The sequence below is a fragment of the Oncorhynchus gorbuscha genome, linkage group LG06 (genome assembly GCF_021184085.1).
Source record: "Oncorhynchus gorbuscha isolate QuinsamMale2020 ecotype Even-year linkage group LG06, OgorEven_v1.0, whole genome shotgun sequence".
Taxonomy (NCBI): domain Eukaryota; kingdom Metazoa; phylum Chordata; class Actinopteri; order Salmoniformes; family Salmonidae; genus Oncorhynchus; species Oncorhynchus gorbuscha.
In genome coordinates, this window is record NC_060178.1 from 71,000,735 (window position 1) to 71,227,461 (window position 226,727).

The 226,727-nt window shown below is 42.4% G+C and overlaps 1 protein-coding gene across 1 annotated transcript; it reads left to right on the forward strand.

Moving 5' to 3' along the window:
* Nucleotides 1-72,224: 72,224 nt before the first annotated feature.
* LOC124037241 (muscarinic acetylcholine receptor M3-like) lies at nucleotides 72,225-204,221 on the forward strand. The gene is made up of 3 exons (XM_046351921.1): nucleotides 72,225-72,377; nucleotides 114,834-114,942; nucleotides 201,723-204,221. Exon 3 carries the CDS (start codon nucleotides 201,742-201,744, stop codon nucleotides 203,617-203,619), a length of 1,878 nt encoding a protein of 625 aa, XP_046207877.1. The 5' UTR covers nucleotides 72,225-72,377; nucleotides 114,834-114,942; nucleotides 201,723-201,741; the 3' UTR covers nucleotides 203,620-204,221.
* Nucleotides 204,222-226,727: the final 22,506 nt, after the last annotated feature.

Genomic DNA, 226,727 nt, shown 5'->3' on the forward strand with positions numbered 1-226,727 from the left:
GAGTCTGAGGATCTCATCTCGGTACCTAATGGCAGCCAGGCTACCTCTGGCGAGCACATGGAGGGCTGTGCGGCCCCCCAAAGAAATGCCACCCCACACCATGACTGACCCACTGCCAAACCGGTCATGCTGGAGGATGTTGCAGGCAGCAGAACGTTCTCCACGGCATCTCCAGACTGTCACGTCTGTCACGTGTTCAGTGTGAACCTGCTTTCATCTGTGAAGAGCACAGGGCGCCAGTGGCGAATTTGCCAATCTTGGTGTTCTCTGGCAAATTCCAAACGTCCTGCACGGTGTTGGGCTGTAAGCACAACCCCCACCTTTGGACGTCGGCCCCTCATACCACCCTCATGGAGTCTGTTTCTGACTGTTTGAGCAGACACATGCACATTTGTGGCCTGCTGGAGGTCATTTTGCAGGGCTCTGGCATTGCTCCTCCTGCTCACCCTTGCACAAAGGCGGAGGTAGCGGTCCTGCTGCTGGGTTGTTGCCCTCCTACGGCCTCCTCCACGTTTCCTGATGTACTGGCCTGTCTCCTGGTAGCGCCTCCATGATCTGGACACTACGCTGACAGACACAGCAAACCTCCTTGCCACAGCTCGAATTGATGTGCCATCCTGGATGAGCTGCACTACCTGAGCCACTTGTGTGGGTTGTAGACTCCGTCTCATGCTACCACTAGAGTGAAAGCACCGCCAGCATTCAAAAGTGACCAAAACATCAGCCAGGAAGCATAGGAACTGAGAAGTGGTCTGTGGTTATCACCTGCAGAACCACTCCTTTATTGGGGGTGTCTTGCTAATTGCTTATAATTTCCACCTGTTGTCTATTCCATTTGCACAACAGCATGTGAAATTTATTGTCAATCAGTGTTGCTTCCTAAGTGGACAGTTTGATTTCACAGATGTGTGATTGACTTGGAGTTACATTGTGTTGTTTAAGTGTTCCCTTTATTTTTTTGAGCAGTGTATTTTATCATATTATTTCTGATTTATTAGACTGTTTAAAATGTAGACATTCCAAAGGCGCGCATTGGTGTATAATATAAATGCTCTAAGTCTCTGTGAAGCTTATGCTAACAGCCAGTTCTCTGTGTTGTACCAGCAAGAGGCCCCAGGGGCCCTGGTAGGATGTCTGACCCCATGAGGACAGTAGACAGGGTGGACTTGCCTCGTGTGCTCTACCACCTGGACAAGGTGGGCTTAGTGAAGGCTGCTCTCTCACCCAAGTATTTGCTATTAGAAAAACTTTTAGTAGAGCATAGAATTAAGATATTACCTGGCTCCCAAAGCTAAATTCAACAAAAAAAGAAACGTCCCTTTTTCAGGACCCTGTCTTTCAAAGATAATTTGAAAAAATCCAAATAACTTCACAGGCCTGAATTGTAAATGGTTTAAACATCTTTTCCCATGCTTGTTCAATGAACCATAAACAATTAATGAACATGCACCTGTGGAACAGTCGTTAAGACACTAACAGCTTACAGACGGAAGGCAATTAAGGTCACAGTTATGAAAACAGAGGACACTAAAGAGGCCTTTCTACTGACTCTGAAAAACACCAAAGAAAGATGCCCAGGGTCCCTGCTCATCTGTGTGAATGTGCCTTAGGCATGCAGCAATGAGGACTGCAGATGTGGCCAGTGCAATAAATTGCAATGTTCGTACTGTGAGACACCTAGGACAATGCTACAGGGAGACTGGACAGACAGCTGATCATCCTTGCAGTGGCAGACCATGTAACACCTGCACAGGATTGGTACAGCCAAATATCACACCTGCGGAACAGGTACAGGATGGCAACAACAATTGCCCGAGTTACACCGGGAACTTACAATCCCTCCATCCGTGCTCAGACTGCCCACAATAGGCTGAGAGAGGCTGGACTGAGGGCTTGTAGGACTATTGTAAGGCAGGTGCTCACCATACATCATCGGCAACAACGTCGCCTACGGGCACAAACCCACCGTCACTGGACTAGACTGGACAGGCAAAAAGTGCTCTTCACTGACGAGTTTCGGTCTTGTCTCACCAGGGGTGATGGTCTGATATGCGTTTATCGTCGAAGGAATGAGCGTTACACCGAGGCCTGTACTCTGGAGCGGGATTGATTTGGAGGTGGAGGGGCCGTCATGATCTGGGACGTTGTGTCACAGCATCAGCGGACAGAGCTTGTTGTCATTGCAGGCAATCTCAACGCTGTGTGTTAGAGGGAAGACATCCCCCTCCCTCATGTGGTACACTTCCTGCAGGCTCATCCTGACATGACCCTCCAGCATGACAATGCCACCAGCAATACTGCTCATTCTGTGTGTGATTTCCTGCAAGACAGGAATGTCAGTGTTCCATAATAGCCAGCGAAGTGGCTGGATCTCAATCCCATTGAGCACGTCTGGGACCTGTTGGATCTGATGGTGAGAGCTTGGGCCTTTCCCCCCAGAAATGTCCGGGAACTTGCAGATGTCTTGGTGGAAGAGTGGGGTAACATCTCACAAGAACTGGCAAATCTAGTGCAGTCCATGAGGAGATGCACTGCAGTACTTAATGCAGGTGGTGGCCACAACAGATACTGACTGTTACTTTAGGTTTTAACCCCCCCTTTGTTCAGGGACACATTATTCCATTTCTGTTAGTCACATGTCTGTTGAACTTGTTCAATTTATGTCTCAGTTGTTGAATTTTGTTATGTTCATAAAAATATTTACCCACGTTAAGTTTGCTGAAAATAAACTCAGTTAAAAGTGAGAGGACATTTCTTTTTATGCTGAATTTATTTAGCTTTGGGGTATTGTTGTGCAAAAAAATATCCGTTAAAAAGTAGCTAAAACCCATTTTGATTGTCATCTGAACATTTGCCTTTGCCCATAAGTAGAGTATCCTAGTGGAAGGTAGTGTGGCGCAAGGAGTTATCCAAACAGAGGAAGAGAGCTGTTGTGGCCTGCGTTAGAATGGCTCCTCCCTACCCAGGTATCCCAGAAACCTCAACTAGTGGATGATTGGTGTAAGGTTTAATAGAAAATATATGGCTGTTGATCCCATGTTGCGATGCGTACAAGAACTGAACACAGTTTCATTTACTGTACCAATAGACCACAGTAAACAGTGGTCCACTTGGTAAGTACAGAGAGAATATGAAACGGCAGAGCAGTGTTACATGGTGATTTGGATGCACCTTAAAACCCCGAGATAATTCCATTTATCATAGCCCTGTCAGGCAGGTTATACAGTATGAACATAGCAACATTAGCATAGGAAAGGCTCATGGGTTTGTACAGTGATATGACTTATAGGTTTACATACAGCTAGTTGTATAAGCTAGCAGCCCCAAGGCAATTCTCCACTATCTGGCCAATATAAAGGGTGCCTGAGTTAAATGAAATAAGAAGCCTGGAGTCTTATGAGCCTAATCACAACTCATTCCTTCCCTCTATCCTTCTCTGTCTCTCTCTCTCTGGTATGCTTCCCTTACCTCCTCTGTACCTCTTCTATAGGCACTGGGCCGTCAACCTCTTTCTACAGGGCTATGCCAAGACCTGGATCTCTGCAGATGGTCACTCCTTTGAGGAAAAGTTAGTTGAAGATTTGGCTGTGTGAGCATTCAACAGGCAACAGAGTGAAAGTTCAATTTAACTCATTACTTCGCCTTTGTATGACTCTTTCACAGTAGTCAAATTATAGCTTTACATTCATGTCATCCGTTCTGTGGTGAATCATTAGTCTTTTTATTCATTGTTTGATTGGACATATTTCTGATTGAGTTTTACCCAGTGATTATTTTTGAGGGCCCTGTTATTTGGGTTGTCATTATCACTTTGGGTTCAATTATACTTTTCTTACTCTCCATGGAGGTATGATTGGGGCGAAATAACATGACAAAGAATAAATCCCAGACACTTCCGGCACCTATTGTAACAACTAGTCAGTGTCTTTTAAGGGATGGTTGGCTGAATTGAAATGTAGGGTATGGTATCTTAAATAAACCTCCCCCTAACGCACTTGTCTTTTCCTACTAGCACTGACTTTGCTGAAAGAAAATGTACTTGCTACGATTGTGATACGTTGTTGTCTCACCTAGCTATCTTAAGATGAACGCACTAACGTACAGAATATATACTGTACAAAAGTGTGTGGACACCCCTTCAAATTTGTGGATTTGGCTATTTCAGCCACACCAGGTGTATAAAATCAAGCACATAGCCATGCAATCTCCATAGACAAACACTGACAGTAAAATGGCATTACTGAAGAGCTCAGTGACTTTCAACGGGGCACTGTCATAGGATGCCACCGTTCCAACAAGTCAGTTGGTCTTATCACCCAACATCCGTGCCCGACCTCACTAATGCTCTTGTGGCGGAATGGAAGCAAGTCCCTGCAGCAATGTTCCAGCATCTAGTGGAAAGCCTTCCCAGAAGAGTGGAGGCTGTTATAGCAAAGGGGGAACCAACTCCATGTTAATGCCCATGATTTTGGAATGAGATGTTCAACAAGCAGGTGTCCACATACTTTTTGTCATGTAGTGAGAGTCACTCTGGATAACAGCGTCTGCTAGATGACTAGAATATAAATATAAAATGTCTTTAAAAATGTCTATGGATAGTCAGTGTGACGCACATGTACAGAGTGAGTGTTGGGATGAGTGGTGTGTTTACATTGCAGACTGCTTGAGCATTCTGAGAGAGAAGAGAAAGGAGAGGACGAGGACGGTGACAAGCAGATTGACCCGCTCCTGCCACTCATCACACTGTTCAGAAATGCTTTCTTATTGGTCATTTTCCAACAATGAGGTAAAGATGACAAATATATATATATATAAAATAGAAATAGTGTCATGAGGAATAAATACACAGTGAATAACGAATAACAATAACGAGTAAAAATAATAGTTCCGAGTTGATGTGCAGGAACATGAGGTAATTTGCAGTAGCTATGTACGTATAACTAGCGGTAAAGTGACAAGGCAACAAGATAATAGACAGTAGCAACAGTGTATGTGGTGAGTGTGAAACTGTGTATGTGTGAGTGTGTGTGTGGCGCCCGTATGCATGTGTGTGTGGGCGTATGTACAGTGGCTGGCAAAAGTATTCACCCCCCCTTGGCATTTTTTCTCTTTTGTTGCCTTACAACCTGGAATTAAAATATTTTGGGGGGGCTTTGTATCATTTGATTTACACAACATGCCTACCACTTTGAAGATACAAAATATTTTTTTATTGTGAAACAAACAAGAAGTAAGAAAAAAAGAACTTCAGCATGCATAATTATTCACCCCAAAAGTCAATACTTTGTAGAGCCACCTTTTGCAGCAATTACAGCTCCAAGTCCCTTGGGGTATGTCTCGCCACTGTGATTTTTGACTATTCTTCAAGGCAAACCTGCTCAAGCTCCTTCAAGTTGGATGGGTTCCGCTGGTGTTTTTTATTTACCTTTATTTAACTAGGCAAGTCAGTTAAGAACACATTCTTATTTTCAATGACAGCCTAGGAACAGTGGGTTAACTGCCTGTTCAGGGGCAGAACGACAGATTTGTACCTTGTCGGCTCAGGGGTTTGAACTTGCAACCTTCCAGTTACTAGTCCAACACTCTAACCACTAGGCTACCCCTGCAGAGTCTCAATTGGATTGAGGTCTGGCCTTTACTAGGCCATTCCAAGACCTTTAAATCTTTCCCCCTAAAGCACTCGAATGTTGCTTTAGCAGTATGCTTAGGGTCATTGTCCTGATGGAAGGTGAACCTCCATCCCAGTCTCAAATCTCTGGAAGACTGGAACAGATTTCCCTCAAGAATTACCCTGTAGTTAGCACCATCCATCATTCATTCGTTCTGACCAGTTTCCCAGTCTGTGGCAATGAAAAAGATACCACAGCATGATGCTGCCACCAGTGTTCATCTGACCAGAATACCTTCTTCAATATGTTTGGGGAGTCTCCCACATGCCTTTTTGCAAAAACAAAATGACTTTTTTTCTGGCCACTCTTCCGTAAAGCCCAGCTCTGTGGAGTGTACAGCTTATTAAAGTGGTCCTATGGACAGATACTCCAATCTCCACTGTGGAACTTTTCAGCTCTTTCAGGGTTATCTTTGGTGTCTTTGTTTCCACTCTGATTAATGCCCTCCTGTCCTGGTCTGTGAGTTTTGAGTTTAATGGCTGTGCCAGGAGAAAACTGAGTGAGGATCAACAACAATGGATTTAGTGGTGCTCCGTGGGATGTTCAAAGTTGGATATTATTTTTATAACCCAACCCTGATCTGTACTTCTCCACAACTTTCAGAACAGTTGTATATATACTGAGATCATATGACAGTTCATGTGACAAACATAATGCACACAGGTGGACTTTATTTAACTAATTATGTGACTTCTGACGATAATTTGTTGCACCCGATCTTTAGGAACTTCATAGCAAAGGGGATGAATACAAACGCACACACCACTTTTCCTGTTTTCTTTGTTGCTGAATTTTTTGTAACAAGTTATTTTTAATAGTCCATTTAAATGACAGGTTGTAATGCAACAAAATAGGATAAACGTCAAGGGGTATGACAACTTTTGCAAGGCACTATAGTTTTTGTGTGTGTGTTGGGGGTGCTCTCAATAGTGCAGCTGTATAACTTTGAGGTTCTACGGGGCCCATGTCAAATATTTTCAGCCTCCTGAGGGGGAAGAGGCACTGTTGTGCTTTGTTCACAACTGTGTGGGTGTGTGTAGATCATGTTAAACCCCTAAGGTCAATCTCCGTGCCCCCTCGGAAATCTAGCGTTTTTATTTTAACCCCATTTAAAAACCTGTCAGTTTAAGCCAGAGATATCGACCTCATCCGCCTATGTTGCACATCCGCATCTCAAATCAAATTTTATTTGTCCCGCACCTCAGACTGCTGGAGCGGACCAGCCACCACCGGCCTGAGGAGAGACACATGGAACGAGGGGTTAGTACGGTAATCAGGGGGAGCTGTAACCTATAACAAACCTCGTTCAGTCTCCTGAGGACTTTAAATGAACCCCACAAACCGCGGACCCATCTTCGGGCAGGGCAGGAGAAGGGGTAGGTTTCGGGTCGAGAGCCAGACCCGGTCCCTTGGTGCATACACCGGGGCCTCACTGCGGTGGCGCACATGGGCAGTGTCCCATGTCTCCTCCGAGTGCGGAAACCGTTCGTCCATCGCAGGTGCCTCGATCTGGCTCTGAAGCCACGGTGCCAGGACCAGCTGATAACCTAGTACATACTGAGATAGGTTAGGTTAGTGGAGGATAGATAGGTTAGTGGAGGAGTGGTGGAGGGAGTTTTGGGCCATCAATGCCCAGGGGATGAAAGCTGCCCACTCCCCCGGCCGGTCCTGGCAATAAGACCGCAGACACCTACCCACATCCTGGTTAACTCTCTCCACCTGCCCATTTCTCTCTGGGTGAAAACCTGAGATGAGGCTTACCGAGACCGCCAGGCGTTCCATAAACGCCCTCCAGACCCTAGACGTGAACTAGCGTAGGGAGACCGGGCAAAGGAAGGAGACGGTACTAAATGATATAATAACTGCCATAGATAAAAGACAGTACTGTGCAGCCATCTTCATCGACCTGGCCAAGGCTTTTGACTCTGTCAATCACCATATTCTTATCGGCAGATTCAGTAGCCTCGGTTTTTCTAATGACTGCCTTAACTGGTTCACCAACTACTTTGCAGACAGAGTTCAGTGTGTCAAATGTTGTCCGATCCTCTGGCAGTCTCTATGGAGGTGTCACTGGATTCAATTCTCGGGCCGACTCTTTTCTCTGTATATATCAATGATGTTGCTCTTGCTGCGGGCGATTCCCTGACCTCTACGCAGACGACACCATTCTGTATACTTCTGGCCCTTCCTTGGACACTGTGCTATCTAACCTCCAAACGAGCTTCAATGCCATACAACACTCCTTCCGTGGCCTCCAACTGCTCTTAAATGCTAATAAAATTTAATGCATGCTTTTCAACCGTTCGCTGCCTGCACCCACACGCCCGACTAGCATCACCACCCTGGATGGTTCCGACCTAGAATATGTGGGCATCTATAAATACCTAGGTGTCTGGCTAGACTGTAAACTCTCCTTCCAGACTCATATCAAACATCTCCAATCCAAAATCAAATCTAGAATCAGCTTTCTTTTTCGCAACAAAGCCTCCTTCACTCACGCCACCAAACTTAGCCTAGTAAAACTGACTATCCTACCGATCCTGTCATGTTTTGTCATATATTGTCTTGTCATTATGCTTTCCCTTCTGTTCGTTTCCCCCTGCTGGTCTTATTATGTTCGTTCCCTTTTTCTATCCCTCTCTCTCCCCCTCCCTCTCTCTCCTCTCTCTATCGTTCCGTTCTGGCTCCCAGCTGTTCCTCATTCTCCTACTCACTCATTTAGTCTTTTCACACCTGTTCCCTATCTTGTCCTCTGATTAGAGTCCCTATTTCTTCCCTTGTTTTCCGTTTCTGTCCTGTCGGATCCTTGTATGATGTTCGCTGTGCTGTGTCTTTGTCTCGCCCTGTCGTGTCTTGTCTCCTTCAGATGCTGCGTATGAGCAGGTGTCTGAGTCTGCTACGGTCGGTGCCTTCCCGAGGCAACCTGCAGTTAATGGTCGAGTCTCCAGTCTGTCCTCGTCACTACGAGTGGATTTAATTTTTTTCATGTTTTGTTTTCTGCTTTGATTGTCCAGGAGTATTGCTTTTATCCTTTTCTGGAATAAAGACTCTGTTTTCGCCAAGTCGCTTTTGGGTCCTCATTCACCTGCATAACAGAAGGATCCGACCAAGAATGGACCCAGCGACTATGGATTCTCTCTACTCTACTCTCGAGTTCCAGGGAGCAATGCTCGGCAGACACGAGCAGGAATTGTCTGCTGCTCGGCATGCCGTTGAGACCCTGGCCGCTCAGGTCTCCGACCTCTCAGGACAGTATCAGAGTCTTCGTCTCGTGCCACCAGCTACTTCCGGGTCTTCCGAGCCTCCGGAACCTAGGGTTAATAACCCACCATGTTATTCTGGGCAGCCCACTGAGTGCCGCTCCTTTCTCACCCAGTGTGATATAGTGTTCTCTCTCCAACCCAACACATACTCAAGAGAGAGAGCTCGGATTGCCTACGTCATATCACTCCTTATTGGTCGGGCTCGGCAGTGGGGCACAGCTATCTGGGAGGCAAGCGCTGACTGTACTAACGATTATCTGAACTTTAAAGAGGAGATGATAAGGGTTTTTGATCGTTCAGTTTTTGGGAAAGAAGATTCCTGGTCCCTGTCTTCCCTATGTCAAGGTAATCGATCCATAACGGATTACTCTATAGAGTTTCGCACTCTTGCTGCCTCCAGTAACTGGAACGAGCAGGCGTTGCTCGCTCGTTTTCTGGAGGGACTCCACGCTAAGGTTAAGGATGAGATTCTCTCTCGGGAGGTTCCATCCAGCGTGGATTCTTTGATTGAACTCGCTATTCGCATTGAACGACGGGTAGATCTTCGTCACCGAGCTCATAGAAGAGAGCTCGCGTTAACTGTGACTCCCCTCTCTCCGACACTACCATCTTTCCCCACTGACTCTGGTGTTGAGCCCATGCAGCTGGGGGGTATTCGCATTTCGACTAAGGAGAGGGAACGGAGAATCACCAACCGCCTCTGTCTCTATTGCGGTTCCGCTGGTCATTTTGTCATTTCATGTCCAGTTAAAGGCCAGAGCTCATCAGTAAGCGGAGGGCGACTGATAAGCGCTACTAGACGGTCCTCTCCGTCAAGTACCTGTACTACCTTACCGGTCCATCTACGCTGGACCGGATCGGCAGCTTCCTGCAGTGCATTAATAGACTCTGGGGCGGAGGGCTGTTTTATGGACGAAGCCTGGGCTCGGGAACATGACATTCCTCTCAGACAGTTAGGGGAGCCCACGGTCATGTTCGCCTTGGATGGTAGTCCTCTCCCCAGTATATTATGTGAAACACTACCTTTAACCCTCACTGTATCTGGTAACCATAGTGAGACCATTTCTTTTTTGATTTTTTGTTCACCTTTTACACCTGTTGTTTTGGGTCATCCCTGGCTAGTGTGTCATAATCCTTCTTTTGATTGGTCTAGTAATTCTATCCTTTCCTGGAACGTTTCTTGTCATGTGAAGTGTTTAATGTCTGCTATTCCTCCTGTTTCTCAGCTGTTGGTCCTGTTTGCTCCCTCTTCACAGGAGGAACCTGGTGATTTGACAGGAGTGCCGGAGGAATATCATGGTCTGCGCACGGTCTTCAGTCGGTCCAGAACCAACTCCCTTCCTCCTCACCGGTCGTATGATTGTTGTTCTGATCTCCTCAAGAAGCGTTTTGCATCCGCTCCTATCCTTGTTGCACCTGACGTCACTAAACAGTTTATTGTCGAGGTTGACGCGTCGGGGGTGGGCGTGGGAGCCATTCTGTCCCAGCGCTCCGATACTGACGATGGGGTCCACCCTTGCGCGTATTTTTCTCATCGCCTGTCACCGTCGGAACGTAACTATGATGTGGCTAACCGCGAACTGCTCGCCATCCGTTTAGCCCTAGGCAAATGGCGACAGTGGTTGGAGGGGGCGACCGTTCCTTTTGTCATTTGGACTGACCAAAGGAACCTTGAGTACATCCGTTCTGCCAAACGACTGAATGCGCGTCATGCTCGTTGGGCGTTGTTTTTCGCTCGTTTCGAGTTCGTTATTTCTTATTGCCCGGGTACTAAGAACACCAAGCCTCATGCTTTATCCCGTCTCTTTAGTTCTTCTGTGGCTTCTACCGATCCCGAGGGGATCCTTCCTGTTGGGCGTGTTGTCGGGTTGACTGTCTGGGGAATTGAGAGACAGGTTAAGCAAGCACTCACTCACACTCCGTCGCCGCACGCTTGTCCTAGTAACCTTCTTTTCGTTCCTGTTTCTACTCGTCTGGCTGTTCTTCAGTGGGCGCACTCTGCCAAGTTAGCTGGCCACCCCGGCGTTCGGGGTACGCTTGCTTCTATTCGCCAGCGGTTTTGGTGGCCTACTCTGGAGCGTGACACGCGCCGTTTCGTGGCTGCTTGTTCGGACTGCGCGCAGAATAAATCTGGTAACTTTTTTTCTGCTTCTGCTCCTGGTCTTGCTGGGTCTCAGTCTGTTCCCTGCCACCGCATCTCTCCTGGTCTTGTTCCTGCCCTTGCTGTGTCTCAGTCTGTCCCTAGTTGTTACTTTCCTGGCCTGTTTGGTCCTGTTTGCTCTAAAGCTTTCAGTTCTCTTCCCGTGTCTAATTTTTTTTTTTAGAGTAGTACCCTAGTTTCCCTTTTTATCATTTTCCGTTACGGTCCTGAGGATAGGAGTTGGGTTCTTTCTCGGGACGTGCTGGACCGTTTGTGATCTATGATTTCCTCCGTTGCCGCCAGTGTTCCTCCTCGAGTGCGCCAGGAGGCGCTCGGTGAGTGGGGGGGGGGTACTGTCATGTTTTGTCATATATTGTCTTGTCATTATGCTTTCCCTTCTGTTCGTTTCCCCCTGCTGGTCTTATTATGTTCGTTCCCTTTTTCTATCCCTCTCTCTCCCCCTCCCTCTCTCTCCTCTCTCTATCGTTCCGTTCCGGCTCCCAGCTGTTCCTCATTCTCCTACTCACTCATTTAGTCTTTTCACACCTGTTCCCTATCTTGTCCTCTGATTAGAGTCCCTATTTCTCCCCTTGTTTTCCGTTTCTGTCCTGTCGGATCCTTGTATGATGTTCGCTGTGCTGTGTCTTTGTCTCGCCCTGTCGTGTCTTGTCTCCTTCAGATGCTGCGTATGAGCAGGTGTCTGAGTCTGCTACGGTCGGTGCCTTCCCGAGGCAACCTGCAGTTAATGGTCGAGTCTCCAGTCTGTCCTCGTCACTACGAGTGGATTTAATTTTTTTCATGTTTTGTTTTCTGCTCTGATTGTCCAGGAGTATTGCTTTTATCCTTTTCTGGAATAAAGACTCTGTTTTCGCCAAGTCGCTTTTGGGTCCTCATTCACCTGCATAACAGATCCTCAACTTCAGCGACGTCATCTACAAAATAGCTTCCAATACTCTACTCAGAAAACTAGATGCAGTTTATCACAGTGCCATCCATTTTGTTACTAAAGCACCTTATACCACCCACCACTGCGACCTGTTCCTTCCAGTTCTCTGCTGCCTGTGACTGGAACGAATTGCAAACATCGTTGAAGTTGGAAACTTTTATCTCCCTCACCAACTTTAAACATCTGCTTTCTGAGCAGCTAACCGATCGCTGCAGCTGTACATAGTCCATCGGTAAATAGCCCACCCAATTTACATACCTCATCCCCATACTGTTTTTATTTATTGACTTTTCTGCTCTTTTGCACACCAGTATCTCTACCTGCACATGACCATTTGATCATTTATCACTCCAGTGTTAATCTGTTAAATTGTAATTATTTGCCTACCTCCTCATGCCTTTTGCAAACAATGTATATAGACTCTATTTTTTCTACTGTGTTGACTTGTTTATTGTTTACTCCATGTGTAACTCTGTGTTGTTGTCTGCTTTGGTTTATCTTGGCCAGGTCGCAGTTGTAAATGAGAACTTGTTCTCAACTAGCCTACTTGGTTAAATAAAGGTGAAATAAAAAAAACAAAAAAAACGTCAGGACTTAGAAAACCAATCCACAACGACCAGTATCATGGTGTTTCCCTGTGACAGAGGAAGATCCGTCACGAAATCCATCGATAGGTGTGACCACGGCCGTTGTGGAACCGGTAGGGGTTGTAATTTCCCTCTGGGCAGGTGTCTAGGTGCCTTGCACTGGGCGCACACAGAGCAGGAGGAAACATAAACCCGCACGTCCTGGACCACCAGTACTTCCCACTAAGACAGCGCACTGTCTGACCGATGCCAGGATGACAAGAGGAGGATCAAATGATCGCGGACATCAGACGGAACGTACAGATGCCTAACTGGACACTGGGTGGGAGTGGGCTCTGTACGTAACGCCCGCTCGATATCCGCGTCCACCTCCCATACAGCTCGACACAAAAGAGCGACCACTTAAGAAAGAACAAACACGCAGAAAACCATGTGGGAACCAGGTGTGTACAATCAAGACAAAACAAATGGAAAAAGAAACATAGATCGGTGGCGGCTAGAAAGCCGGTGACGTCGACCGATGAACGCTGCCCAAACAAGGAGAGGCACCACGTCGTGACAGTCATCATATAGGATGATATATAGCCTTTGGAATGATTCACAAACTCAACTTACTGTTTATGTCATGTTTTGTCATTTATTATCATTCTATTCGGCTGGTCTTATTAGGTTCATCCCTCTCTCCCTCCCTCTCTCACTCTCTCGCTCTCTCTTCTCTCTAAGCTGTTCCTATCCTTTCTAATCAAATTTAGTCTTCCCACACCTGTTCCCGATCCTTTCCCCTGATTAGAGTCCCTATTTCTTCCTTTGTGTTCCGTTCCTGTCCTGTCGGTTCCTTGTCTAGAATATCGCCCTGTCGTGTCTGTTTTCCTCAGATGCTGCCTGGTGAGCAGGTGTCTGAGTCTGTCTGGTTCAAGTGCCTTCCCGAGGCAACTGCTGTTCAGCTGTTCAAGATCGAGTCTCCAGTTTGTCCTCGTCTGAGTGAAAGTTGTGTTTTTTGTTTGTATTTACTTTACTGGATTAAAGACTTTTTCCCAAGTCGCTTTGGGTCCTCTTTCACCTGCAGACAAAGGAACCGACCAAGGAATGGACCCAGATGCATTCCAAGGAGCCATGCTCGGCAGACACGAGCAGGAATTGTCATGCCGTGGAGAACCTGGCCAGGTATTCCATCTTGGACAGTTCCTGAGTCTACGCCTCGTGCCACCTGTTACTTCCTGGCCTGCCGAGCCTCCAGAACCTAGGGTTAATAACCCACCTTGCTACTCCGGGCAGCCCACTGAGTGCCGCTCCTTTCACGCAGTGTGAGATTGTGTTCCTCTCCAACCCAACACATACTGAGAGAGAGCTCGGGTTGCTTTTACGCCATTTCACTCCTTACTGGCCGGGCTTGGGGCACTATCCAGTTCAACTACTGAATATTATATACTTTTATGGGGCTTCCTTATGCACGACTGAGTTCTGTTAAATGAATTATTTGATGTGGACTGTCAAATTTTCAGAAACTCCATCAACGGTGTTTCTGTGAGCATGCAACCGATTTAATCCCAAGCTGGGAGGGATTTTATTTACCAACCGTGTGTCTTGCTGACATTTTGAATTAGTCCACTAATGTAAGCATAGACTCTAGTGGTTCTGATATTTATTGTCTGTTTGTTTCAACGAAGCTGTTAAATTGTAATGTTGCTACATCTCTATCAGATTTGAGACACTGACAGTTCTTGATTTTCCAACACTAGGTTTTGGGTCATCCATTTTAAATAAAGAATTTTGGAATTGATTCAAAACCTAACCTATTTTATTGATTGTACTATTGGTGTAACTAAATAGTATTTGTCTGTGTCTCTTGACATGGTATCTTTTGGGTGCAAAACGGTGTAAATCGTGTTTACTAGCAGTCATCAGCCTTTGCTTTGGACCTTCGTCAGAGGAAACCGCGAAATCCATGAGTAGGTGTGACCTCGCCACGCCAGCTGTCAAATGTGGAACGTATGATTTTTATCAAGATTCATGTTCAACCCCTCTGGGCATGAGTGTGTTGACCTTGCACTGTCGAGTTGCAGAGCAGGAGTGCTTGACTTAACCATTCGGCCGTTTTCTGGACCACCAGTACTTCCCACTGTCAAGACAGTAAGTGGTCCGTCTCCGATGCCAGGGGCTTTTGATCTTCTACAAGGAGATCAAATCCTTAGATCGCGATGGCCATTCTATCCAGTCAGACGGATATTTTGCCTCGCCATCTGGACAGATGCCTAGGCGAATGAGGAACAGACCATAAGAACCTTTGAGTACATCTGTTCTGCCAAACACTGGGTGGGATTCAGTTTGTGATTTCTTACAGTTGGGATCAAGAACATTTATCCCGTCTGTTTAGTTCTTCTGATGATCCCGAGGGGATCAGTCTGGGAATTGAAAGACAGAGGACTCACGCACACTGCGTCGCCGCGCGCTTGTCCTAGCAAACAGCTCGACAATGCCAGCGCTAAGAGCTGACACATACTTAAGAAAGAACAGGCAACCAGGTCTCAAAACCATGTGAACTTTTTGCTGATAGGCTCTCTAGTTTGAGTCTCCCGCTATCAAGACATTAAAAGCAAATTTTGTCCTTCTCTTTCCGGGTTTCATCCCAGTCTAAAGAACAAACACCTAAAATACGTTCTCTGATCCAGGTAGCCCAGCCTTGTGTACCCATGCCCAGTTAACAAGGAGAGGCACCTGAACAAATAAGACAAAGAAATGCCTTAAGAGTGGAATGATTCACAAACTTCAACTTAAACCAGTTTATATGAACTGTAGTCAACTACAGATATACATGGGGACGGGGTCACCAATACTTAGTGGCGAGGATCATTTCTGATGATTTCATTTAGGATGAGTGGTACTGTCATGTTTTGTCATTTATTATCTTGTCTGTGATATTAGGTTCATCCCTCTCTCTCTCTCCCTCCCTCTCTCACTCTCTCTCGCATGTTCCCTAACAATCAGGGATGATTGTGTTCCGTTCCTGTCCTGGGGTGCAGATTCACCGTATATGTCATTTTATGCTGGAGCAGTCACTGTCTGGTTCAAGTGCTGAGGCAACCTGCTGTTCACCAGCTGTAAGATTACTCCAGTTTGGAATGAGTTGTGTTTTTTGTTTGTAGCTTACACTGGAACCTGCATGACAGTTTATATGGTATGCACTGTAGTCAACTACTGAATATTATATACATTTTATGGGGCACTCTATTTCTATTTTCATTTTTTTCCTGTATAATCCGGAGTGATGAATGTGGACTGTCAAATGGAGAAGGATGATATGCATTTTTATCAATGGTCTGGAAAAGTACTGTGTGTGCTTTATGTGGAGAGAATTAGTCACTTGAATACACCAGCTTTCACTCTAGTGGTTCTGATATGATGTATGTGTTAAATTGTGGCAATATGATATAATTTGTCATTCATTTTAAATAAAGAATTTTAAATAAAAATCCAATGGGATTCAAGTGCGTTACTGTTCAGTAGTTTTGCTTCCATTCAAATAAGTATTTGGATGGTACTATTTGGGTATTACCAAGAAGTAGCACACAACATGTGTGTGAATATCAGTGTTGAGGCCTGTTTTCACAGTCCAGTTTTCAGTCAGTCTCCGATCTGTCTGTTCAGAGCCGTGTCCTCTTTTGTGTGCCTTTCTTACACAGACAAACACTCTGACATCTGTTCCTCTGATCCTTCTAGTTTCAGGCTGATTCACCAGTCTGAACCATGTTCAGAGCACTGAGGGGCCAAACCGTGAAATGCTTAAGAGTGTGATGGACCGTTACTTCAGACAGCCCTAAACCGTTCTTTGAGGCTCTGAGTGCAACACATTGATTACATGGCCGTGGCGAGGATCATTAAACCATTTAATGTTGTGTGTAGGAGATTGGCGGGAGGGAGACTGGGCCCTGCATGCCACCTGCAGATATTGTCCTCATTATGCTGAGATCGAGGTGCAGGCAAGGTATTACTATGGCTTTGTTATGATACGCAGTGTGGATTTGATTTGTTTTCCCAACAGCTGGGAATTAGAGCAAATACATTTCTATTTGTCACATGGTCTGATACCAACGGGTGTAGATTTTACCATGAAATACTTACTTACAAGCCCTTTCCCAACAATGCACAGTTAAAGAAACATTTGCTAATAAAAATAGAAAATTGTAACACAATAAACAACAATAACAAGGCCATATAACAATAACAAGGCCATATACAAAGAGCATCGGTAGGAGTCAATGTGCAGGGCTACAAGGTAGCTGAGGTAATATGTACTGTACATATACATCAAAGTAACTAAACAATCAGGGTGTTTGTGGGTGGGTGCATGTATGCATGCATTGGAGTGTCAGTATAAGTCCTGTATGTGTGAGTGTGTGGGTAGTTTCAGTGAGTCTGCATAGAGTCAGTGCAATAACATGGGTCAATGCAAATAGTCCAGGTAGCCATTTGATTACCTGTTCAGCAATCTTATGACTGGGGGGACCACTCCGGCTTGCGATACTTCTTTTATTAAAAGCCTATGGATTTCACAAAGTTCTTGATTGCGTCATATTTGAACCGATTTTCCACTACAACACTGACGAACTTGACGCTCCGACCCGCTCCACTACAGCCCCGTTGATGTGGATGGGGACTTGCTCCGCCCTCCCTTTGTCTTCTTCACATTGAGGTAGAGGTTGTTGTCCTGGTACCACACTGACAGATCACTTATCTCCTCCCTATAGGCTTTCACATCGTTGTCGGTGATCAGGCCTACCACCATCGTGTCATCAGCAAACTTAATGATGGTGTTAGCATCCTGCAGTTTGTCAGCCTGAAAAAGAGTCTGGTTTTCATCCTATACAGCAAGTCAAATTTCTAATGTTTAGTTGTAGCCTAGGCAGCTGTTTATGTCATACATTATTTGCTTGTGTCTATCCGGAGTGATGTGTTCTTTACTAAATAAAACCGGAGGAAAGTGGTAACCTAACATGAGCACAGGCAACAAATGTGCTTCGTGAACCTCTAATATTTTAATGGATGATGCGATGGGAAGCTATCAAATCATTCGGAGTCGTTCCAGAAAAGACAGTCGAAAGTTTGATGTGTTCAGCAAGTAAATCATTGTATTGTGCAATTGCCTCTGCAAGCTCCTTGTAGTTGTGCTTGTTGGAACTTTCCCTCTCATCGTGTCCTCTAAAAGCACATTATTGCATGTCCAAAAATGCAGTGTTGATAAGCAACATGAGAACATCCCTGTTTTTTCTTACTTTCTCGTTGTGATGCGCAGTTTGAATATGCAGACCTTCGTCATAATAGATGCAGCATTTTTCCAGAAGCTTGAAACTGATGTGGGCATTTATATGCTCCCGGCTTTTGTTTTGCCGTTTAGCTGAAAGATCAATGGTCTTCGGGTCACTGTACCCACCTTTCGACCAAGGCTCAGGCTTTCCAAAAAGCAGGCAAGGCCAGCAATACAAGCGGCTTGATGAAAGGCTCCCTGTTATTAACCAGTTATACTTTGATACCAGTTGGTATTGAACACCCTCACCTTTCATTCGTCTTCTTGAAAATGACCTCGGGCAAAGGTCGACCCTCACTTTTAATTTGCATATTTTCCATGTACACCAGAGATGGAAAGACGTTCTTCAACAAAAAGTCAAAATTTCCAGCAACATTGGCCATTCTACCATTCTGGCTGAGAAAGCTGCACACTGGTAGCTAGATAACTTCAGTAGCTAACATGGCAAATTTAAATAAATTGCACTAACTGAACACAAAAATTGAGTTCTAAAACAAAGAAAACAATTTATAATAAACCTCCTTAGTCTCCTGTAATTTGAAAAAACTCAATTGATTTGAATAACATCCCACAAATGCTCAACTATCATTTTTCAATCTTAATCTCTATCCAACAGTGTTACCAAGCTTCTCAACACATAGAACCCCCATATTGCTCAGTGGCACAATCCCAATACAAGTCACTAGGTTAATTCTCTGATTGGATGGGCAACATGTCAGTTCAAACTGCAAAAGCTTTGATTGGTTGGAGGACATCCTCCAGAAGTGGTCATAGTTACCATGTTTGTCTATGGATGGGGGTGAGGCCTACGAGCCTCCTAGGTTCTGTATTGAATGCAATGTAGCCAGAGGAGGACGGTAGCTAGATGTCCTCCGACTACACCATGGTGCTACCCCAGACAGTGCCGTTGAGGTTTCTGTATACCTTCACTTCACAAGTGTATTTTCATCAATTAATTGGTGACATTCATATATTTAATATAGTTTTACTAAAAATAACAAAATAAATGTTATGTTCCACTATTTTATTTTTATGAAATTTCACTGAGGATGGTCCTCCCCTTCCTCCTCTGAGGAGCCACCTCTGCAACAGATGTAAATGCTATGGGGCAATAGTCATTAGGTTACCTTGGCATTCTTGGACACAGGTAATATGGTGGTATGCTTGAAACATGTAGGTATTGCAGACTGGGTCAGGGAGAGGTTGAAAATGTCAGTGAAGACACTTGCCAGCTGGTCAGCGCATGCTCCATGTACGCGTCCTGGTAATCCATCTGTCCCCGTGGCCTTGTGAATGTTAACCTGTTTAAAGGTCGTACTCACGTCGGCTATGGAGAGCGAGATCACACAGTCGTCCGGAACAGCTGGTGCTGTGGTTCATGCATTGTTTAGTGTTACTTGCCTCGAAGCGAGCATAGAAGGCATTTACCGTAGGTCATCTGGTAGGCCTGGACAGTTTGTGGCTTGGTTTCCCTTTGAAATCCGTGATAGTCTGCAAGCTCTTCCATATCGGACGGGCATCAGCGCCGGCGTAGCAGGATTTGATCTTAATCCTGTATTGAAGCTTTGCCTGTCGGTTGTAGCAGGAATTTCTCAAAAGCATCCGGATCGGTATTGCTTTGTTTTTTTATACTGCAGGTAATCGAATAAACACAGGTTGAATACATTCCCTGTTCCTCATTGTGATCGCAGTTAACCCATTCCAGGGTATTTTCATACGATCATGAATGAGCCTGGATTATGTTCATTGAAACAAAAACTCCACTGCTGGCTCCATTGCACATAATGAGGCAATTTTTTATTAAAAATGTGATACTTGAATATGAATATGTCTCTACCATACTGAACATGGAGGCCATCCAGATTTACCTACAGTCACACAGACTGTAGGTTGAGATTTCCAGATGTCCATATATCAGTTCTATATCTATGGTTGTAACATCCCTCCTCGTCCAGAGCAAAGATATGAAACCCCTCTCTCATAAAAACGCTGTCCCCCTTGGAAATGAACCCCATTCCAATGTGAATGAAAATCCATCATACCAACATAGAACAGATACCCAAATCGCCTTGTGGTTTCCTCAATGAACAGAAGCGAGCTGTTGAACAAGCTGAGAAGCTCTCAACACTATCGTGTTACAGGAACATGGTGTACTGGACCTTAGACACTTGAACATGTTGTATTTAGTGGCCACCGGCCTACTAGCCTTGATCAAAGGCACCCAGGGCAAGATGGATGACTGCACAGCAGACAGCAATGCTATTTCCCGGTAGCAGAGCAGGCGGCGCCATTTCCCAAAGTCCTAAAACAACAGTTGAGTAATGTCGAGGACAGCTGGCCTTGGTTATGCAGTCTGCAGCATGTCTGTGTCTGGCTGCTGCGGTGGAGTCTGGACAAGAGGGCCACGTGGTCAGTCTCGTTACTGGGGCTAATGAAGAAGTGTGGACAGCCATACAGCAAGGGCTATCTGATAGCACAGTCCGACAAGGCTCAGTTAGTAGAGAGCAGCAGCTACAGGTGTGGGATCTTAAATTAGATCACTATTGTTGCTGAACATTTTCCTTCACCGCATGAAATACCGATGAACTTAGTGATTTAAACAATTTAACTGAAAACCTGCACTAACAGAGTTATATGAGCACTTCTACTTTTCATGTACCCTCATTTTGAGTACCGATCAAGCAACATTATAGACTAAACATTCAAATCCTGTTGCTGCAGGATCATTTAGCTGTGACAATAGAGGTCAAATTAAGATGTAGCAGCTTCGATGATCAGACCACACAGAGTGACATATGCAGACATGTACCGTTTGCAAGCCATATGAAATATTGTGTTAGGCAGGCGCATTGTGCTCCATACAAAGATGATCACAAGTGAATACTGGAGAAAATAAATAGAGCTTAGAAAATATCTCATGTCCTGGGATAAAATCCCCACTGGGTTTCTATCAATGATGGAAACCAATAATTTAGACTGTGATAACAGAAAGTGTAATTAATAGAACCAGTCATCAGAATCTTCAATTTCAATGGGAAATCAATTAAGTAATGGATCCATCAACTCTACCCAGAGGACCAATTTCCCCCTATGAACATACAAAAGCATTCATATGGACAGATGGCTGTAGAACATCTGCATATGCATTGAGGGCAAGGTGGATCGTGTTGGATCACCCACAAAAGCATCCTAATATTTCTATCTTCCTTCTGAAGACACATCAGCAGAATATATGAAAATATAATATCAGCCATGAATCAATTAAATATGACAAAAGGAAATCATTGTGTGTAAACAGCTCTGAGTTTGCTCATAGCTCAGGCAGAAATGTGTTCTGTATGAACATGGAGAGGGATGCCAATGCCACATCTAACATTTCTATTATAGTTCAGTTGACTATTCGACTATTTACCATAGTCTATGCCTGTCTTTCAGTCTTCATGACTCATGACTTCATGACAAAAATATGTATGACAGACTCCTTTCCCTTCAGACAAACTTGGGAACAAATACCCTGTCATATTTCGATGTTTGGCAGTTGTTGATGGACGTGTCATTTTAAAAACCCATTTATGTCAAAAAGTTTTAGTCAAAGTATTATATATATTTGGGCTTGAAGTGGGAAAAGTCTTCTATATTTGGGCTTGAAGTGAGAAAAAGTCTTCTATATTTGGGCTTGAAGTGGGAAAAAGTCTTCTATATTTGGGCTTGAAGTGGGAAAAAGTCTTCTATATTTAGGCTTGAAGTGGGAAAAAGTATTCTATATTTGGGCTTGGAGTGGGAAAAAGTCTTCTATATTTGGGCTTGAAGTGGGAAAAAGTCTTCTATATTTGGGCTTGAAGTGGGAAATCCGAAGTGTCAATGCCAATGCCAATTTGTCAATGCCATGTCTTTCCCCTATGAGATGTGCTAATACTTTAAATTTACGTTTATTTTCAGGGCTGGGTTTTATTTAAATGTTACCACCCACCAGCATGACATTGTTAATTTATCAGAAAAACCTCCAAAGCTCTTCTTCTTCCCGAGTCGTAACTGAGCTGAGCCAAACAGATTTTCGCAGTAGCCTCCACTTGGTCGCCTGAGCCATGGATAAAATTTAAGTAGGGGGTGTAAACTTCTTATTTTTGCTTTTTCAAGCAAAGCTAGTCCGCATTAAAACTTATATGACCATTTTATAAATGGTCAAATTGAATGTGATATAATTGCATATAATTCCCCGTCGCCCCAAGATTTTGTGATTTGTTTCTTGCCATTTTTAGCCAATAATTGAACCCACAAATGTTGATGCTCCAGATGGTCAGTTTTATTGCTTATTTATTCAGGACAACAGTTTTCAGCTGTGCTAACATAATTGCAAAAGGGTTTTCTAATGATCATTTAGCCTTTTAAATTGATGAACTTGGAAAGCTATGAAGATCTTCCATAAAAAACAGCTGTTTCCAATTACAATAGTCATTTACAACATTAACAATGTCTATACTGTATTTCTGATCAATTTGATGTTATTTTAATGGACAAAAGATGCGGTTTTCTTTCAAAAACAAGGATGTTTTTAAGAGACCCCAAACTTTTGAACGGTAGTGTACATTGCCTATAAGAGATTCATATTAGCAGAAAATATGTGAATAAATGAGGTGAGGTTTTTGCTCTCTCCCCTTTTTCACATTTGCTAGTTGAATCCTCTTTGGAGTAGCACAGGGCGGCAGAGGTTCTGAGAACTGATGGAGCCTGATCTGGACTATGTTGTTTCACCAGGCCTGTGTGCATGTGATAAGACTACATCGAACCATGTCACGACTCATCCTAGCCTCCCTCTGCTTGGATCTCCTTGACGGCCAGTAGTGAGAATGCTTGGTTGAGGATGGAGGTGGGATTTGGCTTGGATGAATGGTGACAGCTGGCATGCTGCATGCCTGAAACTGGCTGTTAGAGTTATTACTGGTGACCGGATTCAACCGTTTATCACCTTATCTTGCCCCTTCAGGTAAGCCACCGAGGCAGTGCAGGCTCTTCTTTTTGGTGCATTTGATTTCATGTTGCAAAGCCCAGTCAAACCGAGTAGAACAAACATCACTGCTTTATTCTGAACAGTTGTACAAAGAGCTCCAGACTCAAACCAAAATACCTAAATCCAGCAGGAGACTATACTTCAGTATCAAGAATTTATCAGAAATGACTGTTGCTGAAATATGAAATGCCAAGCTTTTATTTCTGCTTTTATTCTCTAGCCATTGGCTTTAAAAACCTGACATGCTTGATTACAGCAAATCAAAGGGTAAAAAAGCTTCAATATGTTCCCTTACAAAGGCAGAAATGTTGACTGATATTTGTTTCGCCACTGTCAAGGCCACGACTGCCTCTCAGACCCAAGGAAAGTTCATGCTGGAGGTTATCCTGAATAATCTTAAAATCGGCCATACACCGGGAAGCCGCCAGACACGGATACTAATCCCCTACATTTTCCTCAGGGGTCAGAGTTCAACCAATCTGACAGGTCAGCCAAAAGGACATTGTAACATTTGGGATTACACATTGTCACTCAAAGGATTTTAATCTATGACATTGACATCCACAGCATGGCCCTCTAGTCATTCTCTCCCTATCTGCCCCTCCCTCATATCCACCACCTAGTTCTTGAATAAATTAAATTATTTTAATCCCACATCTGTTGTAACTACCCTCTGTCAGCTACTTACTGTCAGAACAAAAACTCTAGTTCCTCTAGACTTTGAGCACAAAGTCACTGGCACACTTGACTTTCATGTTTGTCACAGAGCAGCAACTCTTTGCAGATTACATTGACTGCGTCTGGGTCTCGATTCTGAGAGCTGCCCTCATTTCTTTTTTGATTATGTTCAGTTCATTATTCTACCTGCCATCTAGCAGACAAATTATTCCTCCATGGTTATTAGAAGATGATTGTGGACTACAGGAAAAAGAGGACCGAGCACGCCCCCATTCTCATCAACGGGGTTGTAGTGGAGCAGGTTGAGAGCTTCAAGTTCCTTGGTGTACACATCGCCAACAAACTAACATGGTCCCTCGGGAGAGTGAAAAGATTTGGCATGGCTCCTCAGATCCTCAAAGGTTCTACAGCTGCACCATCGAGAGCATCCTGACTGGTATGGCAACTGCTCGGCCTCTGACCGCAAGGCATTACAAAGGCGTACGGCCCAGTACATCACTGGGGCTAAGCTTCCTGCCATCCAGGACCTCTATACCAGGTGGTGTCAGAGAAAGGCCCTAAAAATTGTCAACTACTCCAGCCACCCTAGTCAGACTGTTCTCTGCTACCGCACGGCAAGCAGTACCGGAGCGCCAAGTCTAGGTCCAAGAGGCTTCTAAACAGCTTCTACCCCCAAGCCATAAGACTCGAGAACATCTAATCAAATTGCTTCCCGGATTATTTTCATTTCCCACCCCCCCACCCCTCTTTTACACTGCTGCTATTCTGTTTATCATCTATGCATAGTCACTTTAATAACTCTACCTACATATACATTGACTCTGTACCTGTTCCCCTCTGTATATAGTCTCGCTATTGTTATGTTACTGCTGGTCTTTAATTACTTGTTAGATTTAATTTCTTATTCATATTTTTTTAACTGTACTGTTAGTTAGGGGCTCGTAAGTAAGCATTTCACTGTAAGGTCTACACCTGTTGTATTCAGCGCATGTGACTAATAAAATGTGATTTATTTTAATGGTGTGCAGTCAGTGTTTACCCTGTGATAATCTGTTTTTGTTTTGTGTATGAAAAATAATTATGCCAAAAAATACATTTTTTCTAATCTTTCAGAATTATTGTGGTGGTTTTAAAGTATCTTAAACTGCATCAAAACCTCAGGAAAGGAGCCAGGGTATTCATAGCTTCTTTTTTTCTAGCCAAATTGTTGACGCATGCGGCCATTCCTGACTCAAGGCACTATTAATAGACAGGATCAGCATAGGCATCGTTGATTTGCGTAGCTTCATTCATTGAATTGAGACGCTTTTATATTTTGTGAATGCATATTGCCTAAACATGTTGTGTGGGTAATGTCTGCGGTAAGCTTTGCTAATTTGGCCATGTCTACATAATTTGAAAATTATTAAAGCTAGCAAAAACCTAACAAATGGACACTATACACTGCACCTCAAACAATTTTCCAAGTTGGAATAATATAAGGCAACCACCATCTCCCTCACTACTAGCTGTCAGGCAGGCAAACAGTGAGTACTTATTTCTTATTGTTGTTGCATTGTTAAGAAACTTGCAAGTAGGCTAAGCATTTTGTTGGATGGTAGGGTCTTAATTTGAGTCAGTTTGCTACAGCAGAAAAAAATAGTCCTGCAGCAATAAGAAATGTGAATGATCATGTGGATTATAATTAACTGACATTTTTTGTAATGGTTTAAACATTTTTCGTTAGGGCAAATCAAGTGGCATTTTAATTAAAGTGGAAATGACACACTTGAAGTCTCTTTAAACCTTGAAAATACTACAAGATTGCATTTCCTGCTGTGCAAGAAAGTTCTCAGCAACAAAAGAGTGATCAACATAAGGTACTACATCTGTAAAGCATGTGTATCCTGTATATGACTAACACAACTTGAAAATTGAACTTGAAACTACTGGACTGGTCACTTGTCCGAAACATCATTACCGATAAATAATTTTTACCCAGCATTTTATACTACTTGGACATTTACTTTTGGTTTGTGGATGTAATAGGAGTGGGAAAAACTTGGAGTGGGAAAAAAGGAGGCCTTGGAAATGAGTTCCCACATGAACGTGGGCCTGCTATGCACATGCAGAATGAAATAACGGACATGGGGTTCTGCTGACCAAGCGCCCAACAACCTGCCCGCTTGACCCTATCCCCTCCTCTCTTCTCCAGACCATTTCCGGAGACCTTCTCCCTTACCTCACCTCGCTCATCAACTCATTCCTGACCGCTGGCTACGTCCCTTCCGTCTTCAAGAGAGCGAGAGTTGCACCCCTTCTGAAAAAACCTACACTCGATCCCTCCGATGTCAACAATTACAGACCAGTATCCCTTCTTTCTTTTCTCTCCAAAACTCTTGAACGTGCCGTCCTTGGCCAGCTCTCCCGCTATCTCTCTCTGAATGACCTTCTTGATCCAAATCAGTCAGGTTTCAAGAATAGTCATTCAACTGAGACTGCTCTCCTCTGTATCACGGAGGCGCTCCGCACTGCTAAAGCTAACTCTCTCTCCTCTGCTCTCATCCTTCTAGATCTATCGGCTGCCTTCGATACTGTGAACCATTAGATCCTCCTCTCCACCCTCTCTGAGTTGGGCATTTCCGGCGCGGCCCACGCTTGGATTGCGTCCTACCTGACAGGCCGCTCCTACCAGGTGGCGTGGCGAGAATCTGTCTCCTCACCACGCGCTCTCACCACTGGTGTCCCCCAGGGCTCTGTTCTTGGCCCTCTCCTATTCTCGCTATACACCAAGTCACTTGGCTCTGTCATAACCTCACATGGTCTCTCCTATCATTGCTATGCAGACGACACACAATTAATCTTCTCCTTTCCCCCTTCTGACGACCAGGTGGCGAATCGCATCTCTGCATGTATGACGGATCACCACCTCAAGCTGAACCTCGGCAAGACGGAGCTGCTCTTCCTCCCGGGGAAGGACTGCCCGTTCCATGATCTCGCCATCACGGTTGACAACTCCATTGTGTCCTCCTCCCAGAGCGCCAAGAACCTTGGCGTGATCCTGGACAACACCCTGTCATTCTCAACCAACATCAAGGCGGTGGCCCGTTCCTGTAGGTTCATGCTCTACAACATCCGCAGAGTACGACCCTGCCTCACACAGGAAGCGGCGCAGGTCCTAATCCAGGCACTTGTCATCTCCCGTCTGGATTACTGCAACTCGCTGTTGGCTGGGCTCCCTGCCTGTGCCATTAAACCCCTTCAACTCATCCAGAACGCCGCAGCCCATCTGGTGTTCAACCTTCCCAAGTTCTCTCACGTCACCCCGCTCCTCCGTTCTCTCCACTGGCTTCCAGTTGAAGCTCGCATCCGCTACAAGACCATGGTGCTTGCCTACGGAGCTGTGAGGGGAACGGCACTTCAGTACCTCCAGGCTCTGATCAGGCCCTACACCCAAACAAGGGCACTGCATTCATCCACCTCTGGCCTGCTCGCCTCCCTACCACTGAGGAAGTACAGCTCCCGCTCAGCCCAGTCAAAACTGTTCGCTGCGCTGGCCCCCCCAATGGTGGAACAAACTCCCTCACGACGCCAGGACAGCGGAGTCAATCACCACCTTCTGGAGACACCTGAAACCCCACCTCTTTAAGGAATACCTAGGATAGGATAAGTAATCCCTCTCACCCCCCCCCCCCCTTTAAGATTTAGATGCACTATAGTAAAGTGACTGTTCCACTGGATGTCATAAGGTGAATGCACCAATTTGTAAGTCGCTCTGGATAAGAGCGTCTGCTAAATGACTTAAATGTAAATGTAAATGTTCTACAACACTGTCACCAAGAGGTTCACCCTAAAGGACTGAGGAATGGACTTACAAATTTACAAATAAAGGTAGTCTTAACTGAATTTTCCTTTGCAATTTAGGCTACTGTTGAGTCATGAGAATAGACAAAATCCCTTGGAAAACGTGTGATTTATCAACTTTGAATTTCGTTCTGATGACAATGATTGTTGATATGGAAATATCATATACAGTGCACTCCGAAAGTACTGGGACAGTGACACATTGTTAGTTATCATACATTAACTTCCTCACTCAGCGTTATTCATGATTCATTCACGACTATCTGTAATCAGGGTAGCATCCACATTAGGGTTGACTGGCAGGAACCCGCTTACCAAGAGTTTCTGGGATTTACCACGCAAAACCACTCCGTTCTCCTGGGATAAAGAAGGATGAAGATGAGGACGATGAAATGCATTTCATTTAACTGTTGAGAGAGCTAGTAACAATAGGGGAACTATTATGAAAAGTAGCCTATATATGTGTCAGTCTTCTAATTATACAAATTAGCCTCAATATATTTCAAAATTAAAACCAATCTTTAGCCTATACTGTTAACTTTGTAGGCTCCATGTGTTACATCAGAATCGCATATTCTCTTCTGCATTATCATGGTTTGAACGAGGTGCGTAATTCCAGTCCATATAATACAATACAGTACAGTAATACATTTCACACTCAAAAAGATTAGCCTACTGGAGCTAGTTTCATTTATTACCCAAAAGAGCATATAAAGTAGCTAGCTACATCTATGGGCTTTTATGTTTCTGTTGTGCGTAATGTGCAGTAGCTTATATCATATACAGTTATTTCGGAAAGTATTCAGACCACTTGACTTTTTCCACATTTTGTTACATTATAGCTTCATTAAATAGTTATATGCAGCCTTCCAGCAGATTTGGGGAATTTCTCCCATTCTTCTCTGAATGATGGATGCCACTGTTCTTGGGGACATTCACTGCTTATGTAAATAAAATACGTTTATTGAATATACTTGAAAAAAAATCTAAATAATACATTTTTTTGCTTTGTCATTGTGGGTTATTGATTGCTGAGGGAAATGATTTAATCCATTTTAGAATAAGGCTGTACCAAATGTGGAAAAAGTCAAGGTGTCTGAAAACCTTCTGGGGGTCGTTAATGTAGTGCTCATAAAATGTATTTAATATATGGCTCATCAAGGCCCAGGTAGCATCAGACTTGATTGTTAATGCTGATCAAAATGTCATGTATTGTCATATATTGTCATGTCTTGTCCCTGTGCTTTCTCTTCTATTCGTTTCCCCCTGCTGGTCTTATTAGGTTTCTTTCCCTCTCTCTATCCCTCTCTCTCTCTATCGTTCCGTTCCTGCTCCCAGCTGTTCCTCATTCTCCTAACGACCTCGTTTACTCTCTCACACCTGTCCCCTATTTTACCCTCTGATTAGGTCTCTATTTCTCTCTCGGTTTCTGCCTCTGTCCTTGTCGGATTCTTGTTTGCTGTTTGCTGTGTCCTTGTTCCGTCCTGTCGTGTTTTGCCTTATCATCAGATGCTGCGTGTGAGCAGGTGTCTCTGTCCGCTACGGCCCGCGCCTACCCGAAGGGACCTGCAGTCTGTTGCCGCTCATCCTGCAATTCCCCTCAACAACTAGAGGATTTATGTTTTCCCCGTTTGGACATTTCCTGTGAAGGATTGAGGATTATGTTATCTCTGTTTGGACTTTAATAAACTCAGTTTCTGTTAAGTCGCTTTTGGGTCCTCACTCACCTGCATAACACAAAATCCCAATCCAGACATATTTATTTGCTTTTGAATGACGTTTTTGGTGGGAAACACAGCGTTACCCGGGAGAAAAGGGATTAATTCTAGAGATAGAACATTTGTAAAATACTGGGAAAATATTCAACCATTATGCACATGAATATAGAGCTGTTTAAAAACATTCTATTTGTATTCACAATAAAAGTGACTCCAAAATATATCTACCGTTTATTTCTATTGGGCACAAAATAATCTGAAATATAACACAAACAGCAAGTGGGTCTAACAAGTTCATAGAGAGTCACAAGCATGATGTAATCATTAGGAACATGGGACAAAATACAGTTCACTACTTTAATACACATACAGTTGAAGTTGGAAGTTTACATACACCTTAGCCAAATACATTTAAACTCGGTTTCACATTTTGTGACACTTAATCCTAGGATAAATGCCCTGTCTTAGGTCAGTTAGGATCACCACTTAATTTTTAAAATGTGAAATGTCAGAATAATAGTAGAGAGAATTATTTTTTTCATCACATTCCCAGTGGGACAGAAGTTTACATACACTCAATTAGTATTTGGTAGCATTGCCTTTAAATTGTTAAACTTGGGTCAAACGTTTCAGGTAGCCTTCCACAAGCTTCCCACAGTAAGTTGGGTGAATTTTTGTCCATTCTTCCTGACAGATCTGATTTAACTGAGTCAGGTTTGTAGGCCACCTTGCTCGCACACGCTTTTTCAGTTCTGCCCAAAAATGTTCTATAGGATTGAGGTCAGGGCTTTGGGATGGCCATTCCAATACCTTGACTTTGTTGTCCTTAAGCCATTTTGCCACAACTTTTGGAAGTATGCTTGGGGTCATTGTCCATTTGAAAGACCCATTTGTGAGTGACCAAGCTTTAACTTCCTGACTGATATCTTGAGATGTTGCTGTGTCAATATATCCACATAATTTCCCTACCTCAGGATGCCATAAATTTTGTGAAGTGCACCAGTCCTTCCTGTAGTAAAGCACCTCCAGAACATGATGCTGCCACCCCCGTGCTGTGCGGTTGGGGTGGTGTTCTTCGGCTTGCAAGCCTACCCCTTTTTCCTCCAAACATAACGATGGTGATGAGGCCAAACAGTTCTATTTTTGTTTGATAGACCGTTGGACATTTCTCCAAAATGTGCGATCTTTGTCCCCATGTGCAGTTGCAAACAGTAGTCTGGCTTTTTTTATGGCGGTGTTGGAGCAGTGGCTTCTTCCTTGCTGAGCGGCATTTCAGGTTATGCCGATATAGGACTCGTTTTACTGTGGATGAAGATACTTTTGTACCTGTTTCCTACAGCATCTTCACAAGGCCCTTTGCTGTTGTTCTGGGAATGATTCGCACTTTTCGCACCAAAGTAACTTCATCTTTCCTGAGCGGTATGATGGCTGCGTGGTCCCTTGGTGTTTCTACTTGCGTACTATTGTTTGTACAGATGAATATGGTACCTTCAGGCATTTTGAAATTGCCTCCAAGGATGAACCAGACTTGTAGAGGTCTACAATTAGGTCAACTTCCGGGTTGGAGCGAGCGGTCGCATCGGCACTTCGCTCCGCAGGTAGTATAACTTTTTCATTACATTTCATTACATTTCATTATAGCACAACGGTTTGATTTGTCTAATCTTAGCAATTTCTTCTTAGCTAGCTACATAGCCGTCTTTGTATCAAAGATAATTGCGTAATTATCGTATTTCGTCCTCCTAACATAGTCTTCACTGCTCTGCCCAGCAGCTAGCCAGCTAGCAAACGTCCACCGATTAGCTGCACTGTAGAAACTATTACACTCAACTGAACGACTTGATTAGTGTAGTGTTAGCTAGCTACATAGCTGTCTTTGCTGTCTTCGTATCCAAGATAATTGTGTAGTTTAGAGTGTGTAGTCTTAGAGTGATTATCTTAATTTACCGAGGTGAGCTAGCCAGCTATTTGTCGTCCTTAACGTAGGAGACTCTGCTAGCTAGCCAACAGCTAGCCAACAGCTAGCCGACAGCTAGCCAACAGCTAGCCAACGTCTACCGAATAGGACTCAACAACCCGGTCGCATTCACAGGTAGTATCACATTTCAATTTCATTTCATTACAGTACAATGGTCTGATTTGTTTGATCGTAGCTAGCTACATAGCTAGCTACATAGCCGTCTTTGTATCAAAGATAATTGTGTAGTCTAGAGCGATTTTCTAGGTTAGCTAGCCAGCTATTGTCGTTCTTTTAACGCAACGTAACGTAAACAACACTGCTAGCTAGCCAGCTAGCCCCCGAATAGCAGCACTGCCTAACCGACTTGCAAACTATAGTTGGTTAGAAAGAAATTTGTTAAGTGGTTGAAAAATGAGTTTTAATGATGTCAATTAGCCTATCAGAAGCTTCTAAAGCCATGACATAATTTTCTGGAGTTCTCCAAGCACAGTCATCTTAGTGTTTGTGAACATCTGACCCACTGGAGTTGTGATACTGTGATTCATAAGTGAAATAATCTGTATGTAAACAATTGTTGGAAGAATTACTTGTGTCATGCACAAAAAAACTGACTTGCCAAATCGATAGTTTGTTAATTAAAACCTCTTAAGGATCTGCCAATTTTCTCCTAAAACGACATACCCAAATCAATCTCACTTTAGCTCTGGTTTGAAGCAAAGATATGCATATTGTTGGTGCCATTTGAAAGGAAACGTGAAAGGAATGTAGGAGAATATAACACAGTAGATCTGGTAAAAGGTAATATAAAGAAGAAAAAAATGTTATTTTGCATGTTTCTTTTTTGTACCATCTTTGAAATGCAAGAGAAAGGCCGTATTGTATTATTCAAGCCCAGATGCAATTTGGATGTTGGCCACCAGATGGCAGCAGTTTACATGCAACGTTTTATACTGATCCAATAATCCATTGCAGTTCTGTTCATCTAGTTTGCCAAAATGTGCATAATCTGTTTAATAATAACTTTTCATGTTTAAAATTTTACACTCTCCTCAAACAATAGAATGGTATTATTTTACTGTAATAGCTACTATAAATTGGACAGTGCATTTAGATTAACACCATTTTTGTTTTCTCACAATGTCAGATATGTCTATGTCCTGGGAAATTCTATTGATACTTACAACCTCATGCTAATCGTATTTGCCTACGTTAGCTTCACCATCTTGTGGAAGGGACACCGATCCCAAAGAAGTGAACAAGAAATTTGTGGAGTGGTTGAAAAACGAGTTTCAATGACTCCAACCTAAGTGTATGTAAACTTCCGACCTCAACTATAAGTGAATATTCTTCCTGTTTGGCCCTGTCCGGGGATGTCATCGGATGGGGCCACAGTGTCTCCTGACCCCTCCTGTCTCAGCCTCCAGTATTTATGCTGCAGTAGTTTATGTGTCGGGGGCCTAGGGTCAGTTTGTTATATCTGGAGTATTTCTCCTGTCCTATCCGGTGTCCTGTGTGAATTTAAGTATGCTCTCTCGAATTCTCTCTTTCTCTCTTTCTTTCTTTCTCTCTCTCGGAGGACCTGAGCCCTAGGACTACCTGACATGATGACTCCTTGCTGTCCCCAGTCCACCTGGCCGGTGCTGCTGCTCCAGTTTCAACTGTTCTGCCTGTGATTATTATTATTTGGTGGTCCTGTAGCTCAGTTGGTAGAGCATGGCGCTTGTAACGCCAGGGAAGTGGGTTCAATCCCCGGGACCACCCATACGTAGAATGTATGCACACATGACTGTAAGTCGCTTTGGATAAAAGCGTCTGCTAAATGGCATATATTATTATATTATTATATATTATTATTTGACCATGCTGGTCATTTATGAACATTTGAACATCTTGGCCATGTTCTGTTATAATCTCCACCCGGCACAGGCAGAAGAGGACTGGCCACCCCACATAGCCTGGTTCCTCTCTAGGTTTCTTCCTAGGTTTTGGCCTTTCTAGGGAGTTTTTCCTAGCCACCGTGCTTCTACACCTGCATTGCTTGCTGTTTGGGGTTTTAGGCTGGGTTTCTGTACAGCACTTTGAGATATCAGCTGATGTACGAAGGGCTATATGAATACATTTGATTTTATTTTGATTTGATTTTGAATTTGGTCCTGTAATATATTGGGACAAATTGTATGAAAATACCCTCAAATTAAAGCAGAGAGTCTGCACTATAACCTCTTAGTCAAACCTCACAGTCGAATCCAACGAGCTGGAGTACAGAGCTCGCCCCCCAGCAGAATGCTGCAGCAGCATTCCATGGCACGTCATTTAATTGTCAGCCATTTTTTCTGTTACTGCAAGTTAGTGCTAGGTTGACCACTGGAGGGTATATTTGAGAAGCATTTGATAGTCTTCCATATTGGCATTACCAGAGATGGGGAGGGCATGCAGGAGACCGGGGTTCAATTCCCCGACGGGGAGGAATGAGTAGGCTGTCCTTGTAAATAAGAATGAGTTTTGTTCTTAACTGATTCCATATGTGTTATTTCATAGTTGATGTCTTCACTATTATTCTACAATATACAAAATATAGAAAAATCCTGGAATGAGTAGGTGTCCAAACTTTTGAATTGGTACTTGCTAAATTAATTTGATTAATATTATGGTATTTTGATTCCATGAAAAACCCTCTGGGTTTCTGTTAGGATGGAACATAAATATGGCGCTGTAAAACATGACACTCATTAATTCAGAGCATTTTCAGATTGTCAGTTTATAAATTCAGACTGTTTTGCTCTCACGTTATATGGTTGCGCTCGTAAATTCATTATTCATTATTCATTATTCTGCGCTATGGTACTCAGGCAAGAGTGCTCTGAAATCGGTGTAGATAGCCAGAGCGAATTTACATGTTTTTTTTAATTGTTTTATTTTATTTTATTTTTTTTTACAAATGTCCATTTAGCTAAGCTAAGAATGATGGGAATAATCAAGTCAATAAATGTTGGGTAGTTAGATAGCCTATAGTTAATATACTGACAAGTTTGATGTATAACTACTAACATCAGCTATCTACCTAACATGCTGGTACATTCTGCTGTAATGATATGCTATGTGGTTTGTAAGGGCAGCGTAGATAACAAATTGTCAGCCAGCATAACGTATAAGGTAAATTATTTGAAAAGTCATTACTTTATAACATTGAGTAGCAAGCTACTGTGAGGATGTACTCTATCAACTCTGCAGCTTGAGCATGCTTTTGGTGCACAGTCGATGGCGAGCTGGACTTCGGGCAAGAATGTTGAGGGTTCGAAACCTGCTCCCTGCTCATTTCATTTGAAGCCGTGACGCTGGGTACCTCTATGTCCCGTGGTGTAAACTCGCAACTTTTAAAGGAGGAACCACTGTATGCGTGTAATAATATTTATATTATTATTATTGTGTGCGCATGCCACGCATTGGAAGAATTGTAAATACATTGTGAAAGTCTATGGAGTTTGCGAAGCAAATTACTCTGATTGAATGTATCCATATGCCAATATTTAGAGCCACCTATCAGTTGTAACTACATTGGTCTATGGTTGAGCTGAGTTGAGCAGTGTGTAATTTTTACAGATATATGACGGGTGTATCAAATGCTTGTTTGCAGAGATTGACTACATTGTAGAAATTGCTGCCAATTATGTAGTGTTCAACAGTCATAATTCAGTGTTTACCAAATGTTATTCATCAATTAGAGCAGAAACAATCTCGCAAGAAGTTCTAATCACTTGAGCATGAGAAGCAAGTGTTTAGTCATATTCCCCAAAAAGTTAGGCTGCTGAGCATTACTGTTCCTTTCCCAACAGGTGAGGAGTCAGAAGTCCTCTTGTCACAGCTGGCTCTAGGCAGGGCCAGACAAGGGGAGAAATTGTGAATGTCTGAGGGTAGGGTGCGTTGACACTGCTCCTGCTTAATCCCCTTGGCTCTAGAGATCAGGGGGTGTTTGGCGGAACCCATACTTGGTATTCTGGCCACATCTCTGCCTGCCAGCTAGGAGTCTTACCCGCTGATGCTCAAGGGCCAGTGTCTCATGTCACCCCCCTGCAAGTCTATGAAATATTAGTCAAAGGACAAAAAATTTTGTATCTGCCTGGAAAATATCCACTTCCTTTTAGTAATGTAGCTGCAGGAGTATTCTAGTACTGTATACTAGGTTGAATAGATAGATAAACATTTGGATAGATTGATAGTGTTATTGGTTGTGACTGAAGTAGACGTGACTACAGTAGACTGTGCAATATGACAGATACAGAAAGTAAATATCATACAACTAAGAGCAAAGATAAGTGAGGCTCAACATCTCCGAGGTTTTGTTGCCCTGGCTACCATGCTGTGAACAGTGTGAAGCGAACCCGTGCACATGAGCAAATACTGTGTGTGACTGAGCTCATCTCAATATCTGCAGTGTGGCTTGTGGCAACGTCATTTCGCTGAGTCTACCTTAAATAGTGATATGTCTGGATCATCTGTGGAAGAAGTAAACCAGCCACAGGTCCATCATCATTCATAATCTGTCATTTGGTTTCACTAGTTGTCATCTTTCCGGAGCCAGGTGCTCTTGTCCAGCACACCTCTTTTCTGTACCTTAAAGTTTAGGTCTGCCAGTAAAATATCCACTTCCTTTTAGTAATGCAGCTGCGGGAGTATTCTAAGACTATACTATGTTGATGAATGTATAGACGGATGCACGGATGAAGGTATTAAAGCATAAAAGGAATACGTTATGAAGGAATATATATATATATAGGAATATTTTAATGGTTTTACACACAAAACGTGAGGATTATCTTTCTCGTGTGGTTTCATCATTCTGGAGCCAGGTGCACTCGTCACGTCCGTGCTCTCCAGTAATTTTGCCTTGGTCCCCTCTGTCCCGAGGTCCCACACCTCCAAAAACATTGTCTCCTCGACCCCTCAATAAACTCCATAAAGTCAGAGGTAAGGCCCAGTCTATGGAAGTCAGTGAGGGTTGAGTATTTTTTTTAAAACATCTATTTTCACTACTTTCAGCCATATATTGGTCTCCAATCTGGGGACCGATCCTGCTTAGCATCAGAGGCAAACCAGGATTGGGATGCAGGGTGCTATTTTGATGGAATGAATGTGCCAAAACTATAGAGTGATATACCTGCCAAAAGATTGAAGGTGTGTATTGTAAGAAAAGCATTTCACCTGTGAACATTCAAACACCATGTTACGATTACGGAATTACTTTTTAAAAATCTATTTGAATTTTACTTAACAAAATAGTTGAAGCACGTGCGGTGGCTGATATGGAAAACAGATCCGACAATAAGAATAGGCTATAGATAGCCAAGGGGTCCCAAATGGTCAAGACTATTCAGCTCAGGACAGGTTATAGCCTAGACTTTATCAATGTTTTGTCTCATTTATTGATATGGATATAGCTTCTGCGTGATGGGTTGTGCAACGCAAATATCTTTAACAAGCCTACATAGTGTGGAATTCAAAAATATAATATTCAAAATGCCTTATCAAAGGCCTACAGTCAATGCTACCAAATAGTGGAAAAGGTGTGATTCATTAGGTTACATGATCACCACAGTAGCCCCACCTGGCTATAAAAATAAAATATGCAATGATATGGCCATCAACACAACAGCATGGCATATTTAGATAGTGGAATAGGCCTAGCCTAAATCTTATTTACTTTCTATTTTGCAGCCCAGGCGGTTATTCTAGACAAGGCTCTTCCTTGTCCATCATTGTCACACAAGTCATTTGCTGAAGGTCCAAGCCTATACTTCGTCATCTACTGGTATAACATCATTATTGACTTCAGTTCTAAAACAAGGTCAACTTATTTTGAAAATGAAATCGGAAGCTGGAAAGCAACTAATGTCTGGGCTGTCATGGCAGTCCCCCACCTCTCTGATTTAGAGGGGTAGGGTTAAATGCGGAACACACATTTCAATTGTACAACTGACTAGGTATGCCCCTTTCCAATACTAAGAATGTTGTTCTTGACTTCAGACGTTTTGCTTGATATTAATGGCACAAAAGTAACTCTACGCAGACAACATTCTGTATACATCTGGCCCTTCTTTGGACACTGTAAACAAACCTCCAAATGATCTTCAATGCCATACAACACTCCTTCCATGGCCTCCTACTACTCTTAAACGCTAGTAAAACTTAATGCATGCTTTTCAACCGATTGCTTCCCGCATCCGCTCACCCGGCTAGCATCACTACTCTGGACGGATCTGACTTAGAATATGTTAACAACTACAAATACCTAGGTGTCTGGCTAGACTGTATACTCTCCTTTCAGACTCATATTAAACATCTTCAATCTTAAATGAAATCTAGAATCGATTTCAACAAAGCCTCCTTCAGTCTCGCTGCCAAACATTCCCTCGTAAAACTGACTATTCTACCGACCCTCGACTTTGGCGATGTCATTTACAAAATAGCCTCCTTCACTCTCGCCGCCAAACATACAGTACCTTTGTAAAACTTTTTTCACACTAGTATTTCTACTTGAACATCATCATCTGCACATCTATCACTCCAGTGTTCATTTGCAAAATTGTAACTACTTGCTACTATGGCCTATTTATTGCCTTACCTCCTCATGCCATTTGCACACACTGTATGTATACCTTTTTTATATTGTGTTATTGACTGCACGTTTGTTTATTCCATGTGTAACTCTGTGTTGCTGTTTGTGTTGCAATGCTTTGCTTTTTCTTGGCCAGGTCGCAGTTGTAAATGAGAACTTGTCAACCGGCTTAATTAAAAAAAGTTGAAAAATAAAAATACATTAAAAAAAGGCTATACAGTGTATACATGTGGATTTCTTACATGTTGAACTCTCAATTTGGTTTTCATTAAAATTAGTAAAATTATAATTTTCAACGTGAAAATCTCACCTTCACATGTGGAATACAATGCAAACGTTTTTCACATATCAAACAGCAGATTTGATTTTTACAAGCAATTGTTTTTCACATGTTTACTTGCAATTCCACATGTGAAAGTGAAATTCACATGTAGAGTTCCTACATTTGAACCGGCAAATTTTTTTTTTTTTTTCAACTTGATTGATTGCCAGGTGAGATTCACGTGAAAATACAATTTGACATGTGTAAGGGAGATTCACATGCATATCAAATTCTCACATGTTAAACAGCAAATTTTGGTGAACACATCACATTGGGCACAGACATCCATTCAACGTTTATTCCACGTTGGTTCAACGTCATTTCATTGAAATTACTTTGAAACATTGAGTCAACCTGTTTGCACCCAGTGAGGAGAATAACATCCCACATGTGAAATTCTGGTGTTAACATGAACGCAAAATGTAATACATGACAAAAAGGTTTCACGTGAAATGTAAGCTGAACATGTGAAAACAGATGTGTTTTTTTTGTACGGGAGGTGTCGCACACTGCTGCCCCACAGGCCTGTCAGGTTCTTCAGAACCTCTAGACGCCCGGGTTATTTAGCTCTATAGGATGTACACACACATCCTTACATAACACCTTGTTCCTTGCCTGGTTCCATACTGTATGTGCTGTAGCCTCGTTTTACAGTATGGGACAACTACCTTGTTCCTAGTCTTCAAGGGAAATCAGAATATTAAACCATTGAATTTACATTACATACAAGTACCATAATATAGTATAAGCTGTAAAGATATTTACTACCCGTCTTTGCCGTTCCAGACCTCCCCTGTTCCCGATTTCCTCCTCTGTCATGGTTGTCTTGTGGGAAGTATTGCCAATGGAGGTCTGCAGTGTGGAGAAAAAGAGGAGACTCCTCCTGTGAAGAAGGCATGGTTGGATAGAAAGGCTCAGACTTCCTGTCCCTACAGATTGGTGACCAGGAGTCATTTTTCACAGCATATTTTGAGACCTTGCTGCTGGAATGTACAGCGTCTTCCTGTTTCAGTCTCGGACGATACCTTTCCTTTCATGACAGATTCTTTATCTTATTGTTTGTCCAAACCATTGTCTTCAAAAATCTTTGATTAGTTGAGTCTCCGCTTTGTTCCTTCATGTTTTCTTCCATTCCTACTGTAGCCGTACTCTGGGCTTTGGTGGTGTGACGTAATATGGCGGGAGTCAGGAAGCAGCTGCAGAAGGTGAGTTTAATCATAAATCAATGCAGATAAACAGAACATGAGAGAAAACAATACTACCTAGTTACTTCTGTCAACTGAGAGCTAAATAAAGGGGGAGTAAACAAGGAGATAATGATGACCAGGTGTGCGTAATGATTGTTGCCAAGGCCGGTGGTTAGTAGACTGATGACGTTGAGCGCTGGAAAAGGAGTAGGCATGAAAGGTGATGTAACAAGCACACAAAGAAAAAAAACAACAAGCCCCATTTTCCCTGCTTTTTCATTGTCAAAAACTATAATGAGAATTACTTCAAGTCAGGTATCCTTTGTGACATCAATATGATGAGAATTACTGGTTGCGTTCTTAGATTCACTCTAGCTACCAACTCCGATTTCAGAGCACTCTTGTCTGAGTGTGCCAGAGTGCAGAATAACTGATGAATTTACAAACGCTCAAAACACTTTGAATATGGCCAGTGTCAGTAAACATCGCGAAAACACGTAATTCAAATGTTGCCAGCAGCAGTCAGTCACCAATGCTCTGGGAAAAATGGTCAAAGTGAGATGTATTCTCATTTATGTCTGGAAGTAGCTAGCAAGATAGCCAACGTTAGCCACTTAGCTTGGGTGTTTGACTGCCGTTTTGTGGTCAGAATGACAAATCTGATAACGCTCTGAATTTACAAACAACCAATGCACACTCTGAGCGCACTCTGGCACTCCAGGTTGAATTTACAAACACATCGAAGTTCTAATCAAATATTTATCATTATCGCTGAGTTTTGATTTCATTTTATTGTTATTGTAATTGTTATTTCACATGTAGAACTGTTGCGATATTGTGTTTAGAGGTAGGTGAAGGAGTCAAGCGCAGGAGAGCAGAGATGTCCAAGTAGCGTCTTTTAATAGGCAAGTCCACAACAATAAGGTCAGGTACAATACCAAATGAACGCCCACGACAAAAGAGAACACAGTTACTCAAGCAAGGAGAAACAACAATGCTCCTTAAACTTATACACAATCGGTATATACTTGAAAATAACTGAGGCACAACCCCAACGAGCAACATGACACAAATAATCCCGCACAAACCTAAGCAGGCAACAGGGGCAATTATACACACATAAATTAAAGTCAATGAAACCAGGTGTGAAAGAACCAAAGACAAAACAAACAAAATGGATCGGTGATGGCGGTAGGCCGGCGTCGCCGACCGCCGAACACCGCCTGAACAGGGAGAGGAACCACCGTCAGTGTAAATCGTGGCAAGAACTTTAGACCAGCGAGTACTCTTTACTCTCTCCCCTCCCATCGCTCTCTCTCACACACTATTGTGAATTGTGGGATGAAGATAATCTGGATTTATACTTATTTTCTATGTGGTGATCAAGGCAACCTTATTACCTCCCTCTCTAAAGCCACTCTGTTTCTAAACTCAGCAAATAAAATAAACGTTCTCTCACTGTCAACTGCAATTATTTTCAGCAAATTTAACATGCGTAAATATTTGTATGAACATAAGATTCAACAATTGAGACATAAACTGAACAAGTTCCACAGACATGTGACTAACATAAATGGGATAATGTGTCCCTGAACAAAGGGGGGGCTCAAAATCAAAAGTAACAGTCAGTATCTGGTGTGGCCACCAGCTGCATTAAGTACTGCAGTGCATCTCCTCCTCATGGATTGCACCAGATTTGTCAGTTCTTGCTGTGAGATGTTACCACACTCTTCCACCAAGGCACCTGCAAGTTCCCGGACATTTCTGGGCGGAATGGCCCAAGCCCTCACCCTCCGATCCAACAGGTCCCAGACATGCTCAATGGGATTGAGAGCTGAGCTCTTCACTGGCCATGGCAGAACACTGACATTCCTTTCTTGCAGGAAATCACGCACAGAATGAGCAGTATGGCTGGTGGCATTTTCATGCTGGAGGGTCATGTCAGGATGAGCCTGCAGGAAGGGTACCACATGAGGGAGGAGGGTGTCTTCCCTGTAACGCACAGTGTTGAGATTGCCTGCAATGACAACAAGCTCAGTCCGATGATGGTGTGACACACTGCCCCAGACCATGACGGACCCTCCACCTCCAAATCGATCCCACTCCAGAGTACAGGCCTCGGTGTAATGCTCATTCCTTTGACAATAAACGCGTATCCGACCATCACCCATGGTGAGACAAAACTGTGACTCGTCAGTAAAGAGCACTTTTTGCAAGTCCTGTCTGGTCCAGCGATGGTGAGTTTGTGCCCATAGGTGACGTTGTTGCCGGTGATGTCTGGTGAGGACCTGCCTTACAACAGGCCTACAAGCCCTCAGTCCAGCCTCTCTTAGCCTTTTGTGGACAGTCTGAGCACTGATGGGGGGGATTGTGCATTCCTGGTGTATCTCAGGCAGTTGTTGTTGCCATCTTGTACCTGTCCCGCAGGTGTGATGTTTGAATGTACCGATCCTGTGCAGGTGTTGATACACATTGTAAAGTAGAGAAGTAGAGGTTTGTTTGATGTCTTATTGAACACATCGTATTTACATGCTGTCTGTTACTTTAATGAGGGAAGACCAACATTAAGGCAGAGATTTCTGGTTTAATTGTCCCAATAAATTCGATCTACTTTGTGAGGCACAATTCAATTCCGTGATTGGCACAGTAGAATATAATAATTTAAATACTGTAAAACCGCCTGAATGTTCAGTCCATGCACGGGGAGATCTATACAGATTCCTTCATCTGAGTCCTCCTATCATGGCTTTAGTGGCTAATTGTGTCCTTGTCCAATCAACAAGCTGACCTGACCTTCCATACACTCTCTCTTCCGAGTATGTGGCTAATGAAAAAACAATACATTTGTGTACATATCTGATATACAGTATTTGCTGTCTTTCAGCCTCCATTGGCTTAGGAATTCAGCCAGAGGGTGTGTGTGGATCTGTTTGTGTTTGTGTGCACGCCTGCATGCTTCCTGACAACAGTCTCTGTCCCGGATTACATATGCACCCGAGGCCGCTGCCAGCCTTAGCCCTGTAGTGTTGGCATCACCTTGGTAGAGCTCTGTGTGTCAGACCTAACACAGATGGGCTGGTTAGCAAATCAGCCCTTGGCACAATGGCACTGCCACACCCATGTACCACAATTCAACAAGACAGCCAAAACTACCCACTTTGCTCAGATAGATAGAGTGAAATAGGGTGGTGTTGATGACTCACGACTCTGAAAAGAGTACTACTAGCATACTAATAATAAACTCATTTTGAAGAAAGCCAGGCTACTCGCAACATGAGGAAGCATGTTTAGCTGCTGTATTTTAAGCTGTCGCACTTGTCACACCCTGATCTGTTTCACCTGTCTTTGTGATTGTCACCAACACGCCAGGTGTCACCCATCTTCCACATTATCCCCTGTGTATTTATACCTGTGTTCTCTGTTTATCTGCTGCCAGTTCATCTTGTTGGTCAAGTCAACCAGCGGTTAGGTGTCTCAGCGCCTGCTTTTCCCAGTCTCTCTTTTTCTCTCCCTCCTGGTTTTGACCCTTGCCTGTCCTGACTCCGAGCCCGCCTGCCTGACCACTCTGCCTGACCCTGCCTGCCTACCTGTACCTTTGCCCCACCTCTGGATTATTGACCTCTGCATACCATGAGCCTGCCTGCTGTCCAGTACCATTGCCCCACCTATGATTTACTGAGCCTTGCCTGCTTTGAGCTGTCTATTGCCTGCCCCTGTTGGATTATTAAACCATTTTTAATTCAACGGCTGCATCTGGGTCTTACCTTTATACCTGATAGCACTGTAACCCATTATCATATTTGGAATTCCATTTACTTCATTTATTAAGATATTAGCAAAAGCTTTTTCATCTTCAAATGAGCTTGCCTTTTTTTACTTCGTGCATCGGTCAGGCTGACAATTCAGTTATTCTTCATTGTGCTTTGCAGAGAGCATGACCTCTAAAGGTGTTTTCTGTTCCTAGGCATTCCATACATGTAGGGATTTGCCACACAGAGTATTCCCTCTTAGGAGACCTATATCTGGGAAGTGAATGCTTTATTGAGAGGGTTAAAACAAGTGGGGGAAGCCCCAACATCTATCCAGCTCACCTTGGGTAGCTTTCTAATCCAATGCCAAGACAATGGCAACTGTATGACTATACTTGCTTGTTATCCACTTACGAAAAGCTAATATTTCAATGTGGGTAACTTTGTTTCTGCTCTACTGGTTCTGATCCCAAGGAGAATGGTTGTAACCAATTACTGTCACCTGGTTACAACATTTATTCCACTCAAGGCAGATAACTTGCATAAACAACTACAGAGTAGCAATGATAAACATTACAGTAATTGTCATGCGATATAAGATATACAGTTCCTTCAGAAAGTATTCACAACTCATTTTGCTGGGTTACAGCCTGAATTTAAAATGTATCATATTGAGATTTTGTGGTACTGGCCTACACACAATACCCCATAATGTCAAAGTCGGATTTTGTATTTAGACATTAACTTTGATAAATGAATTTAAAAAAAGAAAAGGTATAATTTCTTGACTCAAGTATTCAACACCTTTCTTATGACAAGCCTCAATAAGTTCAGGAGTAATCATTGTTTATCATAAGTTGCATGGACTCACACTTTGTGCAATAATAGTGTTTAACATTATTTTTGAATGACTAAGTAATCTCTGTACCCCTCACATACAATTATCTGAAAGGTCCCTCAGTTGAGCAGTGAATCTAAACACACATTCAACCGCAAAGACCAGGGAGGTTTTCTAATGCTTCGCAAAAAAGGACACCTATTGGTAGATGGGTAAATAAAAGCAGACATTGAATATCCCTTTGAGCATGGTAAAGTTATTATATGAGCTCCCAAGTAGCGCAGCGGTCTAAGGCACTGCATCTGAGAGCAAGAGGTGTCACTACAGTCCCTGGTTTGATTCCAGGCTGTGTCCCATAGAGCAGTGCGCAATTGGGCCAGCTTTGGCCGAGATAGTCTGTCATTGTAAATACATTGTACATTTTTGGGGATCGTGTATCAACACACCCAGTCACTACAAAGATACATGCATCATTCCTAACTACCAGATAGGAAGGAAATTGCTCAGGGATTTCACCATGAGACCAATTTTGACTAAAACAGTTGAGGATGGATCAACAACATTGTAGTTACTCCACAATACTAACCTAAAAGACAGAGTGAAAAGAAAGAATCCTGCACAGAATAAAAATATTCCAAAACCTGAATCCTGTTTGCAGTAATGCTCTAAAGTAAAACCTAAAAAAAATGGCAAATAAATTAACTTTATGAACTGAATAGAAGGCGTTATGTTTGGAGCAAATCCTTAGCACACATGCCATACTTCAAATCAAATCAAATCAGAGTTTATTTGTCACGTGTGCCGAATACAACAGGTAGACCCTACAGTGAAATGCTTACTTACAGGCTCTAACCAATGGTGCCAAAAATGTGTTAGGTATACAATAGGTAAATAAAGAAATAAAACAACAGTAAAAAGACAGGCTATATACAGTAGCGAGTCTATAAAAGTAGTGAGGCTACATACAGACACCGGTTAGTCAGGCTGATTAAGGTAGTATGTACATGAAGATATAAAGTGACTGTGCATATATAATGAACAGAGAATAGCAGTAGCGTAAAAGAGGGGTTGGCGGGTGGCGGGACACAATGCAGATAGCCGGTTTGCCAATGTGCGGGAGCACTGGTTGATCGGCCCAATTGAGGTAATATGTACATGAATGTATAGTTAAAGTGACTATGCATATATGATAAACAGACAGTAGCAACAGCATAACAAGAGGGGTTGGAGGGGGAACACAATGCAAATAGTCAGAGTAGCCATTTGATTACCTGTTCAGGAGTCTTATGGCTTGGGGGTCAAAACTGTTGCAAAGCCTTTTGTCATAGACTTGGCACTCTGGTACCGCTTGCCGTGCGGTAGTAGAGAGAACAGTCTATGACTGGGGTGGCCTTCCTCTGACACCGCCTGGTGTAGAGGTCCTAGATGGCAGGCAGCTTAGCCCCAGTGATGTACTAGGCCGTATGCACTACCCTCTGTAGTGCCTTGTGGTCAGAGGCCGAACAATTGCCATACCAGGCAGTTATGCTCTCGATGTTGCAGTTGTAGAACCTTTTGAGGATCTCAGGACCCATGCCAAAACTTTTTAATTTCCTGAGGGGGAATAGGCTTTGTCGTGCCCATTAGGTTGTCCTGTGTAGCTCAGTTGGTAGAGCATGGCGTTTGTAACACCAGGGTGGTGGGTTCGATCCCCGGGACCACCCATACGTAGAATGTATGCACGCATGACTGTAAGTCGCTTTGGATAAAAGCGTCTGCTAAATGGCATATATTATTATTATTATTATTACGACTGTCTTGGTGTGTTTGGATCATTCTAGTTTGTTGTTGATGTGAACACCAATGAACTTGAAGCTCTCAACCTGCTCCATTACAGCCCCATCGATGAGAATGGGGGCGTGCTTGGTCCTACGTTTCCTGTAGTCCACAATCATCTCCTTAGTCTTGGTTACATTGATGGATAGGTTGTTATTCTGGCACCACCCGGCCAGGTCTCTGACCTCCTCCCTATAGGCTGTCTCGTCGTTGTCGGTGGTCAGGCCTACCACTGTTGTGTCGTCTGCAAACTTAGGAGTCGTGACTTGCCATGCAGTCGTGGGTGAACAGGGAGTACAGGGGGGGGGACTGAGCATGCACCCCTGTGGAGCTCCAGTGTTGAGGATCAGTCCAAGGATCCTTAGCTTAGTGATGAGCTTTCACTCACACACACACACACACATTCATGCTACACACGCATCACAACACTTGCACACCAATCCCCCCTTCCCAAACACGTATAAATGTTGGACTAAATTGTGCCTTCCTGTATTAAACTTATGTGAAAACATTTCATTCAATTCTACTGAACCATTTACTTTATGTTCATATTATTATATTTGATTATGTTTGGTATTACAGTTTCTTCCAACTGCTTACACACAAAATCTTTTCATGTCACACAATTTTTTTAACCTCTCACTCAAAGTGCAAAACTACACCCCAACTATTCAAAACCATAAGCTATTTCTCAGCCTTTGACTCAGTTGTCAATTGCATACAACACTTTTTTCAAAACACTACACACAATTCTCTACCTAAAACACAAAAATCTAACAGGAAGTGACTTGCTTTCCTTTTCCAAACACAACCAATCAAAATGCTACACTTATTCACCAGATCACACACACACACACACTCTTCACATGGGAAAACACTAATAGTTTAACTGATCACTAACCAATCACTGCTTTACTGTAGTATAGGCCTATAAATAGGTCAAAGGTCAGATTACCTGTTTTGAACAATGGATGCCAACAATGGACAGAGAGCAAGAGGAGTAGGAGGGAGAGGAAGAGGAAGAAGAGGACGAGGGCAAAGAAGAGAATGAAGGAGAGCCATCTTTGATGAGATTAGGGCAACGCTTGTTGATCATGTGATCAACCATGGTTTGACCATGAGAAAGGCTGGACTGAGAGTCGATTTACAGTGGCGTCCATAATTCGAAACTTCAGAAATGAGAACAGGTATGCAACTATCTAATGACTATTTTAGCATTACAGTAATGTACTGTAAAATACGTATGATTGCATAGTATTTCATAAATATTTGTAACTCTAAGCCATCCATTTACTGCACTGCATTTTTTTGCACATTTGTTTACAGTTCCTATGCTGAACACATACTGTGTTTGAATTCTGTACAGAGTGGAAAGGCAAAGACATCATGGAGAACGAGGACTCTTGTTTACAGATATACAAGAGACTGCAATTATAAATATGGTTTTGGCCAACAATGCAAATAGGATTCGAGAGATAAGAGAGCATATCTTGAATAATGACACCATATTTAACAACCTCAATGCTGTAAGCCTGTCGACCATACAACGCATCCTCCAACGGCACCGAGTGACGATGAAACAACTTTACAAGGTGCCATTTGAGAGTAACTCTGACAGAGTCAAGAATATGCGACATGACTTTGCAGAGGTATGTATGCAACACTACTTCCAGTACTTCAGACATACCATATCATTTTGTCTGTGACAGAAAGTATTGGAGCTGGATGCCCATGTAGTTGGCTTCAACCTCACCAAAACCAGGTGCCGCGGAAGAAATGTAATAGGACAGAGGGCAATTACCAATGTCCCTGGACAGCGTGGGGGTAATATAACTATGTGTGCTGCCATCACTCAAAACAGGGTCCTCCATCACAATGCCACACTGGGTCCGTACAACACCGGCCATATGCTCATTTTTCTGGATGCAATTTACACAATGCTTGTCCCTGATCCAGATCAGGAGCCTGCTAGATTTGTGGTTTTATGGGACAATGTTAGTTTTCAGCGGGCTGTTCTGGTCCAAAACTGGTTTGCCACCCATCCACAATTTGTAGTTTTGTACCTACTCCCATATTCACCTTTTCTAAATCCCATAGAGTAATTCTTCTCAGCCTGGTGATGGAAAGTGTATGATCGCCAACCCTATGCCCGCATGCCGCTTCTCCAGGCAATGGAGGGCGCATGTGGGGACATAGAGGTTGCCTCTGTCCAAGGTTGGATACGCCATGCAAGGAGATACTTGCCTCAATGTTTGGCAGGAGAAAACATATCTTGTGATGTGGACGAATATTGTGGCCAGACCCAGGCAGGAGAATAGATGAAGCGTAGCTTAGCACTGGTGACAGCCCACCCCCTCCTACCAATTCCTGGACTGCCCCCCCGGGACCCCACACACACAATTGTGTTCTTTACTGTATTCTAAAGAATACACTTTTGGTTTACATATGTTTATGGTTTTGTTGTATGCTAATGTATACAACAGTAATGTTTGGCCTAATAAATATTTTCTGTTTCTACATTGCATTGGTGTTTACAGTGTACTTGTTACCCCGCTCTGCAGATTACTTTAATAAGCCTATGAAAGACCAAAGAGCTTTAGATTTAGAACAACAGTGTTTACATGGTATATCCAAAAATGTACTATTATGAAAGCAGTGTTTGCCATTTGATGCAAATGCTTCTTTCTGACATGTGTTTATGGCATTTTGAATGCAGTGTTACATTTTGAAGGAGATGTGAGGCATTTTGCATTTTGTGTGTGCAGTTTTGGGAATTATGTGTAGAGTTTTGAAAAAAGGAGAACGTGTGTAAGCAGTTGGAAAAAACTGTAAATAGAACGCCGTGGCCCCTCTCACCTGTGGGGAAAACAACCTGGTTGGTTACTTAGGTTACCTAACCCATTGGCTCACAGCAAAAGCTTGACCTTTTCCAAACAACATTTTCTTGTCTGCTTGTTTTAGTCAAGTATAACTAGTCTAAGGATGACTTTCAAGATTGCCTGCTCCAAACCGTTCTCACTACTTAGAAAAACGTAATATTGTCGTGCTTCCCTCCTCATGCCACGTGAGTGAGGGCTAGCTAGCTACCAACCAGAACATTAAGCTAGCCAACACAAACAAACTGACTATTCAGCTACAAGTAGTGAGTGAAGTTACAAATGGACTATACTGCACAAGTTAAATTTCTTTCTTGTGATGAAATCTTTTCCACACACACAATTAGCTACGTGTAGCCTACATGGACACCGGATCTCCACATTTCCCACCCCGAATAGCCTAAAGCCACAGGGCTATTCTTGCAGGCTCTATTTCCCTACGTGGGAGCATTGCGAATTGTAGGTCAAGATTTTTGACCTGGTTACATGTACATTGAACAAAACAGCAGATATTTGGCATGTTTTGTTATTTCTATATAACAAAAAATTGACAACGAATTTGTTCATCCACAATGGGGTCAATGGGAAAGAATGTTTGTTTTCCCCCATTTGTGGACGAGGTCCAGGGGGATTCCTAATTATTATGTGAATATCGACTTGGAGTATTTCTGACTTATAGTTACTATTATTCTTTACAACGCTAGTCCTCTTACACCGTTGAAGCTAGAAACACCATACACACTTTAAAACATTCAGATTGATCTGGAATAGTGAGTGTCCTTGTGTACAACCTTTTGATAATATTTATACTTTTAAACGATTAAACTGCTATTCAACTTTTGACACAAATCAGCTACTTTAACCACTTTCCCAACAAGTTAGACAAAAATGTAGTGTATGAAATCCTCCTCTACGTCCATGCTATTCAAATATGAAATCAGTTCACAAAGTTTGGATTGAAGAAAAGTATCTGGCTAACATCAGGTCACAGTTCTTACGTCTCCTCATTGAACAGCCCAAACAGAGCCTTTGCTATGGACACCAATGAATTTCAATGGCAAAAAAAAGGGCCATAGACTAGAATCTCCTCTTCCACTGTTAAACTTTGAGATGTTCAGAAGACCCTAGTTAGATTGCTTGTCAAAATGTTTTGTATACTATATACTTTTAATAAAACTATAACCATTTAATGTTTGGGTTTGACTGAGAACCATAGGAATACCGAGATAGCTATTCAAAATGATCCTGCTCCTTGGCCAATTAAGCTACAAGACCAAATGTAAAATATTCAGGCTATCCTAAATTCAAATTCTTTAGAATCTTTTATCAACTATATACATTTGCATAAATTAGCATCAAATAACAAACAATAACTCTTGCACCATTCAAGCTAGAAACACCAAACTAACTTCCACATGTTCAGGCTATCATATCCACTGCCTTCAAACAGCTGAAGCAATTCACACAATTTGTCTTCATGGAAAATTACCATAGTTTATTTTTGTTGTTAAATTGTCAAGAAGGAATCTCCAATGAAGCATTGCATTGGAGATGTCTACCATGTGTATCCTTTACATATGACTAATAAAACTAGAAACTTGTCATATACTGCAATCACACCATAATCAAGGACATATGTCATGATGCTGTTAAGTACATTACTTTTATCTCACAAATTGACGTCCTTGGACATATGATTTGGACTCAACCATGTGATATGAAAGTAGGCCTGCTAATAAACATTCATGCAATGGTGTCATGTATACATGAATATCAACCTTACCGTGAACTGTATAGAGTTCAATTAGATTTTTTAAAGATTATTTTTAATTCACTCCCATTTAACATTGAAGATCAAAGCCTAGCACAGTAGAAGTTATTGTACTTCTTTACTCCTTTAGGACTATACTTCCATGTTTATTGACTGCACACTATCTGTGTACTTTATCTGTTTGATTTATTTGTAATGATCTTCTTGTTCATAATATCAGGTTTGGGTTTGTATTTTTTTTTACAAATCTTTCATCAGAAATGGCAGACAAACAGATCACTATTTAGAAGTAATACTATCTGATGTGTTGTAGACAGAAGCCTTCCCTGTGTCCATCAAATACGTTTCATCCACCATTAAGCTCTGTGCTCGGCTCAAATTATTGCGTGATTATACCTGCATGGACTACTAATATGAATTTAACAACCAGCTCCAGATGTGAATCCCCCAGGAGTACAACGGAGGGCTAGACTAGCTACTGGCAGTGAGCTACAGTGTTTCCCCTTCCTCTCTAACATTTCTCTCCCTACAACACATACACACATGCATGATTGCATCCATTCATGTACGTTCACACACACTCATGCACATGGACACACATGCACACACACTTACAATACACCCCCTTACTTTTGCTAACCTCTTCAATACCTCAGATCTCTCTGGTATTCACAACATCTGCCCACTACTCATCCCCCTGTCTGGATGTCCAATTCTGGAATTAATGAAGAAGCCAAGAATCTCTTCTGGAGACAGAAAAGGATCAGAATCCATTTCTTTGGCCTTTGAAGGTAACCATCTATATCACACAGCAAAGAGAAATAAATAAGAAATGATCCTGATTTGGCCTACACTTCTATCTAATCTTTCTATCTCTCTCACACAGACACACACAACCCTTCTGAACACTTGTCTTTTGAAGTGTGCCCAATGAAGAACCTCGAAGTTTCTAAGTTGTTTAGTAGGTAATCAGTGAGGGATTCTGGGGTTGGGGAAGGTAGGAGGGAGTCAATGAACATCTGGTGAACAGATGTTACAGTAAGACACACTTAGTTACATAAGGCAGAGGATGTAGTGTACTTTACAGTGGATTCACATAGGGAACTTGTCTTAGTCTTCAGAACAATGATACCAAGAGGATCTGTTCAGGCGCTCCACCAGATGGTTGTGAGAACATGGTTATTGTTTTCTAAATTCGATTTCATCGTAATCTTCTTCAGCACCACCGCAATAATATTGTTATTGTGTATCTTCAGAAAGTGCACAAACTCGAAATCCAGTTGAGGTCAGTTAACTGATAAGAAATTGTTTCTTATCATACATTTTCCCAATTTTCTTTAAATCAGTCCATTATTGTCTAGGGAAGATGCTTGGATGTTTACCTCTTAGGATAAAAGCTTAGTGTTTGACCCATGTTTCAGGTTTCAGTACATGTCATTTTTTTTCATTTTTTTTTCACCTTTATTTAAACTGGTAGGCTAGTTGAGAACAAGTTCTCATTTACAACTGTGACCTGGCCAAGATAAAGCAAAGCAGTGTGACACAAACATACAGTCAGTCAACACAATAGAAAAAGTCCATATACAGTGTGTGCAAATGAAGTAAGACAAGGGTGGTAAGGCAATAGGTGAACTAATTACAATTTAGCAATTAAACACTGGAGTGACAGATGTGCAGAAGATGAATGTGAAATTAGAGATACTCGGGTGCAAAAGAGCACTACACTGCACTACACTGGGCTCCATGTAGTAAAAGGGTCCAGGCATATTGGCAAAATATATATTGTTGCCCAAGGAGTGGCTGATGGACATCTTCAGCTAGCCGGGAGATGGGCCTAGCATAGGCTAGCTCCAGGCTAATTGGTGCTTGCTTTGGGACAGAGGCGTTAGCCAGGAGTAGCCACTCAGATAGCAGCTAGCTAGTTGCGATGATCCAGGTGAAAATGTTTGGAGCTTGCGGTAGGAATCCGGAGATATGGAGAAAAAGAGAAGTTTGATATGCTCTGGGTTGAATTGCACTGAGCAGACTGGCAAAAGTTGTCCGATCCAAAGGTTAGCTGATTACCAGCAGCAGTGGCGAGCTGACTACTAGCTAGTAGCTAGTTAGCTGGCTAGTTTCTGTTGGGGGTACCGGTTCTAAAGTAAAGAAAATAGAAGATCCATACAACATTGGGTTAGGCGGGTTTCAGGAGAGTACGTTGAAGTTGAGGCTAAGAAAAATAGAAAAATATATAAAAATATATATATACACGGGACAAAGACAAAGACGCCTGACTGCTACGCCATCTTGGATGAACATCATGCAATTACAATTTTGTAAATATAATTTTGATTAATGTGATATTCAAACTTGATTCACCTGACAAATGTGAATTGAATTTCTCCCTGCATATTAATGGATGTCCAAATGGAAGAGGGGTTAAATAACTCAATAGCTGTTACAGGTGGAATTAATCTACAGTACTAAACCTGGCAAGCTTAGTAAAAAAACACACATTTGCTAGTGGCTGTGCTATAGTGTAACTTCCGGCGCAGACAGAGATGGCCGCCTCGCTTCGCGTTCCTAGGAAACTATGCAGTTTTTTATATTTTTTAAATGTTATTTCTTACTTTGGTACCCCAGGTCATCTTAGGTTTCATTACATACAGTCGAGAAGAACTACTGAACATATGAGCAGCGTCAACCATCAGTACGACCAAGAATATGACTTTCGCGATGCGGATCCTGCGTTCTGCCTTTCACCCAGGACAACGGAATGGATCCCAGCCGGCGACCCCAAAAACGACTTCAAAAAAGGGGAAAACGAAGCGGTCTTCTGGTCAGACTGCGGAGACGGGCACATCGTGCACCACTCCCTAGCATTCTCCTCGCCAATGTCCAGTCTCTTGACAACAAGGTTGATGAAATCCGAGCAAGGGTAGCATTCCAGAGGGACATCAGAGACTGTAACGTTCTTTGCTTCATGGAAACATGGCTCACTGGAGAGACGCTATCGGAGACTGTGCAGCCAGCTGGTTTCTCCACGCATCGCGCAGACAGAAACAAACATCTTTCTGGTAAGAAGAGGGGCGGGGGCGTATGCTTTATGGTTAACGGGACGTGGTGTGGCCACAACAACATACAGAAACTCAAGTCCTTCTGTTCACCTGATTTAGAATACCACCCATACGTAGAATGTATGCACACATGACTGTAAGTCGCTTTGGATAAAAGCGTCTGCTAAATGGCATATATTATTATTATTATTACCTCACAATCAAATGTCGACCGCATTATCTACCAAGGGAATTCTCTTCGATTATAATCACAGCAGTATATATTCCCCTCCAAGCAGACACATTGATGGCTCTGAACAAACTTTATTTGACTCTTTGCAAACTGGAATCCATATATCCGGAGGCTGCAATCATTGTAGCTGGGGATTTTAACAAGGCTAATCTGAAAACCAGACTCCCTAAATTGTATCAGCATATCGATTGCACAACCAGGACTGGAAAACCCTTGGATCATTGCTATTCCAACTTCCGCAACGCATATAAGGCCCTGCCCCGCCCTCCTTTCGGAAAAGCTGACCACGACTCCATTTTGTTGATCCCTGCCTACAGACAGAAACTAAAACAAGAAGCTCCCGCCCTGAAGTCTGTTCAACGCTGGTCTGACCAATCTGATTCCACACTCCAAGACTGCTTCCATCACGTGGACTGGGATATGTTCCATATTGCGTCAGACGACAACATTGACGAATACGCTGATTCGGTGTGCGAGTTCATTAGAACGTGCGTTGAATATGTCGTTTCCATAGCAACGATTAAAACATTCCCAAACCAGAAACCGTGGATTGATGGCAGCATTCGCGTGAAACTGAAAGCTCGAACCACTGCTTTTATTCAGGGCAAGGTGACTGGAAACATGACTGAATACAAACAGTGTAACTATTCCCTCCGCAAGGCAATCAAACAAGCTAAGCGTCAGTATAGAGACGAAGTAGAATCTCAATTCAACGGCTCAGACACAAGAGGTATGTGGCAGGGTCTACAGTCAATCACGGATTACAAAAACAAAACCAGCACCGTCACGGACCAGGATGTCTTGCTCCCAGGCAGACTAAATAACTTTTTGCCCGCTTTGAGGACAATACAGTGCCACTGACACTGCCCGCAATTAAAACAGGGGTCTCGACCCCGCCCTGTGCAACTGGGTACTGGACTTCCTGACGGGCCGCCCCCAGGTGGTGATTGTAGGCAACAACATCTCCACCCCACTGATCCTCAACACTGGGGCCCCACAAGGGTGCGTTCTGAGCCCTCTCCTGTACTCCCTGTTCACCCACGACTGCGTGGCCACGCAGGCCTCCAACTCAATCATCAAGTTTGCAGACGACACAACAGTGGTAGGCTTGATTACCAACAATGACGAGACGGCCTACAGGGAGGAGGTGAGGGCCCTCGGAGTGTGGTGTCAGGAAAATAACCTCACACTCAACGTCAACAAAACTAAGGAGATGATTGTGGACTTCAGGAAACAGCAGAGGGAACACCCCCCTATCCACATCGATGGAACAGTAGTGGAGAGTGTAGTAAGTTTTAACACAGACAGCATCGTGAAGAAGACGCAGCAGCGCCTCTTCAACCTCAGGAGGCTGAAGAAATTCGGCTTGTCACCAAAAGCACTCACAAACTTCTACAGATGCACAATCGAGAGCATCCTGTCGGGCTGTATCACCGCCTGGTATGGCAACTGCTCCGCCCACAACCGTAAGGCTCTCCAGAGGGTAGTGAGGTCTGCACAACGCCTCACCGGGGGCAAACTACCTGCCCTCCAGGACACCTACATCACCCGATGTCACAGGAAGGCCATAAAGATCATCAAGGACAACAACCACCTGAGCCACTGCCTGTTCACCCCACTATCATCCAGAAGGCGAGGTCAGTACAGGTGCATCAAAGCTGGGACCGAGAGACTGAAAAACAGCTTCTATCTCAAGGCCATCAGACTGTTAAACAGCCACCACTAACATTGAGTGGCTGCTGCCAACACACTGACTCAACTCCAGCCACTTTAATAATGGGAATTGATGGGAAATGATGTAAAATATATCACTAGCCACTTTAAACAATGCTACCTAATATAATGTAACATACCCTACATTATTCATCTCATATGTATACGTATATACTGTACTCTATATCATCTACTGCATCCTTATGTAATGCATGTATCACTAGCCACTTTAACTATGCCACTTTGTTTACTTACTCATCTCTTATGTATATACTGCACTCAATACCATCTACTGTATCTTGCCTATGCCGCTCTGTACCATCACTCATTCATATATCTTATGTACATATTCTTTATCCCCTTACACTTGTGTCTATAAGGTAGTAGTTTTGGAATTGTTAGCTAGATTAGTTGTTGGTTATTACTGCATTTTCGGAACTAGAAGCACAAGCATTTCGCTACACTCGCACTAAAATCTGCTATCCATGTGTATGTGACAAATAAAATTGGATTTGATTTGATTTGAAAGCACCCCCACAACATTATGCTGCCACCCCCGTGCTTCACGGTTGGGATAGTGTTCTTCATATGTTTGCAGGAATAAGGGGGATTCTTGCAAGCCGAAGAACACCAACCCAACCGTGAAGCACGGGGGTGGCAGCATCATGTTGTGGGGGTGCTTTGCTGCAGGAGGGACTGGTGCTCTTCACAAAATAGATGGCATCATGACGGAGGAAAATGATGTGGATATGTAGAAGCAACATCTCAAGACATCAGCCAGGAAGTTAAAGCTTGGTCACAAATGGGTCTTCTAAATGGACAATGACCCCAAGCATATTTCAAAAGTGTTGGCAAAATGGCATCATAAGGACAACAAAGTCAAGGTATTGGAGTGACCATCACAAAGCCCTTACCTCAACCCCATAGAAAAGTTGTGGGCAGAACTGAAAAGGGGTGTGCGAGCAAGGAGGCCTACAAACCTGACAGTTACTTACACCATTCCTCTGTGAGGAGGAATGGGCCAAAATTCACCCAACTTATTGTGGGAAGCTTGTGGAAGGCTACCCAAAATGTCTGACCCAAGGTAAACAATTTAAAGGCAATGCTACCAAATACTAATTCAGTGCATGTAAAATTCTGTCCCACTGGGAATGTGATGAAAAAAAAAATCTGAATAAATCATTCTCTCTACTATTCTGAAATGTCACATTCTTAAAATTAAGTGGTGATCCTAACTGACCTAAGACAATTTTTTTTACAAGGATTGCAAACAGGAATTGTGAAAAACTGAGTTTAAATGTATTTGGCTAAGGTGTATGTATTTGGCTAAACTGTATGTAGACTTCTAATACCTACACTAATATATGTATATCCCCTGTTCTTTCTGTGCTACAGAAAACCACTAGCACTATTCACTACCATCAGTCCTCTTCCTGTTGGTGTGTGTGTGTGTGTGTGTGTGTGTGTGTGTGTGTGTGTGTGTGTGTGTGTGTGTGTGTGTGTGTGTGTGTGTGTGTGTGTGTGTGTGTGTGTGTGTGTGTGTGTGTGTGTGTGTGTGTGTGTGTGTGTGTGTGTGTGTGTGTGTCTTACCGGCACCTCTTTTGGAGTCCACCACCAGTAGGTGGCGTTCTTTCTCAGTACTACTGTAAAGTTAACCTATAATCAGATATCAGACCTACAGGATGTTATCATAGCAGAACCTCTGCTTCTCAGAGGTGTGACTATCATGTTTTAGGGAGGATCCAGATGCAGACAGTTTCGAAGAGATACAAGTTTATTACTAGAACAGGGTCAGGCAAAACGACAGGTCAGGGGCAGGCAGAGGTCAGAAATCCAGTGTGGTGTGACAAGGTACAGAACGGCAGGCAGGCTTGACGAACAAAACGAACTGGCAACTGGCAAACAGAGGACATTGGTATAAATACACTGGGGATAATGGGCAAGATGGGCGACACCTGGAGGGGGGTGGAGACAAGCACAAAGACATGTGAAACAGATCAGGGTGTGACAGTGAATGTTGAATTCCTAAGACAACACAGAGGAAATTCATGCATACAGATGATGTCACTATGGGGGCTGGGCCGCACAACATCTGCGTCTGAAGTGTCTCATCGGTGATAAACATCATCAACCAAATGCGGAATCGGTCAGGAAACACACCTCTAAGACTGAAATCTCGGTATTCTAATGAGCCACCGAAAAAACCCGTCAAACGACATGTTTAGTGGCACCCTAACCATGAGGAGCCATGAGGAAACCTGTAGGAAACATTATGGTGAAGTCCTGAAATTCCCACAGAAGTGTGTCTTGTTTCTTAATGTTTTCTGAACTATTTGAGAACATTCCCAATGTCAAACCAGTTGAAAAACATTCCAAGAATATTACCAAAATGTAAATGAAATGTAACCATGTTTGAACTTTTAGGAAATGTCTATTAATGTAATGAAATGCCAAGAAAATAATGTTTTTTGTGAAGTTCCTTAAATGTGCTGAGAATGTTCCTTTGTCAAGCAACTTGGCTGCATTCCCAGAAAGTTGTGGGAAGGTTGAATGCAAAATAACACTAGGACAACCACGCTTTCACCAAGCTCGATGTAATATATGGTTCTCAGAACGTTATGTGCTAGTTGGCTAACTTTGATTTTCACAGTGAAAATATCCTTTGAAACCATCCACAAATGTTTTGCGACAGCCATTTGCAAGAAGGTAAAACAATCCACTTAGTATTATTAGCTACCCAAACTGCACTTTCTAAGATAAAAGGAGTGACAGAAACTCACAAAAATCAGCATGATGATTCAGGTGAACCCATTCACTATATATAGGAATTGAGAGATTCGGAATGCTGATTTGCCATAGGTTTTATCAGGGGTCCAACTTTCGCTGGGGACGGGGGGGATATGTCCCCCCCACATTCTGAAATTGCATTTTTTCTCAGTTTTCACATTGGAAGGTGATATAAAACAAGGCAACGGTGTGCTTTAGGACCATGCGGATGCCTACGAGCAGTCAGGTAGTCTGTTTGGAGTGTTTATCCAACTGGATACTAAAAATAAAAGATAATAAAAGTGGCACCCCTGGGTTTTGTGGACTTTCTTGTCTCTTGACCCTGTGAGTGATTGTGATTTTAACCTTTATTTAACTAGGCAATTCAGTTAAGAACAAATTCTTATTTTACAAGCTCAGGGCATGCCTGGCCCAACATGTATTTGTAGTCTACTTGTGTGCAGCTATAGCTCGTTGCTTTAGCTACTGTCATGGAGTTCGCTAAATATTTTCATAAAGAAACTGAGAAAACATATAGGTGCAAAATCATGGTGACTTACTAAGATGAGGACCAAGAGCAAGAGAGGGAGTGTGGTAATGTAGTGTCTACAACTAAAGAATCATTGTCTGATCTGAAAAGACATGTATCCCGAATGCATGATGGTGTACTTAATACATGCACATGCTAAAAGATAGGAACAACGTGGGTAGATAACTAAGTGTGTCATTGTTGCAAAATATTTATAAAGAAAAAAATCAGATCTCTTAAATGTTTTGTTCATTTTTGTTCTATTATCTATGCAACATGCCATAATTGATTTTGTCCCAACTGACCCAGCATATTCCCACGTTCAAGAAGTTTTCCATTTTGATTGGGTAATGTTGTCTAAAAACCTTTAGGCCTACCAATAGAAAATAAAGAAGAAGAAAAAACTCTCTCTGCCCAGTCTGCCAAGAATGGCCAAAAGAATGTGTATCATCTCCAGCTCTGCATGTGTGGAGAGGAAATGCTCTGCCGTTGGCCTGCTCTCCAGGCACCATCACATGAGCCTGAAGTCAAAGACTGGCTTAAATCATGTTTTTTAAAATGTATTTTAAAACTAAATTGAACAGCTACTAATAACTCATTTTTCACTCAATTTGTATTTATTTCTAAGACAGCCAATATGCGAAATGTATAGACTATAGTGATTTAATACAACAACATGTTGTTTAAATGCTGAGAGCTTTATGACTCTACCAGTCTATTGTGTCGGACTCGCAAATGCTTCACAATGTAGTTCTTTGTAGGTTATGGCCTTGAAATAATTGAAATAATATAGCCTAAATACTTCATTTTCGTTCCTTTTTAGGCTCCCTGTCTGGCTCCTGACCTATTTAGATTGTTGTCATTCTGTTTATTATGACATGTAGCTTATTTGAAGTGATGTGCACTTCTTACATTCACCTTTTCATGTTATTTCAAATACTTTTCATTCAAATCATATGATTTGGTTTCAATACTTCAAAACCAAATGGTAGGTCCAGGTAGTCACAAAAATGGGTTAAATTGTGATTTTAATGAATGGAGCAAATTTGGAGCAGCAGTTTTGTTTCCTGTGAGCCGTTGGAAAGGACATGGAGTGCCTGAGCACACCATGGGGCAATGAGCAGGATTTCCAACCGCTCAACTCCACTCACATACTCTTATCACGCCCTGATCTGTTTTGCCTGTCCTTGTGCTGGTCTCTACCCCCTCCGGGTGTCACTTATTTTCCCCAGTGTATTTATCCTTGTGTTCACTGTCTCTCTGTGGCAGTTTGTCTTGTGTGTTTCCAAGTCAACCAGTGGTTTTCCTGTTCTCCTGATTTTTGCTTTCTCCTTTTTCTAGTCCTCCCGGTTTTGACCCTTGCCTGTTTCTGGACTCTGTACTCGCCTGCCTGACCATTCTGCCTGCCTTGACCACGAGCCTGTCTGCCACTCTGTACCTCCTGGACTCTGATCTGGTTTTGACGTTTTTGCCTGTCCACAACCATTCTCTTGCCTACTCTTTTGGATTAATAAACATTGTAGGACTCCAAGCATCTGCCTCCTGTGTCTGCATGTGTGTCTCGCCTTGTGCTTTGATACTGTATTGTAATTATCCCAACACCATTCCATAAAATCTTTGAGTCAATTCCTAATGATTTTTCAGTTTGGCATCATGTTGATTCCATTATGTTATATTTTGAGATTTTTCTCATTTCACTTTTCAAATCAGTGCATGGTTTACAACTTGCTAAGTAAAAATGTATGAAGTTGATTAGTTGTATAAGATGTAAATTGTGAATCAAAAATTTGTTGAATACAATGTTTGAGGGATGGAGCTCTTAAAAGGGGAACAATACTCTGTGATTGGGCACATGCAGATTAAAATGCCTGCTAGTATGTGACTAGCAGAATGAGTGGACTGAAAATTCAGTCAATTCACGAGATTAATTCATCAAGCACTGAACAAAGATCGGCAGAACCATCAGTCCCAGATACAGTTTGATTGAACAGGGAATAAGAGTCATACATTATGTTCTTAAATTAGCTTAAAGACTTTGAGCAAGAGTGCCTGAGAGTCAGTCAGTATTCAGACATAAATCATACCGACTCATGTGAACGGGACACCCATCCCATCGTAGTCCAGGTGTGTCCCCAGCTCTGTTTCATGTCACACATTATTACTAAGGCCCTTACAATTAGAGCCCCTAAAGAGAACATAAAGGTCCAGAAGAGAGGGAACTCTCTAAAGCTGAAGAAAGCTGCTTGTATGATAACGGGATGACATGGAAAAGGACAAGAGAGTAGAGAGAGAGAGACGAGAAGTAAAGGGGAGAGACTAAGGGAGTAAAAGAGTGAGTAAAACAGAGAGTATGGCACGCAATGATGGAGAAGTCTCGCAGAGTGAGTAGGGAGGGCACTGTTGCTATGATCCAATCAAATCAAATTGTATTTGTCACATGCGTCGAATACAACAATACCATGAAATGCTTAATTACAAGCCCTTAATAACCAACAATGCAGTTTTAAGAAAATAGAGATAAGAAAATATTGACAAAAAAACGGAAGTAAAAAAATAAAAATACAAAGTTACACAAAATAATAACAGTAATAAGGCTATATATGGGGGTACCGGTACCGAGTCAATGTGCGGGGGCATAGGTTAGTCAAGGTAATTTGAACATATTCAGTAGGTAGGGATAAAGTGACTATGCATAGATAATAAACAGTTAGTAGCCGCAGTGTAAAAACAAAGAAATCAATGCAAATATTCCGTGTGGTCATTTGATTAATTGTTCAGCAGTCTTATGGCTTGGGGGTAGAAGCTGTTAAGGAGCCATTTGGACCTAGACTTGGTGCTCCGGTACTGCTTGCCATGTGGTAGCAGATAGAACAGTCTATGACTTGGTTGAATGGATTGAATTTTTTGGGCCTTCTTATAGGTCCTGGATGTCAGGAAGCTTGGCACCAGTGATGTACTGGGCTGTACGCACTACCCTCTATAGTGTCTTGTGGTTGGATGCCGAGCAGGTTGCCATGCCAGGCGGTGATGTATTGTTGTCAATGACGCAGCTGTAGAGCGTTTTGAGGATCTGGGGACCCATGCCAAAACCTTTCAGTCTCCTGCGGGGAAAAGGTATTTTCGTGCTTTCTTCACAACTTTCTAGCTGTGTTTGGACCATGATAGTTTGTTGGTGATGTGGACACCAAGGAACTTGAAACTCTTGACTCGCTCCACTACAGCCCCATCGATGTGTATGGGTGCGTGTGGGTGCGTGTTCGGCCCTCCTTTTCCTGTAGTCCACAATCATCTCCTTTGTCTTGATCACATTGAGAGAGAGGTTGTTGTCCTAGCATCACACTGTCAGGTCTTCCCAATAGGTTCCCAATAGCCTATCACTGTTTAAAATGTATCGACATAGGACAAATGCCTCAATAGGATAGGACAACCTGCTGTGTTGACTATTGGTTGTCCAGCCCAACAATATATTTAATCATTATATGACACTAAATTATTATATGACACACATTAATTAAACAACCAAAAACTGAAGTGTCCTGATGGTATAGTCCAGTCCTCGAGTACCCCCAACAGTACAGTTTATTTTATCCCTGGACAAACACACCTGATTCAACTTCAACTAATCCTCAGGCCCTCAGAGTTGAATCAGGTATGTTTGTCTGGGGCTACAACATAAATGTGTGCTATTGGGGTTACTCAAGGACTGGAATTGGGAACCACTGCTCTAGGCCTATGGCTGTATTGGCGTTGAATGACATTATCAGCTGCAAAATGGGTTTACATGGCTGATATCCTGAAAAAATATGGGCACTCAAATAAAACTAATTGGAAGGCTTGTAACTGAACAAAATGGTCATGTTCATTTGAGAATAGAACACAGAAACAGACAAATTAGAAACAGATTCCCTTCCCCTCTTTGTTGCAGGATTGTGATCTGTGATTAATCAACATCGACTCAAGTTCATCTTGAATAATAGTTAAGTTAACAATTAAAACAAGTTGAAACACTTAACTTCAAAGATTCAACCCAATGTCATATAATTTCAGTGACATCTAACAGAACACTCACACTACTTACTACCTTCAGCTACCTTATTACCAAAACCTACCCTCAGAGGTGTATCTTTTGAACAGCATGTAAAACAAACTGTTGGTTATTAGCCTATCCAGCAGTATCAACTCTCCAGTGACCAACTGTTGAATTGTTGAATGTCTCCTTTTTAGAATGACAGATTTCTGGTATCTTGGTTGCTGAAAGTAGTGAGCAGTGTGAGCGCCCCATATAAGGAAGTCATCTCTTCCTCAGAGACCTCCTGATACAGGGCCGTTTGTCACGCCCTGACCATAGAGAGCCATTGTTTCTCTATGGTGAAGTAGGTCAGGGCGTGACTGGGGGGTATTCTAGTTTATTATTTCTATGTGGGGTTCTAGGTTATTATTTCAATGTTGGTGATTTGTATGATTCCCAATTAGAGGCAGCTGGTATCGTTGTCTCTAATTGGGGATCATATTTAAGTAGCTGTTTTTCCCACCTGTGTTGGTGGGATATTGTTTATCTGTAGTTGCATGTCAGCACTCCATTGTTGTCACGTTTATTTTATTCTTTATTGTTTTGTTGTGTGGTTCACTGACTAAATAAAAAAAAGATTTGGAATCCAGATCACGCTGCATGTTGGTCCGAGTACGCTTCCAACGATTGTGACAGTTTCCCAGCACTGTGGAGGTAGAGAAGGGGCTGTACAAACCCACAGGTCACACTGATGGAGAAACAAATGGATAGTGACAAAAAGAACACAACCCGATCGAGGACATTGTACAAACACATCATTAAAATCACAGTGAGGTAGTTCACCATCATAGACACCAGGACGATCAAAATTATCTTAAACGCTTTCATCTTCATGTTATTGTCCCCCTCTCTCTCCCCGTCCCCCGGCCCAGGAAGTCTCAGAGCCCTGAGAACTGAGAGGCAGCTGAATGACATCACAAAGATCCTGAACTAAGAAAGTATATATTGATTTAGGAATCAGAAGCATACAGAACAAACCGGACCCAAGCACCATCAACATCACAACACTCCACCCTGTATTTCAGGGGTTTGAACTTCAGATAGACCACAGGATGGACCACTGCCAGGTAGCGCTCCACACAAACAAAGGTTTGAAACGGAGAGAACAGTCTATGACTGGGGTGGCTGGAGTCTTTGACAATTTTAGGGCCTTCCTCTGACACTGCCTGGTTTAGATGTCCTGGATGGTAGGCAGTTGCCATAACAGGCAGTGATGCAACCAGTCAGGATGCACTCAAAGGTGCAGCTGTGGATCCTTTTGAGAATCTGAGGACCCATGACAAATATTTTCAGTCTCCTGAGGGGGAATAGGTTTTGTATTGCCCTCTTCACAACTGTCTTGGTGTGTTTAGACCATGATAGATCATTGGTAGATCGACCCGTTCCACTACAGCCCCATTGACACAAATGGTGTGTTCATGTTCGGCCCGCCTTTTCCTGTTGTCCATGATCAGTTCCTTTGTCTTACTCACAATGAGGGAAAAATTGTTGTCCTGGCACTACAAGGCCAGGTCTCTGACCTACTCCCAGTAGGCTCTCGTCGTAGTCAGTGATTAGGCCCACCACTGTTGTGTCATCGGCAAACTTAATGATGGTGTTGGAGTCGTGCCTGGCCATGTAATCATGAGTGAACAGGGAGTACAGGAGGGGACTGAGCACGCACCACTGATGGGCCCCTGTGTTGATGATCAGCGTGGCAGATGTATGGTTACATACCCTTACCGCCTGGGGGTTGCCCGTCAGGAAGTCCAGGATCCAGTTGCAGAGGGAGGTGTTTAGTCCCAGGGTCCTTAGCCTATTGATGAGCTTTGAGGGCACTATGGTGATGAACGCTGAGCTGTAGTCAATTAATAGCATTCTCGCATAGGTGTTCCTTTTGTCCAGGTGGGAAAGGGCAGTGTGGAGTGCAATAGAGATTACATCATCTGTGGATCTGTTATGAAAATTGGAGTGGGTCTAGGGTTCCTGGGATAATGGTGTTGATGTGAGCTATGACCCGCCTTTCAAAGCGCTTCATGGCTACAGACATGAGTGCTACCGGTCAGTAGTCATTTAGGCAGGTTACCTTTGTGTTTTTGGGCACAGGGACTATGGTTGTCTGCTTAAAACATGGTGGTATTACAGACTCGGACAGGGAGAGGTTGAAAATGTCTGTGAAGATACTTGCAAGTTGGTCAGCGCATGCTCGCAGTAGACGTCCTGGTAATAATTGTGGCCCCGCGGCCTTGTGAATGTTGACCTGTTGAAAAGTCTTACTCACATCGGCTGCGGAGACCGTGATCACACATTCATCCAGAACAGCTGGTGCTGTCATGCATGTTTCAGTGTTACTTGCCTCGAAGCGAGCATAGAGCATCTCTGGGCAGCTCTCGGTTGTGCTCCCTTTGTAGTCTGTAATGGTTTGCAAGCCCTGCCACATCCGACGAGCATCGGAACCGGTATAGTACGATTTGATCTTAGTCCTTTACTGACGCTTTGCCTGTTTGATGTTTGGTCGGAGGGCATAGCGGGATTTCTTATAAGCTTCCAGGTTAGAGTACCACTCCTTGAAAGCCGCAGCTCTAGCCTTTAGCTCAGTGAGGATGTGGCCTGTCATCCATGGATTCTGGTTTGGGTGTGTGCGTACGGTCACTGTGGGGACGATGTCATCAATGCACTTATTGATGAAGCTGATGACTGATGTGGTGTATATTCAATGCCATCAGAAGAATCCCGGAACATTTTCCAGTCTGTGCTAGAAAAAACGTCCTGTATCTTGGCATCTGCTTCATCTGACCACTTTTTTATTGACTGAGTCACTGGTGCTTCCTGCTTAAATTTTGTAAGCAGAAATCAGAAGGATACAATTAGATTTAGATTTGCCAAATGGAGGGCGAGGGAGAGCTTTGTACTTGTCTCTTTGTATGGAGTAAATGTGGTCTCAAGTTTTTTTCCCTCTGGTTGCACATTTAACATGCTGATTGAAATTTGGTCAAACAGATTTAAGTTTCCCTGCATTAAAGTCCCCAGCCACTAGGAGCGCCTCCTCTGGATGAGCATTTTCCTGTTTGGTTATGGCGGAATAAGCTCACTGAGTTGCCAGGCAGTCGTGGGTGAATCAACTGTCGACATACACAAGCATGCAACTGGCATACATATTCTCTCTCAACCACAGACAGAAATATTTTGTGACAGTCCACTTTTCTGATTGTATACCATGGTCAAATGTGATGATATATTATAGTGATTTTACCTCACTGAATTTACCGTATGCTAATGCTGTGATCGTATGCACTCACTGACAATTAACATCTACTGCTTTGCTTCACTGCTATGATGTGATGATCCTCTATGAAGAGTGAATACTCGCACCAAGATTTGAGTACCCTTACAAAAAAAATCTAATTTGCAGTTTCACATGTTAAATAGTTGTTGATATCAAATTTCACACGTCAACCCATATTTTCAGATGTTAACACCACCTTTTCACATGTGAGGAACATAACATGTTTCATTCTCACATGTGAAATTTACAGTTTCACGTGAAAAACAATTACGTGAAAATATAATTTGCAGGTTTACATGTAAGACAACTACATGTGAAAATCTCACTTTCACATGTGGAATTGCATTTTCACCTGAAATAACATTCCCATGTGAAAATCACATTCGCAGTTTTTATGTGAAAAACTCCAACGTGATTGTTTTTCATACGTGAACGTGCAATTTATCATGTAAAAGTGAAAATCTAATCTGCAGTTTCACATGTAAGAAAACTCCAGTTCACTTTCACATGTAAAATTGCAGATTCACATGTGGGGTTGAAATAGTGTTATTCTCCTCAAATCTGAAAAGATGGTTATAACATGTTGCAGTAGCAATGTTTTCACCAGTGAAATTAGGGTGCCAGTATCTAAAAAGCCCAAATGCATAACAAGGGAATGATTTTGCGGGACATGCACGGACGAGTGGACAGACATTTTTTAATGGGGTTGGGGGTTCATGGATCATTTCAAATGGTGTAAGCGGATCACTGCCTGTTAAAGTGGTAATCCTTAGTTGCTCTATCAATTTTCGGACTTATAAATGAATGATATGTAGTGTACCCATTGATTCTTGAAGAATATAACATATAAATGGCTCATGAGCTTAGTTTAACAGTCGTACCCCATCAGAACCCAACATATAAGCTTGTTTTACTCCCAAGTCTGTAAACAAAGCAAATGTAAACAACCACTGCACAGCCTAAAAACATGGTTAAAACTATAGTTTAGACATCACGGGTGGTCAGTCCTTCATCCGTAGCATAATCAGTCTATGGATTTGAGAATGGTTGCATTTCTCCAGCCCCATCCTTCAGCTTTTTACTAAATGTGGCAGGGAGAACATTTTGTTGATGTTTCAACGGCTTTAAAAACTTTTAACAGAGTAATACGGTTATAATTATATGGTGCAATCCTCTAGTGATTGAGTTATTTTGTGCCGTTAATATCAAGCAAAACTTCTGAAGTTGAGAACCAAATTCTTAGTATTGCAAACTTAAAGTATTGATAGCAAAAAAATATTGCGCGGAAATCATAAAAAAAATGCGAGGACAAATTAATTGTAAATGGATACAAAAAAATAATATATATATTTTTTTTAAATGATAACGCGATTCAATAAAAAGCCTCCCTCTTTCCTGCAATTTTCCTCATCTTTGGTTATGTTACCCTAGCCTTTTCTTTCATTAACAGCTGCAAGTGTTATCACATTCATTCAGCAACATATCACCCTGCATACTTCTGCTGGTGTTCCTCTGAAGCTAAGCAGAGTTGGTCCTGGATGGGAGAACAGATGTAGCTGGAAGTGGTAAAAATAAACATGGGAAAGAAAGTGACGTGAGGATTTGATAAAGTAACCATGGGTCTAACTTGTGAAAATTGCAACAACAAAAAATTTTTTTTTCCCCACATAATTTTTTCCCACATCTGTTTTTGAGCATATCCTCATCACAACCAAAGTTAAAACAAGATTCAGAGGAAATTATGTTTACCATTATGGTGGCGGGGCAGTTTTACCCAGATTTTTGTCAGCCTGAGTATCATTGCAACACCGTGAGTGGAGGTGGGAACCAATCCCCTCCATCTGTGTCTCTCTGTATGTGTGTGTGTGTGCGTGTGCGCACGTGAATATTATTTTACAGATGAATGAGTATTCTATGCAATGAAAGCCACCCCAGAGGACACTGTAACATAGTCTTGAAGGAGGGTAAGCTCATGACTGTTGTTCTGAGGTTTTGTGTCCATACAAAACACAATACGCTACAACACCGCAAGGAAGCCTGCACTCTGCTGCCAATTGCAAGAGTGTGGATTAATGGGATGACAGCTACTGGTCCAAAACATTTGCCTCTAACCAAATGACCTGCCATAGCAAAAATGCCGAGCATGAAAGTGCCTCTGAAATTGGAAAGTGTGAAATTGAAGAATGTTGGGTGCTCAACCTCATCTTCAGCTCAAAAGTGGGAAGGGTGGATGATAAATGATCTTTCTCAAGGCAAGGGGGTCCTCAATTTAAAGACTAATTACTTTCCACCATGGAATCTGAAAGATAGTAATGATTATTATGATAAATCTAATATTTCTTTAAAATTCAGTTGCAGCAGTCAATAACAGGTTTGCTTGGTTTTATTGGTTGTAGTCAGACTTTAAAAATTAATAGGTTTAAGGTCAATATTTGTCCTTGTTCTATTGTTCTTTCTTTCGAGTACCGCTAAAAACCCACAGGATTTAGCTAAAGTCTAATGATTTATGGTGTACAGCTCTCACCCCTAAGAAATACATTGCTCAATGACCTGAAGAGTCATCCCCAGGACCTTAGCTACATAGGATACCGAGGTCCAGAACTCTGTAATAACAACAACAAAAAAGTGTAATATTTTTGAGGAACTTAGTCAGGTTCTCAATTTACTGTTGAGAGTTAGAATAGTAGAATACATAAGGTGAAGTTTCGAAATGTTCCTCTTGTTACACTGTATGTCACTCAATTATCTAGTGCCAGTTAACATTTTTTTTAATTGGTCAAAATCAGTCTAGTTCGTCTAGCCAGCTATCTAAATTTGGCTGAATTACCGACCTGGCACACAGGGAACCATCTTCCACACTTATCCTTTGGGGATTTATACCTTTGTTTTCTGTCTGTGCCAGTTCATCTTGTTTGTCAAGCTTATCAGCATTTGTCTTCTCAGCTCCTGTCTTTTCACAGCCTCTCTTTTTCTCATTCTCCTGGTTTTTGACCCTTGTCTGTCCTGACCCTGTACCCGCATGCCTGACCACTACCTGTTCCTGAGCCTGCCTGCCGTCCTGTACCTTTGCTCCACCTCTGGATTATCGACCCCTGTCTGCCTTGACATGTCATTTGCCTGTTGTTACAATAAACATGGTTACTTCACACAGTCTGCACTTGGGTCTTACCTTGATACCTGATAGTACGAACTAGCCATGACTGACCCAGTAGACTTGGACCACCTCCACAACGCCATCTCCTCCCAAGGAGCCACTATTGGTAGGCACGAGGAGTTGCTTCTTGGTCTGATGGAAGGGTTCGAGGCCGTGGCTGACCTAGCTTTGGACGCATTGCGGGAGCAATTCCAGGGGTTGCCTACTAGGCAGCCTACCACAACGGTAACCTTCCAGCCCCTTTGTAACCTGGCTGGTAGCAGCGCCATCACCTTGGTTTCCCGGGAACCCCGCTTCCCTCCCCCAGCGCGCTACGATGGAGATTCCAGAACCTGCCTGGCCTTTCTCTCCCAGTGCTCCCTCGTTTTCGAGCTGCAGCCTTCTTCGTACCCCTCGGACTACTCAAAGATAGGGTACATTATTATGCTTATGTCCGAGCTTACCCGAGTCCCTCCAATAGCCTCCGGAGAATGCTGATTAACTGATTCCCAGATCCAATACAGCTCAGCAGAGCTAGGCTGTCTCCAGTCGAACGCGTACGCAGACTTGAGAGCCAGAGTTATCTGTATCTGGTACTGCCGGTCATTTTGTGTCTACCTGTCCCTTCAAAAGACCTTGCTCATTCGACTCAGGGGCCGATGTGAGTCTCATGGACGTTACCCTGGCGTCCGAGCTGGGGATCCCCATTCAACCCCTCTCCATTCCCATGGGCGTTAGAGCGCTGGACGGATGTTCTATACGCCGGGCCACCCACCAAACCACCCCCATCAACCTATGAGTGTCAGGGAACCACAGCAAGAAGATCCAATTCCTGCTGGTTGAGTCTCCACAGGTTCCTGTGGTATTGGGATTCTCTTGGCTCCTGCGACACAATCATTCTATTGACTGGGCAACTGGTGCCATCGTTGGCCGGAGCCTGTCCTGCCACACTCATGACCAAAAATCCCTGGTCATCCCTACTGCCTCTGATCTGGCGGACTCACTAAACACACATGCTTGTTTGTAAATTATGTCTTAGTGTTGGAGTGTGCCCCTGGCTTCCCGTAAACAAAAAAAACAGGAATATGGTGCCACCTGGTTTGCTTAATTTAAGGAATATGCATTTCACCTTTATTTAACCAGGTAGGCCAGTTGAGAACAAGTTCTCATTTACAACTGCAACCTGGCCAGGATAAAGCAAAGCAGTGTGACAAAAACAACAGAGTTACACATAAACAAACGTACAGTCAATAACACAATAGAAAAATATATGTACAGCGTGTGCAAATGTAAACGATTTAGGGAGGTAAGGCAATAAATAGGCCATAGATGTGAAATAATTACAATTTAGGATTAACACTGGAGTGATAGATGTGCAAGTAGAGATACTGGGGTACATATGGGGATGAGGTAGTTGGGTGTGCTATTTACAGATTGGCTGTGTACAGGTACATTGATTGGTAAGCTGCTCTAACATCTGATGCTTAAAGTTAGAGGGGGAGATATAAGTCTCTAGCTTCAGTGATTTTTGCAATTCGTTCGTCATTGGCAGCCGAGAACATGAAGGAAAGGCGGCCAAAGTAAGTGTTGGCTTTGGGAATGACCAGTGAAATATACCTGCTGGTGATTTATACTTTTACTTTTGATACTTACGTACATTTGAAACCAAATACTTTTAGACTTTTCCTCAAGTAGAATTTTACTGGGTGACTTTCACTTTTACTTGAGTCATTTTCTATTTACTTGAGTCATTTTCTATTAAGGTATCTTTACGTTTACTCAAATATGACAGTTGGGTACTTTTATCCACCACTGCTCACTGGTCCTGATGTCGCAGTGTTCTGTCCCCAGCACTCTGTATTCATATCACTCTTCCGCTAGTGATGTGGATTCATGTACTAACAGTAAATTATTGGAAACAAGGATGTTTTTTTCACATGTTGAGTGCCTCAGACACTGTAGCTTTGTTATTATGTTCAGCAATGCGAATTACAGGGTCACTCCTCCCTTAATTGTCATTCCTCCCTTCACTTAATCTCTAACTAGGTTTCCATACAACCATTTTATGCAAGTAAAGTTAGTACATGTCTGATAAAAAAATGTCAAGACAGTCCTGATGGAAACAGCTACATTTTCGGTAACCTTTCCAAATGTTGACTAAACAAAATACTCTAGACAAGGTGGAGTTTTTGTGTGTAGTGAAAATGAATTATGTGAGGAATGGCAGCAGAAACGCCTTTATGCGCAAATATTGACAACAATTAGGCCTTTATGAAATACATTTGGAGTCACGCAATGATATGTTGTGCTCGCACTATGACTAGGCAAAGTATGCCGTATAGTAAGGTACAGATGAAATAAATTATGATGAACTTCACAGGGTGGTGAAAGTGCACTGTGGTGAAGTATTTTTCACAGTTACAAGTTTTGGGACATTCATTCGAGCAACATAGGCCATCATTGTCATTGTAAAATAAGAATTTGTTCTTAAACTGACTTTCCTAGTTAAATAAAGGTTAAATAAAAATTATGACCAATGCTTTGCTGCCGTTTGACAAATATTGTAGGTAGACTACCTGCACTGTATATGCAAGATGTTGGCTCGAGTGCACATGTCAAATCCAGATTGGACACATTCGCTATACAACACAACATCTTTTCAGACAAAACCATATCTACAGTTGAAAATGCGATGGAAACCCATTTAATTTAAAACATTTATTTAGTATGGAATTTAACCATAAAAGTTATTTTTATGTGCATTATGTCTTCACGCACAGCGTGTTTTATCCGCAACAAGTAGCAAACTGCCATTTAAATTATCAACATTTTATCAGCAACAAGTCCGTTTGATGGAAACGGATTTCATGCGGATTTTAGAATATTCGCATGAAAATCTGTCACCAATTGGATGGAAACCTATCCAATGTATCAAATGTTTTATCCACTAGAAAGCCTTGCATACCTCACAGCGCTTGCGGAATTATCAATGAATCCTGCATAAAACGACGGCTGTGGCTGCTGGTGCGTCATTATCCTCATGGCCAATCACACGTTATGTACCCGGAGAGACACTTCCCGTGCGCTCCTGGAGATTCCCCATCCCTCCTTAATTATTGTCTGGTACTTAGCAGGGCACTGACCAGCGAACAGACGACATTAGAGCGACGCGGGAGCTGCAGTGCTGCCACTCCGTCAGAGGGCTTCAGCCGCGACGTTGTTTGGACTGACCTATAAAACTGTGGCAAATTTAAGTGGACTGCTTCGTTGCGCCAAATGTATCCTCCTTCTGGGCTTTATCCGTAAATGAATATCGTAGTTTGGAAGAGGTAGGTGCAAGTATGTGAACAATATTACTCTGTGTGGTTTTTAAGTTTTGCAAATAGACAGTTTTATTTATTAGGGTCTGTTTTTTTCTTCATGGTCGAAGTGGCTTGAATTTATAGTAGGCTAACGTTACTCATTTATATGGGTCTTGTTGTAAGCATTTTCACCATGTCGTTGATTAATGTTGCAGTGCACCTTTGTCATATTCTCCGAAATTACAGAAACTGTGATAATTATAACATTCGGAACATGTTTCGTTTAGTCAGTTATTGTTACACACCTTTTTATATTGTCTACATTATAATTCCACATTCGCCATTTTTTAAGTTCGAGGAAGAAATTGCGAGGGCATTAGCTGTTGTTTTATTTGCTAAACCTCGTCAGCATCCTCTGCTGCAAACTGGTCCCTGAAAATAACTGAACTAACTTTGCTGCCTCACTTCATATTTCATTTAATTGTATTTGTGCATGATACATGCTAGTTTTCAGCAATATAATGTCAGTCCGTGTATTATTGGAGAAAGGGAATTGAATTGTGTCCTTAAAGGACATGTGGGAGTTTGTCCCTCTGTAGCTCAGTTGGTAGAGCATGGCGCTTGTAACGCCAGGGTAGGGGTAACTGTTTATTTTGGACCTGCTAAATGTTATTATTATATTATACAAAAACTGTTTATTTACCATGTTCAAAAATCGAAAGACATATGAATGTTCTTTTATTTTTTATTTTAGGGCATTTTGACAGTGTCACAACTGTCTTAAACCTTAATACAAGTTGGTTTAAATATATTTTAATATAATTCCAAGCAAGATGTTTCACTTAAATATGTTTAGAGGCTTAAATCATACCTGCTTGCCATTATTTGGGAATTGTTGCATGTTATACAAGCTCTGTCAGTTATATCTGGAATGTGTTTGGGAAATACACTGAGTATACAAAACATTAACATGCTGACTACACAGGGCAAGCTCACGCATCCTTGTGCGCCATCGTGGCATGTTGATTTTGTCCATCCACACCAGATGCGATCAGGAGACTCAGGTTGAAATATCAAAATGAACTATGAACCAACTATATTGATTTTTTTGGACAGGTCGGAACATATGAAACATTCATGGACATCTACTGTTGCTAGCTAATTTCTCCTGGGATACAGACATTGGGTTGTTATTTTACCTGAAATTCACAAGGTCCTTTTTTTCTTTCTTGGATCCTTGTCGAATTTTGAGTCACACATAATGGTATGTTCTTTACTCTAACAATTAATCCACAGATAAAAGGGGAAACTTAGTTTCTAGTAATCTCTCCTCATTTAGTCTTCTTCGTCTGTGCACTTTGTATGGCAGTTGGCAACCAACTATCACACACCGACTGGGGTGTGGACCTCAGTTCAGCTTTCAATCGCCCACATGGGTACAGTATATGCTCTTTAAAACTAATGAGTAGATCGGAGAGGCAGGACTTGCAGTGCGTCTGACGTCAAAAGTAAAACCAAGCAGTTTGGATGCAATTATTGAATAACTTGAATATGTAAATGTATTTCGTAACGTGAACAGTGTGGTTAGCATGTAAGAACACCTGCTCTTTCCATGACATGGACTGACCAGGTGAAAGCTATGATTCCTTATTGATGTCACTTGTTAAATCAGTGTAGATGAAGGGAAGGAGACAGGTTAAAGAATGATTTATATAACTTGAGACAATTGTGACATGGATTGTGTATATGTGCCATTCAGAGGGTGAATGGGCGAGACAAAACATTTTAAGTGCCTTTGAATGGGGTATGGTAGTAGGAGCCAGGCGCACCGGTTTGTGTCAAGAACTGCAATGCAGCTGGGTTTTTCATACTCAACAGTTTCCTGTGTGTATCAAGTATGGGACACCACCCATAGGACATTCAGCCAACTTGACACAACTGTGGGAAGCATTCAAGTCAACATTGACCATCATCCTGATGAATTGAGGCTGTTCTGAGGGCAAAAGAGGGAGGGGGGGTCAACACAATATTAGGAAGGGGTTCTTAATGTTTGGTATACTCAGTGTATGTCTTCCCATGCAGAGACTGAGCAGCTAGACTAAAAATAAGGGATACAGTATGTCATTTCTATGTAAAACGACATGCGGCAGGGTCGCCTAGTGGTTAGAGTGTTGGGCTAGTACCCGAAAGGTTGCAAGTTCAAATCCCCTAGCTGACAAGGTACAAATCTGGCGTTCTGCCACTGAACAAGGCAGTTAACCCACTGTTCCTAGGCCGATATTGAAAATAAGAATTTGTTCTTAACTGACTTGCCTAGTAAAATAAGAACATGTGAAATGAGAGGTAAATCTAAGTCATATATACATTTTTCAAAGGCTTTGATTTAATGGAAAACTGATGGAAAACGGTTCTTAAACATCTTCCAGAAAGTCTTAAAATATATAGAAAATGCGTAAAAACAACAAATCATATTGAAGTTATGACCCCTGACAACTAATATGAATGCTTTTTTCTGCCTTCTTTAAGAAACATTGCTTTGTGCCTTGAAATTCTACTACCAAAAACCCCCGTCTTTAAGATACAGTATTTTCACATTTCCCTCTCTCCTCTGAGTTCACAGAAGTAAGAAGTAAAAGTAGACCGATCAATTAGTTAGTGTTTTTACTGTTATCAATTTTGTGTATGAATTAAATCTCAAAATTCTGTTACCAAATCGGTAACAGAATTAGTGAATAATCGTTAACAGAATTTCTACAAATTAATTGGCTACAATGGGAAATCAGTTACAAACCACAGTTGGGTCACCTGAACTGTCCTCCCTTCCACTGAAGTACTGTTATGTTCAGCTGATAACTGTTTACTTTCTCTTTCTGTCCACTGGTGGTCAAAGCTAGAATGTGAAAAGTCTGGACCACTCTCTCTTCTCTCCTCTCCCCTCTCTCTCTCTCTCATTAATGTCACCTCTCCTGGCTTGTACCAGAGAGGAAGAGGCGAAGCAAGAGGGCTCGCTCTAGCCAAAATCTGCCAGAATAAGCACAATGTGTTTCTATGGGCTTAATATGCAGACTTAAGCTTGACACCTGCCTTTTGGACAGCTACTCCCATTGTTAGGGCAGAGACATGAGCATCTCGTCATTATATACAGATCTCTGCTCTTACTGACACCTACCCATGAGCCCCCTCTTTCCATTTACTATTACCAGCATCTCACCACTGAGCATGACCAACACCGGAAGTTGAAAAGTAGTTGAAATTTGGTCAGTCCGCCATGGCTTGATTCCAACGTCCACAGACGTCTGGACCGTGATTTGTTCAGATGTATGTTTTACAAGTTTGGACCGCACAGTGGAGTACAGTAATGAAAAGTAGAGTATAGTACTGTACAGTAGAGTTCACTACAGTACACAGTAGAGCACAATTGTGTTGAGTATACTGTACTGAACTCTACACTACTGTGTTGTACTGTACTCTACTTGACTAAACTATACTCTGCTGTATTTTGATGTCCAAACTTGTGAAACATAGACCCCTATGATTTGTTCAGATTTGGTACGGACCAACCAAATTTGGTCTTGTTTGGTGGTGGGGCTCAGTAAAATAAATACCCAGTGTGTGTATAATAATACCCAATATGCAAAGGAGGATTTTGCATATTTGTACCTTTGTGTACATAATTAGGATACATCACCATGAAGAGAATGACATTCACATACCTAATTATGCATTTCTGTGTGGTACAGATCAGGTGTATAACCACAATTCTCTTACTTGGTGTAAATACACTTCATTTACTGTATGTAGTTCAATAACCAAATTATATTTTTTCAAACTCAATGTGTCAAGTCCATAGCTGACACCCTTTTCTTTCTATAGAAACGTTGAAATGTAATTTTGAGCAGATATTTACGAGATTTTGGAAAACGGGGTCACTAAAACTAAGGGAAATTTTACCAAAAGTCTGTTTCCAAACATTGCATCTTCCAGTGTTTTTGTAAAAAAAAAGAATTGTATAAACTGTTAAAGTATTCCTTGTGCATAGAGTTGTATGGTTTGTTAAACTTTGAAATCAATGGTTTTTGTTCGGCACATGGGTAAAGCCATTTGAATTCAATCACTTTTTGACAGCATCTCTTTCGATTAAAAAAAACAACCTTTACATACCTGTTTCCACATGGAGGAAGTGGTCAAAGTGACATTTTGGACCTGAATTCCAAAACTTTCAGGAGATGAAGGTGCTTAAAGTTGAACCATTTAGCATACCCCACCATACCATGAGACATCCATGTCTTCATCACTGGAAAAGATAAACGTTTGAATTTGATATCATTTAAAAGCTTACAACAGTGTTGTCAAACTGTTTTTTTCTTGTGGAAATAGGCTACTGTCATATAGCCTCACTCTGTGTGTGGCAAAAGTTCGGAGATATCTAATCAATGGAAGATGGAATTTAAATTGCAGAATTAAAAGTTAAAGGAGAAGGATAGGCTACAACAACCAAGAGCCAACATGTAGGCAGCTACTTAATATTCTGAATGGAGTTGTTGTTATGTGTAACTGTAGGATGAGAAGGTGCATGCACTGCAGGCTCATTTAGCCTAGCTATCTAACGTTATTTAGCTTAATTAGCTTCTCCCAGTTTGATGCAGTTAGGACAAGTACTACGAAATCATATTTTATGATAAATAACGTAGCTATGGCAGCTTTTAGTCTACTATAGCGCAAGTCGGCTTGGTTGGTTGCTGTCTCTCGTCTTTCCCTCCTCCCTGTTCACCTTGTCACTTTCTTACAGTATGGCCACTCCCCCGCCTGCTAGAGCGGCACCTCTCCCTCCTCTCACGCTTTATAAGCTCTGGTTAATAAAGTAGCTTAAATTACTTTTCTGCTACTTCCCGCACTCGGATTGGTCCGGTCTGGATTCCGACAAGGTATATACAGAATGGGTCTAGTTCTCTTCAGGTCCATTCGGAACGGGTCTCTTTATTTAAAAATGTGATTTATGCATACTGGGAAATCCCCAGGTCCATTTCGGAAAGGACCCGTGAAGACCTCTACTATGGACTCACCAACTCCTGCTTTCTCCTGTTGTGCTATTTACAAACAAACACGTGACTGGCTCAACTGTTCTGGGGAACTACGGTAAGCTTCTTCATTTCACTGGTCAAATTATGAAAGCAATCTGCTTTATCTGCTTTATCGTATTGCACAAGTTGACTTCAGGTATTATCTTAAAAAGTAGCTAGAAATATTAACATGAATTGAAAAAGAGTGTGCAAAGCTGTCATCAAGGCAAGGAGTGGCTACTTTGAAGAATCTCAAATATAAAATATTTTGATTTGTTTAACACTTTTTTTGGTTACTACATGATTCCAAATGTGGTATTTCATAGTTTTGATGTCTTCACTATTATTTAGACAATGTAGAAAATAGTTTAAATAAAGGAAAACCCTTGAATGAGTAGTGTCCAAACTTTTGACTGGTACTGTATATAAATATATATGTAACTTTTTTCCAGAAATTATAAAATAGTTTGACAACCAAGCTTTTAAGCCCATCAGTCCCCAAAAAACAAGACAAATGTTTAAAAGGTGTTAGAAGTTCAAAGCGCACCGGCGTTATGGTGGGACTCATTGGGTTAAGTGATGAAGAAATGAATGTCTCATGGTATGGTGGGCTGGGTCAACTTTGACCACCTTTATCTCTTAAATGTTTTGGCATTCAGGTCAAAAAAGTCACTTTTATTTAAATTCTACAATGGGCAAATATGTATGGAAGGTTTAGTTAAAATAGAAGGGGTCCATTAATGTGGAATTGCCCAGTACAGGTTTTGTGGTTGGTATGTGTTGCAGTCAATATACTGTAGGTAAAATCTATTTTGGCTTTGTTCTGTTGATGGATGGTTCCATGGGAAGGTTGCAACAGCCTGATATGATCATGGATTTTTATTTAACTAGGCAAGTCAGTTAAGACACCAAACCCTCCCCTAACCTGGACTACACTGGGCCAATTGTGCGCCGCCCTATGGGACTCCCGGTCACGGCCGGTTGTGATACAGCCCAGGATCAAACCAGGGTCTGTAGTGACGCCTCTAGCATTGCGATGCTTTGCGTTGGACCACTGTGCCACTCAGGAGTGTTTTATATTGTGTGGTACTGAGTAATAATACACCCTTGTCTGGCTTAAGTGGGGCAGGTTGGCCCATTGTTGCTCAGACAAAGCTGGTTTGCTGTTCTTGCTATAAAGGTGAGGTATTCCATGTGTTATTTATGTGAGAATATTTCCATCCTTCACCTATTTCATTGAAGCTGTAAAGGTCCATTGTACTGTACATTGGCACAATTGTTGCATTTATTTATTTTTTCCTGAGGAAAAATTATGGAGTGAGGGTCTCAAATTCTTATTTAACTCTAAACCTCCTACACAACAAAGGCCTCTCTTGAGGAAAGGTATCATTCTTGTTCCAATTATTTTCCAATGCATTTCAGTAGGTAGCTCTGTTTACTGCAGTCAGATGGCCAAACACATTATCATTAGTCTTCATCTTTATGTCTAATTCACAGAGCAGACCATGAGATTGGCTATCTTGCACTATTATTCTCAATGCAGTCAAATTAAAAAGTCCATGCCACTGGTTTTGGAGTTGACATCTCTTTTCAGAAAGGCTTTTTACCTAAGGGGGGTTGGAAATCTCCTCACCTATTGGGGAATATTATTTTTAAGCACATTTTTGTTTTCCTTTCCATGCAGGGGTAGAAGCACTGTTGGAATATAGATGGAATGGCCCAATGGCAAGAGAACTCACTGAAGAGGGGGTTCGTTTGAAATACCTGTGAAGTATTGTTGAAGGTCTCTGAAGTCTGCAGATCATTCCTTTATTGTAAACACATGGTTGGTTGTTCATCAACATAGTAGCATGATGCTCAAGGATCGACCTATGCAATCCATATGAAAGTCGATGAAAGAATCCCTGTTGGCATATGGGATGAAATCAGTATCAACTAACCTGAAGGTGACTGGCGAGCAAATATCATTCAGATTCGCTGGTTCATGTACTGCAGGTTTTAGAAACACTTTATTAAGGTATATTGCCTGTATAGCCTTCTCTTTATAGCTCTGTTTCTCCTAGAAAGGGTAAGAGTAGGGGCCTTTTGAGGTGACTGGCTGCTGTCTCTACTGTCTACTGCTGCTCTGCACTCACAAGGCCCACTTAGCTTCACAGAAATGGCCCTGGGGAAAATAAACATTGCATCAAGTAACTTGGCGTGCCCCTCCCTCATTCCAAACAAATAAAAGAAAACACGTTTTATTCCCAATGTTTGGGCTGCTATTTAAAGGAACAATAATTACAATGGAGCTAAATACACAGTTTAGCTGGATCATTGAAAAATGACCCCCCCCCCCCCAACAGTGACATGCTCGCATTCCCTGATCTCTGCAAACTGTTTTTACGATTCTTTACAGAAAATATAGAAAAGATTAGATCCCAGGTTGACAGTAGCCAGGCCCCATACCAGCCTTTCTGGTCAGGAGGCACTTGAGGAAATTATTTTGAGACCGTCTACTAGTTACTTTTGTTCCTTTGAGCAAATATCCCTCCTTCATACTGTTGCTCTCATGAAGACCACCTCCTGCCCTTTGGATGTGGTCCCTACTAGACCAGGGGTTCTCAAAGTAGGATCCAACATACTTCAGGGGGTCCACGGACAGATCTCAAAGTATTTATATAAAAAAAAATACATTTCATTTTTTAAATATTTTATGTTCTTGAAGGTCTAGTGGAGTCAAACTAGATTTTCCTGTGTTTTATTTATATTTCCACACTGATGTTGGAAAAATACTGTGAATTTATGAACATTATGATAATGCCCTTTTAGTGTGGGAGCTGTTTGAAAAAGCCTGAAATGTCAGCCTGTTTTAGTGGGATTGAGTTTTTGCCTGCCTGACAGTACATTTTGTGAGAAACCAATAAGAAACAGGCTAGTTTTCAGTTTTCCGCTCCCCACTCAGACCATTCACAGACAGTCCAAACAAAATTATTTGCGAAGAAGCTATTTTTTATTTTTGACAATATTAATTGAAAACATTCACAGTCAGGTACTTAATTATTACCCAGAAATGATTTGATATTGAGATAAAAATGGCTGCATTGGACCTTTAACCCCAGGCAACATGGGCCTGGGAGGCTCACAGGTATATTAGTGTCCACAGTACTCCATCAATTCATACATTTTTCAACTCAATACTTCTTGTATTCCCCAATGTTTTTGGAACATAAATGCATTTAAAATGTTCCTCCCCAGGGCCCGAGATTTGGTTCATCCTGCCATGCTCTACCGAAGTTCTGATGAATTTGTTATCACAAATGTGGTCCCAGACCCAAAATGTTTGAGAACTTCTGTTTTTATTTATTTATCCGTTATTGTACCAGGTAAGTTGACTGAGAACATGTTCTACTAAACTATAACTAGTATTTTCTTTTATATATCTGTGTCCATATTGTCCTTGAGTTTCTAGTAGACACACCATATGGTTCAAAAGAAAATAGCCTAATTAATGAAAAAAGCATCTAATCTAAAATGGCATTATTTTTAATTATGTCTACAATTAGTCCAAATATAGACTTTTTCAAGTCAATACAGACTGGTGGTGTACTGGTGTGGGGAATGTTTTCCTGGCACACGCTAGGTCCCTTTGATGCCTATTGAGCAAAACTAACGTTTCCGACACTTGTGAAATTCAGGCTGTTCTAGAGGCAAAGGGGGGTCTGACCCTGTACTAGATGGGTGTACCTAATAAACTGTCCTGTGAGTATTTCTAAGCTTAATTTTTTATACAAGATTTTAGAAAAGTTGTTTTCAAGCAAATGGTGGCTCAGGTATGAGTATGAACAATTTATTTTAAAAATTCCAGTTGGGCTTCTGCTCACTTCACATCACGGAGACTGCTTTATTGAAAGTCAATAATGACCTTCTGTTGGCTGCCGATGCTGGTAAATGCTCTCTTCTAGTTCTTTTGGATTTCAGTGCCACGTTTGACATTATTGATCATATCATCTTTATTGACCGGCTGGAGAGGTGGATGGGATTCTTTGGTGTTGTCTTCAACTGGTTCAGGTCATCTTTATGTGGAAGATGTTTCTCAGTGAGCATGGGTAGTGTAGTATTGTACCCAGCACCTATTCATTATATTGTCCCCCAGGGATCAATTCTGGGCCCCATCCTTTTATATGCTTCTCCTTGGTGACATCCTCCGCATTATGTTATTTTTATTTTACTAGGCAAGTCAGTTAAAGAACAAATTCTTATTTACAATGAGGGCCTAGTGGGTTAACTGCCTTGTTTTTGTGTGTGTGTGTTTTTTCACCTTTATTTAACCAGGTAAGCTAGTTGAGAACAAGTTAGCATTTGCAACTGCGACCTGGCCAAGATAAAGCATAGCAGTTTGACACACAACAACACAGAGTTACACATGGTATGAACAAAATATACCGTCATTAATACAGTAGAAAAAAAGAAAACAAAGTCTACAGTGGGGCAAAAAAAGTATTTAGTCAGCCACCAATTGTGCAAGTTCTCCCACTTAGAAAGATGAGAGAGGCCTGTAATTTTCATCATAGGTACACTTCAACTATGACAGACTAAACGAGGAAAAGAAATCCAGAAAATCACATTGTAGGATTTTTTGTTATGCACGTGAGTGAGGACCCAAAAGCGGTTTAACAAATACAGAGTCCTTTAATGTCAAAACACAGGGAAGACATAGATCCTCTTCAGACGTATATAATGGCAAAATAGACAACCCGCAGAGAGGGCGACAAATGAATCATAAAGTCCTTCTGATATTTTCAGAAGAGTCCCCTTCTTAGCAGCAGAGGAGAATAGCTGGGTTAGCGGCGACAGACTGCTGGTCTCTCTGGGTAGGCGTGGGTCGTATAGGACAGAGGTACCTGATCACACATAGTATCAGATGAACAGGCAGATTCCGACAGGACGGGACAAGGGTGAAGCAAACGAGACGATAGTTTGGTTCTGGCATGAGAAACTCAAACGAGAATCTGACAAAGACAGAAGCAGAAACAGAGAGAGAAATAGAGACCTAATCAGAGGGAAAAAGGGAACAGGTGGGAAAAGGGTGAACGAGGTAGTTAGAGAAGATGAGGAACAGCTGGGGGAAGGAGAGGAAGAGAAGGTAACCTAATATGACCAGCAGAGGGAGACGGAGTGAAGAGAAAGAACAGGAACAAGACATAATGTGACAATGCATGACATTTTTAATTAATTAATTTGCAAATGATCATCTTTTTAAGTGGGAGAACTTGCACAATTGGTGGCTGACTAAATACTTTTTTGCCCCACTGTATATACAGTGAGTGCAAATTAGGTCAAATAAGGGGAGGTAAGGCAATAAATAGGCCATGGTGGCGAAGTAATTACAATATGGCGATTAAACACTGGAATGGTAGATGTGCAGAAGATGGATGTGCAAGTAGAGATACTGTGGTGCAAAACGAGCAAAATAAATAAATACAGTATGGGGATGAGGTAGATAGATGGGCTGTATACAGATGGGCTAAGAACAGGTGCAGTGATCTGTGAGCTGCTCTGACAGCTGGTTCTTAAAGCTAGTGAGGGAGATGGGAATCTCCAGCTTCAGTGATTTTTGCAGTTTGTTCCAGTCAGTGGCAGCAGAGAACTGGAAGGAAAGACGACCAAAGGAGGAATTGGCTTTGGGGGTGACCAGTGAGATATACCTGCTGGAGTGCGTGCTACGAGTGGGTGCTGCTGTGGTGAGCTTGGCATGGCTTTACCTAGCAGAGACTTGTAGATATTCTGTAGCTAGTGGGATTGGCGATGAGTATGAAGTGAGGGCCAGCCAACGATAGGTCACAGTGGTGAGTAGTGTATGGGGCTTTGGTGGCAAAACGGATGGCACTGTGATAGACTACATCCAGTTTGTCGAGTAGAGGGTTGGAGGCTATTTTATAGATGACATCGCCAAAGTCAAGGATCGGTAGGTTGGTCAGTTTTACGAGGATATGTTTGGCAGCATGAGTGAAGGAAGCTTTGTTGCGAAATAGGAAGTCGATTCTAGATTTAATTTTTGATTGGAGATGCTTAATGTGAGTCTGGAAGGAGCATTTACAGTCTAACCAGACACCTAAGTATTTGTAGTTATCCACGTATTCTAAGTCAGAGCCGTCCAGAGTAGTGATGCTGGATGATCGGGCAGGTGCGGGCAATGATCGGTTGAATAGCATGCATTTAGTTTTATTTGTGTTTTAGAGCAGTTGGAGGCCATGGAAGGAGAGTTATATGGCATTGAAGCTCGTCTGGACGTTAGTTAACACAGTGTCCAAAGAAGGGCCAGAAGTATACAGAATGGTGTCATCTGCGTAGAGGTGGATCAGAGAATCACCAGCAGCAAGAGCGACATCATTGATGTATACAGACAAGAGAGTCCGCCCGAGAATTGAACCCTGTGGCACCCCCATAGAGACTACCAGAGGTCCGGACAACTTGTCCTCCGATTTGACGCACTGAGCTCTATCAGAGAAGTAGTTGGTGAACCAAGCGAGGCAATCATTTGAGAAACCAAGGCTGTTGAGTCTGCCAATAAGAATGTGGTGGTTGACAGAGTCTAAAGTTTTGGCCAGGTCGATGAATACAGATGCACAGTAATGTCTCGTATCAGTTGCAGTTATGAAATCGTTAAGGACCTTGAGCGTGGCTGAGGTGCACCTATGACCAGCTCAGAAACCAGATTGCATAGCGGAGAAGGTACAATGTGATTCTAAATGGTCAGTAATCTGTTTGTTAACTTGGCTTTCGAAGACCTTAAATATGCAGGGTAGAATAGATATTGGTCTGTAGCAGTTTGGATCTAGTGTGTCTCCCCCTTTGAAGAGGGGGATGACCGCGGCAGCTTTCCAATCTTTGGATAATCTCAGATGATACAAAAGAGAGGTTGAACAGGCTAGTAATAGGGGTTGTAACAATTTCGGCAGATCATTTTAGAAAGAGAGGGTCCAGATTGTCTAGCCCAGCTGATTTATAGGGGTCCAGATTTGCAGCTCTTTCAGAACATCGGCTATCTGGATATGGCTGAAGGAGAAATGGTGGGGACTTGGGCGGGTTGCCGTGGAGGGTGCCGGGCAGTTGACCGGGTAGGGTTAGTTAGGTGGAAAGCATGGCCAGCCGTAGAGAAATGCTTATTGAAATTCTCAATTATAGTGGATTTGTTGGTTGTAACAGTGTTTCCTAGCCTCAGAGCAGTGGGTAGCAGGAAGGAGGTTCTCTTATTCTCCATGGACTTTACAGTGTCCCAGAACTTTTTTGAGTTTTTACTGCAGGATGCAAATTTCTGTTTAAAAAACCTAGCCTTAGCTTTCCTAACTGCCTGTGTATATTGGTTCCTAACTTCCATGAAAAGTTGCATATCACGGGGGCTATTCGATGCTAATGCAGTACGCCACAGGATGTTTTTGTGCAGGTCAAGGCAGACAGGTCTGGAGTGAACCAAGGGCTATATCTATTCCTGGTTCTACATTTTTTGAATGGGGCATGCCTATTTAAGATGGTGAGGAAGGCACTTTTATTAAAGAATAACCAGGCATCCTCTACTGTCGGGATTAGTTCAATGTCATTCCAGGATACCCCGGCCAGGTCGATTAGAAAGGTCTGCTCGCAGAAGTGTTTTAGGGAGCGTTTGACAGTGATTAAGGGTGGTCTCGTTTGCTCGCAGACCCATTACGGATGCAGGCAATGAGGCAGTGATCGTTGAGATCTTGGTTGAAAACTTCAGAGGTGTATTTGGAGGGTGAGTTAGTTAGGATGATATCTATGAGGGTGCCCGTGTTTACAGATTTGGGGTTATATCTGGTAGGTTCATTGATAAATTGTGTGAGATTGAGGGCATCAAGCTTAGATTGTAGGATGGCCGGGGTGTTTTAAACATGTCCCAGTTTAGGTCACCTAATAGCACGAGCTCAGAAGATAGATGGGGGGGCAATCAAATCACATATGGTGTCGAGGGCACAGCTGGGGGCAGAGGATGGTCTATTACTGGCCCAACACTCTAACCAGTAGGCTACCTTTCAGTTTCACTTCCTTGTGGATGACACGCAGCTCGATTTACCAATCCGACCCAGTGACCAAGTTAGCGTAGGTACCTTTCACAATTCTCTTGCTGACATCAAATGTTGGAAATGTGACCATTTATTCCAGCTCAACGATAAAAAAATCTGAGGCTGTTGTATCCCCCCCCCCATCTTGCTTGAACTCACATTGCAGGTAACCTGGTCATTTGTCCATGAATGTAAAGCATATGTCCAGAAATCCTTTTGTCTTCTTTGACCCTGACCTAAACCCCAAGCTGCATTTTTTTATATAAGAAATGTGGTTAAGTCAAGTATTTTATCTCAGTCACTGATCTGGAGAGACTTCTACCTGCTTTTATTTCCTCACTCCTAGATTACTGTAACTCTTTGTATACATGTCTGTCAGAAATCACTCCATCGTCTACAGTTCAAAACGTTGCAGCTCAGCTTTTAATTTAACAGGCGTCATTCGTCTTAATGTAACCATAGGAAATGTAACCATATCACACATACAGTATTTTTCAGCTTCTTTACATTGGCTACCAGTCACTTTTAGAATACATTTAAAAATGTTGTTAATCACATTTAAGCGTAGGCTTGGTTTAGTCCCATCCTATATCTCAGATATTTTATCTACCTATGAGCCAGGATGCAGCCTGAGATCCTCTGGCAGGAATGTGTTGACCATTCCAAAGTCTTGGTTGAAAAAGGAGACTGGGCATTTGCCATTAGGTCCCCTAGACTTTGGAATGGTCTGCCATTAAAGATATCAGACTTGCAGATTCAGATTATTCTTTTATCCCGGCTAAAGACACACTTAATATGCTTTTAATGTATGATTTCGATGTATGATTTTTATCTTATTTTTGTATTAATATTTTTCCTTCCTCTTGCTTTTGTTTCTTAGTTAGTACTATTATTTTATGATGTGAAGGACTTTTACTTGTCTTGATAAGCACTATACAAACAGTTATTATTAATAGCACATTGATTGGAATATTGATTATTTGATTGGTTTGTAGTTGTCTTCAATTGTTTTAGTAGTTGCAAACTTGACATCCATGCACTCTCCTGTAGATGTGGAAGCTGTACTAACAACATTCACATTTCTATTCTTCTCTAATGTACGTGTTGAGGGCTGGTCCACTTCAGGCAGCTCTCCTGTGCTGATGCATTTCTCTTTCTCTGACAGTACGAGTCCAGGGAATTTGGATTCATGGTTAATATATGAAGCCCTTTTCTGTGCCTGCTCTCTCTCTGATCTATGTAAATAAATCAATAAGGCCTAGCTGTCCATCATTTTGTGAGGAAGTGAGAGCAAGAACAAGCGAATGGGAGGCAGGGAGGGTGAGTGGGAGAGGGAGAGAAAGAGACCTGTTGTACCCTGCCCTTATATGACAGCTTGTGGATCCAAAGCAGCCTCCACTCCAGCCAAGGGGAATCCAGGGCCAGCCAGCTGTGTGTGGAGTGATAGTATACAGAGAGAGTCTGGAAAGAAGAGGGATAGAGGGAGTGGGAGAGACAGAGAAGGAAAGAGATATTGAGAGTTTCAGCGGGACAGAGCCAAGCCACTGCCAAACTCTCAATTACAGTAATTTGCTACTGTGTTCTCATCAAACAAGCAGTTGGCTGTATTGGATGGTTTGTTTATTATTCAGAGCTAATGTACTTGCTCACAATATTGATTTGATACTCCAAATGAAACATTAATAGGTTGTTTATTTTAATTTGTGGCGTACTAATCAGTCAATTTGTTTTGGCATTTTTAACTCAATATTTGGTTACAATACCTTTCTCTGAGTATATTAAGAAATAGAAATATCAAAGTTTATTTTCTGAACTTTTTTCAATATTGTCTTTGTGAGATACCAGTATCGCCATACTCGTTACTATCGTGGCAAGGAAACAAATCACAAACTGGATGTAGCTTCTTTAGGAAAACAGACCTAATGTTGGAAACTAACAAAATTATGTTGTCATTCAGTCACATTTGATTTATTTTCCAAACTATAGCACAGAATATTTTACATATAGCAGGTTTATAAAGGACCAAAAAGCCTGGTCTGTTCGTGTTTTCATTTTTGTCATGGAAAAAATATTGTGATACTGGTATTGTCACAGCCCTACTAATTTGGTCCAAATGCGCAGTACCACTGCAGTACCACTGTATAAACCTTGCATATTAATATATATGTGAATTGGAATTGTTTTTTGCATATCCCACTCTCCCTGAGACACCTCATTATCAACAGTGACCCTGGAGTAATTAGGTGTAAATTCCTTCCTCAAGTGCTCATTGACAGATTTGTCACCTTAGCTCATGGATTCTAACTAGTAACCTTGGTTTTCTGTTTGGGTTGTCTTTTATCCTTTGTAAAATAAACACCCAGTGTTAATCAGGCTGCTCACATACACCCATGTCCCACACAATAGAGCCATCCAGACCAGGGCCGTGCACAGACAGTCCTTTTGGGGGGGAATGTTCTCCAAAAAAAAGGGCATCCCTCCAAAGAAATCCTGCAACTGTAGTCACAGACCCATTGAGCAATTATTACAAGAAGAGGGGAGTAAAGTATTTTGCTAAACTGTTTTGAACTGGAATAAATACTGCACTTACAGTATTAACAATAACCACAAAATTCCAGTCAAAACACAAGATCGTAAGAAATACTGTAGCCTACAATTACTATTGCTATATCCAACCCAACTCCATTTGTTGCCACTGTCATGTTTTCAAACTTTTTGACCCGCTACCCACAAAAACGAGTGGTACAAAACTTGCGACCCACGCACATGCACGTGTTCACACGCGAGCATGCACACACAATCACTGTGTAAATGTATCTTGTCATTACAGCCATAAACATTGATACATTTTCAGAAGGCAAGATAGACTACACCTGTATTTGGAACAGAAATGTATTAATTTTATCATCCAATAATAAACTAGAGGTATATCATGTCACTTTTCTGGAGTTCAGAGTTCAAAGTCATATGGCCTATTTGTAGCAAAGGTTTCAGGATTGGATGGAAAGTATATTCTGTCTGCACTGTGCCATCACTTTGGAGGGTAGCCTGCCTACAGAGTACTCGTTGCCATCCGGGTAGCCTTGTTCTTCCTCAAAAATATTGTTGTAAATTGACCAGAATGTTAAATCTTCATCCCATAATATTGAAGGCACTGCATTATTACAGCTGCTTATCTTTAGACATATAGCCAGTAGGACTGGCGTAATGTAATTATTTAGATAAATGGCATGAGTCATCCAGACAGCCACTCACAAAGTAGAGACTACCAATCACTGACCATGGTGCTGAAATTGTGACATGTCTGTGAGGCTGCCAATCGAATCCATGGTAGGCAATCTGTGGTGCCAGGGCATATAAAAAATAAATAATAATGATGTTTTATAGTCACATACACCGGATAGGTGCAATGAAATGTGTTGTTTTACAGGGTCAGCCATAGTAGTACAGTGCCCCTGGAGCAAATTAGGGTTAAGTGCTTTGCTCAAGGGCACATCGGCTGATTTTTCACCTTGTTGCTTGGGTATTCGAACCAGTGACCTTTATGTTAGTGGCTCGACCGCTAGTCTACCAATGCAGCCTATAACTTTGCTTTAACTAATGGATAGATGTATATTGGTAGGCCTATTTGGCCATCATTTTCTCATGTTAAGTTTAACATTTCACTAAGTTTTACACGATGTAAACTGCTTGGCTAGCGGGAACATTGTATTTACTTGTTCAATAATGGAAGATGGAAATTCTAACATTGCAGATTGTAAAATACATTTTTGTAATCAGCAAACAATAGATTTGTTTCAACTGCCTACCTGAACCTGCATGTTGTGAGCCATCCTCGCGCTCTCTCCCAGCTTGGATAGAATGTTTTTGTGCTTAAAACCCTGGATGTCAAGTTTGCAAAACCATTTTCTATATAGGGGTCTATAGTAGCTACAGTATATGACTGCGTCACCTTGTATTCTTGTGTCAAATGCTTTCACCACGGCCTGTAGGTCCAGATTGCGGGCCTGACTGTTTTCTACACGGAGTATTGACAACCCAGACAGGGTTGTAAACCATTTCAACTTAGTCTTGCATGATGCATGCCAAGATATACCAGACATAAGGGACTGTGGATATTGCAACCACACATCTCAAACGCCGATTCACCAGTATGAACAAAATCGCAAACCGCTTATTTGAGCTCTCAAATAACTGTTATCCTCTAAAGATGATAATCTGTTTGCATCTGCCAATCTATTGGCTTTCTTTATTGTGTTGAGGCTGCAAATTAAGGGGAATGTGAGTCTCATTAAAAGATGTTGCAGGACTGCTGTAAAGCACCACTCCCCTTCTGCCCAGTTTCCCTGATGTTGCCACGGCAATCAATCCATACCAGTACCTATCGCTTCTGTCGGAGAGATCGTTTTCTAAACTAAAACAAATTAAGAACTACCTAAAAAGTATTATGCTCTCGTTCTGATATGTAAAAAATGTATTAAACGATTTTCTTAAAATAACATAAATTGTACCGTACAAAACATACAGATGCACACAAACATCCACATCACCCCTACCAATACCCACCTGCTCACATTGCCAGCGCTCACTCTCCAACACATGACCTCAAACCACATGACCCATTTTGTTTCTCTCACTTTCAACATTTAGATTAAAACCATTTGACCTTACCATTGAGTTAATTTTCTGTTTTTAAGTATATATTTCATCAAGAAGATTGATGAGAAAGGTATTGTCCAACCCTTCGGGTTTCTCACTGCACCCTCATATGCCAAGCACTGTCTGCACTTGAAATATGCAGACAGTAAATTTCCAATGTAATACTTCTGACAGCCAATTTTCTAACTCTGCCCATAACTTTAGGACTTTATATCATTCCCAGAAGGTATGGATTATTGAGTCATTGTTAGTTTTAGATCTAAGACATGACTCTGGCGTTTTGCTGTAGAGTTTGTGAATTGTCTCTTGTATAATAAACTCTATACATTAGTTTATACTGAATTAAGCATTTTTGTTAACTGTAATTTCATTAGTTATGAACTCCCTCCATCTTGTGCCAATATCAGTTATTTTTAAGTCTTGGTTCCATAGTTTATATTTTTCTTCTACAAAATTGTCAGTTGGATAGGGTCTCTGCAAGGTTTTGTATGCGCTTTTGAACACCCGAGTAAGCTTCACTCATTACACTGGCATTCAATTATTTATTTTTTAAGTCCTGAGGCACTTTTATCAGACAAATTATTGAAGCCCAAGAAACAAGTACTTGGCTTCCTACTACATATGGAAATGAAAAAGGTTTGTGAATTACTTTTTGGAGGGCTACTGTCTAAATCATGTATTCAATTTAAAATATTGACAGCGGTGTCAGACAGGTGCATGGTTCCCCAGATCTCTTGGGCCGCCCCGCCTTTGGGGGGTTTCCGGTACGCCAGTGGTCAGTAGCCACCCAAACTAGGCCCATCTGAAATATGAACATGACCAATCGAATTGACTGGTAGCCTATTATTGTTCTGCCAAAGATGCCTCCGTAGTAGATTTCTAAACTGTATTTTACATGGATATATAAACGTATGCCTACTCTGTTTTTGTCAGACAAAACTGGAGGACATTAAAAGTGATTTCTGGTCACTAATCTGGATATGCGTGCCTGCCTTTGTGTGCCAATGCAGATGACTGTTCATTGGCCAACATCAACAATCAATAATGATTGATTTTGAAGCATTGATGAGGATTTAACAACAACTGGCGGGCAGTGGGTTCAGAACAACAACAAAAAAGCATTTTGGGGGAAATTCTACCACCACCAGAAAGGGCACTTTGGAGATTGGAATGGCAAAGGGGGATATGCTCTGCACAAGTAGAGCCCTATCTGTGCATGTGTCTGATCCAGACCACAAATCTACTGCTTTGTGAGTAATCAGCTGAATATTTATTCTTCATCTTCTCCTTAGAGGGAGTCAAGTTAAAAAGGAACTGTTATTGTTATTTTACTGCTGCTCTTTTATTACCTGTTACTTTTATCTCTAATTCTTATGTATACATTTTTTAACTGCATTGTTGGTAAGGGGCTTGAAAGTAAGCATTTCACTGTAAGGTCTACCTACACCTGTTGTATTCGGCACATGTGACTAATACATTTTGATTTGATTTGAAATCAGTGACAAATGGAATTCTCAGATAAATGTGTTATTTCAAGTAACAAAAACATAGTTTGGAAAATGTACTGTAGTTTATCAAGCTTGTCACATAGGTTAATTGTAAAGAGATTTTTTACAGTTAGCTTATAATTGAGTTTTAAATGTGTTCATGTCAAATGATTCCACAGCAAGGCTAAATCAAATGTAAAGTGATTAGGTTTTTGTCAAACGAACCCAACAGAATTCATAGCAGAGTTTATTTTGTTAAGTTGGCCGTGAAATGTCCGTCATATTCAATTTGTCTTTTATCCTGCTTGTTTTCTTGCCTACCTTTGTTTGTTTCTCTCCGCCTCGCTAGTTCTTTGACACACCTAATGAACCACATCTTCAGCATGTCAGACATAATATCAGGCACTCTGCTAGAATGCATACGGAAATTACATTTCACGTTCAAATGTTGTCCTAGGGTGGAGCAAGGTGAAGTGTTTTCTTGATAGACACGGATTCATTTATGCACCTTCTGCTACACACATTTCCTCATTTCTGTCTTGTAATGATTTTTTTTTGTGGTGGAAGAAAAGAAATGTCCCGTGAAGGAAAGGTGCACATTATTGGATTAGTCCATACAGAGCATTTGATCATTACTATTCCTCTCAACGGCTGCACAGTTTGTCTTGTCAGACCCTCCATAGTTCATACCATTCAGAGATAAGAGGTATAGAGTCTGTGCTGGTGCCATCCCTCCTTGTGTACCAGGGGGAGAGAGGGAGAGAAAGAGAAGCCCTATCTGTGCATGTGTCTGATCCAGACAGTTGTTCTTCCAACCCCTATCAGATGTTACCAATGCAAATTGGTAGTCTGTCTTGTGCACAATTAAGTTTCCGATTCATTCTCCTCTCACCTCTTGATTGCCAGATCATAATATGACATTAAAGTGCTCTGATGGAATTGTGAAGACACTGATTTTGACATAAGCTTTCTGTACAGCTCACCTGTTTCAGTTAAATCACAGTATTATCTCTGTTTTAGAAAATATGGCAAAAATCGTAACATCGTAAGCCGTCTGTAATTTAGTGAAACAAATTGTTATTTTGCAATTTAGAATAATTATATCAAATTGTGAAATATTGAGGTCCTAAGATGCTAGGGGAAATTGAGATGAAGGGATTCTGAGCAATAATTAAGATCTGAAATGGCTAGTTGAATATTTGGATTGGATACAATCACTGAGCAAGAGGGGAATGAAATGGTTTGGCAAGATTCCAACCAATGTATTGTATTTCTCAGTGGTGGACAAAGTACCCAATTGTCATACTTGAGTAAAAGTAAAGATACCTTAATATATAATGACAAAAGTAAGTCACCCAGTAAAATACTACTTGAGTAAAAGTCTGAAAGTATTTGCTTTTAAAAGTAAATGCAATTGCAAAAACATACTTAAGTTTTAAGAGTAAAACTATAAATTATTACAAATTTCTTATATTAACCAAACTGCACATTTTTTATATTTTTTTAATTAATTTACACATAGCCAGGGAAACACTCCAAAACTTAGACATAATTTGCAAACAAAGCATTTGTGTTTAGTGAGTTCGCCAGATCAGAGGCAGTAGGGATGACAAGGGATGTTCTCTTGATGTAGTGTGTGAATTGGACCATGTTCCTGTTCTGTTAAGCTTTCAAAATGTAATGAGTACTTTTGGGTGTCAGGAAACATGTATGGAGTAAAAAGTACATTAATTTATTTAGGAATGTAGTGAGGTAAAAGTAAAACGTTTTCAAAAATATAAATAGTAAAGTACAGAAACCCCAAGAAAATACTTAAGTAGTACATTCATGTATTTTTACTTAAGTACTTTACAACACTGGTATTTCTGGCAGACAGAAATAAATAATTTATTGGTTTGGTGCTGTTCTGTTTTTGAAAGGTAATCATAATCCAAGTTTACTGCATATTTTATATAACACTGCCACACACTGAATGGAGTATGCTTAAATTACTTGCATATCATACTCAGCCAAAACATAGAGCATACACAACAATTACCTCATTTAATTGAAAGCAACTTTCACCAAAGTACATAACGCTATCCAAAGAATGACAACAACTGGCAGTATTAGAATCTACAAAAATAACATTGCTTAATTTCTTATGTCTAATGTTGGTTATAGGATTTGTTTTTCTTCAAGAAAATATTTAGGCCTAGCGCTCTAAAATTTAGCCCAGATCTGCATAGCCCTATCATCTGAAAACTGCTCCTCACAGGCCCCATTTTTACTGCTTTAATGTCTGCCTTCCTGCCTGCAATCATCTGGCCTATGTAAGTACAGTCAATCCCTTAACTGCTGAAAAGTGTCAGAGGAGTTGGATGACTTTGTGACCATGTTGTTACTCCACTGACGTTTTATTATTTACTTATAAGATATCATTATATTATCATTATATTATGTGATGTAATTAATCAATTATGAAAGCCTATTTCGAGCGTGAGGGAGCAGCCACGAGTGAGTCATTTCCCTCTCTTCTCTGTAAAGACTCCTTCAGCCCAGGCTGTTTCCTAGAAAAGTACTCTGGCCTTACATCATAATCAGGAGATGTCTGGCTTTATTTACATATTTCCCAATCAAATGTTGGGCCCCCCATTTGTGGGTGCATTTCATGGCTTAAGTGTTGTTAATGTGAAACAGAAAAGGCCCAGATTCATGTGGTTAGGGTTCAGTTAGGTGTTTAATTGCCTGCTCGGTGGACGTTTCGGATGGAAAATCCTTGCATATTAGACAGCACACTTAATCACCACACAGTAGTAGTGCCAATAAGACAAGAACTACAGTTGGCTTTTAAGAGTCGCTAACCAAAATCCCTCGATTGACCCTCACCTTCACACATTGTGTTTGGACATGTAGCTGACGAAGACAATCCATTTCCCTCTGTCAAACAGAGTTAAATGAAAAGAGAAGCACAGCACTTGCTCAGCACTTGGCATTGTGTTTCTGGTAGCATTCTGAGTGAGGCATTGTCCCACTGTCACTTCATACTTTTGTTTGTGTCTTGGTACACTGGTCAGGTAGCAGCAATGTACCTTATTATTTTTGTTTCCTTTGATATAGAACAAATATAAGCATGGTTTGTATTAACTTAAATTGTTTTAATAGTGAAATCGTTTGTCCATTATTGGAGCCTGTCATCTTGTTTAAAGGAGGGTACGTTTTTGTGTTCACACTCAATGAGTCAATCAGTCAGTGGATGTGACATACAACACATAAAGATGATTACAGGCCTTTGCCTGGGTCGGTTGATTGCTGCACCAAACACATCCATCATGGAGACATATGCAGATGATCCGAGCGTACTGGTTCTGACAACTGGACTCTTCCATTAACCTGTTTATAAGTCTTGCTAAATAAACAAGCTAAATAAAACAAGTATACACTTCTTTAGACAGTTTGTATTCATCTGCGTTAAAGACTGTCAATTATCCCCAAACTCGATCAAATCAAAAACATTTGTATTGGTCACATACATACATGGTTAGCAGATGGTATTGTAAGTGTAGCAAAATGCTTGTGCTTCTAGTTCCGACAATTTAGCAATATCTAACAAGTAATCTAACAATTCCACAACAACTACCTAATACACACAAATCTAAGTAGAGGAATGGAATAAGAATATATACATGCAAATATATGGATGAGCAATGACAGATTGGCATAGGCAAGATGCAATACATGGTATAAAATACAGTATATACGGTGGCATGAAAAAGTATGTGAACCCTTTGGAATTACCTGGATTTTTGCATAAATTGGTAATCAAATTTGATCTGATCTTCATATAAGTCACAACAATAGACAAACATAGTGTGCTTAAACTAATAACATACAAATTATTGTATTCAATATAGACAAAAAGAAAAATACATAATTGAAACATTCACAGTGTAGGTTGGAAAAAGTATGTGAACATTGCCTGATGTGAACCACGCCTCGAACAAAAGAGATCTCAGAAGACCTAAGATTAAGAATTGTTGACTTGCATGAAGCTGGAAAGGGTTACAAAAATATCTCTAAAAGCCTTGATGTTCATCAGTCCACGGTAAGACAAATTGTCTATGAATGGAGAAAGTTCAGGCACTGTTGCTATTCTCCCTAGGAGTGGCCGTACTACAAAGATAACTGCAGTGCAGAATGCTCAATGAGGATAAAAATAATCCTAGAGTGTCAGCTAAAGACTTACAGAAATATCTGGAACATGCTAACATCTCTGTTGACGAGTCTACGATATGTAAAACACTAAACAAGATGGGAGGACACCACGGAAGAAGCTACTGCTGTCACAAAAAAACATTGTCTGCAGTCTGAAGTTCGCAAAGTGCACCTGGATGTTCCACAGCGCTACTGGCAAAATATTCTGTAGCCAGATAAACTACACTTGAGTTGTTTGTAAGGAACACAAAAAGGCACAGCACACCAACACCAATATCAATACCTCATCCCAACTGTAAAGTATGGTGGAGGGAGCTTCATGGTTTGGGACCACTTTGCTGCCTTCATCAATACATTTTGCAGAAGAATTTAAGGCTATCAGTCCGCCAATTGAACCTCAACAGAAGTTGAGTGATGCAGCAGGACAACGACCCAAAACCCAGAAGTAAAACAACAACAGAATGGCTTCAACAGAAGAAAATACACCTACTGGAGTGGCCCAGTCAGAGACCCAATTTCAGGTGCTGTGGCATGAGCTCAAAAGAGCAATTAACACCAGACATCTCAATAATATTGCTGAACTGAAACAGTTTTGCAAAGAGGAATGTGTCATGCCCCTACCGTAGAGATCCTTATTATTCTCTATGTTTGGTTAGGTCAGGGTTTGACTCAGGTGGGAATGTCTATGTTTTTGGCCGTGTATGTTTCCCAGTCAGAGGCAGCTGTTAATCTTTGTCTCTGATTGGGGATCATATATGTCATTTTTCTTTTGGGTTTTGTGGGATCTTGTTTTCTGTATAGTTTCTTAGCCTTACAGAAGTGTGTGCTTTTGTTTTTTGTCTTTATTATTTTGTTTTGGTGTCATCAATAAAAAGCCGATGTACGCCCACCACGCTGAACCTTGGTCCGGTCATTCTACAAACGAGAAACATAACAGAAGATCCCACCACCAAAGGACCAAGCAGTGTGGCCAGGAGGAGCAGGGATCCTGGGCCCGGGAGAAACGGGAGTGGAGGTTATCCTCGACCTGGGAGGAGGTCAGGCGGAAGCAGGCGGAGGCAGCGAGTGAGGAATGGCGACGATGCGAGGAGTTAAGACAACGACGGAAGCCCGAGAGACAGCTCCAGGGTTCCAGAGTCAGGGTTCAGACCTGAGCCAACTCCCCGTGCTTACCGTGGGGAGCGAGTGACCGGTAAGGCACCGTGTTATGCGGTGATGCGCACTGTCTCCAGTGTGCATTCACAGCCCAGTGCGCTCTGTGCTCGCTCCCTGCATTTACCGTGCTAGAGTGGGCATTCAGCCAGGACGGATTGTGCCAGATCCATGACCCGGAGCCTGTAGTGATGATCCATGGCCCGGAGCCTGTAGTGATGATCCATGTCCCGGAGCCTGTAGTGATGATCCATGGCACGAAGCCTCCAGTGATAATCCATGGCACGAAGCCTCCAATGATGATCCATGGCCCGGAGCCTCCAGCGATGATCCATGGCCCGGCTCCTCCAGTGATGATCCATGGCCCGGAGCCTGTAGTGATAATCCATGGCACGAAGCCTCCAGTGATGAACCATGGCCCGGAGCCTCCAGCGATGTTCCATGGCCCGGCTCCTCCAGTGCTGATCCAATGCCTGGAGCCTGTAGAGACGATCCATGGCACGGAGCCTGCAGCGACGGTCCCCAGTCCGGAGCCTGCAGCGACGGTCCCTAGTCCGGAGCCTCCAGCGAGGTTCTCCAGTGCGGAGCTTACAGGGGGGGTTCCTAGCCTGGAGTCCCCGACGATGATCTACGGTCCGGAGATTCCGGCGACGATCCCTGCACCAGAGGCGCCACCGAGGTGGGGGAAGCCTCAAGTTTGATTTTGTGTCATCAATAAAAAGACGATGTGCGCTTACCACGCTGCACCTTGGTCCGGTCATTCTACAAGCGAGAGCCATAACAGAATGGTCCAAAATTCCTCCCGACCGTTGTGCAGGTCTGATCCGCAACTCCAGAAAATGTTTGGTTGAGGTAATTGCTGCCAAAGAAGGGTCAAGCAGTTATTAATTCCAAGGGTTCACATTCTTTTCCCACCCTGCACTGTGAATGTTTACACGGTGTGTTCAATAAAGACATGAAAACGTATAATTGTTTGTGCATTATTAATTTAAACAAACTGTGTTTGTCTATTGTTGTGACCTCGATGAAGATCATCTCAAATTTTATGACCAACTTAGGCAGAAATCCAGTTATTTCCAAAGGGTTCACATACTTTTTCTTGCCACTGTACATATGCGATGAGTAATGCAAGATATGTTATCATTATTAAAGTAACTCGTAATCCATTTACTAAAGTGGCCAATGATTTCAAGTCTGTATGTAGGCAGCATCCTCTCTGTGTTAGTGATGGCTGTTTAAAAGTCTGATGGCCTTGAGATAGATAGAAAATGAGCTTAATCATGAATGGGACATTTTCAGTTTACAATAATCGTCATGATCATGGCTCTTAAAAAGCCAGAGAATTGTAGCCTAACCTTTCACAGTCATATCCCCTCTAGTCCATGTGCTAAAGAGCTCTGGTATGGGTCAATGCAATTTCAGTGCAACAAAATGAAAAGTTAATTTAGAGTCGGTCACGTGAGGTCTGAGCAAGCATCATGTTTATGAGCAATAATCAAACTAACAATTTAAGCTCTTGGTAAACTTTGTTCCTTTTTTCCTGGAAAGAAAAGTCTGTTCAATATATTTTGTTGGATTCATACAGTCATCACATTCAATATCTTCTAATTTTCAGCCTGATGTTATGTCTGGCATGGATGGGACATAATTCATTTTCCTCCATCACTGGCTCTCTGTTTGCTTATATTGAACATAATGAACCATTAATTCACTGCTGTCACCTGCAGACCACAGTCATCTCGAGGAGAATTACGTCTTGGAGAGACAGGGCACAGACAGAGAAAAAGAAGATTCAAGGCATATAAGAGTTTCCATAATGTGTGCCACAAGACGCTGGTTATTTTAGTTAAGATGGGAATTGGTCTTAATGAGGCTACCAGATATTCAGTGATGCCTATTTCTCTTCAGTGTTGTATACTTCGATACAATGAGGATGCTGGTGGTTATTATTTGCAGACCCTAACCAGTAGACCTAGTCCATACTCCTATAGTCATATTCCTTAGTAGTGATTGCCATATTTGGTGTCTTTCTGACTATGTAATACTATATTGGTTAACCTGGGGTTAATATAGTGAAAGAGACAGCAAATATGGCAATCAACTAGCTTGAAAGAGCATGCCCCTGACCAGTTCAGCACAGTATTAGAGCTGTTCTTAAAGCCGTCTCTCCCTGCAGGGCCCAGTCTGTATATATTCCCTCTGTGGTTTGAGCAGGAGATTTCTCTTATAAGTCCTCATCACTGCTGACTCTGTCATCTCCAGCGGACAGGGCTCAGCTGTTCTCTTCCCCTCAGTCCACCCAGTGAAAACAGTCTGCTTAATTGGTATTAGAAGGGCCTCAACTGTCTGTCACAACTGGGAGTCAATATAGTTGGTTAAGGATCTGTAAGTATCTATTTAATTGCATGTCACTGAATGTGACATTGTGACAAGTCATTGAAATGAATGATTTTACATTTTTTTGTGACCAACTTTGTATTTGTATATGCTCTCTTGTTTTGGGGTGGGTTTCAGGTACATTTATCCATTTGAAATGGAATTTAAGAAAACCTGTATCTGTAGGCTGCCACTGAAAATAAATGGAAAAAACCCCCAGTAAGAAATACATTGTTTTTAATGTGTTATTTCATAGTTTTGAAATATATATACAGTACCAGTCAACATTTTGGACACACTTTTTTCTATTTTTACTATTTTCTACATTGTAGAATAATAGTGAAGACATCAAAACTATTAAATAACATATATCGAATCATGTAGTAAGCCAAAAAGTGTTAAACAAATCTAAATATATTTTAGATTCTTCAAAGTAGCCACCCTTTACCTTGATTATAGCTTTGCACACTCTTGGCATTCAGACCTGTACAGAGTAGTGATGCTAGGTGGGCGGGCAGGTGCGGGCAGCAATCGGTTGAAGAGCATGCATTTAGTTTTACTAGCATTTAAGAGCCGTTGGAGGCCACGGAAGGAGTCTTGTATGGCATTGAAGCTTGTTTGAAGGTTTGTTAACACAGTGTCAAAAGAAGGGCCAGATGTATACAGAATGGTGTCGTCTGCGTAGAGGTGGATCAAAGAATCACCCACAGCAAGAGCGACATCATTGATATATACAGAGAAAAGAGTCGGCCCGAGAGTTGAACCCTGTGGCACCCCCATAGAGACTGCCTACGGTCCAGACAACAGGCAGGACCTCTCTGATTGATTAAGAGATTCAAGGAGCTATCATCGTTAAGTAACATAATAGATGAAAAGCATTGAATATTTATATTCATGCACTTCTAAATTATTTGTTACTTTGTTCCAGATGAATGTGCCTAATGGTAAAAAAAATGTTTTTTAAAATTTGAGCTTTCTAAAGGTTGTTTATATTGAATAGAATTCAGTCCTTTCAGGAGCCCAGATAATTTATTTCTAAATCCCAAAATTTGATGTCTCCATAGACCAGCATGCATAACTGACCTACATTATAAATATAGGAAAAAAGATTTGCCTGCTAATATGTATGTGTCCTTCAAATCTTGGAGTGTTTTCAATTACTGTCCACGATATCGGCAAGGGTACGTAATTCCACATTTGGACCAATGGGGGGATGCAAAGGACCACCCTCCAGATCACAAGGCATTATAGTGAAATATTGGAGTATGGGGATGCCATTTTGATTCCCAATTACATTGTTTTTCAATTTTGTGCCAAATAGAAATTGTGTGACATAAGCGTAGTTTACATTGTTTAAGGGATATATCAGTGAAGGCCAGCTCTTCCAGGGCAATAGGATACACCATATTTTACACCATAAAATGCTAGTGCCTTGAAAAACAATTTTAAGTTTGGTACTGATAGTCCTCCTACGTCTTTCCCTCTTTGCAAGTTTGTTCATTTGTTCCTGGCTCACTTTGCCATATAAATGTTGAAACCGCACAATGGATTTTATCCTAATAGCCAGAAGGTGGAGATAAGGGAAGCATACAGTAGGCAAAACCTGGTTGAAAATACATGTTTTTATGATGTCTTATTCTGGTCACAAACTGGTTGAAAAGGGTCTGTTTTTTTTCATATATTTTTGTCACATTATGACGAGTGGGCAAAAACTGGTTGAAAAAATGTAATTTTATGACTTCTTATTCTGGTCCAGGTAGAAAGATTTTTGGTTCAAGGTAGAACCCTTTTGGGTTCCTTGTGGGACTGTTTTGGCTTCCATGTAGAACCCATTTCCACAGATGGTTCTACATGGAAGCCAGAACCATAAAGGGTTCTTCAAAGGGTTATCCTATGGGGACAGCCGATGAAACCTTTTAAGTTGTAACACCTTTTTTCTAAGAGGGCAATTGTAAGATCAGACAAGCAATGGGCAGCTGAATATCCAGTCTCAGTGGGATCTGATGCAGAGTAAACATTTTAGTAGTACAAACCTAGCTCTTACAAAGTAGGAATCAATACACATTGAAGATCAGAGTATCAAACATCAACATTTTGCACACAACTTACTGTTAATGAGTACGGATATAAGGAGTGGTGGTACTGCAGTTTTTACAGCATTTTACAGTAGTGAAGTTTTGTAAGGCTATCTTGTATTATTGTGCATGTTTATCTTAGATGCTGGTAGCCAGGAATAAATGTTATGGAAGTGAATGTGCACTTTTCAATCGAGTGTTCTGCAACTACAAAAAACAACACCGTAGTAAAAGCAAAAGCTGATAGAGCATCGGAGATTCTCAAAATTAGGGACCATCTCTGATAGCTATAAGACCGCAGAGACTCACAATGACCTAGCAAATTGACCTAGCAAATTACCTAGAAATGATGACTTGGAGGTGAAATATGTCACCTTTCTTGTTTTTTAAATGTATATTTTATCACCTGCCGAATAGAAAAACATAAATGGCCCTACTCCTGAAAAAATGTATCGGGCTGGATAAGCTGAGGTGGACTCGAACCGAGTACCATTGGCCGGAGCCCAAAATAATATGATTCTGCACAAAGCAAGTTTCTCAGTCTTTGCCGTATTCTGTGAAAAATACTTTGTAAAGAGCACCAATAAACACTTTCAATATTTCAGTTGTCTTTTCATCTTATCTCTCAGTTTAATAAATGTGTGTTTAATGTTAAAGGTAGGGGAGCAGAAGAGTGATATTCCACATGGAACATCAACTTTTTATCATCGTCAGGTAATGCCCTATTATTTACCAAACACTACATGGCTAAATTGAACAAATTACTTAAAAAAAATATATATACAGCCTAAAAATGCTGTTCTCATGATATCAGAAGATTGACTCTGAAACCTACATGATACTGGTGAAAGTCTCATCAGAGATACTCTAAAAACACTAGTGAGTGTGCCTCACTATGGAAAACATATATGAGAAGGAGTTGCCAAACAAATCCTTCCGATGCCGTGAGGAAAATATTGCGTGAGGACTGTTTTTCTTCAGTGATAAACTATTTAAAAGTGTCCCACATGTCATCCTTAATTTGTTCTCCATGCTTTTTGATTCCCCTCTCAACCTCTGACCTTTCCCCAGCCACTTTGTCTTCTATTTCACAGGAAATCCTACGCAGCCTTCAAAGATCTGCAATTGGAATAGTATGTCTCTGAGTCTTTTGGTTGACTCTTCTAGAATCCTTAAACCATTGCTCTTTTGTCATTGGCACGTGAACACGTACTTAATTCTCTTTCAGAATTATGTCCCCATTGGGACATCTATATTTTGGACATCAATATCACATTTTGCCATTTGAATTAAGAGTCCTATTCAATCCCTGAAATTGGCTTAAAAATAACCCAAGAAATGACTCAATATTCTCCCATCTCTTTGCTGCATGGTGCTAACAGGAGAGAGATGAAAGGAGTGGTACAGTGCATTCGGAAAATATTCAGACCTCTTGACTTTTTCCACATTTTGTTATGTTACAGCCTTATTCTAAAATTTATTAAATTGTTATTTTCCCTCATTAATCTACACACAATAACCCATAATGACAAAGCAAAAACAGGTTTTACAAAATGTTTCCAAATGTATTAAAAATAAAAAAGCATCACATTCACATAAGTTTTTAGACCCTTTACTCAGTACTTTGTTGAAGCACCTTTGGCAGAGATTACAAGTAATCTAAACCGCATTGACACCACACTATGTATACTAGTTATTTAAAACAATGATTTAGAATAGTATCATAGCTTATTAACATATTTAAGAAAAGTGACTTTGAAATGTTATTTAAGATATTTAGGAGAAAGTATAGTGTCCCTTCAAATGGCCTGAAATTCCATCTTTGAATATGGCTGTGTTTACACAAGCAGCCTAATTTATATTAGGTCTTCTTGGGTATGACGCTACAAGCTTGGCACACCTGTATTTGGGGAATTTCTCCAATTCTTCTCTGCAGATCCTCTCAAGCTCTGTAAGGCTGGATGGGTAGCATCGCTGCACAGCTATTTTCAGGTCTCTCCAAAGATGTTCAATTGGGTTAAAGTGCGGGCTCTGCCTGGGCCACTCAAGGACATTCAAAGACTTGTCCTGTAGCCACTCCTGTATTGTATTGGCTGTGTGCTTAGTGTTGTTGTCCTGTTGGAAGGTGAACCTTTGCCCCAGTCTGAGGTCCTGAGCACTCTGGAGCAGGTTTTCATCAAGGACCTCTCTGTACTTTGCTCCGTTCATCTTTCCCTCAATCCTGACTAGTCTCCCAGTCCCTGCTGCTGAACAGCGTGATGCTGCCACCATCATCTTCCACCGTAGGGATGGTGCCAGGTTTCCTCCAGATGTGACGCTTGGCATTCATGCCAAAAAGTTCAATATTGGTTTCATCAGACCAGGGAATCTTGTTTCTCATGGTCTGTTAGTCCTTTAGGTGCCTTTTGGCAAACTCCAAGTGGGTTGTCATGTGACTTTTACTGAGGAAAGGCTTCCGTCTGGCCACTTTACCATAAAGGCCTGATTGGTGGAGTGCTGCAGTGATGGTTGTCCTTCTGGAAGGTTCTCCCATCTCCACAGAGGAACTCTGTGATTGCTCAATTTAGCCAGGTGGCCAACTGTAGGAAGAGGCTTGGTAGTTCCAATGTTTTTCCATTTAAGAATTGAGGCCACTGTGTTCTTGGAGACCTTCAATGCTGCAGGCATTTTTTTGGTACCCTTCCCCAGATCTGTGCCTCGACTCAAACCTGTCTCGGAGCTCTACGGATGATTCCTTCAACCTCATGGCTTGGTTTTTGCTCTGACATGCACTGTCATCTGTAGGACCTTATATCGACAGGTGTGTGCCTTTCCAAATCATGTTCAATCAATTGAATTTACTGCAGTTGGACTCTAATCAAGTTGTAGAATCATCTCAAGGATGATCAATGGAAACAGAATGCACCTGAGCTACATTTCAAGTCTCATAGCAAAGGGTCTGAATACTTATGTAAATAAGGTATTTGTCTTTTTTTAAAATTAAGTCTATATAGTAAGCACAACACGATCGAGGGATACTACAGTTTTGAGTATAGGATTCTACAGTACTATAGAATTCTATAGTAAACTGTAATATTTGTTAATGTGGGCAGACCGTCACATATGGAGGAGGGAGCATGGATCTCTGTGCACACACACACACACACACACACACACACACACACACACACACACACACACACACACACACACACACACACACACACACACACACACACACACACACACACACACACACACACACACACACACACACACACACACACACACACACACACACGGAGTGAGTGAGTCAACTAGGAGCTCTGTTGGAATGTTGGGTGCTGTGAAGCAGTAATGATGAAAACCATGACGACAGTTGGCACAATGGAGCATGCCGTGGAGACACACAAGGTGTGAAGTCAAGATATCAATTAAGTGTCTATGGCTGCGTTTACACAGTCAGCCCAATTCTGATCTTTTTTCCACTGATCTTACGTCCCCCCAAGTGGGTATACGTGACAGTCTCACTGTCTCTTTCTTCGTTTTCTGAATTAAAGCGGAGTATTTTGGGACTGCAGAACATGTGCATAGAGATTTATCCGTAGCTTTAATTTCCTGCCAAGGAGATATATTGTAATTTATTGACCTGAGTAAGGCCAGCGAGATAAACTTTAGGAAGTGTGTGTGACTTCAGCATTATGCTTATGAGTTACACTACATGACCAAAAGTATGTATACACCTACTTGTCAAATATCTCATTCCAAAATCATGGGCATTAATATGGAGTTGGTCCCCCCCTTTGCTGCTATAACAGCCCCCACTCTTCTGGGAAGGCACTAGATGTTGTAAAATTGCTGCAGGGGACTTGCTTCCATTCAGCCACAAGAGCGTTAGTGAGGTCGGGCACTGATGTTGGCCGACTAGGCATGGCTCGCAGTCGGCGTTCCAATTCATCCCAGATATGATCTACGGGGATGAGGTCTGGGCTCTGTGCAGGCTAGTCAAGTTATTCCACACCGATCTCGACAATCCATTTCTGTATGGACCTCGAGGGCATTGTCATGCTGAAACAGGAAAGGGTCTTCCCCAAACTGTTGCCATAAAGTTGAAATCGCAGAATCGTTTAGAATGTGAAACTAAGGGGCCTTGCCTGAACCATGGAAAAACAGCCCCAGACCATTATTCCTCCTCCACCAAACTATACAGTTGGTACTATGCATTGGGGCAGGTAGCGTTCTCCTGACATCTGCCAAACCCAGATGTGTCCGTCAGTCTGCCAGATGGTAAAGTGTGATTTATTACTCCAGAGAATACGTTTCCACTGCTCTAGAGTCCAATGGCGGCAAGCTTTATTCCACTTTAGCCGACGCTTGGCATTGCCCATGGTGATCTTATGTGGCTGCTCGGCCATGGAAACCCATTTCATGAAGCTCCTGTCGAACAGTTATTGTGCTGAGGTTGCTTCCAGAGGCAGTTTGGAACTTTGTAGTGAGTGTTGCAACTGAGGACACTTCGCAGCTGAGCCATTGTTGCCCTTAGGCATTTCCACTTCACAATAACAGCACATACAGATGACCAGAGAAGCTCTAGCAGGGAAGCAATTTGACAAACTGACTTGTTGGAAAAGTGGCATCCTATGACGATGCCACGTTGACAGTCACTGAGCTCTACAGTAAAGGCCATTCTACTACCAATGTTTGTCTATGGAGATTGCATGGCGGTGTGCTCAATTTTATACACCTGTCAGCAATGGTGTGGCTAAAATAGCAGAATCCACTCATTTGAAGGGGTGTCCACATACTTTTTGTATATAGTGTATTTTCCCCTCAAGTCTGGTGTGAAGGTTGCATTATTATCTCCGTGACTGGTGACTACTGCCGGCTGGCAAGTCCACCTCATGGAAGTTTATCCCACTACGACACTTGACTTTTACACACTGTCAATTATTCCATCAGTGTCAGTTTCATACAGGGCAGGGTTAGTGAAACACACCTACAAGCACACATCACATTAAGCCCACTCCACGGTGACTGCCTTGGCCAGAAGGGAGGATTTCACCTCTGGAACACCCGGTAGTACTCATCTTTAAATAAATCCTCAAAATAAAATTGGAATGCAGTTCAAATTTGGCATATCCATGAAGAACAAGTTGTAAGTGTATGAGCTCTCCCTCGTGCCCTCCCACCAAGCCCTTTCCGATCTTCCTACAGTTGATAACCCAAGCAGTGTTCCTTTTGAAAATCTACCTGATTGCATTTTGTATTGTAAATGTTTACTTAAAGTGTAAGGCATTGAGAACATATAGTATATTATGACCCTGTCTGTCTGTGGAACCTGCGCTGCCATCATTCTTTCAAAAAGTCTCAGAGTAATCCCTGAGGATAGGTTAATTGTCTTTTAACATTCAACAATAGTCCCTAAATTGGCGGTGACAGCAAAGACAGTTATTTTGTTTGTCTCTCCTCGGGATAAAGAGCTTTAAACAAACATAGATGTAAGAAGTATGCCTCACTTTGGGTAATGCTCAGTCTTTCTCTCCTTTCTCTCCCTGCCTCTTGGAAGGATTAGATAATTGAAGGAATTCGCTCAGATATTTGAATGCTCACAATTAAGGGATAAAATAGGATTTTGTTTGTGTTATGATTACTCACGTGTCTATGAAGTTCACCATGAGTATATCAGAGACTAAATTAAGCTTATTAGGACTGACAGACAGCAACATCAATTATTGGATTTTCGCTACAGATGATATATTTCAGTAACACCTTTCATTGGTATCATTCATGAATGTGACAGGACTCAGTATGTCTCTGGCTAAGAAAAGTAGGTGCCTATATGCCTTGGAATATTTCCCTGACCTCTTTGACTAACTGGAGAACCATTGCACCTGAATTGGAATTGAAATGAGAAACACACAGTTCCCACGGGCCATTACTATTTCAGCAGAGGTGTGACTTGACTGGCACATGTTCAAATGACCCATCTTTGTATTCCCTTCTCGGTCAAAAGCAGTCTATTAGACTGCGTCACAAACAGTGAGGGTGGCCTGGTCAATATCATAGTGCTTATTTTCTGTCACAAATCCATTGATAAAAGATATGTCACTAACAATGCAGAGACAGGCTTATAAGTGGATGGATAGTGTTACATTCATGTTTGTTATGTTTGTTATAATTACATAACATTATGGCGCATGTCTGTGACTTATCTTCAGGACTGCAGGCACCACTTTCTCTGTCATGAAGTTTATAGTCGTTCCTTGAAGTTAACAGCAGAGGAGACACAAGTTGGATGCTATACTGTCAGGATTTGGCCAGGGTTGTTCCGGTTTTTGGTCACTAGATGCCCCCATTTTGCCTTTTGACCTTTTGTTTTCCCTTGATCCCCATTATTATTTGCACCTGTGCCTCGTTTCCCCTGATTGTATTTAAACCCTTTGTTTTCTTCAGTCCTTTGCTCTGTGTTTGTATGTTAGCACCCAGCCCTAGTACTCTGTGAACTCTTGTTGATCCCGGTGGACTCTCTTGTGGAATTCTGTTTTTTGTTCTTGTTTGTTTGTTTTTGAGTATTTTTTTAGGCTTTTTGTGCTATACCTTCCACCTTGTGGATTTACCTTTTTGTTCTTGTGGAATTTCTTTTGAGGTTGTGGAGTTACATGTTTTCCTGAAGAACTTCACTTTTTTACTTCATTAAATACACCGTCTCAAGTACTGCTGTGTCTGCCTCATCTTCTGGGTTCTGCCAACTATTCGTGGCTCAGTTGGTTAAGTGACTGTTTCTCACTCTGGAGACCAGGGTTCGTAACCGGGGCCTGACACTGTACATGGGGGAGTGTTGTATATTTATTTTCCATATGACTGTTGTATCATTGTGTGCGGAACATTGCTCATGGAATTAACATCTTATTGATGAAAACATCTCATAGGATGTATTGTAGCCTACATTTACATTACATTACATTTAAGTCATTTACATTATAGCATGTTCCTTTCAGAGATGTGGCTTAACTTATCTTTCAGTTGTCCACCTAACCTCATAGAGTATAATAGCTTTTGGTCAGTGAGACTGACATGTATGTAATTTTGATTATAAAAAGTGATGAAATTGTCATTATTCAAGACAAGTGATCAAATATTGTATTGTATTTTTTTCTAAAAGGAAGTGTTGTGCAAATGGTAAGTACTGTAGATCGTATCTATGTAAACAGATGGGTTTTTGTCAAACTGAGTTCTGAGCTGGTTCCATGCAGTCCAAGGAGTGACTATAAAGATGACCTTGGGTTCCTCTGGAAACTGTTATCTTCATTCCCCACCATCACGTGCATTGTCATCCCGACCCGCCCCCTCCCACACATTCCTCTATGTAGTAACAAAGCTGGACAGAATACACATTTCAGTTTGCCATCACTTCATCATACTGAGGTATTTATTAGACACTCACTAAGCCCTGACTTACACTGGTTATTAGCGATCAAAAATTCAAGTAAGCATCTTTGTAGGTGGTTTAACACATATAGTGCCTTCAGAAAGTATTCATACCCCTTGACTTTTTCCACATTTTGTGGTTCCAAAGTGCAATAACAATGGATCAAATAGTCATTTTCATCAACGATGTATCTAAAATACTCTGTAATGTGAAAGTGAAAAACATTTTTACAAAAAAAATCATGAAGAATTAAACACTATCTTGACTAGATAAATATTCAATCCCCTGGGTCAGTACATGTTAGAATCTCCCTTGGCAGGGATTACAGCTGTGAGTCGTTCTGGGTACATCTCTAAGAGCTTTCCACACCTGAATAATGTAACATTTGCCCATATATTCTTGTCAAAATTCTTCAAGCTCTGTCAAATTGGTTGTTGATCATTGTGAGGCAACCATTTTCAGGTCTTGACATAGATTTTCAAGCAGATTTAAGTCAAAACTGTAACTCATCCACATTCACTGTCTTCTTGGTACGCAACAGTGTAGATTTGGCCTTGTGTTTTAGTTTTTTTCCCCTGCTGAAAGGTGAATACATCTCCCAGCGTCTGATGGGAAACAGATGGAACCAGGCTATCCAGATGGAACCAGGCTATTTGCCTGTGCTTACTGTAGCTCCATTCCGTTAATTTTTTATCCTGAAAAACTCCCCAGTCATTAATGATAAAAGATGCAGACACCGCTAGGCTTGGAAATAGGGAGAGTGGTACTCAGTAATGTGTTGTATTGGATTTGCCTCAAACATAACACTTTGTATTCAGAACAAAAGTGAATTACTTTGACACATTTTTTGCAGTATTACTTTAGTGCCTTGTTGTAAACAGAATATTGATTATTCTGTAGAGGCTTCCTTTTCACTGTGTCAATAAGGTTAGTATGGTGGAGTAATTACACCGTTGTTGATCCATCCCAGTTTTCTCCAATCACAGACAATCAATTCCTTAACTGTTTTAAAGTGATATTCAATGTCTGCTTTTTAAAATTGTATTTACCCATTTACCAATAGGTGCCCTTGTTTGCGAGGCATCGGTAAACCTCCCTGGTCTTTGTGGTTGAATCTGTGTTTGAAATTCACTGCTGGGACCTTACAGATAATTGTATGTGTGGGTTAAAGAGATGAGGTAGACATTCAAAAATCATGTTAAACACTAATTATTGCACACAGAGCGAGTCCATGCAACTTACTCCTGAACTTATTTTGGCTTGCCAAAACAAAGGGGTTGAAAACTTATTGACCATTTATATTTATATGTATTTATTTAAAAAAAAAATATAAAAAAATAAATATATATATATATATATATATATATATATATTATATATACACACAGTAAATCAAGTTGTAGAAACATCTCAAGGATGATCAATGGAAACAGGATGCCCCTGAGCTCAATGTTGAGTCTCATAGGAAAGGGTCTGAATACTTATGTAAATCTTTTATATATATATAAATGTAATGTAAATGTAATATATATATATACCTTCTCCTCCCTCCTGAATAGATATATATATATCCTCGTTTGCTATATATATATATCTTTCTCCCCTCTCTCTCCAGATATATATGTGATCTGTCTGTTCCTCAAACTAGACACTCTAATGTACTTGTCCTCTTGCTCAGTTGTGCACCGGGGCCTCCCACTCTTTCTATTCTGGTTAGGACCAGTTTGCACTGTTCTGTGAAAGGAGTAGTACACTGCGTTGAACGAGATACTCAGGTTCTTGGCAATTTCTCCAATGGAATAGCCTTCATTTCTCAGAACAAGAATAGACTGACGAGTCCGGGAAGAACCCACAAATGGTGATACTTAACTAGTCTAAAGAAGGCCAGTTTTATTGCTTCTTTAATCAGAACAACAGTTTTCAGCTGTGCTAACATAATTGCAAAAGGGTTTTCTAGGGTTTCCACCCACAATAGTCATTTACAACATTAACATGGTCTACACTGTATTTCTGATCAATTTGATGTCATTTTATGGAGAAAAAAGTGTGCTTTTCTTTCAAAACAAGGACATTTCTAAGTGACCTCAAACTTTTGAACGGTAGTATATATACCGTATATATATAGTATTTGTGTTGATAATGTTTGTCAATACAGAATGTATTATCACTTATATGTAATGAAAGGACCTTCCAATACAGTCCACACAGGAAAGGAAACAATGCTTTGCTGATACTATAATACTGTAGTCACCTTACCTGCTTAGAATTGTCTCTTTGCCTCTGAGGTCCCATCCAGCTCGTCATTATCTGCCCATTCTTATTGAGTGATTTCGCCCAACAGACTATTTCTTTAGCAAAGGCATTTTAATCTGGGAACCATCCATAACCAGTGATTATTTTATGGGTTGAAGGAGGGTTACTTTAATGAGCTTTCATAAATGCTCTTTCCCTTGACTGAACATACTAAACCTTGTGGAGCAGGCATCTCACTATGTCTATATAAGCCATGAAGAGATTTAGAGTTGAAATGTCTTCTGTTTGACAGATGCAATCCAGTGGGAATGGAAACTATTTGAAGTGAGCTTGATGGAGGCGATAGCATTAGACACACATGGTTCTAAATAAGAGATGTGAGGCGAATTGATGACTTGATCATTACGAGTCTCCTGAAGCTGTTTGACGGAGTGGTCCAGAGAGGTATTACATCTCCATCCATTATTGAGCTTGTAGCTCACCTCTAAGGGCAAATCAACTCCAGTATATCTGGAAGGAGTCAAAGATGGATTTTTACTTGTTTGTCTTCAAAAGGTGACAGATACATTTTTCTGTAGGTTCTGTTAAGGGACATTTGTTGTATTCCAACACAGTATTTCAAGATTCTTTGTTTATTTAATGTGGTGTATTGGTAGTGGTGGGTGTTATTTTTTGCTCAGTGTGTCATGGTGCATACACAGTGCATTTGGAAAATATTCAGTCCCCTTGACTTTTAATATAGTTTTGTTACTTTACAGCCTTATTCTAAAATTGATTAATTTGTGTTTTTTCCTCATCAATCTACACACAATGACCCATAACAACAAAGAAAAATCAGGTTTTTAGAAGTGTTTGCAAATGTATTAAAATGAAAAACTGAGATAACACATTTACATAAGTATTCAGACCCTTTACTCAGTACTTTGTCGAATCACTTTTGGCAGCGATTACAGCCTCAAATCTTCTTGGGTATGGCTCTACAAACTTGGCACACCTGTATATGGGGAGTTTAATCCATTCCTCTCTGCAAATCCTCTCAAGCTCTGTCAGGTTGGATGGAGACTGTTGCTGCACAGCTATTTTCAGGTCTCTCCAGAGATGTTAGATTGGGTTCAAGTGTGGACTCTGGCTGGGCAACTCAAGGACTTTCAGAGATGTGTCCCAAAGCCACTCCTGCGTCGTCTTGGCTGTGTGCTTAGGGTTGTTGTCCTGTTGGAATGTGAACATTCTGAGGTCCTGAGAGCTCTGGAGCAGCTTTTCATCAAGGATCTTTCTGTGCTTTGCTCCATTCATTTTTCCCCTCAATCCTGACTAGTCTCCCAGTCCCTGACGCAAAAGAAATCGCCACAGCATGATGCTGCCACCACCATGCTTCACCATAGGGATGATGCCAGGTTTCCTCCAAACGTGACACTTGGCATTCAGGCCAAAGAGTTCTATCTTGGTTGAATCAGACCAGAGCATCTTGTTTCTCATGGTCTGAGAGTCCTTTAGGTGCCCTTAGACAAACTGCAAGCAGGCTGTAATATGCCTTTTACTGAGGAGTGGCTTCCGTCTGGACACTCTATCATAAAGGCCTGATTGGTAGAGTGCTGCAGAGATGGTTGTTCTTCTGGAAGGTTCTCCCATCTCCACAGAAGAACTCTGGAGCTCTGTCAGAGTGAGCATTGGGTTCTTAGTCACCTCCCTGACCAAGGTTCTTCTCCCCCAATTGCTCAGTTTGGCCGGGCGGCCAGCTCTAGGAAGAGTCTTGGTGGTACCAAACTTCTTCCATTTAAGAATGATGGCCACTTTGTTCTTGGGGACCTTCAATGCTGCAAAGTTTTTGTTAGCCTTCCCCAAATCTCTGCCTCAATATAATCCCTTCTCGGAGCTGTACAAACAATTAATTCGACCTCATGACTTGGTTTTTGCTCTAACATGCACTGTCAACTGTGGGGCCTTATGTAGACAGGTGTTTTCCTTACAAATCATGTCCAATCAATTGGATTTACTACAAGTGGAATCTAATCAAATTGTAGAGTCATCTCAAGGATGATCAATGGAAACACGATTCACCTGAGTTAAATGTTGAGTCTCGTAGCAAAGGGTTTGAATACTTATGTAAATATTTGTCTTTTAAATTTTTATTTTTTTATTTTTACAAATGTGCAAAAATGTCTAAACCTGTTTTCACTTTGTCATTATTTGAGTATTGTGTGTCGATAATCGAATGATGAGAAAAACCTGTAACGAGTGTGCTGAGATTCAGGAAGCAAGTACAGGGACTGAGTGTTTTAATAAATAAACAAAACAATAAACACAACACATACACCACACTGACATGAAAGAGTCAATAACACATGAGGAAAGAACCAAGGGGAGTGCCAGATTTAGGGAAGATAATTAAGGAGGTGATGGAGTCCAGGTGAGTGTCATGAGGTGCAGGTGCGCAAGACTATGGTGACAGGTGTGCGGGATAATCAGCAGCCTGATGACCTAGAGGCCATAGGGGGAGTATACGTGACAGTACCCCCGCCCCGACACATAGCTCCAGCTGCAGGACGCCGTTAAAGGGGACGAACCCAGGGACCAGGAGCGGACCGGTCACCCCTGCTGATGGACAAGAACATGTCACAACAGCTGAGGCACGGGAACCTGACAGATCAGTTGAGACAGGGGAGCCTGGCAATCCGGCTGAGGCATGAAAGCCCGATGATCCGGCGGAGGCAGGGGAGCCTGGCGATCAAATCAAAGTTTATTTGTCATGTGCGCCGAATACAACAGGTGTATGTATACCTTACAGTGAAATTCTTACTTACAGGCTCTAACCAACAGTGCAATTTTTAAGTTAAAAAAAAGGTATTAGGTGAACAATAGCACAATTGTTTGGGTGCCCGTTAAACTGCTGCCGCCATTTTCTTTTTTTTGGGCTGAGGCATGAGAGCATGATGAGCCAGCTGAGGCAGGGAAGCCTGGCCATCTGGTTGAGGCATGAGAGCCTGTAGCAGTTTTTTTTTTTTTTTTTTTTCCTTTATTTAACTAGGCAAGTCAGTTAAGAACAAATTCTTATTTTCAATGACGGCCTAGGAACAGTGGGTTAACTGCCTGTTCAGGGGCAGAACGACAGATTTGTACCCTGTCAGCTCGGGGGTTTGAACTTGCAACCTTCCGGTTACTAGTCCAACGCTCTAACCACTAGGCTACGCTGCTCCCAACGTCATTACTCCAACACAAAAAATCGTATTAAAAAACACTCCCTGATGCTTCTCTTAGGTGAGGTGTTATTCTGTATAGAGTGCGCTGAGAGTCAGGAAGCAAGTACAGGGAGTGAGTGTTTTAATAAATAAACAAAACAATAAACACGAAACACAAACAACGCATCGACATGAAACAGAGTCAATGACACCTAAGGAAAGAACCAAGGGGGGTGACAGATATAGGGGAGATAATCAATGAGGTGATGGAGTCCAGATGAGTGTCAAGAGGCGCAGGTGAGAAAGACGATGGTGACAGGTGTGCGGGATAATCAGCAGCCTGATGACCTAGAGGCCAGAGGGGGAATATACGTGACAAAAACAATTTAATCCAATCTAGAAAAAGGCTGTGACATAATAAAATGTTGAAAAAGTCAAGGAGTCTGAATACTTTTCCGAATGCACTAATTGAGCCTGATGCTGAGAATACTGTATCAATAGTTCCAACAGGCTTCAAATCCGTCTCTGTCTCTCTCTTTCTGCTTCCCTCCCTTTCCTCCTGGCCCCCCTCCATCTCCTCCAGACACCATGACCTAGTCGGAGGATAAGCACGCATGAATGGACAGCACAGACACTGAAATGCACTCCACTGAAAGGTGACTTCCACCGTTTTCACCTCCCCAAAACTTTTGGTGAGTAAACTGAATCCTCCCCAGCTCTGTGGACAGATAAGGGACACATGGTCCTCCCCCCTGCCTGTCACTGTCTACTTGCCTGTCTCCAAAATATGTTTTTTTAATGGTCATCTTAGAAGCGCTGTCTTCAAGTGAATCAAGAATCGTTTAAATGTTTTTATTTTGCTTCTGTCACCTCCCTCTGAAATGTCATTCAGTCAACTGGGCCTAAGCTTCTTTTAAATTTAACCTTGCAGTATTGATTTGCTGGCCCCTGTAAAAATTGTGTTTTCATCAGGGTGAGAAACATGCAATCTTTATTTCATAATTAAGAGGCAGGCAGTCTCAATGATGGGGCCCCGTTTCATTCCCTTTCGTACAATGATTAAAAGTACACCTGATCATCGATTTAAGATTGCCTCCATCAGGAGAATTGGCCTTTACTTTGTGTGTGTCAGATGAGGAGGATACACAACCCTACTGTGTGTCAGACAAGGAGCATGTGGGGATGGATATTGATTGGTGACCCGATGCATTAATGAGAACTGTTTATTGTTCCTTACACTGGATTGATGGGGTATTGTGTGTGAGTGTGCACATCTGTGCGTGTGTGAGTGATTGTGGGGGTGTGTGTGTTGCTCCACTCAGAAATCAATTAATGGAGTTATTCCAGTCAAAGCTTCAAAGCACAACTGAAGGCAATAAAACAACTTCTCTGATAGAAAACAGCATATGTGGCATCGGTATTAGTCAGAAACATTTAGTCTAGTGTCAAAATTGACTACAAAGTGTACAGTAAAGAGGATAAAGACCGAAATCTCATAATTCTTAATGAGCAACAGAGAAACATGTGTATTCGGGGGGGGCTCTTTGTAGATTGCGACCTATGTAGAAAGGTTAGTTACATGACTCGTGTTAAACATTGTTCAATCAACTGGTGTCCATCAAAATAGCCTTTGGCTATAGTGTATTTATAATTCTGTATTGGCTCAGCTATGTGTAGTTAACTACCGACTTCCCTTTTGGGTTGATATAAGCACAATTTGCTACCACACAAAATCATTCAGACTTGATAGGCTTTGGCAGTCTACTCCCAATATTCTGTGCTCACCTACAGTGCATTTTGAAAAGTTGTCAGACCCCATGACTTTTTCCATATTTCGTTACGTTACATCCTTATTCTTAAATTGATTATTTTCATCATTAATCTACACACACAATAAGAAAAAAAGTGTTTTGATTTTTTTTGTGCAGATGTATTACAATTAAAAAACAGAAATGCCCTATTTACATAAGTATTCAGACCCTTTGCTATGAGACAAGAAATTGAGCTCTGGTGCATCTTGTTTCCATTGATCATCCTTGCAATGTTTCTACGACTTGAGAGCTCCGAGACAGGATTGTGTCGAGGCACAGATCTGGGGAAGGGTACCAAAAAATAAAAACTTGCAGCATTGAAGGTCCCCAAGAACATCCAACCATCATTCTTAAATGGAAGACATTTGGTACCACCAAGACTCTTCCTAGAGCTGGTAGCCCAGCCAAACTGAGCAATCAGGGGAGAAGGGCCTTGGTCAGGGAGGGGATCAAGAACCCAATGCTCACTCTAACAGAGCTCCAGAGTTCCTCTGTGGAGATGGGAGAACCTTCCAGAAGGACAATCATCTCTGCAGCACTCCACCAATCAGGTCTATATGGTAGAGTGGCCAGACGGAAGCCTCTCCTCAGTAAAAGATACATGACAGCCCACTTGGAGTTTGCCAAAAGGCACCTAAAAGCCTCTCAGATCATGAAAAACAAGATTCTCTGGTCTGATGAAACCAAGATTGAACTCATGACTAGAGGAAACCTGGCACCATCCCTATGGTGAAGTATTGTGGTGGCAGCATCGTGCTGTGGGGATGTTTTCAGAGGCAGGGACTGGGAGACTAGTCAGGATTGAGCGAAAGATAAACGGCCCAATGTTCAGAGATCCTTGATGAAACCTGCTCCAGAGCATTCAGGACCTCAGACTGGGGCAAAGGTTCACCTTCCAACAGGACAATGACCCTAAGCACACAGCCAAGTCAATGTAGGAGTGGCTTTGGGACAAGTCTCTGAATGTCCTTGAGTGGTCCAGGCAGAGCTGGCACTTTAACCTGATCTAACATCTCTTGAGCGACCTGAAAATAGCTGTGCAGCGATACTACCCATCCAGCCTTACAGAGCTTGAGAGAATCTGCAGAGAGAACAATGGGAGAAATTCCCCAAATACAGGTGTGCCATGCTTGTAGCGTCATACCTAAGAAGAGTCGTGGCTGTAATCGCTGCCAAATGTGCCTCAACAAAGTACTAAGGAAAGGGTCTGAATCCTTATGTAAGTTTTATATTTCAATTTTTTCTAGTAGCCTCCTATGGCTGTGTGTAAACTGAGGAGGGGGGGTGGGTGGGGGGGGGATAATTTAATCGATTGTAGAATAAGACTGTATTGTAACATTTTGAAAAAGTCAAGGGGGAATACTTTCCAATGCACTGTAAATTCTAAAATCCAAATGGTGGCCTAAATGAATGATGGATGTCTGTTAGTTCAATGCAAATGAATAGATAAGGCCATTAAGTTTAATATGAGCACTTTTCCATCCTTGCTTGCAGAGATGAGATAAAATGTTATTTCAACAGTGGCCTGCAGGGCTAGTTTCACTATTCGAGGTAACATTCTGCACGCTAATCAAGATTGGCTTCATGAGTGATAGTACAGGCATTACGTCAGTCCAAAATCATTGCACCACACCAAAGAAAAGCATCTAATTTAAATATCAAACAATGATTTTGTTGATTTTGTTAATGACAAGTCAATTTATCATAAAATGTTTGATTAATGTTCTCATGGTTATTTGAATGCAAAGTTCATTGGGTTTTGTTTTTCCAATTGTAACTCATTGCCTTTTACTTATGAGACCGGGATGGTGTTTTCTGATTGTCAGCTTTGTTTCAGGCTTTGCTAGGGTATAAATGGGCTCTCCAATCTGTCTGGTTATGCATCGGATATATATTTAAAAAATATTTTGTTAGGATCCCCATTGGCTGATGCAAAAGCAGCAGCTACTCTTCCTGGGGTCCACACAAGACATGAAACATGACATAATACAATATATTATTAGACAAGAACAGAACCACATCCTTTTTCTAAGGCACACATAGCCTACATATCAATACATACACTATCTAGGTCACATAAGGGTTGCGTTGCGTTAGGTTTTGCTTTCTCTGTTTTTTTAAACCAGGTTTGCTGTTTATTTGAGAAATATGAGATGGAACAGAGTTCCATGCAATAATGGTTCTATATAATACTGTAGGCTATCTTGAATTTGTTCTGGATTTGGGGGCTGTGAAAAGACTCCTGGTGGTATGTCTGGTGGGGTAAGTGTGTGTGTCAGAGCTGTGCGTCAGTTGACTATGCAAACAATTTGGGATTTTCAACACATTGTTTCTTATCAAAAGAAGTGATGCAGTCAGTCTTTCCTCAATTCTTAGCCAAGAAAGACTAGTATGCATAGTATTTATATCAGCGCTCTGATTACAATGAAGAGCAAGATGTGCCGCTCTATTCTGGGCCAGCTGCAGCTTAACTAGGTCTTTCCTTGCACCACTGGACAACACGACTAGACAATAATCAAGATTAGACAAAACTAGAGCCTGCAGAACTGTGTGGTGTGGTGTCAAAAAAGCAGAGCATCTCTTAATTACAGACTGTCACGAATACCACCGAAGGTGGCATCTTGCTCCCCTTCCTGTTCGGGTGACGCTCGGGTCATCTCCCGATATTACACGGACAGACCTCTCCCCATCGTTGCAACCATTAAATCTATAGTACCAGTCAAAGGTTTGGACCCTCCTACTCATTCAAGGATTTTTCTTTATTTGTTCTATTTTCTACATTGTAGAATAATAGGGAAGACATCAAAACTATAAAATGACACATACAGAATCATGTAGTAACCAGAAAAGTGTTAAGCAAATCAAAATATATTTTCGAGTTTCTTTAAAGTAGCCACCCGTTGCCTTGGTGACAGCTTTGCACAATCTTGGCATTCTCTCAACCAGCTGCATGGAATACATTTCAATTAACAGGTGTCTTGTTTAAAGGTAATTTGTGGAATTTCTTTCCTTAATGCGTTTGAGCCCATCAGTTGTGTTGTGACAAGGTAGGGTTGATATACAGAAGACAGACCTATTTGGTAAAAGACCAAGTTCATATTATGGCAAGAACAGCTCAAATAAGCTAAGAGAAATGACAGTCCGTAATTTCTTTAAAACATGAAGGTCAGTCAATCTAGAAAATTTCAAGTGCAGTCGCAAAAACCATCAAACGCTATGATGAAACTGGCTCTCATGAGGACCGCCACAGGAAATGAAGACCCAGGGTTACCTCTGTTGCAGGGGATAAGTTCATTAGAGCTACCAGCCTCAGAAATTGCACCCCAAATAAATGCTTCGTGGAATTCAATTAACAGGCACATCTCAACATCAACTGTTCAGAGGAGACTGTGTTAATCAGGCCTTTGTGGTCGAATTGCTGCAAAGAAACCACTGTTAAAGGACATCAATAAGAGGAAGAGACTTGCTTGGGCCAAGAAACACGAGCAATGAACACTACACCCTTAGAAGTCTGTCCTTTTGGAATGGATTCCAAATTTGAGAATTTTGGTTCCAACCGCCATGTCTTTGTGAGATGCAGAGTAGGTGAACGGATAATCATTGCATGTGTAGTTTGCACCATGAAGCATGGAGGAGGAGGTGTGGGGGTACTTTGCTAGTGACATTGTGGTTTATTTAGAATTCAAGGCATAATTAAACAGCATAGCTACCACAGAATTCTTCAGCTATATGCCATCCCATCTGGTTTGCTCTTGGTGGGACAATAATTTATTCAACAACAGGACAATGATCCAACACACCTCCAGGCTGGGTAAGGGCTATTTGACCAAGAAGGAGAGTGATGGAGTCCTGCATCAGATGACCAGGCCTCCACAATCACCGACCTCAACCCAATTGAGATGGTGTGTGATGAGTTGGACTGCAGAGTGAAGGAAAAGCAGCCAACAAGTTCTCAACATATGTGGGAACTCCTTCAAGACTGCTGAAAAAGCATTGCAGTTGAAGCTGGTTGAGAGAATGCCGAGAGTGTGCAAAGCTGTCATCGAGGCAAAGGGTGGCTACTTTGAAGAATCTAAAATATATATTGATTTGTTTAACTTTTTTTGTTACTACATGATTACATGATGTTAGTTCATATTGTAGTAATGTTCATTATTATTCTACCATGTAGAAAATAGTACAAATAAAGAAAACCCCTTGAATGAGTAGGTGTGTTCAAATTTTTGACTGGTACTGTATATGTTTTGACCATGACAGTTTACAATCTAAGGTAACGCCAAGTCATTTAGTCTCCTCAACTTGTTCAACAGCCACACCATTCATTACCAGATACAGCTGAGGTCTAGAAGTTAGGGAATGATTTGTACCAAATACAATGCGCTTAGGTTTTAGAGATGTTCAGGACCAATTTATTACTGACCACACATTCCAAAACAGACTGCAACCCTTTGTTAATGGTTTCGGTGACTTCATTTGCTGTGGTTGCTGATGTGTATATGGTTGAGTCATCAGCATACATGGACACACATGCTTTGTTTATTGCCAGTGGCAGGTCATTGGGAACAATAGAAAAGAGTACATGGCCTAGAGAACTGCCCTGCAGGACACCACACTTTACATGTTTGACATTAGAGAAGCTTCCATTAAAGAAAAACCTTTGATTTCTATTAGATACATTTCTCTGAATCCACCATATGGCAGAGGTTGGTTGAATAGCCATAACTCATACGTTTTTTCAACAACAGGTTATGGTCAATAATATCAAAGGCTGCACTGAAATCTAACACAATCCCACAATCTTCTTATTATCAATTTCTTTCAACCAATCATCAGTCATTTGTCTCAGTACAGTATATGTTGAGTGCCCTTCTCTATAAGCATGCTGAAAGTCTGTGGTTAATCTCTTTACAGAAAAATAGCATTGTATTAGGTCAATCACCATTCGGCACCTTCTCTTTCTAAAATTATCTGAAGATATTATTTGCCTGTTCATATCGTCTGAGATTCCCAAAGATTGGTAAGCTGCCACGGTCATCCCCCTCTTCAAAGGGGGAGACACTCTAGACCCAAACTGCTACAGACCTATATCTATTCTACCCTGCCTTTTGCAGGTCACATCTACCATTCCAGTGTTTAATTGCTATATTGTAATTACTTCACCACCATGGCCTATTTATTGCCTTACCTCCCTTATCCTACCTCATTTGTACACACTGTATATAGACTTTTTCTACTGTATTATTGACTGTATGTTTGTTTATTCCATGTGTAACTCTGTGGTGTTGTATGTGTCGATCTGCTTTGCTTTATCTTGGCCAGGTCGCAGTTGTAAATGAGAACTTCTTCTCACCTAGCCTACTTGGTTAAATAAAGGTGAAATAAAAATAAATACAAACATTAATATGGGCTATTTTCAGCCCTTTCCCGGGTAGCTTATCAGAGATGGAAAAGCGCAAACAACGCAAGACAAAAAAAATATATACATTCAGCACTCCATTAATCAGCTGCTGTGTAGCAGCAGATCGTCAATCCAGTTATGAAGCGGGACTAGACCATTTATGCAGTATCGGCTAGGTATTGTATCAAATCTTTTCCATATGTATTACATTCCCTAAATCCCGTAACCACATTTCAAAGGTAGGTACAGTCTCCAGTTTCCACCTAATAGGATTTTGTTTTGTTTTGTCCTCTAAATTGGCCATCCCATTCAACAGTACAATGAATTTCATTGTTAGTATTGCTGTCTTTTTAGTTGATTTTTTATTGTAAAATAATAAACATATTATTTAAAAAATTAATAATAATAAGCTGCTGTGTGTGTGCTGCGGGGTTAAAGCTACGAACCCATAGGCTTGGCTCTCTCATCCTTTTCAGGTTTCGGGGAGGGAGGGTGGACAATGAGCCTGTCATAGCGGATGTAAACAATGTCCCCATGCGCTCTGGCACCTTTCATGGCTGGGATAAGTTCTTTCCTCTTCTGTCACACAGCTTCAGGATAGTCCTTGTTGAGGAGAATATACTCTACCCTTCAAAATTTTGGGGTAACTTAGAAATGTCCCTGTTTTTGAAAGGAAATCACATTTTTTTGTCCATTAAAATAACATCAAATGAATCAGAAATACAGTGAAGACATAGTTAATGTTGTAAATGGCTATTGTGGCAGAAAACAGCTGATTGTAATGGAATATCTGCATAGGCATACAGAGACCCATTATCAGCAACCATCACTCCTGTGTTCCAATGGCACTTTGTGTTAACTAATCCAAGTTGATCATTTTAAAAGGCTAACTGATCATTAGAAAACCCTTTTTCAATTATGTTAGCACAGCTGAAAACTGTTGATTTTAAGCAATACATCTGGCCTTTAGACTAGTTGAGTATCTGAAGCATTTGTGTGTTCGATTACAGGCTCAAAATGGCCAGAAACAAAGACCTTTCTTCTGAAACTTGTCAGTCCATTCTTGTTGTGAGAAATGAAGGCTATTCCATGTGAGAAATTGCCAAGAAACTGAAGACCTCGTACAACGCTGGGTACTATTCCCTTCACAGAACAGCGCAAACTGACTCTAACCAGAATAAAAAAGAGGAGTGGGAGACCCTGGTGCACAACTGAGCTAGAGCACAAGTACATTAGAGTATCTAGTTTGAGGAACAGATGCTTCACAAGTCCTCAACTGGCAGCTTCATTAAATAGTACCCGCAAAACACCAATCTCAACAGTGAAGGGGTGACTCTGGGATGCTGACCTCTGTCCAGTTCCTGTGTTATTTTGCTTTTAATTGGGCAGTCTGAGATATAACTTTTTCTTTGCAACTCTGCCTAGAAGGCCAGCATCTCGGAGTCGCCTCTTCACTGTTGACGTTGATGCTGGTTTTTTGTGGGTACTATTTAATGAAGCTGCCAGTTGAGGACTTGTGAGGCATCTGTTTCTCAAACTACACACTAATGTACTTATGCTCTTGCTTAGTTGTGCACCGGGGCCTCCCACTCTTATCTATTCTGGTTGGATCCAGTTTGAGCTGTTCTGTGAAGAGAGTAGAACACAGTGTATTTCTGGTCAATTTGATATTATTTAAGAACAAACTCTTATTAACAATGACGGCCTAGGAACAGTGGGTTAACTGCCTGGTTCAGGGGAAGAACAACAGATTTTTACCTTGTCAGCTCAGGTTACTGAGCCGTTCGGTTACTGGCCCAATGCTCTAACCACTAAGCTGCCTGAAACGGTGGTAGCAAGACTCACCAAGTGATGTTAAACTTTTTATGTCATTTTATTTTGGTGAATATCATAACTTGTCCAGAATAATGCCTGGGGTCCACTGAGTGTTTAGATCACAAGTGTCTCCCATTATCGGCTCTTGGGAAAGGTTTCTTATACAGTGTCTTGTATTTGTTAAGGCTGTTTTATACCACCTTTTTTTCATAGACACAGAATAAACCCCATGTTTATTATATAACTGTTGTGTTGTTTGCTGGGTTGTTGGTCACTTTTCTCTAAGTCTGTGCTTTTAGTATTGAGATGCAGTATTCAACAGCATTAATTTGCAACTCTTGAATATTTATTATGCTGCCTAAAGTAGATTTAGTTTGAATTAAGCTTTCCAATTTTTTACACCAATAAGTATGCAATGATGTGTGACAGGGAGCATTATTTCGAAACAACATCACACCCCTGGTGGTGTGGAAAGCCACAAGTCTGTAGAAAGATTTTTTGGAACTTCTTTTGTAATGTTTTATGTACTGCATTATAAGTCACTGTTGATTGTAGGAAATGTCTGTTTATATCTTTAAAAAACATCACCTCCTTTTCAAACGAACACTTAGTCATCCATCCTGCTGTGATAGCTAACACCACCTACAGTACTGTCAGCTGTTTACCATTTACATGTTCTATGCTTAAAAGTATTAGGTCATTAGCTATTTTGATAAATATTTTAATTATGATTTTGTAATTGATATAATATTGACTCTGCATAACATGAAGTTCTGACTTAGTCCCTGGGATCCTACTTATCTGAGATCAGTTTGTCTCATGTAAGGAATATTCAGACGGAGCTGTGGGAGAGAGATATTCAGACCAATTTTTACACATTTGGTTATGTTACAGCCGTATTCAATTTTTTTTTAAACATAAATATACACACACTTCCCCATAATGACAAAGCAAAAACAGGTGTTCAGAAATGTTTACAAATTGATTAAAAATACAAAACTAAAATATCACATTGACATACACTAGCGGTCAAATGTTTTAGAACACATACTCATTCAAGGATTTTTCTTTGTTTTTACTATTTTCTTCTTTGTAGAATAATAGTGAAGACATCAAAACTATGAAATAACACATATGGAATCATGTAGTAACCAAAAACGTGTTAAACAAATAAAAATATATTTTATATTTGAGATTCTTCAAATAGCCACCCTTTGCCTTGAAGACAGCTTTGCACACTCTTGGCATTCTCTCAACCTGCTTCATGAGGTAGTCACCTGGAATGCATATCAATTAACAGTTCATTTGTGGAATGTCTTTCCTTTTTAATACATTTAAGCCAATCAGTTGTGTTGTGACAATGTGGGGTATACAGAAGATATCCCAATTTGGTAAAAGACCAAGTCCATATTACGGCCAGAACAGATCAAAAAAGCAAAGAGAAACAACAGTCCATTATTACTTTAAGACATGAAGGTCAGTCAATCTGTAACATTTCAAAAATGTTTAAAGTTTCTACAAATACAATCGCAAAAACCATCAAGCGCTATGATGAAACTGGTTCTTATGAGGACCGCCACAGGAAAAGACGACCCAGAGTTACCTCTGCTGCAGAGGATAAGTTCATTAGAGTTAACTGCACCTCAGATTGCACCTCAAATAAATGCTTCACAGAGTTCAAGTAGAGACGCATCTCAGCATCAACTGTTCAGAGGAGCCTGTGTGAATCAGGCCTTCATAGTCAAATTGCTGCAAAGAAACTACTACTATTGGACACCAATAATAAGAAGAGACTTACTTGGGCCAAAAAGCACGAGCAATGGACAGAAGAGCAGTGGAAATGTGTCCTTTGGTCTGGAGTCCAAATCTGAGATTTTTGTTCCCAACCACCGTGTCTTTGTGAGACGCAGTGTTGGTGAACGGATGATCTCCGCATGTGTATTTCCGACCATAAACCATGGAGCAGTAGGTGTTATGGTGTGGGTGGTGCTTTGCTGGTTACACTGTCTGTGATTTATTTAGAATTTAAGGCACACTTAACCAGCATGGTTTCCACAGAATTCTACAGTGATATGCCATCCCATCTGGTTTGGGCTTAGTGGGACTGTCATTTGTTTTCAAGAGGACAATGACCCAACACACCTCCAGGCTGTGTAATGGCTATTTTTCCAAGAAGGAGAGTTATTGAGTGCTGCATCAGATGACCTGGCCCCTACAATCCCCCGACCTCTAAAACTTTTGACTGGTAGGGTAAGTATTCAGACCCTTTACTCAGTACCTTGTTGAAGGACCTCAGCGATTACAGTCTTGAGGCTTCTTGGGTATGACACTTCACCTTTTTGCACACCTGTATTTGGGGAGTTTCTCAAATGCTTCTCTGCAGATCCTTTCAAGCTCTCAGTTTGGATGGGGAGTGTCGCTGCACAGGTATTTTCAGGTCTCTCCAGAGGTGTTTGATCGCGTTCAATTCTGGGCTCTGGCTGGGCCATTCAAGAACATTCAGGTGGCTAGGAAGAGTCTTGGTGGTTCCAAACTTTAAGAATGATGGCCACTGTATTCTTGGGGACCTTCAATGCTGCAGAAATGTTTTGGTACCCTTCTCCAGTTTTGTGCTTCGACACAATCCTGTCTCTGAGCTTTACGGACAATTCCTTCGACCTCATGGCTTGGTTTTTGCTCTGACATGCACATTATATAGACAGTTTTGTGCCTTTCCAAATCGTGTCCAGTCAATTGACTTTACCAGAGGCTGACTCCAATCAAGTTGTAGAAACATCTCAAGGATGGTCAATGGAAACAGGAATCACCTGAGCTGAATTGTGAGTCTCATAACAAAGGGTCTGAATACCTATGTAAATCAGATTTTTCTGATTTAGTTTTTTTTTTTATCATTATGGGGTATTGTGTGTAGATTGATGAAAAAATGTAGTTCAAACAATTTTAGAAAAAGGATGTAACGTAACACAAATGTGGAACAGGTAAAGGGGTCTGAATACTTTCCTTTATGAAACAGCTTTTATCCTCGCAACCCAGAGGGTTTATTATTCCATGGGTATGACAGTACTTCAAAAGGACTCAACTTGAAGACTATTGCCACCCTCTTGGTAACATCTTAAGGTGGCTATAGTTCTTATTGATGCACCAATGAAAACTTGTTCACAATTAAACCATGTTTTCTATTCCAAGCTTATTGGTCTCTCTTCCCTTCAGGGAATCTATGTACTCTGTGTAATGACTGCTTTTAATAATTAACACCCGTGGGTAGTGGATGGCAGCACATTACTGTACATTGAGGAAAATGGTATAGAGGAGAAAGGTGTCGCAGTAAGGGAGCCAGAAACCAATGGGTGAGACTCTACCTCTGACTTTTTACCTGGCTATTTGTAAAGGCCACATGGCTGCTGTCACCATACAAAATAGCTGGCAATGCAAAGGGATCTGATTTCCATGTCAGTCTTGACGCGTGGATAAGGAAGTTGGCATTTATAGAGACACATATGAAGACACATTCTGTCAATCCACTAGTCAGTGGAGCTGCTGTGTGCTGAATAACTCAATCTGGGACCTTTTAACAAGTCAGATAGTGGAGCTATAATTTCCTCTCAGCTGTTCAGTGCATCTTCCTAATCAAATGTGGAAGACGAAAATACTATATTAGCCTTACTGCCATGACTTAGTATTATGTTCCTCAGGAATGAAAAGGTATTATTGGACTTGGTTGAACATTTCGATATAGATACTGGATATCGCCCAGCCCAGAGTGAAAGACAATAACATGTAGAGGTATCCTTATTAGGACAGCCTTTTGTACCCTAAACATTAACAGCACTAAAGTTTTATTTGCCTGGCTTTGTGCACAGTTTACCAAAACTTATCCAAAATCAGTGTGATGTATACTCATAGTAATCTTGACTAGTAATGTGTCCGCTAATGGAGCATGCTTTAATTTCTCTGGATTGTCTCTACTTGTTCTACCCAATATTCAGAAATGGTAACATTTGCATACACATCCCAGCCACAACAGTTACGAGATGTAACTTTTTTAATATTCAGGGCAGCCACTTTCTGTTTTCTGTGTTCCATTTCAGTAGTTGCATATCCTTTTTGTCTTATACTGCATCTGCAAGAACGCACACTTCCTTTCATGCTTGAGACAGTGTCCAAAGTTATGTGTCTACTGTAATGTTTCTCTATAAAAAAATGTTTTTTTAGGTTCTTTTAAATTCACAAACCACATCCAGCAAAAGTAGCACCAAGGAATGCCTCACTGGATATTGCATCATAGTGAAACCACTTCATGCCTGAAAAATGAACTTTTCTTTCAGGACTACTCCTAGTATTTTAATGGGAGCCCACATTAACCTTTTCTGGCATTATGCATTTACTGACCAGAACTTTAAAATATGTTATCTTGCTTTCCCAATTCACATGACGGAGTTTTGAATATACTGCTTATCTTTATTTACCTGTTCTAAATCCGTGAGTAAAGCCTACTATAGCTTGGTCCACCAGTCCTACCTGCTCGATGTCTTACTTTGAAGAACATGATATTGCAACAATTGAGAGAAAGCAGCATTCTCTGTGACAGGTCATCAATTTACGGTCTCATGCGTTTCAAAGGAAAACACAATGACGTGTCACACATAATGGAAATCTTGATTGGCCCTCAAACATAAATAATCCCCCAGTGTTCTTTGAAGAAATACTTGAAAGGACTGAATCTATTTCAGAAGATCGGCTTCCTATACTATCTTCTCTGTGTCGTCTCTTGAGTGAATCCTTTTAGGGCAGTCATTTTCTTCTTAAGTGATAATGACCAAGAAGCTGATGTTTGAAGCATATATTGGCATGGGTGTTGTTAGGTCCGAGATGAACTCGAGTGCCTGCAAATCACGCGGACATTATTATTTTAATACAACTGGTTACCAACATAATAAAATAATTACATATTTTTATTCAAATAATTTTTTGGAATTTATTATTGACTCGTTTTTCTGTTTACATTGCTATATCCATAAAAATAATGCTGAATCGTGATTTCAACTGGCTGATATGTCTGTCTAATCCTGACACGTTAATCCTCAATGGGTCAGTGGATATTGAATTTTAATATTGAAACAATGTTGCAAAGGTCATAGAGACACACAGCAAAGTTTATACAAATCTCCACTGTTAGCTGTTGAAAACCAAATGCTAGTCTAAAAAAATGGGAGATAATGTCTAAATGCTATTTTACAGTGGAGATCAAGTTTAATATATTGCCTGGTTGGGCTGGTGAGATGGAACAGTAAATAGGCATGTCGACGTCATAGCCTTAGCCAGTGGTAATTTGTGGAATAGACACAGTCTGGAACGAGGCTTTAACCAATCAGCATGCAGGATTAGACCCACCCGTTGTATAAAGCCCAAATGAGTATCCATAGGAAAACCTTCCAATAGATTGATCTTGATGTATGATTAAAGTGAGCCCATAGACTGTAAATGGATTTATGATCAAATCAAAAGGGTTTTCTCGAGTGCCATAAAACTATTTAGGCTTGATTCTTTTAAAGAATGTTTTATTCTAAAAGCTACACGTTCAGACATGCCGAACAATTTTGAAGCACAATGAAAATGTTGAGTCATATCCCTTTGGTAGTTAATACTGTAAACCTTGTGGTTTCATATCAGAGCTGTATGATTTCTTCTGGTTCATTTGTCTGGTTCTGTTGCGTGTTTGGCAGTGTGAATAATATAGGGAACTTATATGTTTCTGATTTTGGCTTCAGTTGGGCAGCATTCTCGTAAATTGTACCACTCCTCTCCTGAGGCCGTTCTTAATTCCATCTCTTTGGTCATATCTTTCTCTCTCTCTCCCTTTCCATCAATCTCACTCTCTCTCTCTCTCTCTCTCTCTCTCTCTCTCTCTCTCTCTCTCTCTCTCTCTCTCTCTCTCTCCCCCTGTGTAGTATGTCATTGAGGAGACAAAGGCTGCAGCTGGTATGTGATACATTCTGTGTGGTATAATTCACTTATGCGGCAGTGAGATGAAGACTGTTTAAGGAGCGGACAGAAACAAAACAGGACATTTTCTCCTCCTGACTACTGAGTCTGTACTGTACTCAGCTGAACTGCATGTCTCAGTCATTTGCTACGGAGCAAATTATGATTAAGATACCAAAGCAAGATACAAGAAGTTACACGTTCCGTGGTGAATATGAACATTATTTTATCCAACTGTATCATTCTCTAGATAGGTGTGTGGACTTACTATAGTATCAGCAGATAACCTGTCCTCTGATCTTGTAATAATAATAATAATATATGCCATTTAGCAGACGCTTTTATCCAAAGCGACTTACAGTCATGTGTGTATACATTCTACGTATGGGTGGTCCCGGGGATCGAACCCACTACCCTGGCGTTACAAGCGCCATGCTCTACCAACTGAGCTACAGAAGTTTAACATCAGTCATCTATTAACATCCAACCATCCTATGATAACTGATGCCACATTTTTAATTTTGCAGTCTGTCCAAGTGGATGTTCTTCCATTTGGGGCTGAAATCTGAAGATCTGAATTGATGATTCTGGCTTTAATTAGTATAGCCTGTTTAAGTGATCTCAATAATTCTTTACAGGCTATGCTAATCTGGGCCAAAATCAGCAATGCTTTGGGATGGACAAATTCACCTGACTCTTTACAATGTAACTGCAATGTGTTCACTTCATAAATGACGTTTTATTTTTGATGACTGAATGCTCAATTATGAATGACAGTATAGATAAAGGCCACCTTCATACCTTTCACTATTGGTTTTGTACGGTAAAGGTATCACCTAGACATCCATTGTATCCAGTGATGTAGTGGTAAAAAATGGGTTGTATGTACGTATGTACGTATGTGCGTGTGTGCGTGTGTGCGTGTGTGCGTGTGTGCGTGTGTGCGTGTGTGCGTGTGTGCGTGTGTGCGTGTGTGCGTGTGTGTGTGTGTGTGTGTGTGTGTGTGTGTGTGTGTATGTATGTATGTGTGCAAGTTCTCCCTCTTAAAAAGATGAGAGAGGCCTTTTCATCATAGGTACACATCAACTATGACGGACAAAATTAGAAAATAAAATCCAGAAAGCCACATTGTAGGATTTTTAATTAATTTATTTGCAAATTATGGTGGAAAATAAGTATTTGGTCACCTACAAACAAGCAAGATTTCTGGCTCTCACAGACCTGTAACTTCTTCTTTAAGAGGCTCCTCTGTCCTCCACTCGTTACCTGTATTAATGGCACCTGTTTGAACTTGTTATCAGTATAAAAGACACCTGTCCACAACCTCAAACAGTCACACTCCAAACTCCAATATGGCCAAGGCCAAAGAGCTGTCAAAGGACACCAGAAACAAAATTGTAGACCTTCACCAGGCTGGAAAAACTGAATCTGCAATAGGTAAACAGTTTGGTTTGAAGAAATCAACTGTGGGAGCAATTATTAGGAAATGGAAGACTTACAAGACCACTGATAATCTCCCCCGATCTGGGGCTCCACGCAAGTTCTCACCCCGTGGGGTCAAAATGATCACAAGAACGGTGAGCAAAAATCCCAGAACCACACGGGGGGACCTAGTGAATGACCTGCAGAGAGCTGGGACCAAAGTAACAAAGCCTACCATCAGTAACACACTACGCCGCCAGGGACTCAAATCCTGCAGTGCCAGACGTGTCCCCCTGCTTAAGCCAGTACATGTCCAGGCCCATCTGAAGTTTGCTAGAGAGCATTTGGATGATCCAGAAGAAGATTGGGAGAATGTCATATGGTCAGATGAAACCAAAATATAACTTTTTGGTAAAAACTCAACTCGTTGTGTTTGGAGGACAAAGAATGCTGAGTTGCATCCAAAGAACACCATACCTACTGTGAAGCATGGGGGTGGAAACATCATGCTTTGGGGCTGTTTTTCTGAAAATGGACCAGGACGACAGATCCGTGTAAAGGAAAGAATGAATGGGGCCATGTATTGTGAGATTTTGAGTGAAAAACCTTCTTCCATCACCAAGGGCATTGAAGATGAAACGTGGCTGGGTCTTTCAGCATGGCAATGATCCCAAACACACCGCCCGGGCAACGAATGAGTGGCTTCGTAAGAAGCATTTCAAGGTCCTGGAGTGGCCTAGCCAGTCACCAGATCTCAACCCCATAGAAAATCTTTGGAGGGAGTTGAAAGTCTGTGTTGCCCAGCAACAGCCCCAAAACATCACTGCTCTAGAGGAGATCTGCATGGAGGAATGGGCCAAAATACCAGCAACAGTGTGTGACAACCTTGTGAAGACTTACAGAAAATGTTTGACCTCTGTCATTGCCAACAAAGGGTATATAACAAAGTATTGAGATAAACTTTTGTTATTGACCAAATACTTATTTTCCACCGTAATTTGCAAATTCATTAATTAAAAATTCCTCAATGTGATTTTCTGGATTTTTTTTTCTCATTTTGTCTGTCATAGTTGAAGTGTACCTATGATGAAAATTACAGGCCTTTCTCATCTTTTTAAGTGGGAGGGTGGCAGGGACAAATGGGCATTTCCTGATATCAAGGAATGACCACATGGAGAAACTCAATAACACCGTATTGAAAAAATGAGGCCAAATCAGCAGGTGCCGTTCCCCTTTAAATAGCCTAAAACCAGAGTGGAAGAGGCAAATTAAATAGGTAAGTAAAAAAATATATATAATTAACATTGTACATTTTTCACAAAACAAAAACCTGAATAAAGAATAAATACATTTGCCCAATTCAATCCCTGCGACAAGCCTATGACAAAATTAACGGTAGACTTACAGAAACCAATTACACATTTACAACAATTGCAGGGTTAACTCATGTCTGTTCACAGGCACGGCGGAACAGTGTTTTCACTGGTGTGTGGAATAAAGTTAAGCCCAATTGAGATGAATGGTTATAGGCACATTTCCGAATTTGGTAGGATGTTTGTTTGTCAACTTGTCTAATAAAATAAAAAACCTTTCAAAAGGCACTGAATTGGTGGAACTACCCACATACTGTTTGTTGCATCTTTAACAGTATCCTTTATTGTGTGAACTTTAGCTAAATTGTGTTTATGTCAGTGTCAATCCATGATCCTATTACTATATCCATGCACGCTACTATCCATGCAGTGCGGGTCCTCTGATAATCCTGAACTTCAAACTTTAAAGTTAACTGATAATGAGTAAATGTAGCAGTGTAGCTCCTGTGGTGTTGCAGCTGTATCACCTCATCTGTATTCATGAGGCACAGTGTATTCAGTCACCTGGGGACCAGCATTCTGGCATGGCCCTTGAGTGGCAGGGGAGTAAATGGCAGGGGTGTCTGCAGGCATTTTGCTCTCTACCCCCCCCCCCCCCCCCCCCCGCTGCGGGGTTCCTTCGGCTGTATATTTAACCGATGAAGAAATGAAGGGGGATATTTACATAATCGCTACTGCCGGTCAAATACTGTAATGATGGTGCACATTATAGTGCTATTATAAAACATGTTGTTTGGATCCCGGATGCTGATTGGTGGGACAAAAACACATGCAAAAATACAATTACCTGTTAATGTCATATTTCCACTGTCCTTCAGCCCAGACAGGTAATTCATAAACTTTATCTCCTTTGGGGGGGAAAAAGCGTATACACATTCTTTTACTATGTTACTCTTTGGTTTGCAACAGTTGGGGATTGTATAAACCTACCTGTCTGCTTCTATGACCTGTCCCATGTAGCACAAACATCTGGTACACATCTGGTCTGATTCCGGCAAGCCAGATCTAAAACTGTTGGCCCGTGTCAAACAGCCAGATCCGGCCCGAGTGAATGACGGTACAGACTAGGCCCGAGTCATTCGGCCCAGATCTGGCAGCCTGAACTGAGCCAAAATTGCCATTTTAGGGCCAGAATCAGCCCAATAATGGTCCAAATCCACTCGATTCTACTCCCCCGCCCACCCAATAAAAAATATTTATATTAAATGTAGGTAGTAATGTTATATTGAAGCTATCAACAACATGAACATAAAAAAGATGTGATATTTTATCATTTTAAAAATGTTATTTAAATAGATGAAATGTACTTTGTGTGGGTGTCATTTATGCATAGTCGCATGGATGCATCCAAATTAATGTCACTAGAAAACAGCTTAAACAAACACAAATTCAGCTGTAATGTTATTCTATCTGCAGAGTTGGCGTGACTGTGTTAGTCATAGTTGGCTAGCTAGCAAGCAAGGAATAAGAACATTGCCAGTATGCATAGCAATCAAACAAATAGAATGAACAACAAGTCCTCTTCTCTAGCATCCTAACTGATAGAACTAACAACCAGGTTTAGTGGAAGGATGAAATGGTATAAATGTACTTATCATCATTTTTACTAGTAAATGTTAGTTTTTTTGGCAACCATGGTAAAAGCGGGATAAATGCCTGCTCTGTACATTATCTGGAACTAATAAACTTGGGCAGACTAAGTCATCCATTATTTCCAGATAATTTGCACAGCATCAGTGTTTATACCTTACGGTAGGTCTTCCTTTAAAAGTTGCGTCGTACTGCAGCACAGCTTGTGGGCTGCCGCAGAATTCTATGGCACGTTAGTGTCAGCCATTGTTGCTAGTTGGTGCTAGTTTGATTTCAGTGCATTTTCTTTAAAAAAAAGTATAAAGCCTATCAATGTGTAGGCATACTCTGTAATAAAATCGATAATTAAATGAAGGTTAAATAAAAATAAGATGTAAAAAAATGATTGTGTACTAAAAACTAAAAATGTGTTTTTGCGGACCATACAACCATGCCGACAACCATCAGTGGTGTAACGGTTTTCCTGTGGTGAAGGAGAGGCGGACCAAAATGCAGCGTGGTGGTTATTCATGTTTAATTTATAAAGACACTATACATGAAATAACTAACAAAACAATAAATGTGCGAAAACCAAAAACAGTCCTATCTGGTGCAAACACAGAGACAGGAACAATCACTCACAAAACCCAACACAAAACAGGCTACCTAAATATGGTTCCCAATCAGAGACAATGACTAACACCTGCCTCTGATTGAGAACCATATCAGGCCAAACATAGAAATAGACAAACCAGACACACAACATAGAATGCCCACCCAGCTCACGTCCTGACCAACACTAAAACAAGGAAAACACACACGAACAATGGTCAGAACGTGACAAGTGGACAAATGGCTGGACAACGGGGCCATACCGAGGAAAAAAACACATGGTTGCCAAGAAAGCTGTTCATTTTGCTAGATTCTTAAAATGTGTACGCAGCATTTGTGTGTTGGAGTCACTTTTAATTCTTAATGGATCTACCATTTCTATCATAGGCCACTGTAATTGATGGGGGCTCAGGGCGGTACCATTCTGCTCATCTGATGAAGGTGCACATGGATCAGATTCAAACTTTGAAGACCGAGATCGCGTCATTGAAGGCAGACCAGCAGAAAGGGAAACATTTTTCTGAGGGCAGAGATACGGACAACATTGGTCCAGAGCCAGGTGCCATTGGCAGAGTCAGGTGAAGAATGATGCGTTGAAGAGGGCAAGGAACAAAATGGAGTCACAATCCCTGCCAGGCACACCTGTGAGCTCTGGAACTCCACCTCGCACAGACAGAGTCAACATACCTGGCGGGTTCGTCAGGTTGTCGGGTTCACCCTGACATTTCCATTCCTCTTCTGACAACCTGACCAAGGCGAATGTGGCTTCCCTGTGAACCTCTGGGTGTTCATCATTAATACTGTGTCTCAGAAGTTTCTGTCTATGACTGATGCATCCCAAAAAAAGCATTAAATATGGATTTAATGAGTACTTGCGGTCACTGAGAATGTCTGGACATGGCTTGCTCTCCCTTATGTCAGGATTTAGGAAACTTTCCCATGTTTACTACAGTATGTACTGTAGGCTATGTTTACTTGTCAGACTACACAGTAGCCTAATATACAAATGTCTTTTATCTTCAAAATGCTTTATTATCCAAATGTAAAGACATATACTGTACAGTACTGTATTTCTTCATCGGCATCTTTATGATTTTGTTAATAAAATATTTACAAAAATACTCTTTCAAAATGCAGATGTTTATTTAGTTATGGATCCATAATTACTATGGAATAAATATCACTGAATTGCAGAAATATTGTAACAAGGTTGTCTGATGAAAGTAAACAAATTGTTGCTTACTGGAAAATACTTTCAAACACACAGGCACGTTGTACAGCGACATTATGGCTATTAGGAGGGCTATATTTTGACCTTTTATAAATATTATTTTGGCTTTTATTCAGATTACAATCACTCACTGTCATTAAAAAAAATATATATATATACAAAATATTGTTTTATGTATATATATATATATATATATATATATATATATATATATATGCTGTGGATGACAATTTCAGCACCGTTTCGCGCTGCTCTGAGACAAGCATGGAGAAACAAATGTTCAATTATATTAATATCAATTATATTCCATGATATATGTGTTGACTGAAAATAAGCAATGATGTCTGCTACATAATCAAGTTGATGGCACAGTTATGTAGTCGCGGCGGCCTACATAAAGCTGCATGTGAGCGACCTCATGCAACCGCAAAATGTCGGATAAAGCATGTACTGTACACTACTGTATTACTTCATCAGCATCTTTATGCTTTCGTTAATAAAATAATTACTGTAAATACTCTTTCAAAATGCAGATGTTTACTTAGTTATGGATCCATAACGATGTATTATGGGAATAAATATTACAGAAATATTGGAACAAAGTTGTCTAATGAAGGTAAAAAATGCATTTTTAATGAAAAAAAGGCACCTTCTAATGAAGGTAATGAAGGCATTTTTGGTTCAATCCTTGTTTCACCTCTTCAGAGGAAGAGGAGGAAATCTGCCGTGACACCGTGATTGGGAGTCCCATAGGTCTGTGCACAATTGACCCACCGTTTCTCTCCCTCTAAAAACAGTAATAAATGTTTTAGCCTTTACAAATACTATTTTGGCCTTTATTCAGATTACAATTGCTCACTTAAAAAATAAAATAATAATATTGTTATATATTATCAAGTTGATCGCACAGTCATATAGCCCGGCACCAACATAAAGCTGAGTGACTCACTCATTCATGGCTTTGGATCAAAATTTTAAATTTAAAAATACCAACATTCTTTCTAATAGTCTTTAATAAGGAAATGTTTTGGTTATCCTGCCCTGGATACCATGTACAGTTTTATAATAGCCCATTATGGGCTGTTAGCAGGACAATATACCTTTACCAACACCTCTGTTTTTTGATGCTTTGTGGATGGGGCCTCCCGATTGGCACTGCAGTCTAAGACATTGCATCACAGTGCAAAATGCGTTGCTACAGATTCGATACCCGTGCCGGCTGCCAACGGGAGACCCATATGTAATTATTGTTTTCTGTTATGCTGGTGAATGAGGACCCAAAAGCGACTTAACGAAAACAGAGTCTTTATTCCAGTATATGACAAAAGTAATAATCCTGGATAAATCAAGAAGAAAACAAAACAGGAAAAAACTTAAATCCACTCGTAGTAACGAGGACTGACTGGAGACTCAACCATTGACTGCAGGTTGCTTCGGGAAGGCACCGACCGTAGCAGACTAAGACACCTGCTCACACGCAGCATCTGAAGAAGAAAAAACACGACAGGGCGAGACAAGGACACAGAACAGCGAACATCATACAAGGATCCGACAACGACAGAAGCGGAAAACAAGGGGAGAAATAGGGGCTCTAATCAGAGGGCAAAATAGGGAACAGGTGTGAAAAGAGTAAATGAGTGAGTTAGGAGAATGAGGAACAGCTGGGAGCAGGAACGGAACGATAGAGAGAAGAGAGAGAGGGAGGGGGAGAGAGAGGGATAGAAAAAGGGAACGAACCTAATAAGACCAGCAGGGGGAAACGAACAGAAGGGAAAGCACAAGGACAAGACAATATATGACAAAACATGACAGTACCCCCCCACTCACCGAGCGCCTCCTGGCGCACTCGAGGAGGAATCCTGGCGGCAACGGAGGAAATCATCAATCAGCGAACGGTCCAGCACGTCCCGAGATGGAACCCAACTCCTCTCCTCAGGACCGTAACCCTCCCAATCCACTAAGTACTGGTGACCACGTCCCCGAGAACGCATGTCCATGATCCTACGTACCTTGTAAATAGGTGCGCCCTCGACAAGGACGGGGGGGAAGACGAACGGGGGCGCAAAGAAAGGGCTTGACACAGGAGACATGGAAGACAGGATGGACGCGACGAAGATGTCGCGGAAGAAGCAGTCGCACAGCGACAGGATTGACGACCTGGGAGACACGGAACGGACCAATGAACCGCGGAGTCAACTTACGAGAAGCTGTCGTAAGGGGAAGGTTACGAGTGGAAAGCCACACTCTCTGGCCGCGACAATACCTAGGACTCTTAATCCTACGTTTATTGGCGGCTCTCACAGTCTGCGCCCTGTAACGGCAAAGTGCAGACCTCACCCTCCTCCAGGTGCGCTCACAACGTTGGACAAACGCCTGAGCGGAGGGAACGCTGGACTCGGCGAGCTGGGACGAGAACAGAGGAGGCTGGTACCCCAGACTACTCTGAAACGGAGATAGCCCGGTAGCAGACGAAGGAAGCGAGTTGTGAGCGTATTCTGCCCAGGGGAGCTGTTCTGCCCAAGACGCAGGGTTTCTAAAAGAAAGGCTGCGTAATATGCGACCAATCGTCTGATTGGCCCTTTCTGCTTGACCGTTAGACTGGGGATGAAAACCGGAAGAGAGACTGACGGAAGCACCAATCAAACGACAGAACTCCCTCCAAAACTGTGATGTGAATTGCGGACCTCTGTCTGAAACGGCGTCTAACGGGAGGCCATGAATTCTGAACACATTCTCAATGATGATTTGTGCCGTCTCCTTAGCGGAAGGAAGCTTAGCGAGGGGAATGAAATGTGCCGCCTTAGAGAACCTATCGACAACCGTAAGAATCACAGTCTTCCCCGCAGACGAAGGCAGACCGGTAATGAAGTCTAAGGCGATGTGAGACCATGGTCGAGAAGGAATGGGAAGCGGTCTGAGACGACCGGCAGGAGGAGAGTTACCTGACTTAGTCTGCGCGCAGTCCGAACAAGCAGCCACGAAACGGCGCGTGTCACGCTCCTGAGTAGGCCACCAAAACCGCTGGCGAATAGAAGCAAGTGTACCTCGAACGCCGGGATGGCCAGCTAACTTGGCAGAGTGAGCCCACTGAAGAACAGCCAGACGAGTAGAAACAGGAACGAAAAGAAGGTTACTAGGACAAGCGCGCGGCGACGCAGTGTGAGTGAGTGCTTGCTTAACCTGTCTCTCAATTCCCCAGACAGTCAACCCGACAACACGCCCATAAGGAAGAATCCCCTCGGGATCGGTAGAAGCCACAGAAGAACTAAAGAGACGGGATAAGGCATCAGGCTTGGTGTTCTTATTACCCGGGCGATAAGAAATCACAAACTCGAAACGAGCGAAAAACAACGCCCAACGAGCTTGACGTGCATTAAGTCGTTTGGCAAAACGGATGTACTCAAGGTTCTTATGGTCAGTCCAAACGACAAAAGGAACGGTCGCCCCCTCCAACCACTGTCGCCATTCGCCTAGGGCTAAGCGGATGGCGAGCAGTTCGCGGTTACCCACATCATAGTTACGTTCCGATGGCGACAGGCGATGAGAAAAATAAGCGCAAGGATGGACCTTATCGTCAGACTGGAAGCGCTGGGATAGAATGGCTCCCACGCCCACCTCTGAAGCGTCAACCTCGACAATGAATTGTTTAGTGACGTCAGGAGTAACGAGGATAGGAGCGGACGTAAAACGCTTCTTGAGGAGATCAAAAGCTCCCTGGGCGGAACCGGACCACTTAAAGCACGTCTTGACAGAAGTAAGAGCTGTGAGAGGGGCAGCAACTTGACCGAAATTACGAATGAAACGCCGATAGAAATTAGCGAAACCTAGAAAGCGCTGCAACTCGACACGTGACCTTGGAACGGGCCAATCACTGACAGCCTGGACCTTAGCGGGATCCATCTGAATGCCTTCAGCGGAAATAACAGAACCGAGAAATGTGACAGAGGAGACATGAAAGGCGCACTTCTCAGCCTTCACGTAGAGACAATTCTCTAAAAGGCGTTGGAGTACACGTCGAACGTGCTGAACATGAATCTCGAATGACGGTGAAAAAAATCAGGATATCGTCAAGATAGACAAAAACAAAGATGTTCAGCATGTCTCTCAGTACATCATTAACTAATGCCTGAAAAACAGCTGGAGCATTAGCGAGACCAAACGGCAGAACCCGGTACTCAAAATGCCCTAACGGAGTGTTAAACGCCATTTTCCACTCATCCCCCTCTCTGATGCGCACGAGATGGTAAGCATTACGAAGGTCCAACTTGGTAAAGAACCTGGCTCCCTGCAGAATCTCGAAGGCTGACGACATAAGGGGAAGCGGATAACGATTCTTAACCGTTATGTCATTCAGCCGTCGATAATCCACGCAGGGGCGCAGAGTACCGTCCTTCTTCTTAACAAAAAAAAACCCCGCTCCGGCGGGAGAGGAAGAAGGCACTACGGTGCCGGCGTCGAGAGAAACAGACAAATAATCCTCGAGAGCCTTACGTTCGGGAGCCGACAGAGAGTATAGTCTACCCCGAGGGGGAGTGGTCCCCGGAAGGAGATCAATACTACAATCATACGACCGGTGAGGAGGAAGGGAGTTGGCTCTGGACCGACTGAAGACCGTGCGCAGATCATGATATTCCTCCGGCACTCCTGTCAAATCACCAGGTTCCTCCTGAGAAGAGGGGACAGAAGAAACAGGAGGGATAGCAGACATTAAACACTTCACATGACAAGAAACGTTCCAGGATAGGATCGAATTACTAGACCAATTAATAGAAGGATTATGACATACTAGCCAGGGATGACCCAAAACAACAGGTGTAAAAGGTGAACGAAAAATCAAAAAGGAAATGGTCTCACTGTGGTTACCAGATGCTGTGAGGGTTAAAGGCAGTGTCTCATATCTGATACTGGGGAGAAGACTACCATCTAAGGCGAACATGGGTGTGGGCTTCCCTAACTGTCTGAGAGGAATGTCATGTTTCCGAGCCCATGCTTCGTCCATAAAACAACCCTCAGCCCCAGAGTCTATCAAGGCACTGCATGAAGCAGCCGAACCGGTCCAGCGTAGATGGACCGACATGGTAGTACAGGATCTTGATGGAGAGACCTGAGTAGTAGCCAAACAAGTAGACAAACAAGAATACATGTATTGTAGATCACTTTACATGAGGTTCAAGTGAGGAATGGGGTCAGCTAAACACATTAATCATTCAACCTATACAATGTTGTTTTACGTTAAACTTGTAGTTTTTGTTGTAGCTTGCTTTTCAATTAATGAAGACACCAGCTGATTGACCCATTGACTGTATAGGGTCAACCATGAATAGTTTCTTAAAACTATTTGTTTTGTGGTGGAGTACTAACTAGATCCAAGTAAATCGGGTAGCTAACGTTACACAGAACCACCGGGACCATATATAAAAAATACATATATCGTATGTGTCACTGTAATTCAGTGTTAACTTCCATGGTACATATGAAACAAAATAAACCATTATCATCATAGAATTTTGGAGTGCTTTTTGCCATCTCCGCTCGAGACCAGTTGGGGTCACGCGAGTCCTTTCTGACTCACTGGACATAGCGAACTAGCTAAAAATAACAAACTGAAATATCACAATTACATAAGTATTCAGAACCTTTGCAATGAGACTATAAATTTGGCACAAGTGCATTCTGTTTCCATTGATCATCCTTGAGATGGTTCTTCATTTATTCCTACTGATCTGTCGATAGCGTCTGCTATTTCAGGGCATCAATCTGGTTGAGAAAAGTAGGAAAACCTTTGTAGTTCTCGATGGCTAATGTTATATCTTTCAAAAACAGCATGGTAAAAAGGACTGTCAACAAATACTGAATAGCTCACGTTAAATACAGATGTGTGCTACATGGTAGACCAATCCAAACTCATCTCCCGGCATGTCCAGCACATACATTATCTCAGCCAATCATGGCTAGTGGGTAGGTTCCTGTCCTTTTCCCTGGCTTAACCAACTAGGCTCATAATTTAACAATTTAATTTGTATATATGGATGGAATACAACTTTGTTATTAAGGCACATGAAGGTTCACATGTTCCAGAAGACATTCCTGCCCAAAAAGCCCCACATTATGATAAATAATAAATGTGTACGTTCAAATGCTGCTCCTGTGAAGTAGTGACGTGCAACATACGCCTAGTTTCCTGAAACAAGTCTCATATACACTGCTCAAAAAATAAAGGGAACACTAAAATAACACATCCTAGATCTGAATGAATGAAATATTCTTATAAAATACTTTTTTCTTTACATACTTGAATGTGCTGACAACAAAATCACACAAAAATTATCAATGGAAATCAAATGTATCAACCCATGGAGGCCTGGATTTGGAGTGACATCAAAATTAAAGAGGAAAACCACAGTACAGGCTGATCCAACTTTGATGTAATGTCCTTAAAACAAGTCAAAATGAGGCTCAGTAGTGTGTGTGGACTCCACGTGCCTGTATGACCTCCCTACAATACCTGGGCATGCTCCTGATGAGGTGGCGGATGGTCTCCTGAGGGATCTCCTCCCAGACCTGGACTCAAGCATCTGCCAACTCCTGGACAGTCTGTGGTGCAATGTGGCGTTGGTGGATGGAGCGAGACATGATGTCCCAGATGTGCTCAATTGGATTCAGGTCTGGGGAACGGGCGGGCCAGTCGATAGCGTCAATGCCTTCCTCTTGCAGGAACTGCTGACACACTCCAGCCACATGAGATCTAGCATTGTCTTGCATTAGGAGGAACCCAGGGCCAACCGCACCAGCATATGGTCTCACAAGGGGTCTGAGGATCTCATCTCGGTACCTAATGGCAGTCAGGCTTCCTCTGGCAAGCACATGGAGGGCCCCAAAGAAATGCCACCCCACACCGTGACTGACCCACCGCCAAACCGGTCATGCTGGACGATGTTGCAGGCAGCAGAACGTTCTCCACGGTGTCTCCAGACTCTGTCACGTCTGTCACGTGCTCAGTGTGAACCTGCTTTCATCTGTGAAGAGCACAGGGTGCCAGTGGTGAATTTGCCAATCTTGGTGTTCTCTGGCAAATGCCAAACGTCCTGCACGGTGTTGGGCTGTAAGCACAACCCCCACCTGTGGGAGTCAGGCCCACATACCACCCTCATGGAGTCTGTTTCTGACCGTTTGAGCAGACACATGCACATTTGTGGCCTGCTGGTGGTCATTTTGCATGTCTCCGGCAGTGCTCCTCCTGCTCCTCCTTGCACAAAGTCAGAGGTAACGGTCCTGCTGCTGGGTTGTTGCCCTCCTACGGCCTCCTCCACATCTCCTGATGTACTGGCCTGTCTCCTGGTAGCGCCTCCATGCTCTGGACACTACGCTGACAGACACAGCAAACCTTCTTGCCACAGCTCGCATTGATGTGCCATCCTGGATGAGCTGCACTACCTGAGCCACTTGTGTGGGTTGTAGACTCCGTCTCATGCTACCACTAGAGTGAAAGCACCGCCAGAATTCAAAAGTGACCAAAACATCAGCCAGGAAGCATAGGAACTGAGAAGTGGTCTGTGGTTACCTTCTGCAGAACCACTCCTTTATTGGGGGTGTCTTGTTAATTGCCTATAATTTCCACCTGTTGTCTATTCCATTTGCACAACAGCATGTGAAATGTATTGTCAATCAGTGTTGTTTTCTGAGTGGACAGTTTGATTTCACAGAAGTGTGATTGACTTGGAGTTACATTGTGTTTAAGTGTTCCCTGTATTTCTTTGAGCAGTGTATATTTTATTTTTTATTTAACTAGGCAAGTAAGTTAAGAGCAAATTCTTATTTACAATGATAGGCTAGGAACAGTGGCTTAACTGCCTTGTTCCTGGGCAGAATGACAGATTTTTACCATGTCAGCTCGGGTATTCGATCTAGCAACCTTTCAGTTACTGGCCCAACGCTCTAACCACTAAGTTACCTGCCGCCGCAAGGTCCCACAATTTCATCAAAAGCAATCACTTTTCCATGTGAAAATACAGAATCCTACTTATTACTCCATATGCTTAATAATTACGTCACTTTTGTTTTGAGCCGACTTCGCCATTGGCCAGGGCAAGGTATCTGGCTCACCCCCGGGAGGCAGCCGGTTCCAAAAAAAAATGCAATCACTTTTCACCATTGGGCTAACCCAGGTCAGATAAACGAACCCCCTCAGTGTCTCAATGAAGAGTTTGGCATTCAACTTGCCATGAGTGACATGCACGCAGAGTTACAAGCCTGCTAGAGTTAGCAGCAGGTGGACGAGCAATATCCACTGTTATAGTATAGATGAAGCCGGAGATGGATTGTGAAGCTAGCTGATGCTGTAAACCCTGAGTAAATTTAGTTTGCTTCGTAGGATACCGCTCTGCTAAACTAACCGTTGGCGTGTTTTGTGAGGTGCAATAACACTTAAAGCCATTTCCTCTGTGATTTATTGAAGGCATGAATACTACTCTGTGCTGTAATTAATGACGGTACATTGATTTGGCTCTTTTTTTGTTTGGAGAAATAAATTATTCTGAGTGTTTTTCCCCCTATGGGATCTTTGTTTCAATTGAATGCCATTTTTTGCTGCTCACTTTTAAAAATGTGTGTCTCTGAGGCTTAGACCTTAACCTCCCAGACACTAGTCAAGACCAGCTCCCCAGTGACAATACCATTCCTTTAGATATGTACATATTGCACCCTGATGCCCTTCCTTGCTGCAGTCAATGATGTGCTAAACAGTGATTATATGCATCGTCAAACATGTCTCCTATTTAACATAGAAGAGATATTTATCAATTCTAAGCAATGTCATTGGGACCAAATATAACCATAATTTTTACCCTTGAATTTCAGCTCACACATTGTCAATGAATGCACAGATTTAGAAAATGCTATTTACATAGTTGGATTATTTCTTATCACATTGGATTTCATGAGGGTGACTGAAAACTGTCTTTAAGACATCTTTAATGGAGCGTCTTTCGTGAGCTGTTTTTTCTCTTTCCATTTCCTTGAGGCAGTTAAGAAAAGGAAGGATCATTATCACACACATCTCTCCCCCTCCTTCCCCCTCTCTCTCTCTCCCTCTCCCCTTGCTCTCTCCTATCATGGTATGTTTTATAGGGGGAAAATAACCCCTCCACACAGTTGGCAGACGGCATAGAAACCCTACCCCTCAGCATTATGGTGGAGGTGTTTTGCTATTGGTCAGCATATAATCATGTGGAGTCCAGTGTCCTACTGTATGTCATTGGTCTTTTGAGAGTAACAGCTAACTTTTATAGATTTCCACTTTAATAAAATGGCTTTCAAGGCAAAGGGAGTTTTGCATTAGATCCTAGACAACATTAATCTAATTATTTAAGTCTTGTGCCCAGAAATGGTGTGTCGTCTAGAATTTAAACGAGACTATTGAGTTGTATCTACATTTTTTAAATGGTCTCGCATTTCTAGAATAATGTGTGTTGAAGGTCTCATATTGTAGCATCGCAAAGACAGCCACTGAACTTGGAATCTTTTCACAATAGTTGTCGACATTGTGAAACTCCCTTCGATAGATTCATAGTTTCTCGGAATACCTAGAATCGATTGAGTTCTGAGATTCTTACTACAGCGCTGTTACTTTGATCTGATTACAGCACTGCATGTTGAAAGGCATGAACACTGGGGTGTTAATGAGTTCAACATTGCACCCAAGTTGATCTACAAAACATGGTGGTGTGCTTGTCCTTGTGAAGATAAACTATGTGATATGCATTACAAACATATTTGCATTAATTTGATTGAAATCTCCATTATTTACAGTTGGTACTCATTCTAATTCTAAACTTCAGAAATGCTTTTCCTCGAACCAGCTTCAGGTTACCCATGCAGTAAATTATTACTATAGTACATGCAAAATTATGTTGATGTAAGTCTGAAATGAACAGGCCAGAACCTATTCCTTTGTTCCATAGACTACCAAAACGATGCAGGCGTGAAATTGAGGCAAAGAGAAAACTGAATGATGCTCCCCTCCGTTTTATTGGCAAATGTCCAATCCAAAGATGGATGCGTTTTGTTCGAGAGTCTCCTATCAGAGAGACTTGAAAAGTTGCATTATTATATGTCTTACTGAAACTTGGCTGGATGCGCGGGTTAAGAACATATATAAGAATATGTTCTTAACTGACTTGCCTGGTTAAATAAAGGTAAAATTAAAAATTAAATTAAAATGGCTATCGAGACATGGTGTGATCAAAGAAACATACAGGAACTCAAATCCTTCTGTTCACCTGATTTAGAATTCCTCACAATCAAATGTCGACCGCATTATCTACCAAGAGAATTCTCTTCGATTATAATCACATATATATTCCCCCCCAAGCAGACACATCGATGGCTCTGAACGAACTTTATTTGACTCTTTGCAAACTGGAATCAATTTATCCGGAGGCTGCATTCATTGTAGCTGGGGATTTTAACAAGGCTAATCTGAAAACAAGACTCCCTAAATTTTATCAGCATATCGATTGCGCAACCAGGGGTGGAAAAACCTTGGATCATTGTTACTCTAACTTCCGCGATGCATATAAGGCCCTGCCCCGCCCTCCTTTCGGTAAAGCTGACCACGACTACATTTTGTTGATTCCTGCCTACAGACAGAAACTTAAACAAGAAGCTCCCACGCTGAGGTCTGTCCAACGCTGGTCCGACCAAGCTGATTCCACACTCCAAGACTGCTTCCATCACGTGGACTGGGATATGTTTCGTATTGCGCCAGATAACAACATTGACGAATACGCTGATTCGGTGTGCGAGTTCATTAGAACGTGCGTTGAAGATGTAGTTCCCATAGCAACGATTAAAACATTCCCTAACCAGAAACCGTGGATTGATGGCAGCATTCGTGTGTAACTGAAAGCGCGAACCACTGCTTTTAATCAGGGCAAGGTGACTGATAACATGACCGAATACAAACAGTGCAGCTATTCCCTCCGCAAGGCTATCAAACAAGCTAAGCGTCATTATAGAGACAAAGTATAATCTCAATTCAACGGCTCAGACACAAGAGGTATGTGGCAGGGTCTACAGTCAATCACGGACTACAAGAAGAAAACCAGCCCAGTCACGGACCAGGATGTCTTGCTTCCAGGCAGACTAAATAACTTTTTTGCCCGCTTTGAGGACAATACAGTGCCACTGACACGGCCTGCAACGAAAACATGCGGACTCTCCTTCACTGCAGCCGAGGTGAGTAAAACATTTAAACGTGTTAACCCTCGAAAGGCTGCAGGCCCAGACGGCATCCCCAGCCGCGCCCTCAGAGCATGCGCAGACCAGCTGGCCGGTGTGTTTACGGACATATTCAATCAATCCCTATACCAGTCTGCTGTTCCCACATGCTTCAAGAGGGCCACCATTGTTCCTGTTCCCAAGAAAGCTAAGGTAACTGAGCAAAACAACTACCGCCCCGTAGCACTCACTTCCGTCATCATGAAGTGCTTGAGAGACTAGTGAAGGACCATATCACCTCCACCCTACCTGACACCCTAGACCCACTCCAATTTGCTTACCGCCCAAATAGGTCCACAGACTATGCAATCTCAACCACACTGCACACTGCCATAACCCATCTGGACAAGAGGAATACCTATGTGAGAATGCTGTTCATCGACTACAGCTCGGCATTCAACACCATAGTACCCTCCAAGCTCGTCATCAAGCTCAAGACCCTGGGTCTCAACCCCGCGCTGTGCAACTGGGTACTGGACTTCCTGACAGGCCGCCCCCCAGGTGGTGAGGGTAGGCAACAACATCTCCACCCTGCTGATCCTCAACACTGGGGCCCCACAAGGGTGCGTTCTGAGCCCTCTCCTGTACTCCCTGTTCACCCACGACTGCGTGGCCACGCACGCCTCCAACTCAATCATCAAGTTTGCGGACGACACAACAGTGGTAGGCTTGATTACCAACAACGACGAGACGGCCTACAGGGAGGAGGTGAGGGCTCTCGGAGTGTGGTGTCAGGAAAATAACCTCACACTCAACGTCAACAAAACTAAGGAGATGATTGTGGACTTCAGGAAACAGCAGAGGGAACACCCCCCTATCCACATCGATGGAACAGTAGTGGAGAGGATAGCAAGTTTTAAGTTCCTCGGCATACACATCACAGACAAACTGAATTGGTCCACTCACACAGACAGCATCGTGAAGAAGGTGCAGCAGCGCCTCTTCAACCTCAGGAGGCTGAAGAAATTCGGCTTGTCACCAAAAGCACTCACAAACTTCTACAGATGCACAATCGAGAGCATCCTGGCGGGCTGTATCACAGCCTGGTACGGCAACTACTCCGCCCACAACCGTAAGGCTCTCCAGAGGGTAGTGAGGTCTGCACAACGCATCACCGGGGGCAAACCTCCTGCCCTCCAGGACACCTACACCACCCGATGTTACAGGAAGGCCATAAAGATCATCAAGGACAACAACCACCCGAGCCACTGCCTGTTCACCCCGCTATCATCCAGAAGGCGAGGTCAGTACAGGTGCATCAAAGCTGGGACTGAGAGACTGAACAACAGCTTCTATCACAAGGCCATCAGACTGTTAAACAGCCACCACTAACATTGAGTGGCTTCTGCCAACACACTGACACTTTAATAATGGGAATTGATGGGAAATGATGTAAAATATATCACTGGCCACTTTAAACAATGCTACCTAATATAATGTTACATACCCTACATTATTCATCTCATATGCATACGTACGTATATACTGTACTCTATATCATCTACTGCATCCTTATGTAATACATGTATCACTAGCCACTTTAACTATGCCACTTTGTTTACATACTCCTCTCATATGTATATACTGTACTCGATACCATCTACTGTATCTTGCCTATGCTGCTCTGTACCATCACTCATTCATATATCTTTATGTACATATTCTTTATCCCCTTACACTGTGTATAAGACAATAGTTTTGGAATTGTTAGTTAGATTACTTGTTGGTTATTACTGCATTGTCGGAACTAGAAGCACAAGCATTTCGCTACACTCGCATTAACATCTGCTAACCATGTGTATGTGACAAATAACATTTGATTTGATTTGATTTGATGACGACACCATGCATGTAGTACTCAGTGGATTCTCAATGCAGTGGCAGGATCAGATGGCGGCTTTCGGGAAGTCGAGGAGTGTGTTTTTTTTCAAGAATAACAACTGGTCTGCTGCTTCCAGTGTGAATGAAATCTCTAGATTTTTTTAACCAGATATAGAGTACCTCATGGTAAGCTCCAGACCCTTTTATCTACCAAGAGAGCTCTCATCCATAATTATCACGACTGTATGGGGCTATTAACAAACATGAAACCGCTCACCCAGAGGCAGTGTTTCTGGTGGGTGGAGACTTTAATGCTGGGAGACATAAATCCATCCAACCTCAATTCTACCAACATGTATGCTGTGCCATTAGGGGCGCTAAAACTCTAGATTACTTTTATTCTAAGCAACTCCAGTGTATATTTTGGCTTGTGTTTTAGGTAATTGTCCTGCTGCATTTGTCTCCCAGTGTCTGTTGGAAAGAAGAATGAACCAAGTTTTCTATTCTGTTTATTTTTATCCTAAAAAACTCACTAGTCCTTGCCGGCTGACATGCATACCCATAACATGATCCAGTCACCACCATGCTTGAAAATATGAAGAACGGTACTCAGTGATGTGTTGTGTTGGATTAATACTTTGTAGTCAGGACAAGTTCATTTCTTTGCCACATATTTTGCAGTATTACTTTAGTTCCTTATTGCAAACAGGAGGCATGTTTTGGAATATTTTATTCTGTGCAGGCTTCCTTCTCATCACTCTGTCATTTATGTTTGCATTGTGAAGTATCTACAATGCTGTTTTCTCCTATCACAGCCAACCATTTTAAAATCACCATTGGCATCATTGTGAATCCCTGGTTCATTTCCTCTCCGACAACTGAGTTAGAAAGGACACCTGTATCTTTGTAGTGACTGGGTGTATTGATACACAATCCAAATGGGAACTAATAACCCCATGCATAAAGAGATATTCAACGTCTGCTTTTTTTTAACCTATCTACCAATAGGTGCCCCTCTTTGTGAGGCATTGAAAAATCTCCCTGGTCTTTGTGCTTGAATCTGTGCTTTAATCTGTGAAGATAATTGTATGTGTGGGGTAGAGAGATGGGTTAGTCATTTTAAAACTCATCTATTATTGCATTCAGAGTGAGTGAGTGCAATGTGACTCATAAGACTTGTCATAACAAAAGCTTTTCATTTTTTATTGATTTGTAAACGTTTCTAAAAACATAATTCCACTTTAACATTATGATGTATAGTGTGCAGGGTGACACCAAACTTCAATGTAATCCATTTAAAATCCAGGTGGTAGCACAACAAAATGTGGAAGAAGTCGAAGGGTGTGAATACTTTCTGAAGGCACAGTATTTATTTGTACTTGTATTTATTAGGGATCCCCATTGGCAGCAGCTACTCTTCCTGGGGTCCAAACATATTAAAACACTTACATTACATAAAAAACAAAAGATAAAACAGTACATCATATAACAGTATTACACCACCACATATCTACGATACAAAATATTTGATACCACTACACAACAATATCACAATGCATGTGTATGCATGTGTCTATACCTTCACTGTCCCCGCTGTTCCATAAGGTGTATTTTTTACCATTTTTTAAAACCTAATTATACTGCTTGCGTCAGTTACCTGATGTGGAATAAAGTTCCATGTAGTCATGGCTCTATGTAGTATTGTGCGCCTCCCATAGTCTGTTCTGGACTTGGGCTGTGAAGAGACCTCTGGTGGCATGTCTTATGGGGTATGCATGGGTGTCTGAGCTGTGTGCAAGTATTTTAAACAGACAGTTCGGTACATTCATCTTGTCAACACCTCTTACAAAAACAAGTAGTGATGAAGTCAATTTCTCTTCCACTTGGAGCCATAAGAGACTGACATGCATGTCATTAATGTTAGCCCTCCGTGTACTTTTAAGGGCCAGCCATGCTTCCCTGTTCTGGGACAACTGTCCCTCTTTGTGGCACCTGGCCACACTACTGAACAGTAGTCTAGGTGCGACAAAACTAGGGCCTGTAGAACATGCTTTGTTCATAGTGTTGTTAAGAAGGCAGAGCAACACTTTATTATGGACAGACTTCTCCCCAGAGCAACGCTTTATTATGTTGTATCAATATGTTTTGACCATGACAGTTTACAATCCAGGGTTCCTCCAAGCAGTTTAGTCACCTCAACTTGCTCAATTTCCACATTATTCATTACTATGTATATTTAGTTGAAGTTTAGGGTTTAGTGTATGATTTGTCCCAAATACAATGCTTTTAGTTTTGGCAATATTTAGGCCTAACTTACTCCTTGCTACCCACTCTCAAACTAACTGCAGCTCTTTGTTAACTTCTTCGGCGTATCCCCCCTTCTTCTCAATTTCCGCCTGAAGACATACCCTAATCTAACTGCCTGTAGCTCAAGCCCAGAAGCAAGGATATGCATATTATTGGTATCATTTGAAAGGAAACACTCTGCATGTTGTGGAAATGTCAATTGAATGTAGGAGAATATAACGCAATAGATCTGGTAGAAGATAATAAAAGGAAAAACCATACATTTTCTGTTATTTTACTAGGCAAGTCAGTTAACAAATTCTTATTTTCAATGACGACCTAGGAACAGTGGGTTAACTGCCTGTTCAGGTGTAGAATGACAGATTTGTACCTTGTCAGCTCGGGGATTTGAACTTGCAACCTTACTGGTTACTAGTCCAACACTCTAACCACCCTGCCGCCCCTATTGTTGTTGCATCATCTTTCAAATGACCGAGAACAGCCAAACATTCAGATAGGATGCTGGCAATAATTTGAATGAAGAATATAAGAGGAAAACAATAGTTTAGCAAAGTTTCAGACAGATAACTTCAAGAATGAGCGAGCTACATGATATTGAGCATGAAGTCTCCCAGGTGTCCCACACAAATGTACCCAAGTGGCCGAATTGGTACAGTGATACATTTTGAAGCAAATAACTATATACAAAATACATAAATGCTATTCAAATACACCCCCCCAAAAAATATAATAATTAAAATAAAAAATAACAAGGGTAACTGTTTACACATTTTCTATTTACAATATTGTGAAGACCCTCAGTCCTCTACACAATATTGTGCTGCTTGTGCCATGTCCCATAGCAGTCTCTTTCTGTTGTAAAGCATAGGGTTACTGGTTACCTGGTGCAGGTGATGGGGCATTTCCTGTGACAAAGGGCACAATGACACCTCCCTACTGTGCCCCCCTTTGAAGGAGCAGAAGGGATAGAGGTAGAGGTTGACAGAAGGTGATGCAGTGGACTTGCTGTAGCTAGCAAGCTCCTGGATGAGCAGCTCCCTGAAGGATAGCTGTGAGATGGGGGGCTGGCCACAGCTCTTAGCCATTTCCTTCTGGAGGATGAAGGCATTCACCACAACAATGTCGATGACATTATAGAAAAATGTCTTGTACCTTTTCATGGTCTTGTGGAGAACATTGAAGTAGCCTATACGTGCGTCTGACAGGCCCACACCTCCCCTGCCCTTCTTGTAGTCCTTTACAGCAGCTGGAATGGGGACATTTTTGTGGTCCATGCCCCGGTACCGTCCTTCACACGCCTGATGACGTGATCGCCACTGAAGGACTTGTGGGTAGTTGTGCACATTACCACCTCTCTGGTATTCATCCACTTTACAAAGAGCAGGCCATCTTCACGAATCCATCGCATGGTACCCCACTCAGCACGCTTAGGCATGTCGTTCACCTTTGTTTTTGGAAAGCCCACTCTGTTGGTCCGAATGGTGCCACAAGCCCACACATCCTGCTTCTTCAGGTCTGTTAACAGTAGCAAAACTGTAGCAAAACTGTTTTGCCCTCATAAACAAAAAGAATGCAATTGTAGGCACACACAGAATCAGCCAAAACAAACAGTTTGTAAACCCATTTTGTTGGTTTGGCATGTATTGGTTGAGGCCAATTCTGGCCTTTGAGGCTACCATCCTCTCATCTTGGACAGGTTCTGGGCGGGCAGAAAATAGGTCTTGCAGGCCTCAACGATGTTGGGGTAGAGAGGTTTGATTTTGCAGAGTCTATCAAACCTTGCTGTGTCTTGGGTCACTGAAGTGAAGAGGAACGGGTTCTCCACCATACCACCGTCCTCCATCGGATCGGATCCGCGATGGATCAAGTGATGGAGAGAATGGAAAGATGGGATACCAGTGGTCTCCTCTGTCCACCTTCGGCACCCACGGTTCCGGACTCCCCATCTCCCAACTCCAGCACCCTCCGTCTGACGCTACCGAGGGCTTATGATGGAGTGGCGGCGGGTTGCCAGGGGTTTCTGCTTCAGCTGGAGCTATACCTGGCCACCATCAGACCCACTCCCTCAGGAGCAGAGAGGGTGAGTGTCCTCATCTCCTGCCTCACGGGTCGTGCTCTGGAGTGGGCGAACGCAGTCTGGAATGGCCCAGACTCAGCGCGGGAGCACAACACAGAGTTTTCCTGCCGCTTCCGTGCCGTGTTTGATCAGCCTCTAGACGGCCGAGCGGTGGGAGAACGACTATTTCATCTCAGGCAGGAGAAGAGGAGCGCCCAGGATTACGCGCTGGAGTTCCGGACCTTGGCAGCCGGATCTGGATGGAACGACAGGGCCCTTATGGACCACTACAGGTGTAGTCTCCGAGAGGACGTCCGCCGGGAGTTAGCGTGTCGGGACACCACTCTGTCACTGGATCAGCTGATCGACATGTCCATTCGACTGGATAATCTGCTGGCTGCCCGCGGGCGTTCAGAGAGGGTTCTGTGCGTTCCACCACCCAGCCCCTCCGCTCCCATTCCCATGGAGTTGGAGGGGCTACGCTGAGGGGTACCGGAGGAGGTGGCCTTCCCTGCACCAACTGTGGTCGGAGAGGGCACACGTCTGATCGGTGCTGGGGGGATCCGTCTGGGAGTAGAGAGGGCAGGCGGAACGCTTCTCGGTCACCCCAGGTGAGTCAGCATCAAACTCACCCAGAACCCCTTGTTGGCCATATGTTTGTCTTAATCTCTTTCCTTCACTTTTTTCCCTCTTCCCAGCATAGGGCGCTAGTCGATTCAGGCGCAGCTGGGAACTTTATGGATCGCGGACTCGCCCTTAAGTTAGGGGTTCCGCTGGTGCCGATAGATTCTCCTTTCCCCGTGCACTCCCTAGATAGCCGGCCATTAGGGTCAGGGATGGTCAGGGAGACCACGGTCCCACTGGACATGGTGACGCAGGGGAATCATAGGGAGCGTATCAGTTTTTTTATTATTGATTCGCCTGCGTTTCCAGTGGTGCTGGGGACTCCCTGGTTGGCCCGGCACAATCCTAAAATTTCATGGAGACAGGGGGTTCTCCAGGGGTGGTCAGAGGAGTGTTCTGGAAGGTGTTTGGGAGTTTCCATCGGTGCCACGTCGGTGGAGAGTCCAGACCAGGGTTCCACGGTGTGCATTCCCCCCGAGTATGCCGATTTGGCAATCGCTTTCAGTAAAGTGAAAGCGACTAAATTACCACCTTATCGACCGGGAAGGGATTGTACGATAGATCTCCAGGTGGACGCTGCGCTCCCCAAGAGTCACGTGTACCCGCTGTCCCAGGAGGAAACGTTGGCAATGGAGACATATGTCATGGAGTCGCTGGGACAAGGGTACATTCGGCCCTCCATTTCACCCGTCTCCTCGAGTTTCTTTTTTGTGAGGAAAAAGGAGGGAGGTTTGCGTCCGTGTATCGATTATAGAGGTCTAAACGCCATCACAGTGGGGTATAGTTACCCTCTACCTACATTTACATTTAAGTCATTTAGCAGACCTCAAAGCTGGTAGCCCCAGTGGTATGGGAGGTGGACTCGGACATCGAGCGGGCGTTACGGGCTGAACCCGCGCCTCCTCAGTGTCCAGCGGGGCGAAGGTACGTGCCGCTTGGTGTTCGGGACAAACTGATTCGGTGGGCTCACGTCCTACCCTCCTTGGGTCACCCTGGGGTGACGAGGACAGTGGGGAGCCTTCAGGGGAGGTATTGGTGGCCTACGTTGGTTAAGGACGTTAACGGTTATGTCTCCTCTTGCTCAGTGTGCGCTCAGAGTAAGGCTCCTAGGCACCTTCCTAGAGGGAAGCTACAACCCCTCCCCGTTCCACAGCGGCCATGGTCACATCTGTCCATAGATTTCCTGACCGATCTCCCGCCGTCTCAGGGGAACACCGCGGTTCTAGTGATTGTGGATCGGTTTTCTAAGTCCTGCCGTCTCCTCCCATTGCCCGGTATCCCTACAGCCCTGCAGACTGCGGAGGCATTATTTACCCATGTCTTTCGGCACTATGGGGTGCCGGAGGACATCGTTTCTGATCGGGGCCCCCAATTCACGTCTCGGGTACGGAGAGCGTTCATGGAACGCTTGGAGGTCTCTGTCAGCCTGACCTCCGGTTATCACCCAGAGAGTAATGGGCAGGTGGAGAGAATGAACCAGGAGGTGGGTAGGTTTCTGCGGTCGTATTGCCAGGATCGGCCAGGGGAGTGGGCACGATACATTCCCTGGGCTGAAATGGCTCAGAACTCACTACGCCACTCCTCTACTAACGTGTCCCCTTTTCAGTGTGTGTTGGGGTACCAGCCGGTCCTGGCACCATGGCATCCGAGCCAGACCGAGGCTCCTGCGGTGGAGGAATGGGTACAGCGCTCCAAGGAGACCTGGAGGGCCGTCCAGGAATCTCTACGACAAGCGAGTGGACGGCAGAAGAGGAGTGCTGACCGCCACCGCAGTGAGGCCCCCGTGTTTGTACCGGGGGACAGGGTCTGGCTCTCGACCCGAAACCTACCTCTCCGCTTGCCCTGCCGGAAGCTGGGTCCGCAGTGTGTAGGGCCCTTTAAAGTCCTGAGGAGAATAAACGAGGTGTGTTATCGATTACAACTCCCTTCCTATTATCGTATTAACCCCTCGTTTCATGTGTCTCTCCTCAGGCCTGTGGTAGCTGGTCCCCTGCAGGACAGTGAGGTACCGGAGGTCCCTCACCCCCCCTCTGGACATCGAGGGGACCCCGGCGTACACGATCCGGGCCATTCTGGACTCAAGACGCCGGGTGAGGGGCCTGCAGTACCTCGTGGACTGGGAGGGGTACGGTCCGGAGGAGACGTGCTGGGTACCGGTGGGGGACATCTTGGATCCATCCATGTTGAGGGATTTCCATCGCCTCCATCCGGATCGCCCTGCACCTCGTCCTCCGGGGCGACCTCGAGGCCGGTGTCGGTGCGCTGCGTGAGCCGCGCGTCAGAGGGGGGGTACTGTCACGAGTCCGACCGAGGGTGTTTCCACTTCCCGGGCGGGTGGCGCTCGGCGGTCGTCATCACCGGCCTATTAGCTGCCACTGATTGTTTTTCCTCCCCCTCCTTGTATGTTTAGTGGTAGCACCTGTTCATGTTTAATTAGTTTGTCTTTATTAGACAGCCGGCCCGCCTGGTTGTTGTGCGGGATTATTTCATTGTAAACCTTCGGCTCTGTTGTAGAGGTACGTGCTTAGTGCCTAGTCGTGATTTTTTCTATTGTACTTTTTCCCCTGTGTTTGGGAACGTTACTTTTGTGAGCACCCTGTGGTGCGTTGGTGCTAGTAAAGACGCACAGCATTGAACTCTGTCTCCTGCATTTGACTCCACACCCACGACACCCGGAGCATTACAGGAATGACTTTAGCTTCCCTCCAGGCCTGAGGGCACACATTTTATAGTAGGCTTAAATTGAAGATGTGGCAATATCATTCCTGTGCTGTTTGTAAATAACCTGGTTGGTTGACTGACAACCTGAATCAGGTTGCAGGCACTGTTGGCATTTCAGTCTTTCGGTAGATGTTATAACCATGTATTGCTACAACTGTGTCATCAAAAATATTATCTAAGTGAGTTTCAGTGATAGTCAGAATATGAATGTCAGCTGTTACAAGCAAGTTATTGACTTCATGGACCTTGTTTCTCATGTTAATATGGGCTATTTTTTGCACTTTTCTGGGTTTTTAAATGTATTACTTTTAATGCTTATCAGAAGTAGACTTTCTCATGTTCTTTATATTGGAGCTGATCGTGCATGGTCAGCCGCACACAGTGGTCTTCCTACTCGGGCTTCCTCCTCAGTGCTAACAGTATAACTCTGGTTCTTTCGCTCATGATTACTTTATAAAATAGCTGTAGGATCAACAGAGTTCCTTACAATGTGTCTCCCAACGCCCCTAGGATAATGTACATTTGATGCAGCATTATGACGACTCATTATCACAATGGTAGGGATTAACTGAGCTGATCTTGGATCATTGATGGGTCATTGATACAGTTGAAGTCGGAAGTTTACATACACTTAGGTTGGAGTCATTAAAACTAGTTTTTTAACCACTCCACAAATTCCTTGTTAACAAACTATAGTTTTGGCAAGTCGGTTAGGACATTTACTTTGTGTATGACAAGTAATTTTTCCAACAATTGTTTACAGACAGATTATTTTACTTATAATTGACTGTATCACAATTCCAGTGGGTCAGAAGTTTACATACGCTAAGTTGACTGTGCCTTTTAAACAGCTTGGACATTTTCAGAAAATTATGTCATGGCTTTAGAGGATTCTGATAGGCTAATTGACATAATTTGAGCCAATTGGAGGTGTACCTGTGGATGAAATTCAAGGACTATCTTCAAACTCGGTGCCTCTTTGCTTGACATCATGGGAAAATCAAAAGAAATCAGCCAAGACGTCACAAACAAAATTGTAGACCTCCACAAATGTGGTTCATCCTTGGGAGAAATTTACAAATGCTTGAAGGTACCACGTTCATCTGTACAAACAATAGTACGCAAGTGCAAACACCATGGGACCACGCAGCCGTCATACCTCTCAGGGAGAAGACGCGTTCTGTCTCCTAGAGATGAACGTAGTTTTGGTGTGAAAAGTGCAAATCAATCCCAGAACAACAGCAAAGGACCTTGTGAAGATGCTGGAGGAAACAGGTACAAACGTATTTATATCCATAGTAAAATTAGTCCTATATCGACATAACCTGAAAGGTCACTCAGCAGGAAGAAGCCACTGCTCCAAAACCACAATAAAAAAAGGCAGACTACGGTTTGGGACTAAGATCATACTTTTTGGAGAAACGTCCCCTGGTCTGATGAAACAAGAAATAGAACTGTTTGGCCATAATGACCATCGTTATGTTTGGAGGAAAAGAGGTGGGATTGCAAGCCGAAGAATACCATCCCAACCGTGAAACAGTTGTGGGGGTGCTTTGCTGCAGGAGGGACTGGTGCACATCACAGAATATATGGCATCATGAGGTAGGAAAATGATGTGGATATATTGTAGCAACATCTCAAGACATCAGTCAGGAAGTTAAAGCAAACATACTTACAAAGTTGTGGCAAAATGACTTTAAGGACAACAAAGTCAAGGTATTGGAGTGGCCATCACAAAGCCCTGACCTCAGACCTACAGAACATTTTTGTGCAGAACTGAAAAAGTGTGTGCGAGCAAGGAGGCCTACACCAGCTCTGTCAGGAGGAATGGGCCAAAATTCACCCAACTTATTGTGGGAAGAACGTGGAAGGCTACCCAAAATGTTTGATCCAAGTTAAACAATTTAAAGGCAATGCTACCAAATACTAATTGAGTGTATGTAAACTTCTGACCCACTGGTAATGTGATGAAGGAAATAAAACAAAGAGTTACCTGGCTTGTTCTGGGGCAGAACGACAGATTTTTACCTTGTCAGCTCAGGGATTCGATCTAGCAACCTTTCGGTTACTAGCTCAACGCTCTAACCACTCTCTTGGACTGACCCTACACACACTCACTAGACTATATACACACATACAAAACCCGCACACATTCACATACACTACATTCACACACACACACACAATGCACACACACAAACATACACACTCCCGCACTTTTACATTAATCATTTGCTGATGCTTCTCTGTTCTCTCATTATTATTATCTACCCTGATGCCTAGACACTTTACCCTGCCTTCATGTACATTTCTACCTCAAATATCTCGTACCTCTGCACATTGGTACTGGTACCTGTATATAGCTCCATTCTTGTGTATTTTATTTTATTCCTCGTCTTACTATTGTTGTACTGTGCATCGTTGGAAAGGGCTCCTAAGGAAGTATTTCACGGTAAAGTCTATGCCGGTTGTATTCGGCGCATCTGACAAATACAATTTGATTATTGTTCATATTTATCTGGTTGAATGAGGAGACAGAAAAACTCCTGTCTCAGCGTATGTGAAGAAGAAACAACAATACTTGTGCTGCAATAGTACGTTTTTAACACCAACAAGTGAAGGTTCAGGCATAGGCAAAGGAAATGCAGCTGCTGTTTCTCAGAATTCCTGGTTTTAAAGCAGACTGATGAATATACATATGTCCTTGTAGGGTTCTGTAGCACAACGGGTAGCCAGGCCGACACTACATCACAGGGTTATGGCAGCTCCTCACTTCACAGACAACTGGGAGAACACTTAACACTTGAACCCAGTGGAGCGAAAATGTAAATCAGACAGATTCAGACAATGCAAACATACTATAATGTATAGCTTTGAGAGATTAAAGTTTACCATGATCTATGTTAGAAAGTAATGAAGCATCATACCTAGAGTTAGGGTTTTTTCCTGACCAGGAAAACAATCTGGGAAAATCTCAATTGCATACTCCTTGCATCCTCTCTCCTCGCCACCTTCTCAAAACCCATTGGATGAAAAAGCCAGAGGTCCCTCTGTGTAAAAAGTCAAGGGTTGTGAGTACTTTCCAAAGGCAAGTTATGGGTTGCTGCCTGTACATAATTGTATCATATTATGCATTACATACTAGCAAAGCTATAAGACCAGCTGTCACAAATAAAAGTACCAATGTGCAAACAATAACGGTTGCCACAAAACACGGGTGAAAACAGCACCTGAACAAATCCAGCCGGAAACATACCGACATGAACAGTAAACAATCACACACAAAGACATGGGATAACAAAGGGTTAAATACATGACCAGTAATTGGGAAATGAAAGCCACGTGTGTGGGAAACAAAGACAAAACCAATGGAAAATGAAAAGTGGATCGGCGATGGCTAGAAGTCCGGTGACATCGACCGCGGAGCGCCGCCCGAACAAGGAGAGGAACCGACTTTGGCGGAAGTCGTGACACCAGCCCTGACACTCAGAAGCTCGGAAGCTCAACTTGCTCCAACAATAACCAATAATTAGTTTGATCCCAAAACACCTTCACATTTGCCAAATCGCTCAATTCAATGTTGAGGCAGAAAAGTGGAGCAGCCGAACAGCCGTAAATGTGCCTTGTAAAGCATCTAAAGGTCAGTGATAAAACGCTTACTTGATTCTGTTGCCTCACCTCCCACGTTTGAGCTGTATTTCACCCTGACATGAAACACTATCTGAAGCTTTCATCAACACCCTAAATGCATGTTCAGTTCACCCTGATTCTGTAACGGCGTAGGGAGGGTCCGGGTGGGCGTCAGTCCATGGTGGCGGTTCCGGCTCGGGACGTGGACCCCACTCCATTAATGTCCTAGTTCCTCCCCTTCGAGTCCTGGGATAATCCACCCTCGCCGCCGAACATGGCCTAATAGTCCTCACCCAGAACCCCACAGAACTGAGGAGCAGCTCGTGACTGAGGGGCATCTCGGGACTGAGGGACAGCTCGGGACTGAGGGGCAGCTCGGGACTGGGGGGCAGCTCGGGACTGAGGCAGCTCGGGACTGAGGGGAAGCTCGGGGCTGAGGGGCAGCTCGGGACTGAGGGGCAGCTCGGGACTGAGGTGCAGCTCGGGACTGAGGGGCAGCTCGGGACTGAGGGGCAGCTCGAAACTGAGGGGCAGCCCGGAACTGAGGGGAAGCCCGGAACTGAGAGGAAGCCCAGTACTGAGAGGAAGCCCAGTACTGAGATGAAGCTCAGGCAGGTAGTAGGCTCCGGTAGATCCTGGCTGGCTGGCGGATCTGGAAGATTCTGGTTGACTAGCAGATCTGGAAGAGACTGGTTGACTGGCAGATCTGGAAGAGACTGGTTGACTGGCAGATCTGGAAGAGACTGGTTGACTGGCAGATCTGGAAGAGACTGGTGGACTGGCAGATCTGGAAGATTCAGGTTGACTAGCAGATCTGGAAGATTCTGGTTGACTGGCAGATCTGGTAGAATCTGGTTGATTGGCAGATCTAGAAGATCATGGCTGACTGGCAGATCTAGCTGCTCTATGCAGACTGACAGCTCTTTGCAGACTGGCAGCTCTGGCTGCTTTATGCAGACTGACAGCTCTGACTGCTCCATGCAGGCTGACAGCTCTGACTGCTCCATGCAGGCTGACAGCACCTTGCAGACTGGCAGCTCCTTGCAGACTAGCAGCTCCTTGCAGACTGACAGCTCTGGCTGCTTCATGCAGACTGACAGCTCTGGCTGCTTCATACAGACTGACAGCTCTGACTGCTCCATGCAGGCTGACAGCTCTGACTGCTCCATGCAGGCTGACAGCTCTGACTGCTCCATGCAGGCTGACAGCACCCTGCAGACTGGCAGCTCTTTGCAGACTGACAGCTCTTTGCAGACTGACAGCTCTGGCTGCTTCATGCAGACTGACAGCACCTTGCAGACTGGCAGCTCAGGCTGCTCCAAACAGGCAGGAGGCTCCGGCAGCGCTGTAGAGGAGGAAGGCTCTGATAGCGCTAAACAGGCGGGAGACTCCGACAGCGCAGAAGGGAAGGAAGGCTCTGATAGCGCTGAACAGACAGGAGACTCCAATAGTGCAGGAGAGAAGGAAGGCTCTGGCTGTGCTGAACAGGCGAGAGACTCCGACAGCGCAGGAGGGAAGGAAGGCTCTGGCTGTGCTGAACAGGCGAGGCGCACAGAAGGCCTGGTGCGTGGTGCTGGAACTGGTACTACAGGATTGAGGACACGCACAGGAAGCCTGGTGCGGGGAGCTGCTACCGGAGGACTGATGTGTGGAGGTAGCTCTGGATAGACCGGACCGTGCAGGCGCACTGGAGCTCTTGAGCACCGAGCCTGCCCAAGCTTACCTGGCTCGATGCCCACTCTAGCCCGGCCAATACAAAGGGCTGGTATGTGCCGCACCGGGCTATGCACCCGCACTGGAAACACTGTGCGCTCCATAGTATAACACGGTGCCTGCCCGGTCTCTCTAGCCCACCGGTAAGCACAGGAAGTTTGCACAGGTCTCCTACCTGGCATAGCCATACTCCCTTTAAGCCCCCCCCAATAATTTTTTGGGGCTGCTTTTTGGGCTTCAAACCGAGTCTCCATGCTGCCTCCTCATACCAGCGCCTCTCCGCTTTAGCCGCCTCTATTTCTTCCTTGGGACGGCGATATTCTCCAGGCTGAGCCCAGGGTCCTTTTCCGTCTAATTCCTCCTCCCATGTCCAATTCTCCAAGTGGTGCAGCCTCTCCCACTGCAACTGCTCTTCACGATTAACAGGGAGAGTTGGCTCAGGTCTGACTCCTGACTCAGCCACTCTCTCTCTGAGCCCTCTCCCCAAATAAATATTTGAGGGTTACTTTCGGTTTTCGCTCTGCGCCGCCGTGTTTTTCTTTTCGACTCCATTCACCTATAGCCTTCTTCGCACTGCTCCAGCGAATCCCAGGCGGACTCCTGCACTCTCTCTGGGTCGGCCGCCCACCTGTCGATTTCTTCCCACGTCGTATACTCCATGCCTCTGCTGTCCATAACGTCCTCCCTTCGCTGTTAACACGCTGCTCGGTCCGTGTGTGGTGGGTGATTCTGTAACGGCGTTCTTCGTTTGTAGAAAGAGAGTCGGACCGAAATGCAGCGTAGTGGTTACTCATGTCTTTAATCAATGAAATGACGATACATGAAAATAACGTAATATACAAAACACAAAACAACAAACGGAACGTGAAACCTATTACAGCCTATCTGGTGAAACTACACAGAGACAGGAACAATCACCCACGAAATACAAAGCGAAACCAGGCTACCTAAATACGTTTCCCAATCAGTGACAACGAGATTCACCTGACTCTGATTGAGAACCGCCTCAGGCAGCCAAGCCCATACAACACCCCTACTCAGCCGCAATCCCAATAATACAAAAACCCCAATACGAAATACAACAACATAAACCCATGTCACACCCTGGCCTGACCAAATAATTAAAGAAAACACAAAATACTAAGACCAAGGCGTGACAGATTCATGAAACACACAGAGAAGAGTCATGGTATACAATAACATACAGTAGTTACTACATTGTTGTTTAATTCGTTATTTTTCATTAATTTCTCAGTTGCTTTTTTAGAGATATGGCTGGTCTGTTTTGAGAGTAATAGCTACCTTTTTATAGATTTTCGCTTTAATAAAATGGCTTTTAAAGCTAATGGGAGTTTTGTATTAGAGCTTTTTGTATTAAAGCTGGTGCCCAGAAATGGTGTGTTGTCTGGAATTTAAATGAGACTATTGAGTTTTATGTGTTGAAGGTGTCATAGTGTCACAATGACAGCCGCTGAACAAAGGATCATTCACAATAGTTGTCAACATTGTGAAACTGCCGTTGACAGGTTTATAGTTTCATAGTTTCTCATAAACCCAGAAGTAAAATTGTGCGTAATTGTGTCATATGCTCAATTAAGTTCTGGGTGAGATGAAAGCTACTAACACATATTCTCCACCCACTCTAAAACTGAAACTCTCTGCAAGTTTCAAGCAAGTCTAAGGGCCAAATGTTCCCTCCCCTTTTGAAATTCTAAAGATTTGAGCATCTGTCAAATCAGTATTTGTCCAGATGATCACTGACAAAAAAATGTGTACCGGACCCAAGGTTCCACGTTAGTCGTCCCATCCCACAGTCTGCTGACATGCTACTACCATTGACAGTGTATTCGGAAAGTATTCAGACCCCTTCCCCTTTTTCACATTTTGTTACATTACTGCGTTATTCTAAAATGGATTAAATAAATAAAAATACTCAATCTACACACAATACCAAATAATGACAAAGCCAAAACAGGGTTGTTAAAACGAAAAAACAGATACCTTATTTAAGTATTCAGACCCTTTGCTATGAGACTCGAAATTGAGCTCAGGTGCATCCTGTTTCCATTTATCATCCTTGAGATGTTTTAACAACTTAATTGGAGTCCACATGTGCTAAATTTAATTGATTGTACATGATTTGGAAAGGTCTGTCTATATAAAGGTCCCACTGTTGACAGTGCATGTCAGAGCAAAAACCAAGCCATGAGGTTGAAGGAATTGTCTGTAGAGCTCCGAGACAGGATTGTGTCGAAGCACAGATCTTGGGAAGAGAACCACAACATTTCTGCAGCATTGAAGGTCCCCAAGAACACAGTGGCAATCATTCTTAAATGGAAGAAGTTTGGAACCACTAAGACTCTTCCTAGAACTGGCTGCCCAGCCAAACTGAGCAATCGGGGGGAGAAGCGTCAGGGAAATGACCAAGAACCTGATGGTCACTCAGACAGAGCTCCAGAGTTTATCTGTGGAGATGGGATAACCTTCTAGAAGGACAGCCATCTCTGCAGCACTCCACCAATCAGGCCTTTATGGTAGAGTGGCCAGACGGAAGCCACTCCTCAGTAAAAGGCACATGACAGCCCGCTTGGAGTTTGCCAAAAGGCACCAGACCATGAGAAACATGATTCTCTGGTCTGATTAAATCAATATTGAACTCTTTGGCCTGAATGCCAAACATCACATCTGAAGGAAACATGGCACCATCCCTATGGTGAAGCATGGTGGTGGCAGTATCATGCTGTGGGGATGTGTTTCAGCGGCAGGGACTGGGAGACTTGTCAGGATCGAGGGAAAGATGAATGAAGCAAAGTACAGAGAGATCCTTGATGAAAACCTGCTCCAGAGCACTCAGGACCTCAGACTGGGGTTAAGGTTCACCTTCCAACAGGACAATGACCAGCCAAGACAATGCAGGAATGGCTTCGGGGACATTTTAGAAGTAGGCTGTAACGTAACAAAATGTGGAAAAAGTTCAGAGAGATTAGTATTTTTGTATTGTCGAGTGGGTGTGACTGCTGCCAGCAATGGTTTTTACTCAGTTCTAAGACAGTCACACTGCTTAATCATAAAGGAAGCCATGTGCAACCCCAGCATGTCTAGAACAGTAGAGTTGTTATTGGTATGAATCTTCTGATAGATTTCTGTAGTAATTACAACTGAAAGGCTTCAGTCCCACTGATCTCACACCGGTCACCCTGCATTTATATCCTCTCTTTCCCGCCCCATCAGATATCCCTTAAAGTAGATAAATATTTATCTTATTTGTAACGTCTGATGATAATCTGATTTCTAAAATAATGGTGTTAAGTACACACTCTTATCGTGCTGTCAGCTCCCTCATTTAATTGCATCTGTCATGCTTGTCGATGCTCCAAAATAAGTTGATTATCATTTTTAAGGGTAAATGTACAAGGTCTCATATCTTGTCCAACAGCGAACCATCGTATGGCATTTTTATAACCAACTTCAGTCTGTAGCTCCAATGAGATGACCGAGGCTTCAACACCATCATCGAATCAGACCACAGGTCACCACCACGGGTCAACATCACAGACGTTATCAGCCCCTAACAGTTTGGCTGGTTGTTTGGTCATTTGCCTTCTTGCATTATCTGGCTAAATGTCCAAAACAATGATCTAACTGGATCATTTTTAAACAATGTGTTGCACTGTTTGCCTATTATTTACACAAATGAGTCACTGGACTGTGTTCTCTTCTTTTGAGGAAATCAAGTATCAGTGATGGTCTGCCTATGTCTACCTATGTCTACCTATGTCTACCTATGTCTACCTATATATACCTATGTCTACCTATGTCTACCTATATCTACCTATGTCTACCTATGTCTACCTATGTCTACCTATGTCTACCTATATCTACCTATGTCTACCTATGTCTACCTATATCTACCTATGTCTACCTATGTCTACCTATGTCTACCTATGTCTACCTATGTCTACCTATATCTACCTATGTCTACCTATGCCTACCTATGTCTACCTACGTCTACCTATGTCTACCTATGTCTACCTATATCTACCTATGTCTACCTATGTCTACCTATGTCTACCTATGTCTACCTATATCTACCTATGCCTACCTATGCCTACCTATATCTACCTATGCCTACCTATGCCTACCTATGCCTACCTATGTCTACCTATATCTACCTATGTCTACCTATGCCTACCTATGCCTACCTATGTCTACCTATGCCTACCTATGTCTACCTATGCCTACCTATGTCTACCTATGTCTACCTATGCATGCTGCTTTATCTACCTCATTACTGATTTAAAAAATAACACAAAGCCGTCAAGCAACAGTTACATTAGAACACATTGTTCATTAGAATGGACTAATGTATTACAATGTTATTGATTAATAGACATGGGGGGGGTAGGGGGTTCAATCAATGATATAAAGTAGTTGTATGATGACCAAGTACCACTGTTGTATGATGTTCATTCAATTATATTAGGCCATGTAGAGAAAAGGGTGCCACTGTTTTCATTATGTTGTGAAGGGAAGCTATTTGCATTCATCTCCAGGGAAGGGCTTTAATATCTCAAAGTTTTGAAGGGTCCCTGTGGTTGCATAAGGTTATGCATATCCAGCCCACTCCACACAGCTACACCAAAAGCACCAAAAACGCAAAAGTATAATAAAAGAGAAGTGCAGAAAAATTATGGAGGAAATTAGAATTTACTTTGATTTTATTCAAGTGATTCACATCACTGACTTTAATCAAAACACTTTTTTTTACAATAATGTGAAATAGGATTGAGGAAGGAAACATACATTGTCTTCTTTATGGTTGAGTGGTTTTCTTAACCCTGACATCCCATACAAAACATTAGGAACACCTTCCTAATATTGAGTTGAACCCCTCCTTTTTCCCTCAGAACAGCCTCAGTTCGTCGGAGCATGGACTCTACAAGGTGTAAAAAGTGTTTCACCGGGATGCTGGCCCATGTTCCCTCCAATGCTTCCCACAGTTGTGCCAAGTTGGCAGGATGTCCTTTGCATGGTGGACCATTCTTGATACACACAAGAAACTGAGTGTGACAACCCCAGAAGCGTTGCAGTTCTTGACACAAACCGGTGTACCTGGTACCAACAACCATGCACCATTTAAAGGCACTGAGATATTTGTTATTGCCCATTCATCCACCGAATGGCACACATACATAATCCATGTCTACATTGTCTCACGGTTTAAAAATCCTTCTGTAACCTGTCTCCTCCCCTTCATCTACACTGATTGAAGTGGATTTAACAAGTGACATCAATAAGGGATCATAGCTTTCACCTGGTCAGTCATTTTCATGGAAAGAGCAGGTGTCCTTAATGTTTTGTACTGTTGAAGTAGGAAGCTTACATACACCTTAGCCAAATACATTTAAACTCAGTTTTTCACAAATCCTGACATTTAATCTAAGTAAAAGTTCCCTGTCCTGGGTTAGTTACGACTTTATTTTAAGAATGTGAAATAGTAGATAAATAGTAGGAGAGAAAATGATTTATTTCAGCTTTTATTCCTTTCATCACATTCCCAGTGGGTCAGAAGTTTACATGACCTCAATTAGTATTTGGTAGCATTGCCTTTAAATTGTTTAACTTGGGTCAAACATTTCGGGTAGCCTTTCACAAGCTTCCCACAATAAGTTGGGTGAATTTTGGCCCATTCCTCCTGACAGAGCTGGTGTAACTGAGTCAGGTTTGTAGGCCTCTTTGCTCGCACACACTTTTTCAGTTCAGCTCACAAATTGTCAATAAGATTGAGGTCAGGGCTTTGTGATGGGGTCCCCAATCCTTGAATTTCTTGTCCTTAAGCTATTTTGCCACAACTTTGGAAGTATGCTTAGGGTCATGGTCCATTTCGAAGACCCATTTGCGACCAAGCTTTAACTTCCTGACTGATGTCTTGAGATGTTGCATCAATATATCCACATAATTTTCCTACCTCATGATGCCATCTATTTTGTGAAGTGTACCAGTCCCTCCTGCAGCAAAGCAGGAGCACCCCATGTCATTTGCTGTTGTTCTGGGATTGATTTGCACTTTTTGCACCAAAGTGCATTCATCTCTAGGAGACAGAACTCGTCTCCTTCCTGAGAGGTATGACAGCTGCGTGGTCCCATGGTGTTTATACTTGCGTACTACTGTTTGTGCAGATGAAGGTGGTACCTTCAGGCGTTTGGAGATTTCTCCCAAGGATGAACCATATTTATGGAGGTCTACAATATTGTTTCTGAGGTCTTGGCTGATTTATTTTAATTTTCACATGATGTCGAGCAGAGGCACTGAGTTTGAAGGTAGGCCTTGAAATACATCCACAGGTACACCTCCAATTGACTCCAGTGATGTCAATTAGCCTATCAGAAGCTTCTAAAGCCATGACATCATTTTCTGGAATTTTCCAAGCTGTTTGAAGGCATAGTCAACTTAGTTTGGGGCAGCAGGGTAGCCTAGTAGTTAGAGTGTTGGACTAGTAACCAGAAGGTTGCAAGTTCAAACCCCCCGAGCTGACAGAACGATTTGTCGTGGCAGAACGATCTGTCATTCTGCCCCTGGACAGGCAGTTAACCCACTGTTCCTAGGCCATCATTGAAAATAATAATTTGTTCTTAACTGACTTGCCTGGTTAAAAAAAGTGTATATGAATTATTGTCACAATTGTCATAATGAGTGAACCGAGGGGCAGCGTGAGTATAGTTCCACATATTTTTAATCTCTGTGAAACAAACAAAACAATGAAGAAACACCAAAACGTGAAGTCATGACGTGCACACAGGCAACTAAACACAAACAATATCCCACAAAACACAGGTGGGGAAATGGCTACCTAAATATGATCCCCAATCAGAGGCAACGATAAACAGCTGCCTCTAATTGGGAACCATATTAGCACCAACATAGAAATATACATACTAGAACAACCCCTATTATAAGTGAAATAATCTTTCTGTAAACAATTGTTGGAAAAATTACTTGTGTCATGCACAAACTAGATGCCCTAACCGATTTGCCAAAACTATAGTTTGTTAACAAGACATTTGTTGAGTGGTTGAAAAACAAGTTTTTATGACTCCAACCTATGTGTATGTAAACCTCCGACTTCAACTGTATATACTGTACATAGACCGAGAGAGTAACAACACCAACTAAAGCCATTATTGAACTTGTTATTGGCATGTACACTTAATTTAGTGTAACAGAGAGATGGATTATGGTAGAAAACACTTCATGGTATGTGTGTTTTTTTAGAGGGAGGTGATATATCACAAGCAATGTCAAAAGCAATCTTCATAGATATGAAACATTACAGACACATGGCACTTCCTTTGGAAACTTCCCATGAAATCTGTAAGTTGCATAGGCAGTAGAGTCCACCTCTTTATACATACCACTTCATACAGTACACTGCTCTTAAAACATACCAGCCATTCCTTACTTTAAAGTCACTTACAATGGAGAAAGGAAAAATAGACACTGAAAATCCACTGTGGAGAACCGTGGATTCAGTCAGGTGGAACTTCCTGTAATTAGATCATTGAGAGAAATGATAGACAAGCACAGCAGGACGCCAAGCAGTCCTAGCCAATTAAACCAGGATTTAACCAGCACCCAGGCTGCATTCTCCGGGTTCCTCCTCCTCACTATCCAACACCACTCCCTTACTCTATATTATGTACTTTTTATTTCTGCACTTTGACTGTGACTTCACCCCTTGTCTCTCTCTTTTTCTACGACAACTTGCCTTTAAATACTGACTCTGCTTTCTACTCCTTCCTTCTGCCTCTCTCCCTCTCGCATGCCTTACTTGATATGTTTGTACTCATTTCCTTTTTCCCTCTCACCTCACCTTTCCAGCTGTAGAACACAAGGGAAGTCACATTCTTTCTATATGTTTTATATATATATGTCTCTTCCCAACTTAGTATCAGCCTACAGTACAAACATTGTGTCATTTGTTATGCCTCCACAGATTGTCAATGACAGATACTTCTGTTTGCCCATTGAGATTCACAAAACTGACTCAGTTTGGAGTGCCAGGGTGAGACTCAGTAGAGTTATGTAGGTCGGCTGTGTATAATACCTCTCTAAGTAACAGCACATGGAACAGATGTGCAATGCCAAGCTGTTTAAGATGCTGTAGCAATGGTTTTGTGTCACAGTAATGTACCGTCCATGTCATCATTTATGTGATCCATGATGATCAACTTTAGCTCCATAAGTGCAATGAGGTCCTTGGCGTTTAACTGCAGTGCATTATTGCATTTCTCCAAAATATTATTTTTCATATTTAACTAACTGCCTCGCTATCCATCACACATGGCTCCAAGGTAGAAATTATTATCACTCTCTGGAAATTACCTTACTGATTTTGTAGTTGTTTGGATGAGAAATCCTACCCCCAACTCTAAAAATCTGTGCACATAAAGGAACAGGAAGCAATCATTTTACACGACAGTCTGAGTTAATTAGTCCTGTGTAATTGAGATCTGCCTCCTCAATGTTAAAAGGAGATACTCTGCCACAGACAATTTTGGTTAATTTAATATTTTTCCCATTTGTTAATTTTTGTCTACTCTGCACTGTTCAGGATATTGCATCATGTTTCATCATTTGAGAGCATAATTTTGCTTCTGATCAATATAGAGAATCTTTTGATCGGTCATCATTATAATAAACAAATCTGAAGCACTGACATTTCTGTATGAACTATCTGTGATCCGTCTCTACCCTAAACCCTAACCTTAACCATAACCCTTACCTGGCCCTAACCTTAACCTTAGCACGGACCCATACTGAAATGTCCAGATTTTTTCATAGCCCATGTGAAATCTAATCAAACCGCATGAGCACTCTTTTTCACAGACCTAAAATCGGTCAGAACCTCACAAACGAGAGACATGGGGAGAAAGACTTATTGGATTGCAAAGAGAAGTCAATTTCACAATATACTGGGGTAGCTTTTAATGAGCATTGAGCGGGCAGCTATACAAAAGTTATTAAATTGAGTCCAGAGTTGAGTAGATGAGATCCAACTCCTTAAGGATGCTTATGGTTCAATTTCAGATTGTACTGGAGCTTTAGATATGAAGCGGATATGGATTGTTCTGCTTTAACCAAGTGTTCAGCAACGCTGACTTGATGCTATTGATTGTTTCATAAAAAGTCATTTTAATGGGCTGCCTGATGTTTGAGCTATTCTTTCTCTCTGGATACTTATGTGATTGAAGCATAAAATTAAAACTTTGTGCCACAATATTGCTTCTCTGGCAGATCATAATTTGAAATTGATTGAAGGGGAACATACACAGACTAATGGGTGTTTTAGAATGTCCACGGCTGTAAAAGCACAAGCGACAATTAAGGGGAAAATACAGGAAAAGTCCTAAATGATAAGAAAACATGTCATCTCAGTAAATTGCTTTTATTGCATGTGAAGGACAGTTCACAGGATGACAGTTATATAAGACCAATGAAAGGGAATCTTTTAACTGGTACTTCCAGCTCTCGCTTTTTTGCACTGATTTTCTGAATGGATGAAAGCACACATTGTATCTATTAGTTCTCATTCATTGTGTAACAAGCTTGGTTAGAGCTAGGATTGCAAAGGCAGGGTATAATATTTTAAACTTTCGAAGTTTACCTGTAAACTACCAGAGTTTTGGAAACTTTCAAGTATTTTATGGAATGTTATCACATGACATCTAGTGGCCTTTTTGGGTACAGATAATCATAGGTGTCTAATTATTTCTGGCCCTCTTTGTGGACTTATCACATGCAATGTAGTGTAATATATACAGTACATTACCAGTCAAAGGTTTGGACACACCTACTCATTACAGGGTTTTCCTTTATTTTTGCTATTTTCTACATTGTAGAATAATAGTGAAGACATCAACAATGTGAAATAACACATATGGAATCATGTAGTAACCAAAAAAGGTTTTTTTTAAACATATTAAATATATTAAATCATACAAAATATATTGTATTTTTAGGATTCTTCAAAGTGGCCACCCTTTGCCTTGATGGTTTGAAAAGGCACACACCTGTAAGGTCCCACAGTTGACCGTGCAAGTCAGAGCAAAAACCAAGCCATGAGGTCGAAGAAATTGTCCGTAGAGCTCAGAGACAGGATTGTGTCGAGGCACAGATCTGGGGAAGATAACCAAAACATTTATGCATCATTGAAGATCCTTAAGAACACAGTGCCTTCCATCATTCCTAAATGGAATAAGTATGGAACCACCAAGACTCTTCCTAGAGCTGGCCGCCCATTCAAACTGAGCAATCGGGGAGAAGGGCCTTGGTCAGGGAGGTGACCAAAGAACCCGATGGTCACTCTGACAGAGCTCCAAATTGAGTTCCTCTGTGGAGATGGGAGAACCTTCCAGAAGGACAGGCCTTTATGGTAGATTGGCCAGACAGAAGCCACACCTCAGTAAAGGGCACATGACGGCTCACTTGGAGTTTGCCAAAAGGCAACTAAAGGACTCTCAGACCATGAGAAACAAGATTGTATAGTCTGATGAAACCAAGATTGAACTCTTTGGCTTGACTGCAAAGTGCCATGTCTGGAGGAAACCTGGCACCGTCCCATGCTGTGGGGATCGAGAGAAAGATGAACGGATGAAAGTACAGAGAGATTCTAGATGAAAACCTGCTCTAGAGCGCTCAGGACCTCAGACTAGGGTGAAAGTTCACCTTCCAACAATGACCCTAAGCACACAGCCAAGACAACACGGGAGTGGCTTTGGGACAAGTCTCTGAATGTCCTTGAGTGTCCCAGCCAGAGACCGGACTTAAACCCAATCGAACATCTCTGGAGAGACCTGATAATAGCTGTGCATTGACCCAAATACAGCTGTGCAAAGCTTGTAGCATCATACCCAAGAAGACTCTAGGCTGTAATGGCTGCCAAAGGTGCTTCAACAAAGTACGGAAAAAAGGGTCTGAATCCTTAGGTAAATGTCATATTTCATTTAAAAAAATATTTTATTTTATACATTTGCAAAAAAGTGTGTAAAGAACTGTTTTTGCCTTGTCATTATTGGGTACTGTGTGTAGAATGATGAGGGGGAAATACTATTTAATATATTTTAGAATAAGGCTGTAACGTATCTAAATGTGGAAAAAGTCAAGGTCTCTGAATACTTTAATAATGCGCTGTGTATGTGTGTATAATAAAATAATATTTAAAAATAAATAGAATGACAGCTGTAAAACATTATCCTAAATATAAACCATCAACTTAGTGAATATCATTGCTGTTTAATATGAGGGTTTCAGGGGCGGCAGTTAGCCGAGTGGTTAAGATCTTTGGTCTTGTAACCAAAAGATTGCTGGTTTGAATTCCTGAGCTAACTTGAGCAAGGCACTTAATCCTAATTGCTCCTGTAAATCACTCTGAATAAGTGTCTGCTAAAAAAAGTAATGAATGAAAAATCCTTTACATATATGTTTTATACACTTTCATTTATTTCACTATGTACAATATGTCTTTGTTGTAAATATTTTGGCACCAAACTGGTGGTAGTTGTGAATAAAGTCAATAGTTGGAAGAGTTGCAGAGAAAATAATGCCATTGTTGATTATAGAGACAATATGGATACATACATAAAACAAATTATACTATATTTGAATATATTTTTTAAGTTCAGTAATTTACCAAAAGGTACTATATATTGCCATAGATTACCTGTTTAGTACCAAAATGACTGAACATGACAGTAACTTTGGTAAATTACCAGTAATATTTCAAGGGCACACAATGCCACGCTGGATTGAAGGCCGTTTGGGTCTTTGCGTGTCAAAAAGGATACTTGTGAAATAATACTATTTGAGGCGGTAAATAACCTTGTTGACCAATCAGGACCTGATTCTGACTACATTTTCATACATTTTTAACATTTTTAACATAGTGTAATACATATCACTCGTATTTCATGTGTCACAGCGATTCACCGACATCTATGCTATGATGATGGTAAAGTTGTGTCTCGCGCACAAGCCGCACGATGAAGAAACACACTTCCCCAAGCTCTGGGACAGTGCTGGTCAGGAGAAAAGCTAACTAGCTGATGGATGCAAATAATATTCTCGATCAATCAATCAAATTTAAGAAGCGAAGTGTCACTTTTCACATCATCATGATGATGCAAAATTAATCATATGATGATGTGGCAAGTGACACTTTGCTTCTTAAATTTGATTGAAGTCCAATATTTTTAAAACTTGACTGCTGACATGTAAACATTTTGGGGGACTGTATCAACAGTGGACTAATGAAAAAATACCATAAGGTTTTTGAGTGATTTTTTTTTTCCTTTAGGGCATTCACCAGTACACAGCAAAGTTGTGGGAACCTATAAATAGTGCCTGACATTGCATTCTGATTTTCTTGCAGACTGCATATTTACATGTCTACACTGAAAGCCAGGTCCTGCATGAAGAGTTGACTGTGTACATTTTTCATATCGCTTATGCTGTGATTGGCCCAAAATAGTGAGGGGTAGCAAAATGATCCCGAAGTCCCCAAAGCCTGAAAGCTTGTCCATAAAAAAGTCTCCACTGTAACCCAATCTTTGTGCGCAGTGCTGTGCCAAGCAGGGGAATTTCACATTACTGTTACCTTGTCCTTAAGATTTAGACAACAGATGACTGTGACCTCACTAGGGGGAAGGACCCACAACACTGCCAGAACTTTTGATAATTACAGTTTATGATGCACAGAGGGCATATAAGTACAGTAACTTATAGTCCATAGGTGAGCCTGACTCATCAATAGGTATTAGAATCAATACAGTAATGGTATAAGAATAAATGAACATCTGATTTATCTGTTGTGCTTTTCTGAGCTGGACAAGCATGATGCCCATTAACTACAAGTAGAATTTATGAAGTGCAGTACTCGCTACATCTATTGCCAAAGAGCATGCAGTTATACCCGCTAGTGGAATTTAATATTTTATGTACTGAGTGGGGGGAGATTTTCTCAGTGAGATTAATTAAATGCTATCTTTCTGTTTTCCCATGGTGTATATTTATTTTTTGCAAAACTAAGCTGATCTGTATGTTGTCTGGCACAGTAAGTGTTGCACTGAAGGTTCAGTGAGTTGATGAGCCGAGATGAACGCTTGAAGTGTTTTTGGACCATAGTATTATGAAATATGCTGTACTCTATGCAGTTTTATTTTAGGATGGAATCATCATTTGTAAGGTTTAAGTCCTTTCAGATGACTCGTTGTTAACCCCAATGAATATTGTGTACAGTAGCAGGAAGTCAAATAGAAGGCTTGAGCAACTTTTCTAAAGACGTTTTTGCTCTATTTTTCCTCATGAGATTCTTTCCCATCCTAATCTGGTTATCACTGCTTAGGGTCGATTGATAAAGGAAGTTCAGGCTGAACTATACATTTTATGCTATGAATCGACAATAACACTGCCATTGAAAAAAACAGCAGCAAACTATTTTTACTTGCTAAGTAGTCTTCTCGCCATCTCTCTCTGTCTCATCATCTCACCCGCTCTCAAGGTCTCACTCTCTACCTCGCCCCCTTGGCGTTTCTCTCTGTCTTTCTCTTCATCACTTTCCATTTTCCTTTGATATTACCAAAAAGACTGAATATAGGTTTCAAACCTCTCAGATATTACCGTAGTGATTCGGACAGCATGCTGTCTGCTGGAGGAAAGACGAACTGGCTGTGTAAAGTAGCATTGATCAGATGTGACTGACCAGTGATTGCTTTGATCAGGCCTCTGATCCAGCTGTAGGCTATGCCCAGTTCAATCTGTCCCCTCGTTGTACCACATTCTTTATTTGTTTACGATACCGCCTATTGCCTCATCAGTACTCTATTATTATGACTGCCCTCCTTACCCCTCCCGTTAGTCTGTGGGGTAGGTTCCATCTGAGGGATGAGCAATGAGTCTGAATGCTATTGAGTGTAAAGTACAGGAGGGTAAGGTCACCTTCACTATGCTACCCTCAGCAGACACACACTTTATCTGCCTAGCTAGGTGATAGGAAGATAAAACAAATGGCTTCTTGAGTCAACTCGACCCTATGCTGTTGATATTGTGCAGCTGTAGAGTATAAGAGAAGCTTTTGGAAATGGTGTCGATTGAAGTTGATTGTGGACTTTACATAAACACAATGACTGAGTGCATTCGGAAAGTATTCAGATCCCTTGACTTTTTCCACATTTTATTACGTTACAGCCTTATTCTAAAATGTATAAAATAGTTTTTTCCCTCATCAATCTACACGCAATACCCCATAATGACAAATCCAAAACATTTTTTAATTGTATTTTTGCATGTAAAAAAAAATGTAATATTACATTTACATAAGTATTCAGACCCTTTACGCAGTACTTTGTTGAAGCACCATTGGCAGCGATTACAGCCTCAAGTCTTCTTGGGTATGACTCTACAAGCTTGGCACACCTGTGTTTGGGAGTTTCTCCCATTCTTCTCTGCAGATCTCCTCAAGCTCTGCCAGGTTGGATGGGGAGCATCGCTGCACAGGTATTTTCAGGTCTTAGAGATGTTCAAGTCTGAGCTCTGGCTGGGAGACTCAAGTACATTTAGAGACTTTTCCCGAAGCCACTTCTGCATTGTCTTGGCTGTGTGCTTAGGGTCATTGTCCTGTTGGAAGGTGAACCTTCTCCCCAGTCTGAGGTGCTGATCACTCTGGAGCAGGTTTTTATCAAGGCTCTCTGTACTTTGCTCCATTCATCTTTCCCTCGACCCTGGCTAGTCTCCCAGTCCCTGCCGCTGAAAAACATCCCCACAGGATGATGCTGCCACCACCATTCTTTACCGTAGAGATGGTGCCATGTTTCCTCCAGACGTGACGCTTGGCATTCAGGCCAAATAGTTCAAACTTGGTTTCTTCAGTCCAGAGAATCTTGTTTCTGTCAACTGTGGAACCTTATATAGACAGGTGTGTGCCTTTCCAAATGATGTCCAATCAATTTAATTTACCACAGGTGAACTCCAAGTTGTGGAAACATCTAAAGGATGATCAATGGAAACAGGATTCACATGAGCTCAGTTTTGAGTCTCATAGCAAAGGTTTTGAATACTCATGTAAATAAGGTATTTCTGTTTTTGATTTGATTTGTTATTATGGAGTATTGTGTGTTGATTGATGAGAAAAAAAATATTTAATTGATTTTAGAATAAGGATGTAATGTAACAAAATGTGAAAAAATGGAAGGGGTCTGAATACTTTCCGAATGCACTGAATTTATAGTCTTATTTCTTAACGGATTCATTGGCTATTCCATCTAGTCCCTCCCAGGAAATTAAAAGAGACAGTTGGAGAAAATGATTCAGAGAAGCAATGTCCAATGTTTGCACTGTGTTCACTCACTAGTCTTAGCGCTGGCTTGTTTATTTGACAGATTGATACAGACTCCTGGTTTTTACGGAGGACCCTGTCATGGTCGACAGGACCTTTTCAAATGACCTGCCCCTCATCCACTAATAGACTTTAGAGGAGCCACAGGTTCATCGCAATTCATTCAGGGGACGGCTGCAATGGAAGTGTGTCAGATTCTCTCTGAAATGTCAAGGTTTGATTTTGACATAAGGTAAAATAACTTGTGTCAACCCAGACAGCTCTGTAAGCGCTTAACTCAGAAAACTCAGACATCTCTTGTCTACTCTCAACTCCAGTGAACAGAGGACAAAAACAAATATCTCACCTGCCTAATGTTTTAATATAGTGTAAAAATGGACAATCTGGTCTTAAATAAATGTTCCTCTCCCAAACTTGGCGAGATGATTGTGATATAAACTGTCAAACTTGCTTCCACACCATTGTCAACAATGGTCATATTCATAGATAGATTCACAGTTAGATAACATTTATTCTCGTTGAGAGGAGCAGTAACAACAAGTCATAGCTATATATCACATCAACTATGCAAACAGGGGAGGGAACAGTTATATAAGTTGCTCTACCCTACTGAGGTAACATTTGCAAAACCCTTGGTCAACATAGAGATTCTGGGAACATCAGTAGGTGGGGGGAAATTAACTGTATTCTGGTAATCCGAACAATTGAATATATGCGGTGGTACTTAATGAATATGATGTCAGTTTGGTTGTCATCTGAGACATTCTCATCAATGATAAGATGACATAAAAAAATGTCTACACATCAGAGTTATCGGATTCACATGGAATTGTTGTCCAATTTAAATGTTTGAATATGAAATTATGTGTGATGGGATGAAATGTGATTTTAGCTTCTAAAATGTGAGATGTGAGTTTTCATAAGATAGGGCTGCTCAATCAGTGGCCCGCCCTGTGAAGGGACATGGGCTATAAAACTTTTCAAACACGCCATCCTCTCCCTTCCTATATAAGCCCTTGACAACAATAGAAATTCCTGTTCCGGGGATGTAGGATGATGGTCCTATGTCAGAATGATTCAGATAATAACTACAGAACGAAGCCAACATCAGCATGAGCTTTGGTTGCAAATGGTATGAACTTTGAACTCTTATTCACTACAGAAGTGATACCTCCTAGCCGTTGAGTTAGCAACAGCCGCTGCAAACGAGGGTTAGGAAGGAACAGACAGAGTATCCCGTCTATCACCCAACGACGTTACTACAACATAACCAATTGACAACCAGAGACATTCTTCAAAGGACTCGGTTTGGCAACACGGCCTTCCATCTACCACCAACCTACCGAAGCGCAGCTCAGAGTAAATATTTATTGCATTTTCCTTTTCTAAATGGGTGGTAATTTAGAATGCATAAGATACTGTATTTGCGATAGCACAGCTTCTCCCTGTGTCCCTCAGTCTTCCCGCTCTTTCGCTCAAACCCAGCTTCTTTTCTTTTGTGTAACAAGCTGTCATTTCTGTTCCACCCGCTAGGGACGTTTTCCTTTATGAAGGAATTTGTAACCAAGTTATGATTTAATTATGTGTATGTGTAATTCTGTGTGATTAGTTACGTATTTAGTAAACTTGTTGATTCAACTTGTTAGACAGGGTTCGTGCAGATAAAATAATTTACAACTTTCAGATGAGAATGAATTTAGATGACGATTGATATTGACTGCTATTAATGTAAAATATTACTAAGTCTTTAAGAGTTTATTCGGAAGATAACAGCTCTATAAATATTATTGTGTGGTGCCCGACTCTCTAGTTAATTACATTTACATGATTAGCTCTATTATTTTATAGAATAGCATGTCATATCACTTAACCGGCATAGCCAAAGACACGACATGGGTTTAAAATAAATCCCAAATACTTAAAACACAGGCGGTCTAGTGAATAGCCATGTCTCCTCTTAGATCAGCTAAGTGTTTCAATGAGGTTACTGATCAGTTTGCAAACCACTAGTTTGCAAACCATTAAACCCTGATCTATGTTTAGAATAATGTTACAACACTAGCGTTGTCGCCACCGTGCGCAAATCAAGCTAAACATACGCTGGCTGTTCATTTAGTATATATATCAGTTCCATGGTAATACTGTGAATGTTATTTGTCAAGTGTGTTTCCCGTACTGACCGTGCTGGATTAAATGTGACTTCTACCTCTGTCTACCCGGATGTTTAGTTTCAGCACTTTGATGTCAGTTGTGCAAGAAACAGAAGGTAGTAAACATGACAAATGACATTGGAATAAGAGCAGTATTCATGAAGGTGGGTGGTGACACTATGTGAAAGCACTGATGTCACTTAATTAACCTAGTAATGATAATGTGCTACTTAGAAATTAAAAAATGACTGAAATGTTGAATTATAGAAAATGTAGAACCTAATTACTGAAGCAATCTCAGGAACAAGTTTGCACATAAAAAGACCTAGGATCTTTGAATTGAACTGCCATCTAAGAAAAGGTTCTCTGTGTTCAGGAAGAAACTAATTATGTTTTCCCATGTATTCGGTTTCTCTGAAAGACAGCTCATCCTTGATTTGTGCTCCGTGATTCAGATTGGTTACTCGCATGTCTTGGTGGTATTGATCAGATCTCTACAAAAATGGTTTCTCTCCACCCCAGATTTTTGGTCCAAACCAGGGCAAACTAACTAACTTGTTAAGACTCAGATGTTAAATGTTTTTCAACCTGTGCACCCTTAGGATAGACCTCAGGAGAGAAGTAGAACTTTTGATTACATTTTCAGTGACTTTGAAAGCAGGATTTTTAGCAACAGTGTGTGGGTGGTGATGAACATCAAAACACATTAAAGGGTTAGTGCGGTAAAAAATGTGATTTTCGTTTTTGTTTAATTACCTTTCCACACTATGAGGTCATAATAATACTCTGAAATTGTGAAAATTATATAATGCCCAATTAGTGCAAGAGCTTTTTGAAATAAAACATCTGGAATTTCAGCGTGTTCAGGTGGGATGGAGTTTTTGGCCCACAGCATTACATCAGAATCTGATTTGATTATTCTGACCGATGACCAATCATCTTTTATTTGCATATGTATCATCCTACTTTGAAGGGGTAAGCAGAGTAGGCTCTAGAGTCTAGATCAGCGGTGGGTAATTCCAGTCCTCGGGGGCCTGAATGGTGTCACAGTTGTGCCCCAGCCTCAGCTAACACACCTGACTTCAATAATCACCAAATCATGATCTTCAGTTTAGAATGCAATTTGATTAATCAGCTGTGTTTGCTAGGGATGGAGAAGAAGTGTGACACCAATCAGGCCCCCGAGGACTGGAGTAGATGATCCTATCAGCCAATCAGGGCTGTGTATGTAAATATATTCAATTTTGTATTAACACGCCCACAAAATTAGACTGAGCAGTTCAAAAGGAGGCTCTGAGTTTTAGTTGATTTTAGTTGCTGTGTTTACACTTCAGCAATTGCGATCTCCACGCAAAACTTGATATGCCCTTATTGTTTCATGTCCTCCTGTTGTGTGAGAAATTGTGATTCACTGAAATCTTGGAGCTTTAGAGACCACTGTTGACATTGGAACTACACTGAACAAAAATATAAAAGCAATAGGCAACAATTTCAAATATTTTACTGAGTCACAGTTCATATAAGGAAATCAGTAAATTGAAATAATTTAATTAGGCCCTAGTCTATGGATTTCACATTACTGGGAATACAGATATGAATCTGTTGGTCAAAGACACCTTAAAAAGGTAGGGGCGTGGATTAGAGAACCAGTCAGTATCTGGTGTCACCACCATTTGCCGCAAGCCGAGCAACACATCTCCTTCGCATAGAGTTGATCAGGCTATTGATTGTGGCCTCTTCAATGTCTGTGCGAAGTTGCTGGATATTGGTGAAAACTGGAACACACTGTCGTACACATCAAACCAGAGCATCCCAAATATGTTCAATTGGTGACATGTCTGGTGAGTATGCAGGCCATTGAAGAACTTCCAGGAATTGTGTTAAGATCCTTGCAACATGGGGCTGTGCATTATCAAGCTAAAACATGATGTGATGGCGGCAGATGAATGGCATAACAATTGGACTTAGGATCTCGTCACGGTATCCCTGTGTATTCAAATTTCCATCGATAAAATGCAATTGTGTTCATTGTCCATAGCTTATGCCTGCCCATACCATAACCCCACTGTCACCATTGGGCACTCTGTTCACCACGTGGACATTATCAAACCACTCGCCCACACGACTCCATACACATGATCTGTCATCTGCCCGGTGCAGTTGAAACAGGGATTCATACGTAAAGAGCACACTTCTCCAGCATTGCCAGTGGTCATCGAAAGTGACCATTTTCCCACTGAAGTCTGTTAAGACACGGAAATGCAGTCAGGTCAAGAACCTGGTGAGGACGATGAGCACGCAGATGAGCTTCCCTGAGACAGTTTCTGACAGTTTGTGCAGAAATATTCTGTTGTGCAAACCCACAGTTTCATCAGCTGTCAAGGTGGCTGGCCTCAGACGAAGCTGGATGTGGAGGTCCTGGGCTGGCGTGGTTACACAGGGTCTGCAGTTGTGAGGCAGGTTGGACATACTGCCAAATAAAAATAAAAAAAAGTTCTGGTCGAGAAATTAACAAGCAATTCTTTGGCAACAGCTCTGGTGAACACTCCTGCAGTCGGCATGCCAATTGTACGCTCCCTCAAAACTTGAGACATCTTTGGCATTGTGCGTGACAAATCTGCATATTAGAGTGGAACTTTATTGTACCAATCACAAGGTGCTTCTGTGTAATGATCATGCTGTTTAATCAGCTTCTTGATATGCCACACTTGTCAGCTAGATGGATTATCTTGGCAAAGGATAAATGTTCACTAACAGGGATGTAAACAATTTTGTGCACGACATTTAAGAGAAATAAACTTTTTGTGTGTATGTAACATTTCTGGCATGTTTTATTTCAGCTCATGAAACATGGGGACAACACATTACATGTTGTGTTTATATTTTTGTTAATTGTCGTTTAGAAGATATACAATGAACTGTTGTTGCCCTCAGTACGTCTTAATGTTGGTTCCTTGGCGTGTCTGTCTATACATGTTTAAATTACAAAAGGTTCAGGGAAATAAATTATACAAATATATTAGTTATTTTAATGATATGATCACATCCACTGAATTATTAGACATACAAAGAAATAGTGAATGCACCAATTTGTAAGTCGCTCTGGATAAGAGCGTCTGCTAAATGACTTAAATGTAAATGTAAATGTAAATACAAAAACAAATACTGCCACACCCTGACCTTAGTGATCTATGTTTTATGTATTATTTTGATCAGGTCAGGGTGTGACGAGGGTGAGTATATGTGTTTTTGTCCTGGCTAGGGTTTTTGTATATCTATGGGTTTTTTGTATGTCTAGGTAATGTAGGTCTATGGTGGCCTGAATTGGTTCCCAATCAGAGGCAGCTGTTTATCGTTGTCTCTGATTGGGGATCCTATTTAGGTTGCCACTTCCGTTTTGGTTTTGTGGGTTATTGTCTATGTGTAGTTGCCTGTGTCTGCACTCGTTCATAGCTTCATGTTCATTTTGGTTAGTTTGTTTCAGTGTTCTTCCTTTATTAAAAAAAAGAGTGTATTCTAATCACACTGCGCTTTTGTCTCTTTACTACGAACGTGACAAATACCTCATGGGGGATTTCATTTTCTACAAAATCATCACAATGAAATCTTAAACAGGGTTATTATTGTTATTTTCCAAAATAAAATAAAAAAGGTTATCTGAAAATATCCCAAATAACTGGGAGCAATCTGCTGTCTTGATCATCTGATCAAATATCCTGATGGTTGACTCAATTTTGCACCACACCAATGTATTAGATTATTTTTGTTTTGATAATTTTCATCAAAGCTAAATCATAGGGACTTTGAGTAATTGTCGGCGTTATTACCAAACTGCTGTTTGTTGCTGATTTTAGTTGCTGTGTTTATACTTTTACGACCTCCAAGCAAGACATTATGCCCTCATAATGTTTCATGTCCTCCTGTTTGAGTGAGAAATTATTCGTTGCATTTAATTCACTGAAATCTTGGAGATTTAGACACGACTGTTGACATTGGAACTAGATTAGAAAATATATAATGAACTGTTGTTGCCCTTAGTGCGTCATAGTGCTGGTTCTTGGGCCTGTCCAATATCTGTACAAACACAGCACAAGACAAGCATTTTAGAATAAATTAATTCAATACAAATACTGGAGTAGACCTCATCTTAAATACTCATATTTCAGTCAGCAAATCCACTAGGAGATGATTTACGTGTGGTCATGGATGACAAATTTGTGCTCAGCACTTTCATTCCAGGTAGAAAGCACTCTGGGACATTGGTAAGCAGAGTATAACCGTATAATGGCTTTGGTCTCCCCGTCAGGGGATTTAGTGTTTCTCACATACTCCCGACACTTATCAGTACAAAATGCACGAGATGAAGGCATTTGCCTGTAGCTATAGTTGTGACATAGGCAGAGGGACAGAGATAAAACATAGAGAAGCCATATTCAGACTCAGGCAAATTTTTGTACATTTGAGACTACTCTCATCTCATTGGGACTGCCAAACTGCCTGAGCACATGCAGTCTACCATGTGTATCTACTGACCTCGTCAAAATCAAATACAATTGTATTGGTCACATATACATGGCTAGAAGATGTTAATGTGAGTGTAGCAAAATTATTGTGCTTCTGGTTCCGACAGTACAGTAATATCTAACAAGTAGTCAAACCATTTCCAAACAACTACCTAATACACACATCTAAAATGGTGAATGAGAATATGTACATATAAATATATGGATGAGCTATGGCCGAGCGGCATAGGCAAGGTGCAATAGATGGTATAAAATACAGTATATACATATGATATGAGTAATGTAAGATATTTAAACATTATTAAAGTGGCATTATTTAAATTGCCATTGTTTAAAGTGACTAGTGATCCATTTATTAAAGTGGCCAGTGATTGGGTCTCAATGTAGGCAGCAGCCTCTGTGAGTTAGTGATAGTTGATTAGCAGTCTGATGGCCTTGAGATAGAAGCTGTTTTTCAGTCGCTCGGTCCCAGCTTTGATGCAGCTGTACTGACCTCACCTTCTGGATGGTAGCGATGTGAACAGGCAGTGGCTCGGGTGGTTGTTGTCCTTGGTGATCTTTTTGAACTTCCTGTGACATCAGGTGCTGTAGGTGTCATGGATGGCAGGTAGTTTGCCCTCAGTGATGCGTTGTGCAGACCGCAACACCCTCTGGAGAGCCTTGCGGTTGAGGACAGTGGAGTTGCCATACCAGGCTGTGATACAGCCCGACAGGATGCTATCAATTGTGCATCTGTAAAAGTCTGTCAGGGTTGTGGGTGACAAATTTCTTCAGCCTCCGGAGGTTGAAGAGGCGCTGTTGCACCTTCTTCACCACACTGTCTGTGTGGGTGGACCATTTCAGTTTGTCTTTGACGTGTATGCAGAGGAACTTAAAACTTTCCACCTTCTCCACTGCTGACCCTTCGATGTGGATAGAGGGGGTGCTCCCTTTGACGTTTCCTGAAGTCCAGTATCATGTCCTTTGTTTTGTTGACATTGAGGGAGAGGTTATTTTTCTGACACCACACTCAGTGCCCTCCCCTCCTCCCTGTAGGCTTTCTCGTCGTTATTGGTAATCAAGCCCACTACTGTTGTGTCGTCTGCAAACATGATGATTGAGTTGAAGGCATGCAAGGCCACGCAGTCGTGGGTGAACAGGGAGTACAGGAGGGGGCTGAGCATGCACCCTTCTGGGGCCCCAGTGTTGAGGGTCAGTGAAGTGGAGATGTTGTTTCATACCTTCACCACCTGGGGCTGCCCGTCAGAAAGTCCAGGACCCAATTGCACAGGGCGGGTTGAGACCCAGGGCTTCCAGCTTGATGATGAGCTTGGAGGGTAATATGGTGTTGAATGCTGAGCTCTAGTCAATGAACAGCATTCTTACATGGGTATTCCTCATGTCCAGATTGGATAGGGCAGTGTGCAGTGTGAATGCTCCTATATTCTCCTGTTGGGGCAGTATGCAAACTGAAATGGGTCTAGGGTGGCCGGTAAGGTGGAGGTAGCATGATCCTTGGCTAGTCTGTCAAAGCACTTCTTGATGACAGAAGTGAGTTCTACGGGCGGTAGTCATTTAGTTCACTTATCTTTGCCTTCTTGGGTACAGGAACAATGGTGGCCATCTTGAAGCATGTGGGGACAGCAGACTAGGATAGGGAGTGATTTAGTATGTTGTCTAGGCCAGCAGCATTGCGAGGATTACCACGTTTAAATGTTTTACTCATGTCAGCCACGGGGGGTACAGTCCTTGTTAGCGGGCCGTGATGGTGGCATTGTATTCTCCTCAAAGCGGGCAAAGAAAGTGTTTTGTTTGTCTGGAAAGTGTGACGTCGGTGTCCGTTACGTGGCTGGTTTTCTTTTTGTAATCTGTGATTTCCTGTAGACCCTGCCACATACATTTTGTGTCTGAGCTGTTGAATTGCGACTCCACTTTGTCCCTGTACCGGCATTTCACTTGTTTGATTAATTTGCAGAGGGAATAACTACACTGTTTATATTCAGTCCTATTCCCAGACCTCTTTCCATGGTTAAATACAGTGGTTCGCACGTTCAGTTTTACACGAATACCACCACACATCCACGGTTTCTGGTTAGGGTAGGTTTTAATAGCCATAGTGGGTACATCTCCAATGCACTTCTGTATAAACTCACTCACAGAGTCAACGTATAGATCGATGTTATCTGAGGCTGACCGGAACACATCCCAGTCCGTGTGATCAAAACAATCTTGAAGCGTGGATTCCGATGGGTCAGACCAGCGTTGCATGTTTCTAGTCACTGGTACATCCTGTTTGAGTTTCTGCCTATAAGACGGTAGGAGCAAGATGGCATTGTGGTCGGATTTGCAAAAGGGAGGGCGCCCCCAAAAGAGGGTGCTTTGTATGCATCGCGGAAGTTAGAGTAGCAGTTACACCTGCGCATAGTGCAATCAGTATGCTGATAGAATTTAGGTAGCCTTGTTCCCAAATGTGCTTTGTTAAAATCCCCAGCTACAATAAATGCAGCCTCCAGATATGTATATGGTTTCCAGTGAAGTTCCTTGATGGCAGTCTTGGTGTCTGCTTGATGGGGAATGTACACAGCTGTGACGAGAATTCTCTTGGGAGGTAATATGACCGGCATTTAATTCTAAGGAATTCTAGGTCGGGTGAGTTCAAGTATGTTGGACTTGAGTTCCAGTATGTTGTTATGATTACACCATGAGTCGCTAACCATGAAGCATACACCTCTGCCATTCCCAGATAGGAGTTTATCTCTGTCAGCACGATGCATGGAGAAACCCGGTGGCTGATCCGATTTCGGCGACATATCCCAAGAGAGCCATGTTTCCAGGAAACAGAGAATGTGACAATCTCTGATGTCTCTCTGGAAGGCAACACTTTCTCGAATTTCAGCTACCTTTTTGTCAATAGACTGGACATTGGCGAGTACTATACTCGGGAGCGTTGGGCAATGTGCACATCTACGGAGCCTGACCAGAAGGCTGCTCCATCTGCCCCACTGTTTTGGGTCGGCTTCTGGGAATAGGTCCATTTGTCCTGGGTGGTGGTCCAAACAGAGGATTTGCTTCGGGAAGGTCCTATTCTTGGTCGTAATGTTGGTAAGTTGAAGTCGCTCTTATATCCAATAGTTATTTCAGGCCATATGTAATAAGATTTAAGATTTCCTTGGGTAAACATGTAAGAAATACATTTAAAAAATGTATGTTTCCTCGAAGCAAGGCGACCATCTCTGTCAGCGCCATCTTGAATTGAGTAAAACATCAAGCCTGAAGGCTGTTTAAATAAGTTAAGGGCCACCGAGTCTTCCTTTGATCAGTTTTGACGTCTAAAAAGAGTGACTCAAGAGGTTCTCAAGTAGAAAATGGTGCTGTGATAAAGAGGGAAGCAGTACAGGGCAGACTTCCAGAGAACCATCAACCTGAGTGAGACTGCTGTGGGCATACAAGTAATTCATTTTGCTAGGGTTGGATACTCAAACTTTTACACTTTTAGATCAGCTACCGTGAAGGGAAAAAACAGATTGGGTATCATCAGACTGGTGGGTCACTGGCTATGTGGTTGTGGTGTTGTAGCCTACAGCAATTCTGAAATGTGTTTAACCATTATCAAAATTGTCACAGAGATGAGATGAGTGTGACATACCTGACACAGTGTTATATAAATCATGAGTGTTAAAAAGTAGGTATGAATACAAGCTCAACCTGCTGGGGTCCTGGCAATAAGGTATGTTTTACGGATGGTGCGTAGAGCCACCTCCTTTTACATACTGTACCTCTGACTATATAACACTTACTATAAACACTGAGAAGAAATGACATAGATTTTACTCTTTGAATACAGAACATGTCTCTGGAGCCTGGTTTACTTTGTGGTTCTCCTCACAGTATTTGGGTATATATTAGGCTACGGCTCATATATTAGCAGTGCCCCAATGTCCAATGCCAGTAAAGTTGAAGACGTTTTCTCCTTATCATGGCGCCATGCTTTGACAATAGTCAAGAGGAGTCATTACTCTCATCCTCATAATGTGCTTATAGCTGGACTGTATCTGCTCTATGCCACCACTTATACACCCAGCATGCCAAGGCACCAATCAACCCTGATTGTTCTGTATGTAAGTGATGAGAGTTGCTAAATGGAAAATGAGCTCAGAGCTTGTTTCTGATACTAACTGGTTATTCCCCTATCAATGTTGGGAACAGTGACAGACAGACCAAGCAACACTGGTCCTGGCAGCTCGGGACAAGGAGGAATCGGTAAGCATGTTTAATCTATCACTCGCCTCTGCCATTAGCATTCAAGGCCCATTTGCTTGTGAGCACCCAGTGTAATATACAGTTGTAGGCTATAAAACAACTTGCTGTGCTGCTGGAATGCCAAGCAATTGGACCTGAATCAATATCACCGCTTTTGTTCGGTTTTCAACAACAGGTTTGGAGAAAGGTGTGAAATTGAAACAGGGATTTGGGAATAAGTCTTTACCTGTGTGGTAATCAATCTGAAATGTGCTCTCTCACCCACATACATCTCTCTGGTTTCTTTTGTGCTGTTTCTTTCAAATAGCCTCTTAGTAATCTGGGACCTTGGTGTGAACTCATGGTATCTCTGCATGCATTCATAAATTATTTGTTTTGAACATTAAACAGATACAATGAATAAAATCACACCCGTATCAAAACATCTATGAATGTTATAAGAGGTAAACAAACAAATAACACTCTTCAAAAGTGCAAGCAGCAGTGTTGACTATGAACATTTAATCAAAGTAAGAGAGATACAGATATTTCAAGGACACTAAGCCATCTCGCCTGTGAGTCACATTACACAGGGATCTTGCAAGCCAAGGCTCTGTCAATACAGAGACGACTTTCTCTTGGGGGGTTGTTCTACTATGAGGCCTTACTGAGTGTCCAATACATAGTATGTGGCCAAAGAGCTCGGCTTTCATGTTATCTGACCGTAGCACAGATTCCAATGCTGCATGTGTGCCAATGATGTTTAGCAAACTCCATGTGTATACATTTGTTGGATGACATGAAAATAGAGCTCTTTGGCCACACATACCAGTGGTGGGTATGTGTGCCCCCCCCCCCCCTTGCAATTGGGTTCCTGGACTTTCTGACGGGCCGCCACCCAGGTGGTGAAGGTATGAAACAACATCTGCACTTCGCTGATCCTCAGCACTGGGGCACACAAGGGTGCTCAGCACCCTCCTGTACTCCCTGTTCACCCATGACTGCGTAGCCTTGCACGCCTCCAACTCAATCATCAAGTTTGCTCTGGAGCAATTTAACCCGATCAAACATCTCTGGAGAGACCTGAAAATATCTGTGCAGCGACACTCCCATTCCAACCTGACAGAGGTTGAGAGGATCTGCATAGAAAAATGGAAGAAACTCCCCAAATACAGGTGTGTCATACCCAAGAAGACTCGAGGCTGTAATCACTGCCAAAGGTGCTTCAACAAAGTACTGAGTAAAGGGTCTGAATACTTATGTAAATATGATATTTCAGTTATATGTTTTTTATACATTTTCACACATTTCTAAAAACATGTTTTTGCTTTGTCATTATGGGTTATGGGTGTAGATTGAGGGGGGTGGGGTACTAATTAATTTTAGAATAAGGCTGTAATGTAACAGAATGCAGAACAAGTCAAGGGTCTGAATAGTTTCCCGAATGCACTGTAACTACAATGTTGTTGATCCATCCACCGTTTTCTCCTATTACAGCCATTAAACTCTGTAACTGTTCTAAAGTCAACATTGGCTTCATGATGAAATCCCTTAGCTGGTTACTAATACCTTTTCCATGTTTATATTCAATGTGCCGTTCTCTGTGAGGCATTGGAAAACCTCCCTCGCCTTTGTGGTGGAACCTGTGTTTCAAATACACTGCCCAACTGAGGGACCTTACAGTTGATTGTATGTGTGCGGCACAGAGAAGAGGTAATCATTCAAAAATCATGTTAAATAGTATTATTGCACACAGGGTGAATCTATGCTACGTATTATAGAACTTGTTAAGCATATTTTTACTCCTGAACTTATTTAGGCTTGCCATAACAAAGGGATTGAATACTTATTGACTTAAGACATTTCAGATATTTACTTTCTATTAATTTGTAAAAATGTCATTGTATTTCCACTTTGGCATGATGGGGTATTGTGTGAAGGCCAGTGACACACAATCTCAATGTAATGCATTTTAAATTCAGGCTTTAAAAAAAGTCAAGTGTTGTGTCACCTATATGCCGGGTGTCAGAGAACAGGTGCAGTTGATGAATTTAACAAAGAACCAATACAGATGAACAAACATGAGGAGCATACTGAACATGAGAAAACAATAACGCCAAGTGACTGAAGACAACTGAAGGCTAAATAAAGGGGGAGTAATCAAGGAGGGAATGACGACCAGGTGTGCGTAATGAAGGGTGTTTAGTAAACCGACGACGTTGAGCACCGGAGGGAGGGAGCAGGAGTATGCATGACAGGGTGTGAATACTTTCTGAAGGCACATCCAATGAAAAGAAGAAAAGGGGAACGTTTGTTGATGGTTTTACTGCTCCCAAAAGGTGATATTTTATTAAACATCTGTGATAGGCTACGGAGTGCCTCAGTTGGAAAAATTGATGCCATAACCACCTGCCTTAGGCCTACCACTAACACCAGCTCTTGGTGGGTCTTAAATATGTCCAGAAATTGGCACTTTGGCACACATTTTTCAGGACACATCTCAAATATTTCCACCCCTCCCACCTCAGAGCCGTGGTGCAAGTGTTGAATAATAGTAGAGCGCCGGCTTTTACAAGTTGAAATTACCAATGAGAGTGCGTTTGACAATAGCGGTGCCTTAATGCTAGACAGAAATAGAGCCCCATAAGTCCTAAAAACAACAACAACATTGCTATTGTAATCCAATAGCCATCTCTTAACATTCTGTACAAGCCTTACTTAAAACCTTTTAGAAATATTTGTATGCCAGCCAAGTTTCCACGGACAACACCCTCTGTTCAATGGAGCTTTATATATAGATTATTTTCACCAGGACTTCCTAATATTTGGTCTGTTGACTCCGTATCCTCTGCTGTGTTTGAGCTGGAGAGAGAGAGAGAGAGAGAGAGAGAGAGAGAGAGAGAGAGAGAGAGAGAGAGAGAGAGAGAGAGAGAGAGAGAGAGAGAGAGAGAGAGAAAATATATAGTTATACAGTAAAGCTCTTGTAGTCATGGTCTCCGCCACTTCACAGAGAAATAGGCTGGCTGTCCGAGACCCTGAAGAGGGATCCGTACCTCATTTCTCACATAAACACAATAACGTGTTGTTGAAAAGAGTTACGCTCTCTGTACATGGGGTGTGATCACTCGTAAGTTTCTCGAGCAGATTCCAAGCTCACATTTAAAGAAATCTTTCCTTGTGCTAAGGCGTGTTTACATTTGAGTGTGTGTTTTTTCTCTCCCTTGAGTGTCTGTTCAATAGGCAACTGGCCACACTGCCTTTTAAGGATGGATCGTGATAGTGTATCTTTGAAACGGAAATGTGTAGAGAATCTCACACTTTATTGTGAGAGGGGTTGAATGTACACTTTGAGATAACATCTTAACAAGGGATTATGTAATTTAGAGTGTACTGAGAACGTTTTAGAATGGACAGATACGATACACAGTACAGCTAGAGGTAGGCTATAATCTACAAGATATATCATATTTTACTCTGTACACTTTACACCCCATAGGTGCTGACATTATTGTTCATTATATTGATTGATATAATTTTTTTCCTCCCCTTCATACGTAGACAGCAGGCTTAAGATCTAGGACACTGTGTGCGCTGTACTGTCAGTGAAGTGCCTAGCCTTGAATTTGATAGATCCCTGACTGAGCCTGGCGCGGGAGGCTTTGTGGATTCCACCAGGCTTATTAGAGAGGCTGTCAGAAACTGAGACCCTCCACGGAGGTCAGGATGTGGAAATCACATGTTCCTTTGGCAGCTGTCAAAAATGGAACAACATCCTTTTCACCCTCTGGATCCCCCCCCCCCCCCAGAAGACTGACTAATAGTATCTGGTTACTGATAAGAGACACCTTTCTTGGTTGTTTAGGGAAAGTCAAAATGTGAAGAAAAAAAGGTTCGCAATATGGTAAAAATACATTTTAAAAAAGAGCAAGGTGCATGAGAGAAACACTTTTGACACAATTGTCCTTGCTCTATGTCTGAGTATTGAAAGTGAACTAACCAATTATCTCTCTTAGAAAATTGATACTCTTAACTTGTATGGCCTCCTATCAGAAGCCTCCAGAAGCCTCTACTCCCCCCTCTGATATATAACAGTACCCTGGTTTACAGAATGATCTGGTATACAGCTAATCCCTGGCATAGAGGATAGACAACACATATGAATTCCTTTCCTGGTATCATTATTGTATCTCATTGAGCTTTAGTTGACTTCAATGTTCCTGTTTATAAGTAATGATGCCAATGTAAGCATTCCAGAGAGATACTTTGTACTTTGACTTGTAGTACTTTGAGTCGCTACTAAAGATGCCTCAATAAAAAGTGCTCTCCTCACTGCCTATCATAATATAAGAGCACAAACAAGGTTAGCCAGATTATAGTGTACTGAAAAATGAAAAAAAAACTCAAATACAAACTAAAAAGTATTTTAAATACCAGATACTCAAATACATTGGTTATGTATACAGCCACGGATGGGCTAAAGGTACAACATACAATTACAAAATACCATAAAGATCAATGTATCAAAATGAATTACAAAATATTTGTATTTTGAAATGTATTTCATTAAAATACCTTTATTTTATATTTTGAAATATCATTCACAAGTAGCCAGCCCGAACAGAAACAACATCATCAGTAAAGGTTACTTGCTTTGACCGTGATATGTTGTTGTTTATCTAGTTGAATGCACTAGCTGACTGTAAATCACTCTGGATCAAAGTGTCTGCTTAATGACAAATGTATTCTTATTGGCCTTGTTTCGGGCACATATCTACAGTAGATGGGATACAGCTTAACCAAATTTTCCTAACCTGCTACGTTAATTCTCCTAACCTGCTGCGTTTAAATAATACGCTGCATGCTTTGCGATTTTTACATACACATTTATATTTAGTTACAGTGCCTTCAATAGATTTGCAAAGATTTGTAAAAACATGTTTTCCCTTTGTCATTATGGGCTATAGCGTGGAGAAGGATGAGAAAAAAAAATATTTAATTCATTTTGAATTCAGGCTAACACAACAAATAATGTGAAGTAAATCAAGGGTTTAAATACTTTCTGAAGGCACTGTAATTTAGCAGATGCTCTTATCATACCATAGTGCCATCAGACTTCAGATACCAATGCAGGGTGAAAGGGGACCACTAAAATTGTGGACCGCTGTAAAAAATATTATAGAAAATTGTTTTGCATTTCGAAAGTGCAAATTACAGCTCTCAAAAGTATCTTGTTACAAAATACATTGGAGTGTAGTTCAGCCCTGTGTAATACAAATGACAAAATATTCAAATCTATGTTTCAAATACATGTAACTGTAACGGCGTTCGTTCGTCGAAAGAGAGTCGGACCGAAATGCAGCGTGGTGGTTACTCATGTCTTTAATGAAACAAATGACGATACATGAAATAACTTAATAAATACAAAAACAACAAACATAATGTGAAACCTAATTACAGCCTATCTGGTGAACACTACACAGATACAGGAACAATCACCCACGAAATACACAGTGAAACCCAGGCTACATAAATACGGTTCCCCATCAGAGACAACAAGAAACACCTGACTCTGATTGAGAACCGCCTCAGGCAGCCAAGCCTAAACTAGACACACCCCTAATCAACCACAATCCCAATGCCTACAAAAAACCCAATACGACAACACAATAAACCCATGTCACACCCTGGCCTAAACAAATATATAACGAAAACACAAAATACAATGACTAAGGCGTGACAGTAACAGAAATACTGCCCATTTCTGTGTACAGCTAAGTGCTCTGATCAATAACATGAGTCTACATACACTACTGTTCAAAAGTTTGCCAAGAAGGCCAGCATCCCGGAGTCGCCTCTTCACTGTTGACTTTGAGACTGGTGTTTGAAGCTGCCAGTTGAGGACTTATGAGGCTTCTGTTTCTCAAACTAGACACCCTAATGTACTTGTCCTCTTGCTCAGTTGTGCACCGGGGCCTCACACTCTTCTTTCTATTCTGGTTAGAGAGAGTTTGCTCTGTTCTGTGAAGGGAGTAGTACACAGTGTTGTACGAGATCTTCAGTTTCTTGGCAATTTCTCACATCTAATAGCCTTCATTTCTCAGAACAAGAATAGACTGACACGTTTCAGAAGAAAGGTCTTTGTTTCTGGCCATTTTGAGCCTGTAATCGAACCAACAAATGCTGATGCTCCAGATACACAACTAGTCTAAAGAAGGCCAGTTTTATTTATTTATTGGGTTTTCTAATGACCAATTAGCCTTTTAAAATGATAAACTTGGATTAGCTAACACAATGTGCCATTGGAACACAGGAGTTATGGTTGCTGATAATGGGCCCTGTACGCCTATGTAGATATCCTTTAGAAATCAACCGTTTCCAGCTACAATTGTCATTCACAACATTAACATCGTCTACACTGTATTTTTTTAAATCAATTTGATGTTATTTTAATGGACAAAACATGTGCTTTTCTTTAAAAAAACATGGACATTTCTAAGTGTCCCCAAACTTTTGAACGGTAGTATATCTATGACATGCTTCAGAATTCATTAGTAGTATAGGCACTCCCAGTAGGGACTGATTAGTGCTTATTCACACTGGCAGGATTAGTTGTACTGCCCACTCAGTTCATGTCTCACTCTGTCACGACCAGCTCGTATTTAGTACTGTATGTGCAAACGTGCGCCTTGGGCTTGTATAGTCATAGTTGGAATTCAAGGCACTTTCAATCAAGGTTTATTATTATAAACTGCTATGTAGTTTAGTGCAATTGGATGTCATATCTGGTTCATGGTTTGAAATGGTGCCATCATTTCTCCCTGCAGCATCTGTAATATTCTACGCTTTGAAGTACAAAAAACCTGCTGCACATCACCCATGAATGAAGGTGTTATGCTTTGGTGGTGCAAGTTGAATTCCCCCATAAACATTATTTAGTCATTATCATATATATAATTTTTTTTTTTTCAGAGTCTTTAAAAAAAAAACAAGTCAAGTAATGTTTTTTGTCCTGTCTTGTGGTGTTCAATCTTCGGTCTGGATGCTTTTCTGATGATAAAAACAGAAATGGGCCAGATTCATCCATTGGGCAGTCAAAAAAAAGGTTATTGGATTTTTGACTTAATGGTTCAAAATGTCAAATAACAGGTTGTGTAAGGATGTGAAAAAAAATACATTTGTTTGATAAAAAAAGTAGGATAAATACACATGTAGGTAGAATCCATTCTCATTTTTCTTTCTCCAAAAATACATGCCTGGAGACAGTTCATAGCCGCAGCTATTTAAAAGAGCATTCTGCGATTGGTACATCCATTTAGGATTGTTTTATGAATATCCGTTGATTCTTGAAGAATGTAACTACAAATGCCTCAAGATTAGTTCAACTGTCGTTCTCCATCAGAACCCAAAATATGAGCTTGTTTTACTTAATTTTTCGTAAACAATGTAACTGTAAACACAGGTACCATGGGTAAAACTATAAGTTTGATGTCATGGATGGTCAGTCTTTGCATCCATTGCTCTATCTATGGATTCGACAGTGGTTACATTTCTCCAGCCCCATCGCTTAGCTGTTCACCAAACAGCAGGGATGCATTTTGTTGTTATTTGAACTGCAGATTTCCCTTTTAAAAATAGCCATCCCACTTGAGCATTTCACCATACCTGCATTATAGCAGAGTTCTAACTGACCATGACAGAAAAACAAGTTATCGCTTTCCTCCAGTGCTCCTTGTTTACCAACTGCTTGATAGAAGTACATTTCAGTGGAAAATACCGTATTCTCCTCTCCTCAGCTCTTTTGTTGAGTTAAGATTTGTTGTGTGACAAAAAGACAATAGTTTTCACATCTGTCACGCCTTGGTCATTGTATTTTGTGTTTTTGTTATATGTTTGGGTAGGCCAGGGTGTGACATGGGTTTATATGTTGTTTTCGTATTGGGGTTTGTAGTATTTGGGATCGCGGCTAATTAGGGGTGTTATATAGGCTTGGCTTGCCTGAGGCGATTCTCAATCAGAGTCAGGTGATCCTCGTTGTCTCTGATTGGGAACCGTATTTAGGCAGCCTGAGTTTCGCTTTGTATTTCGTGGGTGTTTGTTCCTGTCTTTGTGTAGTATTCACCAGATAGGCTGTAATTAGTTTCACGTTCCATTCTGTTGTTTTTGTATTTAGTTTCAGTTATTTCATGTACCGTGATTCTTTCATTAAAGTCATGACCGTACCGCGACTGTACACGCTGCATTTCGGTCCGACTCTCTTCTTTCAACAGACGAATGCCGTTACATCATCACTGTTATTAAGTGTCCCTGTGTTGTATCACACTTTCAAATTCTGACATTTGAGTGCCTTTATCTCTGACCCCATGGGGTAATTGTTTGGTGTGGTGGTTGTCACGTCTCAGGTTAAAGTCGGAATAATTCCCTTGGGTCTCTGGCTTAGATCAACCACATCCTGTGAGCATGGTACAGTAGCCCCAGGGAGTCACAATCCCCAGGGAGATTGTGACTCTCTCTCTCTCTGTTTATCTCTCTCTCTTCCACTTCTCTCTCTCTCTCTCTCTGTATCACTCTCTCTTCCACTTCTGCTCTCTCTCTCTTTGTATCACTCTCTTCCACTTCTCTCTCTCTGTGTTTATCACTCTCTCTTCCACCTCTCTCTCTCTCTCTCTCTCTCTCTCTCTCTCTCTCTCTCTCTCTCTCTCTCTGTATCACTCTCTTCTCTGTGTATCACTCTCTTCCACTTCTGCTCTCTCTCTCTTTGTATCACTCTCTTCCACTTCTCTCTCTGCCACTTCTCTCTGTTTATCACTCTCTCTTCCACTTCTCTCTTCTCTCTGTGTATCACTCTCTCTTCCACTTCTGCTCTCTCTCTCTCTCTCTCTCTCTCTCTCTCTCTCTCTCTCTCTCTCTCTCTCTCTCTCTCTCTCTCTCTCTCTCTCTTTGTATCACTCTCTTCCACTTCTCCTCTCTCTTTTTGTATCACTCTCTTCCACTTCTGCTCTCTCTCTCTCTGTATCACTCTCTCTTCCACTTCTGCTCTTCTCTCTTTCTCTTTGTTTGTGTTTTTACTTTTTAATGAGAAGTTTAAGATGAAAGCTAATTGCCTGATGTTCAATCTGTAATCTTCACAGAGACACATTTTCTCTCTCAGGACTTTTGCCAATGTAAAGATGTTTAGTCATCATTAGCGACACCTTATCTTTTCACACATTCAGCGGATTCACTTTGTGAACAATTACGTGTGTTGTTTGAGGTAAATACTTTCTTCTTTGTTTTTATCTTGATGTGAGTGTTTGAGAGCTAGTGGGGTGTGTGTGCGTGTGTGTGTTACTCTCCTTTCTCTTGTGCAGATCGGGCCGTTGGGGTATAGCAGCAATGCACTGTGCGATGTTTGGAGTTCTGACAAGTGCGAGGCCTGGTATAAAAGGAGGAGCTCCAGGGGGTGCTGCTGAGGGGGACAGGTGTTCCCACTGGTGCCAGGTCCCCGCTAGTGCTCCTCACCTAGTCTGGCTCAGGGTAGCAGCTGAGATAACCTGGTCTCAGAGCATTTTGTATTATTCTGTACATAAATCCGAGACTAGTATGATGACCTTATTACCGCCACACCGGCGTTCACGAGTCATGACAGCAGTCAAATTCCATGTGAACTTTTAGTCATGGTAATTAGACTTCTCCAACCTCTGATGCTGCTGATGGTCATTAGTAGCCTAACAAACTTGCTAACTGCCTGGTACTCAGGACTCTATTGTCCTTCTGATCACTCTGATATTAAAGCAAATGTATTCAGAAATCTAATCAAATTATTTTATGAGAGCCCATGAATTCATGTTGCGCAACAATTCAATAGGCTTTGCAAATACATGAAAAACAGAGTGATGGCCTCTATTAAAAAGAGGGGGATCCTATCATCTTTCTGTAGGCTAGGCCTACTATATATATTTCTCAACTTTCCAAATATTGAGCAAATTGCTTAAATTTACAACAGAACTATAGCCTACCTGGTTGGCATGAAAATGAAACATGGGAAAAGCTTCCTGCATTCGCTATTTAAATGCATAGATGACATGTGTTTTTTTAGAGACAGGTGCAGGATAATGGTCTGTTCAAAAAAAAGAAATGGCAAACATTTCTTTTTTATATCTAAAGAAAAGATTAAATCAATAATAGTTTGATGGGTGACAATATTAGCCGATCACTCACTGAAAGATATATTATCACTTGTGAATGATGCCTATCAAGATACAGCATATGCTTTTTTTCTCTCAACTTTTTCAAATCAGTCACACACCTCATGTAGCCTAGCCCATAGGCCTATATGTTTTGATAATGAAATTTCTATTTGACCTTTATTTAACTAGACAAGTCAGTTAGGAACAAATTCTTATTTTCAATGACGGTCTAGGAACAGTGGGTTAACTGCCTTGTTCAGGGGCAGAAAGACAGATTCTACCTTGGGGATTTGATCTTGCAACGTTTCGGTTATTAGTCCAATGCTCTAACTACTAGGCTACCTGCCGCCCCAAGGTGGTTTGTATCACAACTAAAGTATACAAATAATAAACCTAGCTGTCATGCATCATGTGACTTTCAAGTTTGGGGAAGATCATTTTCACCATAAAAAAAATGCACCTTTTATAATAAAATCATTCCATGCGTAATCACATTTGTGGTCACCTTTGAGAATGGTGTTTCCCTGCTATAAACATTTTACCATAACATTCTCATCTGTTGAGTCAGGATCATTGATCATTTTATGCTAGTGGTTGTATTCATGTGCACAGTTCTTCCAATATCTTCAATATGTGCCTTGGAATTGACACATGCAGTTGCCTCCCCGATGTGTATGTCTTCGCATGTAGCCTGTGAGAAAGACGTGATCACGTGACAGAGAGCCATGTGAGTGAGAGGTGCTTCGGCACGCAACTGGGAGAAGGGAATTATAATTATTACATTCAGCCCAACGGCACATTGGCCACAGGCCGCAAAAGATAATATTTTTTTTAGGGCTCATTACGGCCACACGAAGGGGATGCAGCCGGGAAATTCGAGGCATTATCAAGTGCTTGTCAAATTGTGAATGAGAGACTAATGAAGTGTGTACAGCCTGCGCAAAAAAAAAACAAAGCAGAGCTCATGCCTTTCATGTGACTTTTTTCATATCATCATTAGTCACATCATGCAGCCTTAGAATGTGTTAAAAATCAAAACATATAGCCCAACATTTGTATCACATCTAAAGTTACTTAAATAAATAACTATAAATGAAGCATATAGGAGTACCTGTTTCTTTGTTAACCACTCAACATTGAATAGCCGCATGCGTGCCCACTCCCTCAAATCGTTTGGAGAAAATATCCGTTCTATGTTATTCAGCTATGTTCAATTGTATTCTTCATACTATAAAACAATATAAAATAATGCCATTGAATTCTAAGCAAATATTGTCTGCTAAATGAACTAGTTTAGCCCAGAGACATTATGGCATAGCCAGATAACTGCCTAACATAAGGACAACTCAGAGTATGCTATTCTGTTCTTCTAAAATAGACAACATTTTCTTGATTTCATGTTTCTTTAGACCTGTCTAAAATAAATAATGGATTTATTGTGATGGTGTAAGCTATATTCAAAGGATTTATTATACTATTACACTAAAATGTAGATGTTCCAAAGGTCTGCATCAGTGGCCTGTAGGCTATGCTTGGAAGCCAGGAGATACTAAATGTGTTTATGTTAATTAATGGTCAATTACCGTGAGACCGGCAGTTAACAATTACAGGCTAACAACATTTCATGACCGCCACAGCCCTATCCAAGACACAAGACATATGTTACATTTTGCATGGTATGCATTAATTTGTGGAAGTCCACCACCCATTTTGTATGATATGTTAAGAATTACACTTCCTATTATATGTTACAAATGAGCAAATTTGCTAAATTTATGATAGGTTACAAATTCTGGCTAGGTGGCTAACATTAACTAGCTTGCTAATGTTAGCCAGGCCAGCGGTTAGGGTTAGCTAAAAGGGTTACATTATGTGTAGGTTTAGGGGAAGGATTAGCTAACATGCTAAGTAGATGCAAAGTAGCTAAAAAAGTAGTTAATTGGCTAAAATGCTAACTCTGTACGTGATGAGATTCAAACTCGCAACCATTGAGTTGCTAGATGTTCTTGTTGCCTTAAGTAACCATCTGTCTTTTGTAACCATACCAAACATAACATACAGTATCATTCTCAATGGAGTGTCTTGGATTTACATCCAGAATCATATGAAATCCTCTGAGACCAGGTTGACTGAAGGGCCAACATACAAAGCCTTGAACAGAGACATCAGAGAAAGTTATATACAGAGTTAAACAATTCAAAGTGAGATTTTGAATTGTAATGGCTACCATTTTAGTATGGCATGAAAATAGTTCACATTTAAATGTTGAACTATTTCCATCACTCTCCCAGCCAATATAATTTGGCAATTTCTTATTGAAATAGTATTTATAGTTCCACCATCAGGTTGTCTGCCTGCCAAAGGAAGAACTTTCCTCAATGGTTTGATATCCAGTGGGCCATCACAGCAGTAGAATCCAATTAGCAAACATCCGTGGGAAAAGAAACAGCTCTCTGTGTTTTCAGACACAGAGACATGGATATTCAGAGGCAGAGCCAAAGAGCTGGGAGTGGGGATGTTCCCTCCATCCGTTTTGCTCTCTTCAAGCCCGTACTTGGTTTGCCCAAGAGACCCAGATGTAGACATTGTTGTGAGAGTGTGAGCACATAATGTGATGGAGTGCAGAGTGCTCTAGCTAGCTAATAACTTCATTCTCACTTAGATTCAGTCCTTGGCATTGTAAGGCAATTTTAGCCTCTCGTCTCCTCCTCTCTCCACTTCAGCCACCTTGTCTCCGCTCATTTCTTTCCCAAAGTTACATCAATCAGAAAGTTTGTTGTAGTAAACTTTAGTTTGGAGGCTGTTTGCTTGCCTCAGTCTGACTATTATTATACTTTTTTTATTAGGCATGTGAAGGTCAAATTCGCATTATCTTTTAATATCTCTTGAAATAGAATTGAAATGTTTCTCTATATTTCCCTGTATTATGTATGCGTGTATGTGTGTGCTTGTATTATTCGGTCTGGGCCGGATAGGTATCTCTTCTAAAACTCGCTGGCCACGAATGTCCTTGGGCAAGAGCCAGTAACATTCTATTCTGTAACCTATCAGTGAGATTAACAGACAGGCCATGAATTCAGGTCGGATGGGACTGTGATTTATTTCACTGAGACACAGGAGCTGAATTTACATAATCGCCACCACCTGCATGCTAAGTCACACCAGTAGTTTGGAGACGTTTCCAATCCTTGGTGTTGTTTACAGCATTAGTGTAATTGTGTTTTTAAATATGCTCCTTACAATCAGATTGAGGCTCCGGATGCATCACAGGATGACATGTTGTGCTGCGATGCTGTCTTGGCAATTTGCAAGATGTCATCACAGGAATATGTTTTTGTAATGGACCCTCCAACAAAAAATTGTCAAGATGAATGTGTCAAAATGTATTATTGCTTGTATCGTCTAACTGGGGAAAAATGTGTGTATAAATGCATTTACCTGCAAAGGTTAAACACAAAACCTATGAATACAAATTGTTTACAAACAATATAGTTTGACTAGAAAAGTGGGTAAACTGTAAACACCTTAACTGCCAGTCTACTTACAGTAAACGTAAAAAATATTTTAAAAACTGAGTAAAAATGTGCTGTTAGCATCACTTAGTGGAGCAACACTTCTCAGTACAATACAGTGTAGTAATCTATCTCTATCTGTGTTCTCCTCAGAATATGCCAGGAAGTCATAATGAGCTCCAACAGCACAGACCTTGGCCTGTACCTGACCGTCAGCTCCCCAGGAATGGGCATTGACGACCCAGAAACCAACGCTCTCCACAAGGACATCTGGCAAGAGCTAACCAGCCCCGATGGAAATGACTCCATCAGTGGCCTCTTCAATTTTACAGGGTCGCACAACGAGACAGTGACCTCTCTGACCTATGACCCTCTTGGGGGTCACACAGTGTGGCAGGTGGTCCTCATTGTCTTTTTCACCGGCCTCCTGTCCCTGGTCACCATAATCGGCAACATCCTGGTGGTGGTATCCTTCAAGGTAAACCGCCAGCTCAAGACTGTCAACAACTACTTCCTGCTCAGCCTGGCCGTGGCTGACCTCATCATCGGGGTCATCTCCATGAACCTTTACACCACCTACATCATCATGGGCCAATGGGCGCTAGGCAACTGGGCCTGTGATCTGTGGCTGGCTATTGACTATGTGGCCAGTAACGCATCCGTCATGAACCTGCTGGTCATCAGCTTTGACCGCTACTTCTCCATCACCCGGCCACTCACCTACCGGGCCAAGCGGACCACACGGCGGGCTGGCTTGATGATCGGCATGGCTTGGTTCGTTTCCCTGGTCCTGTGGGCCCCAGCCATTCTATTCTGGCAGTACTTTGTGGGGGGGCGCACAGTGCCCCCTGATAAGTGCTACATCCAGTTCCTCTCAGAGCCCATCATTACATTCTGCACGGCTATTGCTGCCTTTTACTTGCCTGTCACTATTATGAGTGTGCTCTACTGGCGTATCTACAGGGAGACACAGAACCGCGCACGGGAACTGGAGGGCCTGCAGGGCTCAGGGAGCCGAGGGAGGGTTGGAGAAAGGGCTCACTTCGTCCACCACCAGGCTGGGAGCGCCAGGAGCTGCAGCAGCTATGAGCTAAGCCAAGTTTCCCAGAAGAAGACCCCCAGCCAGGCGCTGGCCGCACGCTTCCACTGTTGGCCCATGATGTGCTCCTGGAGGCCTGGCAGCACCCAGCCCATAGTGGGGGATGCCGACCACAGCAGCAGCGACAGCTGGAACAACAACAACGCCGGGCTGTCAGTGGACCACTCGGGCTCGTCTGAGGATGAGGAGAGAAATGGTAGAAGGATGATGCCCCAGGACCACACCATCTTCTCCATAGTGCTCAACCTGCCAGGGATGAAGGCAGCCGTCAACTCCCACCTCACCTCCTGCGAGGACCTGGACATAGCCTCAGAAGAGGACACCCTGAGAGGGGAGGAGGACAGTCGGGGCAGCCTCTCTACCATCACCACCACCACCACTACTACCACCCCTGATGGGGCCAACACAGACACCAACAGCTACCAACAACGCTTTTCCTCCCGGATCTCCAGAGTCCAGTCCATGCCTGCCATCCAGGCCACCAGAGTGGGGCCACTCTCTGGCTCCCCTGCCACAACCACCAAATCACCCTCGATGCCGATCTCCTTCAGAGAGGCAGCTCTAGCCAAGAGATTTGCCTCCAGGGCACGGACACAGATCACCAAGCGCAAGCGCATGTCTCTGGTAAAGGAGAAGAAGGCGGCACAGACCCTCAGCGCCATTCTGTTTGCCTTCATCATCACATGGACACCCTACAACATCATGGTGCTAGTCAACACCTTCTGTAATGGCTGCATCCCCGAGGCTCTGTGGGCACTGGGATACTGGCTGTGCTACGTCAACAGTACCGTCAACCCCATGTGCTATGCCCTGTGCAACAAGACCTTCCGTACCACCTTCAAGATGATACTGCTCTGCCACTGGGACCAGCGCAAGCGGCGGCGGAAGCAACAGTTCCAGGCACGGCAGTCCGTAGTGTTCCACAGGAGAATTCCTAAAAACTCAACATAGTGAGATATAGACCCAGTGGGAATCGGGTGATGGAGATGATGAGTCTAGAATCTGACAGCTCAGTGGATAGACGAGGCATCCTAAAGATTCTGTCTGTGGTGTTTAACTGCACAGAGATTCACAAGGAGGCAGCCATGTTGCTGCTGTGATGGCTGATGTTCTCTGTGTAGCCACAACTTCCCAAGTGACATATTCCTATGTTTCTTTAGGAGAGCTCCTGTGGTGAAAGGTTCCTCTAGATTGATCATTGCAGAGAAGTGCAGCTAAAAAGACTGACAGTGAAAACCAATAGAGCAAGGGCTTTAAATGCATAGGCGGACAATTCAAAGTTAAATTGATACCTAGGGAGATTATATGATGTACCATTTCTAATGGATTTGGGGTTTTCCATTTCTTACCATTCATTGTGTGGTAGTCAGATCTGTAACGTACAGAGCAGTTTGGATTGTCAAAGTCAACTGCATCTGTACTGTAATATAATATATAAAGCAAAGGCCAAAACATTTTGTGTCAATAGACTGCACTGTATTGATTTTGAGCTCCCTTTTGGCTAACTGAATTTGATTTATTTGTTATATATGGGTTTGTTTTTTACTCTGATGTCTGTACATTGCCTTCCACTTGGATATTGCTTTCTTGAGTCTTAGAAGATGAGAGGATTTAAAACAAAAGTGTCCTATTTATGACGACCAGTTTTTCAAAGTTTTTGGTTGTTTTTGTATATACATTGGTCTATAGTTTTTCCTCTATAGATTCTGCGCCAGTCTGAAAAAAGTTAATTTTGACAATTCTACGGCACTTCAATGAGCTGCTCGTGTTCAATGTGAGTTGTTGTTTACATGGTAGAGACAATAAGTGAAACAACTTATTAAATTGTTGTTTACGTTGAGAGTAATGGTATATTGCTATTTCTACCTTGATACCTAAAGATTGATTGTACACTAAATAGATCAGTCACTATGAATTGTAATGTTTTGATTTATTAGGTTATATTTGAAAAGGTTTCTCCATTTCTTCTCACTGGCTGTCCGAATGTTATCCCCTCACTAAGATATTGGTCTGTGGTCCCTAGATGAACACTCTCTTTCTCCTAAAGGATTTAGCAGTGCCACAGCGGCATCTGCTGGATGAATAGAATTATACACTAGTAACTTCCAGCTTACTTCCATCAGGGAAATGCTGTTGTGGGGCCATAAATGGGAGATTGGGTGGGTCAATGTCTGTACTCTACTTGACTCCTCCGTGCGCCTCTCCTCCATTACCTAGAAACCGAAAAGTGGTTAGCCATACAGTGCATCCGGAAAGTATTGAGACCCCTTCACTTTTTCCACATTTTGTTACATTACATACATTTTCTAAAACGTATTGTTTTTTTCCGTCATCAATCTACATGCATCAATCTACTCCCCATAATGACAAAAACAGGGTCAGACATTTTTGCAAATGTATTTAAAAAAAAGTAAATATAACATTTACATAAGTATTCAGTATCCCTTTACTCAGTACTTTGTTGAAGCACATTTGACAGCGATTACAGCCTCGAGTCTTCTTGGGTATGACACTACAAGCTTGGCACACCTGTATTTGGGGAGTCTCCCATTCTTCTCTGCAGATCCTCTCAAGCTCTGTTAGGTTGAATGGGGAGCGTCGCTGCATAGTGATTTTCAGGTCTTAGAGATGTTCAAGTCTGAGCTCTGGCTGGGACATTTCAAATACATTCAGAGACTTTTCCCTAAGCCACTCCTGCGTTGTCTTGGCTCTGTGCTTAGGGTAGTTGTCCTGTTGGAAGGTGAACCATTGCCCCAGTCTGAGGTCCTGAGCACTCTGGAGCAGGTTTTTATCAAGGATCTCGCTGTACGCTGCTCCGTTCATCTTTCCCTCGATCTTAGCTAGTCTCCCAGTCCCAGCTGCTGAAAAACCTACCCACAGGATGATGCTGCAACCACCATGATTCACCGTAGGGATGTTTTCAGGTTTTTTCCAGTCGTGACACTTGGCAAAGTGTTAAATCCTGGTTTCATCAGACTAGAGAATCTTGTTTCTTTAGGTGCTTTTTGGCTAACTTCAAGTGGACTGTCATGTGCCTTTTACTGAGGAGTGGCTTCCGTCTGACCACTCTACCATAACTGCCTGATTGGTGGAGTGCTACAGAGATCGTTGTCCCTCTGGAAGGTTCTGCCATCTCCACAAAGGAGCTCTGGAGCGCTTTCAGAGTGACCACCAGGTTCTTGGTCACCTCCCTGACAATGCCCTTTTCCCTGGATTGCTCAGTTTGGCCGGGCAGCCAGCTTTAGAAAGAGTCTAGGTGGTTCCAGACTTCTTCCATTTAAGAATTATGTAGGCCACTGTGTCCTTGGGGACCTTCAATGACGCAGATTTTTTTGGGTACCCTTCCCCAGATATGTGCCTCCACATAATCCTGTCTCTGAGCTCTACAGACAAATTCTTCAAGCTCCTTGCTTGGGTTTTGCTCTGACATGCACTGTCAACTGTGGGACCTTACAGGTGTGTGCCTTTCCAAATCATGTCCAATCATTTGAATTTACCTCAGGTGGACTCCAAGTTGTAGAAACATCTAAAGGATGATCAATGGAAACAGAATGCACCTGAGCTCAATTTCGAGTCTCATAGCAAAGGGTCTGAATTCTTTTGTAAATCATTTGTAAATACTTTTGCAAAAATGTCTAAAAACCTGTTTTTGCTTTGTCATTGTGGGTTATTGTGTGTAGATTGATGATTAAAAAAAAATTGAATAAGGCTGTAACTTAGAACCACCCATCCCGGATCTGGTATATTTGTCATCAGCAACGCTGAATAGCATAGCGCATCAGTCAAATAATATTACTAGAAAATATTCATATTCATGAAATCACAAGTGAAATATAGCGAAACACAGCTTAGCCTTTTGTTAATCACCTGTCATCTCAGATTTTGAAATTATGCTTTACATCGAAAGCAATACAAGCGTTTGTGTAAGTTTATCGCAAAACAATAAATACACCTAGCATCAGGTAACTTCTTCACAAAAATCAGAAAAGCAATCAAATTAATCGTTTACCTTTGATGATCTTCAGATGTTTTCACTCACGAGACTCCCAGTTAGACAGCAAATGTTCCTTTTGTTCCATGAAGATATTTCTTATATCCAAATACCTCCGTTAGTTTCGTGCGTTATGCCCAGGAATCCACCGGAAAGAGTGGTCACGACAACGCAGACAGAAATTCCAAATTATATCCATAATGTACACAGAAACATGTCAAACGTTTTTTTATAATCAATCCCGAAGGTGTATTTCAAATATCTATTCGATAATATATCAACCGGGACAGTTGGCTTTTCACTAGGACCGGGAGTAACAATGGCCGCCTCTTTCTTTTGCGCACAAATCACTCAGAGCCCCCACCTGTCTACTTAGGCAATGTGGTTGTTCACGCTCATTCTTCAAAATAAAAACCTAAAACTATGTCTAAAAGCTGTTGACACCTTAGGGAAGCCATAGAAAAAGGAACCTGGTTGATATCCCTTTAAATGGGCAATAGGGATGCATAGAAAGACAGGGGTTACAAAATAAGAGTCACTTCCTGATTGGATTTTTCTCAAGCTTTAGCCTACAATATCAGTTCTGTTATACTCACAGACAATATTTTTACAGTTTTGGAAACTTTAGAGTGTTTTCTATCCCAAGCTGTCAATTATATGCATATTCTAGCATCTGGTCCTGAGAAATAGGCCGTTTACTTTGGGAACGTTATTTTTCCAAACATAAAAATAGTGTCCCCTAGCTTCAAGAAGTTTTAACAAAATGTGGAAAAAGTCAGTGTCTGAACACTTTCCAAATTCCCTGTATGTAGGAGAGTTTCAATTGGTTAAGCAAACGGAGGAGTTTGCTCCTCTCCTCTGGCCAGAAATCCAATTTGAGATTATCCCATAAAATCCCATAGCTGAGAACAGATACAAAACTTAGACCTGCTAGATATGACATATGGAGCTGAGTAGTGGTGCTTTTCATTTCAGTGATTTACAAAATTGAACATTTCTATCCATTGTACATAAAGTTATTTGGCTGTGCAAACAGTGTGATTTATGGTGATTTCTATACATGTTTTAATATCACACAGTGCTAAAATAATGTAATAGTTACATTTTAATGTATTGTTATTATGTGATGCACAATGGTTCAGGCCTAAATGTGATGAATACTGTTTGACATTGTTTTGCTGTTTAAGAGTATGTATTACACTTAGGTTTGTAAAGGGATAGTGAAAGCAAATACCATACATGTACCACAGGCATGTTGAGTATGTGATATCGAGTAGAATAACAGAATGCTACCATGTGGGGAAACACTTTCTAATAACGATCAGACAGGAACGTTATTATAAAGTGTCACCCAATAGGGTATGTAAGCCAGATAATTATGAAAGAGAAATGATTCAGTGTCTGAATTGCCAATGGATATTTCAGCTGCTTTCAACACCACGTGCTACGGTGTTATTATACTCTTGGTCAAGGGAAGTGTTTATGTTTGAGATGTGAACTACCTGAAGTAAGATAAAATGACTAACAAAATATTACTTTCATTGTTTTTTGTTACATTTCAAGTATGCTAATCGTATCCATGTTATGTCAATAAACACAAATATTTTTATTGACAGAAGATGGTCTGTATCATGTTTACCGGCCAAAAAAACATTTATTTGAATGTTTATAAAATTGTATTCCTCCAGTATCTGAGTGATATTTGAAATCACAGAATATTGAAGAAGATGACAGTGCAGTACAGTCCCGCAGGTCTAAAGTACAATTTGTAGATGATGATCGAATTGTTTGGGAACAAGAATCTCTGTTTTAGCATATTAGAGCATTTCAGTTACCACCCCTTTTCCGTGAGCCTAAAAGCAAAGAATGTAACAAAAGTCTAAATAAATATACACTGCTCAAAAAAATAAAGGGAACACTTAAACAACACAATATAACTCCAAGTCAATCACACATCTGTGAAATCAAACTGTCCACTTAGGAAGCAACACTGATTGACAATAAATTTCACATGCTGTTGTGCAAATGGAATAGACAACAGGTGGAAATTATAGGCAATTAGCAAGACACCCCTAATAAAGGAGTGGTTCTGCAGGTGGTGACCACAGACCACTTCTCAGTTCCTATGCTTCCTGGCTGATGTTTTGGTCACTTTTGAATGTGGGCGGTGCTTTCACTCTAGTGGTAGCATGAGACGGAGTCTACAACCCACACAAGTGGCTCAGGTAGTGCAACTCATACAGGATGACACATTAATGCGAGCTGTGGCAAAAAGGTTTGCTGTGTCTGTCAGCGTAGTGTCCAGAGCATGGAGGCACTACCAGGAGATGGGGCCAGTACATCAGAAGACGTGGAGGAGGCCGTAGGAGGGCAACAACCCAGCAGCAGGACCGCTACCTCCGCCTTTGTGCAATGAGGAGCAGGAGGAGTACTGGCGGAGCCCTGCAAAATGACCTCCAGCAGGCCACAAATGTGCATGTGTCTGCTCAAACGGTCAGAAACAGACTCCATGAGGGTGGTATATCAGGGCCCGACGTCCACAGCTGGGGGTTGTGCTTACAGCCCAACACCATGCAGGACGTTTGGCATTTGCCAGAGAACACCAAGATTGGCAAATTCGCCACTGGCGCCCTGTGCTCTTCACATGTGAAAGCAGGTTCACACTGAGCACATGTGACAGACGTGACAGAGTCTGGAGACGCCGTGCAGAACGTTCTGCTGCCTGCAACATCCTCCAGCATGACCGGTTTGACGGTGGGTCAGTCATGGTGTGGGGTGGCATTTCTTTACGGGGCCGCACAGCCCTCCATGTGCTCGCCAAAGGTAGCCTGACTGCCATTAGGTACCGAGATGAGATCCTCAGACCCCTTGTGAGACCATATGCTGGTGTGGTTGGCCCTGGTTCCTCTTAATACAAGACAATGCTAGACCTCATGTGGCTGGAGTGTGTCAGCAGGTCCTGCAAGAGGAAGGCATTGATGCTATGGACTGGCCCTCCCGTTCCCCAGACCTGAATTCAATTGAGCACATCTGGGACATCATGTCTCGCTCCATCCACCAACGCCACGTTGCACCACAGACTGTCCAGGAGTTGGCTGATGCTTTAGTCCAGGTCTGGGAGGAGATCCCTCAGGAGACCATCCGCCACCTCATCAGGAGCATGCCCAGGCGTTGTAGGGAGGTCATACAGGCACGTGGAGGCCACACACACTACTGAGCCTCATTTTGACTTGTTTTAAGGACATTACACCAAAGTTGGATCAGCCTGTAGTGTGGTTTTCCACTTTAATTTTGAGTGTGACTCCAAATCCAGACCTCCATGGGTTGATAAATGTGATTTCCATTGATCATTTTGTGTGATTTTGTTGTCAGCACATTCAACTATGTAAAGAAAAAAGTATTTAATAAGAATGTTTCATTCATTCAGATCTAGGATGTGTTATTTTAGTGTTCCCTTTATTTTTTTAGCAGTGTATATAATTGGTTTGTATGTGTGGGGCTTTAGCTAAGATTGTAAAGAACAGAGTCAAGTATCTACTGTATGACCAGGTCGACCAGGCCTAAATTTTTCCTTGACTAACACCATTGATTCTCACTGTCGATAGTTTTAATGTTATAACTTCTTATAGTAACAGAATCCACTGGTTAAATGGGAGAGAGTGAGGTGGTTGCCATCTTAGAGACAACAATGTTTCCCTTCCAGCAGTAATCATCTCTGATTGATTGAGAAATTCATTCTATCATCATTAAGTAACATAATAGATGCAAATCATGACTATTTCAATTCATGCACTTCAAAATATTTATTTTGACTTTTCCCCAGAAGCATTTAACTGCAGGGCACTCCCACATCATAGGAAGGAATGTGCCTGCCTGATTTAGGGGACACAGTAAACATTTGGGAGTTGGGGCCAATTTCATTGTAAAATGTTTCCTTGGTGTTAAACACAGTCTGTGAACAAACTTAATGAATTCGTTGATGGTTTGGATTACGGGATGCCAAGGTCATATGTTTTTCTTGCATTTGTTATTGTTTTTGTTTAGATTTTTAAAGAGATGAGTATCCAGCATCCTGATAACATTGTTGTACATACTCTGCTGTTCTATTGCGCGTGCAATGATGTCAGAGGGACCAAAAAGGTGTTTGCTGTTTGAAGTAACGTCTTTGTTGTTGTAATATCGCAAAACAGACGTGGCAGTTTCACCACTAAGGATTCCAGCTTTAACGGGGACAGCGGCTATCCAACTCACAACCACATTCACTTTCAGACAGGAACACTTCAATTTCCACGTGCTTTGTCAAATGTATCACTTTCCGTAGGACTAACACTCAACAAACACTTCGATGTAGTATAAAAAGTATGCCTAATGCGTTTTGCTTCTAAAGATCCTTGCATTGAATGTTGTTATGCAAGGGAACCATGCACTCTCCTCCGTAGCGCAGCCCCATAGCGGGACATTTTCCTGCAAACACTTCCGCCACAGCGCACTCAAACACAGTAAACATCTGCAGGAAGCTTAAGAGACCATCGAGGCGGTGAATGCAAAGTGTGCCACTGGGGAAGACCAAGTAGAGGCTTAAGGGAGAGGTAGAGGACCTCATGATTGACGTGGAGAGGGACAACACCTTGGCTGCCAAGCTTGACAAGAAACAGAGGAACTTTGACAAGATCCCGACAGAGTGCAATTAGAAGACTGAGGAGGGCCAGCCTGAGCTGGAAGGAGCTCAGAAGGAGTCTCGCTCTCTCAGCACTGAGCTTTTCAAAATGAAGAACTAGCATGAGGAGGCTCTGGATCTGCCGGAGACCCAGAAAAGGGAGAACAACAAAGTAAATCATGAGCAAACTTTAACAATATCGTGTATTTGCCATGTATATCCCCAGAAAATCTCATTATAAACCAATTGTCTGGCTGAACAGATCAGAAAGACTGTCAAGATCATCCATGAGCTGGACAAGGCAAAGAACACAGTGAGATTGAGAAGCCTGAGATCCATACCGCTCTGGAGGAGGCTGCTGTAGAGCCTACTGCTGTTCAATAAGAAAGGTTGAAAGCACTGTACGGATACATTTTATGGACAACTTTGCCTTGTCCACCCTCATGGAAAAAGTACTACTAATAACCAACAATGACGAGTCAGACCCAAGGGAGGAGGTAAGTGAACTGGCAGCAAAACAAAGGAGTTGATTGTTGGCCACATCAATAGGATTACAGTAGAATGGCTTCCGTTTGGTCACTCTACCATAAAAGCCTGATTGGTGGAGTGCTGAAGAGATGATTGTCCTTCTGGAAGGTTCTCCCATCTCCACAGAGGAGCTCTGGAGCTCTGTCAGAGTGACCATTGGGTTCTTGGCCCTTCTTCCCCGATTCACAGTTTGACCGGGCGGCCAGGCCTAGGAAGAGTCTTGCTGGTTCCAAACTTTTTCCAATTAAGATTGATGGAGGCCACTATGTTCTTGGGAACCTTCAATGCTGCAGACATTTTTGGTACCCTTCCACAGATCTGTGCCTCGTCACAATCCTGTCTTGGAGCTCTACGGACAAACTTATATAGACAGGTGTGTGCCTTTATAAATCATGTCCAATTAATGTAATATACCACAGGTGGACTCCAGTCAAGTTGTAGAAATATCTCAAGGATGATCAATGGAAACAGGATGTACCTGAGCTCAATTTCGAGTCCTATAGCAAAGGTTCCGAATACTTATGTAAGGTATCAGTTTTTATTTGGAATACATTTGCAAAAAGTTTTGGGAAAAACTTGTTTTCCCTTCCTCATGAAGGGGTATTGTCCAAATTTGATGAGGAAAAACATACATGTAATCAGTTTTAGAATAAGGCTGTAACGTAATAAATTGTGGAAAAAATGAAAGGGGTCTGAATACTTTCCGAATGCACTGTATGCCTATGGTTGAACATTACATAAACTCAGACAAAAAGAAAACGTCCCTTTTCAAGGACCCTGTCTTTCAAAGATAATTCGTAAAATCCAAATAACTTAACTGATGTTCATTGTAAAGGGATTAAACACTGCAGATGTGGTCAGGGAAATAAATTGCGATGTCCCTACTGTGAGACACCTAAGACAATGCTACAGGGAGACAGGACGGACAGCTGATTGTCCTCGCAGTGGCAGACCACGTGTAACAACACCTGCACAGGATTGGTACATCCGAACATCATACCTGCAGGACAGTTACAGGATGGCAACAACAGCTGCCCAAGTTACACCAGGAACACACAATCCCTCCATCAGTGCTCAGACTGTCTGCAATAGGCTGAGACAGGCTGAACTGAGGGCTTGTAGGCCTGTTGTAAGGCAAGACCACACCAGACATCACTGGTGCGGGAGGTAGCCTAGTGGTTAGAGTGTTGGGCAAGGTAAAAAACTGTCATTCTGCCCCTGACCAAGGCAGTAGATCCACTGTTCCTAGGCTGTCATTGAAAATAATATATTTTTCTTAATTAACTGAATTGCCTAATTAAATAAAGGTAAAATAAATTCACTGCCAACAATGACGCCTATGGGCACAAACCCACCGGGTTTGGACCAGACAGGACTTGCAAAAAGTTATCTTCACTGAGGAGTCACGGTTTTGTCTCACCAGGGGTGATGGTCGGATTAGGGTTTATTGTCAAAGGAATGAGCGTTACACCGAGGCCTGTAATCTGGAGCGGGATCGATTTGGAGGTGGAGGGCCTTCATGGTCTGGGGCAGTGTGTCACAGCATCATTTTTTTATTTCACCTTTATTTAACCAGGTAGGCTAGTTGAGAACAAGTTCTCATTTGCAACTGCGACCTGGCCAATATAAAGCATAGCAGTGTGAACAGAAAACACAGAGTTACACATGGAGTAAACAATTAACAAGTCAATAACACAGTATAAAAAAGGGGAGTCTGTATACATTGTGTGCAAAAGGCATGAGGAGGTAGGTGAATAATTACAATTTTGCAGATTAACACTGGAGTAATAAATGATCAGATGGTCATGTACTGGTAGACATATTGGTGTGCAAAAGAGCAGAAAAGTACATAAATAAAAACAGTATGGGGATGAGGTAGGTAAAAATGGGTGGGCTATTTACCAATAGATTATGTACAGCTGCAGCGATCGGTTAGCTGCTCAGATAGCTGATGTTTGAAGTTGGTGACGGAGATAAAAGTCTCCAACTTCAGCAATTTTTGCAATTCGTTCCAGTCACAGGCAGCAAAGAACTGGAACGAAAGGCGGCCAAATGAGGTGTTGGCTTTAGGGATGATCAGTGAGATACACCTGCTGGAGCGCGTGTTACGGATGGGTGTTGCCATCGTGACCAGTGAACTGAGATAAGGCGGAGCCTTACCGAGCATGGACTTGTAGATGACCTGGAGCCAGTGGGTCTGAGGACGAATATGTAGCGAGGGCCAGCCGACGAGAGCATATAGGTCGCAGTGGTGGGTGGGATAAGGTCCTTTAGTGACAAAACGGATGGCACTGTGATAAACTGCATCCAGTTTGCTGAGTAGATTGTTGGAAGCAATTTTGTAGATGACATCGCCGAAGTCGAGGAGCGGTAGGATAGTCAGTTTTACTAGGGTAAGTTTGGCGGCGTGAGTGAAGGAGGCTTTGTTGCAGAATAGAAAGCCGACTCTTGATTTGATTTTCGATTGGAGATGTTTGATATGGGTCTGGAAGGAGAGTTTGCAGTCTAGCCAGACACCTAGGTACTTATAGGTGTCCACATATTCAAGGTCGGAACCATCCAGTGTGGTGATGGTAGTCGGGCATGCGGGTGCAGGCAGCGATCGGTTGAAAAGCATTCATTTGGTTTTACTAGCGTGTAAGAGCAGTTGGAGGCCACAGAAGGAGTGTTGTATGGCATTGAAGCTCGTTTGGAGGTTAGATAGCACAGTGTCCAATGACAGGCCGAAAGTATATAGAATGGTGTCGTCTGCGTAGAGGTGGATCAGGGAATCGCCCGCAGCAAGAGCAACATCATTGATATATACAGAGAAAAGAGTCGGCCCGAGAATTGAACCCAGTGGCACCCCCATAGAGACTGCCAGAGGACCGGACAGCATGCCCTCCGATTTGACACACTGAACTCTGTCTGCAAAGTAATTGGTGAACCAGGCAAGGCAGTCATCCGAAAAACCGAGGCTACTGAGTCTGCCGATAAGAATATGGTGATTGACAGAGTCGAAAGCCTTGGCAAGGTCGATGAAAACGGCTGCACAGTACTGTCTTTTATCGATGGCAGTTATGATGTCGTTTAGTACCTTGAGTGTGGCTGAGGTGCACCCGTGACCGGCTCGGAAACCAGATTGCATAGCGGAGAAGGTACGGTGGGATTCGAGATGGTCAGTGACCTGTTTGTTGACTTGGCTTTCGAAGACCTTAGATAGGCAGGGCAGAATGGATATAGGTCTGTAACAGTTTGGGTCCAGGGTGTCTCCCCCTTTGAGAGGGGGATGACTGCGGCAGCTTTCCAATCCTTGGGGATCTCAGGCGATATGAAAGAGAGGTTGAACAGGCTGGTAATAGGGGTTGCGACAATGGCGGCGGATAGTTTCAGAAATAGAGGGTCTAGATTGTCAAGCCCAGCCGATTTATACGGGTCCAGGTTTTGCAGCTCTTTCAGAACATCTGCTATCTGAATTTGGGTAAAGGAGAACCTGGAGAGGCTTGGGCGAGGAGCTGCGGGGGTGGAGCTGTTGGCCGAGGTAGGAGTAGCCAGGCGGAAGGCATGGCCAGCCTTTGAGAAATGCTTGTTGAAGTTTTCGATAATCATGGATTTGTCGGTGGTGTCCGTGTTCCCTAGCCTCAGTGCAGTGGGCAGCTGGGAGGAGGTGCACTTGTTCTCCATGGACTTCACAGTGTCCCAGAACCTTTTGAAGTTGGAGCTACAGGATGCAAATTTCTGCCTGAAGAAGCTGGCATTTGCTTTCCTGACTGACTGTGTGTATTGGTTCCTGACTTCCCTGAACAGTTGCATATCACGGGGACTGTTCAATGCTATTGCAGTCCACCACAGGATGTTTTTGTGCTGGTCGAGGGCAGTCAGGTCTGGAGTGAACCAAGGGCTGTATCTGTTCATAGTTCTGCTGGTTGTAATGGGTGAGGTCACCGTATGTGTGGGAGGTGGGACAAAGGAGGTATTAGGGGTATGAAGAGTGGAACTAGGGGCTCCATTGTAAACTAAAACAATGATAACTAACCTGGACAACAGTATACAAGGCATATTGACATTTGAGAGAGGCATACAGTAATCACAGGTGTTGAATTGGGAGAGCTAGCTAAAACAGTAGCTAAAACAGTGGGTGAGACAACAACAGCTAATCAGCTAGCACAACAACAGCAGGTAAAATGGCGTTGACTAGGCAGGGAGGGTCGGATTAACTACACACAGAGCCTGAATGCGGCTGGGGCCGACAGATAAACATAAACAAGCAGAATGGAGTACCGTGATTAATGGACAGTCCAGCACGCATCAGCTATGTAGCCAAGTGATCAGTGTCCAGGGGACAGCGGTGGATGGGGCAGGGAAGCTAGACTGGCGAGTATTATCCAGGTTTAAAAAACTGGCTGGCTGTGCAGAAGGTAAAAGGTAAAAGCCGCTAGCAGTGCCTAACAATGACTAAATAGCTTGTAGCTAGTTAGCTGGTTAGCTTCTGGAGGTTCTTGAGTGTGTTCTAAAAATTTAAAATAATAGTGATTCCGTATCACATTGGGTGAGGCAGGTTACCGGAATGTATAAACAAATAAAAAATTGAAAAGAGACTGAAAGTAAATATGGGTCCAGTGAGTGGTCGGGACGCGGCGATTCAGACGGTTAGCAGGCCTGTGCTAACAAGCTAACAGTTAGTAGGCCAGGGCTAAACAAGGTAGCAGTTAGCGGACCGGGGCTAAACAAGCTCGCAGTTAGCAGGCCGAATTAGCAAGCAAGGAGATAGCAAGGGCTAGAAAGTTAGCCTTTGGGGGACGTCGCGATGGGGTGAGTCTGTTTATGCCTCTTCATGCGGTGACATCGATAGACCAGTCGTGGGTCCGGATATTGTAGCCCAGGAGTATGCTTCGGTGGTAGCACAGGAGCTCTGGCCGGGCTTGCTTCAAGCTAAGTGGGTGGAAAGGCTAGCCAGGAGTAATCATCCGGGGATGCGGTTAGCTAGTTCGCTAGTTGTGAAGATCCAGCTGAAAATGTTCCGTTTGCGGTGGGAATCCGGTGGGAATTTGGGGATAAAAAATAATAGGTCCGTTATGCTCTGGTTAGAGTCGCGTTGTTTGAACTGGCGAGAGCTTTCCGAGCTAAAGGTTAGCTGATGACCGGTTAGCTGAAGACCGCTAGCAATGGTTTGCTGACTGATAGCTGGTAGTTAGCTGGCTAGCTTCAGTTGAGGGGTTCCGGATCCGAAGTAAATATAAATACTTTAGAAAAAAAGTAGATCTGCGCTACATTGGGTGAGGCGGGTTGCAGGAGAGTATTTAGAAGTTGAGGTTTAGCAAAATGTTTTAAAAGATATGTGCAGAAAAATATGTTAAAAAAACGATATATACAAGGGACAAGGGACACGACACGATAAGACGTCTGACTGCTACGCCATCAGACTGAGCTTGTCATTGCAGGCAATCTCAACGCAGGGGAGATATCCTCCTCCCTCATGTGGTACCCTTCCTGGAGGCTAATCCTGACATGCCCCTTCCACATGACAATGCCACCAGCCATACTGCGCATTCTGTGCGTGATTTCCTGCAAGATAGGAGTGTCAGTGTTCTGCCATTACCAGCAAAGAGCCTGAATCTCAATTCCATTGAGCATGTCTGGGACCTGTTGGACGGAGGGTGAGGGCATGGGCCATTCTGCATTTGAAGAACAAGGGAAACTTCTTTGAAAGTTGATAGACTTGTAACCACATTTTTGAGAAAATGGACCTTGAATATTTTGGTATACCCACTGAAAAGCTCTTCTTCGTGTACACACAGTCAGCATTGTTCACCATCTCTAAGGATTCACATGTGAGGTCATGTGCTAAACAGTGAGTAGTGTAGTAAAGATTAAGACTAAAAGTGGTAAACGTAGTAGCCTACAATAAGGGACAATTCTGCGTAAGCAGTGTCGATAAAAATATTTGATAAATGTTAGATGACGCTTACCCAGACACTCGTCTAAATGGATGGGTCATGTGAAAAAAATGCTATAACACCCAGCCACATCTTGCTAAGAGGATGTGTCTCTACAGAAGGTGTAAACGGTACAGCAAAATGGTTACTTGCATAGTAGCATTATCAAAAATATATAAAGAAAAAGATAACGTGTCAATGCCAGTAGAGAAAGAACAAAATAATGTACAGCATGTATAAGAACAATATCAATAACGATATCAGTGATAGATGAGGTAGGTATATGGATACAATCAGGGGTTAAGTAGCAGGATAAATAAATAAATAGGAGCAGCAACGTATGGCATGTGTGTTTGGAGAGAGTTATTGAATAGAGGCACTGCAGATAGTGCTGATGACTGAGAGTTTACCCCCAGTGATGAACTGGTCCTACTGAACCGCTTATGAACAAGGGCATTTCTGTTTCTGTCCTGCCCTTGACTTTGTCCCAGGGCGTGTGATGTCCATAGCCTCTTCATTGCAAAATTCCCTGATCTTCTCAAAAATATAAGTTTGTCTAGCTCTGTCCAGTCAAGGTGTTGCTTGTACAGGCAGACCATATATGGGAGGAAGGATTTGAGTCCGAGCGCTACTTGGAGACAACACCAGGCTCCAGAGCATCGAAGCTGTTAAACACGAAATAACAAAAATAATTTAGAAAACGTTACAAACAAAAGAATAACATCATACAATGCAATGGAAATGACATTCACCTGAAGTGCTGATATTGCTTGATCTGTGGCAGCGGCCTGAAGTATGGAGTCAGGTGTTTTCAGCCATAGCTTTCCGCCAGCACTTTACAATCCTCCAGCCCAACCAGCTGTGAGATGTTAACCCCTGTCACAGTGCTGTCCTCACAACACCAGCAATCTCAGACAAAGTGTTCATTCTGTTCTTTCTGAAGCGCTGCTTGATGAGGCGACAGCACCAGTCGGGGGCAAACTTGGTGTGGCCTGTGATCAGGAAGTGAAGGCCCAGACTGTGGTGGAGCTTGAGCATGGTCTGCCATGCACAATACCGGAGCACAAACCTGTTCTTGTTTTGGCCACTGCAGTTATCACAATTCAGGTCCACACATGTTTCCCCATTCTGTAGTTGGTGAAGAAATGGTGCATGTAGTTGATGACTGCTGCTGCCTTTGCTGGATGACATGCCTTCTGCCTTCATCAATCAAGTAGTTGATTTGTGGTATTCCTTCACAGCAGACACCAAACAAGCCACACTTGCGAGGAGTTAAAAAGTAGATGACTGCATAGGTTCATAAGGATAGTGCCCCTGCAAACAAAATAACTATTCGGGATAGGGGGTAGTTTGGATGAATGAGGTGGCCAAAGTAAACTGCCTGATACTCAGGCCCAGAAGCTAGGATACGCATATTAATTAATATAATTGGTAGATTTGGATAGAAAACACTCTAAAGTTTCCAAAACTGTTAAAATATTGTCTGTGAGTATAACATAACTGATATGGCAGGTGAAAACCCGAGGACAATCCATCCATTTTATGGATTTTATTTTCAGCTCAGCCCTGATTACTATGGCTGTCAATGGGAATATAAAAGGAATACCTCCCAGATTGCAGTTACTAGGGCTTCCACTAGATGTCAACAGTCTTTAGAAAGAGTTTCAGGCTTGTTTTTTGAAAATGAGCTCGAATTTATAGTTTTTGTAAGTGGCTCCCATTTTGTCTTTAGAGTTTGTATCGCGTTCCGGTGAGTGCACGCACTTCGTTATATATATCTCCGGTAATTAATATACTTTTCTCTGCCTTAACTTTTGTTGTTTATTTATTCACATTTGCATACAAACTTATTAGCTAGTATGACAAAACAGAGGTACATAGCTCATTTCAATGGGCCTAGCAAAAAGGTATGTATTATGTTTAGCATCTCTTTTACAACGGCTAAAACCGTTTTGGCAAGAAACCATTTGGATATAGTAAAAGGTTAAACAATGACATAAAGGAAAGTTACCTTACAGATGGTGTCAGCATTAAGGATATGAAAGACAGAACGACAAAGGATGTAAGGTGATTACATTCAGGATTGTGAAACAGTATCTAGATAACAACAACCAACTACTTCCTTTGTCTTCTTCTGTGGTCACAAGCACAGGAAGTGCAGCCACAAGCTGCAGAATTCTACTGATCCCTACTGAAAAGCGGGTGTAATCTACCTGGAGTGTTTTGACTACTTATTTATGATACACTGAGGGTACAAAACATTGTGTGTTCAACTTGCTCTTTCCATGATATAGGCTGACCAGGCGAAAGCTAGGTTCCCTCATTAATGTCACTTGTTAAATCCACTTCAATCAGTGTAGATGAAGGGGAGGAGACAGGTTAAAGAAATATTTTTAAGCCTTGAGACAATTGAGACATGGATTGTGTATGTGTGCCATTCAGAGGGTGAATGGACAAGACAAAATATGTAAGTGCCTTTGAACAGGGTATGGTAGTTTTCCATGTGTATCAACAATAGTCCACCATCCAAAGGACATACAGCCAAATTGACACAACCTTGGGAAGCATTGGAATCAATATGGGCCAGCATCCTTGTGGAAACAACTCCCAGGTAGTAAGCGTCAAATGTCATTCCCAGAGCCAGCTTAACTGCCAGGAGTTCCTGGTTTCTGAATTCTGCAGGTAAGAGCTTATGGGAAAAAATGCACATGGGTGGACCTTCTGATCAGAGTGGGAACGTTGAGACAGAACAGCACCTAGCCCAGTGTCAGAGGCATCCACCTCCACGATGAACTAGAGTTTTGGGTCGGGCTGAGTAAGGACCGGAGCGGAGGTGAAGCAACGCTTTAGTTCCAGGAATACTGCCTCTGCCTCAGGTGTCCAGTGGAACGGAGTAGAGGTGGAGATGAGAGTGGTGAAAGGTGCTCAGACGGCTGTAGTTATGGTTGAAAATTCTATAAAAATTTGCAAACCCCAGGAAATGCTGTAGCTGCTTCAAGTTGGAGGGTGCAGGCCACTCTGTGACTGCCATGACCTTGACGGGGTCCATACATAACTGTCACTAGGAAATAAGATAACCCAAGAAAGACACTGTGGCGGCATGGAACTCACATTTTTCAGCTTTAACAAAAAGCTTATTCTCGAACAGCCGTTTAAGGACTTGGCAAACGTGTTGCTGGTGAGCCTCAGGGTCCTTGGAAAAAAATTAGGATGTCATCTAAATAGACAAAAAGAAAGCATCCAATCGCATCCCCCTGCACGTCATTGACTAGGTTCTGGAAAACAGCAGGGGCGTTAGTACGACCAAAAGCATGACCAAATACGCAAAGTGACCAAGTGGGGTGTTGAACGCAGTCTTCCACTTGTCCCCCTCTCTTTTGAGGACACGGTGGTGGCCATTCCAGAGGTCGAGTTTGCACCATGGAGAGAGGCAAAAGCAGAGCTGGGGTACTTGTTCTTTACAGTGATATTACTCAGCCCACGGTAGTCTAGGCATGGCTTCAGTGACCCATAATTATTCTTCACAAAGAAAAACCCACCACCCACCGGTGTGGAAGATGGCTTGATAAGTCCTGCAGCCAGAGAATCCTGGATGTACTTCTCCATAGCGTCTTGCTCGGGACAAGAGAGATGAAACAACCAGATACTGGGGAGGGGAGCTCCAGGCTGGAGGTCAATGGTGCAGTCGTACGGCCGATGAGCCTCAGCGACAGGGCGTAGTGCTTGCTGAACACAGGAGCTAGATCGTGATACTCAGGAGGAACTGATGACAGGTCCGGAGGTATTGGAATGAACTGGGGCACAGCCAAGGCAGGGAGAAGGGCAGAATGTAAACAATTAGTGACAAAATGAACTCCAAGGGGTTACCTTTCCGGGCGGTTCAGTCAATCTGTGGGTTGTGTAGCTTTAACCAAGGATTGCCAAGAACCAGGGGAGAGTAAGGACAGTTGACTATGTGGAAATTGATCTTTTCCTGGTGATTTCAAGAGAGACAGAGGGAGAAGGAGGACAAGGAACGAGTCGTTTAGCGGCATCCTTACCGCAGACTGGGTGGTTGAAGACTTTCTTCATCTCCTCCGTGAATCTGGAGTGGGAGAAGCAGATGGGGGGCTGTCTTTCCCACACCACCGTGGCCGAGGATAGCACTGCTCCACCGAGGCAGCCAGTCAGACAGGAAATCTTGGCCCGTTCGCTAGCATACGAGTAAAGCTGTTGCTCAAATACTAGTGAACATTGTACCAAAAAGGCTCTGTAAGCTCCGAGGTTGTCATCGTAATGCTCGGGAGTCAGAACAAACGGCTTCCGGAGCAGAGAAGAAGGACTTGGGACTGGTTGTGAGCTCTGGGCGAAGGTTCGGCCCTGTAGGTCAGACAGGCTCCGTGAAAACTCCTTGATGTGCTCCAGAAGGGTTGTCAGAGCTTGGTTAAGTTGCTCGAGCAGTGCGCCTTGGCTGGTGAGGGTTTGGTAGAGAGTATTTAAGTCTGCTGGGTTCATCTCTTTGGCCAGATCATACTTTTATGCGGAGTGGAACAGGGGAGCCCAAGAGCAGACTCGGGTGGGGAGACTAGGATGAAGAAACCAAGGTATTTATTGTAAAACATGTGAGAAGATGGAGTGCAGGCCAGGGGAAGCTGGGGCTGTTAACAGGAAACCACTTGTGGAGGCTGAGGCTAGAGGGGTTTGGACAGGATAAGCAGGTCATGAGGGGAATCCAACGGAGTAGTAGAGTGGGGAATCCAGGACAGAGTAGCAGGATGACGAGACGTGGGACTGGAGACAGGGACCAGAGTCAGAGAGGGCATAACTGTAGAGGAGAGGAAAACAGCGTCAGGGAAAGGAAAACAGGCATGACTGGATCTAAAAAGGAACAAATGGCTAGAAACATAGACTGACTGAGCAGAGATTACGATCTGGCAGCGTGGAAGTGGCAGGGCTGAGTATTTGTTAGAGGTCTTGATAATGGAACAGATTGCAGCTTGTAGGGATCTGCTCTGACTCCAGCACACCTGTCTCCGCCCACACAATCACACACACACACACAGAGAGTACTGGGGGAGTGGCAGCAGGTCAAGGAGACACAGGATGAGCAGTAGAGGGGCGTTGCAGGAGCAGATGTGACATAGTCACCTCATAAAAGTACTTGGGAGTATGGCAAGACCGTACACTGTGATTCTCTCAGCAAATATCAAAGCTGCAGGCTAAAGTTAAATCTAGACTTGGTTTTCTCTATCATAATCACTCCTCTTTCACTTCAGCTGCCAAACTAACCCTGATTCAGATGACCATCCTACCCATGCTAGATTACGGAGACGTAATTTATAGGTCGGCAGGTAAGGGTGCTCTCCAGTGGCTAGATGTTCTTTATCATTCGGCCATCAGATATGCCAGCAATGCTCATGGCTGTGTCTTCCAGCATGACAACGACCCGAAACACACATCCAGGGCAACTAAGGAGTGGCTCCGTAAGAAGCATCTCAAGGTCCTGGAGTGGCCTAGCCAGTCTCCAGACCTGAACCTATTAGAAAATCTTTTGAGGGATCTGAAAGTCCATATTGCCCAGTGAAGGATCTGGAGAAGGTCTGTATGGAGAAGTGGGCCAAAATCACTGCTGCAGTGTGTGCAAACCTGGTTAAGAACTACAGGAAACGTATGATCTCTGTAATTGCAAACAAAGGTTTCTGTACCAAATATTAATTTATGCTTTTCTGATGTATCAAATACTTTTGTCTTGCAATAAAATACAAATTAATTACTTAAAAATCATACAATGTGATTTTCTGGATCTTTGTTTTAGATTCCGTCTCTCACAGTTGAAGTGTACCTATGTTAACAATTATAGACCTCTACATGCTTTGTAAGTAGGAAAACCTGCCAAATCAGCAGTGTATCAAATACTTGTTATCCCCACTGTATGTAAATGTGATATTTCAGTTGTTGTTTTTTACAACATTTGCAAAAGTTTCTAAAAACCTGTTTCTGCTTTGTCATTGTGGGGTATTGTGTGTACTCTTGGTCGCTGTAGACTAACAAGTAGGTTGCTACTTTATATTCCGAGTTGTTGTTTGTAGCTGTAAGCCTAGCTAGCTAGCTTAACTAGCTTCTCCCGGTTTGATGCACTCAAGACAGGTAGCTACTACATATTCATATTGGATGATAAATAACCTAGCTATGGCAGCTATTAGTCTACTATGGCGTGTGTCGGGTTGGTTAGTTGCTGTCTATCCCTCCCCGCTCCCCATGTCACTTGCTCACACTCACAGTGGCCTACACACACAGCACAGCTCCGGTTGTTATGCAGGTGAATGAGGACCCAAAAGCGACTTGGCGAAAACAGAGTCTTTATTCCAGTAAAGGAAATAGGCAATACTCCTAGACAAATCGGAGCAGAAAACAAAACATAAAAAACTAATTCCACTCGTAGTGACGAGGACAGACTGGAGACTTGACCATAAACTGTAGATTGCCTCGGGAAGGCACCGACCGTAGCAGACTCAGACACCTGCTCACACGCAGCATCTGAGGGAAACAAGACACGACAGGGCGAGACAAAGACACAGCACGGTGAACAATATACAAGGATCCGACAGGACAGAAACGGAAGACAAGGGGAGAAATAGGGACTCTAATCAGAGGGCAAGATACGGAACAGGTGTGAAAAGATTAGATGATTGATTAGGGGAATAGGAACAGCTGGGAGCAGGAACGGAACGATAGAGAGAAGAGAGAGAGAGGGAGGGAGAGAGAAAAAAGGGAACGAACCTAATAAGACCAGCAGGGGGAAAACGAACAGAAGGGAAAGCAAAATGACAAGACAATATAAGACAAAACATGACAGTACCCCCCCACTCACCGAGCGCCTCCTGGCGCACTCGAGGAGGAATCCTGGCGGCAACGGAGGAAATCATCAATCAGCGAACGGCACAGCACGTCCCGAGACGGAACCCAACTCCTCTCCTCAGGACCGTAACCCTCCCAATCCACTAAGTATTGGTGACCCCGTCCCCGAGAACGCATGTCCATGATCCTACATACCTTGTAAATAGGTGCGCTCTCGACAAGGACGGGGGGGGGAGGGAAGACGAACGGGGGTGCGAAGAAAGGGCTTGACACAGGAGACATGGAAGACAGGATGGACGTGACGAAGATGTCGCGGAAGAAGCAGTCGCACAGCGACAGGATTGACGACCTGGGAGACACGGAACGGACCAATGAACCGCGGAGTCAACTTACGAGAAGCTGTCGTAAGGGGAAGGTTGCGAGTGGAAAGCCACACTCTCTGGCCGCAACAATACCTAGGACTCTTAATCCTACGTTTATTGGCGGCTCTCACAGTCTGTGCCCTGTAACGGCAAAGTGCAGACCTCACCCTCCTCCAGGTGCGCTCACAACGTTGGACAAACGCTTGAGCGGAGGGAACGCTGGACTCGGCAAGCTGGGATGAGAACAGAGGAGGCTGGTAACCCAGACTACTCTGAAACGGAGATAACCAGGTAGCAGACGAAGGAAGCGAGTTGTGAGCGTATTCTGCCCAGGGGAGCTGTTCTGCCCAAGACGCAGGGTTTCTAAAAGAAAGGCTGCGTAGTATGCGAACAATCGTCTGATTGGCCCTTTCTGCTTGACCGTTAGACTGGGGATGAAACCCGGAAGAGAGACTGACGGACGCACCAATCAAACGACAGAACTCCCTCCAAAACTGTGACGTGAATTGCGGACCTCTGTCTGAAACGGCGTCTAACGGGAGGCCATGAATTCTGAACACATTCTCGATGATGATTTCTGCCGTCTCCTTAGCGGAAGGAAGTTTAGCGAGGGGAATGAAATGTGCCGCCTTAGAGAACCTATCGACAACCGTAAGAATCACAGTCTTCCCCACAGACAAAGGCAGACCGGTAATGAAGTCTAAGGCGATGTGAGACCATGGTCGAGAAGGAATGGGAAGCGGTCTGAGACGACCGGCAGGAGGAGAGTTACCTGACTTAGTCTGCGCGCAGTCCGAACAAGCAGCCACGAAACGGCGCGTGTCACGCTCCTGAGTAGGCCACCAAAAGCGCTGGCGAATAGAAGCAAGAGTACCTCGAACGCTGGGATGACCAGCTAACTTGGCAGAGTGAGCCCACTGAAGAACAGCCAGACGAGTAGAAACAGGAACGAAAAGAAGGTTACTAGGACAAGCGCGCGCGACGCAGTGTGCGTGAGTGCTTGCTTAACCTGTCTTTCAATTCCCAGACTGTCAACCCGACAACACGCCCATAAGGAAGAATCCCCTTGGGATCAGTAGAAGCCACAGAAGAACTAAAGAGACGGGATAAGGCATCAGGCTTGGTGTTCTTACTACCCGGACGGTAAGAAATCACAAACTCGAAACGAGCGAAAAACAACGCCCAACGAGCTTGACGTGCATTAAGTCGTTTGGCAGAACGGATGTACTCAAGGTTCTTATGGTCTGTCCAAACGACAAAAGGAACGGTCGCCCCTCCAACCACTGTCGCCATTCGCCTAGGGCTAAGCAGATGGCGAGCAGTTCGCGGTTACCCACATCATAGTTGCGTTCCGATGGCGACAGGCGATGAGAAAAATAAGCGCAAGGATGAACCTTATCGTCAGACTGGAAGCGCTGGGATAGAATGGCTCCCACGCCTACCTCTGAAGCGTCAACCTCGACAATGAATTGTCTAGTGACGTCAGGAGTAACGAGGATAGGAGCGGACGTAAAACGTTCTTTGAGAAGATCAAAAGCTCCCTGGGCGGAACCGGACCACTTAAAACACGTCTTGACAGAAGTAAGAGCTGTGAGAGGGGCAGCAACTTGACCGAAATTACGAATGAAACGCCGATAGAAATTAGCGAAACCTAGAAAGCGCTGCAACTCGACACGTGACCTTGGAACGGGCCACTCACTGACAGCTTGGACCTTAGCGGGATCCATCTGAATGCCTTCAGAGGAAATAACAGAACCGAGAAAAGTAAC

Bases quoted from the DNA above. Each gene is read 5' to 3' on its own strand.
- LOC124037241 (XM_046351921.1), top strand. From the start codon at position 201,742: ATGAGCTCCAACAGCACAGACCTTGGCCTGTACCTGACCGTCAGCTCC.